This window comes from Schistocerca nitens, chromosome 5, assembly GCF_023898315.1.
Source record: "Schistocerca nitens isolate TAMUIC-IGC-003100 chromosome 5, iqSchNite1.1, whole genome shotgun sequence".
NCBI classification, from domain to species: Eukaryota; Metazoa; Arthropoda; class Insecta; order Orthoptera; family Acrididae; genus Schistocerca; species Schistocerca nitens.
Genome location: NC_064618.1, coordinates 571,738,622 through 572,003,964, shown reverse-complemented (window position 1 = coordinate 572,003,964; position 265,343 = coordinate 571,738,622). Strand labels below are relative to the sequence as shown.

The following is a 265,343-nucleotide window of genomic DNA, read 5'->3' as shown; positions in this document are numbered from 1 at the left end:
CAAAGCTGCATAGCCATCTCTAACATCCAGGGTTACTCTTCACTGACACTAAAGCTGCCCTCACTGTAATGCAGCATGACAAAACACAGGTGAGAGTGGCAGCTACCCTGGAGCTCTTGTAGTGATTAGCTCCAAAACACTTGTATCAGCTATGTTGTTTTTATTGAGCACTCTCACACAGACCTCTGTTAAGTGCACTGTTACAGTGCCCCCTCACTGAAAACTAGAAGACAATTCAATTCTGCCTCTGTTCAGTTAGGAACAATTACTATATTGAATATATTTTTATAAGTTCCTAGGAAGGTTAAGAAAGTTAATTTATGCACTTTGCAATACCTACTTTTCTCCAACTATAAGAAGAACACTTCACTCCACTATGGTAAATGGATGGTCCCTTTCTTGCAGGGAAGGGGTGTCCTCATGGGGAAACAGCAGCTATCAGTGACTTTAATACTATGGTCAGCAAGATGCAAACACAGCTATCAGTGATTTAAATACTTTGGTCAAAAAGATGCAAACACAAAGTGCAAACTCATGAAACACTTCTGTGTGAGGTGAGCCAAGTTGCAAAGCTGCATAGCCATCTCTAACACCCAGGGTTACTCTTCACTGACACTAAAGCTGCCCTCACTGAGCACTCTCACACAGACCTCTGTTAAGTGCACTGTTACAGTGCCCCCTCACTGAAAACTAGAAGACAATTCAATTCTGCCTCTGTTCAGTTAGGAACAATTACTATATTGAATTGAAGGTTAAGAAAGTTAATTTATGCGCTTTGCAATACCTACTTTTCTCCAACTATAAGAAGAACACTTCACTCCACTATGGTAAATGGATGGTCCCTTTCTTGCAGGGAAGGGGTGTCCTCATGGGGAAACTGTGTCACAATCTAAAGATTTTATGGAAGTACTACTGCACCGGCAGCATCCAGATGCAGAACCCAACCACCCATTTGCACGTTCTGCAGTAGTTAAACTAAATGGAAGCAACACAGTGTCAAAAGGTGTCTTGGGGACTGGCACCACAATTTAGTGTTGCATACCATCAAAGTATACACTTAAGAAGATTTCAGATGTTGATCAGTATGTTATTCTGGTTTAATATTTAGTGAAATTGTGACCAAATAAATACTTTAAACTCTTGACTGTTCACTGCCAGCCATTTGCTGACACTCCTATTCACCTCACAAGGAAAAATATCATTCTGAAATATCCACACTACCCAGGGATGACAACAATGTGCATTGGTAAATGTGGCCATCATTGATATCAATGACACTCAAAGTACATACTCACAAACAACATGAAAACTACTGCTCTTCAGAAGTACTACACAGCTGTGCAATCAATGTGTCTGATTCCCAGTACATGTGTGTTTTCCCTTGGAAGGACGATGGAATGATGTACAGTCAATTTCATGAAGACAATTAAACAGCTACTTGAATGAGAAGTAGTGGTTGCAGTTTAGAAAAACCAACACTAACACCCTAGAGACGTTAGTGCTAGCCACACGCACCTCCATACTGATGTCTGAATGACTCCCTAAGGAAGTGAATGACTGACTTAGTGGTTGGCTGGCAGTTAGAGTCCAGTTTTGAGCTAAAAGCTGATTGTGACTCCTTTTTATTAGGTCATGACAACTTGAATGAATTACCTGTCATCTAATCCTCACAGAAACATTCTCCACAAGAGACACATCACGAGCTAACTGCTGTGGGTGATAGTGTTGGGAAGTGCAAGTGCTACTCTTCAGAAACTGATGCATTTCTCATGTAGTGTGATAATGTAATGCTACCCTTGATCCCAAAGCTGGTTTCCATCACATGTCATGTCCTTCCACTGGCTTTTGTGAATTGAATTTCCTAACAAATTGTAGAAGAACTTACAGTTTAATGCTGACTCTGAACCAAGATTCAGCCTGCCATTTTCACAAATACAAATCATTTGCAGAGGTGAGTGTAGTGACAGGTCCTAGGGCCAACTGAATATTAAAGACTGAGCCTTTGCATTTGTATCTGATACATACCCTGCCAGCCATTGGGTTGTATTATGTATCAATCCGCCTGAGAACTTCAAGAAGATATGCATACTTCTTATGACATGGTCATGTAGTACACACAAAATGACTCAAACTTTGACTCCATGTCCATCTGAAAACTTGTTATTACATTTGCAAGTGACAGTACACAAAGAAGTTGACAAAACTGCTGTACCATACCACAAAAGAAGAAAGAAGCTTGCATTTCCTTTGAGACTGATGACCCAACTTTTTACGATAGACACACAAGATTACAACTGCCAAATAACAGTTTATTAGGTTATTGGTTAATACCACTGCTTACTAATGTAGAGGTCCTCGATTCTATTCTCTGATGCATCTGTTTTATTTTATCTCCCTGTTTGAGCACAACCACTGTGAATTATCCTGAAATCCCCTGACATAAAATCACCGTTACTGCCCCATGTAGTTTCACAGGTTCCTAATATGTCCAGCTGTGACTTTTCCCACAGCATCTTAATCTCTTCTAGTTTCCCAGCTTTTAACAGGATTCTGGCATTCCATGTTACGATTATCATCTGTTCTTTTATTCCTGTACTCCTTACAGCCTTGCCCAAGACATTCCCCCTCAGAGATCCGAATGGGGGACTTGAAACTCCAGAAAATTTTGAATTGGACGTAGCCATATTTCTATTTGGGAATCCTGTATGGGATCATTAATGCAGTGGTTTCCCATTGCCTTCTGAATCCTCCTGCTGTTGACCATTTTATGTTCCTCCACCTTTAGGGACAATTTCTCATCCCTGGGACAAGGAGGTGCCCCTTCCTTACCCTCTCATCCACCACTTACTGGCCGTTGGCCCTAGGTAAGGTTGGTCTCCTTAACCATTCGGTTAACAGCCATATGCTAGGGGGGGGGGGGGGGGGGAATAATAATAATAATAATAATAATAAGTCCCTATACTGCAGAAAAATTACAGCTACAAATGCAGATGTAGACATGCACTGTTTTCATTTATATATTCATTGGCAATGTAAACTACATATTGTTCATATTTTGTTTCTTTTTGTGACATTGCAAATACAAAGATGATATAAACACAAAATAAGTAACAAGGAATTCAACAATAGGACAAACCACAACTATTTTCAACGCAACACGTTAAATTGTTTTGTCAGTGAAGATTCTTGTGTCATTACCTCTTCAGCACAAGCAATTCTGTTCATATCATTTTAAAGCCACAGCAGGTTAACAGAAAAAAGCTGTTTACAACAACTTTACCATTGCCTTGAGCTCAAGCATAATGAGGTATCTCAAACAGAATGACCAGCTCCATGCCATCCACTATGGATTCCCAAAAAATTGATCATGTGAAACTCAACTTGCACATTTCTCACATAACATACTGAAAACTAGATAAAGTATTTCTTGATTTCTGAAAAGAATCTAAGTACCATCAATCGGGGTAAGACTGACAATTTTGATGTTTTGTAGAATATCTCTCGCATTTATGAATTTCTATTCGTGATGATTTTTATTGTTGTACATTATTTCTATGCAAACACCCACAGTGCACTGTGTATGTTATATTCTTCATAGGTTAGTGGAAAACCCCTGTGATATAGGATTAAATTGACACTCTCAAATTTGTTTTATTATAAACACGTGCAGAATGGTCCTGGGATAAGTTTTAGTGTAGTGCAGCAAGAGTATGGCCAATGTAAAGGTATCTCAATAATGCCCATTGAAAACTGGATGTTTTGTAAAATGTTAATAATCCAAGTATTAGTGAAACACAAATTTCTACAAATACAATTATCATTTCTTTATTTAAAACACACTATAATAAACGTTTGTTGACAAAAAACATTAAACTTCTTTTATAAAAATCATCCTCAGAAATGTACACGGAATTCTATGTCCATCAGCCTATAGCTCTGTTGGAGGCAACTTACCAGTCACAACACAGGATGGGACAGTGAATATAACAAGCTCTTTTGAAAAACAAGTAGTTATCATTGAGTTGGGGCAGTGAACCCCCTTTATATTGACTCCCTTTTTCTTTGCTGCAACCAAATAACACAAACACACTGAAAAGTTTGCTTGCCCCTTTTACCCCCAACTACTTTCCCTGTTGTGGTTGTTGTAGTCTTCAGTCCTGAGACTGGTTTGATGCAGCTCTCCATGCAACTCTATCCTGTGCAAACTTCTTCATCTCCCAGTACCTACTGCAGCCTACATCCTTCTGAATCTGCGTAGTGTATTCATCTCTTGGTCTCCCTCTACGATTTTTACCCTCCACGCTGCTCTCCAGTACTAAATTGGTGATCCCTCGATGTCTCAGAACATGTCCTACCAACCAATCCCTTCTTCTAGTCAAGTTGTGCCACAAGCTCCTCTTCTCCCCAATTCTATTCAGTACCTCCTCATTAGTTATGTGATCTACCCATCTAATCGTCAGCATTTTTCTGTAGCACCACATTTTCAAAGCTTCTATTCTCTTCTTGTCTAAACTATTTATCGTCTACGTTTCACTTCCATACATGGCTACACTCCATACAAATACTTTCAGAAATGACTTCCTGACATTTAAATCTATACTCGATGTTAACAAATTTTTCTTCTTCAGAAACGTTTTCCTTGCTATTGCCAGTCTACATTTTATATCCTCTCTACTTCGACCATCATCAGTAATTTTGCTCCCTAAATACCAAAACTCCTTTACTACTTTAAGTGTCTCATTTCCTAATCTAATTCCCTCAGCATCACCTGACTTAATTCGACTACATTCCATTGTCCTCGTTTTGCCTTTGTTGATGTTCATCTTATACCCTCCTTTCAAGACACTGTCCATTCCGTTCAACTGCTCTTCCAAGTCCTTTGCTGTCTCTGACAGAATTACAATGTCATCGGCGAACCTCAAAGATTTTATTTCTTCTCCATGGATTTTAATACCTACTCCGACTTTTTCTTTTGTTTCCTTTATTGCTTGCTCAATATACAGATTGAACAACATTGGGGATAGGCTACAACCTTGTCTCACTCCCTTCGCAACCACTGCTTCCCTTTCATACCCCTCGACTCTTATAACTGCCATTTGGTATCTGTACAAATTGTAAATAGCCTTTCGCTCCCTATATTTTACTCCTGCCACCTTCAGAATTTGAAAGAGAGTATTCCAGTCAAGATTGTCAAAAGCTTTCTCTAAGTCTACAAATGCTAGAAACGTAGGTTTACCTTTCCTTAATCTATTTTCTAAGATAAGTCGTAGGGTCAGTATTGCCTCACGTGTTCCAACATTTCTACAGAATCCAAACTGATCTTCCCCAAGGTTGGCTTCTATCAGTTTTTCCATTCGTCTGTAAAGAATTCGTGTTAGTATTTTGCAGCTGTGACTTATTAAACTGATAGTTCGGTAATTTTCACATCTGTCAACACCTGCTTCTTTTGGGATTGGAATTATTATATTCTTCTTGAAGTCTGGGGGTATTTCGCCTGTCTCATACATCTTGCTCACCAGATGGTAGAGTTTTGTGAGGACTTGCTCTCCCAAGGCTGTCAGTAGTTCTAATGGAATGTTGTCTACCCCGGGGGCCTTGTTTTGACTCAGGTCTTTCAGTGCTCTGTCAAACTCTTCTCGCAGTATCATATCTCCCATTTCATCTTCATCTACATCCTCTTCCATTTCCATAATATTGTCCTCAAGTGCATCGCCCTTGTATAGACTCTCTATATACTCCTTCCACCTTTCTGCTTTCCCTACTTTGCTTAGAACTTGGTTTCCATCAAAGCTCTTGATATTCATGCAAGTGGTTCTCATTTCTCCAAAGGTCTCTTTAATTTTCCTGTAGGCAGTATCTATCTTTCCCTTAGTGAGATAAGCCCCTACATCCTTATATTTGCCCTCTAGCCATCCCTGCTTAGCCATTTTGCACTTCCTGTCGACATAATTTTTGAGACGTTTGTGTTCCTTTTTGCCCGCTTCATTTACTGCATTTTTATATTTTCTCCTTTCATCAATTAAATTCAACATTTATTCTGTTACCCAAGGGTTTCTACTAACCCTCGTCTTTTTACCTATTTGATCCTCTGCTGCCTTCACTATTTCATCCCTCAAATCTACCCATTCTTCTTCTACTGTATTTCTTTCCCCCATTCCTGTCAATTGTTCCCTTATGCTCTCCCTGAAACTCTTTACAACCTCTGGTTTAGTCAGTTTATCCAGGTCCCATCTCCTCAAATTCCCACCTTTTTGCACTTTCTTCAGTTTTAATCTACAGTTCATAACCAATAGATTGTAGTCAGAGTCCACATCCGCCCCTGGAAATGTCTTACAATTTAAAACTTTGTTCCTGAATCTCTGTCTTACTATTATATAATCTATCTGATACCTTTTTGTATCTCCAGGGTTCTTCCATGTATACAACCTTCTTTCATGATTCTTAAACCAAGTGTTAGCTATGATTACGTTATGCTCTGTGCAAAATTCTACCAGGCGGCTTCCTCTTTCATTTCTTAGCCCCAATCCATATTCACCTACTATATTGCCTTCTCTCCCTTTCCCTACTCTTGAATTCCAGTCACCCATGACTGTTAAATTTTCGTCTCCCTTCACTACCTGAATAATTTCTTTTATCTCATCATACATTTCATCAATTTTTTCGTCATCTGCAGAGCTAGTCGGCATATAAACTTGTACTACTGTAGTAGGCATGGGCTTCGTGTCTATCTTGGCCACAATAATGCGTTCACTATGCTGTTTGTAGTAGCTTACTCGCATTCCTATTTTTTATTCATTATTAAACCTACTCCTGCATTACCTCTATTTGATTTTGTGTTTATAGCCCTGTATTCACCTGACCAAAAGTCTTGTTCCTCCTGCCACCGAACTTCACTAATTCCCACTATATCTAACTTTAACCTATCCATTTCCCCTTTTAAATTTTCTAACCTACCTGCCCGATTAAGGTATCTGACATTCCACTTTCCCTATAACAAAAGAATTTCGAAAAAGATTTAGACACTTGTACAGAGTGAGCAGCAAATCTTCAACAACAGGACTGCCTGAAGGATCAGAATCACATTCCTCAGTTTCTGTAGTCTCTGGCAATTTCATTACACCAAGTTTATCTTCTGACAAAGAATAACTACACTTCTGGAAGTGATTTCCCTTGGTTTTGTGTGGACTGTGGATGACTTGGACCAACTAAGCTGAGGATCATTTATATCATTTGTACATGCAGACAATTTGAAATTTTTATGTAATGCTCACACATTTTCATTTGATGATCTTGTAAACAGTTTTGGACCAATGCTCAATGCAACAGCAGCTCAAACAGCTTTACCAGGGCTTACATCAATTTTCTTTCTTTTTGCATTTGAAAGGGTAATTGGTGTTTTTTGTTTTCACTTAGAGTCTTTAAATAAGAAACCATAGATTCAGTTACAGCTTTCTTTTTCAGTTTAGAGAGTACAGCTTCTTTTTTAAATGGGAATATTCCATATACGAAGAACACATTTTGGAGTTTTGTCTTAATCTTATCCACTAGACTTTTTATGAGTTTATTAAGAAGGATTGGAAACATTGCCTTTGTTACAGTTGAGAACCATGGACTGCTCATTTTGAAATCAGTTACTATTTCACTCCAGCAGGTCTTCACAATGGATGAAAAAAACCACATCCAAAGGTTGTGTAAATGAGTTGAGTTGGCTGGGATACACACAAACTTTGTCATTTTCTTCATGTAGCTGAAGACCTCATTTGTGAAATGTGAACTTAGGTTCTCTCCTATCATCATCTCTGTTCTTGGCAGACTTTTAGCATGAGGGAGCAGCACTTTTTTAAACCCTTCTGTAAATACTACACTGTCAAACCAACCATCTTGAGTTCTGTTGCAGTGTGTTCCACCTCTACAGCACTGTTCATTGCAACAGGGTGCACTGTTTGGTTCTACCTGTGTCTAAGTATCATACAAATTTTCACTTTTAGAAGCAACATAAACTGCAAACAGAACACCAGAAGCAGATCCACACATCTGCTATCATTGAGAACACAGTCAGGATACTTAACTCCACAATGAAGTATCAGTTTCTTCCTTTCTAGATCATCTGAGAGATTCGGTTTATCACAATTACATACATCACAGGCTGGTACATCTGTGGCATTTGTTTCCAAATTCGAGAAATATTTGATAAGTTGATCTTTTGTCACTCCTGCCTTGCTGCGACTAAGACTGTTTGCAAGCCATGATGTGAGGATAACTTTGTTTTGTTTAATAAATGTATGGGCCGTATCATAAATGTATGGGCCCTAACCCTCCCCATGAACCATGGACCTTGCCATTGGTTGGGAGGCTTGCGTGCCTCAGCGATACAGATAGCTGTACCGTAGGTGCAACCACAATGGAGGGGTATCTGTTGAAAGGCCAGACAAACATGTGGTTCCTGAAAGGGGGCAGCAGTCTTTTCAGTAGTCGCAGGGGCAACAGTGTTGATGATTGACTGATCTAGCCTTGTAACATTAACCAAAACAGCCTTGCTGTGCTGGTACTGCGAACGACTGAAAGCAAGGGGAGACTACAGCCATAATTTTTCCTGAGCATACGCAGCTTTACTGTATGGTTAAATGATGATGGCATCATCTTGGGTAAAATATTCTGGAGGTAAAATAGTTCCCCGTTCGGATCTCTAGGGGGGACTACTCAGGAGGACATCGTTACCAGGAGAAGGAAAACTGGTATTCTACGGATTGGAGTGTGGAATGTCAGATCCCTTAATTGGGCTGGTAGGTTAGAAAACTGAAAAAGGAAAATGGATAGGTTAAAGTTAGATATAGTGAGGATTAGTGAAGTTCAGTGGAAGGAGGAACAAGACTTCTGGTCAGGTAAATACAGGGCTATAAATACAAAATCAAATAGGGGTAATGCAGAAGTCGGTTTAATAATAAATTAAAAATAGGAGCAGAGATAAGCTACTACGAACAGCATAGTGAACACATTATTGTAGCCAAGATAGACACTAAGCCCACGCCTACCACAGTAGTACAAGTTTATATGCCAACTAACTCTGCAGATGAAGAAATGTATGATGAGATATAATAAATTATTCAGATAGTGAAGGGAGACGAAAATTTAATTGTCATGGGGGACTAGAATTCGATAGTAGGGAAAGGAAGAGAAGGAAAAGTAGTAGGCGAGTATGGACTGGGGGTAAGGAATGAAAGAGGAAGCCGCCTGGTATAATTTTGCACAGAGCATAACTTAATCATAGGTAGTAACACTTGGTTTAAGAATCATGAAAGAAGGTTGTATACATGGAAGAGGCCTGGAGATACTGGAAGGTTTCAGATAGATTCTATAATGGTAAGATTGAGATTTAGGAACCATGTTTAAAATTGTAAGACATTTCCAGGGGCAGATGTGGACTCTGACCACAATTTATTGGGTATGAACTGTAGATTAAAAATGAAGAAACTGCAAAAAGGTGGGAATTTAAGGAGATGGGACCTGGATAAACTGAAAGAACCAGAGATTGTAGAGAGTTTCAGAGAGAGCATTAGGGAACGATTGACAAGAGTGGGAGAAAGAAATACAGTACAAGAAGAATGGGTAGCTTTGAGGGATGAAATAATGAAGGCAGAAGAGGATCAAGCAGGTAAAAAGACGAGGGCTACTAGAAATCCTTGGTTAACAGAAGAAATATTGAATTTAACTGATGAAAGGAGAAAATATAAAAATGCAGCAAATGAAGCAGGCAAAAAGGAATACAAGCGTCTCAAAAAGGAGATCGACAGGAAGTGCAAAATGGCTAAGCAGGGATGGTTAGAGGACAAATGTAAGGATGTAGCGAGTATCACTAGGGGTAAGATAGATACTGCCTACAGGAAAATTAAACAGACATTTGGAGAAAAGAGAACCACCTGTATGAATATCAAGAGCTCAGATGGAAAACCAATCCTAAGCAAAGACAGGAAAGCAGAAAGATTGAAGGAATACACAGAGGATCTATACAAAGGCAATGTACTTAAGGGCAATATTATGGCTATGAAAGGGTATGTAGATGAAGATGAAATGGGAAATATGATACTGTGTGAAGAATTTGACAGAGCAATGAAAGATCTAAGTCAACGAAAAGCCTGGGAATAGACAACATTCCATTATAGCTACTTATAGACTTGGGAGATCCAGCCATGACAAAACTCTACCATCTGGTGAGCGAGATGTATGAGACAGGCAAAATATCCTCAGACTTCAAGAACAATGTAATAATTGTAATCCCATAGAAAGCAGGTGTCAATAGGTGTGCAAATTACTGAACTATCAGCTTAATAAGTCACAGGTACAAAATACTAACATGAATTCTTTACAGACAAATGGAAAAACTGGTAGAAACCAAACTTGGGAAAAATGAGTTTGGATTCCGTAGAAATGCTGGAACATGCGAGGCAATACTGACCCTACAACTTATCTTAAGAGATAGATTAAGGAAAAACAAACCTATGTTTCTTGCATTTGTAGACTTAGAGAAACCTTTGGACAATGTTGACAGGAACACTCCTTCAAATTCTGAAGGTGGGAGGGGTAAAATACACGTAGCGAAAGGGTATTTGCAATTTATACAGAAACCAGATGGCACTTATAAGCAGTGGCGTAGCGTGGTTGTAAAGGTTGGGGAGACTCACAGTTATTATAGGGAGACAAAATAGTTCAATAAACAATAATTTAAACAAATGAAACAAAATGCATCAAACAAAACAACAACTACTACTACTACCGACAATAATAATAATGATAATAGTAACTAACTGTTCAAGAAACGATGACGGATTTGTAGAACTCCAGCAGCAAGAGGAGAAGCACTTATATTTTCTTGTACACAAGTGCAATTCGTCTGTCTTTTTTTTCACGAATAAGTCTATAACTCGGTCTACAAAGATCTTATCACTGGATAGCTCTCCAAGTAGTGTATTTTCTATTGCTAACGTGCTCAAACACGACAGCCGGGTGTTGGAGATTGAATTCCCTAAATAATTCTTCACTCGTTTAAGAGTACTCATGCTTTGTTCACTGCTTGCTGTAGTTGCGGGCAGGGTCAAAACCAAACGCAGGAACTTCGTTGTTCCTTCATAAACAGGGTCTAAATCATTGTTGACAATGTACTTTAAGAGGATTCTTGGAGATGAGCTTTTTTCTCATCAGCGTATATGTTACACAGTTCATTTTCAAGTTGTTCTTGTTTGAAAAAAGGGTACTGTTCTAATAACTGAAGCACTTTCAACTTTGGGAATTCTTTTTGATAGTTCGGGAAACACTTTTCGTTCAAAAGTTCAACAAACTGAGTATGGGGAAAGTCTTGAAATCTTCTTTCCATCTGAACAATTTGCAAATCCAGTATCTCGTAAGTTAGTGCCCTGAGAGATGTTTTTTGACTGTCACAGAACGATAAGTTGCCTTTCAAACACAAGCTGCATTTAATGCATTCATCAATGAATGTTTCCGTTCTTAATTGTGTAAGTTTCTAAAATAGTTCTTATTTCGCCGTGGCAAGCAGTTATACTGACAGATTTTGACTGAAGAACTTTAAAGAGATGATGAACATAAACAAAGCACCCTCGGTATAAGCAAAGCAAGTAGACAAATGTAGGATCATCTATCCATCGCTTCATTTCCACAGTACAGCTCAAAGATTCTAGGTCCCACTGAGAGTCTGTATCATCAATTATATAATTAAAAACACTATATATCTCTGAGAAATGACTAGGTATTGTTGAAACTGCTCTGGAACTAAAGTTACAGCGAGTGTTGCTTCCATGCGGCAGTTTAAATCCTTTCTCAGTTAGCAATACAGTTCGTTTTGATGGTTTGCTGAAAAACGAATGGAATGCAGTAAGATCACTTACAAACATGCGTACTTGTCGGTATGATTTCGGAGGCATGTAACAGTACTAAATTCAGTTGGTGTGCGTGACAATGAAAAACAATGCACAGGGACAGAACTACTTCACCAATTGTTGTAGTCCTCTTTCTCTGCCTGCCATCATACGTTTGACTAACCACTTTTCCTTCTACATTCCAGTCTTTCAACACTGCATGAATAATGTTTGACAAACGTTGAGCAGTTTTATCTCCAGAAACATCGTAAAATCCAACGAATCTTTCCTCAATTTTGTCTGCAATACAGTACCTGAGTATTATACTCATTTGACTCTTGCCTGACACGTCTAATGTTTCATCATACTGAATCAAAATGAAATTGCAGTTCTGAATTTCAGATTTTATTTTCTCATTAACTGGCTGAATTATCATTTCTATTACATCGCTCTGTGTATCTGGAGAGGTTCCTTTAAAGGTTGAAGATGATGATAGATGGTCTCGGATTAACTGCTCTTTTTGAGCTAGTAAATCCAATAATTCCAGACAGTTACCTTTGTTACTGTAGGATTCGTCTTCTCGGTGGCCGCGAAAGGCTAGTTCTTGTTTACAAAGAAATGCAATTGCCTGAATAAGACGAGCCAATACTCTGCTGTTGGATGCAACTTGTTCGTTGTATTTTATTGCTGACAGACGAGTGGCTTCAGAAAGGGCGTGCTCAATTCCACTTTTGCCCAATGACTGAAATGAATCTTTGTTCTGCAGGTGACGTTTTGATATCTGATGCTATTGTGCTTTCCTGTCAAAGTTCTTTATTGTACAAATGCCCCCATTGCACCATTCCTTTCCACCACCAAACAGAAGACATATATAACAATATAATCTGTTATCACCTGCATTCGCAGTCAGCCAAGTGTACTTTTCGTACCAGGCTGTCTGAAAAGTGCGTTTTTGTTTGGTTTCACTTAAAGCTACACAGAGTACAGGAGTAGGTCGTTTGTCCTCCAATTTCCACTTTTTTTCGTACGTTTATGTAGAAAAAGGCTTTTTAATAAAAACATCTATAAGGTGTTAACTTGCTGGCTCAGTCTTGTTGGCGACACAACGAAAATATGCACTAAAATCACACAAAAATGACTAAACACAAATCGCGCGACTGTTCACTTCCTTGTTAAAAGCCAGCAAAGAAGCGGCAGAGACTAGTCTCGATACCAGCTAGCAAGTGCAGCTCACCGGCCTTCGTGGAAGAGGGGAAGTGGAGGGGAGCCGAGAATGCCACTAACGCGCAGACGCACACAGCCAGTTAAGGCAAGGGAGACAGACAGAGCAGTGGAGTCAGGCTAGGCGCAAATTGGGACGCGTATAGCACGTGTGACGTGACACGACACTACAGCGCGACACGCACGAGTCGCGCGGGTCCAGCGCATATTGCGACGCGTACACCATACTTCGCACGCGCCGACTGGCCCATCACCTTGCTAATGACCATTCTTATTGTGATGTACACATTTTAGTAAGACACTACGCAAAACTCAAAAAGTTTGCAACGAAAATTAGGGGTTGCTATGATTTTGCGTTTGGTGCGTATTACACCATATGTTGCTGCTTATGAAATTTAGCTAACATTCTGAATTTTTGTTTAGACTTAGGAGGAGGTCTCTATCTGCCTCCGATCTCGAGAAAATGTAGCGCGCTCACTTCGATCTCACGCACGCGAGAATTGAAATACTCGCATCTCTCATATCTCCTAAACCGCTCGAGACATCGAAAGTCTGGCGAAGGATAGCACACAAGGAGGAAAGTGTTTTGCCAACTCTTAAAAACACGGAACTTTCTTATCTATGGCGACATATCAGTACTTAAGTACTTACACTTCCCTTTCTATTTATTTCACTCCAGTGACTAATTTTTTAAGAGCTATCGACAGCTAGTGAAACAAGAGCTTCATAGTATGAAAATAAACATGAAACTTCTTCTTTTATGTTACTGCAAACCGACACTATGAGGTTTCTCGTAAGCTATTGAGCTATGTGATTGCCAATTATTTGTTTAATGAGGCACCCGTTTCGGAATTCTGTCTCAGTAGCTGCTGTGAGATGGGTTTGGCAAATTATACTGTGACAAAGGAAGTACAGTTAAACCAGTCACCAAGAGAAATGTGGCCGTTACTCACAAACGGCGATGCTTCTTCGAATGAGGTTAACAACTCTCACAAAAGTAGATTGCCAATTCTGTTGGAATTTTGGTGGAATCCCCGTAACCCATTGTATTTTTAACACTGAGCGACTGGAATGGAAAGTTACCAAAGGATTTTATTCCTTCTCTTGATCTGAGCAGTATTAAAATAATGACGAGCGTGCCTTCAGGCGGAATGATAGGCACATGCCAGATACTGGTTGCTCACCTACGGCTTGCCAAACCGACAATGTGTGATCGCGAATAAAATAGTTGTTATTGAGAAAAATAAACAATTGATATGTTGCACAACACAATGGTCAGTGTATTGTTAGCAGCGCAGAATAATGCGCCCGCCGGCCGGAGTGGCCGAGCGGTTCTAGGCGCCACAGTCTGGAACAGAGCGACCGCTACAGTCGGAGGTACGAATCCTGCCTCGGGCATGGATGTGTGTGATGTCCTTAGGTTAATTAGGTTTAAGTAGTTCTAAGTTCTAGGGGACTGATGACCTCAGAAGTTAAGTCCCATAGTGCCCAGAGCCATTTGATTCATTTTTTTGATAATGTGCGCGACAGGAATGCACAAACTAGCCAAGTGTGCCTTGTGAGCTGGAGTTCGAAAAACATTGCCATGAAAATAGGTCTGCCTTTGTCATCAGTACATTTCAACAATTTAAATATATCTAATCACAACATTCTTTTGGGATATTCCTACTTTCGTAATAATACCTATCATTTTCTTCATTTGTGTAGCCTGTTGTATAATTAGTTTATTAATGCTGATAATGTGCATACAACAATTGAAATGCTTTTTCTCATCACGGCGAACCAATTACAACATTGTTATTTGTGACTGCTTTTCCACTGTTTCTAGCTTGCAGTGGAAATGTGATGTTCACATACATGTAGTGTGTCATATTCCATTATTACATCCATATCATAGTAATCACAATGAGACTTCTATACTTAAGTTCTTGGTCGTTTTTTACCAGGAGCACAAAGGGATCACACCTGTGGAGATTATCCCTTTCTAAATTTTTGTAACAGATCGTACAGATAGCCAGCATACTAGGCAGTGAGAAGATAAGCTTGTTTTACTTTCCTGCCTTAATTCTTAATCACATGATTTTATAATATTCCTTGGTTCCTTATTCACTACACTCTGTCCCTTCTTGCGATCTGAAAACATCGCGGAGGCATATGATACGATTCCAGAGGCCAATGGCTCATCAGTTACTGAAGTATGCATTTTTCTTGACAGAAGAAAAACAAAACAAAACTATACAGATATAAATAACAGAAAGGTATAACGTACTAACAATGCTATGTTTCTTGACTTCCTCAAGGCGTTCGATACAGTTCCCCACAGTCGTTTAATGAACAAAGTAAGAGCATATGGACTATCAGACCAATTGTGTGATTGGATTCAAGAGTTCATAGATAACAGAACGCAGCATGTCATTCTCAATGGAGAGAAGTCTTCCGAAGTAAGAGTGATTTCAGGTGTGCCGCAGGGGAGTGTGATAGGAACGTTGCTATTCACAATATACATAAATGACCTTGTGGATGACATCGGAAGTTCACTGAGGCTTTTTGCAGATGATGCTGTGGTGTATCGAGAGGTTGTAACAATGGAAAATTGTACTGAAATGCAGGAGGATCTGCATCGAATTGACGCATGGTGCAGGGAATGGCAATTGAATCTCAATGTAGACAAGTGTAAAGTGCTGCGAATACATAGAAAGATAGATCCCTTATCATTTAGCTACAAAATAGCAGGTCAGCAACTGGAAGCAGTTAATTCCATAAATTATCTGGGAGTACGCATTAGGAGTGATTTAAAATGGAATGATCTTATAAAGTTGATCGTCGGTAAAGCAGATGCCAGACTGAGATTCATTGGAAGAATCCTAAGGAAATGCAATCCGAAAGCAAAGGAAGTAGGTTACAGTACGCTTGTTCGCCCACTGCTTGAATAATGCTCAGCAGTGTGGGATCCGTACCAGATAAGGTTGATAGAAGAGATAGAGAAGATCCAACGGAGAGCAGCGCGCTTCGTTACAGGATCATTTAGTAATCGCGAAAGCGTTACGGAGATGATAGATAAACTCCAGTGGAAGACTCTGCAGGAGAGACGCTCAGTAGCTCGGTACGGGCTTTTGTTAAAGTTTCGAGAACATACCTTCACCGAAGAGTCAAGCAGTATATTGCTCCCTCCTACGTATATCTCGCGAAGAGACCATGAGGATAAAATCAGAGAGATTAGAGCCCACACAGAAGCATACCGACAATCCTTCTTTCCACGAACAATACGAGACTGTAATAGGAGGGAGAACCGATAGAGGTATTCAGGGTAACCTCCGCCACATACCGCCAGGTGGCTTGCGGAGTATGGATGTAGATGTAGATGTAGAAACGAATAAAGCCGGAGATTTAAATGGCGAAAAACGAAACACTACCCAAAGGCAATAAAATGTAGTACACAGTGAGGCAAAATTTATCGTACGGGCAATACTATCACTGCTCATATGCGCCGTTCCGATGTGAGCATATGGCCGGGCTACTTTTCCGCTCCCCGCCTCAAATTTCCCACGGTGCTAGCGAGGCACGCGCGACGAGTGGCGCGAGAAACTGCCTCAACCACCAACGCCGTGCGACCTGGCGCAGGCGCGTGTCGCGTCCCAGTTGCGTCGCGTCGCAATTTGCGCGGTCCCATTTGAACCTGCGATGTTACAAAAACGCACGCTGCGCTGCGTCGCGCCACACGCGCTATACGCGTCTCAATTTGCGCCTAGCCTGCAAGCAGACAGATTACACCAATACTCAGAGTGCAGCGCGGGCTGCAAATTGATGTCTTCGCACATTTACAGCTCTTAGCAGAAAGTTGTTTATATTTTTGTTATGAATAGCTATTGCATCTTTTTGAAGCACGAATACTAACAAGGGAACCTCCCCATCGCACCCCCCTCAGATTTAGTTATAAGTTGGCACAGTGGATAGGCCTTGATAAACTGAACACAGATCAATTGAGAAAACAGGAAGAAGTTGTGTGGAACTGTGAAAAAATAAGCAAAGTATACAAACTGAGTAGTCCACGGGTCGCATAAGTAACATCATGGACAAAATGAGCTCAGGAGCGTCGTGGTCCCGTGGTAGCGTGAGCAGCTGCTGAACGAGAGGTCATTGGTTCAAGTCTTCCCTCGAGTGAAAATTTTATTTTCTTTATTGTTGCATAGTTATTATCTGTCCGTTCGTTCATTGACGTCTTTGTTCACTGTAATAAGTTTAGTGTCTGTGTTTTGCGACCGCATCGCAAAACCGTGCGATTAGTAGACGAAAGGACGTGCCTCTCCAATGGGAACCGAAAACATTTGATCGCAAGGTCATAGGTCAACCGATTCCTCCACAGGAAAACACATCTGATATATTCTATACGACACTGGTGACGGCATGTGCGTCACATGACAGGAATATGTTGTCGACCCACCTAACTTGTACACTTGGCGAAGGGGTAAAAAGATTCTTCTACCTTGCCCGATTTAGGTTTTCTTGTGGATGCGATAATCACTCCCAAAAAAGTGATGAAAACATAAGAGTTTGTCACATAAACTGAAAATAAAAAATTAAAAGTTTTCACTCGACGGTAGACTTGAACCTAGGACCTTTCGTTCCGCTCCTGCGTTCTCGGTCTCCTTGACATTGCATATCTTCCCATGAACTACTCTGTTTGTATATTTTTTCACAGTTCCACACAACTTCTTCCTGTTTTCTCAATTGATCTGTTTTCAGTTTTTCAAGGTCTATCCACTGTGCCAACTTATAACTAAATCTGAGGGGGGTGCGATGGGGAGGTTCCCTTGTAAGTCTCAAAGTCTCCCCTCACGTTACGCCACTACTTATAAGAGTAGAGGGGCATGAAAGGGAAGCAGTGGCTGAGAAGGGAGTGAGACAGGGCTGTAGCCTATCCCTGATGTTATTCGATCTGTATATTGAGCAAGCAGTAAAGGAAATAAAAGCTAAATTTGGAGCAGGAATTAAAATCCATGGAGAAGAAATGAAAACTTTGAGGTTTGCTGATGACATTGTAATTCTGTCAGAGACAGCAAAGGACCTGGAAGAGCAGTTGAACAGAATGGACAGTGTCTTTAAAGGAGAATATAAGATGAACATCCACAAATGCAAAATGAGGATAATGGAATGTAGTCAAATGGAGTCATGTGATGCTGAGGGGATTAGATTAGGAAATGAGACACTTAAAGTAGTACAGGAATTTTGCTATTTGGGGAGGAAAATAACTGATGATGGTCAAAGTAGACTGGCTGTGGCAAGGAAGGCATTTCTGAACAAGAAAAATTTGTTAAAATCGAGTAGAAATTTAAGTGTCAGAAAGTCTTTCCTGAAAGTATTTGTATGGAGTGTAGCCATGTATGGAAGCGAAACATGGACGATAAATAGTTTAGACAAGAAGAGAATAAGAGTTTTCAAAATGTGGTGCTACAGAAGAATGCTGAAGATTAGATGGGTAGATCATGTAAATAATGAGAAAGTACTGAATATAATGGGGAAGAAGAGGAAATTGTGGCACAACCTGACTAAAAGAAGGGACCAGTTGGTAAGACATGTTCTGGGCATCAAAGGGTCACCAATCTAGTATTGGAAGGTATTGTGGAGGGTAAAAATAGTAGAGGTAGACCAAGAGATGAATACACTAAACAGATTCAGAAGGATGTAGGTTGCAGTAGTTACCCAGAGATGAAAAAGCTTGCACAGGATAGAGTAGCATGGAGAGCTGGTTCAAATGGCTCTGAGCACTATGAGACTTAACATCTGAGGTCATCAGTCCCCTCATGGAGAGCTGCATCAAACGAAACCAGTCTCTGGACAGACCACAACAACAACAACAACAACAACAACATGTGCCCTATCATTATTTGGATGGTTATTTTGGGATCATATTTTACTGTGTCCAACTAAGTCTAGATATGTTTTTGTTATAACTGTAATACCTGTAGTATGCGATGGAAACCCCCAGTCAGCAGTAGTGGGAACAAAATTTGTTAATATAGATTCTTCTTCTGATTGTAGTACACTTGTGGTTTCTTCCTCAATTTGTCCACTGTCCTTCAGGGGCTTTTTGCTTGGTATACCTAGTCTCGTGGCTGCACCTTTTGTTGTCTCTTGATTATTTTTAATTAACAAGATCACTTCTTCCAATGTTTCCTTATCCAAATCTAGGTCTGTCTTGCAAATGGAGACCTTTGGTAAGTTCTAGGCATTGCAGTTCCATTTTTAGTTTATGTATGACTTTACTTTATCTGTTCAGACTGATATTTTGTTCTTTAACTTAACTGTCTAATATATTTATAACTTATTGTGTCCATTCTTTACAGTTAAAACAAAAATCTAAGACTTGTGCAATAAACAGAACACTTATAAAAACAGAGACTGCTTAAGACTTTTTAAAAAATGTGAATTTTTAATCATTAAAATTGTTTGTATGCAACTGCTAACAAAATCAGACAACTTCATTAAAATGTGTGACTTTGAACATTTCGGAACCTGATTATAGGATTAACTATTTCTTTTGCGCCAAGAAAGTATTTCCCAAGTGGAATTGTAAGCAGACATGTAGGACTTGCATATACATTTTTTGAAGTATATTATTTTTTTAAAATTTTATTTGAAAGTATGTGAATTCAAATCAACAGATTCCATTGTATTATATGGCAATTTTTATTTTCAGGAGGATATGTAAGTTTACCCAGAAATGTAAAGAAAGGGATGAAATTGACCCACAGGGTAAATTTTACACCCAGGAGGTCAAAATCACCCCAGTTGACAGTACCACATCTACACCTGTTGTCAAAAGTATGATAATGTGGGGTACCGTATCAAGTGAAATTTGTGACTGGACTGAGGATTTTTTGATAGGGATGATGCAGCAAGTTATCTTGTATGGGGAATCATTGACAGATGTAGAAGAAACTTGGGGTGTGCCAGAGGGAAATGTTTAAGGACTCTTGGTGTTCATGTTTTATATTAGTAACCTAGCAGACATTGTTAATAGTAACATCAGACTTTTCACAGATGATGCCATTAGCTATAATGAAGTACTGTCTGAAAAGAGCTGCACAAATATTCAGATGTTGATAAGATTTCAAAGTGGTGCAGCGGTTACAACTTGCTTTAAATTTTCAGAAATGTGAAGTTGTGCACTCCACAGAACAAAAACAAATATCCTATGACTATAATATTAATGAGTCACAGTAGGAATCAGTCAACTCATACAAATACCTGTATACAATGCTTTGCAGGGATATGAAATGGAATGATCACAAAGGCTCATTCATGGGCAAAACACATGGCGGACTTTAGTCTGTTGGTATAATTATGGGGAAATGCACTGATTCTATGAATGAGATCACTTATGTAACCATCTTAGAATATCGCTCAAAGGCGTGGGACCTGTATGAGACCTGTACTAAGTAGAACTAATGAGGAACACTGAATATATACAGAGAAGGGCAGTACAGATGGTCACAGGTTGTTTTGATCCATGGAAGAATGTCACAGAGATGATGAAGAAACTGAGCTGTAATACTCTTGCAGACAGACTTAAACTACCCCGAGAAAGCCTGCTCACGCTGTCTCAAGAACCTGCTTCAAACGATGAGCCTAGGAATGTACTACATATCGGTCCTGTAGGGATACCGAGAACAAGGTTAGATTACGTGCACAGAGGCCTTTAAACAATAATTCATCCTGCACTTCGTACGTGAAGGGAATGAGAAAAATCCCTAATAAATGGTACCCTCTGCCATGTGAATCACAACGATTTGCCGAGTACGTACGTAGATGTAGAGCCCTGAGCGTTGACTTGGCTTGGCTGAAAAAAAAATTGATTTTAGACGAGGAAAAAATTGTTGTGCGGTCGAGTAGCCCCGTCCTCACCCAGCGCCGTGGTGGGAGCGACAAATGGCCAGCGGGCGCCAAGCGAGGAGTGGCGGTGGACCCTGGACACGCGTACCACATATCTCGCAGCCGCGCTGAGCGCTGGCATAGGTAGGCGTCACCTGCCGGCCAGGGGCGCAGTAGCGGCTCGCGGTGCGCCGTACTCGCGAGCCACATACGATGAAGCGCTCTTCCTCCGACAGCGCAGACTAGGCTGCATCCCTCTAGGACAGGCCGAACGCCCGCCCGACACAACACACGGGGTGACTCCGGAACTGCGGACGCCGTGGAGCTCACACGACAATCCCAACTGCGTCCTGGACACAGTTGTCTCCCGCACAACGGCCTCCGAGACGCATCGGATTACAGGAGACGCCAAACTCCCAGCCGCCATCAGGAAACTTGGGTCATGTTTCTTTGGTTCGGTGCCGATTGTATGACGAATCTTTTTGTTTTTACAATTTTTTCACAAACGGAGTACAAAATATCTAGATAACGTCGAATTGACGCGTCTGAGTATCACTTGAATAAAGATATCACAGGAATAAACATAAGCACATCGTATTTTGTAAACATCTCGAACGCAACAACTGTATTTTAATGAAAATCATCACGAAAATCACATTAGTAACATAACTTCGTAAAAATCACAACACACTGTATCATTTTAAAGCATATGTCAGTATATTATCCACATTTTTAGAATCGCTAATCGCTGAGCTGTAGCGCTGCTAGCTTGCGACCAGTGGATTGAAAGTAACAAAATATAGAAAAAAATAAAAAAAGCATCTGTGTTCGATACTCAGGATAGATACATCTTATTCCCTTCTGCATAAATTCCTCATGAAAAAGATATGACGTGCCTGATATTTCGCCGCCTACGCATTGCTTGAAGCGATCAGAACGGTTAGCCAACGAGAAATGTGAATTCGTAAAGTCCAAAGCTTACATGGATTCACGGGTAGATGGCGCGCAGGACTTTCTTGACTTGGTGGAACAGGATCTGTTATGAAGTGTAGAGGATGAACAACTTTAAGGGTCAGTTGTACAATCGTGAGTTAAATCCAGGGATAGCTGGCCGAGGAATAGGCGTTAACTTGGAGAGCTCCTTGTATGACAGCATTTTATTCTCCATTCCCTTCCTGTTAAGTTGGCAACAACTTGAAAGCACACTAGGTATTTTCGCGCACGTCATTTCATATTAACTTCAGTCGTCTGCGTATCTAGAGTGTTACGTGAGCGATTAGCGTTCCAGATTGCATAATTGTTCGTTTGAGGACATTTTGGGGCTGATAGATACTGTAGATGAGTTCAAGAGTGTAGTAGAAAACACGAAAACTTCTGCCGTCTCGTTCAGTGAAACTATTAGTGCAAAACATTTAGGTTCGCATGTATAGCAGATTAACGATCTATCGTAAAATTACTTAAAGGATCGGGTATTTGTTGTTTGACCGGTAAGAGATCTTTCTAGTTTTCCGAATATAGCATGGGAAAAAAATATGCAACTTTTTCCATTCATAAACAACTTCTCATAAGTACGATAGGGACTTATATAAAAGCAATAATGAAGTGCGGTAACGTTTATGAAATAGTTGGTCTTTTCAGGGTCTGCAACTGTAACACAGACATCATTGAGATTGAGTTGACTGACAATCCTCAGAGGTCTTACTAGTTTAACATGCTGTTTTATTTATGTCGTAGAATGATAAACTCGTTACAGTAGCAAAGAGTTTCTTCAGAAAGTATCTTTGCTGGAATTTCTGAACATTGTGCATCCACTTTTGCAGATATTGTGCATATATAAATCTCGTTTCCATGTTGCGATTATTAACAATTATATTGGGCATGTATATGATGAATAAGATGCCAACATTTACAATAAATAATCATAATCTTTTTTTGTAATCCTGTGCTAGAAATGTACCTATGGCACATATCAAACTGGAAGCTGTTATTGTGTCCCACTCTAAATGTTTGAGGAACAGTAACTGTTTCATACATAATTTTGACTTTTGCAATCATCTTTAGCTGCTATATGTAATATGGGAGGGACAGGGAAGTAACTGGAGGCATGACATTCATTGTGTTCTTCCTTTTCTGCTGTCATCTCAGCTTAAACGTGTCAGTTTTGTTTTCAGAATGAAAGTACCAGTTCTCAAATGTGGAAGAATTAGCAGAGTTGCAGGTGGCACTGCTTGAAAAGTAGCATGACTAGAGCCAGAGAAGGAAGAACTGTATTGGTTGAAAAAAAAGCATAAAGTTCAAAATTAGGATCAGAAAATACAAAGTAAATGATTTCAGAATAAAAGTATATTTTTCCATATACATATGTGTATTTTATTTTCACTTAATTACATTAGAGAACAAATAATTAACAAAACTGTCTTGTGCATATGTTGTCCAGTGTCCTTTTAATAATTCTGCTGGTTGTCCCTTTGTCAGCACCAATTAAGTCTCCATTGGGCAGAAAAAATCACCAGAGACAAAATATTTGAGTGTCAATAGTAGCTGCTTCATTGGGGGGAACAGTCATTTCTGAAACAAAGAAAAAGAATGACTGAGACAATTTGTCTGACAATTAAACAGAAATTTAAAAACATAACTTTCTATCCACTATTTCCACTGCTACGATTATGTAGATTCAATAACTAAAGATTCCCTGTTAGCTGAGTAACAAGTACCTATGTTTTTATGACACACAGACAATTGCTTTATGATAAATATGGGTGTGGTTATGTGGGAAATACTAACTGAGAAACACAACAGCCATATCCTATAGCTTTCTTGAAAAGACTGACTTTCCTGTTAATTTTACTGTCTTAAACCTAGCTTGAGTAAGCACAAATATTTTATGTGTGTATAGGAATAATTCTAGGTGGTGTATAATTTTCTTGCTCTGAAGCACTCCCCAAAAGATGTAAAGTTTTTGCCTCAATGTTAGATATGAATTAACAATATTTTCTGCTATAGATGTGGCTGAGTGAACTCTGGAAATTATACTATCAAACTTTTTGTTACTTTAAACAGTCATAATAAACCATCAATTTCAGAAAAGTGGGGCTTCACAGGAGTACAATATAAGATATTTCAGTTTAAGTTACCTACAGCTACCTACAATTTGAAATAAAGGAGAACACTGAAAATAACTTGATATTGAAGAAAAGATAAAAAAATATCATTCTAGGCACTCTTTCCACATGCTAAAACTATGTAGATTCATTAACTAGATTCTTGTTTTGCTCTTATAACCTGCATCTTATCATGACACCTCGTACCCCATTTTATAAATGCACGCATGAGTGTGCATGTATGTAAAATGATTAATGATATCTCAAAACATGAAGGCACGATGAAAATGTTTCTTAAAATTTCTAGAAGGCTCTGCAGAGTTCCATTCAATTAAATTTGGGATTAAATTTCAATATGATTTGAGAGCTGTTGACTCAAAATCAGTATGCCTTTGAAAGCTATTATTATTATTATTATTATTACTATCACTCCCATTCCCATCCTCATCTCTTTGCCTAGGGGTATCACATCACGGAGACTTTTAGCAATCAGACTAGCAGTGTAGAACACCATCGATTCAACACTCGTATTGACCATTTTTAGTTTATTTTTATGTCACTCACTACCCTCTTCCAACCCAGTCTGTATGGGTAAAATGTCATCAACATTGTTGCTAATTAATGTAGCAATCCAGAAAACTATGGATTCAACTATGATAATATTGTTACTGTTCAGTCCCTTGCTGCACTGCACTGCCCCTAGCATTAGGGATGGTAATTCAGAATGCAGGTCTTGTCAAATTCTTCAAGCATTTGTCGTAGAGCAAGTCTCATGAGACTCAACTGTCCCATATCTAAACATGGTTCTGTGGCACTCTGAGAGCCTGTAGGCAATAGGCTCACACTCTTGCAGAATGAGTCGTAAACGGAGGTGTGTGTGATGTGTTCAGAATATAGTATACATGCAAGCTGGTGATCTGCAATGCCAAGTGACAGATGAGAAAGATTCCGCTGTTTCATTTAGGCTGCGCCATTTGTTTGGTATAAAATTACCAAATATGCAGCAACCAGTCACAAAATCATGTTTTATTTATTCACTTTTGCAAATTGATTTCAACTGATTAACAGCAATCATCGGTGCTTTCAACCAATATGTTCCCTGGGTAGTAATACTGTCTTAAGCCAATCGACTTGGGAACCACATGGAGCCCACCATTCATTTGTTTGGCTGCTACATCTACACTCTTCAAACCACTGTGAAGTTTGTGACGGGGTATGTCCCATAGTACCACCGAGCGAGGTAGCGCAGTGGTTAGCACACTGGACTCGCATTCGGGAGGACGACGGTTCAATCCCGTCTCCGGCCATCCTGATTTAGGTTTTCCGTGATTTCCCTAAATCGCTTCAGGCAAATGCCGGGATGGTTCCTTTGAAAGGGCACGGCCGATTTCCTTCCCCATCCTTCCCTCATCCGAGCTTGCGCTCTGTCTCTAATGACCTCGTTGTCGACGGGACGTTAAACACTAATATCCTCCTCCTCCTCCATAGTACCAGTTCTTAGGGTTTTCTCCCATTCCATTCATGTAAGGAGTGTGGGAAGAATGATTGTTTGAATGTGTGGGCTGTAATTATTCAAATCTTAACTTCACGATTCCTATGTGAGGGATGCATAGGGGTTATAGTATATTTGTAGAGTCACCTTTTAAAGCCGGTTCATGAAACTTTGTTACCGGACTTTCTCAGGATAGTTTATATCTGTCTTCAATAGTCTGCCAGTTCAGTTTCATCATCATCTCTGCAACACTCTCCCACGTATCAAAAAAACCTGTGGCCATTCGTGCTGCCCTTCTCTGTGTATGTTCAATATTTCCTGTGAGTCCTGTTTGGTATGGGTCCCACACACGTGGGCATTATTCTATAACCAGTCACAGGAGTAGTTTGTAAGCCATCACCTTCATAGAGTAACTGCACTTCCCCAGTGTCCTACCAATAAACCAAAGTCTACCACCTGGTTTACCTACAACTCAGCCTATCTGATCATTCCCTTCCATATGCCCACAGTGTTACACCCAGGTAGTTGTACGAGTCGGTTGATTCCGACAGTGACTCGTTGATATTACAGTCAGAGGATACTATGTTTCTTCATTTTGTGAAATGCAAAATTTTACATTTTTGAACATTTGAATATTTATGCAGCTTGTGTAGAATGGAGCTATACTAACTTCAATAGTTGTAGAATGTAATGATGACAATGAAGAACATATATCATTTCCTGACAGCACAGTACTTTTATAATATGAAACCAGCCCTACTTTAATGTTTGTCTTGACCATTAATAAATTTCATGTAGATGTAACAAGCTTTTTAAATTAAAGAGAAATGCTTTTGATATCAAAAGAAGAGAGTATAGCCCAAATGTTATACTGGTGGTTGCATTATAACTACCAAAACAAATAATATAATTTAAAGAAATCAAATTGTAGCTAACTGCAATTTTGGCTTGTTTCCAAAAAATATATTCTAAGCAAGATATGAAAGACAATACAACAGCTGCTGGTAACTTATTAGTAAATCTATATGGTCATTCCATTTCATATCCCTACAAAGTGTCACACCAAGGTATTTGTACGAGTTGGCTGACTCCAACAGTGGCTCACTAATGTTATAGTCATAAGATACTGTGTATTTTTGTTTTTGTGGCGTGCAAACTTTTACATTTCTGAACATTTAGAGCAAGTTACCAGTCTCTGCACCACTTTGAAATGTAATTAGCTCTGAGTGAATATTTCTACAGCTTCTCTCAGATAGTACATCATTACAGATAACTGCATCCTGAGAAAAAAAACCTGGTTTTACTAATAATATTGTCTGCAAGGTCATTAATATACAACATGAACAGAAAGGGTCCCAAAACACTTCTACATATGATGATGTGTCTCCATCCAAGGGAACATGCTGTGTCCTTCCTACCAAAAAGTCCTCAATTCAGCCACAAATTTCAATTGGTACCACATATGATTGTACTTTTGACAATAAGCATAGATGTGGTACTGAATCTTTTCATAATTCAAGAAACACTGCATCTACCTGGTTGCTTTGATCCAAAGCTTTCAGTATGTCACGTGAGAAAAGTGAGGGTTGGGTTCCACATGATTAATGTTTTTGAAATCCAAGCTGGTTGACGTTAAGGAGGTCATTCTGTTCAAGACACCTCAAAATACATTCCAAGATCCAACAAATCAATGTCAAGGATATTGGATGGTAATACATACTTCCTTGGTCATAGAAAAATGCATATTTGTTGGACTGCAGCAACAATCTCAAGCTAAAAGATGTAACGCAAAACAGTCTTCCAACAAGAAAATGGCTTTCTTCCAAAAGTCCTGTGATGATCAAGAAGTTGCAAAGGGGATAGGACTGTGATATCTGAAGGCTCTAGTGATAGCTTGGCATGTAGGCGGTAGGTATGTGATCGGTTGTCTTGCTTAGGGTTGTGGCTGTGGAGCAATTCAGCAGCTGCATCTAAGATTGAGTAGTCCTATTTAGATTCCACTCATCTCACCTCATATAGGGGCAGGCCTAGAACAGTAAGTCACTTGCAGTATTGCATATTTAGTTGAGCAAATAATAAATTATATTTTACAACATGATGTGTAAGAATGCTAACTGAGCCAAAGGGCAGAGAGTTAAGAAGATATAACACTGACATACCAGCACTCTAGGTAACCTGTCCTGATGATGAAGGTCAGCTGAATGAACTAGATGCAGGCTACAGTTTCTTCTGGAAGCATTTAATACATGGAGTGTGCTTTACTATCAAGAATAAGCTTCTCAGGGCATAAAAAACACATCATGACGAGACTTCAACTGTATGGGGATCAGCATGCCATAGTGATCCAGATTCGTGCATCCTCTGATACGAAAGAAACATTCTGTTCAGTTCTGGATAACATCCTATTACACATCAACCACCAAGACAATATAATCTTTCTTGGTGATTTTAATGCTTGAACTTTGCAAGGACTACAAAAGATGAAATGGTGTCACTGGCAAGAAGGGAGCTGGCAGTGAAAACTCCACTGATATTAGACTTCTCTCTAAATGTCCTGAACATGAATTAACAATTACCAATGTCATCTTTTGTAAAAAGATTTGCTACAAAACATCATGGCCCCACCCTAGATCGATGCACTGCACATTGGTGATGTCATTGTCGGCAAGATGATCTACATGATGTTTTCATCATTAAAGTGGTGGCAGAAGCCAACAACTGTTGGAAAGGTGATCCAGCATGCATTTGTCAGTGTTCACCCACATGAGTAAACAAAAGAACTGTCTACACACATCTGATAGTGAGAAGTTTGGTAAGTTAGAATATGTCTCACAGAACAGGAAACAGCTTCATCAGACGTTGTCTAAGGAATGTAATCACGGTGTAACACAACACTGGGAAAACACTATTATGGATGTCTGTAAAAGATTAGGATATAAAACTAGGAAACATTAGAAGTGGTTTCATGAAAATGACGAAGAAATTGAAGCACTGATCTCAGAGAAGAGGAAAGACTTGCAAGAATTGTGAAAGGGCATGAACCCATTGCTAAGAAAGAAACCTCCCACCTCGCCCAGACATCAGTACAAAGAACTATCCATGTACTGAAGAATATATATGGATCATCAGAGGTAAAGAGTTACAACATCTAGCATACAAAGACATGTGACAGTCCTTCCAAGCCACAAAAGCAGTATATGGTTCAACCATCTTTGGTAGAAATCCACTTTTGTCCAGTGATAAGCATACCCTTCTAAAAGATCAATGCTGCACCATGAATAGGGGGAAGGAATATTTCGAAGACCTCATGCATCAGAAATCAGCTGCTGATGAACAAGGGTATGCCATAATAGAACTAAAACCCATAAAAGAACAACTTTGCTCCCCACCAGCATTATGTGAAGTTAAGTGTGCTATCAATCTAGCAAAGCACTTCAATGACATTTGTCCTGGTGGTATACCAGTGGAAGCTCTCAAAGAAGATGGTGAGGTACTCATAACACCTGTACATGAGCTGATTGTTAAAATCTCAAGCACTGAAGAAATGACTACTGATATTTAAGTAAAGATGTCACACAGACTGCACTAACTCTCATGGAATATCACTGGGGCCTGGTTTGGGATAGCTAGTTACTCAAATTCTTGCAAATATTGCTATGCCATTAGTGGAGGAATTACCACATAGAACTACGTGTGGTTTCAGTCCTAAAGGAACCACAGATATAATAATTCCAGTTTTTCAGCATCAGGAAAAATGCAGGGATTAAAACAGACTTCTTTACATTCCTTTTTTTTGACCTCAAAGAAGCATTTGTTTCCATAACCTGTGAAGCTTTATGGAAAATTTTAGTTTTGTATGGTTTTCCACAGAAATTGATTGCATTGTTGAAACTGCTCTACACAGATATGACAGCAGCTGTCATTGGTAAAAACTCTGCTAGTGAGTCATTCAATATCAAACAAAGATGTATGATTGTCCTCATGTTATTTTCCTTGTTTGTTGCCACTATAATATAATTTGTCATAGATGATCTACTTCCAGGAATACAGTTAACATACAGGATAGGTGGGAAACTGTTTAATCTGAACCATTTCTAACATTTTGTGGAGCATTAGTTGGCTTACACGTACATTATGCTGGTGGCAATGCAGTTGTAGCTCAGTCTGAAGAACTATTCTTAATCCTGAATGCCTTCTACACAGCACACAAAAAAATTGGCCTCAAACTGAACATCAGTAAAAAATAGATGTTTGACCAACCAGCACCTCAGGAAGGACAAAAAAATATCAGCATCACCATTGGCAGAGTGACTCTTCAAGTAGTTAACATCCTTCCTTATGTTGGCAGCATCGTCTCATCAAGTGAAAATACAGATTCAGAAATCCAGTGCAGAATTAACAGTAGTGGAGCATCCTTTCCCAGGCTAAGATCTCAAGTATTTGACAACCACGATGTCAATGCTACATTGAAGATCCTTGTACATAGTTCAGCTGTAATTCTTGCCCTACTTTATGGATCTAAATCCTGGATATGTTACAGATAGTATTTAAAAAAGCTGGAACAGTATCATCAACAATACCTGAAGAAGATTCTGTAGGTAACATGGAAAGATAGATGCATTCAAATGAAAGCATCATTGGAGAGGCAATACAGAAACATTGGTTTTAAGACACCAGTTACCATGGGCAGGGCATGTAGTCCGCATGCCCAAAGGATTGTTTGAGGTAACAGTGGGCAACAATGCGTGGAGTGCCAGTGGAAATGATTTAAGATGTAATTCAGGCTAACAAGATGATGTGTCACATTAATGTTACCAGCTGGAAGTCCTCAGCTCTCGACCATTCCTTTGGGAAATCACCAGTCCACTGTGTGGTACTCCTTTTTTTAGAAAACAGCTGGCAAGCAGTGACTCATAAGAGGCAACGTAGAAAAGAATACAAAATACTGAGATGAAATGGAGGAAAAGAAGCTGCTTAACCTGGGACCATCTGTCATCACTACATCAAATTGTGTACCTCTCACACTGGACTTGCACATAATTGGAAGACACGCCAACTTGACTGCAAGTGTTTGCTATGACTCCACCAGCAACCATAAATTTTCGAAAGCGGGAGATCATAACATAAATCATTAGGACACTGAAAAGCAATAACTGTTCTCAGTATGTTGGTGTTTCAACCAAAGTACTAAAATCTTATGTGAACTTGATGCCTCCCTCCCCCCAACTACCTTTGCAGTCAGTCAATGAGTCAAAATATATTTCCTGTGAGGCCGAAATATGCAATAACATCCTGTTCCAGAAGTAGAGATAACCAAGCGAACTACAGTTACAGATCCATCTTCCATCACCTCACGTTATCAAAAAAATTGAGAAAGTAACTTTGTAACTGAATATTGAGCAATAGCTTTAAACAACATTTTAGTTTGACTTCCACAAAGGTTTCTATATAGGAAAAGCAGTGTGATTCCAGAAACTCAATTCTGGGGGAACATATTAAAAAAATCAACCTGTCGGCATTTTTTATGATCTTGCCAAGACCTTCATTGGTGTAGATCATCAAATTCTACTAGAGAATCTACACTGGTATAATACGGGGTGCTCAAAAAGTCTCATTGCAGTGCCATATGATTGTTAGCCGTGTGTGCTGTATGCGACAGTGAATATACCGAAATGAAACTCAGTGAAATAAAAGTTATTAATTTATTGAATATTCATTTTTACTTACAAATTTTCACATTAAATGTTGAAAGTGTCCCCCTGTTGTTAAATACACAATTCAGTTCATCTAATCATGTTTCCAAACACAAGCTGCAACATTTCTTCTGTAACAGAAGCAGTGAAGGTGGATATTGCAGTTTTCAATTCATCGATGGATTTTTGATGGTTTTTATAGACAGTTGCTTTTGCTGCACCCCAGGAGAAAAAGTCAGGTGGTGTTAGGTCATGCGATCTTGGAGGCCAAAGTCTGTGTGAAATTATGCAATCATCAAAAACCTCAGCAAGCAGTGACATTGAAATGTGAGCTGTATGCACGGTTGCCCCATCTTGTTGAAAATAACCATTCAGTATTTCACTTAACACAAGTTCTCCTATGAATGGGTACAGAATATCACTGCCGTATTGTTGTGCATTTATTGCTTTGTTGAGAAACCCAAGAGGTGAAGTAATATGGCACGCACGGATAACAATCGTACGGCACTGTGGAGAGACTTTTTGAACCTCCGTATAAAGGAATTGCCCTAGCCTAAATTGAGTCATATCTGAACAATAGAAAACAGAGGCTCACATTAACAAATGATGCTGCAGAAATAAAACTAAATTCAGAGTGGATAGATACATCTAGATGGATACAAGTTAATATCATACTACTATAGAAGCACTAAGAGGAAATGGGCACCTGCATTATATGAGAAGAAAAAGGAGGAGGAGTTAATTGACAAGTTTATCTGGTTAATGAACATTGTGCTGTACAGCTTTTGCATGCTGTGCCACAACAGTGGATCAGAAAACACACAAGCTAGTAGTGCAGATTGTTTACCAGAACTTGCCACTGTCAGTAAATATATTAAGTTTCATAAAATAGCTAGTGTTTAGTAAGATTATAAAGACTCAGTTGAAGAATCATTGTTTGTGAAGATTTATGCAAACTTAACTGAAGAATCATCATTAGTGGAGACTTTATTATTGGTCTCCCTTTGGACAGTACTGACAAGACACACCTAGAATCATTGATGTCCAACTTTAAATTATTTGCACAGTTAAAATCCAGATGACTGTTGAAGGTTATAATGCAAAAGACATTGAAAGTTTGCTTTTAGAGGCAACACCATTTAGATGTAAAACCAATAGTCAATGGCTTACATAATGATGATGGTCAAATGTTAACAATAAAATATACCAAACAGTTATATCTAAAAACAAAGATGCTGTAACTTACCAAACGAAAGCGTTGGTACGTTGATAAGAAAAAAAAAGCACACACACACACACACACACACACACACACACACACACACACATTTCAAGCTTTTGCAACCCAAGGTTGCTTTATCAGGAAAGAGGGAAGGAGAGGGAAAGACGGAAGGATGTGGGTTTTAAGGGAGAGGGTAAAGAGTCATTCCAATCCCAGGAGCGGAAAGACTTACCTTAGGGGGAAAAAGGACAGGTATACACTAGCGCGCGCGCGCGCGCACACACACACACACACACACACACACACACACACACACACATCCATCTGCACATATACAGACACAGGCAGACATCATCAGATGTTGTAAAATACTTCCTTGCTTAAAAATAAGTAAATGATATTATATACTATAAAGTGCACCATATTCAAAAAATAAAACACCCCCAAAGTAAAACAGGAAGAATTTGTAATATTATTAAACAATAAATAAACAAAAAACTATTTAAATTAATTTGAGTCTCCAGAAAATAACTGTGGCAATAATGATGATACATTCAAATCACTGGCTAATAAATCCAGTGGTTAGTTAACAATAATGGTTACTTCATCACAGTGGCAGCAACTACTGTATCCAGCAATAAACAATCAAGAATGAAAGTTATTTTAGCAGGGATGTACTGTGCCCCAGACTTGGATGAAAATACATTTTTCAATAATTTAGACAGGGTACTCTGCTACATAACAAAGTGGAAAGGTTACGTAACAATATTTGGGGGAGACAAAAATTCAAGCTTTGCTGTAACTTGTAACAATCCTGCTGTAAAAAAGTTACTGAATATCCTAAGGCGGCACAGTCTCCATTACAGTAATTCAAAATCCACTAGACCAAAAGCATGATTAGGTAATGACTTTCTGTCTTCATGTGATGTATTCCACATATGTGAAAGAATTTATTTTCTCAGATCACTGCATGCCAACAGTAGAGATAAAATATTTTATGAAAGTGGATGGGAACATGTCCCAACAAAAGTTAACTAAGTATAAAAATTCCTTAATAGTAACAAAGTATATTCTGAAAAAAAGCTAGTGTATCTGGTATAAGCATAACAGACTGGGACAAATTACTTCTAAGATGTGGTTCCTATCCCCAATTCGCTTAAGAAACCTTCAACAATTATTTGATTAGTATCTTAAATGCTCATCTTGTTCTAAAGAAGGAGAAGAAATTAATTAGGAAGGGAAAACCATGGTACACCCAAGAACTGGAGAATCTAAGAATTAACTACTGCTGTTAAAAGGCCTGAGTTAATAACTGTGATGGAAGAAAAAGAAACTGTACAAGAAAGATTTGCAGTTGCAGTTGGCTATACAAAGATCCAACACTAATTTAATAAAAAAAAAAGTAAAAACCAAGGCAAACCAGCTGGTCAGTAATTAATAACATTAAAGTGTAGGCAGAAACTCTGATTACAGTTCCAATACCAGCAGATATATTCAACTAATACTTGATAAACTATTCAGAAGAAATCAGAAAGTTAATAAGAAAAAAAGGGAAGGGAAGGGACTACTGATGTCAGCTGCACTGGAACTTTATGCAGAATCAGCAACACCAAATGAAAATGTTTTCCAGAGCATGATTCGAACCCGCATCTCCTGCTTCATAAGCAGTTGCGTTAACCACTGCTCCACATGAACACAGTATTTATCCCAAAGTAGCATGCATGGAGGACATGGACAAGGTCTGTGGACAGATAGATCGAGGTGGGAAAGTTGGTCAGCTGAGAGGCATGCTACGATATACACTTTGTCTGAGTGTCACAATGGTTAATGCGACTGCTTAGTAAGCAGGAGATCCCAGGTTTGAATCCAGTCTGGCACACATTTTCATTCATTACCACAAATTCTGCATAAAGTCCTGATGCAGCTGATATCAATAGTCCCTTCCTTTCCCTCCATTTTCCTTTCTCCCTCTCCACCTCCAGTTTGCATTATATGTTTCACAGCTACAGAATCCATATTGTATCTACTCTTTCAGAAATGTCTGAAAGAACAGACACCACACATTCAAATATATATGGATTACCTTAAAAACACGGACCTAAATCATGACCATGCCGGTCCTTCATTAAGCAACTTTAGAGAGATAAACCAAGGAGAAGTCCTTGAAACTATCAAAGACTTGAAAAATTCATATACTACAGATATTTATAATATGTCAGATAACCTGTGGAAAGAAATAACACATTAAATTGTAGTTCCATTAACATACACAATAAAATTGTGTACTGAAGATGGTTTTTTCCTGGTCCCCTCAAATTATCCAAGGTGACTCCAGTCTTTAGAGTGCCACAGGGATCAAAATTAGGACCTCTTCTATTCCTGGTACAAACAAATGACTTACTGGATAATAATAATGTAAGGATATATACATACACAGATGATACAACTATTCTGCCTGTGAATTATGTATTTGGCAACCTTGTCAAAAGAATGAATTTGGTGAAAGAAAGTGCACCATCCTGGTTAAATGCAAAAGGTTTACTATTAAATATAAATAAGATACAGAATATGTGGGTCAGGCTATCAGAGACTGCAAAAATAGAAAAACACAATATAAAACTTTTAGGTATTACACTTGAGAGCAAACTAACAAGCAACACCCATGTAGAATAAGTAATACTTAGGTTATCAAGAGTAATATATTTGCTGCAGAGACTAGTCATGTGTTACCTTTGAATATGTAAGGACAGCACTTTTTTGTCTTTTTAAAATCTATTTTAAAATACAGATTAGTACTTTGGGGAAATAATAAAAAAGTAAACAAAGTTCTTGTAATTCAGAGAAAAGCACCTACAGTAATGGCAAGATGAGATAGCAGAACTCATTGCAAGCTTTTGTTCACAAAGTATAAGATTTTCACTGTAATTAATTTATATATTATAGAAAGTATTAATTATGTACTCACTGAACTATCAGAGTTAAGCATAACAATCAGAGACGTGATTATAACACAAGAACCAGTGCTACTCAGCTCTTACCACAAAACGGACTAGCAAAAACAAACAATAGGTCATAACTTACAGGACAATCAAAAAATATAACAAACTGTATAAACACACCACAAGCATGCCAATCAAATCATTTAAGGAAAAACTGCAAGGATTCTTGCTAGCAAACCAATTATATTCTTTAGATGAATTTTTAGAAATGCCAAATACAACAATGTAAATAATTTACTTATATATTTTGTAATATTAACAAGTAAATCTACTGATGAAGTCTATTGCATGTACAAATGCTGAATTACTAATAAAGAATCTGAATGAAGTACATCTGCATTATTTGGCAGACACGTAATGCACTAACAGACATTAGTCTCAAAACTGCAACTACTAAGGACATTACAAAGTCCGCTAGGTCATTAAAAAGAAATGTCGGCCATAATAGTGTTTCTAGCAGAGTATTAAAATTTTCTGCTGAAATATCTTAAGCTGTGTTTGTAATTAGTCAGTGATGAAGGGCATATATTGCGGTGGTTCCATCTACTTTTAATTCTCTTCGTTTGTTGTCCTCGGTGTCGACATACTGGCTGAAAAATGGGTTGTGTGGATTCTGACACTGACTACTTTATATGATGTAGCCAACAGGTGCACAGTTGTACGCCACAGTACTTTAATTTCACTGTTCACAACTCCCCAATAATACAGTTATATGGCCAGTGCACTATTGTTTAACTTGCGATAAGTCTCATTTATAGTTTGCAGGTGGAACTTCACATACTGCTACAATAGTTTCTTGTTGAACCTCTACGAGCAGTAAAATCTAACCACAAAGTTCACAGTTCTTGAAGAATAATCAGGTACGTATGCAGCAGACACTGTCACTGTTTTTACACATGGCCTAATTGTTTAACACTTATTTTACAGTTAAATTGAAGCATTGTTGTTGTTGTTGTTCTAACCAGCACAGGTTACTTGTCTGAAATTCGGCCATGGACTAACTGTCTCGTGACCAAAAATCGGGCCCTTATATATCATCACTATAATCGGTACTGAAACTACACATTGTTCAAAGTTTAATTTACAGAAATTACAATTAAAACTTGACTCTTTACATTAACTTAAACATTGAAAAATTGCATCTCTTTAACAGTTTCTTCTACTATGAGGTTTAGGCTGAATTATTTGTTTACATCATGAAATTAACAAATATAGTTACACAAACAATACTTTTCACAAAACTGTTAATTACTTTGAAATTAATGAAGACCTGATTTTCCTAACATGTTTTTGAATAGAGCTAAATACACTCCTTGAAATGGAAAAAAGAACACATTGACACCGGTGTGTCAGACCCACCATACTTCCTCCGGACACTGCGAGAGGGCTGTACAAGCAATGATCACACGCACGGCACAGCGGACACACCAGGAACCGCGGTGTTGGCCGTCGAATGGCGCTAGCTGCGCAGCATTTGTGCACCGCCGCCGTCAGTGTCAGCCAGTTTGCCGTGGCATACGGAGCTCCATCGCAGTCTTTAACACTGGTAGCATGCCGCGACAGCGTGGACGTGAACCGTATGTGCAGTTGACGGACTTTGAGCGAGGGCGTATAGTGGGCATGCGGGAGGCCGGGTGGACGTACCGCCGAATTGCTCAACACGTGGGGCGTGAGGTCTCCACAGTACATCGATGTTGTCGCCAGTGGTCGGCGGAAGGTGCACGTGCCCGTCGACCTGGGACCGGACCGCAGCGACGCACGGATGCACGCCAAGACCGTAGGATCCTACGCAGTGCCGTAGGGGACCGCACCGCCACTTCCCAGCAAATTAGGGACACTGTTGCTCCTGGGGTATCGGCAAGGACCACTCGCAACCGTCTCCATGACGCTGGGCTACGGTCCTGCACACTGTTAGGCCGTCTTCCGCTCACGCCCCAACATCGTGCAGCCCGCCTCCAGTGGTGTCGCGACAGGCGTGAATGGAGGGACGAATGGAGACGTGTCGTCTTCAGCGATGAGAGTCGCTTCTGCCTTGGTGCCAATGATGGTCGTATGCGTGTTTGGCGCCGTGCAGGTGAGCGCCACAATCAGGACTGCATACGACCGAGGCACACAGGGCCAACACCCGGCATCATGGTGTGGGGAGCGATCTCCTACACTGGCCGTACACCACTGGTGATCATCGAGGGGACACTGAATAGTGCACGGTACATCCAAACCGTCATCGAACCCATCGTTCTACCATTCCTAGACCGGCAAGGGAACTTGCTGTTCCAACAGGACAATGCACGTCCGCATGTATCCCGTGCCACCCAACGTGCTCTAGAAGGTGTAAGTCAACTACCCTGGCCAGCAAGATCTCCGGATCTGTCCCCCATTGAGCATGTTTGGGACTGGATGAAGCGTCGTCTCACGCGGTCTGCACGTCCAGCATGAACGCTGGTCCAACTGAGGCGCCAGGTGGAAATGGCATGGCAAGCCGTTCCACAGGACTACATCCAGCATCTCTACGATCGTCTCCATGGGAGAATAGCAGCCTGCATTGCTGCGAAAGGTGGATATACACTGTACTAGTGCCGACATTGTGCATGCTCTGTTGCCTGTGTCTATGTGCCTGTGGTTCTGTCAGTGTGATCATGTGATGTATCTGACCCCAGGAATGTGTCAATAAAGTTTCCCCTTCCTGGGACAATGAATTCACGGTGTTCTTATTTCAATTTCCAGGAGTGTAGATACTTTAAAATTACTAGTACTTCGTCTTCCAAATGTTTACAGTTGTTACAGAATCTACACTTGTTTGTATGTCAACAGTAAAATCACTGATTTCACCCTATAACAAACGATACTAACTAGGAATAGTTAAAATAAATTAGAAAATCAATTACATACATAAAACTAAGCACAAAATTAGGCCTGGTATTATATTGTTTAAAACTGAGGTCTAACCTTTCTCTTATATGTAAATGCGCAGATTATGCTCACATATGTTTATAGTAATTTGTCAAAAGAAACAAAACAAAATTTAAGGAGGCAGATGGCAAAACAAGAGGGGAATTAAAATTATCCCAGCTTCCTTCGTCACAATATCCTCATAGACTTAAATATGCTGTACTATCACCAGTTTGTAAAAAATAGAGATAAGCAAACTTTTACCAACTCAGTCCACTCCTTCAAATATTTTCAGGAGCTTTGAGAAAATGGTAGAATATTGTCTCAAATTCCGTAAAGTTTGCCTTTTGTAACGAATTCTCCACAGAGAAAACAACAAAAGACCTCACAAATTAAGTCCCAGAAATGCTAAACAAGGAGAACTTAAACTGTTGGCATGTTTTGTGACCATGTTAATCTTTGATTATGCAGAACACAAAATTATACATGTCAAACTAAAATCATAGGCATGAATGGAGCCTTACCTTGTTAACAGAAACCAGTGTCACATTATAAATACAGAAGACTGAAATCAGACTTTTTTTTTTTTGAGATATTAGTTTATTCTATTAACTAATTTTTGAACATTTTCAGGTTCATCTTCAGGTGGTGCACACGGAGGTTACATGTATTTTTCCATAGTGTGATGCTGAGTACCAGCTTACAGCATTACAGATGGCTGTGTAATTGATATCCACATGGTAGCTTCCATTGCAATTGCCAGTGTGCAACACCAGTTATACAGCACAAGCTGGATGCTGCCTCATTTATCATGACTGTGGGTGTACAGTTATATTCACAGTGAATAGGGAGTGATCTGTGGCCAATGAGCAATCACAATGGAAGCTGCCAGGTGGATACTAATAGAAAAGCCACCCACACCTTCACAAGACAATACACAGCATTGTGCAATGGAAATAAAAATGTAACTTCCATTTGCCCCATCTGAAGATGAACCTGAATAGGTTTAAAAACTAATTGATGGAATAAACAAATATTTTGAAAAAGTGGCTAATTGCAGTTTCCTGTATTTATATGGATTACGTGGTCTTGTGTTATCAAACATTCCTAATGGATAAGCCTTCAGTGTCACGTGCATGCAACTAGCCTCAGAATGTGGAAATATAACATGTAGTGCCCAAAAAGAATCATTACTCTTGTTCTTAACCTAACTAAATGATTCTCTAATGACTTTAAAGGTTAGTTAAAAAATTGTAATGTTTGCTGGTGACACAAGCACACTAATCATGAGTCCAACTTTACCAGACACTTCTCAATAGATAACAGAGAAAGTGTAAAACTGCTTCAAAGCAACCAGTTTAAGTTTTAATCTGATAAAGACTCATTGTGTTGTGCACATGTGATGTCTTTGCCAGTTCTGATTGTATTTGCGCTAAATTTGCCTCTGGCCTATTGCTGGGAGGCTAGAGGACACAAGGCGATGATAGTGTGTGTGGAACCTGCCATGGGTGGGATATATGCCTATGCTCACCTTGCTGTGGAGTAGTGGCTGACTTGCAGCAGTGGCATTTGGAGGTCCATGTTAACTGAGGATATGTCAGTGCTCTGCATTGTCTGAACATTGCTGGAAGGTGGAGGCCTCACCAGTGGAGAGTTATTGCTGCTATCACACTGGTTGGGAACATGGCTATCTTCTACCTGACCATTAAAGAAAATAATCCTGTTTGGGGAGCAGTTGGCTGCCCATATTGTGGCCTATGATGAGATCCTTTGATAACAGACTTTAATTTTGTGCATCCTGGTTCCTCTCATACCCCCTTGATATTTGTCATTGCTCCAGTCTGGTATTGCAGGCTAATGGCACTCATCTGTATTTGATACCAGGCGTTTATATGCAGATTGTGGTGAATGTACATTAAAATATTTTTTGGTAAAATTGTTATCTATTCACCATCTTATTGAGTAGCATGGCTGCTTTGTGGTGTCTGTGAGAGAAACTTTCTGTTATATCCTGTTGCAGATTACCTACCCTATTCTTTCATCTCACATTTATTAGTGTTTTAAGGTGTGTGCTAATTTGTTAAAACAGTGTTTTAGGCACTTGCTGTTAAAGTTCCCAATAATTTGCCTGCCTCATATTTTATCCAGTGTCCTACATTTTATGACTGTATGTTTATTCAGTTTGTTTTGCTGGTACTTTCAGTGCTTGTTAAACTTACAAATTGGCTGTAAATTTAATACTATTTTTAGTCCTATGTGTGTGTTGCAGTACACATCAACTATTGCTTAAAGCTTTGTTATTGAGACAGTAACCAGACAGATTTGACAATACATTCATTAAACAAGATTTTTTTTTGTAAGATAGCTGACCAGCCAAGTACATTAAATTTGTATTACATGCCATTTGTTATTTTTTGAACTAGTCCTCTGTCTGTTAATTATTTATCAACTGCTTATTTTGTCATGCTGCACACTGGGCGTAGCTCCCTCTGCCTGTGTATTTGAGAAGCCACTGTCATCGTTTGCTGCCTCTAAGGTTAAACATTGGTCTCACTTGGTGTCCCTTAGTATAAGTTTAGCCTACTGCTTGGTTTGGCCACTGGCCACTAGGAACTTGTATAATTGCTTATGGACTTCTTGTTTTTTTCATTAAATTGCTGGGCAATTGCTTCAGTGGCCACCCACCATTCATTCACTACATATCTCTTTCTTAAAATCTTGTTAATTCCTTACTAATGAAGCACACCATTATTGGGCTTTAATGCAATTTTGCTGTTGCTAACTTTCATTAGTCATTTGTACTGTGACAACTTGTAACCTTAAATTACATTTACTACTGATGAAACATACCTTTCATTGGGCCTTAAGCCAGTTTTGCAGTTGCTAAGTTGTGTCAAACTAGTTACTTGTCACTACTGATTAAGTGTGGTTTAACTTGCCTTAATTAATAACTCATTTGTACTACAAATGTTTAAAACCTATAGTCAATTTGGTGTCATTGTTGGAAACACTTCTCTTTTGGCCTCAAGCCATTCTTTTAATCTGGTTGTCCTTAATCTGTTATTATTTGTTCTCTACATGTGCTACAGGTTTTCTAAGTAAAAAAGAAAAAAAATGCTTACTCTTATTTTCTCATTTGTGTATATTTCTCAATGTAAATATTTTATTGTTTGTAATAAACTGATTTCAGGTATACTGTGTTTGTGGTCCCTGTACTTTTTCACTCCCTAGCCATATCCCTACTTCTTCATTCATATTTTGAAATTTCAAACAAGCAAAAATCATGATTGCTCTACACTAAATAAGACACTGCTTGTGTAAAATTCCTTACGATCCAACTGGATAACAAGCTAAATCTGAGTAAATGTACAATAAACTAATCAAAAATCTCAGTTCAGCATTTTGGCTCATAGAAGTACTTCTACCTCCAGTATGTTGACCTAAGGGGAAGAGAATTGGCTTGTTTGGAATATTTTCATTTACTGCTGTCTTACAGAATTATCTTCTGGAACAGTGCATCTAAAGTAACTACATTATTTATTCAGCAAAAGCAAATAGTCTGAAAAATAGATAAGCACTCTTTTTTCATGAGGTCTCTTTAAGTATCTTGGAATTCTAAGAATCACTCATTAGTACATTTACATCTTAATGGTTTTTGTTGTTGACAATAATAACTAGTTTAAGCTGAATTGTGATCAACACAACACAACACATTCAGAGTGGAGTTACATACTATGATTAAAAGGTACAACTACTGTTTGACATAAAGTAAGAAACTCTCTCTCTCAGGGGACACTGCCTCATCATAGCACTGTTCATGTGGGTGGGAGAGTGCATGCTCCAGTGAAGCTGTGAGCTATATCAATGGTAGCATAACTACTGACAGCTCCAGCCTACCCAGAAAAGTCTCAGGGAGCAGTCAGACAATGTGTTCCTCACAGTGACCTGTCTTGCCTATTTTTCCATTTCTTACATATCCTGCATGTATCTATTTTATAGGACATTGGGAGCTCTTGGTGTGTGGTGAAACCTGTACTCCTATGGGAGAAAACCACAAGGACAAATCTTGCTAGCCTAAGAGCAGAAAAATGGCAGCCCCATTACTAGCCTAACCCTGCACAGCATCCATAATGTGGTCAGCGGACATAGATCATTACCAAAAACCTTACAAGTGTGCATTGGGAAAAGGATAGAACCCTAAAAGTCAGAAACGACTACATAGATTGGTTTATGAGTCGGCACATGGAATGTCACTGCATTACAAGAAATTGGATGGTGTGGAGATGGGATTTTACATGAAATTAAATCCGTTACCTTTTATGGAGGTTGCAAAGATAATGGAAGGCATGAATATGCAACAGGATGATGAGTGACCATTTGGTAAGACATGTGAAGAGCTTCAGTGCAAACAGCAAGAGGATATCATGTTTCACTATAAGGCATAAATACTGAAATGTAGCACCTGTTAATGCATATTCACCTACAAAATTAAATGACAAGAAGCAGAAAAGTTAGTTTTATGAAGATCTAGAAAGAACAGTGGAAAGCACTGGTACCAGAAATATTACAATTATTTTGGAAGATTTCAGTGCCAAAGTGGGGTAGGAAGACATATAGGTCACCAACTGAGAAGGAGAGTATACAGCAAAAACAAATAATAGTGGGCTACATCTCATCAGTACTCTACTAAGCCAGAACCTTGTGGTGAGCTCAATGATCTTCCCCCACAAACAAATACATAAAGGAAACTGGACTTCTCATGATGGTAATACAATCTATCAATTTGATAATATGAGCAATACACTGTAAAGATGATCAACTTTGTGTTACAGAGAGCACAATGTAAGGACACTTGCACTTTAGCTTTTGTCCCAAATGTGTGTGTGTGTGTGTGTGTGTGTGTGTGTGTGTGTGTGTGTTTTTTTTTTTTCTGAAGAAGGTTTTGCCAAAAGCTGATGTGTAGGTGTCATTTCATTGTGCCCATCAGCAACTCAACATGTCATCTTTATGGTGAGTAGCAATCTACCGTTTCCTTATATTGTTGATATTCCAACCAGGAGTTTCAATTGTTTGTTAGACCGATCACATGCTTATAGATGAGAGTTCAAGAAGTGTGTGACAGCGTTCAGATCTTACAATTGGGCTGATGGGGACACCAGAAATTACTTAGTAATTGGCAAACTACAGTTATTATTGTGTTATAAAAGAAAGAGGAACAACATGGTCATGAGACAGTTTGATGTTGAGAAGCTTAAAGATCCAGAACAGTGTGACCAGTGTGATATTAGAGTGGATAACAAATTTGAAGACCTGAAATAAAGCCACAGTAATGGAAGAAGTGTTAACAATCAATGGGCAAATACAAAGAAGACTGTAGCTGAAGCAGTAAAGGAAATTCTACGAGAAATGAAGCCAACAACCAAGAAGAAATGATTTAGTGATAAATGTGAACAAGCTATGAACACCAGGAAGAGAGGCAGGGAAACACTCATGGTGGATAGAAATTGTGCAGAAAAGCAGGAAAAAGTCAAGAACTTACAAAGATAAACAAACAGGATTCTGAGGACAGAGAAAAAAGTCATGACCAACATGATTAATGAAAGGGAGAGGGAAAATACAATATTTGACAGCAGAAAAATATTTCAGATGATGAAACATGTGTAGAAGAGTCAAAGAAATGTGGTGTTAGCTTTCAGTGATAAGGATGGAAATATACTAACAGACAAGGAAAGGATTCTGGACAGGTGGAGGGAATATTTTGAGAAATTACTGAATGCTGAAAATCCTGAAAATGTCTACCAAGAAGGAAGAATCACAGAGAGTTTTGAGAAAGAAAAAGACTGATATAAACCAACATCATATAGCTAGAGCAATTAAGAAACTGAAGGATAATAAGGCACCATGAGAAGATAGGATAGCAGCAGGGATGTTGAAGGCAGGAGGTTGAATACTTCTGAAAGAGATTACAATCTCATAAATGAAGCATGGAGGGAAAAAATCCTAAAAGAGTGGAAGTGAGCTGCCATTATACTACAGTGCAAAAGGGACAGTGAAAGGAGTTGTGTTAATTATAGAGATATTTCTGTGACATGCATCATAAAAAGCGTTGTCAATAACAATTCTTGAAAAGCTGAAGCCTTTTGCTGAAGATATAATTGGAGAGTACCATTCAGATTTCTGGGCAGGGAGATCAACTATGGATCAAATTTTCTCCTTGGAACAAATTTGAGAGAACTGCTGGGAATTCAGCCATCGATTCCTGGTAACGTTTATAGATTCCTCAAAGGCTTATGACAGTAGACACAGATGGCAGACACAGTTAACTAACTTGTGGAGGTGTGTTAACATGTGTACAGTGGAAACAAAAGCCAATATGAAATACCATAGGGAGATATCCAAAGAATTCAACATCATAACAGGTGTGAGACAAGGTGATGTAATTTCACCATTGCTTTTTAGTTTGGTCCTTGAGGATGAGAAGTCAAATGGGTGAAGCTAAATGGAAGAACACAGTTTTTGGATATGCAGGTAACATTGCAGCCATAGTGGATTTGACAGGAAGAGATGGCAAAAATCATAGAGGACTTAGGAGAGCATGCCAGTACGACTGGACTGAGGATTAATATGGAGAAGACTGAAATGATATACGTATCCAGAGAAGCCCCTTATAATGCCTCATTATAGATTGGAATATATAGCCAGAGTAGAGAATTTTAAGTAACTTACCTTAGCATCTGGTTTAACAGGCTTGGTAACTAAAAAAATTTAATCAACATATTGTCAATAGGTATTAAACATATTTTAGTCTGAAGCAGGTAATTTCATCAAAACATCTGTCAGTTAAGACCAAATTTAAAACCTGTAATTCAGTTATAGTACCGGTGTTGTTATATGTGACAGAAACCTAAAGCATCACAGAAAAAGATTAAAAGAACCTGCAGATCTTTGAATAAAAAATCATGAGAAAGGCCTTTGGTCCATTCCACAAAGAGAACACCTGAAGATGTAGGATGAACCAGGAACCATATGACCTGATGAAACAACCGAACATCATGCAGAAAATGTGACCACAGCCTGGCAATGCACAGCCTGGCAATGCACACTCCTAGGAGGCAAGACACGTGCCAAGCTAAAGCTTTGCTTATGGGAAAACCAAATGGAACTCATCCGGTTGGAAGAGCTATGAAGTAATGGATGAACTGCAGGTGCACCTTCAGCTGCTGGGTGTCCATGAGAACTGGATCCAAAGTGCACAAGATCCCACCTTCAGTGGAACATGGTAAGGTTGGTGCACGATCTTCAGGGCCAGTGATCGTGAATATGAAAGTAAGATATTGTGAGTTCCTCAGAATTCAAAATAAAAATACCTCCTAAAAATTACCTTATTATTTGGATTTAAGAACTATTTATTTATTTATTTAGCATCCAGTAGATCACACATGTGATATAGGATTTGTCATTTGATTACACGTAACACATAACAACACATACACATAATAAATTGACAAACATATACAAACAGCAAACAAATTACATACACATAGTACATAAGTAGTGTACAAGAACATATTACCCAAAAAACAAAAGTACATGCTCACAATAAAAAATTTTAGATAATGAACTATGCCTTATACACAAAACTTGTTACGGATATACACAAAAACGTATTACGGATATTTAACAGATTTTTCGTAAGTATCATAATTACAAAGTTGAAAACATCATTTAATTAGTCTGAATTTTTAAAAAAATAAGTAGGCTACAGGTTTCAATTCACAGTCTGATACAGGTATTCTTTTACACTGTAGTAGCATTTTTCCATCAAGTATTTATTTACTTCATGCTTGAAATTATTTTTGCCTTTCAATTCTTTAATTTGAGACGGAAGTGCATTTAAAAGCTTTATTCCTAAGTGGCTAACATGTTTTTGACTTCTAGTTTTTGCTACATAGGGAATGTGGAAGTCTTTACAATGCCTTGTATTGTGATCATGGTAGCTTGAGTTGGTTTGGAGATCGCAATTATTTTTACTTATCATTTCCAGGCATTTAAAAATATATATTGATGACATTGTAAGTATCTTTAGTTGTCTGAATAAGGGTCTGCAGTGAGTTTGTGGTGGGCTGTGTGTCATGATACGAATAGCTCTTTTTTGCATAATAAAAATGTCATTTAGTCTTGACCTGGTTTTTCCCCAAAAACTTATGCCATAGCTTGCAACTGATTGGAAATAACTGAAATACACTGCTCGAATACATTCTTTGCTGCATACCTTGGATATTATTCTTAAGGCAAAACATGCTGAGCTAAGTTTCTGGGTAAGATACACACTGTGTTCATTCCAGTTTAAATCTTGGTCAATTCGCATTCCCAGAAACTTTGTAGTGCACACTTTTTCTATTTGTTTGCTATCCAGCATAAGGCACATATTTTCCCCTTGACACTTGCTTCCATACTGTATAAAGTTTGTTTTCTTTGTATTTAATGTCAGCTTATTTGAATAAAACCATGACTGAATGTATGAGAGCGTTTTCTCTGCTGTAGTACACAATGATTCTTTTGTATCTCTAATTATGATATTCGTGTCATCTGCAAATAGTAGAATTTTGGCTGAGCTGTCTGGAGCCTGTATATCATTGATATAAATTAGAAATAACAATGGGCCCAGAATGCTGCCCTGTGGAACACCTATTTCAATTTGTTTTGGTTCAGATACGAGTTTAAAATTGTGAAGATTGTTGGATGACCTCAGCTCAACTACTTGTGACCTGTTTTGCAGATAAGATTCAAACCATTTTTTAACAGTACCCCTGATGCCTATTGCTTCAAGTTTCTCTAGTAATATTACATGGTTCACAGTATCAAATGCTTTGGATAAATCTAGATTAATTCCAACAACCTGTTTATTTGACTCCAAATTTCTTACTATTTCTGTTGTGTAGTCCAATATGGCTGTTTCTGTACTGTGCCCTGCTCGAAAACCATGTTGACTGTTATTTATTAGTTTATGTTTTTCTAGATATTTTGTAACCCTGATTTTCATTAATTCCTCAAATATTTTGGAGAAGGCTGGAAGGAGAGATATAGGTTGGTAATTTTCTATTTTATGTCTGTCACCATTTTTGTATAGAGGTATCACTTTGGAGATTTTAAGTTTGTCCGGAAATATACCTTCACTAAGGGACAAGTTTGCTATGTGCACTATAGGTTTGACAACACATGGAGCAATTTTCTTAATTATTGATACAGGTACATCATCCAAACCAGAGGACATTTTGGATTTCAAGCATTTAAAGACTTTTAGAACTTCATGCTCATCTGTTGGCATTGCCATCATGCTGGTATTTACCATTGGAGTTGTCACTGTTGGTTGTTGCATAAATTTACTACTTAAAGTAAGGGGAATATTTACAAAATAATTGTTTACATAGTTTGCCATGGGATCTTTTTCTATGGGAATATTTTCATTATTTTTAAGATTGATTTCCTGTTCTTTAGTTTGACCCCCAGTTTCTTTTTTTACCATTTTCCACATCATTCTGGACTTGTTACTAGCTTGCCTTATTAAGATTCCCATTAGATGCTTGAAGAATAGAGAAGATCAGTGTAAACAAGCTTCTCTTCTTATGGTCCACAGGAAACTAATGTTTGCTGATAAATATCAATGTGGTCATGCGGCTGTGAAGCTGGCAAAAATAAGATAAAACAGTAGCTCTTTAATAGAACTCAGGAAGCATCTGTTTTTGTCATAGAAATGACTTTTTTCACATGTTGCATCCAGCTTCAGTAAGCATTTTAATGACATTTAATTGTCTATGCCATCAATAGCTGCTTCTAGTGCAACTCACACTTTTCTTGTATCACAACCTGAAAGCCTTGGATGAAGTTAGTCAGGTAAATTTCATATTTCTTGTGACTATGTAGACTTTCCTGGCGTATTAGTATATCAAATTCTTGTCGGGTTTCCAGCCGGATCAAACTGTCATCTGAGCACAATATTTCAGCAGTCATCTGGCCACCATCATCAGGTGAGAAAAGCTACACTGCTCTCACCGGTAACTGATTCAACTTGCAAATGAATGCACCTTTATAAGCATCAGAAGTACAACAGCGCATATAAAGGTGCAGTCATTTGCGAGTGGAACCAGTTATCAGCGAGAGCAGCGTAGCTTTTCTCACCTGATGATGGTGGCCAGGTGGACCACTGAAATATTGTGCTCAGATGACAGTTTGATCTGGCTGGAAACCCGACAAGAATTTGATATGCCATATTTCTTGATTTCTGAAAAGCAGTTAACTCAGTGCTACAGCTATGCCTGTTATCAAAAGTATGACCATAATTACTACAATTCCTTTTACTGTTCTTTTTGTGCAGTAGGATAATGGTAGCTGACTTCACTCTTTTTGATTTGCTCCTTTCTCCATACTTCACTTATGAGAATGTACATTTCTTTATGAAGTGTTCAACCTCCCGCTTTATATTAAGCAAAATTGGTGACTAGAGTGAGGAGTTCTTGGGGGAGGATGCACCATGTTATCTTGGATGAAGACTCATCAACAGATATAGAAGCAACTTCAAGCGGTGTTGGGACGCTTGGTTGTGTATTAATATATTATATATTAATGGCATAGCACACAGTATTAGTAGTAACCTCTGAATTTTCACAGATGATGCAGTTATCTACAATGAATTACTATCTGAAAAAAAGCTGCAAAAATATTCATTTACATCTCATAAATATTTAAAAATGGAGCAAAGATTGGTAACTTTCTTTAAATGTTCAGAAATGTAAAATGTCCAATTAACTAAATGGAAAAAAGTGGTATCTTATGACTACAGTATCAGTACACCACAGTTTGAATGGGTCAACTCATGCAATTAATTGGGTATAACACTTTTGAGGGATATGAAATGGAATGCTCACATAGGCTCAGTTGTAGGTGAAGTAGGTGGCAGACTGTGGTTCATCTGTGGAGTACTAGGGAAATACTGTCTATGCAGGAGACTGCTTACAAATCACACATGTGCCCCTTACTAAAGTATTGCTCAAGTGTGTGGGACCTATTGTAAATGGGACTAATAGGTGATACTGAATGTACACAGGGAATAGCAACACAAATAGTTGTAGGTTTGTTTGGCCCATGGGAGCAAGTCACAGAGATACTGAAGGAGCTGAAATGGCACTTTTCTGAAGATAGGTGCACACTATACAGAGAAAGCCTACATACAATATTTCAAGTAACAGCATTAAAAGATTAATCAAGGATTATACAACAACTCCTTATGTATTGCAGTAGCAGGGATTGTGAGGACAAGATTACATTAATTAAAGAGTGCACAGAGGCATTTAAACATTCTTCCTGTACATCATATGCAAGTGGAATGGGGAGAAGTCCTGTCACTTGTACAATTGGAAGTAACTTCTGCGATGCACTCAGATTTTTCATTGAGTACCGGGACTCATTTCACATACTGAATGATACCCATTACGATGGTGATCACAGAACACAAATTAATTATCTAAGGTTGCTGATATTGTCAGCTGTGATGATACCTTCATTGGAAGAAGTTGATAGAGTATGATTTATATTTATGACATCGTCCTGTAAATCTTGGGCCAGAGATGTTGGAGTTGGCAGCTGTGTGTGCATGAGGTGTGCCTGCTTGTGTGTGTCAATGTTGTGTGTCTCTATCTTTTACTGTATTTCCTATAAACAATAATGTACCCATTTTGTGCTATGAAATTTTAATTAATATGTAGGATTATTATTATTATTATTATTATTATTATTATTATTAATGTTAATCTGCATTTTTCATAGATAGCCTAATTGCAATAAGTATTTTTGATTGTTGTGGAGTTTGTATGAAACTGAAACTAGAATCAGAACATAAAGAACAGATGCTAAATGTAACACACACAATTATGACCTATCCCAACACTTCATGGACCTCATTATCATTGTTTTCTCTGGCTTGTGGTTCAGGTAAAACTTCAGGCATGAAAGCTAGTAGTTTTGTTAAGTCCTTCTGTTTCAAGATTGATATTTGCCTTCCACCTATGTATTTTGGGACCAAATTTTGCTAGGCATCTACAGATTGTGGAGATATAACAAATTGTGATCTTCCTCAATGTAATCTGAAGAAAATGGTGGCCTCCCATGACTCCAATTAAGAATATGTTACTTTAAACAACAGTTTATGGCAACCTATTGAAAACCTCATCACTGTAAAATTTCTGAAATGTACACTGTTACCACGGACATCAACTTTTGGTTTGCTGCTTGGGTTGGTAACATTCTTAAGTTATTCTGAAATCCTCAGCATCCACTTTACAGAGTGGAATGCTGAAGCCATGGAATGTGAGATTATGGTTGGGCATCCTTTCAAGAGCTTCCAGTTTTTATAGAGGAATGGGCCTCAGTATAGCATGTGAGTACTCCTATGGCAATGAAAGTTTGTGCTTTGGGCCCATATGAAAATAGATATTGGAGAGACAGCTTTTCACAAATTTTGATATATGCAGTGTAGGAGTACAGCACTGATAAAGCTAGTTCACCATAAGATCCAAAGATGTCAGGAGCATGTATGCACGCTACAATCTAAAAATGCACAAAGGTAAGCTTTGGGCTCTTATGGCTCTCAGTGTCTTGATTATTTTATCTGAAGTGCTTATGAGCATTACAGCTTTGTTGCAAGATTGTCAGTAATTGATTGATTTATTCAAAATCATCATTATATCCGATTTTCGTTTAGATATCATTACCTGTTCCTATTTCAAGTAGAATGCAGCTGATTTTTCCATCTCTTCTTAGGGCATCCAACATCTCTTTTTCCTTGAGGTATATATCTGTATTTTAATTCTGATACCCATGCATGCCATAGCCTTTGAATGCACTTGTGCCATTTCTTTCTGTACTCTCCCATTTTCTGAAGAATGCCTTTGAACTCCAGTTTAGTCCAATTTCACTATCTATGAATTTATAACCACCTAGTGATCTTAGTAGTCTCATCTGTGCTCTTCTGTTGACTGGCAGAGTCCAAGCTTCGAGCCCATACATTAGACCTGTTGCTGCCATCACACTGTAAAATTTTAATACTGACTCTCTCCCATTTTTTTGAGGAAAGGGTGATTCATAGTACCTGCTACCTGCTGAAATTTTTGCAGTTTGTATTCTTCATCACTGGATGTAATATATAAGACCTCACAGGTAACAAATTATTTATTTATTGTAGCAGTTTGTCTTTGATCACTATTTTTGCTCTTAAATTCTCCTTGTGGTGGACTGCCATTATCTTAGTTTTACCTTTAGATATTGTCATATTATAGTCATTCACTACCCTGTACAAGGACCAAATTGCTCTCTAATGTCAGAGTCTGCCAAGATAATTTGATCACCTACAAATATGAATGCATTTATAACTTTATTATGAAGCATATAATGATGTACTAATTTAATCTGATATGTGCCTATGATATTGTTTATGTACATAATAAATAATGTAGGTGATACAGGACACCCTTGTATCACTCCTTAAAGAGGTAGTTCTTGCAAACAGACTTCTTTTTGTACCTTGATTTTATTGTGATGTACATACTTTGAATTAAATTTATTGGTTGCTGAGGCATACCATTTTTTTCTAAATTTTCCCACACTTTAACTCTGTTAACTGTATCACAAGCTTTCTCATTGTCAATAAAAGCTATATATGTGGGACGATTGTATCCTCTGTGTTTTTCAATTACTTAGCAGACTGGAAAAACACTTTCTAAGCAAGATCTGCCATTTGAACCCTATTCTGTTCTCCCATAAGAAACGTTTCAGAAAGTGTCTTTAGTCTATTTGTTATTAGTTTCACATATATCTTGTATCAGAAACTCAAAAGATTAGTATCTCAATAATTGTGACACATTCTGTGGTTCCCTTTTTTAAATAATGGGATAACAACTGTAATTTGGGAATCTTCTGGTATGTTACTGTATTTCCAAAGAATTTAAAAAAGTTTAATAACTTTGAGTAATGATGTCAAAGCATATTTAAATGATTCCATATTGACACTGTCTTCCCCTGAGGATTTTCTATTTTTAGATGACTTTAGCACAGTTTTCAGTTCTTCTGTTGAGATAAGAGAGGCATATTCATCACTAATTGCAGTTTTCACATTTCCCTCATCACCTGTCCATATACTCTGGAAATAATCCAGACATCCGTTTTCTGAAATGGGGTTAGTTTGAATCATATGTTTATCTTTTTTACTAAGTTGGTGCAACATCTTATAGGCTTTAGTTTGTTGTCCATTTCACTCAGAAACTCTTCCAGATTTGTTGTTTTATTTTTATTGTCTCTGTTCTAACCACTGCTATATGCTGTTTATGTTTGATATAGTCTTCTTATCCCTTTGGTTGCAGATATTTCAGTAGGCTTGTTTCTTACATTTTATGATATTGAATAGTTCTGTGTTCCAAATTGGAAGTCTCTTAAGCTTCATCAGCATCTATTTGTATTAGTCGTACAATTTCTCTTCACTCTTCATTAACATTCTGTTTTTCTTGCACATCTTTTAGTATTTCATTTAACCATTTTCTGTATAACAATCTTATGCTTAGACCTTGTAGAAAATGTATCCTGCAAAATTTTTCTAGTGTTTGTTTTTTGTTAATGCTTTTATTGCTCAACAGTAGGTTACTTAGTTTTGATATTACCAGAAAATGATCAGTACTAACATCAATCCTCTGTAGAGACTAGTATCTTCTACTGACGGAGTGACATTCTCATTTGCAAGAATATAGTCTGTTAAAGATCTGGTACCCCTAGCACTCCATGTACATTTATTAACATCTTTATGGGAGAAGAAACTATTTGCTGTTCTTCAGTTTTTGAAGGAAGAAAAATCTTTTAACTAACCCCCCTTTAAGATAGATTTCCCTATACTTTCATTGAAATCCTCAGCAGTTGTTAAATATTCTGCTTTAGATACACCATTAATTGTTGTCTGCATGCACTAGAAGGCTTGCATGCATTTTCTCTCTTTTACCCTCCCCCGGAGAATAGACAGCAATTACATTCACTAGATTTCTCAATATTTATAATCTTGCATGTACCAGTCCTTCATTTATGAATGTGTATGATTGCAACCATTTTCTATGGCCTACATGAAATGTATTCATAGTTACAAATATGAACAATCATCAGCTGTATAAGGGAATGATGACAATGAAAATCTGTGCTCGGCTGAAACTCGAACCCAGAGTTCCCACTTTACACAAGCGGTTGCCTTAACTACTTTCGCTATCTGTGCATGACCCATGGCCAGACCCAAACTTCACATTTTCTGTGGGTACTTTTGATCATAACAGTAACTCCAGCTCTTGTCCATTCAGTTGTACTTACTCCACTGTATATAATAATGCAAGGTATTCGGAGAAGGTACATTACAGCTTTATTGTCATATAAATCAACTTGGAGAAATAAAAGGTAATGTCTGTTGATACACCAATTCAAGAAGTTTTTTATGTAAGGTAATGAATAAATGTTTGCCTTTCCAAGTGATAAGAGCAACATAACAGGAAACTTTTTTTTCTTTCTTGTTTTTGGGTGGTAGGAGCACCATAAATGAATTGAAGACTGGAATCTGCAGAGAAAAACGCACAGTCTGTGGCTTGGTTTATTGAAATGAAGTGAGGCACCCAAGTTCACATAAATTTCAGAAAGCGATACAGTAAACCACCAACCTTTCAACCATCATAAAAAAATGGCATAGGAACCTCATAGGAACAGGAGTGTGGATTTTAAAACACCACGCAGGAAGGCCAAGGAGAAATGATGAAGATACAGAGAGAGTTTGACAGGTTCACCACAAAAACCTGTTGATAAGGCATCAAAAGACTTGTGAACACCTTGTATGTGCACGGAGTACTCCAAAAGCATCTTCAACTCTTTCTGTACCGCTTACAACTGTTATAGGAACTCAAACTTGGTGACAAGCCAAAAGATACTGCATGTACCAGGACATTACTGCATGTGTAGATAGGGATGAACAAATTCTGAGGCAGAATTTGTTTTCAGATGATGACTCAACCAAGCTGGTATATCGATTAGACAGTGTACTTACCACAAGGGGAATGCATATAGAACATGACTAAAAAACCTGAAAAGAATCTTTTTTCTCTAAGTTAATTACAAGTTGAGTTCTATAACACTTAAATTGTAAAATTCTCTTTGGAATGCCCTGTTCAAATGGTTCAAATGGCTCTGAGCACTATGGGAGGAATGCCCTGTCTTAACCATTAATTTCTTTAGAGCCTTGTAGATTCTTCTTTGTTTGTGATATTACAGCTATATCAATTTCTGTAGTGCTTAATTCCTTCATAGTAGTTGTTCTTCAGTGCTCATTCCTCTAACATTCAATGTGGCTGTTTTCAAAATTTTCTCAGTCCTTTTATTCTTAACCACTTTTCTACTTGATTTTTGTTATGTTATAATCACCCTGTTAGAAGATACTGACGTGTTGCTGGTGTAGCTGTACTAGAGTCGGCGAAAGAAGATCCCAGACTGTTGGCAATGGCATTACCAGATTTCAACAGCAAAGTGAAAACAGGTACAGGGAAAAACAAGTCAGCTATAATGTCCTGACAACATTGAGCCATTGCCATAGAAATGTATACAATGTTGCATTATGTGACTGGACGAGGTAGACCCGTGAAAGTCAGGCTGCCAGGAATCACCTTTTGTTGACCGTACTGTAGGTGATGGCGTACTATAGGTGATGGGGCTGCCACCTTAGATTCTGTTAGTAAGTAACCGGAAAGTATTTTATAAAACAGTTTGAAAGTCTGATAATACAGAAACTTGTAATTCACCACCATTTCATTTCATGGTTTCCTTGTTTATTAAGTACTTTCACTTTTGATTTTTTTTTAGCCAGATTGGAATTATTCCAGTATAGAAGGACAAAGTTATAAGATATATAACTGATTCAAGATTATATCTGCACACCTGTGTGAACTGATCTCACCCAGGGTTGGCTTCTATCAATTTTTCCTTTCTTTTGTAAAGAATTCGTGTTAATATTATGCAACCATGTCTTATTAAACTGATAGTTCAGTAGTTTTCACACATGTCAGCAACTGCTTTTTTTGGAATTGGAATTATTACATTCTTCTTAAAGTCTCAGGGTATTTTGCCTGTCTCATACATGGTGCACACGGGATGGAAAAGTTCTGTTATGGCTGGCTCTCCCAAGGCCGTCAGTAGTTCTTAAGGAATATCATTTACTCTCAGGGCCTTGTTTTCACTTAGATCTTTCAGAGCTCTGTTAAAATTCTTATTGCAGTATATTATCCCATCCCATCTTCGTCTATGTCCACTTCCCTTTCTGTAATATTGTCTTTCAGCTTTCTCTTCTTTTATTAGTATGTACTTGTTTCCCACTTGAGCACTTCATATTCATACAGCTGCTTCTCTTTTCCCCCAAGGACTTTTTCATTTTCTTGTAGGTGGTATCTATCTTTCCCCTAGTGAAATAATCTTCTAAATCCTTACATTTATCCTGTAGCCTCTACTTTTTAGCCATTTTACACTTCCTGTCAATCTCATTTTTTAGCTGTTTGTATTCCCTTTCACTGCTTCATTTGGTGCATGTTTTTATTTTCTCCTTCCATAAATTAAATTCAGTATCTCTTGTGTTATCCAAGGATATCTACATGCCTTGTCTTTTTACCTACTTATCCTCTGCTGCCTTCGCTATTTCATCTCTTAAAGCTACCCATTCTCTTCTACTGTATTCCTTCCCCCCGTCCAAGTCAAACATTGTCCAATGCTTCCTCTGAAACTCTTAGTAACCTACGGTTCTTTCAACTTATTCAGGTCTCATGTCTTTAATTTCCTACCTCTTTCCAAATTCTTCAGTTGGAACCTACAGTTCGTAACCAGTAAGTTGTGGTCAGAGTCCACATTTGTCCCTGGAAATGTCTTACAATTTAAAATCTTGTTCAGAAATATATCTTACCATGATATAATCAATCTGAAACATTCCAGTGTTTCCAGGTCTCTTCCATGTAAGCAAACTTATTTTATGGTTCTTAAACCAAATGGTAGCAATGATTAAATTATACTCTGTGCAAAATTCTACCAGACAGCTCCCACTTTCATTCATTTCCATGAGTCCATATTTACCAACTATTTTTCCTTCTTTTCCTTTTCCTACTGTCAAATATGAATTGCCCTCACAATTAAATTTCCATCTCCTTTAACTATTTGAATAACTTCTTTTATCTCACCATACATTTCTTCAATCTCTTCATAATTTGTGGAGCTAGTTGGCATATAAGCTTGTATTATTGTGGTAGACATGGGCTTGACGCCTATCTTGGCTACAATAAATTGTTCGCCATGCTGTTTGTAGTAGCTTACCTGCACTACTATTTTCTTATTCATTATAAAGCCCTCACCTGCATTACGCCCATTTGATTTTGTATTTATAACTCCGTATTCCCCTGACCGGAAGTCCTGTTCCTCCTTCCACCAAACTTCAATAATTCCCACTATACCTAACTTCAACTTATCCATTTCCCTTCTAACAGTTTCTAACCTACCTGCCTGATTAAGTGATCTAACATTCCACACTCTGATCCGTAGAACACCAGTTTTGTTTATCCTGATGAGAACTTCCTCCTGAGGAGTCCCTGCCTGGAGATCTGAATGGGGAACTATTTTACCTCTTGAATTTTTACCCAAGAGCACACCTTCATCATTTAACCATGCAGTAAAGCTGCATGCCCTCGGGAAAAATTACAGTTGTAGTTTCCGCTTGCTTTCAGTTGTTTGCAGTACCAGCACATCAAGGCTGTTTTGGGTGATGTTACATGGCCAGTTCAGTCAGTCATCCAGATTGCTGCACCTGCAACTATTGAAAAGGATGCTGTCCCCCTTCAGGAAAGACAGGAACAAATGGAAAGCAATGAATATAGTATTGTGAGGGAGTGTGACCTGTAAATATATGAGTATGTGTTTGAGAGTGTATTAGCACTATATTGTAGTTTAAATGTAGTGTAATTATGTTTGTAATATGCTTATATTTCAGAATAATGATAATATTATGAAAAGGTTAGATTGTTGCTCACTATAGACAGGAGATGTTGTGTTGCAGACAGGCACAGAGAGACGGAGAGTGTGTGTGGGACAAAACACTTTTCCTTTCAGCTACGTCTCTAACACTGTTTTAAATTTATTTTCATGTAATTCCTTTATGCTGTAAGATACACTGTTGCAAAACATATTGATAGCACGTAAAATATTATTTTCACGTTACTTACTCGAGTCCAAGGAATGTCTAGTAAGTTCCTATTTATGGTACAATGTAAGTGCACATCCAACCTACTTTCATTCGCCTGGTCATTCTGTTTGGCAGGCACAAGTACCTTGAGTATGTAGAATTTGAGGACTGTAAGTATCTTTATGTTCTACAAAGTATTTTTTACAAGAAGTTAATTTGTTTGAGCCAGATATACATCTGATAGCTTTCTTCTGCCAGATAAGGACATCTTTTGCGCTGGCAAAGTTTTATCAAAGAAGTATCTCATAATGTAAGCGCATGTGGAAAAAGTTGTTGTAGGCCATAAGCATAAGCTCTTTACTTATACTATCATTCAGTTTCCGTGAGATATATAAAACTCTTGTCAATTTACTGCAGAGATTTTCTGTGTGGGTGTCTCAAGTTAGATGTCTAACAACTTTATTGAGTGATTCTGTCTGTTATTAATATTTCTGACAGAAAAGAGTACATTGTTCAGTTTTACTATTATTTAATGTCAGCCCATTTTTCTGGAAGCACTGAGCTGCCTTTTCCATCTCGGAGCTGCTCACTTGTTTGACATCATTCACATAATTATGTAATGTAATTAAAGTTGTGTCATCAACATATGTCAAAGGTTTATAGGGTAGTAAGTTCGGGAGATCATTCACATAGACAATGAATAAGACAGGTCCCAACACAGATCCTTGCAGAATCCTATTTTTTACTTTCAGAAGATCAGATTTATTATTTGAATTTATAACAGCCATCTGGTTTCCATTTGCCAGATATGATTTCAGTAATGTTAGTTCTTTTTCAGTTATTCCCTATGTTTCATGTTTCTTAATCAAAATGCTATATGAGACAGTGTGAGATGCAATAGTGAGATCTACTAGAGTAGGGTAGGTGTGCTGCCTATTTTCAAACCCATGTACTGCTGATAATTCAACTTTTTGTTCTGCCTTAATTGTTAATAGCCCAACTAGGAGCTCTTGTTGTTGAGTAGGTTGTTACACTCAAAAAAACATTTCATTGGTCTTTCATTAATGTTTCAACAATTTTCAAAATTATTGACACTACTACTACATGTCCGTAATTTTGGGGTGAATTTTTGTGTCTTTTGTTTGTATATGGGCAAGTTTCCAACAGTCTAAAAATGTCCCCTCTATAAACATCCTTTTTACGAGTAGAGACAGTGGAGTACAGATAGCATCTGTTATTCTTTTTGTGACAAAATGAGACATTTTCGGAAAAGAGGTCTTTATCTGGCAGAAGAAAGCCATCAGATGTATATCTGGCACAAACAATACTTTTTGGAACATAAAGATACTTACAGTCTTCAAAATCTACATACTCAAGGTACTTGTGCCTGCTAAACAGAATGACCAGGAGTATGAAAGTAGGTCGGATGTGCACTTACATTGCACCATAAATAGGAACTTACTAGAGATTCCTTGGACTCAAGTAAGCAGCGTAAAAATAATATTTTATATGCTACAAAAATATTTTTCAACAGTGTACCTTATAGCAAAAGGGAATTACATGAAAATAAATTTAAAATTGTGTTAGAGACATAGCTGAACGGAAAAGTGTTTTATAACAGACTTGAATTTATATGCACTGAAAAAGAATGATGAACTTTCAATAATCTGTTTGGCATGCGCGCGCGCGCGCACACACACACACACACACACACACACACACACACACACACACACACACATATATACTCTCTCACTCTCTCTTGCACTCTGTCCCTGTCTGCAACTCAACATCTCCTCTATATAGCGAGTAACAATCTAACCTTTTCATAATATTGTCATTATTCTGAAATACAAGCATATTACAAACGCAATTACACTACATTTAAACTACAATATAGTGCTAACACACTCTCAAAAAATACTCATATATTTACAGATCAACCTCCCTCACAATACTGTATTCATTGTTTTTCACTCGTTCCTGTCTTTCCTGAAGGGGGACAGCAACCTTTTCAGTAGTTGCAGGTGCAGCAAACAGGATGACTGACTGACCTGGCCATGTAACATCACCCAAAAAGGCCTTGCTGTGCTGGTACTGCAAACAGCTGAAAGCAAGTGGAAACTACAACTGTAATTTTTCCCGAGGGTGCGCATCTTTACTGTGTGGTGAAATGATGAAGGTGTGCTCTTGGGTAAAAATTCAAGAGGTAAAATAGTTGCCCATTCAGATCATCAGGTAGAGACTCCTCAGGAGGAAGGTCTCATCAGGAGAAACAAAACTGGCATTCTACAGATCAGAGTGTGGAATGTTAGATCCCTTAATTGGGCAGGTAGGTTAGATACTGTTAGAAGTGAAATGGATAAGTTGAAGTTAGATATACTGGGAATTAATGAAGTTTGGTGGAAGGAGGCACAGGACTTCCGGTCAGGTGAATATGGGGTTATAAATGTTGTTGTTGTGGTCCTCAGTCCAAAGACTAGTTTGATGCAACTCTCCATGCTACTCTACCTTGTGCAAGCTTCTTCATCTCCCAGTACCTACTGCAACCTACATCCTTCTGAATCTGTTTAGTGTATTCATCTCTTGGTCTCCATCTACGATTTGTACCTTCCATGCTGCCCTCCAATACTAAATTGATGATCCCTTGATGCCTCAGAATATGTCCTACCAAGCGATCCCTTCTAGTCAAGTTGTGCCACAAATTTCTCTTCTCCCCCATTCTATTCAGTACCTCTCCATTAGTTATGTGATCTACCCATCTAATCTTCAGCATTCTGCTGTAGCACTATGTTTCAAAAGCTTCTATTCTCTTCTTGTCTAAACTATTTATTGTCCACGTTTCACTTCCATACATGGCTACACTCCATACAAATACTTTCAGAAACGACTTCCTGATACGTAAATCTATATTCAATGTTAACAAATTTCTCTTCTTCAGAAACGCTTTCCTTGCCATTGCCAGTCTACATTTTATATCATCTCTGCTTTGACCATCATGAGTTATTTTGCTCCCCAAATATCAAAACTCATCTACTACTTTAAGTGCCTCATTTCCTAAGGTAATTCCCTCAGCATCACCCGATTTATTTCAACTATATTCCATTATCCTCATTTTGCTTTTATTGATGTTCATCTTATATCCTCCTTTCAAGACACTGTCCATTTACCGAGCGAGGTGGTGCAGTGGTTCAACACTGGACTCGCATTCGGGAGGACGACGGTTCAATCCCGCGTCCGGCCAACCTGATTTAGGTTTTCCGTGATTTCCCTAAATCATTCCAGGCAAATGCCAGGATGGTTCCTCTGAAAGGGCACGGCCGACTTCCTTCCCTAATCCGATGAGACCGATGACCACGCTGTCTGGTCTCCTTCCCCAAACAACCAACCAACCAACCACTGTCCATTTTGTTCAACTGCTCTTCCAGGTCCTTTGCTGTCTCTGACAGAATATTACAATGTCATCGGCAAGCCTCAAAGTTTTTATTTCTTCTCCATGGATTTTAATCCCTACTCCGAATTTTTCTTTTGTTTCCTTTACTGCTTGCTCAATATAAAGATTGAATAACATCGGGGAGAGGCTACAAACATGTCGCACTCCCTTCCCAACCACTGCTTCCCTTTTATGCCCCTTGACTCTTGTAACTGCCATTTGGTTTCTGTACAAATTGTAAATAGCCTTTCGCTACCTGTATTTTACCCCTGCTACCTTCAGAATTTGAAAGAGAGTATTCCAGTCAACATTGTCAAAAGCTTTCTCTAAGTCTACAAATGCTAGAAACATAGGTTTACCTTTCCTTAATCTAGTTTCTAAGATAAGTCATAGGGTCAGTATTGCCTCACGTGTTCCAACATTTAGGTCGGCTTCTACCAGTTTTTCCATTCATGTGTAAGGAATTTGTGTTAGTATTTTGCAGCCGAGGCTTATTAAACTGATAGTTTGGTAATTTTCTTTTTGAAGTCTGGGGGTATTTCGCCTGTCTCATAGATCTTGCTCACAAGATGGAAGAGTTCTGTCTCCCAAGGCTATCAGTTGTTCTAATGGAATGTTGTCTACTTCCGGGGCCTTGTTTCAACTTAAGTCTTTCAGTGCTCTGTCAAAACTCTTCATGCAGTATCATATCTCCTATTTCCTCTTCATCTACATTCTCTTCCATTTCCATAATATTGTCCTCAAGTACATCACCCTTGTATAGACCCTCTATATACTCCTTCCACCTTTCTGCTTTCCCTTCTTTGCTTAGAACTAGGTTTCCACCTGAGCACTTGGTATTCATGCAAGTCGCTCTCTTTTCTCCAAAGGTCTCTTTAATTTTCCTGTAGGCAATATCTATCTTACCCCTAGTGAAATACGCATCTATATCCTTACACTTGTACTCTAGCTATTCCTGCTTAGCCATTTTGCACTTCCTGTCAATCTCATTTTTGAGACGTCTGTATTCCTTTTTGCCTGCTTCATTTACTGCATTTATGTATTTTCTCCTTTCATCAATTAAATTCAATATTTCTTCTGTTACCCAAGTATTTCTATTAGCCCTCGTCTTTTTACCTATTTGATCCTCTGCTGCCTTCACTATTTCATCTCTCAAAGCTACCCCTTCTTTTTCTACTGTATTTCTTTCCCCCATTCTTGTCAGTCGTTCCCTAACGCTCTCCCTGAAACTCTCTACAAACTCTGGTTCTGTCAGTTTATCCAGGTCCCATCTCCTTAAATTCCCACCTTTTTTAACTTTCTTCAGTTCTAATCTACAGCTCATCACCAATAGATTGTGGTCAGAGTCCACATCTGCCCCTTGAAATGTCTTTCAGTTTAAAACCTGGTTCCTAAATCTCTGTCTTACCATTAAATAATCTATCTGAAACCTTGAAGTATCTCCAGGCATCTTCCATGTATACAACCTTGTGACTTGATTCTTGAACAGAGTGTTAGCTATGATTTAGTTATGCTCTGTGCAAAATTGTACCAGGTGGTTTCCTCTTTCATTCCTTACTCCCATTCCATATTCACCTACTATGTTTTCTTCTCTTCCTTTTCCTACTGTCGAATTCCAGTCACTCATGGCTGATAAATTTTTGTCTCCCTTCACTATCTGAATAATTTCTTATCTCATCATACATTTCATCAACCTCTTCATCATCTGCAGAGCTAGTTGGCATATGAACTTGTACTACTGTAGTAGGCGTGGTCTTCGTATCTATCTTGGCCATAATAATGCGTTCACTATGCTGTTTGTTGTAGCTTACCCGCATTCCTATTTTTTATTCATTATTAAACCTACTCCTGCATTATCCCTAATTGAATTTGTATTTGTAATGCTGTATTCATCTGACCAGAAGTCTTGATCCTCCTGCCAACAAACTTCACTAATTCCCACTATATCTAACTTTAACTTATCCGTTTCTGTTTTTAAATTTTCTAACCAACCTGCCCAATTAACGGATCTAACATTCCACGCTCCGATCCATAGAACACCAGTTTTCTTTCTCCTGATAATGACGTCCTCCTGAGTAGTACCTGCCCGGAGATCCAAATGGGGGGACTACTTTACCTCCACAGAATATTTTACCCAAGAGGACACCATCATCATTGAACCAGGTTATAAATACAAAATCAAATAGGGATAATGCAGGTGAGGACTTTATAATGAATAAGAAAATAGTAGTGCAGGTAAGCTACTACAAACAGCATGGCGAACAATTTATTGTAGCCAAGATAGGCGTCAAGCCCATGTCTACCACAATAATACAAGCTTATATGCCAACTAGCTCCACAAATTTTGAAGAGATTGAAGAAATGTATGGTGAGATAAAAGAAGTTATTCAAATAGTTAAAGGAGATGGAAATTTAATTGTGAGGGCAATTCATATTTGAGAGTAGGAAAAGGAAAAGAGGGAAAATAGTTGGTAAATATGGACTCAAGGAAAGGAATGAAAGTGGGAGCTGTCTGGTAGAATTTTGCAGAGTATAATTTAATCATTGCTACCATTTGGTTTAAGAATCATAAAATAAGTTTGCTTACATGGAAGAGACCTGGAAACACTGGAATGTTTCAGATTGATTATATCATGGTAAGATATATTTCTGAACAAGATTTTAAATTGTAAGACATTTCCAGGGACAAATGTGGACTCTGACCACAACTTACTGGTTACGAACTGTAGGTTCCAACTGAAGAATTTGGAAAGAGGTAGGAAATTAAAGACATGAGACCTGAATAAGTTGAAAGAACCATAGGTTACTAAGAGTTTCAGAGGAAGCATTGGACAATGTTTGACTTGGACGGGGGGAAAGAATACAGTAGAAGAGAATGGGTAGCTTTAAGAGATGAAATAGTGAAGGCAGCAGAGGATAAGTAGGTAAAAAGACAAGGCATGTAGATATCCTTGGATAACACAAGAGATACTGAATTTAATTTATGGAAGGAGAAAATAAAAACATGCACCAAATGAAGCAGTGAAAGGGAATACAAACAGCTAAAAAATGAGATTGACAGGAAGTGTAAAATGGCTAAAAAGTAGAGGGAACAGGATAAATGTAAGGATTTAGAAGATTATTTCACTAGGGGAAAGATAGATAACACCTACAAGAAAATGAAAAAGTCCTTTGGAGAAAAGAGAAGCAGCTGTATGAATATGAAGTGCTCAAATGGGAAACAAGTACATACTAACAGAAGAAGAGAAAGCTGAAAGACAATATTACAGAAAGGGAAGTGGACATTGATGAAGATGGGATGGGAGGTAATATACTGCGATAAGAATTTTAACAGAGCTCTGAAAGATCTAAGTGAAAACAAGGCCCTGAGAGTAAATGATATTCTGTAAGAACTACTGACGGCCTTGGGAGAGTCAGCCATAACAGAACTTTTCCATCCGGTGTGCACCATGTAAGAAACAGGCAAAATACCCTGAGACTTTAAGGAGAATGTAATAATTCCAATCCCAAAAAAAGCAGTTGTTGACATGTGTGAAAACTACTGAACTATCAGTTTACTACGTTAAGGTTGCAAAATATTAACACAAATTCTTTACAGAAGAAAGGAAAAACTGATAGAAGCCAACCCCAGGTGAGATCAGTATGGATTCCAGGGAAATGTAGAAACACAAGGCAATACTGACCCTGCGACTTCATTTAGAAGATAGGTTAAGGAAAGGCAAACCTACATTTATAGCATCTGTACACTTATAGAAAGGTTTTGGGAATGTCGACTGGAACATTCTCTTTGAAATTCTGAAAGTATCAGGGGTAAAATACAGAGAGTGAAAGGCTATTTACAACTTGTACAGAAACCAGATGGCAGTTAGAAGTATTGAGGCGCCTGAAAGGGAAGCAGTGGTTGAGAAGGGAGTGAGACGGGGTTGTAGCATATCCCCAATGTTATTCAATGCAGTGAACAAGCAGTAAGGGAACCAAGGAAAAATTTGGAATAGAGATTAAATTTGAGGGAAAAGAAATTAAAGTTTTGATGTTTGCTGATGACACTGTAATTCTGTCAGAGACAGCAAATTACTTGGAAGAGCATTGGAAGGAATGGACATTGTCCTGAAAGGAGGATATAAGATGACCATCAACAAAGCCAAACAAGAATAATGGAATGTAGTCAAATTAAATCAGATGATGCTAAGAGAATTAGATTAGGAAATGAGACACTTGAAACAGTAGATAAGTTTTGCTATTTGGGCTGCAAAATAACTGATGATGGCCAAAGCAGAGGGGGGTACAAAATGTAGCTGGCAAAGGCATGAAAAGAATTACTGAAAAAAAAAGAGAAATTTGCTAACATCATTATAGATTTAAGTGTTAGGAAGTCTTTTCTGAAAGCATTTGTCTGGTGTGTAGCCATGAATGGAAGTGAAACGTGGAAAGTAAACAGTTCAGACAAAAAGAGAACAGAAGTTTTCGAAATGTCGTGCTACAGAAGTGTTGAAGATGAGATGCGTAGATCATCTAACTAATGAGGAGGTACTGAACAGAGCTGGGGAGACAAGAAATCTGTGGCACAAATTTATCAAAAGAAGGGGTCGGTTGATAGGACACATTCTGAGACGTCAAGGGATAACCGATTAGTGCTGGAGGGAAGTGTGAGGCTTAAAAATTGTGGAGGGAGACCAAGAGATGAATACAATAAGCAGATTCAGAAGCATGTAGTCTGCAATGTTATTTGGAGATGAAAAGGCTTGCACAGGATAGAGTAGCATGGAGAGCTGCATCAAACCAGTCTTTGGATTGAAGGCGGCAGCAACAACATCAACACAGTACACATTTTGCTTCCAGGTGTATTTTAAGTACCAGGAATGACGATGTTCTTCTTTGGGAACAGTCCCTCTCGTAATAACTAGATTTCAAAAATTGTTGTGCACCAAATAGGCCTAGTGTCCGAGATTTAGTAGCTGTAATTTATTTCTGTATCTGCCTGTATTTTCTGTGCCTTTTATTGTACATGGTACTTTGTTGTGCAATGTTCATGAAGATGCAGAGCCCAAAAATTGTCACATCTTTTGGTGTATAAAGCTGTTCTTTCTGTCCTGGTAAATGTTTATTTGATAATATGATATTGGATCAGAATTTGTTTCTACAGATACTAAGAATGTACTGAAATTCTCACTAGTACAAAAAATTTATTTTTATTTATGGTACTGTATGTGTTTATCCACGTGGTGATAATATTAATTATATGGATTTTCCTCAGCATTTTGCGTCCTTAGACAGTTGATAAACTTTCTCAAAACAAATTACTATTTACTTGGTTAATGTAATGGAGATACCTTTTCAAGTTGTACAACATTCATATTAGCTTCTCCTAATCTGTAGAACCACTAATTATTTCAAACAAACATCAATATTGAATTCGTTCATCAGGAACCGTAAATTACAATATCTAAATCAGAAGAAATGACTGTTATTGAGCACTAGCGACGCCGAAATGTAATACCGTTTCTTTCCGAAAGAGGTGTTGCCCCAAATACCTTTTCATACATAATCGAACGATGTACTCGAGTATCGGTATTTCTACCAGTGTTGTCAAGTAACTGCTGTCGGTATGATGTATTACGGGTTACTTCCCTAGATAATGAATGTGGTTTGCCACCACACCAAACAACGTGCATGAAGGTACCGGAATGTGAAAACAAGTGTTAGACGTTTCCGCCAAAAATATTTCTTCCTTTTAGCCAACCTAAGTTATTTACTCGACACCACTTCGCTACTAAACGCACATACTCTCGTGTTGTGTCGCTATTACGTGGAACGAATAGTGGCATTTTCCTGCAATCTATTTAGCGCATTAGCGCAATGTGACCTACGCGCAGCGTTAACACACGTGTGACGTCACCGTACCACGTGACTCTGATGCGTTTCTCCCATGTTAACAGATGCCAGACGTCAGGCGAAATTTGCCGGAGACGCACGATCTACAACGTAGCCCTGAAGGTAAGATTTTTGCATCACACCCATGTGCGTTTCTTACACAAGAAAGACGCACGGACGCACGGTGCTATGTGTAAGTAGCGTGCCAAACCAGTGCGTGGAATACTGTCTTAAGGAGAGAAAGAAAGTTCCACCATCTATTCATGACATGTATTTGGCGTTGAAATACAAGTAATCTTAACCTGTAACGCTATAACGCACTCTGTTTTCGCAAATTGTGTGTTACACTAGAAACAACCAGATTTTGCATTCTGTTAACTAACCTTATGGTTAAAACCTTGGGTTGGTTTGCAAAAATATTGTCGTTATTGGAATTAAATTTTGGCCAGGTGCTGTGGATTATCGTTTACGGTATCGGTACTTCTCCATATTGTTCATTTCCATTCTGGCATGCAAATTGTAACTATCGAAACGATATTTTTGGAATGATAATTTCAACAAGATCAAAAATAGTGACACAAAGAGCATTGGGAAGGTTGTGTGTTCTACAGCACCTGTATAATGGATGTGTAACAAAAATTATACTGAGCTACACAGGAAAAGGTAAACATCAAGGGATATACTATACACTCGAGAAAGTTGGTATGAACTTGTTTATCCTATAAATTTATAAAAGTTCCAGTTGTTAATGAATGAAAGCAATATAATTTACAGTATACCGGTAAGATATCGATGTCATGCTACGGTAAGGACTTGAACGATACCGGTATTTGCAGTAAAAAACTATATCGTTATTTTTAGTTAAAAATGTACTTACTTTTAGTTGTAGACCCCGTTCTAGCTAAACTCAACCAGATTTCTTCCAATGGAAGAAAATATCCGTCAGCGGCTATCATAACTTCACCGCATTACAGACCTACCGTGAAATAACATCTAGAGATACGGGAACAAGTGGCAGGCAGAAGGTGCCCAAACTGGTGAATTGCACAGAACTAAAAAATTGTACTTCATTGTACCAAACAGCTTATTTACAGACTATTTGATTGTACTCAGTTATGCGCCACTGTGGGCGGGGCACTTTATTCTATTGAATGACCCTTTTTTTCAGTCCAGGTTTTTTTCACGCATTCATTCCTCAATTAACCCAGAAAACTTAGCGCAGTATTTGTCAGCCATTCTTCTTGTGTTTAAAAACCACACGTCACAAACTTTTTCGATAGATGAAAGTCTTCGCCTTTTTCTGCAGAGTCACTGGCTACCATCCGCTGCTTTGATTTCCTTAATGTGGTTAAGTGGTGGAACTATGTGCTATCCGCAAAAAGGAAAGAAGGAAGGAATACAGTCAGTGATTTAACGCCCTGTCAAGTGTCGACGACGTATTTAGAGACGGAGAAGGAAGTCGGCCGTGTCTCTTCTTAAGGAACCGTCCTCATATTTTAGCGAAAAGGATAGACGAAATCAGAATGGCGGTAGAGGTAAAAGAATCGCTCTCGTCTTGAAAGCGAGTTCAGTGTTTTCTGTACATAAAATCAACTTTTCTCCTTTCTAGTGCTCTAAATATTTGATAGCTTTGTTTTGTAATGTGATTTTTGTCTGCATTCAACAAATACAAAATAGATTTCTCACCGTTAATTCATTACCGGTATGTAAAAATGTCTATAATCTTTCTTCTGATTTTCCTATGATGTCAGCTATCCGCTACAAATTTAATGATCTATCGCTTAACACCATCTTGTGCGCTTTGACGTTAATCTCATTTGTGTTTACAGTTTAGGGACATACTACATGTAGATCACGTTCAAGAGACGTACAGCCATCTTTGGATTCACCTCTCCATTTACTGAGCTACTGATTCGGGGAAGTTTTTTAAGTCAAAAAAAGCTAGATGTTAGAGGCGGGCAAAAAAACTCTGAGCTAGTTAAAAAGACATTTTATTGAGAAGTTGAATGACAAAAGTTTTAAGAACAACTATTAGGTTTACTTAAACTGGTTATGCCGAAGGGGAATACAATGACCACCTTGCAAACAAATTTATTTTATTTTTTCAGCCTGGGATAACTAACAATGTTCCGCGCTCGAGAGGCTGAAGAGATCAAATGTCAATAGTGGTGTCCAAAGAATGTGCCCACTCCACAATCATGATTTTCTCCCATATTTCAAGCCACTGAATTTGAGTATCCTTATGAAAAAAATAATTATGTTCCGTTTCAAGAGAGATTACTTATTTCAAAAATGTTTGTGTCCAGGTGCTTGTCGCATCATGAAAATCCTTAGGCGTCATGGAGACAACACTGAATGATTATAATTATGTAGTTCGCGTCTCTTATCAAATCTGCAACTTCTTGAAGCGCCATTATTTTACACATCATCTTCCTTTTCTTGATAGCGCCAGAATCTGTCACAAGACATACAGTAAACGTGCGCAGACACTGGAAGTTTCAGATCAGCTGTTTCGGAATAGTTATTAGCTACAACGTAGACAGGTACCACACGGGCAGTGTGATTCCTCTTTTGTATTGGGCAGTTATCACATGGAATCTGCGGGACTTATTTTGTGAGTAAATGAAGGTGATTTAACAGTGGTTTTGACCATGATGACAGCTCTGCATGCGATTTCGTTCCTAGATGTAAAAAAGTGATGCAAGATGATTTTTAAATTGTAGAGCTTCTGTGAGATGCAAATTTTACAAATTTATTACATAAAACTTTTGAATTGGAACATATGAACATAAACATAGGGCATGCAATAAAAGAATCTTATTACTCTAAAGCAGGAACATAAAAAAACTGCAGATAATTAAAGCCCACAGAACGCATATTTTGTTGCTACGGGACAACCATGAGATACAAATCTCACAAACTAAGTACGTAAGAATCTTGGCTAAAAACATGCGAATATGAAAGTAACTTATGCTCTTAAGGAGGAACATAAAAAATGAAAGTTAACATCAGAAGTATAAAGACATAAAGCTACTGAGATACTCGTCCCTAGCGTTTCTTTGCAAATTAGATCTATGCGTGGACAAACTCTTGACGGACAGGCTCTTGCAGCCCCCATCAATGAGGTACCTGTAGTCTCGTCTTACAGTGTATTCTACAACACACAGAATCCAGACTCGCTGAAGTAGGACATTGATAAGTGCAGTACAACATATCTTGCTTTATTCACGATATGCGGATATTCATTTTTGATTTAGATCCAAAAAATCGGGAACATTTTCTTTAAATTTCGATTTCAGAACTGTATTAGATGACATTTAGACAAGTTGGTCTTTTTGGGAGCTGTTTAGTTCTGTTCTGGATACGTTTTCCTCGTCAGGTGCAGTCAATCACTCCTAGCCAGTAGACAGTGTCGAGTGAAAGTATTTGGATATCTCTTCTTGCAACTCAGATAGCTGCCCTTTAGTGGGTTCATATATCTGATATTTCTTCAATATTCAGCTCACTTGATGCGGTAGCCCTTAACTGGAAAAGCATTTAGATCGTTCTCTGCTATGACCGAGATCCAAAGGGCGAGGGGTGTTTTTTTTTTTTTTTACGAAAATGCACTGAGTGTATCACTTTATGATTTGTTTCATGCTGTCCCGACATACTTCAATTCAAGGCATTAAGTTTGTTGAAAATAGGGGAGGTACGTCCGCTCAGCGCACCAAACTGGATTTTTAAGATATTCACAGTAATCAAACTTCTCATTCGTTTACAAAAAATGCAAGTTGTTCATCTTTAAATTCTAGGACTCTATTCAGGGGCGCTCGTGAGCGGTGGCAAGTGGGGAGGGTGGTGGCTAGATCTCAGGAAAAGGAAAAAAAATATTGCTGAGTCAGGTGTTTTTGTTTCAAGAAAATGATTGAAAAGTCGGTGTTACGCAGGTTTTTAACAGAATCGGAACTGAAATTTCTTTTCATGGCCATTCGTCTTTAAAAAGATTAAAAATACTCTATTTCTTGCCAATAACTCTCGTTATTGGCGCCGTTGACTCTGGTAAGTATTTTTCCTTTGGAAAGCCAACGCCTTATGCTGCGAAATAACAATAATTTATGATCTGCACTCATTTCACTCACGACTTTACATCACGAGTTTTTACATGCCTAATAACTGAAACAACCGTCTGGATGACGTCACCGAAACGACTTCACCATTGAAGTCGCTCTATGTAAAAAGAAATCAGTTTTTATCACTCTTGGACTTATATTCCTCACAAGACTTAGAAACCCCTTTATTTTTCTTGTCACTGCAGTAATGCCATAAGTGCATATAGCAATGCAGTCCTTCCACTTGAGACCGCTATCTACAAACTCTCAACAGCAGCAAATATATCGGCTCCAGTGGTGGTTTCCAGTTCTCGACAAAATAGGCATTGCTCAAAAATTTGTGACCGTAATCAAATTTCACAAAAGATAATAATTTAGGTGTACCAGAAATGTCATTGCTTTCATCTAAGTGAAGAACAAATTGCGTGTTTGTTAAGTTTTCCACAACGTTACTCTGAATATCAACTGAAATAATACGCCGATGAACTGTATCATTTCACAGAGGTACTTTTGAAATCTGTTCAACTGATTCAGGTCTCAACATAGTAGCAAGAATTTCTGTACATGCCAGTAAAATAACCTCTTCGTCGATGTTAATGGTTTCTGTTTCTTGCCAATCATTTCAGGAATTTTGAATGATACCATAAGGGCTATATCTGAGAGCTTTACTCGTTTTCCATCATGACAGAAGATCTTGAATGGATGCTTGACGGGCACAAAGCTGAAAATACTCTCGCGGTTTCGTTCCAAATGCCTTTTCGGCTTTCTAGGTACCACAGACTCACTTGACAACACTGTGCCGCACACGAAACATTTCGGTGTAGGCTTGCCCTCCTCGCATTTGTACATAAACCCGAAATTCATGTATTCTTCTTCATAGTTTCGATGATGTTGGACCTTGACTGAGCCTGACTTTGTTTTCCTGGTTGACAGAAGACGGATATGTGGCGTCCCCGCACTCCAACCACGTGCTGATATTGTCGACGCCGTAGGGCTGCTACTGCGGCAGCTCTCGCAGTGGAGTTGAGACACGATGCGCGATGACGTAGGTCCCCGTTGGTGAACGGGAGACAGAAATGCGAACTCGTACAATGGATTCTTCTTCTGATTTAAGATTGAATGATTCATTGCCCGGATATGCAGTAGTTGTTAAATCTTATCTCATCCGCATCGTACACACCACCAATTGCGAGGAAACATTGTAATTATCAGTCTTCTCGTACGTTGTTGGCTCGTTGCTATGGAGTTGTTGAATCTGTATGAAGCCAGATCCACAGATACTCTTTGATCACGTCTGAGTGAACTACGCCGTAATGTTAAAAAAAAAAGTTCAAAAGTTCTCTTTTCAATTAATGAAGTAGGTATTTTGAATTTCAGATTAAATTGTCCCTGCTGAACAGTCGTTGGTTAACTATCATTGATTAAATCACTTAATAATGTAGTCCACGCTTGATATTTCACTTGGAACGAACAGTTTATTGTTCCTTGGCCACTAAATACTTTATAACTTTCGCACCACACGCACACGCAGTTTGTTGGTAAAGTCAGTTCTATTAAAATTAAGTTTCTTGACAATTATGACAACTTGACTCTTCAGCGTAACTGTGTTATCTTCGTGAAGTCGTGTAATTGTGCCCTACTCGAGACTAATTGAGTGTAGTCCTTTGATGTACTATCCACTCTTCTTTTAGTTCCAACTATTTGAAAGTCAAGTCCAATATTCACTAGTTTCGTCAATAAAGTTCAACTAACCCGTTATGCGCGGTTAAACGCGTCTATCAGTTCCTGTCTCTGCTTAGAAAATCAGTTTCCGAAGTTCCTGAAACACTTCACGCAAGAAACACTTCTGAACGCAAAACAATCTCGTCGCGTTCCGTACTCTCAATAACTAAGACAAGAATTGTTCTCGAACGTCTTTACAGGACGAGAGCCAGCAAGCGACTTCTTCTGTGAAAGAGTATTGTAGGCGCATTGAATTTCTTCGTTGCGCTTACAACTCTCCTCCACATAAAAGTTATCTCTGACTAACATCACCTTGGACTTAGTTTCAAGATATTAATTGCAATTATCACTTGGATATTTGTCCATTAATTAAATCTGAAGTTTCTTCCTCCTCTTTTCATAACAAAAACTCTCAGTGATGTATAATGTTGTTGTTATCAAAACTTCTTGGTGTTAGCTTATCGGCAAAGATGTCGTATTTGCCAAGATAACTCTTCCTACTTCATATTATGATATTCTGTCTTAATTGACTTTAAGGGGTGTTATACGGAGACGGCACATTTCCGCTCTCTTTCGAATGTTACTATGTCCATCTCCACTCTCCTCATATGTAGAAGAGGTGTTGACATCTAAGGCATTCTTTTTCCTTATCACAATTCCGTCCATGATTAAAAGAGCGCGCTAGCAACTAGCAAACGCATGTAATTGCTGAAAATAGTATAAAACTGTACCGCGCAGCAAAACAAGACACGCGACGACTGATTACGAAAATATGAAGCGACTGAGAAGTTGATGTCGGTCCTCTTACACATGCAGATAAGTGGAAGAGGAATAATCTAGAATTTCTAGAAATCTACTTTGAGTGTCCATCGAAATGTTTTACTGACACAGCCGACAATGCCGACAATGAATCAAAGATAATGGCAAACGCGCCGACAAAGGATCAAAGGATGTCACGAGCCACAAAACATGCGACTTTCTTGGTGAAGATTATTCAAGGAATGAGGGATCGTTCGTATTAGAGTTGAATGGAGGGTAAATCACTTAGAACTTGCACCACAAACATTGCGGAAATGGAGAGTGCCATTCATGAGTCGTTGTCACAGGGCGGATTGGTAGTCAGGGGCTCATATTGGTAGCGAATGAAAAGATTGTAATAATATTTTGAAAGTGTATTTTCGTGCAAATATACAGTTTTTACATGGAACAATGCCTATTGACATTAACAGACTAAAAGTAGGTTAACATAGAATGTCAGTGATGTTTGTTGCAGGATTCTAATGCGAGTCGTTTACGAGGTATCGTAGTTTGAAAAATTTCCACATCGACACTGGTTTGTGCCATTCCAACTTTGTAGTTGCTAGGTACGGTGTTGTCATGTTTGATTACAGTGTGCTTATGTGTTCCTAGAGTGCATTGCGACTTGATTGTCAGTTAGTGTGTGACTGTTCAAGCATTAAGTCGTGAGTGGACGGTGGGATTTACCAATGCAGAGAAAGGCGACATTCTCATGGTGTATGCGGCAAGATATCCCAGTAGATGTCAACCGTCTCGGCCATTATTTATGAACCTCTTCAACCAGTTACGTGAAAGGACTAGTGTAAACCTAGACAACGTTAACAGAGGTGACGACAGAAGAGGGAGAAATTAATGTACTTGGTGCTGTTGCAGTTGATCCGCACGTTAGGTCCCGCGCAATTGCACGAGGAAGTGGCACGAGTCAGACAAGTGTCCTACGCATTTTTCATCGGCATAGGTTCCATCACTATCACCTCTCTCTCCATCAGCAACTTAATGAAAATTATGAGAATCGTGTTAGCTTGTGTACATGCGCGTTAAGGCAGGATACTCCAGATATGATACATCATACGTGATATGTATCTTGTTCAGTGATGAAGCCACATTCACCAATCAGGACAGGTAAACCGCCGAAACATGCACTATTGGCCTGTTAACAATCCCTGCTGGCTTCATCAGGTGGAACATCAGTGCCTATGGAGTGTAAACGTGTAGCGTGGGACAGTGAACCATCAGGTTATAGGCGTACAAGTATCGCAGCATCCTACCGGACTATTTTCCACAGATACTAGAAGACACTCCTCTGCAGACAGGGAAGAATCTGTGGTAACAAATTGATGGCTGTCCAGCCCATAGTGCACGATGTACTTGCAGCATGTCTTCACGAATTGTTTCCATATCGTCGGATTTGACGCAGAGGACCTGTATCTTGGCCGACACATTCCCCAGATTTGACGCCTGTATACTTTTTTTCTGTGGGGAAAAGCTAAAAGAGGCTGTCTCCAAGGACATACCATCTATTTTAATGACCAACAACTCTAAAAAACTTCTCTTCCTATTAACATTAATGATAGGAATGATCATGTCAACCGATGGTACGCAACGACGTATTACTGCATCCTGTTCGGACATCTGCGCTGAAATGCTATAGTGCGATCCACAAACGATGGCGGTTCGCCCATGTCGAGGCACGGACGGGAATTGCATAGGCGCTGGATTAGCCGAGCGGTCTTAGGCGCAGCAGTCATGGACTGTGCAGCTGGTCCCGGCGAAGGTTCGAGTCCTCCCTCTGGCATGGGTGTGTTTGTTTGTTCTTAGAATAATTTAGCTTAAGTAGTGTGTAAGCTTAGGGACTGATGACCTTAGCAGTTAAGTCCCATAAGATTTCACAGACATTTGAACATTTTTTGGATTGCATTGTTGACCATTCTAAGCGACAGTTGCGGTAAGCGCATGCACATGCTTTCGACATAAATAAAGCGTATATTCTGCAAATTGTGTGTCTTGCTTGCTTATACAGAATTTATCGTTTACCACCACAATCAGCGACGACATTTCGCAACAAATGGAATCGAAATTCACTGAACAACTCGCTACGATCACGTTTAATGCTCGCATTAGCTACGGCAATCAGAGCAGAGCCCTCACAATATACTGAAAGCTCATTGGATTTCGGAGAATACGTGACGTAGGTGCGCAGAACAAGGCTAAACTCGACCGCCATTGTTCTTGCCTCCAACTATAGCATGTGTGCAGCATTCGTTCCATACCAGATTAGAAGCGTGTATTGCCCCTGCCGATGGTCATTTTGAACACAATTTGTGATGGCCAATTGTCTTGTTACCTGTCATAATCCACATAACTAGTGTATGCACTTCTGTTGTTCTTCAGTGTGTGCTCACACATGTATTGTAGAAGTGTGAGTGTGGGAATTTTTCATAATAAACAACCCGCACTAAAATTCTGCAGCAAACACCACTGACGTTAAGATTTACCCTACTTTAATTTGTTAATGTCAATAGGCATTGTTCCATTTTTAAAAAGTGTATGTTTGCACAAAAAATATACTTTGTAAGTATTATTACAATCAGTTGACTATCAATCTATTCTGTTAAAACCACACATGAATAGCACTTTCCATTTCCGCAAAATTTGCGTTGCAAGTTTTAGGTGATTCACCCTGTGTAATTATTACGATACGATACATGTTTAAATGCTTATAGTCACATATAATGATGGGCAATTTCTTGCTAATTGGGCTACAGCAAGAAACGTTTTGGCGATAAATTTTTGTGTGTTCTAGATATTCTATATGCGGAAGATTAGAAGACGTTAAACGTATCGTTACACCTCTGACACGTATTGGCAACACACCTATGTGTCGAAAGACGACGGTTGAGAAACGCTCTACTAGACGATTAGGCAAGGTCCTATGGGTGCTATTCTAGCGCCTTCCTCCAACCGTATACCAGCTAATGTTAGGGAGGCCTACAATTTGGTGTAAATTTCGAACCACGGTGCAACTGGACATTTTTTACAGTAACAGAAATTGCAAGGGGTGAAACAAGGGAAAAGTGTCAGATAAAACTTAGAACTGTCCATGGAGCAGACCCTACATCATTGGAGTCTTTGTCTGGCACTTCACCACGTATGACAAGAAATGATATGCTGTAAACAACCTTAGTATTTAAAATGTAAAAAAAGGCATTTTCTTTGAAAAATGCCATTGTAATCAAGAATGTGGTAAGCTGGTATTCGCATCTATACAGCAGCTATGTGCTGTAGTAAACCTGAGGAGGCAGCATTCTTTTTCCCGAAGTAGTAGCTTCCATACTAATATACTTGATTAAATTTGGGTTATCTTACCATAAATATAATTCAGCAGTACTTTTATTTTATTTATTTTATTTGGTATGCATATTCCACAAATCCGTACATGCGAGTGATTCGCCTGGATGTGGAACGTGTCAATGCAATTGTACAAATACAATTAATGCTACAGAATAGTAATATAATACAATGATATAGATATTAATAAGTATCACCTTTTGTCATTTACAAGCTGTCATTTAACTAGTATAGTGCCGGCCGCGGTGGTCTAGCGATTCTAGGCGCTCAGTCCGGAACCGCGCGACTGCTACAGTCGCAGGTTCGAATCCTGCCTCGGGCATGGATGTGTGTGATGTCCTTAGGTTGGTTGGGTTTAAGTAGTTCTAAGTTCTAGGTGACTGATGACCACAGATGTTAAGTCCCATAGTGCTCAGCGCCATTTGAACTAGTATAGCAATTCACAATATAACATTATAACTATAACATTAACACTATAACATTAACGTAATATTGTATCGTCCATCTAATAACTAAGAGCCTAAATACATCTATTATTAAGGGAGGGCATTACTTCTGGAAAAGAATTCATCTAAGGGGTACAGTGGATGGTCAAGCAATTATTTTTTTAACATACCTTTGAACAGAATATCATTTTCTCTTGTACATTTAATATAATTAGGCAATGCATTAGAAGTCTTTATAGCAGCATACTTTACTCCCTTCTGTACAAGTGTTAAAATTTTTTAGTTCAACATGTAGATCATCTTTACCTCAAGTATTGTAGTTATGGTATGAACAATTTGTTTCATACTGAGCATAGTCTTTATTAACTACATTCATCAGAGAGTATAGGTACTGACATGTTGTGGTCAGAATACCTAACTGTGTAAAAAGTTTTCTACATGAGGTTCGTGGAGGAACCCCACACATGATTCTGACTGCTCTCTTCTGAGCAGTTATGATTTTTTTTTTTTTTTTTTTTGAGGCTGGTGAATTACCCCAGAATATTATTCCGTAACTCATTAATGAGTGAAAGTATCCAAAGTAAGCTAATTTTAAAATGTTGATGTCCCCAAAATGAGTAATGACTCTTAGAGCAAAAGTTGCTGATGAAAGCTTTTTTAGAGTAAGGGACACATGCTGTTCCCAGTTGAGCCTAATGTCAATGTGAACCCCCAGGAATTTAGTGGATTGCACCTGTTCTAGTTCTTGGTTGTCATGAGCAATTACTATATTTTCTAGAGTTTTATTTTTTGGGTGGAACTGTATAAAATTAGTTTTTTTTAATATTAACTGAAAGAGAATTAATTGAAAACCAAGCTGTAACTTCTCTGAGTATATCATTAACATCAGTCTCCAGATCAGCAGTAGACTTACCATCTACGACAATGCTTGTATCATCAGCAAACATTGTGAATTCACAATTTTTACTAATGGACAGGGGTAAATCATTAACATATATTAAAAACAGCAAGGGTCCAAGGACAGATCCCTGGGGAACTCCATGCTGAATTTTGCCCCATTCAGAATCCACTGGATTATAAGATCCTTTGTTGTAGCCATTTAGAACCACATTTTGTTTCCTGTCTTCCAGATATGATTTTAGCCAGTTACCTATAGGCCCTTTGATTCCGTAATGATAGGCCTTCTCCAAGAGTATCTTGTGGTTTACACAATCAAAGGCCTTGGAAACATCACGGAAGACACCAACTGGTGACTTCCTACTATTAATAGACTCCAAGACATGAATGAATATATGGCACACTCTGTGGAAACCCCTTTTTGAAAACCAAACTGTCTGTGGTAATAATATTAAGTTTATCAAGATCTGCCACACTCCTGTTATACACTGCCTTTTCAAGAACCTTTGAAAATGTTGTTAAGAGAGAGACAGGACGATAATTTTTGACATCTGTAGCATCGTCAGACTTGAAAAGAGGTCTCACAATGGCATATTTCATTCTCCCTCATAAAGAGACGTGTTGCAAATGTGAGCAAGTACTACACTTACATCATTACTGCAGGCTTTCAACAGTTTACTAGAGATGTTATCTATACCTGAAGATCCTTTACTTTTCAATGAGTGAATTATTTTTTTATTTCATTAACAGTTATGGGTGTTACATTTATATCATTAAAACATTGTGGGAGGTTAAGTTTCAGAATATCTGCTGCTTCCCTTAGGTCACCACTGCAACCTATTTGAGAGGTGACATTTAGAAAGTGGTTGTTAAATGTGTCTGCTATCTGTTTACTATCAGTTATTTCCAAATCGTTACTTTTTAGGACAGCAGTTTTTTCATTGTCAGATGGTGTAGTACCTGTTTCCCTCTTTATTACATTCCAAATTGTTCTGATTTTATTGTTTGAACAGTTAATTTCAGATTGTATGCACATACTTTTAGATTTTTTAATGACTTTAGTTAAGATTTTGCAGTATGTCCTATAATATTTCATCTGGATGGGATTATTGGATTGCCTGGATATTATATACAACTCTCTTTTTCTCTGGCGTGATATTTTTATGCCCTTGGTGAGCCATAGTTTTTTGCTTGATTGCCTGTTCTGTAGTCTACAGACCGTTTTTGGAAAGACACTTTCAAATATACCTGATAATTCATCAGTAAATAAATTATATTTTGTATTAACATCACTTACAAGATAAACATACCTCCAGTCAGTCTCCTGAATGCGTAATTTGAATTTTTAGATATTTTCCTCATTCATGTTACTAATGGCTTTCCACTGTGCACTAGCTCTGTTCTGATTTGTATTAAAGTTGTCAATCGTGAGTATTTGCCCATCATGATCAGAGAGACCATTTATAACTTTTTCAACTTTGATGTGATGGGTTTTACTCATATCTACAAAGATATTGTCTATTAGAATGCTGGAAGTGGCAGTAGTTCTTGCGGGAAAACTGACAGTGGAAACAAGGTTGTAGGTATGCATTAAATTTGCAAACTCTGTCTTAGAAGATGAGCTTTCTAGGAAATCTATATTAAAATCTCCAGTCACTATAATGTCCCTATTTTTTCTTGTGAGATACAACAGCACAGGTTCTAATTGTTTCATGAATACTTTAAAATTACCAGATGGAGCCCTGTATACTGCTACGATTACCAGTTTCTTGTTAGCTTCTACTATTTCTGTGACAAATGCCTCAAAGTCTTTCTCTACACAATATTTCTCTACATCTATTGCATTAAAGGACAGGCTGTTTTTCACATAAATAACTGCCCCACCTTTGCACATATGCTTTCTACAAAATGAGGTAGCTAAAACATAGTTTGGTATATTGAGCATTTCGATGCCAAAAGTGACATGGTGTTCTGTCAGACAGAGAATATGAGCACAATTGGCGCCTGTTGGTTCATCAATATTTACAATAAATTGGTCTAACTTACAGAGCAGGCTTTGAATATTTTGGTGAAAAATTTTGAGCTTATTTTTAATTACATGGTTGGTTGTGGTGCTGCCACTGTTGGGACTGAGTTTTATTTCTTTTGACGTACCAGTATTGCAGGAACAATTTTCTGCAGGGAAGAGGGAGCTGTTGTGCTGGTAACACCCACATTTGTTGTTATTAACTACAGTACTTACATTCTGATTAGAGCCTTCCCCCTTCTGCCCCAGTACCATAAAAAATCTCCATTTGCAGCTGAGGACTTTCTTGATCTCAGGCACATCCTATGTGGAGCAGCTGCAGTCACTACTGTGCTCCTTTTTGCCATAGAGGGTCGATCTCCTGTTGGTGAGGTTTCTACACTGTCTGCTTGTACACTTGATCCTGTGGGGGTTGGTGTTGCTGTTTCTGCTATTGATGACTGTTCTTCCTCCTTAAATGCTGCTGCTTCACAAGTTGGTAGTGGACTAACGTTTCACACTTGAGTTGTAACTGCCGGTGCTTTCTTGCTTTTGTATAAAAGACCTGATTGTGTTGATTCACATACAGGTGCGGCTGCATATGAAGTCTTCCCTTCAGCTTTTGCATTAGGTTTGAAAGAGTATTTTGACGACACTGTCTGTATTTCTTCCAATGGTACAGTTTCAATGGGCACAGGCGCTTTTAGAATGATTGGAGGAGTGGTGTTTTCAAATAGTTTGAATGTTTCTGCTAATAGTGCTTTAGCGAGTACACGTTTTCCTAGCCGGTTTCTTGTGCATTCCATGTCGAGTAAAATGGTTTCTCTCTTTGGAATTACTGTCCAAAAACTTCACGTCCTTGAATACCTTTTGAAACATTCTGTTTGTGAATTTGATTTCATTATTTACACATGTACTGGTAATTAGGTCATGTCTGTGTGGGATGCTAACGACGATTATTTTTCTTGGCGAGATCCTTTCAGTGCATTTCGCAATGCTGTGATTGCATTTTTCGACTCATTTTTATAAACATCGTTAGCTCCAGCAATAATTACACAAACATCGTTTGGTTGAGGGCTTAAATCTTTAATTATTTGCTGGAAAGGAGCCCCGGGTTTTACTGTGGCAGTAACGGAAAATTTAGATTGCATATTCGTAAGAATAGCAGCTAAATCTCGTCCATGGCTGTCTGCAAAGATACAAACTTTTGGTTTTGTCTCGTCTTCTCTCAATAATTTCATTTGTCGGTGTTTCTCTTGCGCAATGGGCGCAAACGAGTTTTTCGTAACTATAGCAGATATTGGAGCAATTTGACTTTCAGTAACGGTTTCTTTGAGTGTGTTGTAGGTTTCACTTTGTACATTTTTCACACAATGATTAAAATCGACATTCAAAGAATTAATTAACGATTCGGTGTCATTCATATATTTTTTAGCTATTGCGAGTTCTTCTTTCAGCACATCAGAGATGAGTTCTTCAGTACCAGCATTATACATCTTGACTGCACTTTTTCGACCGCTGCACTGAACAAAGCCACATACACAATTCGGATTTATCACTTTTCTGTTCTTCATACACGATAGATGGATCCATATATGTGAGAAAGAGCACAAACGGATACCGCTATGAACACTGTTTTGGCAGACTAAACTAAATGTAATACGATTTTCTACGGCGCGATTTACTACTGCTTGCATACTCGACGCCATCTTGCTTTTATAATAGTTAATTTTTAATACAGAATACGCATTAAATTTCCGTGATGTCTTTGTCTTACGTTAATGTATTGTATACATCGACTCGTTCCACGTCCTTAAAGGTTCCCCTTCGTGATGGAATTTTGGGAACACGATCAACGAATGAATGAATAAGCCAACTGGAAAGACACGACCTCGTTCCCACCAAGTCCTCGTACCACAACTACATGAATCTTTGCCACTATCACCTATGTCCAGGCACAGATTGTAATCTGGCAACTGTCTGCAGTTAAACACGTTAGAGGGTATCAACATTGGGATGAGTATCACTTGTTGTGTATCCATACAAAATGTGCAGGTGGTATTTAAAGGCATTTGAGAATTTCTGCTATACAATCTGAATTTCTGTTTCTCAGAGCCGTACGTGTTAGCTTTGAAGTCACACACTTGCCTTCTCTTTGATCGCTAGTAGATCAGAACTCGCGGAAGAATCTGAAAGGGGCGCCGAATAAAAGCTGATTCAAGTGTTTTCTGATAGCTCGTCAATAGGACTGCTGGTCAATATTCGTTGTGGGATGAGATTTCTGAAATGCACGGTGCATCGCGCAGAAGTTTGAATCAGACCTTAACAATAGCTTTGTTGACTTTCGTTGTGAGTTATGAGTGGATGAGGTAATGTAAGTTTAAATAACTCTGTGTGTTTCAAATTGTGGGGATGAGGCCGAGGCCCCATTCCTCGGTTTGATAAATGATGTTTTCACATCACTATTGCCAAAGATACCCAAAATATTTTTAAATACCGGCTGCATACCTGAACGTTATCATGAGATGATGCCGCCTGTGCTACAGCTGCGGAGTCCTCACCACTTGAGGGACTCCTTTTCACCACCACAGTGTGCACCAGACCAAGAAGAGAATGTTTTTTCCTAAACTCATTGCGTATTCCCCCACCCTGTTAAGTTCTTTGTCGTAAAACCTGCAAGTGACTTAACAAAAGATGTTAAATTACTCGATTTACCCATTAAATCTTCTTCACCACCACATTTCAAAAGCTTCCATTTTTCTAGTATGTACTGTTTAGTGTTCACGTGTCACTTCTGCAGACGGATGAATTCCACGCGAATACTTCCAGAAGAGAAGTCCTACCACTTACATTTACACTTGATCTTAGCGTATTTTCCTTTTTCCGATAAGTCTTTCTTGCTGCTGCCGGTTTGCATTTTATATGAATTTTATACCTTTAGTTCGGCTATCATCAGGTATTTTGCTTTCCAATCTGCAAAACTCTTCTACTTCTAACGCCTCATTTGCTGGCATAATTCTCTCAGCATCACCTGATTAAATTTGATTACACTCTGCAATTTTTTTTTTTTTTCCTGTGACAAAACTGCACTGTTGCGCGTTAAAATTTCAACATCAGAAAGGATAGCAAAGAACTAAACTTTTACTGTAAGATACATTGTAGTCAAGGCCGGCTCAAGGGGGATGGGGGCCGCACCGTGCCACCACCCAGGGCGGCAGGTTTCTGGGGCGGCAAATACTTAAATTTTAATATGGTGCCAAAAGAACGAATTAAACAAGACAATGAAAGATTTGTGTAAATGAAGGGGAATGAGAATAAACTGTAAATACAAACCATTCATAAAATCTAGTGTCTTGCTGGTAATTGTCAGCGTTATTGTGAAAGGATGACAAAGGAAGCTCTATAGTTGGTAACCTTGGTTGCGTTTTTCAAAACAGCAAACTGGCAGTGTAGGCAACTCTGTTTATAGCATGCATCTAAAACTACAGCTGAAATGTACCTACGTCAAATTACAAGCTCCTAACATCAGTACCATTTACACATCTCTTCTTCTTCTTCTTCTTCTTCTCCTCCTCCTCATGGCCCTCTAAATTAATTTTTTTTGCTTTGTCTGTAACTTCTTTTAAATTTTCCCTTATTTTCTTTTTTTCCCGTCGGTTTTGAAGCCATAATCAGTAGACATTCATATTTAAGATAACATCAAAAAAACTGTCATCTTTATTTGGAGCTGTAGCAACTCATATATTCGAACTGTTTGTACAATTTCGTCGTATTTCACACTGCCTTCAAACAACGTTAAGCAGCGAATAACAGTTACTTGTCACAGCAATAAACAGAAGTACTTTCAAAGTCTCTTGTTTTGCGCCATAAATAATGGCGTGGCATGTCGGAAAGCACGCCTTCTCGATATTCAATTATAAACGTTTTAAAACTTCATGTACTATAGACACACTAAATAGGTACTGGCGATTTATACACTTTTTTTCAACAAGTGCAGCATTTATATGTAAGTTATTCATTTCTACTTTGTACAGCAGAAGCGACGACGATACCGTCGTAATGCTGTAGTCAGCTGTCCTAGTTGCTGCAGGTCTCGCACTGCACGCTCCCCTCTGCTCTGGGAACGAGAAAAAAAAAATGAACGGATTTTACTTATATACTCTACAAATCACGTAAACCCACCAGAATAGCCGAGAGCATTAATGTTCTGCTTCCTGGACTCGGGTAGGCGCGCCGGCCCCGGATCGAATCTGCCCAGCGGATTAACGCGAGGGCCGGTATGCTGGCCAGCCTGGATGTGGTTTTTAGGCGGTTTTCCACATCCCACTAGGTGAATATCGGGCTGGTCCCCACGTTCCGCCTCGGTTACACGACCCGCAGGCATTTGAAAAACGTTCGCACTATTCCATGGCCTACACTAGATGCAGACTGCTGGGGTACACTAATTCCGTCCCCGGGTGGGGGTTCAGGACTGCGGCAGGAAGGGCATCCGGCCACTCTCTGCAGCTAACACTGCAAACCAATAGTAACAAGGCCGACTCCGCACTGCAGCGGGAATAAGGCCTCAAGAAAATGATGATGATGACTCTATGAATGACATAACTTTGGTTGCATAATTAATTATAGAGTTATAACTCAAAGTGTATTACACTCTAAAGATTTCTCATCTGTTTCACTGACGGGTGCCCCATACGTGGCTCTGATCTTATTGACGTAATCACGTCAAAAAGACGCACGAATAAGGGTATTATGTGAAAATAAGATGTCATGGGTGAATGACATTGGAGGTTGACTACGTCTGAAAATGCAAGGAGGGGGCAGGCCCGGTGCAAAGGGGGCAGCCCTTGAAAGTTCCGCATAGGGCGGTAAAATCACTAGAACCAGCCCTCATTATAATAGCGAGAGTACAAGACGAAATTTTTACGTGTTTTATGGGCACATAGGGTGCGATATTCAATACAGGAGCTGTCACCTCTGGCAGGATATACTCGCACTGAGATCGGATAACAGATTCAAGTAGCCTATGTCATTCCATGCTGTTTGAATTCTACGCAAGGACTCGTCAATCGTAGTGGCTGGCGAGTGGTGGTGTGCCGCTGTCTCAGCCGCCCATGACCAGATGTTTTCAGTGGGTGTGAGATTTGGAGAACATTCTGGGCACGGCAACAGTCAGACAATCAGTGTATCAATGTTAAGTCAGGACAGCACGTACTACACACAATCTGGCATTACGTTGCTGGAAGATTGTCACGGAGACCTTAAAGAGAGGGCACAGTCAGTGACCGTAATGCGTCTGTTACGTAATGGCCGCTGTCCAAATTATGTGCTAGAGATGACACTATTGTGTGTACCCAGTGGCACTCGATATCATCACGGCAGGAGTGCTGCGCCTGTACGACGATGATGAATGCATCTGGTAATTTAGTTCTCCTCAGTCTCCATACACCGGTTAAGTCCACGGTGAGGCTTTTTGCAGAACTTACGGTCGCCATACCGACAATCTGTGGTGTGCCAGACGTCTTTGGATTGTCCGTATGGATACTTGTCTTGTTACAGACAAGTTCGTTTCCTGACTCAAAATACACGGTGCTACACGGTCGAGCAAACAATATATCTGCTCTCTCAGGCGCTATTCGCATAGAGCCATTGAGTTCCTTCGTGGAGCTGATTGTTTGCCTCCTAAACCCATCGTTTCCATATTCACATGACAATCGTGGGAGGATCACAAACGGAAGCAACAATATCGTGGAACAATAACTGCATGCTCGATGGGCCACGATGCTGCCATTGTCTAATTCCGCAAGTTCTGGTAGACGCTTTACCGTACACGAGGCATAACACAATCTTATTATAAACAAATCACATTCAGATGCGGTTTCTTAATGAGATTGTCTTCGTCTGATATTTGCTTATATATTGATCGTAGATTGCATTACTTTTGTCTACTTTGTGCGGTTGCACTGAAATGCTAATCATTGGCATATTCAATGTTTTAATCCACTTCGTGAAGATTAAACTTTTGTACAAGCCGTCTCCGTGGTCTTGTAATTAAAAAATAACCTTTAACTTGTATATCGTCTCCCTGAACTTCAAATCCAATTTCAGATTTCTTCCTAATTTAATTTGTTTTCTCAATGCATGGATTTTGCAAAAGATAAACAAATTAAACTTTCATGAGGAGCGTACCCACAAAGTCATTGTTACCCTAAATGACAATAAGTGTCTACTTAAAGTTTTTCAAGGAATTATTTATCGACTCCCTGTTTTCGGCAGCAACACCGGAACATGAATTTGCTATTGAGAGCGTGACAACAACGAAAAAGTGAACGTTGCTATTGGCCAGACAGTTGCCCTGTGAGGTGCACTTATTGCTGTCACTGTGCGAAAGGTCTCGCACTAAGAGATTTGGAGAGCTGCAGAAGCAAACTATTTCATCTAGCGAATTATTAGCTTTTGAATGCCGCTGACATGGGTCCCTACTACCTTATGACCAAAAACTAGCTTTTCCATTTTTTTTGTGACTTCCATGCTTTTCCGTTTTAGCACGTCAGTTCTTTAAATGGAAGTAGATATGTTATAAATCTGGATCGGTTGATGAACTGTTCAAAAATATGCTGGCGTATTCTCTCAGTTTATCTGTTCGAGAGAAATATTCGCAAGTGTACTTTTAGAAGCAGTTTAAACTAAGCTACTTTCAGATCGTTTGCCCTTGGTGTACGTTATTGCGCAACCTGTGGCGTACAGCCTGAAATACAAGAAAAACTAATTGTCATTGATACCAACGCCACGCCTGTGCGAGGCTGACAAATTTTCACCTTGTCTTCTTAAATAGCCTCAAGTGATAAGCCATAAATTTGTAACAAACGTGCCCACAAGAACTACTTAAGAGTATTACTGACAATGATTGCAATACTTACCTGGCGACCACAGCCAAATGATGATAGTGTTATCCGAATTACCATCATTTGGCACAATAGTTGTGAAGTTTTAAACATTACTAGACTACGTAGGGCGACTGTTCAGATTGACTGCGCAGATTTGCTAAACGACCAAGGAAGGAAATACAAAGTTCTTATCAACAGATTTTAATAATTTATGAGTAGCCTCTTAAGTGAAGACTGATAAAACGTCGCCGCTACAGTTCAATAATTTTGGCCAGGTGTGATGTACAAATGAAGTACATTTGTTTTGAAAGTGACAATAATTGCAGGTTTTAAAAACTATCTTCTAGTCAGTAAGGTTGCAAAAGGAGAGTTTCCTGCCCCAATTGGAAATTTTGTCGCTACAAAATCTATTGACGAGTTTGAGTGCCACTTGGAGTAAAAACACTTAATAAAACGACATGAGAGTTATAGAAGTCTGAACAATCTAAACTGCTCAACCAACTTGACAGATTTTGCAGCTTTGCCAAAATTATTCGTTGAAATACAACACTTCACAACTGTCGAGAAGTCGTCGCGACAATTTTTTACCCTTCACTTACGAAGCTCCTACTTACAAGTCTTCCGGTCCAGACTGAATACCAATTAGGTTCCTTTCAGAGTATGTTGATGCAATAGCTCCATATTTAACAATCATATACAACCGTTCCCTTGAAAGATCCGTACTCAGAGACTGGAAAGTTGCACGGGTCAGACCATTATTGAAGGAAGGTAGTAGGAGTAATCCACTGAATTACAGGCCCATATCATTAACGTCGATATGCAGCACGATTTTGGAACATATATTGTGTTCGAACGTTATGAATTACTTCGGAGAGAATGGTCTGTTGACATACAATCAACACGGATTTAGAAAACATCGTTCTTGCAAAACACAACTAGCTCATTACTCACGCGAAGTGTTCAAAGCTATTGACAAGGGATTTCAAATTGATTCCATATTTCTAGATTTCCAGAAGGCATTTGACACTGTGCCACATAAGCGGCTTGTAAAGAAATTGCTTGCTTATGGAATATCGTTTCAGTTATGGACTGGATTCGTGATTTCCTGTCAGAGAGGTCACAGTTCTTAATAACTGATGGAGAGTCATCGAGTAAAACAGAAGTGATTTCTGGCGTTCCCCAATGTAGTGATATAGGCCCTCTGCTGTTCCTTAGCTATATAAACGATTTAGGAGACAATCTGAGCAGCTGTATTAGGATGTTTGCAGATGATGCTGTTTTTTATCGTCTAGTAAAGTCATCATAAGATTAAAATAAATTGCAAAACGATTTAGAAAAGATATCAATTCGCAATTGACCCTAAATAATGAAAAGCGTGAGGTCATCTACATGAGTGCTAAAAGCAATGCGTTAAACTTAGGTTACACGATAAATCAGTCAAATCTAAAGGCCGTAAATTCAACTAAATACCCAGAAATTACCATTACGAAGAACTTAAATTGGGAAGAACACATAGAAAATGTTGTGAGGAAGGCAAACCAAAGATTTCATTTTACTGGCAGAACACTTACATCTACTGAAGAGACTGGCTTACACTGCTCTTGTGCGTCCTCTTTTGGAGTATTGCTGCGTCGTCTGGGATCCTTACCAGGTAGGATTAACTGAGTACATCGAGAAAGTCCAAAGAAGAGCAGCACGTTTTGTATTATCGGGAAACAGAGAAGAAGTTGTTGCTGAGATGATACAGGATTTGGGGTGGACATCATTAAAACAAAGGTGTTTCACGTTGCGGCAGAATCTTCTCACGAAATTTCAATCACCAGCTTTCGCCTCCGAATGCGAAAACATTTTGTTGACGCCGATCTACATCGGGAGAAACGATCATAATAATAAAATAAGGGAAATCAGAGCTTACACAGAAAGATATAGGTGTTCGTTCTTTTCAGCGTGCTCTTCGAGACTGGAATAATAGAGAGTTATTGCGAAGGTGGTTCGTTGAACCGTCTGGTAGGCACTAAAGCATGATTTGCGGAATATCCATGTAGATGTAGATTTTTTTTGTCCGTTTACCAAAAGTGCACACAAAAACTGAACAAAAACTGAGATGATCGAATGGGGAACATCCGACAGACTAAACTACTTGACATAGGCTTACGCTACAAGGGTCGTTACGAAAGTAATGCCTCCTATTTTTATTCATGGAAACTACAGGAGATACGTAAATCACAACAGTATAACTAAATACCTGTAGAGCAATATTTCGGCTACAGCCCGTCATTTTTCCACATAGTCACTACCATTCGTTATGCATCTTCGCCAACAATGAAGCAGAGCCTATATGCTGCGCTTGTAAAAATCGGTACCACCTGAGGCTAACCACTTCCTCACAGCTTTGGCAACAGCATCCGAGTCTTGAAAATGTTGGCTGCTTAGTACAACTTGTAGAGGCCAAAAGAGATGGAAGTCTGAAGGCGCTAAATCGAGACTGTATGGTGGACGTGGTACGACAGTCCAGCCGAATTTTGCAATGAGTTGCGTGGTCGCAAAACCGGTGTGGAGCCTGGCGTTATCATGTTGTAGGTGAAAGTTGATCTTCTTCTCTGGCCTTACCCTGGAAATTTGGGCTTTCAGCTTAGTCAGCGTCGTCTTGTAGCGTGCTGAATTGACACTTTCTCCAGGCTCCAGGGCATGCAAAAGAACCACGGGCTCGCTATCACAGAAGACTGTGCACGTCGCTTTGCCTGCAGATGGCTGTGTCTTGAATTTCTTCTTTGACGGAGAATTCGAATGTCTCCATTCCACGTACTGTCTTTTGGATTCTGGCTCGTAGTGGTGACACCACAGCTCATCTCTTGTGACGATGCTATTCAGAAAATGGTCACCTTCAGCTTCATATTGGTCCAGCAGGCCCCTACAAATTTTCATTCGATAAGTTTTCTGCTCTCCTGTAAGCATCCGCGTGACCCATCTCGCTCAGACTTTCCGATAACCAAGATGTTTCAACATTTTTTCCAAGATAATACAGCCGTCATTCAGCTTTTCACACAATTCTCAGGTTGTTATTCGCCGATCAGCACGGCATGGGTGAGTTGATTAAGACGCTCTTGATTGCGAGGGATGACAGCTGTGCAGGATCGACGCGTTCGTCTCTTGTCGTGCATACCCTTTTCACCATCTTGAAAATGCTGTACGTATCGTCTCACATTGCTTCGTCTATTGTACTGTCTCTATACATCTTTAGCAACCGTCGATGGATTTCAATTGGCGCATTTTCTTCAGTAGTGAGGAATTCAATCACACGTCGCTGTTTTATACGCACGTCCTTATCAGACTCCATTTTGGAACACTTCTCTGCCGGCGCCAACTACCGCAGAACAACGGAACCACCTGCAAATGAAAGAGGAAGGTTCAAGCATTAGCACTACACCAACAACATCTGGATCGGACATCCAAAGTCACCACAAAAAGATAGGAGGCATTACTTTTGGAACGACCCTCATATACAGTATCAGTGGGAAGGTTTTAGGATTCGATGTGCGCGAGTAGATGAGCAAGAAGTACTCATAAAACAGGTCTCCATGTGTTAAAGGCCATTACGAAGCTTCTTCAAGACTTTCGTGGGGGGGGAGGGGTAGGGGGGGGGGCGAGAGGCAGTCACACAAATTGCCGACCAACCATAATCCAGGTCTGTTTGTTAGACGACAAGCTAGGGAACCAATGGTACCCGGCGTTCTTCAAAAAAGGCAGGCTCATTCCTTGTCACATTTGTCCAGCCTCTGTCATGGTAAAATACAGCAGATGGAGTTATCAGAAGTGGAAAAAGGCTCTCGGGCTGTAAAGCCTCACTGATGCTGCACCTGATGTTCAGACTGGCTACATCACAAAAGAACTGGAATCTCACATTGTATCTAATAGCACACAGAAATATCATAGATGGCATTTATGTACTGAGGGTACCTCAACATCCACCGAAAAACTTTTGGAGCATGTTCAGTGATATTTTCTGAATATCTGGGATAAGGGACCCATAGTCTCCAGTGTCTCGTTGAAGGTTAACTATGTGGTTTGTTTTTTCTGTAAAAGTACTTTCGTAACAGTGGGAATGTGTGCTGTATGCAATTACCAACACATACAACAAAAAATACTCAATAGTGCAACAACCATCAGATGATACAAGTGTACCGTGATGTGTTTGCAATTTGCTGCGGACACTGCTGGGTATAAAGTAGTGCCGCTCTTTCATTGCATGCAGTAAACCCAGTATAAAGTGCATATCAACCAACAATAAAATAAGTAAACCTATAAGTATTGCTGTATATCACTGTTAATGTACAGTTTACACTGCCGGAAAAAAACAAACTTGAGACAGAACCTAGCAGTATTGAACACAACCCTGAAGGTGTCTGTAGATCAAAGGCCGGCCGCAGTGGCCGTGCGGTTCTAGGCGCTACAGTCTGGAGCCGAGCGACCGCTACGGTCGCAGGTTCGAATCCTACCTCGGGCATGGACGTGTGTGATGTCCTTAGGTTAGTTAGGTTTAATTAGTTCTAAGTTCTAGGCGACTGATGACCTCAGAAGTTAAGTCGCATAGTGCTCAGAGCCATTTGAACCATTTGGTAGATCAAAGAGAGCATTGCTGTTGTCAACAGCAAGCACCATGAGTGAGCAGAGTTTGTTTCCAAAAAGAGATGCAGTGTATATAGTAGACATTTACTCTGTTGTGTAGATATAAGGGACGATCAAAAAGTTTCTATTTGAGGGCGTTCCTGCAGCGTTTGTGTAGCATACCGAGACTAATTGTCAGATTTGGGAATAGAAATACTTACATGTAGGGAAGGGTTTAGTATGGTATTCGTGTCTAACTGACATGTGTGTGGTAAATGCGGAAATGTGAACTGTGACGACGTTACTACCGAATGCCTCCAAACAGGACCAACATGCTGTTATTCTTTCCTTGCCAGCCGAGGGACATACGCCAATAGACGTCCATCGGATAATGAAGAATGTGTATGGGGCAGCATGTCTGTCAAAAACTACTGTTGTGGTATGGTGTGCCAAGTTTCGTGCTGATCACAGTTAGACACAAGACGCTGGTCGATCTAGGAGGGCAACCTCATCCATTATTGGAAAGTGGCAGGACACTCGAGTACCCAACCTATAGTCCGATCTCTCCCCATGGAATTATCACACCTTCGATCACTTAAAAAGTTGTTGAAGGGTCTACGGTCATGTCGGACGAGGCTGTGCACTAGGCAGTTAGACTTCTTCATGGTGTTTTACCAAACGGATATCTTCAGCCTGGTGCATCGGTGGCTGACTCAATGCTCACGGCGATTTTGCCTGATAGGCATACCGATTATGGACAGTGCAGCCCTCAAACGGAAACTTTTTGATCGCCCCTCATATTAGGTTGCTGCGTAATTTCGTAGCGGTTTTGTTTTGCATGTTGACACTCCGGTTTCTTGAATTTATATGTTGTGAGTTTGATGTTTGGAGATAATGGGTGGAGTTGTAGACGCTAGAAAATGGAGTGCCAAGCGGAGAAATCGGAACATTTTCAATACATTCTTCTGTTTGAGTTCAGTGGAGGAGTGACAGAAGCAGAGGCAGCCAGACACATCTGCGCTCTGTATGGGGATAATGCCGTTGGACAGAGCACGGCAGTAAAATGGTTTTCTCGTTTTAAGGAGGATCATTCTGACATTAGAGACTCTCCACGTTTAGGACGACCTTTGGGGTTTGATGAAGATCGTTTAAAAAGCATTAGTCCACAATGATACACGTCAGTGATCTCAAGAACTGGTAAATGTCACGAACTGTGATATCCCACCACCTTGCGACGTTTACATTCATTGGGGAAGGTTTAAAAATCGTGTGTATGGTACTGCATGCTCGAAGTCGAAATCACAAAACTTCGCAAGTGGGCATTTGCGCATGTCTGCTTGCTCGTCATCGGTTGGCTCATGAACAACATCGACCATTTCTATCTTATATCGTTGCTGATAACAAGAAATGGTGCCAAGATGCCAACATATATTGAGGTGACAAAAATCATGGAATACAGCCTAATGTCGTGTTGGACCTCCTTTTGCCGTTCATAGTGCAGCAACTCGATGTGGTATGGATCCAAGTCGTTGAAAGTCCCCTGCAGAAATACTGGGCTATGCTCTCTCTATAGCCGTCCATAATTGCAAAAGTGTTGCTGGAGCACGATTTCTTGCACGAACTGACCTCTCGGTTATGTCCCATAGATGTTCGATGGGATTCATGTCAGGCGATCTGGGTGGCCAAATTATTCCCTCAAACTGTCCAGAATGTTTTCAAACGAGTAGCTAACAGTTGTGGCCCGGTCACAAAGCGCATTGTCATCCATAGAAATTCCACTGTTGTTTGGGACCATGAAGTCCATGAATGGCTGAAAATGGCCTCCAAGTAGCCGAACATAACCATTTCCAGTCAATGATCGGTTCATCTGAACTGGAGGATCCAGTCCATTCCATGTGGACACGGCCCAATCCATTATGTAGCCACTACCAGCTTGTACAGTGGCTTGTTGACAATTAGGGTCCATGGCTTCGTGGGATCTGCGCCTCACTAACCATACCATCAGCTCTTACCAACTGAGACCGGGACTCACCTGACCAGGCCACGGTATTCCAGTCGTCTACGGTCCAACTGATATGGTCACGAGCCCAGGAGAAGCGCTGCTGGTGATACCGTGCTGTCAACAGAGGCACTAACGTCGGTCGTCTGCTGATGAAGCCCATCGACGTCAAATATCGCCGCAGTGCCCTAACGGACACGTTCGTCGAACGTCCCACATGTCTACGGTTATTTGACGCAGTGTTGCTTGTGGGTTAGCATTGAGAACTGTGCGCAAGCGGCGCTGCTGTCGGTCATAAAAGGCCATCGACCACTACGTTGTCCGTGATGAAAGGTAAGGCGTGAAATGAGGTATTCTCGGCACACTCCTGACACTGTGGCTCTCGGAATATTGAATTCCGTAACGATTTCCGAAATGGAATGTCACATGCATCTAGTCCCAACTACAACTGCACGTTAAAAGTCTGTTAATTCTCATCCAGTGGCCATAATCACGTTGCAAACCTTTTGACATGAATCACCTGAGTACAAATGACAGCTCCGCCTGTTCACTACCTTTTATACCTTCTTTACACTATACTACCGCTATCTTTATATGTGCATATCACTATTTCATGCCTCTTTTTTCGCCTCAATGTAATCAAAAGAAAGGAATGGTTGAGCCCAAACAAAGCAGCAACTCCCCATACAAAGAACTGCGCGCATCCACACAAGATAATGTTATGCATCTAGTGGAAGGGCGACGGTGTAATGTACTACGAATTGCTTATCCGATGTGTCACCATCATTATTGACATCTGTTGTCAGCAGCTCAGTCGTTTTCCAAACGCATTCCGAAATCAGCTACGAGTAAGACTGCGTTAAGTGATGCTACATCGTAATGGCAACCTGTCCGCATTCTGAAAAATTGACAAAATACACTATACAGAAGTTAGATTCGGAAGTTGTTCCGCATCCACCTTATTCACCTGTTCTTGCGCCCTCTGACAATCACCCTTTCCCTTCTTTATCGAACAAACTTCCAGGAACTTCTTTCCAGATGAAAATGCGCTCAGACCATGGCCCGAAGTGTTCTTCGCCTCAAAACCACGTGATTCCTATAGTCGCGGGATCGAAAAGTTACACCAGAATTGGCAGACTGTCGTAAATAGTGAAGGAGAATGTTACTGAGTACTAAAGTCTCTGTTGTGTGTATCTGCTGTGTAAGTTAAATGTATGGAAGAAGGCTAAGAATTTGCGCATAGATCTTACACCAAAATATTTAGGAAATATTCCAGAATAACCTACGAAGTTTTGTCTGTATAGTTAGAGTTGACCCTATATTTCTCTGCTTATAGCAGCATCCTTACTCTCAAACCTTCGCTGGTAGGAAGTGCTGCTCACTTGATTAAAAATATTACACTGTCCATTGATACACAGTTTCCTCCTTCGGCCAGATGATCAACCAGTATGTAAAGTGTGTGTGATACCGCTTATATAGTACATATTTTAATTACATATGTTTCATGCGCTGACATAAAGCAGTCTTCAGCTTGGCTGGATACCTGTGCACTATCCCACCTTGCTAGCCGACAACGACAGCAATGTAACACAAATTCAAAATGTGAAGTGTCGGGCCTCTCAGCTAAATTGTTGGGGGCCGAGATGGCTCTCCTGTGATTTTGTCAGGTGATCAGCCATCCACGTGTAACAGGCAGTTTTAGCATTTTTATTCATCTGATTGTCGTTCCATGAAGTAGCATCTCAAGTAAGGAACAGTACTATTATTCATTTACAAAGAGTTCTTTCCGATATCCTCCATTTTTATAGAAAGATAAGCAACCTTGTAAGAACTTTGGCTCAATTTTCAAGAAAAATTTTATGAACTCAAATAACATAGCTGTTAGACACACTAAACGCACCACAATTTGACCATCCATTGTAGTAGTAATGAGCTGAATATTTTTAATGTCATAGTATAATGCGTCATAAGGACTTTTTCCCCAAAAGATTTATGGAATTTAATAGAGGACAAGGTAACTGATAAACTGAGTTTACCAGTGACGAACCCATATACTTGCGTCGACATAGTCACTCATTTTGAAGAAAACTGCTGATGTGTGTTCCTGGGAAATCGTCGTATCAAATTCGCTTACGATAATAGGCATCTTTCAGACCATGTGATATCTATATTAATATCCAGTTTGGTCGTTGATGACCATGCTATTGAACGTCCTAAATCCATTATCAATAATGACAGCAAGTAATTCCAAATATATCACTGTGAACACTTAAGGAGGAACGACGGGGTGACGTCGAACAAAAATTCGAATTTCTTTTATTACGGAATTCGAGAGTGTATACATTGAAGAAGTATTCTCCAAAATATCCAAACAGTGGCGATTCTATGTAGACTTTCACTTTTCTCATTTGGAGATGCGCTCCAAAAAGTCCATTCTGCATTAATACACGTGGCAAATGCCCTTCAAATCAAAATCGGCGATGCAATGCGCCGATTCTTTGAAGATACAGACTCCAGCGGCGATGCGCTCAGCGACGAAAAGGGCTTTGAGGACGAAAATGAGGCTTATCAGGTCAAAGCAACAGAAAGCGGCCATCCATTAGCCGGGGCGATAGTTATTATGGGCCAGGCACAGATGATATTCCGTAAGTTTCAGGCTTTGCCCCTTTTTTATGTGATAAATACTTGTCAATCTTCAATCGCGTTTTTCTCAAAGCCATGGTTTTCGGCATGATTGTCGTCGCCCACGCTACAATTCTCATCCGGTTTTAATGACTTTTCGTCTTCCTTGAAGCAAACTGAATTCTCTTGTTCATCGTAGCCGATTTTTTTATGTTGATATTTAGCATTTTTTCGGCCAAAAAAGAGGGTCCAAAAATGGATTTTTTTTCAAGTATCTATAATGTCGCCATTTTTTTCAAATCCGTACTTTGAAGTAAAATTACTTCTGTAAGGATCAGTGTGATGTATTCATTTCAGGTTTCACGTAACTACAACCGGAGTTACAGCGACAACCGTCGATCTACCTCCTTTCAGAGCTACCTCTGGGAAATCCCATTTACGCAATGAAGATACTAATATTTTTCAATAAAACACACCATTAAAAGTTTCAATGTATGCCTTATTCGCTGCAGCAAAGCCCGTTTGTCTACTTCATTCCAGTACGTAGAAAAAATCCTGAATTTGAGCAATATTTTCGTCCTTCGTCCTGTCGTTCCCCCTTAACGTATCGACTACTCTGTCCGTTGGAGATAGAGTGATACTCCACCAGACGTGGCAAAAAGGGAACGGAGGAATGCAAATATCGGAATAAACTCTATTCTCAAATTTAGGTTGCGATTTTTGTTGTTGTTGCCTTCTCCTCAGTGCGGGCCGGAACGATAGTTTGTCTGTTGTTGTAGAGGCAAGCGAGTAAGGGTGCACCACACGGGCTGCTAGAACAGTGTAGTGTAGGGCTTATTGACCAGTGTGCCTCATCGTTAAGTGGGGCTGCACGTCCTTGAAACTAACAATATTTTTTCGGGAAACTTGTGGTGTAAGGTCTGAATTGTGGACCTTTCCCAACGAAATAAAATGTCTATTTAAATGGTACTCATAGCGAAGAAAAACCTGAGGAGGAGGCTCCTCAGAGAATTTGTTGTGATGTTTTATGTTAATATTGGCATACGTCATCAGAATTGTACGCCCTTCCGAAAGCTGGGTAATAGATCAAACCCAAATATAGATGTAGGTGAACCACTACCTAAATGGAGGAGAGTACTCTGATTTATACGGAAAATCGAATTATACAGAATAATCCAACATTTTGTTAACAAGAATATCATAAAATATTCCAGACATCAAGAATGTTAGCAAACAAGTTTTGCAAGCAGGCGGTAACCGAACATGGGAACTACGAATCACAAATAGCCGATCCTGTCTGCAACACAATGCTGGACCTCGAGTGACACTGCATCCTTTTCTGAGGAAAAATTGCTCCGCCATTCAGAGACATTTTCACAAGCGAGTTAACACTTACGGCCGTCGGATAAAGTAAAAAGTCTGTGCTATGGTGGCGCGTGGGTATCTTTGTGTTACAATCGTGTAGTCGCATCACCTGATCTACGGTAGAGCCTATTCAGAGGTAGCCCCTCTCGCCGAAATTTCGTGCTCACCGATTTGGGTTTCGGATCCATTTGACGCAAAGTTCTCATTGCCTGTCTGCTCACAGGATTTTATACAGAGGACTTTGGCGACGTCTGTGCGCTACCGTGTGCTCGAGGTAGGCTCGGAATGCTCGGTTCCGTAAGGTGACACCCGACAAGCGGCGTAAGATTAGATAAGAACCAACGTATCGCTTTAGTAATAAGCATGATGGTGCGACTTCCTGCACAGGCGTAACAGTTCACATTTAGTCGTCTGATGTAATTACTGGTTGGTGTTTGCCGTTATAGCACTATTTATCTTTACAATGCAGCCGGCCCCTGTGGCCGAGCAGTTCTAGGCGCTTCAGTCTGGAACCGCGCTGTTCCTACGGTCGCAGGTTCGAATCCTTCCTCGGGCATGGATGTGTGTGATGTCCTTAGGTTAGTTAGGTTTAATTAGTTCTAAGTCTAGGGGACTGATGACCTCAGATGATAAGTCTCATAGTGCTTAGAATCATTTGAACCATTTTTATCATCAGTCTTCAAGCTCCATAAGCAGGGCTTCTCCAAATTTGATAAGCTGTTTTTTGCCGTCCGTACCAGCAATGGAATGAAATGGGAAAGTTTATCTGTTGTAGCATCGGCCTCATGACTGTGGAATATGAAGATCGGCATGAAGCCTTTACCCTCTTCGCTCCATTCTGTGCGAATGACAAAACAGTATCGTATCTCAGTCTGAAGTCTGCGTACACGGAGATCATTTTATTACATACTTTTCATCACGAATCTTTAAAGGCAGAGCAGGCTGTTCGTATAATGACCCATTGGAGAGTGAGGGTCTTTTCTGCCAAATAATCAGGTGAGCTGATAGTGGGGCAGAGGAATCCCACATGCCAATGCTTGGGAGGAGATGTCCAGTTCTGGCATTTGCATCACAACCAAGGGAAACCTCCGGAAAACTGTGACGATCCGGGAAATGATAACTAACTTTTAATGAAATCGTAGAACAATGTCGCAGACATTGTTAAGATGTACACAGAGTGAAAATGATGACATTGCTCGAAATGTCCAATGTTACATGTGGTTATATTTAAAGTGCAGCTACTCACGGAGGTGAACTGTAATTATTCGCCGGCCGGTGTGGCCGAGCGGTTCTAGGCGCTACAGGCTGGAACCGCGCGATCGCTACGGTCGCAGGTTCGAATCCTGCCTCGGGCGTGGATGTGTGTGATGTCCTTAGGTTAGTTAGGGTTAAGTAGTTCTTAGTTGACTGATGACCTCAGAAGTTAAGTCCTATAGTGCTCAGAGCCATTTGAACCACTTTGTAATTATCATAAGGTACCGAAACTTGCTAGATGTGTTAGTGCGTTAATGCAGAACCGATTAACACTGGAAAACAATTTAGTTCCTGTTGTGACTACCAGGTGCAAATGTGGTGTTGTACATTGTATTACAGTATGACAACCACGCTGTCATTTGACAAGCCATAACGTGAGTGAACAGTATGGCTATTGATAAGAGAGACTGTGCGGTGTTAGTGAAACTGTTTTATGTGAACGGCAGCAATCACGATGCTGCATTGAGAGAGTATCACCGACAGAAAAGTCTGAGGAGAGCCCCAGTGGCATGAAATGGTTTAGAGTAGATGATAATAAAATTCGAAAACTTGGGTGAGCTTGATGTGGCACTTGGAGGAGGAACGCATGTCTGTAGAAGTTATTGCTGAGCTTGCTGCTGCTGCTGCTGCAACTGACCATGCAGCACATGCCCCAGGTAGAGCTAGCGATCGTGGAGTGTCGTGAGAATTGTCCATCCCTGTACAGAAAGTACTGAAGTCTATTTTACATTGGTGCGCATACAATATCCAGATGGTGCAGACACTTAAATCTCATGATCTGGAGCAACATTCTGAAGTTGATCTTTGGTTTCTGGCGCGGATCGAAGTGGATCGAAGTGGATCGAAGTGGTTCGAGGCCGCGTAATATTCGATGGAATGACAACGCACATTTTACACTAGAGCGTGCAGCGAATACACATAACTGCCGACTTTGGGATACTGTTAAACCTCTTGTTGTGCACAAAGAGCCATTACACTCACTGTGACTGTGGTGTGGGTTCAGAAGCATCTTCATTTAGGGCCTATCACGCCTACTGTGATGTCTGCACTTTATTGGAACCTCCTTGTGATCCCTGCTATGGAAAAGCACAACTATGAGTTTTCATGCAAGATGAGGTGACACTTCATGTCGCTCTCCCAGTGAAAGATCTGCTTAATGAATCCTTACACGAACGTGTTATCTCCAGAGGTTTTCCAGATGCATGGTCTGACGGGTTACCTAATCTAAATTCTTGTGACTTTTGGCTTTGGGGATATCTAAAAGAATGCATTTCTATGGACACTTCTGGCCTCTACCTGCTCAGAAGGCCAGTGTACAGGAGCCCGTTGCTCAGATTCCAGCCGGACTGCTGCGAGCAATTCTTGATGACGTCGTTTTATGGATGCAGCATCTTGTCGACGTCTCTGCTGTTCACATTGAACAAACTGTGTAAACGGCAGTTAATAATAAAATCAACATTATGCCTTTCTCACTTGTTTGACGCTGGGGAAGGTGGTGCAGTAGTTATTACATTGGACGCACATTCGAGAGGACGACGGTTCAATCCCGTTTCGCCCATCGTGATTTAGTTTTTCCGTGGTTTCCCTAAATCGCTTTAGGCAAATGCTGGGATGGTTCCTTTGAAAGGGCATTTCCGACTTCCTTCTCCATCCTTCCCTAATCCGATGGGTCCGATAACCTCGCTGTTTGTCCTCTCCCCCAAATCATCCGACTAACTTGTTTGACCTTTTCTGCCCATGTCCCATTCCTAATTCATTTCACGTGGAAGCATTTCTGTATGTCTTTCTTGCATTCACGGCGCCACATTTGCACCTGGTGGTGGAAACTGGAGCTAATTCTTTCCAGCATAAATCTGTTCCACATTATCGCATTAGAATATCTACCAAGTTTCAGTGTCATACTGTAATTACAGCCCACACTGGATCTCTGTGAGTAGCTGCACTTTCATTACAACCAACCGATATATACATCATGAGTGAGTGGCAGAGAGCATGTTTTCTAACGCCCACTTATAACATTGCGTGATACCATTTGTCTGTGGGTGGTAAGAAGTCGTCATCGTAAAGATAATATCTTCAGAGTTAGGCCATGTAATATGTCATATTTCTCCTATTCGATCGACGTTTCGACTCCTCCGCTGAGACGTTCTTCAGGATCTTGTAGTTTCCATGATTTACTGAACACTGTCAAAGACCAATGTCTCGTAACAGAAGAAATATCACATGGCCTAACAACCCATTTTATGTTCAATGAGAACAGGCACAAAAGCCTGTAGGCTTATGCACACTTTTACCCAATTATTCTTTGTCGACTAGCGAACATTCATAACAAATAAGTTCGTGTGTGGTGGCACACCTATTTTAGGCGGAATTGGCACTAAATAGGCTGGTTCTCACAAGTGATTTCATCGTCGACATTCTCCACAGTAACTTAAGTAATATCTGAAGGATGATTGTAAACATAAAGAAATCAAATTCTTTACCTCAAGCATGTAGACATATGTCTGATTCTGTTAGCACTCCGTCTTTAGGCCACAAGTGACCCATCGGGACCAACCGACCGCCGTGTCATCCTCAGTTGAGGATGCAGATAGGAGGGGCGTGTGGTCAGCACACCACTCTCCCGGTCGTTATGATGGCTTTCTTAGACCGGAGCCGCTATTATTCGGTCGAGTAGCTCCTCAATTGGCATCACGAGGCTGAGTGCACCCCGAAAAATGGCAACAGCGCTTGGCGGCGGGATGGTCACCCATCCAAGTGCCGGCCGCGCCCGACAGCGCTTAAATTCGGTGATCTCACGGGAACCGGTGTATCCACTGCGGCAAGGTCGTTGCCTGATTCTGTTAGGCTCTTTATGAATTTCAGATGGCCAGATGCTTGGAAGTCGTGCAGACCCTGCAAGATGGCCAGTTGTAAATATGCTTGGATGAATACCCATTTCTGTATCGTGTTAATCAGAATTAATCTTTAATAACTTTCTCATTTCGACAGCCGCCAATAAAGATGTTATCTTAATTTGTTCAGCAGAATTCTGTGTTAATGCAGTGATGACATGGTTCTAATCAGTGCTAGCATTTTTCTCTTAAGAATTTCTTGAAAGACAAAGTCCTTGTACTTGCATTCGGTTTAAGTACCATTGTGACGTATGGATACAGAAGAGTCATAATATTATCACCGCCAGCTTAAGGGTGTGTTGCTCCGCCTTTGAAACAGAATACTGCAGTGGAGCGGATTCGACAACTCCTTTGTAGGTTCAGGAATTATGTGGCACCAGGTGTTACACACCGGTTATGTGATCCCCATAGGTTATGAGCCATTGGTTTCCGTGTGCCGCACTGGCACCAGTAGCATCCCATATGTGTTCCATTGGGTTCAGATCAGCCGAATTTTGTGACGGAGATAACAGTGTTATTTCGTTCGCATGCTTCTCAAAACCACTGCAGCGTGCTTCTGGCTTTTTGATGGGGGCAGTTATCCTGCTGGAAGATGCCATCGACTTTGGGGTAGACATAAAGACATAAGATGCAAGTGGTCAGCAGTAATGTTCACATAACCCACAATTGTCGTGGTGCCTTCGATAACTACCACAGGTCCCATGGAAGTCAAGGTGAATATCCTTCAGAGTGTACAACTGCCCCCACTGGCTTGCGTCTATGGCGTGGTGCATGTTTCGAGCAGCCGTCTGAAGGGTTCTGATGCACTTTTCTGTCGTCTACGTCTGTGTCATGAGGGTCCGAACCCCCCCGGCCCCCTCCCTTCCTCATCCCCCTGGATTACAAACTAACAAACGTAACAATCTCTGACCCATTCACCTCACCTTTCAATCTGATAACCGTATGTAGGATGGTTTTATACTGTACGGGTTGTCAGTTTCATATCCAGACGTGTTAAACGCATCAGGGTGGCTCCTGATTCAGCTCACATCCTTCGCTCAATAAACGAAGCTGTCTGCATCCATATAAAGCAACTTGAGGTCTTCAAATTGAATTTTAGCAAACTCATAATATGAACAGTACACCTGGAGCTTTGATAGAGCCAGGGTTGCCAGATCTCCGGGCACCTCCAGGAGTGCCTGGGTGTGGAACGAATTCTCCTGGTGTATCGCCCAGCGACTTTAATCTACGGGTTGAATATGACCTTACTCTTCGATCATTTTGGATAATTTTGATCGACTGTTAATTTCCTTACCGTAACAAAACGCTACGTTTTTATTCTTATTCAGACGACTTTTTATGGTTGCGTCTGTAATATTCGGCTAGCACATTGTTAACGAAACACTGATAAGTCACGGCAACATGTCAACTTGCAATGTCTATTCTTGGTGTTCGTTCATTCACCGTCAGTTATCAATTTACCAGTAACTGTTGGAACTCTCGGATAATTTGTGAATAGACTATCTCTCGAAATTCAGAATAGTGAGTAATAACAGTGAAAGGAAGAGATGACATCTAAGTTCATTCCGTGAAGAATGGTTGTAAGACGAAAACTGATAATGATGAGTGTATATGTAAAAGCGGAATAAGCAGTATCTAATTTACTGGTGAATATAGCAGCATGAAGTCTGCGAAGGAACATTTACAATCGGGACGACACAAAGCTGATATTATCGCCGAAAGAAAAATCAATCTCATCTCACCTTCTTGCCAGAGCAATATTTTGCAGAAGACTGGAATGCAGTGGAATTAACTTTGACTTATCGGGGTGTAAAATACCACCGTCCTTACATTACTGAAGATTGTGGTAATAAGTTATATCCACAGGTTTTCAGTGACTCCTTTGTAGCAACGAAAGTAAGACGCAGCTGAAATGAAAGCGAGGCATTAGTAAATAATTGGCTTCTATTTTATGCTAAAGAGAAGCTAATAAGCAAATTAAAGCAAAATTTTCCATCTCCATTAGGTTCAGAAGAAATACTACCGAATAGTTATAACGTACTTCTCCAAAGATAACGGAAAATGAAACAAAGTTCTTGATTTCTATGAAAATGTAAATGAATCTGCAGAAGCCATTTCAAATAAACTAAAACCATTTCAGAGAAGTTAAAATCTATTTTATTGGAAAATGGTTTAACACTAAACAATGTTTCTTATTCAGCAAAGGAAGTCTCAGTTAATTTTGGCAAACATTATTCTGCCTTTGCTAGATTAAAAAAATAAAACTCAAACTTATACAACGCCAATTGTTGTTGTCATATATTACATAATTATGCTAAATTTGAATTCAAGCTTCTAAAATATGACGTAGAAAGTCTAGTTCTTAAAATCTATTCAGTCTTTTCAATATCATCAAAAAATGTCTAGGAGCTACAAACATTTTGCGAGTTTGCTCAACTTGAAATGTTGCGACACACTGTTGTATGATGGTTATCTTTGCAGTCAGCTGTGGAGCATCTTGTTAATACGTGGCGATTTCTAAAGATGTATTATGTAGCATGGGACGAAGAAAAAGCACCCCTCCCCCCAATTTCGGAATTTATTAGCCCTCAACAAGACCAAATAAACATTTACTCACGAACGCTACCAGAGTTTTTTTTTTTTAAAGCAGCTTTACCTTTTTCTGTACCAATTAGACTTTTGGAAAAAGAGGACACACCTTCCATAGATGTTCATGAGGTTATGTTGGAAGTGAAGAAGCAAATAAAGGTTTGTAAGGAGGATACGTTTTATGGATTTGAAGTTAATATGTCTTTAGGACGCTTTACAGAAGAAGAAAAAATATCCTAGTAAAAAAAAAAATGGTTCAAATGGCTCTGAGCACTATGGGACTTAACATCTATGGTCATCAGTCCCCTAGAACTTAGAACTACTTAAACCTAACTAACCTAAGGACATCACACAACACCCAGTCATCATGAGGCAGAGAAAATCCCTGACCCCGTCGGCAATCGAACCCGGTAACCTGGGTATCCTAGTAAACGAGTGCACAATTGTCCATGACAGATTATTAAAAATCTTTATGAATGGTGAGGCTTTAGTGAGAAAACAATTTTATAAAATTGTGTCCTTACTAGATTTATGTCAATCAAAACTATTTTCATTTAATGACCTGACAAAAGTGGGAAAGAAATGAAAATTAGTATCGATGGAAACAAACTGTATCAACAGTTTCCTGTTTTGTAATTTGTGGTATCAAATCTTGATATGTGGGATATAATTGTAAAGTATGGAGTGAGTTTTTCGAAAAAGTAGATGCACCAAATTTGTTCAAAATGGTGCAGCATGTCCTCAAAATTGCTATCAGTAACAAGCATGTTGAACGAGTGTTTAGTGTAATGAGAGTATTATGGACAGATGCTAGAAACAGAATGTCTGTTGAACATGTGAAAGTCAAGACTTTTGTTCAGATGAAATGACATGTGAAGATCTGTACAGCGTCGTTCTTAGAAACAAGACTCTTCTGAATACAGCGAAATCCTCATCAAAATATGAATAATAAGGTATGCGTTTATAACAGTAAATTTTTGCTATTGTTATTTTGGCTTGGCTTGGCTTAGCTTGGTAAAGGTTCAGTTAGTGGTAATGACAGCATTTGCAAGTGATTAGTAGTGGTTGTGGTAGCAGCAGCAGCAGCAATAGTAGTAGTAGTAGTAGTAGTAGTAGTAGTAGTAGTAGTAGTAGTAGTAGTAGCATTGGTAGTAGTTAATTTTATTGTGTTTGCAAAAACTGTGTCCATAATAATACAAAAAAGTCTATTTAACAAATTCTGTCCCCAGTTACACAAATGTCTGTGGCTTGTTGCTTGATCTCCAGGTGTGTGTGAAGTTCAATCTGGGAACCCTAGATAGGTCCAGTATACACATACCAAGATAAACAGGTTTTGTGAAGTGCATTTCTATCTCCAGAGCCACAAATTCTTCGTGGAAGATCTTAATTCATTTAAAATTTGGCTTGATGATCCGTTATCTGCCCTCTAACATTCATCCCAATGTCTGATACGGTGTTTAGACTTCAACTAGGGTTTCTGGTTGAATTAGGTAACAAAGGTGAGACTCTAGTCAGTTCTGTACCCAAATTGAGACATTGATGAAGAGTCTTATTAGGTATAGCATTTCTCTTTTTTATCCCCCAACTTTACCGTAAGATTGAGGAGGGAACCATGTTGCAGAACTTTGTGCTCTGGACATGGCAGAAAATCGCTGTGCTCATCATCCAAATTGTTAGGATACGCGAAGTCTAATATGCTACATCAGAATTATCTGGACGGTTGAAAAATTCATTCTATCGGTTTTAGCACGCTTCAGCAAAAAAAAAAAGAAAAAAAAATCCTGGCCAGATAGGTAGTAATTGTTATGGCAAACCCATATAAACTGTTAAAATCCAAGTACATGATGCATCTTGAATCGATGGTGCTGTAGTACAATTTACCCATTTGTGATTTATTTGTCTCAGCATTAATGCATTGGCAAAGGCTTCCATGAATCCTGCAGTTAAAGAACTGTGAATTGCCAACATTAGTTAAAAACTCGAGTTTGACACATGTGGTTTTGAACATTGTGTCCCACAACAGCCCAGACCAAAACAGATCAAATTTTCAATAACATCATACCTTCAGCAGTTGTGGAAGATAAGGGGTATGATGCAGGCGCGTGTCATTCAGACTGCCTTCATTATTTACTAACGGCAGCACACAGATGTGACAATTAACAGATTTATTATACTTCAATTGAAATTTCTGTGTAGTAGTAAGAAATGATGGTTTTATAGATTGCAGATTTCCTCGACTTCCTCTGCAAGTTTTTCAGCCTCACAGAGTAACCATTTTGCATGACTTTTCCCCATTATTGGATTTAAAACAGATACAGTTGGAGTCAAATGAACAAACAACCTGTATATTGCTTTTTAGGACAGTGTGTGAAGCAGTGAGATCACCCCCAGATACTGCCACAGGAACGAGATGACGTTTAGAGTCTGCATATACCACAAATGGTATTCATTCCTTGTGTGTAGAATTCTTAAATTTAAGAAATTTTTCATATTGGTAGTCATTCTACAGATAAGTGATACTGGGTAGAGCAAGTCAGCAGCCATTCTACACATAATTGATCCTGGATAGAGCAATTCCTCTCCTGCCTCATTTGACTGATTGTTCGTGTAAAAGTCATCAGGCAATTTTTGCTTCAGTAGTAATGTTGCTTAGTGCCATTAGAGATCAGCAATAAATCGGCATGATTCCTGCGAATGGGGAATAGTGGAGGCTTCCAGCAACCTTTTGCTTGATCTCCTCCTCCTCCTCCGTCTTCGTCTGTACATCATGCTTATCAGGCATATCTTGCTTCTCCAGGCCATATATGGTAATTGAAATCCCAAGATTCTATCTCACATATTTTGCAACGTCCTGAAATTTGAAACGTCACTTGGAGGGGTGGGGGTAGTTAAATTACCGTTTGTGCAATAGCCGATAACAGTGTTTATAAAAGTTACCAATACTAACATACCCGAATTTTGTGATGCATATGAAAACATATACCTCATTATTTTATTAAGCATGTTTGTAAGTAACAAAAGTATATGTTTTGAGCAATAGTCAAGTAAGTACAACACACATGTTTAACTGTGCATCACCAAGTCAAATATTTCAAAGTAAAGGAAGTACTTAAAATCAAAAGGGGGACAAATGATCCAAATGACACTGTATATTTCTGTGGTTATATCTATTAAATACATAATGTGTAATAAACATGTTCCAGAAATTGTCAAAATTTTATTAAAGTCATTCCACATTAAACTTAATTTTTGAGTACTTAGTTATAAGTTTTCTAGTAGTAATTGTCTAGTTAGTTCTATTACAAATATTTTATTTAAAAATGTGATAAAATTGTCACACCTACTTAAAATTTCTACTCAAGTGAAAGTTATTTACACATCTGAATCGGAACTGCATTTTGTCCATGTTTGAAAGAGCAATTTTCCTTTTCCAAAAATGATTTATTTAGCTACTTATTTATGATAAACACTTATACATTCTAGAAAATTCTTTTGCGAAATTGAATAAGATTTGAATAGCTAATACGATGAGTATATTCTTGTAACCTTAGTTCCCAGATGTCTAAAAATGTACAGTTTTGTCAAAAACAAGCTAATTATTATAAAATTATTGCAATAAAAAAGTTCCTGTTTCATGAAAATTCTCACAGGGAAATGTGGGATTATAATATAACCACTGTGCACCAATTCTGAGAATCTGTGATTCGCTTTTGATCTGAAAGATGCTGTACCACTCATTTGAAGATGATTGTCATCTCTCTGATTTGTCTGTAGTAGTCATGAACAGCTGATCTGATGCTAATAAATAAAGAAAAAGGCAAAGAAATGTGTTTGTCACCACATAACAAACCCTACCTTAGACATAGTGCAAGAAGCAAGAAAGACATATAAGTAAAGCAAATTTTAAGTGTAATTATTTCTTCCCAGCGATAATTACACAGTGCAAGAATTGTTACTGTTTATACCTAAAATGTGTTTACTCTGTTCGATGTTTAACTTTGTTGCTCACTCGTTGGCATGGGATATTAAAAGTTTTTCATGTGTTTCTCTAGCATGTTTATAAATCTATAAATATCATATATATATATATATATATATATAATGTACTTATACAGTGCTCTTCTTTTTAAAAATTCTTCTTGCAAGCCTGAAGAGACTGAGCACAGGAAACAGTAAGAGTTTTTCATGATAGTAATAGCTCTCTGATTATCGCAGATAATCAAGGATCCAGGAAACTTCTTAAGCTCAAACAACTGATATGCACTGAGAAACAGCACTCAGTCTTGATAAACAGCCAGGATTCTCTATTTGGGCAGGTGGAATCCTATTCCACTGTAAAAGGTAATTCTGTAGCATCATATACCTGCTACATCTAGTTGTTAGGATGGGCACAGCAGCTGCTGCCAGCTGATAGAGGTGTATTATTGTTGTCATAATAATAACCACCTCTGGATCAGCTGGGCTGCTGTTTTTAAGGTAAAGATGGGCTAGGTATGGGCTATGGCGCCTGCTGTGAGCTCCGGAGTGCAGTTTATGAAGTCCACAGCAGCAAATCATAATCCAATGTTCCTGAAAAAAAATAAGAAGCCAGTGTTGTGTGAGCGTAATTTTGAGTTAGCAACAACCAGTGTTGTGTGAGCGTAGTTTTGAGTTAGCAACAACAGTAAGAAAAGAGCATTTGTGTAGAATAATGCAGAATACTTCATCAGGTGTCTGTAATACTGGCTCTGCAGCCCTTGTCCAGCCCCCTGCTAGTGTGAGCTGTAGTGGATCTGCATCATCCTCCATCGACTCATCTCATAACCACAACAGGTGTTATTAAGTATATTTATGTTTTCAATTACTAATGTATAGGATGGGAAAGTAAGAATGGGTGCTTACTCACTAAAGAGACTTGTGATTTATGCCAGGCATATGGAATTCCTACCGGCTGTGATGAGCACATCCTATGTGTGGTTGTTGTGTGGTCATCCAAGTGTGCGTCAAGTGTGGAGGCCTGCCAATAGTGCCACTCTGCTCGAGCTGTATGCAGTGTCAGATAGAAGAGGAGTCAGTCGTTGGAGAACCAGCAAGCAAGTAAATGAGCAAGAAATACGGTTATGGTTGACTGGACTGAGCTGCAAGGTGCATGACCAGTCTGGTATGGATGCCCAGCCTGAACTAGTAGCTAGGGAAAATTTGTTGCCAACATGCCGACATTGGTTCCTGTGCTGAGTGGGCAAACAGTGAATGGCGTTGTGGTTCCTGTGGAGACTGGGTCCACTTCTCCCCCCCCCCCCCCTCCACATCTGGAGTGTTCTCTGTTATAACTGAATCGCCTTTGAGAGCAGTATTATGCCATTGCTTGGTTGGTATTTGTGGTTTGATCTCTTGTACTTACTCTGAGTGGCAGGGGCAGTGAGACATGCATACCAGCTGTTTCTGCGGCCAACTTCTGCTTCCTCATTACTACCACTGCTCTTCTGATATATATATATATATATGTATGTGTGTGTGTGTGTGTATGTGTGTGTGTGTGTGTGTGTGCGCGCGCGCGCGCGCGCGCGCGCGCGCGCGCGCGAACTGACAGGGGCGTGATGGGGAATGAGAATTTAACAGCCATGTTGGAGGTGGCTCTGAGAGTGGTAGTGCACATGTTGGGCTGAAGCATAAGGTTGCAGGGTCTAATACGACATTGTTTTCTATGAAAAATAAAATCATTCATCAACAGCTTAACGTGTGAGTCACTTTCACTATCATTCTCCTTATTATTCTTCTGAAGGTGGAATGAAAGACACCTATAGTCCTCGAGTTCTGTATTTCAGCATGTTTGTAAATACTGCATACCTATGAAGCTTTCTCACGAAATTTTGCTTTTGCAGTTGTACTCATAATTGAAGATCCCTAGTGTTGTCGTCATATCACAATATGCTATCCTGAGATTGTTCCATTGTATTTTGTAGTAATTAAATGTCAACCATAATGCTGTTTGCTACGTGTTGTGGCTTTCACATCTCTTGTTTTTGTGCAGTGTTTGTCTAGACTGTAATAAGAACACAACACACAATATATTGTTCAGTATGATTTGTCAACAGTAATTGTAGGTAACTTGAGTAGCAGTAACGATATTTGGACTCTGAAATACCATTATGAAATATTTTGGAGGAGGTGCTGCTGCACCCACACATTTATGGAAGTATGTGTACATTTCCTACGAGTTGTGTATAATCTACTTCAGTCTTGCAGAATTAATGGATATGCTGCTGTGTTTGATGGGAAGTTTCCTGAAGCTTTGAATTGTACACAAACATCGATGGGACCCAATTTTACGGTTTCATTGTTTCAGGTAGTCTGTCAGTGGGTGATCACTACTTATAGACTGAGTATGCATCCTAATGCTTTTTTTAGTACATTATAGTAAGAAGAGCAAAACCTTATGTACATATCAAAAAGCAAACAGTAACCGTTATCAAATCCTGTCTTAAATTATCAAGAACTCTGACTTCAAGCAAACTTTGATGTTAATTAGTTGACAAGTTTCGAATTTCCTAGAATCAGTTTTGGAATCGTCATCCAGTCAGTATGTGGTATAAGCATGACTAATTGAGGCATTTCTAATTGAAATTCTGTTTTAATACCCCATGTTTTCCCGAAATGGTCGGTAATCAGAGTACAGAAACATTTCACAGGGATGGAAAGTTAAAAGCAATAGTACTCCTACACCTAACATCTGTTATAGCTTTAACTGCTTGTTATCCGTTACTGAAATATGAGCCATCTTCCATAAAAGTTTCTTGATCACAACTTAATTCTCTTCAGGGACAGCCATTCCTTGATTTTTAGCTTTGGTGTTTGTTGCATTTTGTTCCAGAATGAATTCCTGTTTTATACTGATGAGAACACATTTCACATCTTTAGAATATCCTATTAACAATCTGAGTAGGACACGTGTGCTAAAGCTCTTGTATTAGTTTATCGGTGTTGGGCCTTCTTGTTCCATGAAGGATCCGGCATTTTCTGAATTATTCATGTTCAGTTTAGATGCGGAAACATATTTTAAGGGATGACATTGTCCAAGCATTTGTTGTCTGGATTACAAACTAACAAACGTAACAATCTCTGACCCATTCACCTCACCTTTCAATCTGATAACCGTATGTAGGATGGTTTTATACTGTACGGGTTGTCAGTTTCATATCCAGACGTGTTAAACGCATCAGGGTGGCTCCTGATTCAGCTCACATCCTTCGCTCAATAAACGAAGCTGTCTGCATCCATATAAAGCAACTTGAGGTCTTCAAATTGAATTTTAGCAAACTCATAATATGAACAGTACACCTGGAGCTTTGATAGAGCCAGGGTTGCCAGATCTCCGGGCACCTCCAGGAGTGCCTGGGTGTGGAACGAATTCTCCTGGTGTATCGCCCAGCGACTTTAATCTACGGGTTGAATATGACCTTACTCTTCGATCATTTTGGATAATTTTGATCGACTGTTAATTTCCTTACCGTAACAAAACGCTACGTTTTTATTCTTATTCAGACGACTTTTTATGGTTGCGTCTGTAATATTCGGCTAGCACATTGTTAACGAAACACTGATAAGTCACGGCAACATGTCAACTTGCAATGTCTATTCTTGGTGTTCGTTCATTCACCGTCAGTTATCAATTTACCAGTAACTGTTGGAACTCTCGGATAATTTGTGAATAGACTATCTCTCGAAATTCAGAATAGTGAGTAATAACAGTGAAAGGAAGAGATGACATCTAAGTTCATTCCGCGAAGAATGGTTGTAAGACGAAAACTGATAATGATGAGTGTATATGTAAAAGCGGAATAAGCAGTATCTAATTTACTGGTGAATATAGCAGCATGAAGTCTGCGAAGGAACATTTACAATCGGGACGACACAAAGCTGATATTATCGCCGAAAGAAAAATCAATCTCATCTCACCTTCTTGCCAGAGCAATATTTTGCAGAAGACTGGAATGCAGTGGAATTAACTTTGACTTATCGGGGTGTAAAATACCACCGTCCTTACATTACTGAAGATTGTGGTAATAAGTTATATCCACAGGTTTTCAGTGACTCCTTTGTAGCAACGAAAGTAAGACGCAGCTGAAATGAAAGCGAGGCATTAGTAAATAATTGGCTTCTATTTTATGCTAAAGAGAAGCTAATAAGCAAATTAAAGCAAAATTTTCCATCTCCATTAGGTTCAGAAGAAATACTACCGAATAGTTATAACGTACTTCTCCAAAGATAACGGAAAATGAAACAAAGTTCTTGATTTCTATGAAAATGTAAATGAATCTGCAGAAGCCATTTCAAATAAACTAAAACCATTTCAGAGAAGTTAAAATCTATTTTATTGGAAAATGGTTTAACACTAAACAATGTTTCTTATTCAGCAAAGGAAGTCTCAGTTAATTTTGGCAAACATTATTCTGCCTTTGCTAGATTAAAAAAATAAAACTCAAACTTATACAACGCCAATTGTTGTTGTCATATATTACATAATTATGCTAAATTTGAATTCAAGCTTCTAAAATATGACGTAGAAAGTCTAGTTCTTAAAATCTATTCAGTCTTTTCAATATCATCAAAAAATGTCTAGGAGCTACAAACATTTTGCGAGTTTGCTCAACTTGAAATGTTGCGACACACTGTTGTATGATGGTTATCTTTGCAGTCAGCTGTGGAGCATCTTGTTAATACGTGGCGATTTCTAAAGATGTATTATGTAGCATGGGACGAAGAAAAAGCACCCCTCCCCCCAATTTCGGAATTTATTAGCCCTCAACAAGACCAAATAAACATTTACTCACGAACGCTACCAGAGTTTTTTTTTTTTAAAGCAGCTTTACCTTTTTCTGTACCAATTAGACTTTTGGAAAAAGAGGACACACCTTCCATAGATGTTCATGAGGTTATGTTGGAAGTGAAGAAGCAAATAAAGGTTTGTAAGGAGGATACGTTTTATGGATTTGAAGTTAATATGTCTTTAGGACGCTTTACAGAAGAAGAAAAAATATCCTAGTAAAAAAAAATGGTTCAAATGGCTCTGAGCACTATGGGACTTAACATCTATGGTCACCAGTCCCCTAGAACTTAGAACTACTTAAACCTAACTAACCTAAGGACATCACACAACACCCAGTCATCATGAGGCAGAGAAAATCCCTGACCCCGTCGGCAATCGAACCCGGTAACCTGGGTATCCTAGTAAACGAGTGCACAATTGTCCATGACAGATTATTAAAAATCTTTATGAATGGTGAGGCTTTAGTGAGAAAACAATTTTATAAAATTGTTTCCTTACTAGATTTATGTCAATCAAAACTATTTTCATTTAATGACCTGACAAAAGTGGGAAAGAAATGAAAATTAGTATCGATGGAAACAAACTGTATCAACAGTTTCCTGTTTTGTAATTTGTGGTATCAAATCTAGATATGTGGGATATAATTGTAAAGTATGGAGTGAGTTTTTCGAAAAAGTAGATGCACCAAATTTGTTCAAAATGGTGCAGCATGTCCTCAAAATTGCTATCAGTAACAAGCATGTTGAACGAGTGTTTAGTGTAATGAGAGTATTATGGACAGATGCTAGAAACAGAATGTCTGTTGAACATGTGAAAGTCAAGACTTTTGTTCAGATGAAATGACATGTGAAGATCTGTACAGCGTCGTTCTTAGAAACAAGACTCTTCTGAATACAGCGAAATCCTCATCAAAATATGAATAATAAGGTATGCGTTTATAACAGTAAATTTTTGCTATTGTTATTTTGGCTTGGCTTGGCTTAGCTTGGTAAAGGTTCAGTTAGTGGTAATGACAGCATTTGCAAGTGATTAGTAGTGGTTGTGGTAGCAGCAGCAGCAGCAATAGTAGTAGTAGTAGTAGTAGTAGTAGTAGTAGCATTGGTAGTAGTTAATTTTATTGTGTTTGCAAAAACTGTGTCCATAATAATACAAAAAAGTCTATTTAACAAATTCTGTCCCCAGTTACACAAATGTCTGTGGCTTGTTGCTTGATCTCCAGGTGTGTGTGAAGTTCAATCTGGGAACCCTAGATAGGTCCAGTATACACATACCAAGATAAACAGGTTTTGTGAAGTGCATTTCCATCTCCAGAGCCACAAATTCTTCGTGGAAGATCTTAATTCATTTAAAATTTGGCTTGATGATCCGTTATCTGCCCTCTAACATTCATCCCAATGTCTGATACGGTGTTTAGACTTCAACTAGGGTTTCTGGTTGAATTAGGTAACAAAGGTGAGACTCTAGTCAGTTCTGTACCCAAATTGAGACATTGATGAAGAGTCTTATTAGGTATAGCATTTCTCTTTTTTATCCCCCAACTTTACCGTAAGATTGAGGAGGGAACCATGTTGCAGAACTTTGTGCTCTGGACATGGCAGAAAATCGCTGTGCTCATCATCCAAATTGTTAGGATACGCGAAGTCTAATATGCTACATCAGAATTATCTGGACGGTTGAAAAATTCATTCTATCGGTTTTAGCACGCTTCAGCAAAAAAAAAAAGAAAAAAAAATCCTGGCCAGATAGGTAGTAATTGTTATGGCAAACCCATATAAACTGTTAAAATCCAAGTACATGATGCATCTTGAATCGATGGTGCTGTAGTACAATTTACCCATTTGTGATTTATTTGTCTCAGCATTAATGCATTGGCAAAGGCTTCCATGAATCCTGCAGTTAAAGAACTGTGAATTGCCAACATTAGTTAAAAACTCGAGTTTGACACATGTGGTTTTGAACATTGTGTCCCACAACAGCCCAGACCAAAACAGATCAAATTTTCAATAACATCATACCTTCAGCAGTTGTGGAAGATAAGGGGTATGATGCAGGCGCGTGTCATTCAGACTGCCTTCATTATTTACTAACGGCAGCACACAGATGTGACAATTAACAGATTTATTATACTTCAATTGAAATTTCTGTGTAGTAGTAAGAAATGATGGTTTTATAGATTGCAGATTTCCTTGACTTCCTCTGCAAGTTTTTCAGCCTCACAGAGTAACCATTTTGCATGACTTTTCCCCATTATTGGATTTAAAACAGATACAGTTGGAGTCAAATGAACAAACAACCTGTATATTGCTTTTTAGGACAGTGTGTGAAGCAGTGAGATCACCCCCAGATACTGCCACAGGAACGAGATGACGTTTAGAGTCTGCATATACCACAAATGGTATTCATTCCTTGTGTGTAGAATTCTTAAATTTAAGAAATTTTTCATATTGGTAGTCATTCTACAGATAAGTGATACTGGGTAGAGCAAGTCAGCAGCCATTCTACACATAATTGATCCTGGATAGAGCAATTCCTCTCCTGCCTCATTTGACTGATTGTTCGTGTAAAAGTCATCAGGCAATTTTTGCTTCAGTAGTAATGTTGCTTAGTGCCATTAGAGATCAGCAATAAATCGGCATGATTCCTGCGAATGGGGAATAGTGGAGGCTTCCAGCAACCTTTTGCTTGATCTCCTCCTCCTCCTCCGTCTTCGTCTGTACATCATGCTTATCAGGCATATCTTGCTTCTCCAGGCCATATATGGTAATTGAAATCCCAAGATTCTGTCTCACATATTTTGCAACGTCCTGAAATTTGAAACGTCACTTGGAGGGGTGGGGGTAGTTAAATTACCGTTTGTGCAATAGCCGATAACAGTGTTTATAAAAGTTCCCAATACTAACATACCCGAATTTTGTGATGCATATGAAAACATATACCTCATTATTTTATTAAGCATGTTTGTAAGTAACAAAAGTATATGTTTTGAGCAATAGTCAAGTAAGTACAACACACATGTTTAACTGTGCATCACCAAGTCAAATATTTCAAAGTAAAGGAAGTACTTAAAATCAAAAGGGGGACAAATGATCCAAATGACACTGTATATTTCTGTGGTTATATCTATTAAATACATAATGTGTAATAAACATGTTCCAGAAATTGTCAAAATTTTATTAAAGTCATTCCACATTAAACTTAATTTTTGAGTACTTAGTTATAAGTGTTCTAGTAGTAATTGTGTAGTTAGTTCTATTACAAATATTTTATTTAAAAATGTGATAAAATTGTCACACCTACTTAAAATTTCTACTCAAGTGAAAGTTATTTACACATCTGAATCGGAACTGCATTTTGTCCATGTTTGAAAGAGCAATTTTCCTTTTCCAAAAATGATTTATTTAGCTACTTATTTATGATAAACACTTATACATTCTAGAAAATTCTTTTGCGAAATTGAATAAGATTTGAATAGCTAATACGATGAGTATATTCTTGTAACCTTAGTTCCCAGATGTCTAAAAATGTACAGTTTTGTCAAAAACAAGCTAATTATTATAAAATTATTGCAATAAAAAAGTTCCTGTTTCATGAAAATTCTCACAGGGAAATGTGGGATTATAATATAACCACTGTGCACCAATTCTGAGAATCTGTGATTCGCTTTTGATCTGAAAGATGCTGTACCACTCATTTGAAGATGATTGTCATCTCTCTGATTTGTCTGTAGTAGTCATGAACAGCTGATCTGATGCTAATAAATAAAGAAAAAGGCAAAGAAATGTGTTTGTCACCACATAACAAACCCTACCTTAGACATAGTGCAAGAAGCAAGAAAGACATATAAGTAAAGCAAATTTTAAGTGTAATTATTTCTTCCCAGCGATAATTACACAGTGCAAGAATTGTTACTGTTTATACCTAAAATGTGTTTACTCTGTTCGATGTTTAACTTTGTTGCTCACTCGTTGGCATGGGATATTAAAAGTTTTTCATGTGTTTCTCTAGCATGTTTATAAATCTATAAATATCATATATATATATATATATATATATATATATATATATATATATATAATGTACTTATACAGTGCTCTTCTTTTTAAAAATTCTTCTTGCAAGCCTGAAGAGACTGAGCACAGGAAACAGTAAGAGTTTTTCATGATAGTAATAGCTCTCTGATTATCGCAGATAATCAAGGATCCAGGAAACTTCTTAAGCTCAAACAACTGATATGCACTGAGAAACAGCACTCAGTCTTGATAAACAGCCAGGATTCTCTATTTGGGCAGGTGGAATCCTATTCCACTGTAAAAGGTAATTCTGTAGCATCATATACCTGCTACATCTAGTTGTTAGGATGGGCACAGCAGCTGCTGCCAGCTGATAGAGGTGTATTATTGTTGTCATAATAATAACCACCTCTGGATCAGCTGGGCTGCTGTTTTTAAGGTAAAGATGGGCTAGGTATGGGCTATGGCGCCTGCTGTGAGCTCCGGAGTGCAGTTTATGAAGTCCACAGCAGCAAATCATAATCCAATGTTCCTGAAAAAAATAAGAAGCCAGTGTTGTGTGAGCGTAATTTTGAGTTAGCAACAACCAGTGTTGTGTGAGCGTAGTTTTGAGTTAGCAACAACAGTAAGAAAAGAGCATTTGTGTAGAATAATGCAGAATACTTCATCAGGTGTCTGTAATACTGGCTCTGCAGCCCTTGTCCAGCCCCCTGCTAGTGTGAGCTGTAGTGGATCTGCATCATCCTCCATCGACTCATCTCATAACCACAACAGGTGTTATTAAGTATATTTATGTTTTCAATTACTAATGTATAGGATGGGAAAGTAAGAATGGGTGCTTACTCACTAAAGAGACTTGTGATTTATGCCAGGCATATGGAATTCCTACCGGCTGTGATGAGCACATCCTATGTGTGGTTGTTGTGTGGTCATCCAAGTGTGCGTCAAGTGTGGAGGCCTGCCAATAGTGCCACTCTGCTCGAGCTGTATGCAGTGTCAGATAGAAGAGGAGGCAGTCGTTGGAGAACCAGCAAGCAAGTAAATGAGCAAGAAATACGGTTATGGTTGACTGGACTGAGCTGCAAGGTGCATGACCAGTCTGGTATGGATGCCCAGCCTGAACTAGTAGCTAGGGAAAATTTGTTGCCAACATGCCGACATTGGTTCCTGTGCTGAGTGGGCAAACAGTGAATGGCGTTGTGGTTCCTGTGGAGACTGGGTCCACTTCTCCCCCCCCCCCTCCACATCTGGAGTGTTCTCTGTTATAACTGAATCGCCTTTGAGAGCAGTATTATGCCATTGCTTGGTTGGTATTTGTGGTTTGATCTCTTGTACTTACTCTGAGTGGCAGGGGCAGTGAGACATGCATACCAGCTGTTTCTGCGGCCAACTTCTGCTTCCTCATTACTACCACTGCTCTTCTGATATATATATATGTATGTATGTGTGTGTGTGTGTGTGTGTGTGTGTGTGTGTGTGTGTGCGCGCGCGCGCGCGCGCGCGCGCGCGCGCGCGCGAACTGACAGGGGCGTGATGGGGAATGAGAATTTAACAGCCATGTTGGAGGTGGCTCTGAGAGTGGTAGTGCACATGTTGGGCTGAAGCATAAGGTTGCAGGGTCTAATACGACATTGTTTTCTATGAAAAATAAAATCATTCATCAACAGCTTAACGTGTGAGCCACTTTCACTATCATTCTCCTTATTATTCTTCTGAAGGTGGAATGAAAGACACCTATAGTCCTCGAGTTCTGTATTTCAGCATGTTTGTAAATACTGCATACCTATGAAGCTTTCTCACGAAATTTTGCTTTTGCAGTTGTACTCATAATTGAAGATCCCTAGTGTTGTCGTCATATCACAATATGCTATCCTGAGATTGTTCCATTGTATTTTGTAGTAATTAAATGTCAACCATAATGCTGTTTGCTACGTGTTGTGGCTTTCACATCTCTTGTTTTTGTGCAGTGTTTGTCTAGACTGTAATAAGAACACAACACACAATATATTGTTCAGTATGATTTGTCAACAGTAATTGTAGGTAACTTGAGTAGCAGTAACGATATTTGGACTCTGAAATACCATTATGAAATATTTTGGAGGAGGTGCTGCTGCACCCACACATTTATGGAAGTATGTGTACATTTCCTACGAGTTGTGTATAATCTACTTCAGTCTTGCAGAATTAATGGATATGCTGCTGTGTTTGATGGGAAGTTTCCTGAAGCTTTGAATTGTACACAAACATCGATGGGACCCAATTTTACGGTTTCATTGTTTCAGGTAGTCTGTCAGTGGGTGATCACTACTTATAGACTGAGTATGCATCCTAATGCTTTTTTTAGTACATTATAGTAAGAAGAGCAAAACCTTATGTACATATCAAAAAGCAAACAGTAACCGTTATCAAATCCTGTCTTAAATTATCAAGAACTCTGACTTCAAGCAAACTTTGATGTTAATTAGTTGACAAGTTTCGAATTTCCTAGAATCAGTTTTGGAATCGTCATCCAGTCAGTATGTGGTATAAGCATGACTAATTGAGGCATTTCTAATTGAAATTCTGTTTTAATACCCCATGTTTTCCCGAAATGGTCGGTAATCAGAGTACAGAAACATTTCACAGGGATGGAAAGTTAAAAGCAATAGTACTCCTACACCTAACATCTGTTATAGCTTTAACTGCTTGTTATCCGTTACTGAAATATGAGCCATCTTCCATAAAAGTTTCTTGATCACAACTTAATTCTCTTCAGGCACAGCCATTCCTTGATTTTTAGCTTTGGTGTTTGTTGCATTTTGTTCCAGAATGAATTCCTGTTTTATACTGATGAGAACACATTTCACATCTTTAGAATATCCTATTAACAATCTGAGTGGGACACGTGTGCTAAAGCTCTTGTATTAGTTTATCGGTGTTGGGCCTTCTTGTTCCATGAAGGATCCGGCATTTTCTGAATTATTCATGTTCAGTTTAGATGCGGAAACATATTTTAAGGGATGACATTGTCCAAGCATTTGTTGTCTGTTCGATTACAGCGCCATTCAGTCCGTATTTTATTTCGTGAAACAGGAGTGTGAAGGCATTACGTGGTCTTCTTGTGAGAGTTCCACCTGTTTTACAAATTTTCGTTCAAAGTGTAGGAAACTGTTGGTTGGAATTATGAAAGCATCCCAGTGACGAATGAGGATCCTAATTTCATGACTGTTATTAAACACAGCTGAAGCAAAGGGCTTGTGCTGGAAATATTCTTGCTATATATCCTGTTAATCACAGTCTACTTCACCTATCAAGTGCACTGGCTGAGCTGATTTATCAAATTCATCAAGATATAGTTTTGAAAGTTGTTTCTTTGAGACACCCAAAAGAAGTCCTGCAGAACCTTGCTATTCAATTACTACTCTCCTTTACTGATCTTGTTTCAGTGTTAGGCATATTGACATCTGCAGTTATCGCAATACTTTTAATTAACTGTTTCAACCATGTGTTTAGGTTATTAATAATGTATGCATAATGCAGTATGGGCACAACTTTACCACCTTGTAGACATACTTTACACTTTCATGATGTTATATTCTCAAAGCTTTTGTAGGTTTCCAAATCAATCAATGCAACAAGCCAATATCCTTTGCTTAAATTAATTAGTGGAAATCATTTAGCACAGAGAACTAAAGATAGTCCTTTAAAAGTCAGTGTGTATGCATCACACGTAAAGCTCAAACAATGAAAGGACGTGTAATGTTAGATTTTTTTGTATGTAATTTTTTCTGCTTATTTGTAAATATCATAGGTAATGTGAGACACGATTGTCCACACATGTACTTAGTTTTTGGTAGTGTTGGCAATTATCTACACATGTACTGAGTTTTTGGTAGTATCAATTGTAGGAAACAAGATTGTTCGTAAAGTACTAACATAATTCTCCAGCTGCACGCAGGTCACCAAATAATTCTAAGCAGTAGATGATATTTCAGTTTTTTAAATGTATATTACCCAGTGAGTTCCAGGTCCTTTCACAACATCTAAATTTACAATTCCATGTTCTTTCGATTTCCGCGTAATCATAGGCAATGTATTTCAAATAAACACTCCATAAAATTTTAGAAACCAGAACTTTTTGACGAATTTAAGCGGTTTGGTATTTGTGAACATTCTGTTGGGTAGCGTAGCTAGAGATTTTTATTGTTGTTCATTGCTAATGAAAAACCCCAGTCTGTGCAAGTATGGTTTTAAATATAGTCTTTTTCCAGTTGTGTCGTTTTTCCTCTTCAAGCTAATTGTGAGCATGTTTTCACTGTTCGGATGTTGCCTGCTGTTCCTCCAGCTAATGACACAGCATCTGAAAGTCTTGCCAGTGTACGAACTACTAATGGAAGTGTTCCACATGTTGTTGGAGGTATTGGTAGAACCCATGGCCTTTTAAGTAGTCTTCTTTTCTACTTCACAGCATGTTGAGTTGCTCACAATGATGTCTGAATGCATGTTTTTAAATTCTCTTGGGTTTACTTTAGAAAACAAAGACTGGCATTCAGAACATGCTGCAAATTTATTGCCATGTGCAATTTAAGTTTTGTTTTATCGATGGAAGATGGAAAATGCAGCAAGTCCTATAACAATGTATCTTCTGGCATGTATTCACTTCGCTTTATCAGTTAAAATTCGATCAACGACTGATATTGTCACTGATATTTCCTTGTGCAATGTCATGTCTTCAGCAAGATTTTTACACAATAGGTTAATTCCTCTATCACCATGTGCTAGCCATTTTCCCAGAATTGCTCCCAGCCCACATTAATTATATGTTGGAAAGTGCAATTCCACAGGCAGGTTGCCAGGAATGCTGACACTACCACAAATGATGCACTTCTTACCATGCATACTATATGATTTGAAGGTTTTGGACCTTGTTGTATACTATTTCTTTGACATAAACCCAGCTGTTGCGTGATGTAGGAAAATCTAGTCATCTAACCAACATCTCATTCCATCGATGTCTCATGCACACTCTATGAGAAACACACCCACTTCAGTGCTTCTCTGTTTCTTCAATGTAGAAACTTCCTGCTATTTCGTTACCTCTGCTGTCCTTTAAAATGTAAGTCCGTGGGATTGCCTGTTGCATCTTAGATACTGTAAATATGTGTTGATCAGTTATGTACATACAGTATGATTTCTCAAATGTAGTCTTGTATTTTGAAATACATCCAAAATCACACACATTAAATTTGTGTTTACGTGAATCCAGCATTTTAATATGACTGTATGCAATATTTAGAAGCTCATTATAACGAATGTCACTTGTCATTTATCCACTTTACTGGCTGCTGAGATCCATGGTTGTGGATTGTATTATTTTAGTAAGTACAGCATCCAGCCATTTTGCTATGTAACTTTACTTAAGCAGACACGTGTTTCAGGATTTCACACATCTTCAGTTAGCGTAATACATCTTTTAATTTTCAGTCAGTACATTGTTACAACACTGACAGAAAATTGGATGCTACAGCTGCCTTTCTACTCCGTTTATTATTGTTCCGATTTTTTCTTTTATGGATGTGGGACAAACAGTTTTTTACTTGTATTTTGCTGAAAAACAGCCCAGTATCCGCCATGTTGGCAGTTGCCAGAATTTCAATTAATTTGTGTGACCTGTGAGATTGAGGCACATCCACACATGGATTTTTATCATGCTGTTCAAACATTATGCATTACTTGCTTTAATATAGGAGTATGTTGCATGGTGTTATGTACCAAATTGCTCCAGTACTGCTTTGAAATATCCATTGTAACGTTTAGAAACTTCTATTCTGTTGTGAGTATTGTTTCATATGTGCAAGATGCACCTGCCATTAAGTCATCCAAGTTTTGTATTATAACACACCTATATGAGAATGTTTTGAATGGGGGTTTGTGGATTTCTTCACTGTCTCCATGGCTATTTGATAACATGTCTTTTTCTAAGCTCTGAAATGCTTGAAGAGGTTCGTTCATATGAGCAGTAGTTCCTGCAGTGGCCGACAATGCAAGTAGTCTCAATCGTTCTACTAATTTTTTGGGATCATCTTCGTATGTATATTGCAGAGATCAGGTGTTAATTTTTTCTGCTAAACCTAAATACAAGTGTATCACTATGTTCTTGATACGCTGGTTTGATGATTTTGTTTTTGTGTTTCTCAATGTATGGGCTTGTTACTCGCCCTGTTGGGGAATTGTTTTCCTTCGTATATTAGTCATGCACACTATTTCTGCCTACATTTTTAAATCTTTCTTTAAATAGTCGACTTGCTTAAAAGTTTTTAAGAATATCGTATTTGATAGACAAGATGTTCTTTCAGATTCTCTATCCCCAACCACTACTGTGTGCTTGATAACACAAGTAATACATCCAGAAAATGTAGTTCTTCCCTGTGACTCCATATGTTTCATGTGTCATGAATTCACTGGGACATTTAATGAAATTGTGAACTGCAGCTTCTTAATTATTTGTACTGATCATTAGCGTTGTGACTCAATGAGAAGTTTCATTAAGATGATTAAACGTTTCTCTGAGAGACAGTGCTCTCTCCAAGTGCCATGCTCTTAGCAATCGTAAAACTTGTAGAATCGACTTAAGTGTCACACTGGTTCGCGTTTTGTCGTTGAGGTCGACATGTCGTTGTGCACTAATCAGACTTCGAAACAGTATGCAACTTATATGCTCTCAGACTATTTGTTTTTTTTTTTTCCTTTCCTTGAACAGTTTGCGTGTTTCCAGTTCTCACAACCCTTGAAGCTAATATATTGATCGCATTCCAGAATTTCTTAAATGTTGTGTTAATCTGTTGAATGTTCCTCTCGAATTCTGAGTTAACTTTCTAGTGTGAATTTCTGCTTGGGCGTTTATATCCTCGAGACTTTCGCTGATTGTTTTAATTTTTGTGTCTAGGTATCGATATATGTTCTGTTTGTGTGCTCTCAGACTGATTGTATGACACACGTGCATATTTGTCCTCACCTGTTCTCAGGTGGACATGAGTTTCAAGCTTCGTCACTCGGTCTGTTAGCATATTAAGTTATTCTGCAGCGTCCCAGTGCTTTGTATCTAAATATTTACGGTTACTTAAAGATCGTAATGCCTCATCCACTCGCTTATGACCAAATTTGCCCATGGTGTACTATGCAGTGACGCAATTACGATGTATATAAAAAAAAACACTAGATAAATTCAGTAAAGCTTCGTATGCACAATCTGTTATTAAGTTGTCATGTCTTATTGACAACCAAAAGCTCATACATGCATAGTTCCACAAAACTCCATATATAGTTCTTAATTCACTTAATGTTGTCAGTTTCTACATGTGCTTGATATGTTTCAAAAATTCATATTATCTTATTTTAAAGCAACATTGAGGTTCGTGTTATTCCTTACCTGTTGTTTTTGGATCCTGGAATATGTTTAACACAAATAAAAAGCGGCTACGCCATGTGACGGGCAAAACAGAAATATTTTTATATATGATCATGATTTTCCATAACAACAGCGTCAAATATAAATACAGTATTCGGCATTATCCATTCCGGTGATGGAACAGTATTACTTTCGCAAAAATATCTTGCCTGCTACATAGTCAGTGCCTGAGAATATCTCTTGTGGTGCTTAGAACTTGAACTGAACCAAAACCTAATCTGCCCCACAGGTGCCTTGGAACCTGGTCTGCTGAACACTCTGGACAAGTTAAAAGCAATACAAAAAGGACCTATCAGTGGGGAGCAAACAGTTCAGTACGTGCAGCATTCATATGTACACTGCATTTGAGTTTTCCTTATTTTAATACAGCGTGACCCAAAGTGATTATTGGATTATTACTTAATTAAGAATTACTTATTAATGGTGGCTCATTTGCATGATATTCGGTGTACTGGGAGTTCAGGTGAGTGGTCAGTTTTCTGCTTCTGGCGTATATAGGATGCACAGACGAGAATCAAAACGAAGACTGAGCCTAAGGTCGAAAAGTTATTTCCATGACTCTGTACTGGTGATCGCTGTAATATTGCTGCACGTACTGAAGTGTTTGCTCTGCACTGATACGTGCTTTTTGTGTTACTTTTAACTAGTCCAGAGTGTTAAGGAGACTAGGTTCCAAGGCATCCGTGGGGCAGTTTAGGTTTTGGGCTGGGAGAGTGTCTGTAAATTTGTCAGGCCAGTACAACAAATAATATGTTACATTTATAATTATAGCTCCTGTTCTGGTGGGTGGAAGATGAACAGTTGGTGTTGGGATGTCACAATTTGTGCCATTTATTAATATGTCACTGCCTCGCAGCTCCAACCATTCTATATTTGTAGGTCGGCCCTGCTCAGAGGAACTCGCTGTAACCACTGGTGGTTAGTACATGGAATGCACGGCCGGAAAAGCAATGCAACACCTTCAAGGGGCAGGCCATTTGATTGACAAATGGAGTGAAAGGTAGCTCACCATTGTAGGAGTATAAAATAGCAAATTCAGACCAAATGAAACACACATATCATAGTAAAGGGTGCAGAAATATTCACATCAATACGCAGTCTATCCCCCTCTGGTTGCAATGGGAGCACGTATTCTCGCATGCAAACGACCATATAAGATTCGAATGGCGTCCTGCGATAGAGTGATCCAAGCATTTTGCGCCTTTTATTTCAATTCGGCAGTGGTTCTTGCAAGCCGTGGAGAAAGAGTAAGTTCCCGCTTCATCATGTTCCGTACGTGCACAATTGGAGAGAGATCTGGTGATATTGCTGGCCAGGGAAGTTGTTGTAAACCACGAAGAGCATGTTGTATCGCAACAGCAGAATGTTGATACGCATTGTCCTGCTTAAGAAGCACAGCTTCTTCCTGTCGAAAAATGACAGTATCATGGTAATAATAGTCTGTGTAGTGTAGTGGACACTGATTACGTTACCCTGCTGAAACACCAAATGTGTTCCCGAGTTGTAACTGACGATTCACCACACCATGGAGCTTTGGCTGGGAACAGCGTGTCGTGGGCGAGTGCACTCTGAGATAGGCAACAAACCAGATCTACGCCACAGATGTATATCTACCCTTTAATCAACTCACTCGCAATACATGGTGGAGTTTGTGATGTTAGTGTTAGCGTTGCCACAGGTACATGTGATCTTAATCCTGTTGCAAGCACGGTTCCCAGTGGTCCCCAATGACACAAAAAGTGCATCATGTGCCCGAATTTCGTCCGTGGATGACGTTCTGTCGGCCATCACTTCTCGCACAGTGCCTCGATCTTGACGTGCGTCAATATTATGTAGACGACCAGAACCTGGTCTGCTGGTGTGGGAATGTTCCACAGACCAATATTGAAGGCAGCGACACACCACCAATGCAGTGGGCTCAACATATGCAGCAATCTGTTGATACATCCAACGGGCTTCCCTTGGGCCCACAAAGGGTGACCCTATTCAAATGGCTGAATCAGTTCAACAGGAATACATTCTTGTCAGCGGGGCATGGTTGTACCCTAAAATGAATGGTGAAAACACAATTCCCCTCTAAACTCGGCACAGTTACTGTCCGCAGAGTCAAAACAGAGAGAGCACAAGTGGACCATCTGATCGCTGGAGACTGTGTCAAATGAATCACTAACTCTACAGACCCTACGTAGGCACATATTGTACCTTGGTGCCACTGAACGAAGTCGTTGTGTGTGCTGAATTTTTTCTGGCAGTGGTTATCCAGTGCATCCTTGCTGCCTGAGGATAAGGTTGCGTTGCTAAGATATTCAATGGGCATTCTTGGCTTCTGTACTCAGGTGCTCCTGCAGCAGTCTGGATTACTTGGGCTGGGCCTCTGGTGACTTACTCCCACCGACAGCGATGGAGTTCGTCTGTTGACAGTAACATATAGTTTTTCCTCCTTCATACTGATTTTTGTGTATTTCATTTCTCAGATTAATGTTTCCCAAGCATAATTAAAACATTTGGGGTAAATCTGTAGTTAATAAAGTAATGGTAACATCAACACATTGTTCAAGCAAAACAAATTAACTTTTAACTGCAAAAAATGTAGTTTCTAATACAGAACTCGTGTAAAAGAGGCATATTATTATCACACAGCAGTGAACTGATATGCATTTTCGGACATTTCAAATTTGTAAGAGTGGAAGTCTCTCTCCTGGGGGTTTTATATTCTTATGCAACTCCATCAGTATTTTACTTACATTCACATGGAAACCATGTTAAATTTGCTTCCTTTCATTCTATAATGCACTATAATAAAAGTTATAGGGTTAGTCAGAAGAAAGGGGGAAGTGACATTGGAGCAAAAATACCTCCGCTACACACTGCAAGATGGCTTGCAGATTAAATCTAGATATACATGTAGAAGGAACCATCTGAACAGTTCTTAACTGGTGTTACCTATCAGTCTAAAAAAAATCGTCTCAATGACTTTTTTTCTGTTAGAATTATTTTCACTTCAGTGTCAATACGAACATGTCTTTTTAATGGAAGATCGACTTGTTGAGAGAGATTCGCTCCACAAGAAACCTAAGAAGAGTGTTTAGTTGCAATAACATGAGTAATCTAAGATTACAACCGCACACCACACAGTGCACAGTCACATTCTTGCTGCATCAATAATCTCACCATCATCCGTGTTCTGCTTCCCGCAGGGTTCATCCTTCTTTGGGCCAAACAGATGGTCCTTCATTGCTTTTTATGGTCTTTTGTTAGGCGGCGAGGAACCCAGCAGGCACACATCTCTGGTGGATGAGTGTGTCACCACTGTCTACAGAGATGTTCAGGTGAGCAGCAAGGTGTTTGATTGTGAAGCAAAACGCGTGTGCAATAAATTTTCTTGCCATTTAACCTGTTGAACAGTTTACACTGGGGTAGTCATATTGAGCAACAGCTGTCAAGGCTGATGATGTAAGGAACTTTAGGTTCTCCCATGTTGGCATGTTGTGTTTTTTGCTGTTAAGTTATACACTGATGGTTTGCGTGCATGCGTGTGTGTGTGTGTGTGTGTGTGAAATCTTATGGGACTTAACTACTAAGGTCGTCAGTCCCTAAGCGTACACACTACTTGACCTCAATTATCCTAAGGGCAAACACACACACACACACCCCATGTCCAAGGGAGGACTCGAAACTCCGCTGGGACCAGCCGCATAGCCTGTGACTGCAGCGCCTTAGACCGCACAGCTAATCCCACGTGGCACTGATGGTTTCATGTGTCGATTTTAAACCATATCCCCAAGACACTGCAAGTGTAAATTCATTGTGACTTCTTCACCTTGAAAGTCGATGAGTCGTCCATCTTGGTCTAAAACATTCTACTCGAGACTGTCTAATTTCTGAACAATTACTGGAAGGTATATGACACTGGCCTGTATCTCAGTGATTTTATAGCCTGGACCAACTGTAAGGAAAAATCCATAGATTATGGGATCAATTTGTCATTCAGATACACGCAGGAAGAGATACACGAATCAGACAATGTATTGCACTCAGTGAGAACATTGTGTTAGTTAGAGGTATTTCTACTGGTTGAGCTGACTCATCAAATTTATCAGGATTTGGTTTCAAATATTGCCCCTTTGAGAAACCTAATAGGGATCCTATAAATGCTTCCTGTTCAAAGTCTGTTGTGTCTTTTATTGTTCTAATTTCAGTGTTAAGCAAATTGAAATTCACACATATCTTGATACCTTGTACAAGCTGTTTTAAATGCACATTCAACTCAAGATTATAAACACCATACATTATATGCACAACTTTAATGATGTGATATTCGGAATGCTGTTTTAGGTTTCTAAACCAGTGATTGTGGCACTCCAGTATCCTTTGCTCAAATTAACTGGTGTAGAAAGTAGAATTGAAGATAAAGTTTTCAGAGTACACCATCACACCTAAAGCTCAGCTGGTGAACAGAAGTATAATGATTCATTTTTGATACATAATTTTTCTTCTTCTTCTTCTTCTTCTTCTTCTTTGTCTTCTTCTTTGCAATTGTCGGGAGTAACACAATACACAAATATCCAGGTGTACATACTGGCACAGAATTTTTGGTGGTGTCGAAAATTGTAGAACACATGATAGCTAGTAAGGTAGAAATTTAATGCTCCCAGCAGGCTTAGGTTTACAAATGAATCAGGTTAGCAAATTCTATTTCGGTTTTTAACATCTGGCACCCACTGAGTTCTTGGTCCTCCTATAACATCTAAATTTTGATTCCATATTTTGATACCGACATAGTCTTAGATGACATATTTCACATAAACACAATATGAAATCTTGCAGCGTCGAACATTTTGACGAATTTCAGCACATAAGTAATGTAACAGTCTGTTGGGTAGGATTATTGACTCTTTTTACTCAACACTAATGAACAATTCTTGTCCATGTCGGTATCGTTTCAGGAATAATTCCTGTACAATCTTCTTAGTAAGCCGTTTGTAAGGAGTATTTACATTTTTCACTGTTCATACAATGGCTGATGACCCAACAGTTGAAAGTCCTGCCGGTATGGGAATCTTGAATGGAAAAATTCCAGCTGGTGTCCGAGGTATCGGTGGAGTTGGTGGCATTATAACTAGTCTTCATATTGTTTTCTCCTTTAGAGTATGTTTAACTGCTAACAATGGAGACTGTATGTCTTTAAACCCTCTTGTGTTTTCTGTAATGGACGGCAAGTGGCATACACAACTTGCATAAATGTATTCCAACACCCAGTTAAAGTTTTTTGGCATTATCTTATCAGTGGCAAATGCAGCAATACATTGTCTGATTCGTGTATCTTCTCCTGCGTGTATTTCAATCTGCAACTTGTTGTTCTGCTTGAACTTAACTTGTGGCATATGAAATATTGTGTTCTCTCAAGTTTTGTCCAACAAATTAATTCTTCTATCAGCATACACTAACATTTCCCAGATTTGCTCCCAGCCAGCAATTGCTATATGTTAGAATGTGTAATTCTACAGGTATCTCGTCAAGAAAGCTGCCACCACCATGTCTGAAGCACTTCCTGCCATACATGCGATACTATTGTATGATCTGATCGATTATGGACCTTGTTATACACAATGTCCATGACATAAATGCAACTCTTGTGTGATGAAGGGAATCCCAGTCTTCAAACAAACTCCTTGCTCACTTGACGCCTTGAAGCACTAACTACGAGAAACACTTCCCTGTAAGTCCTTAGTGTAAAACTTCCTGCTGTTTCGTCACCTCTGTTATCGTTTAAAATTATGTTCAATACTGAATATATGTATGTTGACCAGTTTGATAGATATGGTCTCTCAAATGTAGTTTTGTATTTTGAAATATGAACCAAATCACCTGCATTACATTTATACTTGTATGAATTCAGCATTTTAGTTGACTGTATACAGTATTTAGAAGCCCATTATAATATCATTTGGTTTCATGTTTATTGCTGAATGTATTGTTCAGTTATCCTGTTCAGTTATTTGTGAAAGAATGTTAATCTGTTTGCATGACCTGTGAGATGGAAGAGCACAAACATACAGGTTTTATCATTCTGTTCAAACATACTACAGTACTTGCTTTCATATGAGAGAATGTTAAATAGTCGTGTATCAGTTACTGATCCTGTGATGCCTTGAAAATTTGTATACACATAAAGTAGCATGTATGTATGTATGTCTAGGATCTGCTCCCAAACCCCTGGATCAATTTCAGCCAAATTCAGCACACAAACAGCAAACTTCATGAATATCAGCACTGTGTGGTTTATAACCAGGAGTGCAGAGAGAGGGAAAAAGTTTTTCAGCCCCAAATATGTAGGTTGCCCTGCATCACAGGCATGCTTTGTGGTAGTAGTATTGGACTGTTATATCAATTTAGTTTGCAGGACAGCCTACCTTCAGGGCAATAAATGGTTTTTCTAGCCCTCCAACATGTAGGCTGCCCATTTCAACAGGTGTGTTGTGGGAGTAGCACCAACCTACTGTATCCGTCCCTTTTGCAGAGGCTATATATGTGGATGGACTTGGATGGGAGAAGGTTGTAACGGTTAGTGAAGGGGATTTACAGGAGAGTGGGCAAAAGGGGATGTTTGGGGAGAGAAAGGGGGTGCAGGAAAGAATGAATGGAGACAGCGGTAGGATGAGATTGACAGAGGGAGGGAGTAGGAGATGGGCAAGAGAGGGGAGGTGATGAACAGAAGCAGTGAAGGGAGGTTGATCAGAGAGTGAGTGGAGGAGATGGGTTGGAGGAGATGGCAAAGAATGGGCTAAGGAAGAGAATGGCAGATAGGGGGTGAGAAGGTATAGGCACAGAGGGGAGACAGAGATGGACCAAAAAAGGGGGAAGAAAAGGTGTATGCATTATATGTGACATACATGTATGTGTAGCTATTTATCCCCATATGCTGCAATTGGGCAACCACCTAGTCGACCTCCTTCCCTGTGTTTGTTTTTGTGAATAAGGCCCAAGTGAATTTGAAATATGCATCAATTACCATTGAAATATATTTGATATCGTTATTCTTCTGTGAACATTGCATCATATGTACTAGAGCCACTTACCATAAGCCACCTAAGCGCCGGCCGCGGTGGTCTCGCGGTTCTAGGCGCGCAGTCAGGAACCTTGCGACTGCTACGGTCGCAGGTTCGAGTCCTGCCTCGGACATGGATGTGTGTGGTGTCCTTGGGTTGGTTAGGTTTAAGTAGTTCTAAGTTCTAGGGGACTAATGACCACAGCAGTTGAGTCCCATAGTGCTCAGAGCCATTTGAACCAAGCCACCTAAGCCTCATATTGTAACACACCTACGCAGGAATGTTTTACATGCTTGTTTGTTGCGTTCTCAAATTAGTGTCTTTGTCGTTATTCGATAATGTGCCTTACTCTGAGCTGTGAAATGATTGATATGATTTTATTAATATGAGCAGTATATCCTGCAGTTTTGATCTTTCAAGTAGTCTTCACATTCAACTAATGGTCATCACAATATGTATTCTACAGGGAGGAAACGACCATCTTTTTATGCTCTGCTGAATGTCAATACAACCACCACCACCACCACCACCACCACCACCACCACCACCATGTTTATCTAATATTGATGTGATAATATCCACATTTTTTATTGTGTGAGCTTTTTACTCGACCTGTTGGGGAATTGTGTTTTACACAATAATTCTGCATACATTTTTAATACTTTTGCCACATATTTGTCATCTTTCGAATTATTTCCTTTAACAAACGGACGTCCATTGTCCAGTTATATAAATGTAGTTATAAGAAAACCACCGAGCGTCCAAACGACATCATAAATTTTTCTGTGCCTAATTAGCATATTCGACCCCAACGAATGTACAGTTCGTTCTATGAGTCTTAGACAATAAGAAAACACTGTAAGCTAGCCAATCTCTAGGTGCAAACACTAAAATCGTATACAGTTATCAAGAGAACGTAACGTCGATATTTATATTAACAAATATACATAGGAATAGTTTTAGATACAGTACTTTTTGTTTCTTTCTATAGATAGCGGTGAATTTTTTATTTGTTTCTGCTATTATTCTAATTACAAGCATATCCTCGTCTTTTAGTAAGGACACCGTTACAGCATCGTTCGTTAGATCATACCAGAACCTAAGCAAACACTCCTGGAGATAAAAGTTGATTCAGTACGTTTTCAGGACACGATGTCCTCACAGCTCCTGCCACTTTGCTTTTTCAATAGTAAACAATGAGACTTTCGTTACCTCTTATGAACATTTCGACTATTATAAGCTGATTTATTATTGTTGTGCGTTTAATTATTCACAAATGGAGACTAACTTTTTTTTTCAAATTTGTTTATAATACCGGTTAGCATTATGTGTACGGCTCCCTGTTTCGGCAATATGTTTTGTATTTTTGATTTGTGATCAGCTTTTTAGGACGTTGTTTTCATTCTTACAGATGAACTGCATCGTGGCATTTCTGCTCATAATGTTGGTGGTTGGAACGTCGGAGGCAGCAAGAATCTTAGGCCTGTTCAATTACCCAGGGAAGAGCCACTTCATAATGTTTGAAGCAGTGATGAAGACGCTCGCAGCACGCGGTCACCAAGTCACTGTGTACAGTCACTTCCCACAACCAGCGCCCGTACCTAATTATAAAGATGTCAGTTTGGTTGGTTCCTTACCTATCCTGACTGATGCAATTCCCCTTGAAGCCTATGTTAACAGTGACATCTACTCGTCGCTAGATCTTTTCATGAAGCTATCGTCTGACGAGTGTGACAAAGTATTGCAGTTCCCCGCAATGCAAGAGCTGATGAGGTCGAATGAAACTTTTGATTTGATTTTCACTGAGGTATTCGTTACTGATTGTATGCTGCCATTTGTGCACAAATTTCAGGCTCCAAATATTGCCATGCGTTCTTCTGCTATCATGCCATGGACGTCTGATCGTTTTGGCTTACCCGATAACCCTTCTTACCTACCAATTGAGTTTGGATTAAGTAGTGATCACATGGGATTCTTTGAACGCCTTAGTAATGCGTGGTATTTGGTCTACAGTAAATGGTTCCATAGTAGATATATTGAAGTATCTACGGATGCTGTTGTCATGAAGCACTTTGGCGATTCAGTTCCTCCCTTGGCAGATATAGCAAAAAATACTAGCATGCTCTTTATGAATACCAACCCGGCGTTGACTCCTCCAAGACCCCTCGTACCAGCTGTTGTGGAGATTGGGGGCATACATTTGAAGCCCGCAGGACAACTTCCAAAGGTAAGTTTACGATGTTTGCATGTAGATATTAGCTACACTTTTTCAATTTTATACAGCTGACAATAGGTCATCTTTATACAGGAATACGATATTTAGTTTTTGGTGCACTGCAAGACGAATAAAGCAATTTTTACTATACCGCAGTTGTGTAGTTGACACAGTATCGACTCTTCTTTTCAGTTCAGTAGTACGTTCTCTTCACAGAGTTCTCGTAAGATAGATAGTAAAGATTAGTGCCTATTTTCGTCATGCAAGGACTGTATTTTTACGCTTACATAAGTAAATAAAAGGTATGCAATTAATTTTTTCTCATGCTATTCGTTCATGAATTACGAGAAAGCTAGTAAGTGTGGAACTTTACTTACTTAGAGAATTCACATACGACGCTCTTAATATCTAGTACTCTGGCCTAAATGTGAGGAACAAAGTAAGGTTGCGAACTATGAGACGTGGAACAGCCCTGGAAAAAATGAATAGCGATGTTACACCATGATGCTCACATTCACGCACTTTTTTCTACGTTTATATTTTCGTGTCCATAAACAGATTGAACGTAATCCGTAAAGCAGACTCTCACCAATAAAATGTATGCATTTCAGCGTAGAATTGTGCTTATCGTTTCATCACAAGCAGGGATAAACCCAGGGAACAGTGTATAAAATAACCCACGCCACTCCCAAATAAAGAGCAAGAAGAAATCTTTATAAACGAATACAGTACTTAATAAACAAACGAATTAAAATGTTTGCATTACCCAAAAAGGAGGTGTGGAAATAGTGCTTCTTAGCTTTACATGTTTCGAGATAGTATATGACGAATGTCAGTAGACACCATTCACAGGGAAAGTTTGATTAGGTAGTAAGACCGACTCTGAGCCACCTTAAAAGCATACGAAAGGAGAGCTCTTGAAAACTGAGATAAATTAGTCATATGCCATAAAATTTTTCCTTTGTGTAGCGCTGTGTTCATTGAAACTAAATAATTATTGTAGAAGTTAAACAATAAAAGCAGACCTTCAGAAACATCCAACAAAAATTGTAGTAAAATCGGGAGGTTATGTTCGACGTGTGATAAACACCAGAACAGCAAAAGCTGTTTTGATTATAAGCACAAGGGAAAACTGAATGGCCTTGTCCTTGATGTCGATTACGCTCATGGCAGAAAGTGAAGTCATTTAGTGCCGAGCCGTTCCTCTTTCGCAGCGAGATCTCTCTCGCCATCTACGTCGTTTCGTAGAGTATCATAAGTGAGCCACTTACATTGGTTAAGTTATGAATTAATGAGGGAGGAGCGTCCACTGTAATATTTAAATTTTCTCTGACGTACTGCAATTTTAACCAGATTTCATAGTCATTCGTCAATAGTATGGTTTACCTTGTTACAAGGGAAGCTACCCATCGCAACCCCTTCAGATACACTACTGGCTATTACAATTGCTACATCACGAAGATGACGTGCTACAGACGCGAAATTTAACCGACAGGAAGAAGATGCTGTGATATGCAAATGATTAGCTTTTCACAGCATTGCCTGGTGGAACGTTGTTGTGATGCCTCGTGTAAGCAGGAGAAATGCGTACCATCACGTTTCCGACTTTGACAAAGGTCGAATTGTAGCCTATCGCGATTTCGGTTTATCGTATCGCAACATTGCTGCTCGCGTTGGTCGAGATCCAATGACTGTTAGCAGAATATGGAATCGATGGGTTCAGGAGGGTAATACGGAACGCCGTGCTGGATCCCAACGGCCTCGTATCACTAGGAGTCGAGATAACGGGCATCTTATCCGCATGGCTGTAACGGATCGTGCAGCCACGTCTCGATCCCTGAGTCAACAGATGGGGACGTTTGCAAGACAACAACCATTTGCACGAACAGTTCGACGACGTTTGCAGCAGCATGGACTATCACACTCGGAAACCATGGCTGCGGTTTCCCTTGACGCTGCATCACAGACAGGAACGCCTGCGATGGTGTACTCAACGACGAACCTGGGTGCACGAATGGCAAAACGTGCGCGGTGAACGCACATTGGAAGCATGTATTCGTCATCCCATACTGGCATATCACCCGGCGTGATGGTATGGGGTGCCATTGGTTACACGTCTCGGTCACCTCTTGTTCGCAATGACGGCACTTTGAACAGTGGACGTAACATTTCAGATGTGTTACGACCCGTGGCTCTACCCTTCATTCGATCCCTGCGAAACCCTACATTTCAGCAGGACAATGCACGACCGCATGTTGCAGGTGCTGTACGGGCCTTTCTGGATACAGAAAATGTTGGACTGCTGCCAGCACATTCTCCAGAACTCTCAGCAATTGAAAACGTCTGGTCATTGGTGGCGGAGCAACTGGCTCGTCACAATACGCCAGTCACTACTCTTGATGAACTGTGGTATCGTGTTGAAGCTGGATGGGCAGCTGTACCTGTACACGCCATCCAAGCTCTGACTCAATGCCCAGGCGTATCAAGGCCGTTATTACGGCCAGAGGTGGTTGTTCTGGGTACTGACTTCTCAGGATCAATGCACCCAAATTGCGTGAAAATGTAATCACATTTCAGTTCTAGTATAATATATTTGTCCAATGAATACCCGTTTATCATCTGCATTCCTTCTTGGTCTAGCAATTTTAATGGCCAGTAGTGTATAGTGGTACAATGGCCCAGTGGATAGCCCGTTAAAAACTGAACACAGGTCAAGCATAAAAACAGGAAGAAGGTATACTGAACTGTGGAAAAAGAAGCAAAATGGAATCAGTGAACGGCCCAAACTTAAGATGTCCAAAATGAAGCGACGGTAAATAGCCGCGGAGTCGTGGTTATGTGGGACCGGTGTTGGATTGCGAAGGGGAAGATCCGTGTTCAAATCTCCTTCGTGCCCCAGTTTTTTTATTCACAAGATTATGAACGGACCGTCTGGTCATTGATGCGTCTATTCCCTGTATTCAAACTTGTATTTGTCTCGTGTTATAACGTCCGTTCGCAACAAGGAGGTGTAAGGAAGGGACATCCAGACGTACGTACCTCCTATTTGGGCTATACAAGTACGACATGTTATGACTCTTACGTTCCGTCTTGTAAGTTTTGACTCTTGAATTTCTTTGTTGTAACAGAGTTCTCACCTGGTTATTTTTTTATTTTTGTTTTATTTCTGTGAGAGGTCTATGCAGCATCTCGCCTGCTCTCACTGTTCATCGTATTTACGAGTACTTGCGACGGTAATATATTTTTACCGCTTGAGTCATATTCTGTAACCAATTTATAGTATCACAACTGTCAAGACTACAGAAGGAGACCAGATACGTCAATCACCGGACGGGAAATTCACAATTTTGCGAAAAAACTGGGGCACGAGGAGATTTGAACACAGACCTCCCGCTTTCCAGTCCAACAACGTGACTACGCAACCACGACGCCGTGCTTCTCGTAATTCGCTCCATGTTGCACGTCTTGAGGTTGGACTGTTCACTGTTTCTAGTTTGATTTTTTTTTTCACAGGTCAGTTCAGCTTCTTCCTGTTTTCACGGGTGATCTGTGTTCAGTTTATGGCGGGCTGTCCACTGGGCCATTTTACTACTAAATCCGAGGGGGAGTCTCCAGCTCAGGCCGATGTCTCGTGTAATGGATCATCCCACTCTAGTCTACGGATAATTCTGACACAGTACATCCATGGTAGCACAAAAAGTACTCTTATTAGGGCAGACATAATGTCTATAGAGAGACGCAGCAACCGATGGAAAATTTTAACTGGTTCTTTATTTCAGTCACGGTGCCAATTATAGCATGTATCAACCTTATTAATATCTATAAAAATGGAACAAAGATGACAGGTGTACAGAAAGAGTCAAGCGATCTTGTTATTTGTTTAAATGTATACAGCCGTTGGAAATATATGCTCTGCCTGACAAAAAGCTGAAGCACACAGAAGGTGGGGAACAAACGAAATGAAACTTCACAGGTCTAGAAGGTATGTGATGTTATTTCTGTGCTAACAAAATCGAATCACATTAAAACTAGCTTATCAATATAGCGTTGCACCCTGTCTGGGCTCGGTGCAGGAGCCTGTGCTGTTGGGAAGGGTGTCATAAGGCAAGCTGGTCCACAACGGTTGTAAGTGGTCCGTGACATCTTGGATGCAGGCACTGGGACGCAATTTATGTCCGAGCTGGTCCCATACACGTTGCATCAAGGATAAATCATGGAAATTTGCAGGGCACGGGAGTACATCAACGTCACGCAGACAGCACATAGAGGCACGTGCCATGTATTGGCGAGCATTTTCCTGCTGGAAAAAGACACTATGATCCTTTCGGATTAGAGGTAACACATGGCGGTGCAGGATGTCTGTGACGTACTGTTTGGCCGCCAGAGTTCCCTCAGTCACAACTAGCCGTGACCTGAAGTCAGAAAATGATTTCTTCCGAGGTCGCCGCCTTACTCACCGACGATGGTCATCTGGGACAGTGCAGAACCACGCTCCATCGCTGAACACAGTGCGTCACAATTCATCAGGTGTCCGTGGTTCCCGGTACGGTCACCACTCCAAACGCAGCCGTTTGTGTTGTGTTGTTAACACCATCCTATGCACGGGATGATGATTCCCTACTTCAAATGTTGCTAGCTCTGGCCAATGGTGTGAGATGACACAGAAGGTTTGGGGAGTCCATTTCTTGTTCTCGGATGACAGGCGCGGATGTGATGGGGTTACGATGTGCTTGGTGCAGAATACGTCCATCATCCCTTAAGGCGGCCGAACGTTGTAGATCGGAGACTTGACGACGAGTACTATGCCTGGCTTCACGTCCGCATGCTGTCGAGCACCAGGCCACAATCATATTTGAATACCGCACAAATATCGAGACTGTACGATCCGCCAAGGCCGCCGAATGGAGATCCACAATGAGGCCCCTTCCAAGGGCGGTCAGGCGCTGACAGTGCTGTGTCACGTATGTACGTGGCATATAGTGGTCCTTAACACATATCACTCAACATATGGACGCTCTTGACGCTTCTTATATACGCTGCCAGGCTTGGTAACAGCACTAAACATGAGCTACACTAATGCACTTTGGTGGTTGTTCTACCTCTCACAGAAAATCGCAACTATAACCATTAACATAAGCCGTCTGTTGTGTGTACATGTACGAGTTACACCGACATACGACCATGTCTTGTGAGTGCTTCGTTTCTTGTTGGGCAGTCTATATTGCCCAGCAGGGCGAAGTGATTATGTGGGCAGAGTGGCAGTATCGTCGTTTCTACGCGCGAGGTCAGGGAGGAGCGGCAGTAACAGCGAACGCTCAAGAGGTTGGACAAAAATAAGGAAACACCAGAAAAACAACAGATTACCATGCCTAATAGGAAGTGGGGAAACCACTGCCATTCAAAACAGGTTTCACTCGCTTCGGAACGAGTACATACAGGCCCCGTACAGTTGTCAAGGGAATCTTACAGCGTTCTTCTTGCAAAATAATGACACGTTCTTGTAACGATGATGTAGGTGGATAGGGATCACGTACCCTTCTCTCCAAAGTAGAACACAAATGGTCAATAATACGGAGTTGTGGTGACTGTGATGGCCACTATAGAGGCGACATTTCATCCTCGTGCTCACAAAACCTATCCTGGACGATGAGAACTCAATGAACAGGGACCATGTTCTCTTGGAACACAGCATCACCACTGGGGAACATGGAAACCATGAAACTCGTGGAATGTCACGATATGGCTGCCCGAGTTCCACTCTTGAGACGTAAACTCGGTCAGAAGTTGGAATTAGTACGAAGCAAGACTCGTCCGATCAAATGACTTTTTTCCATAGCTCCATAGTGCAGGTTTTATGGCTTCGGCACTATGTTTTCCTGTTACAGGCATTTGCATCACTGGTGAGTGGCTTTAGAATTCAGCTTACACTGAAATTCCCTGCTCATTGAGCAGTTGCGCTGTTTCGTTGCTGACAGGGTTCGCGAGTGCGTCATTCAACTGTGCACTGACTTTTGCAGCTGTCGTCCTTTTTTTTTCGTGACAGTCGTCTTCAGAGTCCTTCGCGATCACTCAACACACTTCCGTCCGCGTTATGACTTAGCGGATGAAGATTTTCCGCTTTTCCTGTAAGCGTACGAATCTTCGATACGGTGCGTCTTGAAACACCGAACGCTCTGGCTGCCTTGGTCATGAAAGCACCCACCATATGAACAACAACAATTTTCTTATATTCGAATTCACTCACAAGGGCAGGGCCTCAGATACGGCCAACCTATTGGGCTCATATTTGGCAGGTCACTTGTGTACAGCCTAAAACGAAAGACTAAAATATTTGGCTCAGCATCCTCCACCTCCTCCCACCCCCAACCACCGCCACCCATGATTTTGAGAAAACCACCTCTAAAATTCATGAGGCACAATCGAATTAAAATTGACGAGATCGACAGATAAGTAAAAACTCAGCATCTGGCTGGAAGCAGAGAACCTTTTTTCGATTCCCAAATGTGTTCTGCAGTTGCTTTTAATTAGTACTTTTTCCTTATCGAAATTGGTGGGAATGGAAAGATTAATCAAGTGAGTAAAACAAAGAATCATAACAAAGTAGCCGAAGAAAATCCTCAAACAGCTTGGATTAGTAAAGAATTAAAATTTTAATCGAGGTCACCTTACAAGAGGTCTTTCACTCAATCTTTTACATGTGCTCACTTTCCTTCTAGCAGTTGCATAAATGGTGCATCTCTTCTTAACATTCGAAGCAAATATATGCGCAGTGTCAATAAAATCTAATGAATGGAGTCTTCGCGCAACTACATTGTTTCTTCTGAAGATTTGTCTTTAAACAGACATATTTCTTTCTCGGTAATTAATATCGTACGACAACATCGCCTGAAAAATCGGTGCTAGCAGTCGATCTTGAATTGTGCTGTGAATGGTTATTGCATCCGCGCTTTTGGGATTCCAAAAGAAAAATGCAGTTTTGAAGCCTCTAAAGTAAGTTTGTCTCGCGCCTGGCTATAAACAAGCGTCGTGCGGTCCGGTGTCTGTGGTCTCTCGTGACGAATTCATAGCAGTATTACTCGGAATTATTTTCATACAACGAACCTTAAAATTTTAACCCTTCATAAATCCAAGTTGTCTGAAGAATATATCCGCCTTCTTTGCTGTATTCCTTATTGTTTGCTTACTAACCCTCCTATTCGTAGTAATTTTGAAACGGAAAAAGTACAAATAAAAGACTACAGAATGCTTTTGTTGAACAGCGTTTTATAATAACATAAGGGTCAGTCGTAAACATTTCTTTTCGTTTCCGGACCACATACGAACATGGAAAATGCTAAATTTTCAGTTGTCTATCGATCCAGTAAATTCAGAGTCGCTTGTGTGTCACGATCTTTAGAGGTGGTTTTCTCAAAAATGGTGAAGTGGAGGGGGTTGAGCCAAAATATTTTAAGTGTCTTTCATTTTACGCTGTACACAATCGACCTGCCACATATGAGGCGAATAGGTTGGCCGTATCTGAGGCTTTCTCGCTGTTAGCCCGACGTAATGCACTCACAACTGCACATAACATTGTTCTGACCGCGATTGACACTTGCAATGTATTGAGGTGCCGTTCGTCGCGAAATACAACAGCGCAATCTGCAGACTTGGCTATCATCTACATTCACGTGCAGGCGTGTATTTATCATGTGGTTTTCATATATATATATATTTTTTTTCATTCTCCGTACAAGTAGAGCACTGTCAACATGCACAAGCGCTCCGCATAGCATAACGATGACACATTGTCTGACACTTTTGTTCGATTGTACTTCATGCTCACTATCACGATGGCAACATTATTTGCAGTTTAATATGTAAGAATTCATGTTTCCTCTGAATTAAACCAATGACCGCTTCAATTCTGAAGTTTCATTTTTCCGTACAGTGTGACTTTTTTCAAACAATGTCGTCTCATTCTCATACCTGATGACTCGTTTAGTCTGACACCTTTGAAAACTTGCTGGTACCGCATGGGGAGCTAATGCTCATGTATTAAAATCCACAGTCTTTGGCCTATCATATTCTGTTGTTGAATACTTCTATTCCATATGGATCAACAGTGCTCGCACTGACGAAACAATTTTTTGCGGTTTCCTACATACTTTGAAGTCCAGGTCCGTGAGTAACAAGCTGTGAAGTTTTCGCAAAGTTGATATTTCGTTGCATTGTTCATAACTTCGCAGAAGGTGTTACCTAATAACACATTTATCCACAACGTCAGTGAGATATTTATTGGATGCTCTTTGCTTCTTCTTCTTCTTCTTCTTTAGAGTAGATTATGAATGAATGCCACTCCTTTCAGCATAGTCCCGCTCCTGCCAGAATTTGCACACAATCGACTTTACCGACTTAGCGTTTAACTTGTACGCTCCGTCACCTACTCCTCCAGCACTTCCACTCTTTTCTTTTTCTCATCGCCATTAAATTTAAGGACTTTAACAGCAAGACGCCATGGTTGCCTGCGAGGGCAATTGGAATGTGGCACCAGTCTGTACTTAGACAAGTGTGCCAGTTAGTTCCCGTTACGGCCTGTCCTCTTCGTAGAGTAATATGCAGGGTGTAAAACAACTACGTATATAAAACTTTAGAGTGTGTAGAGAAAGTAAAAGAAACTTTTTGTGTGACAAATGCCAGAGATCCGCTAGAATCCATGAAGATTTTAACGCTAGTGGTTTTCAGAGACAGTGTTCAAACTGCTGTATGACGAATATTGTTTTAGAGCTCTTGCTGAAAATGTCGTCTGTTTACATTAATGCACAACTGACATCTGTACGCTGATAATTCTCTAACAAATGTGGATAGGTGGTCCAATTCTATGAAACTGTGGGTCCTGAATTTCACCTGTGCAACAGACAGACAAATTACAAACCAGAAGTCGGATTCAGAGACCAAGTCTTGCCCAACTACAGTACACCAAAATTCCTACGGACAACACTAGATACAACTCTAACTTAAAGGTAGCACCTTTTAAATGCAGCTGCTCAGGTCAATGCAAGAAGTAACATTTTTCAAAACCTTGCTGGTACCGCATGGGGAGCTAATGCTCATGTATTAAAATCAACAGTCTTTGGCCTATCATATTCTGTTGTTGAATACTTCTATTCCATATGGATCAACAGTGCTCGCACTATGAAGAAAGACATGCAACTCAGTCAGGCAACGTGAATAATTACAGGATGTATTAGGAGTACAAAAACACCCTATGGTTTCCTGTTCTCATCAGTATTCCAACTCCAGCTCCAAGGAGATCAGTAGCTCATCAGGTCTGAAACAACGTTCAGAAGGACCTTCAGCTAACCATTCATTGAGATATTGCATAAACAGAACACCAACGCTTGAAATCAAGGAAACTGTCGTGGCGCATAGCAATCAATCTTGTAGGGTAGTCTTTCACTGTCAGCCATTCATGGGAAATCCAGTGGAAGCAGTCATCTTTGGTCGACAGACAGCTAGTCGAGAACCCTTCCATGCGGGTACAAGCATTCCCTCTAGACCTCAATGGAGGGTTGCGAACCGGATTCGAAGCGCACAAGACAGATGTGGCTACCTAATGCTATAGTGGGGATGGGCTAGCTCTGCAAACTGTGATTGTGATGCCTCCGTATAGTCAATCTACCGTGCCGTTGCTGATTGTCCTCTTCGAACGTACAAACGAAAGATAATGGTCAAATGTAGCGATCGAATGGATAAGGACTCTAGATCTGTAGATGGTAAGATTATACGAGCTTGTGATTGTGCATATTTGTCCACAAATGTTGTAAAATATATATATATATATATATATATATATATATATATATATATATATATATATATATTCATTATATGACAAATAAAAATTGTCTAACACACTCAGAATAGTCAGGTGTTTCACCAATAACGGCTGCAACTTCAGCCAGACGAGCAACTGGCTCTTCTTGGGTGTCTATGGGTGTCTTATACATCAAGCGCCTCATGTGCGTCCACAACAGGAAATCCATAGGAGTGAGATCATCAGGACGTGGTGGCCACGATACTGCCCAGCCATTCCGAATCCAATAATTTGGAAAAAAAATTATCTAAATTTTCTCCGACATCGCGGAAATGTGTGGGGGGCCCCGTCAATCTTGAACCACTGTATGGAGTGTTTCCAAATTACACCGACGAGAGGGAGGATATTACCAAATCATATTCCGGATGCAGTTTCCTATCCTCATTTTGTTCCTCAAGACACCTTCTACATCCTCTCGAAGTTTGTAGATGTAATTACGTAACATCCTATAGTTGCCTGAGTGCTAGTGGTTCATGCTCCAACATTTCCGGTAGTAATTCGCGGAGAAAAATATGGTGATTTCCTCCACTGGCCGTGTAAAGCAGAAGATACGACCTAACCAGATGGTTGTGAACGATACTATCCCGCTCATTTATGATAAATCTCTGTTAATGATGAAGCACACGAGCTGCCTTAGGATTTTCCATCTCCAAGATGTGGATGTTGAATATTCCTTCTCTTGTGAAGGCAGCCTTGTTAGTAAACAAAATACATGTTTGAAGTCAGAGATGTTCATAGTTTAGTGTAGAGACCACAGGCAGAATTCCCCGTGCTGGAGAAAGTCGTCAGCAAACAGTTTTTACAACTTATGATACTAGAATGGTTGCATGCCCGTCTCAGACAGGGCACTCCATACATGCTTGGCTAAGGACCGTCTGCAGATGCTGGGGTTGTCCTCATTTCGCTGTAACACAGCTTCCTTAAAGTGAACGGTTCGCACACTGCGAGGTCTACCTATTTCCCATTCTAAGGCATCATCATTCACGTAGACGGCCATCAAGTCTTTGAAAAAATGGTTCAAATGGATCTAAGCACCATGGGGCTTAACATCTGAGGTCATCAGTCCCCTAGACTTAGAACTACTTAAACCTAACTAATCCAAGGACATCACACACATCCATGCCCGAGGCAGGATTCGAACCTGCGACCGCAGTAGCAGCGCGGTTCTGAACTGAAACGCCTAGAACTGCTCGGCCACAGTGACGGGCCAAGTCTTTGAAGCGAGATGTAATTTGCGTGCTCGATGTTACATCATGGGTCCCCATAAATGCGATGCATGGCAGCTATCCCTGTTCGAGTGTAAAGAACCACCAAGAATCCGTAAACATCAGTAAATACTTTCATGTAAACACAGCATGAAGAATGAGAATATAATTGTTTATCAACGTACGTGGACACTGCTAGAAGTAATAAAACCTTGCCCTTCCTAGCAATATGACGTAACTGTATTGAAAATCAGATTCCATTGTAAACGTGTTGCATACGAGGTGGTCAAGACAATTGTGAACATTGTTCTCAGGGTAGCCCAGTATCAAACTCTTCAATGAACCCTAGTTAGTAAACAGTGCACTTGTGACATTTACGTCACATAACATGTTTATGTAAAGATGGTTCATAATTGCCGAAACGGGTGATCGCTGTATTGAATCGCAACCGCGACTGAAACAAATAATGAGTTAATAATTAAAGCGGCAGTTACAAAAGTGATTTTGGTGTAACAGACTCGTGTCAACATCTCATTTGAACTATTTCTGTTCAGGAGGATATCTGACGACTTAGAGGTCGTAAGTGCATTCACATGAGCACATATTACTTACTCGTGAATTCACATATATACCATTTTATTCCGATACAGGACATTCAGAAATTCATGGACGAGGCTGAACACGGAGTAATTTACTTCACATTTGGCTCAACAGTGAAAACACAAGACTTACCAGAATCAAAACGGAAGGCGCTATTGGAAGCCTTCGCAGAGCTCCCCCAGCGTGTCGTGTGGAAATGGGAGACGGACACGCTACCTGGACAGCCGCCCAATGTTTTAATACGCAAGTGGCTGCCACAGTACGAGATATTAAGTAAGTAAACGGTGCACGTACTTTTCAGACAGTGTACCGTTATTTAAAGTAATTTAAGTGGATTTTTTGTCTGGAATATATTATTGACGGTGCCGTTGCAGAACAACAATTATGTGACCTTTTATGAATTACTATACTTGTTCAAGCCAAAAGAGGGAAAATATTTGTCAACTTATTCTCTTTTTTGTTAATAGGCCACCCCAAAATGCGACTGTTCATTACACATGGAGGTCTGATGGGTGCAGTAGAAGCAATTACCAACGGCGTGCCACTGCTGGGAATACCTCTGTTTGGGGACCAACCGGTTAATGTTCAAATGTTTGTAAGGAGGGGTATTGGATTACACCTCGCTTACAAAGAAATATCAAAGAAATCAGTCCTGGAAGCCGTGAGCACCATACTAAATGACCCTGGGTAAGTCCGATACACATCACACGATATCAAATGTTTCTTCGGTAGCTCTGTGCATTAATAGTAGCGAATGGTATTAAATACAAGTTAAGGCTGTTGGAAAAGGGCACTACGAGCTTTTTGGAGCACACAATGGACTGACTTTTCGCGTAAAAGCATGATTCTGGGAGACCCTATTCGTACTACGTTTCTTCACTTGAATTATATCAATTATCGTTCTGTTACCGAACTTGATTTGAGTTGTAATGAACTGTTTTAAAGTCATACCAAGTTGTTCACGAATAACAGACAGTACGATTTCAGAGACATTTAGCACATTAAATGTGTGCGAAATTCTGGAAACGATCAGGGAATTTAGACTGGAATCGCAGGTTGAGAATAAACGTCATTTTCAGGAAATGCTGAAGAGCAAATTTAAACAACTGTATTTCAGATGAGCTGAAAAATACTGTTCCTTTTATAACTCCAGTGTTTTACTTTGTTGTTATAATTCTTAGACCTTAGATTGGTTTGATGCTCTACTTCTTACAATTACGCGTGTATCACTTTACCTCTGCGTAGGTTACTATGTAATATGTCTTCGTCCATCAGTGGGATATAATCTATTCTTTATCTGCTTCTGTAGCTGTTTCTCTACATCGCTCTTCAGTGTAAAATTAACTGCTTCTTAATGCCACAAACAAATCTTCAAAACTCTTTTTTCTTCTTCTGGTAACTTAGTCCTGTAGACACACAGATTTTTCTGTATTTTATTTCATACATTGTGAGTTTATTCAGTTGATAATATCCTGTTGGAACAGTAAATTGTAGTATGTTACCATTTTCTTGTTCTATGGCCCATATAGTGCCAAAAAATTTGTTGTACAGAGGTATGGATTCAGAAACTTATTTCTTAATTACCTAATGAGGCAACATTATTATGGAGACAAAAAATTTCAACAACTATGTTATTATTATTATTTACATTTTATGGCCTTCATTGGACTACTCTAGCCAACGTTGTACAAAGAATTTTCCAGTTTTCTGTCAGCCCAGTACTTTTTCATTCTCTCGGATCTTATCCTTCATTTTTCATAGGAAATCACCCTTCCTATTGTCTGTTTGCTGATTCTCGTTAGCAGTCTGGGTTGATTGTCTGTGAGTTTCCTGGTTTTGTCAGTTTTGTTTCTTAGGTCTTCCAATGTAATCTGTAGCTCATCCATATCTTCTTTGATTTCTGTAATCCACTTAATGTTGTACTTACTATTCCACAATTTTTCTATTGTTCTCCTGATGATCCTGTTCTCCGGTGTTCTGATTAGATGTCCAAAAAATGAAATTAGTTTCTTGCTGATTGTACTCATTACCAGTTCTATTTCCTTGTAGACTGTTTCATTTGTAGCTACTCTCCAGTGTCCATCTTTCCGGTACGATTTGTTGATGCACACTCTGATGATTATTCTCTCTATTTTGAGTATTTTGTCTATTTGTGCAGTGTTAGTGGTTTCACTTGCATATGTTATTTCTGGTTGAGTGACTGTTTTGTAGTGTTTTAATTTTGTTGCTATTGACAGGCTCTTTTTGTTGTAGGTGTTCTTGGTGATATATTGTAGTGTAGTCAATTTGTTTATTCTGTTATGCCATGTTGGCTTTTCATTGAGGTTATATGTTATGATTTCTCCCTGATATTTAAATTTATCTACACTTTTGATTTCTAGGTTTCCTATGCCAATTTTGTTTATGCGTGGTGGGTCAGTTAACATGATGTCTGTTTTTTTTCAAAGGATATTCCATGACCAATTTTCTGTGCTATTTCCTGCAGTGAGATAACCTGTTGTTTGGTTTCCTGAATACTGTTGGACAAGGGGGCAAGATCAACCTAGTCAGTTTAAACTTATTTTATCTTTGGGTCTTCCAATTTGGATGTTCTTTGGGTTAATCTTGTACCATTCCCTCATGATGTATTCTAAAGCACAGTTGAAGAGCAGAGGTGCCAAGCAATCTCCTTGTCTTAAACCTGTTTTTATGATGAATGGCTCAGAGAGTTCCCTCTGAACTTGACTTTTGATACAGTGTTGGTTAAGGTGAGTCCTATTAATTTGATTAATTTTGTATGGAGCCCGGAATTTCATAAGATTTTTAACATTGAAAGTCTATGGATAAAGTCATACGCTTTTTTGAAGTCCGCGAAGGTTATTACAAGAGGTTTATTTCGTTTGTTGTAATACGCTATGGCTAATTTTAAAGTGATGATCTGTTCTGCACAGCTTCTCCAAGATCTGAAGCCTCCTTGGTATTCACCCAATTCTCCCTCTAGTTGCTCTTTGATCCTCTTGTATAGGATTCTGGAGAAAATCTTGTATGTGCAGTCTAAGAGAGTGATACCTCTGTAATTATCTGGTTTGCTTTTATCTCATTTTTTGTGGAGTGGGTGGATTATGGCTGTTGTCCAATGTTTGGGAAACTTTTGTGTTATCCAGATTTTTGTTAGGGCTATGTGTAAGGATGTTCGAACTGTATCACTGGCATATTTCCACATTTCTGCAAAAACTTGGTCTTCTCCGCACGTCGTATAATTTTTCGTCTCTCGAACTGTTAACACCTTGTCTTCGAAGTGGTTGCCTCTTTCTCAGTCTTTTATTAGTTATCAGCCAACTACATGTACTAGGAGTAAAGCTACCTCAATTCTTTCATCTAATTCTCTTTGTTACGTTCCAAATAGCATTGTGCCATGTGGGAGTGACTGTCTGGACAAATTCACATACATGGACCTCATTTCACACTTCTTGATTACATGAATCGTGGAATAAGTTCAATTAATTGACAAAAATATGATTAAATGATTTGAAATTACGAGATTTTTCCATAGTGTATCAACTTAACAACAAGACTTTGCTACTAATTTATCACGATAATCGATCACACATTTTTCAAAGGAACTTTTTATTCAAATCTGTTGACCTGTAAAATCACTCTGCTTAATCGAAACATAACTGATACAACGTCTTTAAAATACCTACAGTGTTTAATATTTTTTGTGTGGGATCTAAAATTTAAAAAAACCTCTCTCACACTGGCCTGATTTGGCTTCACTGATCAGAATAGTAAAAACATGCGTATATTAAGGGAATTTTCATTCACAAAGCAGGCTTATCACATTCACACAGTTCAATACTGTTCTATCCTGATTAAATTGAGCTTAACTTGAATTCCACAAGGCAGTGAAGCAATTTGGAAGTCTCGGTGCGACGAAAATTGTCAGTCGATCTCCTGAAAACATTTGTAATAATTATTAACTTTCGGTGATCACATGGGGAAGACCGGAGATCTGCTGGTAAGACCGTGTTAGCCTATTTATTTGAAGTAAAAGACTGGATATCTTGAGCATACAAAACGGCAGGTTCGTCCAATGTAAATCAGACGTTCCCCACTGATCCCGTGCAACACAGCGTAGTAAGCAGACACTGTCAATAATAATCAGTTAAATAATACGCGAACACACGTACTTTAGCTTAGTTCATGTATTAAATTCCTTCTCATACAGAATCTCATCAAGATAGCGACTAGCTCAACAATACATACATATAATCCTCGTCCTTTCACGGCTAATCCTCAAGCACTCCTCATTATTTTTCATAAGAGAAAATGTAGATAGCAGAGAAGCTATTCCATGGAGTAAATGGACGCTCCAAGGAATAATAGGGCTTGAAACTACTTTGCTACTTTGCATTGATAATCATCGTATATTAAAGTTTAGGAATCGGTAAGATAAGAAGAGATATTTCGAGATATGTACTGAGTTATATAATTTATAAAATTTCTGAAAATATCGCGGAGAGACCGCTGCAAGAGACATTACAAGTGGATTCTATTCACATAGCCTGGTGCTAGAAAGTAGAGCTGGTACAGTGTGAAATCAAATTTCATTCCTCACACAAGTGCACTGTGTTACATCATTGTTATTCAACTACCTACACACAAGTAGCATGGTGTTACATGAATTGTTATTATAAAAGTTGTGAGGTGTCAGTTGAACAGCTTAGCTTACCCCTGAGATTCTACAGACTCTATCCCCAGTGACCTACAATGATAGATAAGTCTCCATAAGATCATGCGATTTAAAGAAAAGAAGGTCGTGTAACAGACAATGGCTTATTGAATTAAATTACCAGGGTTGGCCTAATTATGCATGAAAATATAGTGTACGCATCTCACAGGTATGTATTGATAACAGGATTCATCAAATTAGGAAAAGAAACTAAAGGCAGCTATAAAAGTTTGTTTTATTACTAAAAGATATCAAAAATGTTTATCGATTGAATCGAGAATACAATCAATTATGAAGGGAACAAGGGATTAAAATCATGCACGATAGTCGTGGCCCAGATGGTTGGATACATGGTAGAAACAATGTGAATTTATGTTTGAGAATATGACCAATGATTGCAGAGTAGGTGCAGCTAACTGGCTTTGAAAAGTAGATCAGCAAAACGAAACTCTGACGAAGCGTAAATGACTTCACACTTGCCTCATCTAAAGGAATGCAAATATGGGCCATGCTGACCACTGGGATGATGTATGAGAGCAGAGTATGGTTGCGTTAATGACTGAGAATTCAAAGTTCGCCCCGGCATCTGAGTTCTGTTGTAAGTTGGAGACATATCACTCAATAGCTCTAAGACCAAGTGTAATACTTCAAGCTCTGTGATGACGTATCTTGTGCAATGACTCTGGGACAAGTGCCCTTCTTACTCTCCTCCACAAAATTTAGTCTGTTCTGCCAGCATCGGAATCTTGTCAGCCAGCAACAACAGACCTTGCAAGTTCCAATCAATGATAATTTCATAAACATGCTAACAAATCCCCTGCTCTTAAGACTATACAGTGGTTAACCAGTGAAGTACATTTCTCCCTTGGAGTGGCGTAAGAGGCAGAAAATCTCCCCCTCTATGCAACAGATTTTTATTTAAGGTCAATGACAAGGCGTGCACATACACAAATGTGCACTCTCGCCCCTGCTACCAAAATAATTCGTATCAGCCAATCAGAGAACTCATTACTAACTTTTGAACAAAAATTCCAGATGGCCTCCTTCTGGGCTAACAATTGGCCCCACACTAGCAGCATCATGTTTTCTCCTGACTTTCGGATCGTTATCTCGTTGTAAATTCCGGTAATTCATTTGAAAAAGGTTTTTGATGTGATTATGGCCGCGCGACGGGAATTAACAGTCTTTGAACGCGGAATGGTAGTTGTTGAACGACTGATGAGACATTCAATTTAGAAAAGCTTTAGGGAATTCAATATTCCGAGTTGCACGGTCTCAAAGAGTGTATCAAGAATACCAAATTTCAGGCAGTACCTCTCACCGCGGACAACGCACTAGCTGACGGCCTTCACTTAACGACTGAGAGCAGCGGTGTATGTGTAGAATTGTCAGTGCTAAATGCCAAGAAATTCCGTGTGAAGTAACCGCAAAAATCAACGTGGGACGTACGGCGAACCTATCCGTTAGGACAGAGCCGCGAAGTCTGGCGTCATTGGGCTGTGGCAGTGGACGACCGACGTGCGTGATTTTGCTAACAGCACGACAACGCTTACAGCACCTTGTCGTCTGGACCCTAGACGGCTGGAAAACCGTGGCCTGGTCAGGTGAGAGCCGATTTCAGCTGGTAAAAGCTGATGGTAGTGTTAGAGTGTGGCGCAGACCCCACGAAGCTGGTGATGGCTCCATAATTATGTGGCCTGTGTTTACATGGAATGGGCTGTGTCATTGACTGGAAATGGTCATGTTCGGCTGCTTGGAGAACATTTGTAGCTATTCATGGACTTCATGTTCCCAAACAACGATGGAATTTTCATGGGTGGCAATGCGCCATGTCACTGGGCCACAGCTGTTCACGATTGGTTTGAAGAACATTCTGGACAGTTTGAGCGAATGATTTGGCCACACAGATCGCTCGACATGAATCCCATCGAACATTTATGGGATATATTGAGAGGTCATTTTGCGCACAAAATCCTGCATCGGCAACACTATCGCAGTTATGGACGGCTATAGAGGCAGTTTGGCTCAATATTTCTGTAGGGGACTTCCAACCACTTGTTGAGTCCATACCAGGTCGAGTTTCTGCACTATGCCGGGCAAAAGGCTGTCCGGTACGATTTTAGGAGGTATCCCATGACTCTTGTCAGGTATAAAGCGCTACAGCTGTAGGCCTGCTGATGTGCTTGAGGACTCGAGTGCGAACTTACGGCGTTGGCCCGTAACGCATCTCGCCGACCTTTTCTAGATACAAAGCTAAGTGACATGGCGTATGTGAGCCTCGACAAGTTGCAAAGAAACAGACCAACTGTCTCTTCTCGTGTAACGACCAGTATCATCGGAACAGGTACTTCCCCTTCTCCAATCCTTGGTCTGAAGATGTACAATGGAGCACTTGCTCTCGAAAGTTTAAAATTATTCGTATTTGTATGTTTTCTGTACATGTTTCTCGTTTTCGTAACACCAGCTGTGTCCGAGATACGTCATTCCATTGACTAGGAACCAGAGTGAGAACTCTCTACGCTTGGTTCCATTCATATGTTCAGTACACCGCAGTAAAACACCAAGGTCTGGATGTGGGAGCCAGTGACAAGAACAGCACCAGCTTCATAGCATAAACTGTGTAGCCATCGCTAAATAGTCTTGGAGCAAACACTAATGCCTGAGGTACTACAAAGATATGATACAGTTCGTGAACATGCATTACAGCCCTTGTTTTCATCATTTGATCTGTATAGTAATCTGTTCCATGTGCTAACCCCTTCCAATACAGCTACAGTGGACATGCACAATATTTTCTTCCGTATGAGCAGGTTTGAGGTCAAACGGGGTTTGGTATTATCATCGCACTCGCATTAGTGGCAACATTTTAACCTTTCTCAGACTGACCTACTATCTTTCACGACCGTTGTTGGTTATAGGACTCCTTATTAAGTTTCTTAGAATAAAAATCCGCTACACTTGCCAGTAGTTTCTTAATTTATTGCACGACCGGTTTCGAAGCCTAAAGGTACATCTTCAGGTGCCACCAAATAACTGTAAAAACACAAACTTGCGGTGGTCGGGCCAGTCAGTCATGGAGTGTATCGCCCCTGTTAAACGAACGCATACACCAACTACTTCAGCGCCCGCCTGGACAGCAAGACACGGAGTGCAATAAATTAAAAAAATGCTGACAACTGAAGCGTATTCTTTATTTTATAAATATGTTCTTTAGTTGCGGATGTTCGCCTGATCAAATATTTCCTCCAATAAGGTTGTTCTCAGACCTCAACGATATTAATCTACAGATGATTGGTACTCCTTTTGCTAGTTTCGAGGACGTCGGACTGATTGGGAATGTGATTAACTAAATGGTTTTCTAGAAGAACAACATGTTGTTTGGATTCAATGAAACATACAACAGTTTCAGAAATTGCTCGAACATACAAGGATCACTCCAGAAACAATACCACGCGAAGAGAAGTATACCTAGAACAAATGGAAAGCACCAAACACAAAATTAGCGCTGCTGAACCTAAGTAGCGACAGACCTTACAACGCAACTAATAATCATCAGTTTGAAAGAAGGGAATGGTAAAAATACTCATTCATTAGGTGAGACGCATCAATAAGCGCATGTGGACACACACACACACACACACACACACACACACACACACACACACACACTCTGCGTTCATACACAAACGTGTGAATTCTCGAAAACAGTAATAGGTAATAAGTAATGTAACTGGCAATTAAGCACGACTTTTCCGCCATGGACCAACGTGGTTTTCAAGTTACGAATGAAGCAATTTGTGTGTTGCAGTGCAACATAAAAGACGTGGCTGAAAGACACTGAAGCGCCAAGGAAACTGGTATAGGCATGCGTATTCAGTACAGAGATATGCAAGGGGGCAGAATACGGCGCTGCGGCCGGCAAAGCCTATATAAGACGATGAATGTCTGGCGCAGTTGTTAGATCGGTCACTGGTGCTACAATGGCAGATCATCAAGATTTTAATGAGTTGAATGTGGTGTTACAGTCGGCGCACGAGCGATAGGACGAAGCGTCTCCGAGGTAGCGATGAAGTGAGAATTTTCCCGCACGACCATTTCACGAGTGTACCGTGAATATCAGGAATCCGGTAAAACTTCATATCTCCGACATCGATGCGGCTGGGAAAAGACCCTGCAGGAAGGGGACCAACGATTACTGAAGAGAATCGCTCAACGTGACAGAAGTGCAACCCAGTCTCAAATTGCTGCAGATTTCAATGCTGAGCTGTCAATAAGTGTCAGCGAGCGAATTATTCAATGAAACATCATCGATATGGGCTTTCGGAGCCGAAGGCCCACTCATGTACCCTTGATGACTGCACGACACAAAGCTTTACGCATCGCCTGCGCCCGTCAACACCGATACTGGACTGTTGAAGAGTGGAAACCTGTTGCCTGCTCGAACGAATCTGGTTTCAAATTGTATCGAGCAGATACGACGTGTAAGTTTGTGGAGACAACTTCATGAATCCATGGACCCTGCATGTCAGCAGGGGACTGTTCAAGCTGGTGGAGGCTCTGTAATGGTGTGGGGAATGTGCAGTTGGAGTGATATGGGACCCCTGATACGTCTAGATACGACACTGACAAGTGACATATTCGTAAGCATTCTGTCTGATCATCTGCATCCATTGATGTCCATTGTGCATTCCGACAGACTTTGGTAATTCTACTAGGACAATGCGACGCCCCACACGTCCAGAATTGCTACCGTGTGGCTCTGGGAACACTCTTCTGAGTTTAAACACTTCCAGTGGGCACCAAACTCGCCAGACATGAACATTATTGAGCATATCTGGGATGCCTTGCAACATGCTGTTCAGAAGAGATCTCCCCTCCTCGTACTCTTACGGATTTATGGACGGCCCTGCAGGATTCATGGTGTCAGTTCTCTCCAGCACTACTTCACACATTACTCGAGTCCATGCCACGTTGTGTCGTGGCATTTCTGCATGCTCGCGGGGACCCTACAAGATATTAGGCAGGTGTACCAGTTTCTTTGGCTCTTCAGTGTAACTGCTTGTACGGTGCAGTGTCGATGTTACAAGCAAATTTAAAACCTCCTGATAGCTTAACCTCAACAACTGTTTCTTAATAACCAAACAGAGAGGAATGGGGGTGTCAATGTGGGTAAAGAATCTTTTCTTACATTTAACTGTTTATAGTTTCCTTCCTTTTAGATAAGAATTTATGAAAGTGCTTTGATTACTAATTTGGTTCTATCAACAGTAGTAACATTGCTGACACGTTGCCAACTTCAACACAGTGCGGAAGTCGTGGACGGCGTATTTTTCTCTAGAAAGCCTGTGCCCAGTCAGCATTCGTAGACGGAAAGCGCTTCGGTTCGGACATCACTTGCAGGTCAATGACAGAAGCTGATGGTTTTCTGATCAGCCAATTGATACACAGAAATGCTGCTAGAAAGTTCGAGGACGGCTGTAGTGTGTCTAATGGTGATTTGCGATCCATAGACCTAATGGTCTCTCCTTATAGCCAGGAACATCTGTGAAAATATACATTGCGAATACATTTCAATATATTATCAGTGGTGTCGTACAATTGATGTAGATTACTGTTTTACATTTAAGTTAATACAAATTTAATATTTTTATTTGTATGCAGGCACATGATTACAGCAGATTTTTATAATTAATATTACGTATTTATTTTTAAATTTGTACGTTTATCTCGCCATTAATCAGCGTCACGTATAGGTACGGTAGAATTACTGGTATAACGTCAAAAACAGAACAAATCTCGGCATGTATTCGTTATGCATGGTTTGACAGCCTATGTGGAAACATACGTGTGTATTTTTCCATGTAGTTATGATTGATGAAGCCAATTTTGATCAGGTGCAATATGCCGAACGTTCTGCATGTATGTTTCATGGTTTGAGCGTTGTACAGAACTTTTGCATATAATTCATTCATATTATTTCCCTTGAGAATGGCCTCGAGGTTGAAATCGACTAGTTGTGCAAGTGACATTATGTACAACCAAGCGCTGTAAACGTTTGTACGTGAAAACAAATCTTTGATAAACTCCCAATTGGTTTTAGTACTTCCGTTCTTCATTATTATGAGGCCATGTCTTGTTGGCGGTGGTATGTGTAGTGTAGCATTTACCATCTGACCATCGAACTGCATATTTGTATATAGAGGGAATAAAATTGCATCATGAGGACGATAAGCAACAGACTTTAAAATGGTATGAAGTATACTGCATACTTAGTTGTTCTAGTCATTAGCGTTTCAGCACATCCACACAAAGTTCATAGGAGAAACGCCGTTTACATTCTGTATGTAAGGGAAGATTATGAAAGGGATTTCTCAGTCAGTAATCAACTTTGATTATTCGTTGTTTGTGAAAAGATGCCTTGTGTAAGAAGGAAAACCGTCTTCCAGAACTTTTTGGGATTTGACAGCGGCAAGATAATGGCCTACATAGACTGCAGTTTATAGTTCCACGATGTTGCTGCCTGCGTTGGTCGTGACCCAGTAATTGCCACGTGAATATGCAGACGATTGGTTCAGGAGGACCATAATCAACGCCTTGGAGAATGAAAGTGGCCCCAAAGGAGTAGCAACAGAGAGGATAGAGATGTTGTTTGCTGGCCAGTGTAGTATCATACAACCATGCCACAATCCTCGGGTCGGAAAATGGGCTAATTGCAATAATACAAGTATCTAGACGGACAGAGCGACAATGTCTGAAGAACGCCACCGACTGTAAGTACAGCGACCATTGTTGTAGCTTTTCTCGAGTTGGCAACAGAGGGCACACTAACAGTGGTATGCTCAACAATGGACACATGAGTGGTGCCATGTGGTCTTTGCAAACGAACCCTGATTCCACGTATAGCATCACAATGAACATATCTGAGGTTTTGCATTCCATCTCGTCGTGCAGACCCAGCACCTTGCGTGATGTTATGAGGTGATACTGGAAACGTAACATTGTGGTACCACAAACTGATACCACCCTACAGCCATATCACAGTTGGTAACGGAACAGTAAGTTTCCATCTTCTGCTGATAGCAATTGAATGGTATCTGGTGGACCCAATGGTACATGCATGCTGAGCCATGCCTCCAACAGCTCTGTACTTAGAGCACCCTCTGCTGTCAAAGTATAGGATGGCCGGGGGCAGTCGCTTAACCCCACTTGCACCTGGAACCACTTTGTCACGAGACACTATGCAGACACCATTTAGTCGTGGTTCCACCACCAGCATTCATGCTTTGGTACAGAGTGACTCTTCGTTGTTGAGCCTGTGATAGCTCGACTCTATTTCTTTTTGCATCATTTGTAATGACTCTTCGTATGTTTGGAGAAATGCAAATTTAGTAAATCTCATGTTTGCAGTGTTACTTGTTCACTAATGATTTCTGCCTCCACCTGCCTTTCCTACGACAGCAGTTGCTGCGCCTTTCTGTAGCCGACCTCTCATTACCATTGTGTGTGAAGTCATACACAATCCACACATTCACCGCTGATTCGCATAACCAATAATTTGATCAGCAATCGTTACATTTCTTCTATATTATGGTCGTAGGCTGTGCCCTACCGTTGAGGTTTCTGTGACGTTATCTTTCAACAAGATAGTGAAAGGTGAAGGTGACATGTTTCCTTTGCCATTTTGACCTATCTCAACACAAAGAATGCACAACTGTTGTTCTGGCCAGCGCGTTCTGCAAATATCTCACCCATATCTGGCCGTGGGTTGCCAAGAGACTGGTATGCCACCACCCACTAGCCTTACGATTGATGAGCTGTAGCACAGAGTTGAAGCGGCGTGGAAAGACATTTTCATAGGTCATCAAAACTCGGCTCATCTTGAGTTCAAAATGGTTCAAATGGCTCTGAGCACTATGGGACTGAACTGAACATCAGAGGTCATCAGTCCCTACTTAAACCTAACTAACGTAAGGACATCACACACATCCATTCCCGATGCAGGATTCGAACGTGCGACCATAGCGGTCGCGCGGTTCCAGACTGAAGCGCCTAGAAACGCTCGGCCACAGTGGCCGGCTCATCTTGAGTTGCAGTTTGGCTATAACCATTGTTGATGCTAGAAGTAGCAGCTGTGTGGACTAATTTTCGCACCATGTATATCTCCAAATCACGCACAGATTTAATAATGTAATCTCACTCATATTCAGCGTGGATGCACAATTACATTCGATCTCCTGTGGCAGTCTCGAAGGAATGAGTATGGAGGACATGGACGGGGACTTGCAGACTTGGAGACCGGTGGCTGCCCAGTGGGAGTATGGGTTGGGCGAGAAGCATGCTGAGATAGTCTGTGCAATTGTGATAAGCACTGTGTCCAGATATCATAAGTTTGGCTCCTGATCCACACACGTTTTCACTCTTTGCTGCTGATTCCGCCTAAAGTCCCAAAGCAGCTGACACCAATAATTCCTTCCCTTCCCTTTCCATCCCTTTCTGCCCCCTCCCCCCCCCCCCTTTTAACATTAAGTAAGGTTTCCATGCTTGCTATCTACCATGGTGATGAAATTTTAATTGTCAGCAGCGTACTTTTATGCTGCAACAGTATTCATTTTCACATCTTCAAGACAGATGTAAAAATCATGTTTAAAATCTATAATTACGTTGATAATTCAGAATACTGAATGCACGGTAATGATGTTGTAGCGAGTCAAGCGTTCTGTATTGTTTGCAGGTACAAGAAGAGAACTGAGAAACTGGGCATGGCATTTAAAGACACGCCAATGACGCCACAGGAGACCGTTGTGTACTGGTCCGAGTATGTTATCCGCCACAGAGGGGCGCCACACCTGCGCTCAGCTGCCGTGGACTTGCAGTGGTACCAACTGCTGCTCCTCGACGTCATAGCCGCCCTCCTTGTGGCATTTCTCGCTGTTTCCGCTGCTTTTGTGTTCTTACTACGAGTGATCTTACGACAGCTTGGCTTCCTCAAGGTGTCGTCTGGCTCCACGTCATTAGGCAATAAGAGCAAGAAGACTAAACAGCAGTAACGAGTTGAACACTATTAATGTCACAGTATTTATGCTGAACGAAATTTTCTCGTTAACTAGTCCCGGCGTTTCTGATGCTCTTGGGTGAAGCTCGTTAGAGTCTTCAGGCATATTTTCTTTGGTGTTTTGGTCTTATGTTATGAATATGGTTGTTGCAATGTTTGTATGGAGTCAGCCCAAACAAATACTGCTCATCATGTATATCACTGTATGCCCTGTGTCGATTGACGACGTTGGTTTGTTACTTGCAACGATCCACCGAAGACCTGAAATCCGTTATACAAAAGTAATGAGAAAACATCCCTGAACAACCTCCATAATGGGTATTTGAACATACCTTCTTACACGTGAGCAGAGTGGAACGTTTCTCCAGTTTTTGGACTGTTAGTGTATATTCTGTATTAATCACGCTTGGTCGTAGTTCCTTCTCATCTTATCATGAGGCACCTATTCCTGAAGTTTTTCGTAGAGTTTTGAAACATTATGCAATGTTCATACTAGTCAGCTATTGATTCATTAGGGACGGAAACGGTGGGGCATGCATAAAGGTGTGGTGTGGTTCTATATCCGAAATTAAATGCTTTAAAGAGGGCTAACAAGTTGTCGATAAAATCCGCAGTTAAAAACGATGTCGTCGATATTTATTCAGTTTATGAGTATTTTTTTGTCAGCATTTCTCTTTGTAAATGGTCTTGAAATACACAGCGTGACAAAAAGGGTCATGCGCTGAAGGAAGAAACGAACTGAACTTTACAGGTTGAGAGGGTGTGTGATGTTGTTTTAGTTCTCGCAAAACTAAGTCAAATATTCACTCTTGGGAATATGATCTCACTTATCAGTAAGACGTTGCACCCCATCTAGCTTGGATAAATGCGTTGATTCAATTGGGAAAGGTGCCAATAAGCGCTCTATCCTGTATGGGGAAAGCTGGCCCACAACTGTTTTAACTGGCCCCAGATGCCCTGGGACACAATTGACGTCCGAGCTGGAACCACACATGTTATATCGGGGACAGATCTGGGTGTCCTGTTGGGCATGAGAGTACCTCAACATCTCACAGGCAGTTCATGTACGCATTTGCTGTGTCGACTAGCATTGTCCTGCAGAAAAATGGCACTACGACACTGTTGCTTGAGAGGTAACACTTATCGACGCATAATGTCTGTGAGTACAACTGTGCCGTCAGCGCTCTCTCTGTCACTACCACGGAGTTATAGCCAATGGCGCACCACACAATCGCACCAGGTGTAACACCGCTGTGCCTTTTCAAAACGTTGGAAGAATGGGAGCTATCCTCAGGTCGCCGCCATGCACGCCGACGATGATCATACGGGTTACTACTAAACTGCAATTTGTCACTGAACACAATGCGATGCTTTTCATCAACAGTCATCAACTGATCATGGTACCAGTGGCAACTCAGCCGTTTGTATTGTGGTGTTAGCGGCAGCCTATGCATGAGATGGTAATTTCCTAGACAGACTGTTGCTAGTCTCTGACCAGTGGTGAAGAATGACGTAGAATGTTGCAAGGAGCTCATAACTTGGTCCGAATGCCAGGCGCAGACGTGAAGGGGTTATGGTGTGCTTGGTTCACAATACAGTCATCCTGTCTTGTAATGGTCGGACATAGTCGACCGGAACTTTAACAAGGATTACATCTGTCTAACATCAGGCCACTGTAACATCATAATGCTCCACAACTGTCAATATTGCACGATTCGATCAGCCACCAAAACGGATACACACAATGAGGCACGTTTTAAAGTCGGTCAGGTGCTGATAACGCTGTATCACACGAATACACGGTATCTCCGAGTCCTTCCCATTATCATTTATAATCTGATACTGTTAAGGCTCCTTATGTACTCTACTAGGGCTGGTAGCAACATTAAACATGAACTACGCTAATGTCCTCTCGTACCCATATTGCCTGTTATATACCCAACGATGGTGTGTATGTGTAAAAAGTGTACGACATCCGACTTGCTGCAGCTTTTTTGTCAGGCTGTGTGATGTCACTTAGTTGTAATGTAATTTTTAAGTGGTGTGGAATACATAAATAAATAAAAAACAGCAGTTGTAGATAAGTTTGTTATGAGACCCCTGTCTGTGGCAATTTCGTGAAAACCTGCTTGCTTTTGTTCATTTACTTTGAAACTAAGTTACATTTTGAAGAGAGCCTTGTTATTTGATGAATGTGTAAAAACATTACCAAGAATGTTTGATGTTGGAGAAAGAACATTGGCTCGTTCTCGACAATCATGGAAGTAGAGACTGTGACACTGTTGTGTGGATCATACCAGTGTTTATATAAACCTCTAACTAGATTCAGGGTGTTAGCATGGTGTTAGAAGCTAGTTCTCCCAGCTGTTGCAGTGCCCAATAATTCGATATTATGAAGGAAAAATCAGCTAACAATGAAATAACTCTTGGATATTCGCCAAATGTTTGAAGCATCATCATTACCAATTCGATACAGACTGCTGGACAAAGACGTCCTTTAGACTGTTAAAGCTTTAGCTATGTGCATCCATGTTGCTCCTACTTTTCATCTAATATCTACCAACCTTCAGTTAAATGGTTATCCCGGTCTTTTCTGATCTCTTGTAATCTAACAACGATCTTCTACGGCTTATCTGTAAACCATTTACCTGTTTACAGTTCCCAAACACGTTCACTTCATCCCCATTTTAGCCATAAGTACACTTTCCACTCAAGTCTATTCCCTGATCCATTTGCTTCTCTTCCTGCTTCTCCTAGTAATTTCCAACATAAATCTCTCCATTTCACGATAAGTAACCTACAATTTCTCCATTTTCTTCGCATTTGTTCCACACTGGCAAAGTCAAAACTGGAATTGGACACTAGATATAAGCCTCAATGTTTACTAAATGTTGTACACAATATATGCTAAATAATAAACAGTAGGATTAAGATTATAGCACACTCTTTTACTGGAATAACGATGCGGATTAAGAAAAGAGAGATCCTTCAAAGATAATATATTTAGCTTAAAACAGATATTGGGCAAGGGAAGAGAATTTAACTTAGAAACTCATATCACTTTCCCCGATTACGAAAAAGCTCTTGATAAGATAAATAGGGAACTTTATGGAACATAATGAAAAACAATTAGTACATCAGAGGCTTTACTCAAATTATTCAAGATACATATACAAAGACAAAATTGTTTTATTTGTGGAGCAAACGTTAACGGGAAAAATTCGAATGAATCAATTCATAATACAATTAGGAACTGGAAAGAACATGTGCACCCTTGTTCAATAGCAGTATGTACGTAAATAAAGGACTATGAAGATGATTTTCAGAAATAATATCTATGCTACATATCATTTGTAAAAGTTATAATTTTCAGTTATCAAAGTAAAAAACAAAAGTTATGGCGTAGTAAGGAAAATACCAATTAGAGGAAAGTTAATGATTGACGATCAACCAGTAGAACAAGTTTCACGCTTCATGTGTCCTGTTTTCAGTTGTCTTTTAACAATGACGGCAAAGTGGAAAAAAAACTTCATCGATTTCAACATACGTGTCTGGAACAATTCAGCGAATATCAAATGGTTAGATGTGAAGAAATTCAAATTTTATCACGCTAAGGCTGTTCGTTTATGGATTGGACTCATGGGTGAATACAACAAATTATAGAAACAAAATATAATCATCTTGAATCCGATTCTTCAGATCTTCCCTAAAAGACAAAAAATGCAATCAAGATATAAGGCAGCAATTGAACACTTGCCAATCGATATGCAGCAAAGGGAAGTCAAACAGCGTTCAGAGTAAAGACACTTCATCTGTCACAATTTTATCAGTAAACTGTCGTAGTATTCGTAATACAGTTCCCGAATTTACTGCCCTCCAGGAAAGTTCTCCCTCTCAAATTATTCTTGCGACCGAGAGCTGGCTGAAACCCGAAGTGGAAAGCTCTGAGATATTTATCGAGTCGTGGAACGTACATCGGAAAGACGGATTAGAGGCCACAGGAGAGGGAGTGTTCATTGCAGTTGATAAAAGTATTATCTCTACTGAGGTCGAAGTCGAGTGAGACACTGAAGTCATCTGGTCGCTTATAACAAGTGTAGGTGAAACTAAGTTAAATGTTGGATGTTTTTACCTGTCATCCGAGTCTACTGAGAAACTTCTAGGGTCATTAAAAGGAAGTCTATGGTCAATAGCGCGTCAGTGCCCAGGTCATAGAACACTGGTTGGAGGCGACTGTAACCTGCCGACTATAGACCAGGATGTCTATGGATTCATTGCGGGAGGGTACAGACACAAGTTAAGCGTAATACTTTTGAAGACGTTTTCTGAAAATTGTCTTGAGCAGCTAGATCTGGAGCCCACACGCAATGGAAATATCTTAGACCTTGTAGCTACAAATAGGGCGGAAGTTATCGACAATGTCAGTATAGAAACGGGGTTTAGCGATAATGATGTCATTATAGCAACTATGATTACGGAAGTTAATAAATCAGACAAAAAGGCTAGGAGAGTGTTTCTGCTAGATAGAGCAGATAAGCAGTTCTTAACATCTCACTTATACAGTGAATTGGCATGACTTAGTTCCAGTAAGATTGATGTAGACGAATTATGGACAAAATTTAAGCAGATTGTAAATCGTGGTCTGGAGAATTATGTACCTAGTAAGTGGATAAAGGATGGAATAGAACCACCATGGTTTAATAACGAAATTCGGCGGATGCTGAGGAAGCAGAGGCTGTTGTCCTCTCGATTCAAAAGGGAACGCATAAATAGCGACAAGCGAAGAGTAGTATAGATTCGAGCGTCTGTGCAAAGATCTATGCGCGAAGCATACAACAACTACCACCGTCACACCTTAGCAAAAGATCTGGCAGAGAACCCGAGAAAATTCTGGTCGTATGTAAAATCGCTAAGCGGGTCTAGAAGGCTTCCATTCAGTCCCTTGTTGACCAGTTTGGTATGGCAGTTGAAGATAGCAAAACGAAAGCTGAAGTTTTAAATTTCACCTTCAAGAAATTGCTCACTCGGGAAAATCGTAGAAACATACTGTCATCTGACCATCAGGCACTCTCTCGTGTGGACGACATAGTAACAAGCATACCTGGCGTAGAGAAGCGACTAAAGGATTTGAAAGCAAATAAATCACCAAGTATGGATCGACTCCCAGTTCGATTTGAAAAGGAGTGCTCTACGGCATTGGCCCCTTACGTAGCTTGCATTTATCGTGAACCTCTCGCCCAGCGTAAAGTCAGAAGCGACTGAAAAAAAGCGCAGGTGACTCCAGTATATAAGAAAAGTAAAAGAACGGACCGGCAAAATTACAGACTAATATCCCTAACTTCTGTTTGCCGCAGAATCCTTGAGTATGTTCTAAGTTCGAATATAATAATCTTTATTGAGACTGAGAAGCTTATGTGCACGAATCAGCATAGTTTTAGAAAGCATCGCTCGTGCGAAACTCAGCTTGTCTTTTCTCACGTGATATACTAAGAACAGGCAGATTCCATTCTTCTAGATTTTCGAAGAGCTTTTGACACGGTGCCCCAGTGCAGGCTGTTAACGCAGGTACGAGCACATGAAATAAGTTCGCAGATATGTGCGTGGTTCGAAAACTTCTTAAATAATAGAAGCCAGTATGTTGTTCTCGACGGCTAGTGCTCATCGGAGACAAGGGTGTGCCCCAGGGAAGTCTGATAGGACTGCTGTTCTCTTTATATATAAATGATCCGGCAGACGCGGTGGGCAGCAATCTGCGGTTGTTTGCTGATGATGCCGTGGTGTACGGCAATCTGTCGAAACTGAAAGACTGTAGGAAGATACAGTGCGACTTAGACAAAATTTCCAGTTGGTGTGATGAATGGCAGCTAGCCAAAATGTGTAAAAATGTAAGGTACTGCGAATGCGTAGGAAGATCAAACCTGTGATGATCGGATACACTGTTACTAGTGTCCTGCTTGACACAGTCAAGTGGTATAAGTATCGGGGCATAACGTTGCAAAGCGATATGATGTGGTGCTAGCATGTGAGAAGTGTGGTAGGAAAGGCGAATGGTCGTCTTTGGTTTGTTGGGAGAATTTTAGGAAAGATTGGTCCACCCTAAAGGACACAGCATATAGGACGCTAGTGCGACCAATTCTTGAGTACTGCTCGAATTTTTGGAATCGGTACCAGGTCGGATTGAAGGAAGACATCGAAGAAATTCAGAGGCGAGCTGCTAGATTTGTTACCGGTGGATTCAGACAACACGTTAAGTGTTACGTAGTTGCTTCGGGAACTCAAATGGGAATCCCTGAAGGGAAGGCGAGAGGACGTTCTTTTCAAGAAACGCTATTGAGAAAATTTAGAGAACCGGCATTTGAATCTGCCTGCCGAACGATTCTACTGCCGGCTACATACATTGCGCGTAGGGACCACGAAGATAAGATACAGAAATTAGGGCTCATGCGGAGGCATGCAGACCATCGTTTTTCCCTTACTCTGTTTGCGTATGGACTAGGAAAGAAAATGACAAGCAGTGGTATAGGGCACCCTGGCTCACGGAGTATCGATGTAGGTGTAGAAATCCCCAAAACAAGAAAAAATGGGGAAAATCACATTTTTAGAATGGAGGACAACTGATTTTTGAAGTTTTCTCTTAGATATTATCCTACTGAAAGAAGTGGTGTTGGTCGACCCTTGAAAAGATGACAGAGAAACTGAGGTCTGAACAGGCTAATAGCCTAATTGTGGAAGTGGAAGTAAATATGTAAGTATGAACTGTTGTTTTAGGAGCATGAACGACTTTAATTTTGAAACCTCTTGTTAGTTTTCTCATTTTGTTGTAGTGTTCACTGTTCTTGATATCTTATACGAAATGATTTTCCGGATCTACTTTTAAACAATTTCTTCATTCTAGTCATGGCCCTGTAAACCGAAATATACTTCACGGGCGCTTAAGGCAAACCATTTGAACAGCCTTCCATTCTTTATTGTTAAATAGTCTGGAAACGACCTCTCGAACAGCTTGGGTGTACGTGTTCTCATTCCCTGAGCCCTATTTCGGTTTTAAATTTCTCATTGTCTTGGTCTGGGAAGGAAGGAAGGAAGGAAGATCAGCGTTTGACGTCCCGTTGGTGACGACGTCATTAGCGACGGAGCGCGTGTTCGGACTGGAGAAGGGTGGGGAAGAAATTGATTGTGTTCCTTCAAAGGAACCATCCCGGCATTCACCTTACGCAGTTTAGGGAAATCACGGAAAATGTGGATCTGAATGGTTGGGTCTGAACTGCTGCCCTTCCACATACGAGACTCACGTCTTACAGCTGTGCCAACTATCTCGATTGTGAGTACTGATGTAGTGTAATAAAAGCTGTAGTATTTACGTGTGTATTTTTCTGAATGACAACACAGTTTAACCCACTAAGTTGTTTCGCCAGGGGTGTTAAGTACCCTCTTACTGATTATGAATGTTTGTCGAATTTTGACATCGGTCTACTCACAGACAGAGAGCCTTACATCTATTAATGGCGTTTCCATCTGTCAGTAGTGTCCCACGCATTCTGAACGTACCGCACTTGAAATTCCAGAACCAAACCCTGTGGTGTATACATTACAGAACACCTGAAATGGTAACATTTATATCAGATTTGACTGTCTTGAGTTTATTCTTGTAACAATATTGCTTTACGGGAGATATGTACTTACATGTTTATTCGTTGATTGAGATGAAGTTTGGTGCCTTAATAGATTGGTTATAGAACAATGTTTTTTGGTAACCGTGATTAAGTTTCGGTATACTGCTACTTCAACAAAGTAGTTGCTTCGATTTTTACGTAACTAATGATAGTTAAAATCTCTGCTAATCTAAAATACAAGCATATTAGCCTTTATAGTTACTTTGCGTGGGCCTGTGTGTAAAAACAAAACCACATCTCTAAAAGTGCTTTCTGAGCTGACAAGGTTAAACTTCCTCTCATCCTGGGAATAATGAAACACCTGTTGCCCTACTTGGGTGTAAGCACTAGCTTATGGCGGAAGAAATTGTTAGATTCAGTATCAAAGGCTTCCCTTTGAACATCCAAAAGAAATTCATGGATCCAGCAAAATTATCAAATTATTAAGTTAATCATCAACTAAAATAATGAATCGACAGTAAAATGAAGCAATAAAACTGAAACGATAAAACAGTGTTACCACCAGTGGAAGTCGATGGGAAATTAAGTCAAAACTTTGGCAAATGAGGAAATGACGCTGAATTAATCATCAGTAATTTATCAGTGAACATTAATTGAATAGCAGAGGAGAAACTTACAATGTAAATGGTTTGGAGCAGGAAGGCTCGTACATTTGGCATAATTAAACTTCGCGGCTATCTTTGACATCGGCTAATAAATAAATAAAAGAAAGCAGAATGAAAGATTGAGTCGCATCTCTGAATCCTGTATCCTGTATGCTGTATGATTACGTAAACAACCATGGATAGCCCATTTACAGAACATCAGCTATGCCTGTGGCCTTCCGTGATCCATCAATGCAGATGCGTAAGCCATCTTCGCCATCCAGTGCTGGACATCTGATTTCCAAGTGGACTCTTGGCAAGCTTGTGCTGACCGATCACTGCCTAACTACGACGAAGCTTACTCTGCCAGACCAAAAATCGGAATGAAGAACGTTCCTCAAAGACTACAATCAGAATCGCCACACTTGCCCTCTGGAACATTTCCCCCCCCCCCCCCCTCCTCCAACTCTCCACGACCAAACGGAGCAGATATGAGACGTCCTTCCAATTACAGAATTTTGAAATGAACTTCACGTTGGACCTGAGTAGTGTATACGAAGGAACCAATCAGCAGCATTCTGCCAATCGGATTGGTGGGATTTTCCGTTTCTCACTTTGGTAGCGGTTCTTTCGCTTGTTAACAGATACATTAAAGTAAGACAGGAAATTCTGAAGTGCCTGTATTTCCAGAAATACTCTTGAAAATGTCTTATCTTTACTTCATTAGAAGTGTTACGTTGCATTGCAGTGAAGCTTGCATTGTCCCCCCCCCCCCCCCCCCCCCCCCCTCTAGCAAACGGATGGCGGCTCGGCCCAGCCTTTGTACCCTATGGCTTGTTTGAAATTGTATTGACCACATTTTACCGAACAGCAAGTGCAGATGCGACTCCGTACCCATTTATACGGATTGGTCACGGCGGCAGTTGCCAACCGACTCAAAATTGTTTCAATCTGATCGTGCTCTGGTAACATGTCACGAGACCTCCCCTGCTCCGCCTGTGTGAACTGCAAGCGAGGGACGCAAAACAAAGCTCAGTGTCCATTCTGACATGCAGAAATTTTAAATGAAAAGGTTCCAATGAAATAAAGTTAAACAAGATAGAAATAAATTAGAGCTTTCTAAAGCTACCAGTACGCGAAAATCTTTTAATACTCAGGTTCTCATTAACCAGTAAATCAGAATGAAAATTAAGTTAACTATCCATGATGTGATTTTACTTTGATAAAAATGAGAGCAGGAGGTCCAGACATAGCTGACGCCTTCCATAACCTGCCACCTTCCATAACCTGCCACCTTGGAAGAGAAATTGATGCGAGGGAAGGTTACTCCTACAAACTCCCTGTCAGTTTGTCCAAACTGACTGAAAGGCCAAAAACAAAACGAAATGTGTACAAGGAATCGGTAACAAGGGTATAGGTTCCACCTCTGCAGCACTTATTCCACATTCATAGAGCTGATCCATTGTTAGATTTATTAATTCTGCTGAAGGTTCAAAAGTTACTTTGCATACATTTTGATTTAGACTTCAGCTATTACTTCAGTCACACTCCAAAAAGAAATATTGTCCTTTAAGACACTTGTTTTACTTTTACAAATATTAAACTACTTCATCCGTCACAGCATCCATTCAATTGTTCCAAACATTCAATATCCGTTCTCATAATGCAGATCATCCGAACAAACCACGGTTTAAGAAAAATTGTAATTGAAAACAAAAAGGAAATTCAATTTAAATGAATGTGAAACATCAAAAAATGACGCACTTTCATCTATTATCCATTCATTTCACATCAATACATTCAAACACTTAGTTAATAAGAGGCTCATTTTTTATTTACAGTCATCAAAAACAAACATCCTTCCCTTACGAGAAAAATCGCAAATTAAACTTAAGACTCTACTCATATAGCTGAATGAATGTGTACTATTCCACAACATATCACCAGGATCCTAATCCTCTATATGCAGTTCCATTGAAACACTACTACGAGTGACCCTAACCACATATTAGACAAAAGAATAAATCAACTGTGGTAAATTTCGTGTTTGTTTATATGTGTACATTTATATACAGAGTAAATCCTAAGAAATCATGATAAGAAATACACACAAAATATTCAGAATACAGTTTGCTGTAAGATAAAACATAATGTGTCAACAATTATTTCCTCACTGTGAGGTCTTTATACAAACAAAAAATCACATTTCTCCACGTACATTCACTCATTTAGTTTGCTGCACACAGGGTTTTGTACCAACACCAACTGGGCAGTGCACACAAGAGTCTTCAAAACGTTCAGTTGCATAGTGTTGGGTGCTGTGATCTGGCATAGTTTGTTGGGTAGGTGATTTTCATGGTGGCGCTGCGGCCTTCACGGTGTCTCTTCTTTGTCTATTTTCATGGTGCTGGTAATAGGGTAAAGAGAGCATCGCCCCACCCTGCATTGTTGCCAAATTTTTTCAAGATGGCGGATCCAAGATGGCGCCGATAGATGTGGCAACATAGCAATGACTTCATGGTGGGGAGTTCAAATTTTGGCGTGAAAATAGCTCAATTAGGCTACCTCCACTAATCTACCCCCCTTCCCCTCCCCCAGAAAATGGCGTGAAGTTCAAATTTTGGAGTGGAAAAAAGGGCCCTTGGGCTACCTCCACTAACATAAGTCATCCGGCTGCCACCTCTTCCTTGAAATTGGCGCTAAAAGGACTCAGCTTGTTCTGGGCTGCTGCACAGTATGGACATTAAGTCTTTATTTTGCATGCAGTGTTTGTTTAAACATTTTCAGTTGTCATAGGCAGTAGCTCCATCCAGTGTGTTCACCATGACGTCTGGAGTCCAACTGACCTGGTATACAGTATTGATCCCAGAGGGCACTGTTGTCCCATGCTGATCTGAGGAATAATAGCAGGAAAAGGATTCATTCTGTGTCCAGCTGCTGAAGAGAGGAAGGAGTGTACTTTATTGACTTTGGAACAATTTATTTAGCGATGGATTTCACACAGTAGATTTATTACACTGATACAAAACACTCGCCCCAGTGGGCTTGGGTCACATTCCACAGCCTACAGACCTGCAAACTACTCGTAAATTACCAAAATAATGCGGTACACTGATGTACAGATACGAAAACAACTCGTAAATTGTCAAAATAATGGATGTAAAAGGTTGTTCAAACAGACTCACAACGCTTAAGCAGCCGAAAATAATGCAGTGCACAAACACTAATTGCGTGTAAAACCGCTTTCAAACTATCAACTGCAATGTGTCAGTGAACTGTTCCCTACAGAGGCCGAAAGGCACGCGCACCGGCTGGCACTCACGCCGGTCCCATATGCAAGTCTCCTCTGGGCCGCACTCAAATGTTTATCATTGCTGATGCGATGCTTTTCTACCTGCAGTCCACTGAAGACCTCTTTTCTGACTGACTCACCATCTCAGACACACCTAACATGTTCTCAATGTTATGCAGTTAGGTAATTAGGCATATTGGCAGGTATGCATGGTGGCTGAGTAAACACGTATGTGGCTGGACGCATCTCACGTGTCCCGTTAGGATTGCTAGGGAGTGTGCACCCTGTGCTGTTCTGGGAAACATTGCAACAGATTTCTATAGCATGTTCAGACGGAGAGTTGGCTGTTATTTACATCGATATTGCATTACCAGCAATCAGTTATTGGCGAAGTATTATACTTGGTAGTAGGGAAAGCGTGATAGGTTCGTTTGGAGCATCAGGTTTATAACTCTCGCGCACTCTCGCTCCCTCCCCCCCCCCTCTCGCACACTCTCCCCCCCTCTCTCTCAGAGAGAGAGAGAGAGAGAGAGAGAGAGAGAGAGAGAGAGAGAGAGAGAGTGTTCTCCGACTTGTGCAAAGGAAATGACCATGTCGAGGTGTAAGGAAGGTATGGATTTGATGTGGGATACTCTGACAGCAAAGGGAAAAATATGTCAAGTCATAAGAATGGTACAAATATTTCTATTTCCAGAGCCACAGCTGTCACTTCACTCATTGTCGAATGTTGTCCAATTGAGACCACGATCGTAATTATTAAATGTAAGTACTGTGATAAAATCTGCAGGGTGAGTCATTAACTATTGCCACCAAGAATAACTCTGAAAGTATGATCGGAGCTGAAAAGTTTGTCGGACAAAAGTTGCGTGCGACATCGGGGGCCATATTATGATGGTGGTTCTTTTGTTGCTAGGTGGGGTCGCTTCAGAAATATGAAGGTCAACTTTGCTTTTTTAAATGGGATGCTATAGATTGGTACTTCTTTTCTGATAGTGGATATCGAGACGAATCCAATGATGTGTAACAGTAAGATATTTGAAGGTCAACAAAGGTCACAAAGGTGGCATGAACATCCATTTACAGAAGGTGTTCGAAGTGATGACCACTGGTATCAGTGCAGTGTTGCAATCATCTTATCATGGATTAAGTGATATTCCTTATCACATTGGTACTTATTGAAGCACATGCTGTGACAATCCTCTCTTGCATATCTTCAGGTGTAGTTGGAACGTCTTTATAAACAATGTCTTTTGTGGATCCCCACTCGAAAAAATCCACACACATCAAGTCTGGCGAACGAGCTGGCCACAACACGTCTACTCAACATCCAATCCAACAATTTGGGAATTGTCTCTGCAATGCATTTCTAGCCATCAGCGAAAATTGTGCCAGACAAATATCCTGTTCCTGGTTCCTAAAGGTACACTATGTGATCAAAAGTATCCAGGTAACTGGCTGCAATTGACTTATCAGGGGCATTTAAAAAGAAAGAAGCCCGAGGCATAATTACAGAACCATTACCTGTATGTTAGAAGTATTGCCCTGGCTGTTGAGACACTTGTCCCACTGTGACACAAGGTGGTGAATGGCAGTCTCATAAATTTCCTGGGGCTGCGATGTTCACCAGTCCTGTACATACAGCTGGACAGCGTCGTCCGAGGTTGGTATTCGTGAGTGGAAATATCAGTTTCCTCTATTTTTTTCGTGTTTTCATGTAAAGGTCTTCGGAGATAAGGCAAGTTTCTCATTACTCAGTGGTTTACACCATGCTCCACCTCGCTAAAATTTCGAGTTTCTAGAGAAGTAATTTCCGGTCTATATCGTTGGAATTATACTATGCAAGCGATACTGCTATGAAAGTGATGTTGCTATGTGCTTGGTATCGAGAAGTATCGCGAAAATGGTATGAAATGCTGGTAAATCATGTGAAAATACGTATGTTCTTGTAATCGCAGAGTCTGGAGATGGTTGTAGCAAGCAAGCAGGTAGGGGCCAGAAACAGTAATGCCTTTGTGCTGAGGGATAACAACCCAGCCTTTGTACAACAGTCTTCATGGTATACGTACAGGTGTGTGATGGTTGATAGCTATATGCTGGATGCAGAAGTGGCGATTTTGTATTGCACAGCATACGAATTGTGTTTTTACTACATCGATATGGCATGTGGACATTGTTTTCACCCTGAAATATTCAAGCCTCCGTCGTCAGTGGCAGAGCAGCGTAATTGAGGAAGTACCTTTCCATATTTGACGATCTGTAGGCTACTTGTGCAGAGCAAGCAGTGCTTACCCCGACTTACGCGTTGCTTTAAAACTTGGCTGTTACTCTGCATTTCGTTTCCCGCGGTTATTGCGATTATGCCATAGTTTTTCCTCTTTCTACGTGTGGCAGCAGCGGTGTGTATCGATATTTGCACCATATACCACCCTTGGTCTGGTGTTTATAGTTCCGGCTTGGTGGTGTGCAGCCAGTCGGTCAGTTGGAGTGGATCATCAAGCAAGTCTCTGCACGGCGCAGTCGGCCGGGCACACTGGCCGTCTCTACGCAGTGTCGGAGCGTGTGGGGGCTGTTCCAAGTGCTACGAGGTTCGTGGCTCACCGACCCAGGACATGAAGTTGAGTGGTGATTGTATTACTAAAACCACGTCTATTCACATTGTCCCCTTGGTTGGTGGTTCGCTGTTGACGGTATTCCTGGGAGCAACAGCGAGTGTTCGAGCTGGTGAAGATTTAGTCGCCATGTGGTGGAATTAACTATATTTGTCGGTTTGAAATTCAAGTGCACCAGCGGAATTTTCTGCCTTGTGGCCGTTAGTGTTCCGATTACCTGCCCTGGTCGCTGACGAAAATTCAGGCAGTGTCCTTTCCTCACCTGTTGGTGCTATCCAACATGGTGTGTAGTTTGACAGCTTAATGTATTTTTGATTGTGGGCGGCTATGTCTGTAACGTTTTGGCTTTGGAATTTTCGTATACTGGTCGGTGGTTAGCAAGTCGTCTTGTCAGTGGGGCCTTGACTATCTCTCGGTTGTGCTACCGGCGGATCGAGTATAGTTGGGCTGACTTCTTGTCTCACCTAAGCGAACGTTAAGATTTCAAGGGCAGACCGAGCCCCCTGGAAACTTCTGAGCGCCATTGCCTATACTGCCTTTCTTGTTGGCCCTTAATTGTGTATTTTTAATGGCTCATAGCCGATGGTTGGAATTTGTATGCTTCTAATTGTATTTTTAAAATCAAAGGCCTTCAGCCGTTTTAAAAGTAAGTTTTTCTAAATTTGGCAAGTCTTACATTGTCTGAAGATAAAGCTTGGGCCTTCTACCTGTTGAAAATTTATTTTATTGTTTTAAAGCATCGGCCATCGGCCATCAGCCACTTTAAGTTTTAAGAATCTTACTTATCAAGTATTACCTGGTGGAAGATAAAACTGTGGACTTTGTGCCTGTTGAAAATTTATTCTAGTGTATTGTTTTTAAAAGCTTCAGCCTTGAGTCGCTTTAAGTATCCTACTTATCAATTATTACCTTTTGGAAGATAAAGCTGTGGGCTTTCCGAAAAGTTATGGTAGTTGTATTGTTTTTTAAAAGCATGGGCCCCTAGCTGCTTTAAGTTTTAAGGTTCTTACTTATCAAGTATTACATTCTTTCAAGATAAAGCTGTGGGCCTTCTGCCTGTTGAATATTTATCATAGCTGTATTGTTCTTAAAATGATGGGCTTTCGGCCGCTTTAAAATTTTGGATTCTTACCCATCAAGTCTTACATCACTTGGGCTGTTGATAGTCAAGGTTAGAAGTTGCACTGTAATGTTTGGACAACTAAATAAAGAGTTATGTTTGTAGTGTAACTGCCAGCCGCTCATTCTGGCCCCCTTTGCACAATTCCTACTACTTGTTCTGTCCTGCCGGTTTAGCAGGGCATCTCACAGGGTTTAACTGCCAGTGCAATATGGCGATCTGTACAAAATAGTTTTGCCACTGAAAGTCTCATCTGCAGAAAAAAAGAGGCAGACAGTGCTTCCACACTGGCAGCATCAGTAATTAGGCAGGTAAATTCAATAAGAGCCAGTCAGAATGTTCCATTCAATCACAAGACATCCTTCGTGCTGGGAAATAGGAGCCTCTACATAGCAGTGAGAACGTTTGCCATTTTCGAGGTGTTTGTTGAAAGCAGGACAACGATTTCCAGGAAGGGTAACACCTGATGGACGAGGTGCCTTGTTAGGACCATCAGGAGGAATGCATTCGTCGTTATTCTGGGCTATTTTCGTAAACAGATCCTGTTAGGACAAGAATTTCCATGCAGACAAGCTGAGACATCATGGAAGCTCCTACAAAAGCGACCATTAACTATTTCTGCGACATTTTACGATTTACATAAGGGCTGATATTTGATAGACAGGCTCTGCCATTAGGAGCACCAGGAAGAACGCATTTGGTGTTATTCTGGACATTTTCGTTAACAGTTTCTGAAAGCATTGCAGAAGCTTTCGCTAGTGCATCCAGAGGGAGACCTGGCTTTTACTTACATAGACATGTGACATCAGTATAACATTGAGAACCTTTTAGTTGCGTCTGCGATGGTGAGTCGGTCAGCAATTAGGTCTTCGCTGGACTGCAGGTAGAAAGGCATCGCACCAGCAATGGTAAACATGTGTGCGTGACCCAGAGGCGTCTCGCCTATTGGACCGGCGCGAGTGAGCCACTCAGCGTGTGTGCCTTGTGGCCTCTGTAGGGAACAGTTCACTGATACATTGCTGTTGATGATATTCCGAAAGCATTTTTACATGCAATTAGTGTTTGTGCACTCCATTATTTTCGGCTGCTTAAGCGTTGTGAGCGTGTTTGAGCAAACTTAAATATCCATTATTTTGACAATTTACGAGTTGTTTTCGTGTCTGTACATCAGTGCACCGCGTTATTTCGGTAATTTAGGAGTAGTTTGCAGGTCTGTAGGCTGTGGGATGTGACCCAAGCCCGCCAGGGCGAGTGTTTTGTATCAGTGTAGTAAATATACTATGTGAAATCCATCGCTAAATAAATTGTTCCAAAATCAATAGCCGGTCGTTGTGGCCGAGCGGTTCTAGGCGCTTTAGTCTGGAACCGCGCGACCGCTACAGTCGCAGGTTCGAATCCTGCCTCAGGGATGGGTGTGTGTGATGTCCTTAGGTTAGTTAGGTTTAAGTAGTTCTAAGTTCTAGGGGACTTATGACCACAGCAGTTGAGTCCCATAGTGCTCAGAGCCATTTGAACCATTTTGAACCTTAGGTTAGTTAGGTTTAAGTAGTTCTAAGTTCTAGGAGACTGATGACACCTCTGATGTTAAGTCCCATAGTGCTCAGAGCCATTTTTGAGCCACAATCAATAAAGTACACTCCTTCCTCTCTCCAGCAACTGAACACAGCTGAGTCTTTTCCAGTCATTATTCCCCAGACCAGCACAGGATGACAGTGCCCTCTGATGGCAGTACTGTGTACCAGGTCAGTTGGACTCCAGACCCCATAGTGAACACACTGGATGGAGCTACTGCCTATGACAACTGAAATTGTTTAAATAAACACTGCATGTAAAATAAAGACTTACATCCATCGATCCAGTAGCCCAGAACAAGCTGAGTCATTTTCACACCAATTCCAAGGAAGAGGTGGCGATCGAATGACAGATTAGTGGAGGCAGCCCAAGTGACCTATTTTCCCGTCATGTTCTTAGATTAGTGGAGGTATCCCAAGTGCCGTTTTTCCCCACTAAAATTTGAACTTCCCGCAATTTTCTGGTGGAGGGAAAGGGGAGGGGAAAGGGAGGGTTAGGTTGGTGGAGGTAGCCCAGTTGACCTATTTTGCCGCCAAAATTTGAACTTTCTGCAATGACACCATTGCGATGTTGCCACATCTATCGACGCCAGCTTGGATCCCCGATCATGAATGAATTCTTCCCGCCATTTTCTGGGGGAGGGGAAGGGGCGGGGCGAGGGAGGGTTAGGTTAGTGGAGGTAGCCGAGTTGACCTATTTTCCCGCCATAATTTGAACTTTCTGCAATGACACCATTGCGATGTTGCCACATCTATCGGCGCCAGCTTGGATCCCCGATCTTGAATAAATTTGACAACAATGCAGAGTTGGGCGACACTCGCGTTGCCCTACTATTCATGATATGGTAGCTGTGACGTGGGATCTGTTTATGTTGCCACATCTCTTGTTACAAAGGGTTATGAAATGTGTGTTTTATAATGGTAAAAGTTAATCTACCTCTTTTATCGGGAGTGTGGTTGAGCATCATTACTCATGACATTGGATAGTCCAGCGAGCAGTACCAAAACATATCCAGGAAAAGAGAGAATAGGGTTCGTTTGGTGTTTTGCACACTGTCATTTTGCATGGCAAGTGGCACGTATGTACCATTCTCATTGGGACAAAATTTGTCATAGTTGCGGAGCTTGTTGACATACTTGCTATGTGCTGTCATATTCAGGTAAGGCTCTCGTCACGAGGGCTCCATGACAGCAAACAGGTGTCAATACCATGAGCCTCATCCCAGCTCTCCTTTCTATGCCTGTCGATCACGCAGTCCCAGGTCGTCAGGTACCTCACCTCAACGCCGCTGCAGTGGGTCGTTCCAAACTGGGCCACAGTCTCAGCTGGTACCTGCATCAAGGGCGAGGGACCTCCTGCCCCTCTCGCTGCTAGTCGTTCAGCCCAGACATGTCGTGCCAAGCGCCACACCATCGTCTGTGTCCCATACTACGCACTGATCCGTGACGCCTCTCTGAGCATCAGTGTTCCTGTGTCCATCTGCTCCATTCTTCAGGCACATTTACAAACAGAATAACCAGCTGCGCCACTTAGGCTCACATTCTTGTACGCACTTCTTGACTCATGCTGCAAGTCCCAGTTCCTTCCCTGCTGTTCTACCTTAAGTTAATATTACAAAATTTTATGATCATTTCTAAGTTTACCCAACTGTTGGTACAAAAATGAAATCTATTGTCTTTACAAGAACTTCTCTACATAGAACTAATTGAACTGATAATGCAATTAAAAAATTTAAATTTTAAGAATGGAATTAACGTTAGCTCGATTTTACATCATTACAATTTATTTTACCCAGAAACAACGTCCTGGTGACAAACTCTCACGCTCCCATTCACACTTTTACATGCTTGGTTGTTACCTGCTAGTATTATTACTGCTTTTTAATCCATGCTTATGCTCAACATTTCATTCTTCATGCAAATTGTACTATGTTAAAAATTATTCATACAGCTTATTTCTAGTTTCCAAGTCAAAAAATGGTTCAAGTGGCTCTGAGCATTATGAGACTTAACATCTGAGGACATCAGTCTCCTAGACTTAGAACTACTTAAACCTAACTAACCTAAGGACAGAATACACATCCATGCCCAAGGCAGGATTCGAACCTGCGATCGTAGCGACAGTGGAGTTCCGGACTTAAGCGCCTAGAACCACTCGGCCACAACGGCCGGCTTTCCTTGAGTCACTTTATTTGAACATCCATCACAGCTCGCTTGCATTAGGATGACATGCTGGACACAGATCTCACTATGGTCGTACTCCCTGTCCTCATTCCATCTGCAGTCTTTTCTTTCCTTTATATTTACATATTATTAGTCACCTCTCGGTACTCAATATTTATCATGTTACTTTCATGGTCTTTCTCATATAATGGTTATTTCCTTCTTTCGATTACATTCATCAGTCGATCTATCATCATCTCACCGACCTGAAACACGAATTACCACGCACTATGCGCCTTCATACCGGATCGTTCAAGGTATCTGAGCTGTTGCGCCATTGCCGCCTCATCTGTCAATTATCACACATTCTACAATGATGTGTAAACGATCTCCGCTTATCCTTTATTTCAATTTTGAAATCATCTGTGCCTTGCTTGGCCTTATTTATTGCTCGTTTGTTGTTCGCTGTTTTCGTCATTTTTTTAATCCCTTTGTCGCTTGTTAACTACTCAGGTAAAACTGCACAACACAGGAATCTATACACAGATGACCCTAGTAACCATTCCGAAATCCTTTGTGACGTTAGCTTCTCTCAGTTCGTTCTGCTGAGTAATGTCCCAAGTTGATTATTTCGATGAAAGGTCCGTTTCCTGCACTTTCTCAGCAAGATTAAAATTCCCTGTAAATTCTGTTTTCCTACTGCGGATGCCTAATTCTCCTCATCACATAAAATCCAAGTTTGGAAGACCCAGTTCTCCCTGGCGAGAATGGCTTGCAGTAGTACCTCCATTAAATATACTACTTAAATCAAGTTAATTGCTCTCAGGAGCCTTTAATACCAATTGTCCCAACAGCCATGACACCAATTATTTTTGGTCGCCAGCCTCACTACAACAGGTTCACCCTATGAGACAAGGAGAATTATTCTAAACGGAAATCACTGACCCATCTGACAATCATGAAGACCGAGCGTCCGTTCATAAGGATCGTCAAATCGTGGGGAAACCATGCATAAATACTGACACTATATATAAACGTAGCCTATCATCACACAAAGATGAGGGCGGACATTGTAAAAACAAATGGCGGCAAGTAGGACATAAAACATTTCAAGTGGAGAGACTAACTGTTAAAGAAGCACGGAAATATAAACTAAAAGTCAAAAGTGTTTTATTCACTTCCTTCAATAAATACTTTGACAAGTAAGTTTCGTATAGTCTCTGTTTTTGTGTTGTCTAATAAACGCTTCTTCTTTAAAATATGATAAATAAGGATTAATCTAGCCTCTGTTACACCCTTACACACCTCCAGTCCTACCTGACAATCTAGTAAAACCTACAAACCACCTGTTCTCCAGTCGTTGACTGCTTATATGAGTACCTCCTCACACACACGAGTGAAAGTACAAAAACCTTACTACAGTAATTCACTTTTGACAGTGAGTGCTGCATCTCTCCACTCCCCACAGGTCCTTGCCGAACTGCCACCCTCTTCCTCTGGGCTTCTTCCAACTCCCCACGCTGCTGTCACCACTGTACAATTACACTGCTGGCCACTACTCCGGACCAACACCCATTGCTTTCACTACTATTTTGACGCCTCTAGCCTGATTCACAACTTTTGGTCTCTGCATGCGTTTGATTGGCTGTCTCATTAAGAACCACAGCAATAAGCTCTCATTGGTCACTCAGTTACCTGCTACCTCACTGCCTCGTGATCCTCCCAGATGAAGCTTCCGGTATAATTGTGGCTTGAGACCCACAACTATTACAGTTAATGGGAAAGTAACACTTGGGAGCTGCTGACACACCTATATACTGGATGTGCAAAATAGCCTCGGAGTTCCCAAAACCGCTTTGTTTCCTTAACAATTCCAGGGGTTGCAAGGCATCATGAAACATTTCTGACAACCGTTTAGCTTGACAATGTCTGTTATTTGAAAGTTGCTGAGGGACCTCCTTTCTATGTTTGGAAGTTGACAGGGATCTTGACAAACATTTCTGAGAAAATCCTGAATTTGCTGTGTCCTGTGTTACCAGGATCCTCATTCCTGAGGGAACTGCTAGCCATCCTCTCCAGCAAATGTTCTCCTCATGGCCAAATCAGGAGTTTTTCTACCTTCTGCCTTTGACTAAAGCATGACCAGAATCGAGCTTAACTAAATCTGTCATCCATCTCTGCATGAATTATTACTAAATGAGCCATCAAAGTTTGAATACAGTACTCTCTCAACCAATTACAAATGGTTAACGCAATCTCTAACATGGACAAAAAGCTTCCTTCTTCTTTCCCTAAACTCAGTAAGTGCCTGTACTCTCTGTCAACAAGCTTTCTGTCTCTATATTGCATTCAATTTGATCAAGAGCATCATATCTCAGTTTATCTCTTTAGGACAAAATACTACCAATACTTCATATTACCTTGTTGTTTTTACAATTACTTATTAGCATCACATTATTACAGGACTATGTACTTATGTAGCCTCTTTAGCATCTTACTCTCAATTATTGTTGCCTGAAGAGTCTCCTATTCAAGTCTTTAGTCATCGTCATACACATTACCTTTCAACCTACCTTCATCAACATGGTTTCAGAGTATCATACGGTTCTTATCACCTCAAATAGTATTATTCCCAAGCAAATTATTAATTGATAACATTGCCCACTATCTAATACAAGTACCAACTTTCATCAGTGAGCCGTTTATCTTCTAAATAAAAGTCCTAATAGTTCACCACATTGATCTCCCCCCCCCCTACCGCTGATTTCCTCTATTTTCTATTCAGCAACATGTACCTCCTCAGTACATATTCCCCCAGTCTGTATACTCTCCTTCTCAAATAACTCTTCTATTATGCTGTCATATTCGATTCATCATATATTACTCAAGTTCTGGTCATCATCATCATCATAATCATCATCATCCTCCAAGTGTCTGTCTTATACTTGTGTTCCCATGGTTCATTCACGTCATTGTGGTAGTATTTGTTGGAACTCTATTCCCCCCGACTATCGATTGACTGAATCTCGACCATTTGTGCTTCCTCTTTCCTCACTACATCTACATCTACATCGTACTCCGCAAGCCACCTAAAGGTGTGTGGCGGAGGGTACTTTCAGTACCACTATATGATCCCTCCAACCCTGTTCCACTCGCGAATAGTGCGTGGGAAGAATGATTGTCTGTAAGCCTCTGTATTGGCCCTAATTTCTCGGATTTTCTCCTCGTGGTCGATATGCGAGGTGTGTGTGGGGGGAAGTAACATTTTTGTCCGACCCATCCTGAAAAATGTTGTCCCGAAATTTCAATAGTAAATCTCTCCGTGATGACAGCACCTTTCTTGTAACGTCTGCCTGTGGAGTTTAACATCTCCGAAGCGCTCTCTCGCCAGCTAAACGATCCCTTGACGAAACGTTCCGCTCTTTGTTGGATCTTCTCTAGCTCCTCCATCAGCCCTACCTGATAGGGATCCCATATAGATGGACAGTACTCAACAATCGGGCAAAGAATAGCCTTGGACGCTACTTCTTTCGTGGATGAGTTACATTTCCTTAAGATTCTTCCGATAAATCTGAATCTGATGTCTGCTTTTCCCACTCTCTGTTTTATGCGGTCATTCCACCCAAGGTCGCTCTGGATAGTTACACCTAGATATTTTACGGCAGACGCTGTCTCCAGCTGTTTGTCATCAGTAGTGTAGCTATACAGTAGTGGATTTTTTTTCCTATGTATGCGCAATATGTTACATTTATTTACGTTCAGAGTCAAGTACCAGAGCCTGCACCATTCATCAATTCTCTGTAGGGCGTTCTGCAAATTCTTACTACCTTCTGGCATTGCTACTTTGGTGTAGACAACTGCATCATATGCGAATAGCCTTAAACAGCATCCGACACTTTCTACTAGATCATTTATATATATTGTAAACAGCAACGATCCTATCACACTTCCCCGTGGTACTCCGGGTATTACCTTTACATCTGTCGATTTAGTTCCGTTAAGAACGACATGTTGAGTTCTATCTGCAAGATAGTCTTGAATCCAATCGCAAGTCTGCTCAGATACTCCGTAAGGTCATACTTTTTTCATTAAACGATCATGCGTGACTGCGACTATCCCCTCTGACTTCTCTTCTGCTATTATTGTTACTACTTCTTCAGAAGTTATCCCAATTCCTCCTATTCAGCTGATTCGTGTGAAACTGACCTTGTCCATGAGAACGGCAACTTTCATTTCGTCGCTTGTTATAAGTTCTCTGTGGTGTCGAGGTGTACCATTCATTCACTCTCCCCAAGTACTCACACCACTCTCATTAGTAATATTTTTCAAGCCTTACAATAAGGAGTTGACCATCTCCTTATTATCTGTACCTCTTCCCACTAACGTCTGTTGGAAGGAAGGAAGGAAGGAGGCAACTTCCTTTGCCATACCAAGATATCTTATGTTGCACAAAATAGCTAGTACAAGAATTGATTTATTGAGACATTTATTCGAAAAACTTCACGGAATTCCTGATTCCATAATTTTCATAGTTTTCCCCTTCTTAATATCTCCCTTAAACCCTCGCTTGTACTTTTGCTGACCAGTAAGTTGAGATGAAAGTGTCTCTGAACTTGTGATATAATCTGCAGTTCATCACAATCATTCTCGTCATTGCTGTAGACTTTCCTTTAGGTTACTCCAGATGTATTCAGGCTAATGGCACAGGGCCATGTTGGAGGGATTGAGAAATAAAATTGTTACATACAAGCTCTGTCTTTCAAGAAATTTTTATGAACGGAAGCTCTTTCCTCCAATAACCTAGTCACGTTGTTAATTACTAGTCAGGGACCAGTATATGATCCATCCGGGACCTGAGCCTGTGCACTCCTGTGGTTGTCGAAAGAACAAGCTTGCTCTGCGTCCACCGTAAAATAAATTACTGATTGTGCACTTCAGTCGATTTCCGTGACTCTCCTTTCTATTCTTAGTACCTCCATCACTTTTGCGTTGATATTTCCCAGTTCCTCCACAATTTAATCTCCCCACTATTTGTGTCACCTGTTGATACACTCGTGTAATTCTTTAAACTGCATGAGCTCTTGTATCTCTGCCATCTCCGACATGGATACTGGGCGTGTCCTATTGGAAGCTTCATGCTAGCTTCTAACCACTTTCTCAACAACTGCACGACCGCTAATTTTTACTTGTTTTATGGCTTCAACTAATTTTCTATCTCTGTCAGAATTTTACACAGTATCTCCTCTAGGTCTTCCACTGTGTTCATTGGGTTCACACTGTGACTGCATTGTTCTTCCTGTCGCTGTTCAACCTCACTAATATTCTGCCGCATCACTAGAAATTGCTCTAACTGCAGATCAGTCTCCTTCAATTTCCCATCTTGTCTACCTAGAATAGCCTTAGTTTCCCTGTTATGTTCCTCTTGTTTTCCTACCTTTTTTAGCTTCTTTTTCCTGTCTCTCATTTTGTGCCTTCGATTCCTTCGTCATCTGTAATGAGTTTTCTACTCTCATTATTTTCACTTTCTTGTCTCGTAACTGGTGTAGCCTCACAGCTTTTTAGCTCCATCCCTCTCGTTTTCCCTTGTATATTCAAATTCCTGTATGATACTGTCACTTTCCCTTATTATTTTCTATTACTGCCGGCTGAGGCTATCATTTAGTTTGCCATCCTCTTCATGTACTGTCACTGTATCTCTTTCCACCTTTACCCTGTTTCTATTTCGACTTCCCGTCCTCATTCGCTATTGCTTCCTTTTGCTACCCTTGCTCTAATTTCATCAATGAATCCACCCAATCCCTACGACATGCAGTGAATGAAACATTCATAAACTTGTACGAATCAACACTGAAGTTAAATAACAGTGGTCCTACCCACAAGCTGAAATAGAACAAAAAATTAGGGTAAGTGCTGCAACTTACTGTTAAATAATAAAATATTACCTAAATTACCGAAAAATAATCCGTAAGTTTGTTCTTGATCTGCTCAAGTGAGTTTATTTGTCCTATTCATAAAATTCCTGACTGCTTCACATGCGAGTTTTCCCGGCTACATTATTAAAACAACCTAAAATTCGATTTATGCGAATCTTGGCAGGGCAGCAAATTTCTATGCGAGGTGTCGTGTGTAAAAATAAATATAAATCTCTACGAGTGTATCCTGGTCTGGCACGTTGAAACGTGTGCTTACCCTGGCACATTGGATCAAGCTCTAACAGAGCGCCCCCATGAGACTAGCGGTTAGTTTGAAAATAAAACTGTCGTGCATAAAGGAATGCTAGTTGCCCCACTAGATTTAAGCTTTGCTGTAATCATTAGCGTAGGGTGGAAGAACCTGTTAGAATCAATATGATAGGTTTACCTTCAGCTGCATGCATCCAACAAAATTCGCGATTTATTGACTAAAATCACAATTAAAAATAACGAATAGACCGTAAAATGGAACTTCAACATTTAAACATTAAAATGATACAGGATCGCCACCAGTGAAAGCCGCTGGTAAATTAAGCTGAAAACTTCGATAGATGAAGAAATGAGCTTACATTAATCATCAGTTATTTATCAGTGAACATTGACTTGAGTAGCACAGGACACATCCACAATGGAAATGATTGGCAACAGGAAGACTAAACTGCATTCCATCGATGCAAATGCCGAAGTATACATCCCTACCTTGAGCAGGAATCTGATTTTTGATTTCAATATTGGTAAGCTTGTCATTATCGATCACTGCATAACATGACGATGCTTACTCTGCTAGACTAAGAATCAGAATGAAGAACTTTCCTGAAAGACTAGAATCAGAACAGCCACACTTGCCCTCTGCTACTTCCCGCCAGAACTTGCAACAGCGCTCATTTCCCTCCCCCGTCGCCAAACGTAGGCAGATATGAGACGTTCTCCCAATTAAAGAATTTTGCAATGAACTGTACCTTGCTACAGAGTACTAAACACGAAGCAACCAATCAATAGCGTTCTTTCTGCTCATAGCAGTGGTAGGGTTCTCCGTTTCTCACGCTGGTAGCGGTTCTTCCCCTTGCTAACGGATACATGAAAGCAGGAAAGGAAAATCTGAAGTGCTTGTGTTTCTACGAATACTCTCGAAAACATGCCGTCTTTACTTTGAAAGCTGTGTCCCGCTGCATTCCAGCAAAGCAAGCTTCTCAGGGACTCTCTCCTTCACCTCCCCCGGCTAATGGAATATGGATATGGCTCGGCTCAGTCTTTGTATCCCATGGGCTGGTTTCCTAAAGTAATAAGCTTGTTTCGAACAACATGAGTGAAGGTGTGACTCCATACCCACTTCAGGGGACCACACCCTGCCTACTTAACCCATGTTAATTTAGGCAAGTATTTGCCCCATTTCTGAAGAAACTATTTGATGCAGGTCCTTAATATTTTTACTGTATGTTACATGATGCTAATAGTCAACTGTACTAAAATCTACTTTATCCATTTTATAGTTTTTAAGAAATAGCTTTTTAAATTTATTATAAAAAATATTAAGTTTTTTCTGCAGAGAATATTTTTTGTGAACTTCCTAATGGGGGAATATTAACGAATGCAATACCAGAGGTGGCTTTTTATGTTATGCAGGGTCTCTGAAAATTTCAATCATTTATCTATGATAGTGTCAGATATAATGGGGCATATGTACTGAAAATTTTATTTTGCGGGAAATTCACTTTAAAGAAAAAAATTTTGAAATTTGTTACTTATGGTTAATTAATTAAAACTATCCTGCTGCATATGATGGCCCTTCTTTGGCCTCTAGCAGGTCTTGCAGCCTCTTTTTCACCTTCCTGGATGTTGTCTTGCTTTCTTGGCAATATTAGATGCAGACCTGTCTGCATCGACTATCTTCATTTTATCGCAGTGTTGCAGCCCAGTGATCATATTTTCACCAGGATTAATTCCCAGCTTCTTCAGTACCCAACACTTTCCAATATTACCACAAGTGAATGTAATAACATCATCATGAACTCCTAGTTTCATTGTATGCATCCCTACAAATACAGTTTTAGGAAGTCGGTTCCAAATTATGCTGTTGAAACATTCATTTGGGTTCTGTGTGTGCCCATGCAGACATTTCCTTAGAAGATCAGGATGAGACAAGTCTCTGAAAATAGGTTTAATTGCTGTAATAACAGCAGCAGGAAGAGAATGCTGGTGAGAATAAGATTCTCCAGTTGCCTGAGCCCAATTGTATTTGCACCACGAATTTTCTCCTGATGGATACAATCCATGACAAGGCTTATCGTCAGTAGAGGACTTATGGAAGAATACAGCCCAAACATCTCTCTTCATTGCCTCCAGATTGTCTTTATTTCTCCTAATTGCCTGCCCATAGTATACCTGCAAGTTTTCTATTTCAGTTTTTCCCTGTTTTTCAGTTTTAACCGACCCTGCCTGGTCAAAAGTTTTCCATCTTCTAATTATTTTTCCTCTCATATCAAAAATTAGTGTTCCCAGCCTTATTCCCAAACGTTTTTGAACACGGCCTACACATCCTATTTTCCTAATAATGGCATCTCCATATGGCTTAGAGTTCACCACATTGTTGTATGCCTTACTGTCACCATCGCCCAAATATTTGGTGTACTGTACGCCTCTTGTTTCTACAGAGCGATGAAATATTTGTTGTACTCCATGAACTTCCATACCACCACTTGTTCCTCTAAAATTAGCCACACAGTTGTGTTCTTTATGTTCATTGACTTTACAAAATTTGCAATATTTAGACATCTCCACATCTAACACTTTACCGGTGTCTACACTCGTGGCAGTCACTACTCCATTCAGAGAAGTATGTCCTCTTTTCTGCCAACTTCCATCAAGTGCAACTGGAATATCCGAACATCCATCATTTTCTTCCACTGCTTCCCTAGCAGCCAGTTTCATGCTTTCCTCACTGACCTCCAATACAGCTTTCTCTAATATTGCAGTCAGTTTTTCAAATTAATTTGGTGGTTGATGTAAGTTCATCACTGAATAAAATGTTCTTCCTGCAACCATGCCCTTGCCAATGGATCGTAAGGCATAAAGTAATCTAGTATTGATTTCATAAGGGCCACTTGCATCTGGTTTTGAAGAACTCATAAATGAAATCACAGCTGAGCATTTTGTGCAAATTAAATCCAAAGCAATTGCTGGGCCTTTTCTCCCACTGGCGCACTCACAAATTTTCACACTCTGTGACTCACCACACTGTCTACATTGTACAAATTTAGAAATTACATCCGATAATATTCTCAAATCTATAATAATGTTACTGCACCCCTTGTCACTTACAGTAAATTCGTTGTAACTCTCTTGAAATGGTGAGAGCTTCTTTGAAGATGCACTTGTTGAAGAATTACACTTAGAAATATCGTTGCCAGGCGACATAACGTACAGAAAGCTTTCTAAACTTGTTTCCTCTAAATTGTCGTTTCTTGAAAATGCCTTTACGCTTCGTCATCTTCAATAAACGCAACAACACGGACGTAAACAAGCACTGCAAAACTTAAGTGTAACAACTACTCGCGAACACACTTGAACAAAACTAATCGTGTGTTTGACAGCGTGTTGTTTACAAACAGCAGAAACAAAAGAATACCGACCGTTGCATTCCAAGGATATCCAACACACTCGGGAGTAAAAAAAATCCCTAACGTGCAATGTAGGGGAATAAAGATCTAAAATATATGTAGAAAAGTGGGTGACAAAAGTGGGCGTGGCACATAAACACACGTGGTAGGAAAATGCTCTTTAAATGCCCGAAAAAAATTTTTTTTCAGCAAAATCATTTTCAGAGTACTTAAATGAAACCTTAATCTATCGAAATATGATGAAAACCGAAAATCGATTGTTTTCGACCTGAACCACGGTGTGGTCCCCTTAAGCAACTTATTCGCAGCCGACAGATGCCAAACGCCCTGAATCCGTTACTTTAAACCAGAACGCCATAAGACATTTATTTATATATGTTGCTACAAAAGATTTGCAAACATACTGTTAAATTTGGGATTAAAACATATTCACATAGTAAATACTCAACTGAATTGACAGTGACTCTAGCAGGGACCTGCATAACAGTTCATCGTCTGGAGCCGTCACAAAATCTTGCTGCAATTAACCTGAAAGCACCTGTGCATACTAACGAGCCAGCAGATGGAACATCTACCAGCACGAGGAGTAATTCCACGACAGCGCGGCGAGCTGAGCTGAGCTGAGCTGAGCTGAGCTAAGCTAAGCTAAGCTCAGCAGTCAGGAATCCAGCGGAGACCATTTACAGCTGCGACCACAGTAACCGGTGCTTGGCTTAAATGGTGCCAAGGGATGAACGCTGCCTGTTGTCCTGACCTCTGGTCGTCTAGCTAATAGGTTAACCACTAAAATACTAGTAACATGGAAAAATATGTGTTACGCCCACAGGTAAGTTCTACATACTTAGTAGGAAATCTGGTTTGATTGCAGCTGCCAAAGTTTGTAGAATGAAAATGATAAATTATGTGTGAAGTTAAGAGGGAGAAGATTACGCGTATGTACTGTAAGAATCTCCACAATCGATGGAAAGGGAAGTGGTCTTCAGCAATCTCAAAGAAATGACACCCGTTTACTGCGACGATACTTCAATTAGATTCTCTGGACCCTTTTCCTTTTGATTTAGATTTAATGCAGATCTCCCTACAAATTTAGAGAGGTGATTACGACAATACTACTGTTTTCTGCGCTGCAGGCTAAACTATACTGCAGCTGGTTTAAATAGATGAATAGCACATTAGAAACAATATAGGCGAATCTAGTTCTCATAATATGTAATTCACCTTTTACTAACTTCAGATAACATGTGACTGAATATTGACAAAATTTGAGCGTGCATAGTGATTTTCACTTGGATCACGTATGGAACCGAAAAGATAATGTGTCCGGTAGTTTTCATAGGTCATTTTGTTCGTCCTAAGAACTGAAGCTGAACAGGAATCAGATATATAAACGCTGAACTGATTTTATAATCGACTGCATAAACACACATCGACGAGTAACATAAACAATGTCAATTGGAATTTGAAATACTAGTCCTCGTCTTCGACCAGCGAAGAATTTTTAATGGTTGTGGTGACGTCACTTTGGCAAAGCCAACAGCTACCATCATAGTTTCCACTTAATTATATAAACATTATCGTTAATCGCCTACGTTAGGAAAATGGTTTGATCTGGATGCGCTTGGTATATTTGTGTCGGGCGCGAAATGTCAGAAGCATTAACGTGTTAGGAATCCTAGAAAATCTGAAAAGGGAAATGCAAATATTCAGTCTAGGTATAGCGAGGGTCAGTGAATTGAAATGAAAAGAAGACAACGATTTCTGGTCAGATGAGTGTAGAGTAATATTAACAGCAGCAGAAAATCGTGTAAGAGGAGTATGATTCGTTATGAGTAGGAAGGAAGGAAGGAAGGAAGGAAGGGCAAAGAGTGAGTTACTGTGAACATTTCAGTGAGAGAGCTGTCCTCATCAGAATCCACAACAAATAAACAACGATAACAGTAGTTCAGGTACACGAAGTGACAAGCTGAACTGTGAGAGAAAGTATATGAGGACACTGAATGGGTAATTCAGTACGTAAACAGAGATAAAAATCTAATAGTCATGGGCGATTGAAAGGTGATTGTTGGGGAAGGAGTAAAAGAAAGGGTTACGGGAGAATATGGGCTTGGTAGTAGTTCTGAGAGAGCAGAAAGACTAGTTGAGCTCTGCAATAACTTTCAGACGGTAACAGCGAAGATTGTCTTCAAGAATCTCAAGAGTAGGAAGTATACTTGAAAAGGCCACGAAATTCAGGAAGATTTCAGATTACATCATGGTCAGGCAGAAATTCCGAAATCAGATACTGGATTGTAAGGCGTACTCAACGACAGATATAGACTCAGATCACAATTTGTTAATCATGAAGCGTACGCTGAAGTTGAAAAGGCTAGTCACAAAGAATCAATGCGCAAAGAAGTGGGATACGGAAATACTAAGGAATGAAGTTCTCTGAGGATAGACATATTGAGATGATGAATAGCTCAGTAGGCAGTAAGTACAAAAATGTTCAGGGAAATTCAGCAACACAGGAATTAAAGACACTTAGGAATGAAATAAATAGGAAGTGCAGGGAAGCTAAGGCGAAATGGCTACACGAAAAATGCGAAGAAATCGAAAAAGAATGGATTGTAGGAAGGACTGACTCAGCATACGGAAAAATCAAAACAACCTTCACTGATATTAAAAGCATGGGGGTTTACATTAAGAGCGCAGTAGGAATTTCAATGTTAAATGCAGAGGAGAGAGCGGATAGGCGGGAAGAGTACGTTGAGGTTCTAGATAAGGACGACGACTTATGTGATGATGTGATAGAAAAAGAAACTGGAGTCGATAGGAGATCCGGTGTTAGAGTCCGAATTTTAAAGAGTTTTGGAGGACTTAAGAGCAAATATTGCAGAAGGCATGGACAACATTCCATTGGAATTTCTAAAATCATTGCGAGAAGTGGCAACAAAACGACTATTAACGTTCGTGTGTAGAATGTGATGATGATGCGGTCCCATACTCCGAGGAGCGTAACGGGACGATGCGGGAGATCCGCACCGCCGACTAGGCAAGGTCCAAGCGGAGGAGGTTTGTAGAATGTATGAGACTGGAATGTATGACAGTGGCGAAATACCATCAGACTTCCGGGAAAACTCATCCACACAATTCCCAAGATAATAAGAGTCGACAAATGCGAGAATTGTCACACAATCAGCTAACAGCTTATGCACACAAGTTGCTCACAAGAATAATATACGGGAGAATGGAAAATGAAGTTGAGGATCTGTTAGATGACGATCAGATGGCCTTAGGAAAGGTAACGACACCAGAATAGCAGTTCTGACGTTGCGATTGATAATGGAAGTAAGAATGAAGAAAAATCAAGACACGTTCATAGGATTTGTCACATTGAAAAAGAATTTGACTGTGTAAAATAGTGCAAGATATTCGAAACCCTGAGAAAAACAGGGATAAGCTGTAGGGAAAGACGGGTAATATTTTGTGCAAGAACCAAGAGGGAACATAACAAATGGAAGACCAAGACCGAAGTTCACCGATTAAAAATGCGGTTGGACCGCGATGTAGTCTTTCAACCCTACTGTTCAATTCACACATCAAAGAAGCAATGAGTAAAATAAAAGGAAGGTTCAAGAGTGGGATTAAAATTCAGGGTGAAAAGTATATCAGTTATAAGATTTCTGATGACATTGCTACCCTCAGTGAAAGCGACGAAGAATTACAGGATGTGTTTAATGGGATGGACAGCCTAATGAGTGGAGAATATGGATTGAGGGTAAATCGAAGAAAGACGATAGTAATGAGAAATAGCATAAATTAGAAAAGAGGGAAACTCAAAATCATCATTGGTGATCATGAAGAAGATGAAGTTAAGGACTACAGATAACTAGGCAGCAAAATAACGCATGACGGACGGAGCAAAGACATAAAAAGCAGAATCGCATTGGCAAAAAGGGCATTCCTGACAAGAGATGTATCAAACACATGTCTTAATTTCATGAAGAAATTTCTGAGGATGTACTTTTGAGCATAGCACTGTGACATGGACTGTGGGGAAACCGGAATAGAAGAAAATATAGGTATCTGATGCGGTGCTACAGGAGAATGTTTGAATTAGGTGGACTGATGGGGTAAGGAATAAGGAGGTTCTCCGCAGAAACGGCGAGGAAAGAAATTTATGGAAAACACTGACAGGAAGAAGAGACATGTTGGGAGGACATCTGTTAAGGCATCAGGGAATAACTGTCATGGTACTAGAGGGAGCTGTAGAGCGTAAAAGACAGATTGGAATACATCCAGCAATTAACTGAAGATGTAGACTGCATGTGTTACTCTGAGATAAGGTTGGCGTAGTAGGGGAATTCGTGGCGGGCCGCATCAAACCAGTCAGAAGACTGTCGATTCAAAAACTTATCTTCAGTGAACTGTATTATGTATGCATGTTTCAATACCTGGCGTTTTGTCTCCTGATACTGGAGACATCATCAAAGCAGTAGAGAGTCAGATAGCAGTTTCAAAGTGAAACATTATTAACAATCCGAAATGGGACCAAGGACCCACTGATACTATGATTTTATCGAGATCCGGTCATTACTATGCTACTTTGTACAGAGGGGTCACAGAAATTCAGAATCACATGAACAACTTAAGAAGAAAAGGAAGAGGACTAAATTACATGGGTTGCAGGCGTCGGTGCTAAATGAAGTACCCAGCGACAACTTTTCGCAACCGCAAGCTCCGTAACACATGTCAGTCTGTATACGCGGTCTTACGTATGTAGCTGTCTCATGACATCATGAACCTACCACTGCGTGAATACGTATAAACAGTTCTGCTTGCTGAGCTTGATTGATTTTGATACGGCTATCTGAGTTCTTACGGCCTCTGATAATGTTCCCAGCACTAGGAGACGAAACATTGGTTGGGGAAATATGCCTTGAAGCTCCCCCTAATGTCCATAACACACAATTTATCGAAGTGAAACAATATGTAAGTGAAACCAAGGTTTTATGGGGGCAAAAACACACGTGTTAGGCCTTTTCACCTAGTTAGACTGTTCCGAACACTTCAGTCTGTGATGGGAAACGTTCCATCCTGCAGAAACTAAAGGGCTTCGCAACTTAGTCTTCTGTCACCGGGAAAAATGTAACCTCAACTAGTCGCCTGCACGAGATTTCGAATAAGGTAGGTGACAATGCAAACTTGTTCACAACACACTAGAACTTAATTTTATTTGCAGAAACCATCTGTTCAGGTCAGGCGCCACGAGCGACGAATTCTTCCTAGCCGATAATATTTGTTTGATTTTGTGATGAATGAGAAAATAAATTTCTGTTTATGTGTCACGTGTGTCTGTCCACAACAGATGCAATGCTGATCTGCAGTTTACCTGTACTTTCCGTCGGCGTTAATTTCAACTGCCCACTGCCACATATCACGCTTGATTCCTAATACTGGAAATCAGAATTACTCAAGTAAATCAGTTTTCTTAATTAGTCATTAAAGTATCACGGAATAATAAGAACATCGGACAAAGAATCAGTCGTCCCCAGGAGATATAATGGCCTACATCGTTGAGGAAGAAACTCGCCAAGTTTCTTTAAGTATGCCTTATGCAGACGAAGCTACTCGTTAATGAATAGATATATGGAGCTACGAAATGATTGGGATGTCTACTATTATGTTTCACGTATTTTAGGACATATTCCGAGCTCAATCAAATTTACTCTGTAAATAAATAGAACAGTAATCTTGCTATTTGTGTTAAATTGAAAACATTGAGCAATATAATACATTAGGATACTATAGGCCTATGTTAATATATGTTAACAATGTTAACTGATATCTTCCGACATCTGCAACACACTGTGTACCATCAGATCACATGGAATAAATAAATAAATATCTCGAACCGAATGACCTCCTGCATGCCAACTAGCATGGAGTCCGAAAAACATAGCTCATGAGAAACCTAATTTGCACTTTGCTTAGTGACATACTGAAAGTTTTGGATCAATGCAGTCAGGTAGCTGCAGTATTTCTCGATTTCCGAAAAGCATTTGACACAGAATCAAATCTACGCTTATTTTCAAGACCACGATCTTACGAGGCATCAAGCGAAATGTGGGACTCAGATGAGGAAGGACAATCAGGGGGTATTGATATAGGGCAGCACGAATAGACATAGGTTTGTTTGCCCCGTGAGAGGGTGTCACACAGATGGTGAAGAAACTGAACTGGCAAACTTTTGAAGATAGACGTTAACTATCTGGAGAAGGCCTACTTACAAAGTTTCAAGAACCGGCGCTTCAAATAACTGAAAATGTACTGCAATCGCCTGCTTGTTGCTAACTTAGGAATCTTGAGGACAAGATTAGATTAATTATAGCACGCACAGAGGTATTCAAACAATCATTCTTCCCACGCTCCATGAATGAAATGGGAAAGAACGCCAATAACTGGCACAATAGTACGTACCCTCCTAAGGAGTCCTCCATTATCTTGAATATCTTTATGACGTAATTTATTTTGAGTGAAGTCACTTGTCCTCTTGACGCTCCATCAGCTGACTGCTCATACACCCAATGGTACCGAATAGTCAGAGCACACAGTTGACGACAAACTTCGTCAACTTACTGATGATCTGACAGCTCTTTACTACAAACATGCTTCTATAGTTAGCGATTATCTCATAGTTCTCTACTACAAAAACGCTCATCTACGCGCAGTCTGTGTATGAAAAACTCGTACTTTTTGGAGGAGAGCTGAGTTATGCCAATTATGAATACCAGGGTCGCTGCTCACAAGTGCCTCAAGGCAAATGCGATATCTAAATGCTACGAAGAACACACAAAGCTGAGAAACAGGGTAAAGCAGTGCATTCCCATTGCCAATATGTGGCACGCTCGTTCCTTTGTGTGTAGCGATACGACACCTGCAAATCTGTAGAAGAATCTTCGATAGTTCCTTGCGGCACTGGGTTTGATTTTGTCTTTCCGACACCCAAACTACTATCTGCAATAATCCCGAAACCACATAATTAAGCACGACACTTTCCACCTAAAATACCTTACAATAAACACAAAAAGAAAAGGAATGCTGAGAATGTCTCCTGGAGTGATCAGAAACGATGGTACCAGAATGACCATGGCGAATGTTTCAGACAGATTAGTTGTCATTAATAAAAACTAGGACAGCTGTGTCATGAGAGTAGCCTGGGAATGTTTCATCGACATCTGGACTGTGTTAATTATTGTGGACATAGTGGAAGGACGGAGAGAGGAACGAACAACCTAGCGACTACGAGATCATTAGAAAGAGAACGCTGTTACAGATAGGACAATGACGGGAAAGAAAGTAGGCCGCACCTCTTGCTAAGAAACCATCTCGACGGACACCTTAATTGATTTAGATAATCCACGGGAAAACTATGTTGAATAGAAAAAACGTTGCGGCCGCTATCCACCTCCGGGCTGTGCGCTTCATGGTGGTATTGTGGTCACGTGACTCTGTGAGGGAAGTACATAAGCGGACCAGAGACGAATGAGGAATCGTCCTAATGACGATCCAGGATGTGTAACACCATAGACTAAGGGTCGACCTGCGGCAGCAATCGCACAACTTGCGTACGGGCCGCTAGACGCCGCCGCGAGCGCAAGGCTAGGCGCAAATTGAGACGCGTTTAGCACGTGTGACGTGACACGACACTACAGCGCGACACGCACGTGCCGCACGAGTCAGCGCGGGTGCAGCGCATATTGCGACGGGTACACCATACCAGGTGCATTCAAGTTCTAAGGCCCCCGATTTTTTTTTCTAATTAACTACTCACCCGAAATCGATGAAACTGGCGTTACTTCTCGACGTAATCGCCCTGCAGACGTACACATTTTTCACAACGCTGACGCCATGATTCCATGGCAGCGGCGAAGGCTTCTTTAGGAGTCTGTTTTGACCACTGGAAAATCGCTGAGGCAATAGCAGCACGGTTGGTGAATGTGCGGCCACGGAGAGTGTCATTCATTGTTGGAAAAAGCCAAAAGTCACTAGGAGGCAGGTCAGGTGAGTAGGGAGGATGAGGAATCACTTCAAAGTTATCACGAAGAGACTGTTGCGTAACGTTAGCTCGATGTGAGGGTGCGTTGTCTTGGTGAAACAGCACACGCGCAGCCTTTCCTGGACGTTTTTGTTGCAGTGCAGGAAGGAATTTGTTCTTCAAAACATTTTCGTAGGATGCGCCTGTTACCGTAGTGCCCTTTGGAACGCAATGGGTAAGGATTACGCCCTCGCTGTCCCAGAACACGGACACCATCATTTTTTCAGCACTGGCGGTTACCCGAAATTTTTTTGGTGGCGGTGAATCTGTGTGCTTCCATTGAGCTGACTGGCGCTTTGTTTCTGGATTGAAAAATGGCATCCACGTCTCATCCATTGTCACAACCGACGAAAAGAAAGTCCCATTCATGCTGTCGTTGTGCGTCAACATTGCTTGGCAACATGCCACACGGGCAGCCATGCGGCCGTCCGTCAGCATTCGTGGCACCCACCTGGATGACACTTTTCGCATTTTCAGGTCGTCATGCAGGGTTGTGTGCACAGAACCCACAGAAATGCCAACTGTGGAGGCGATCTGTTCGATAGTCATTTGGCGATCCCCCGAAACAATTCTCTCCACTTTCTCGATCATGTCATGTTGTGCGAGCCCGAGGTTGTTTCGGTTTGTTGTCACACGATGTTCTGCATTCATTAAACTGTCGCACCCACGAACGCTCTTTTGACACATCCATAACTCCATCACCACATGTCTCCTTCAACTGTTGATGAATTTCAATTGGTTTCACACCACGCAAATTCAGAAAACGAATGATTGCACGCTGTTCAAGTAAAGAAAACGTCGCCATTTTAAGTATTTAAAACAGTTCTCATTCTCGCCGCTGGCGGTAAAATTCCATCTGCCGTACGGTGCTGCCATCTCTGGGACGTATTGATAATGAACGCGGCCTCATTTTAAAACAATGCGCATGTTTCTATCTCTTTCCAGTCCGGAGAAAAAAATTCGGAGGCCTTAGAACTTGAATGCACCTCGTACTTCACACGCGCTGTCTGGCGACGCTCTGCGCTGACCGAACCCAAGCACGTGCAACCTGTTATCTTTCTCAAACGATTTTACGGAAACTATTCACTGAAAAGATATGATTTTTGCCTTATTTGTAGCGTTATATGTCAGCTTCGTGGCGAAGTGCCCATCGCCTCGCTAATGACCATTCTTATTGTGATGCACACATTTCAGTAAGACGCTACGCAAAACTCAAAAAGTTTGCAACGAAAATTAGGGGTCGCTAAGATTTTGCGTTTGTTGCGTATTACACCATATGTTGCTGCGAATGAAATTTAGCTAACATGCTGAATTTTTGTTTAGACTTGGGAGGATCTCAAGAAAATGGATGCCATGTAGCGCGCTCACTTCCGATCTCACGCCTGCGAGAATGAATACTCGCAACATCTCTCATATCTCCTAAACCACTCGAGACATCGAAACGAAAGTTTGACGAATGATAGCACACACGGAGGAGAGTGCTTTGCCAATTCTTAAACACACACAGCTTTCTTATCTATGGCAATATATCGGTACTTACACTTCAAAACGTTTAAATGTGTGTGAAATCTTACGGAACTTAACTGCTAAGGTCATCAGTCCCTAAGCTTACACACTACTTAACCTAAATTATTCTAAGGCCAAACACACACACCCATGCCCGAGGGAGGACTCGAACCTCCGCCGCGACCAGCCTCAACTTCCACTTCCTCTTTTATTTATTTCACTCCAGTGACTGTAATTTTTTAAGAGTTATCGACAGCTAGCGAAACAAGAGCTTCCTAGTATGAAAATAAACATGAAATTTCTTCTTTTGTGTTACTGCAAACCGACACTAATAGGTTTTTCGTAAGCTATTGAGCTCTGTGATTGCCAATTACTTGTTCAGTGTCCGCAGCTCGTGGTCTTGTAGTAGCGTTCTCGCTTCCCGCGCAGGGGTCACGGGTTCGATTCCCGGCGGGGTTAGGGATTTTCTCTGGCTCGTGATGACTGGATGTTGTGTGTTCTTCATCATCATTGACACGCAAGTCGCCGAAGTGGCGTCAACTAAAACGGACTTGCAATACGGCGGCCGAACTTCCCCGCATGGGGCCTCCCGGCCAACAATGCCATTCGATCATTTCATTTCACTTGTTTAATGAGGCACTCCGTTTCGGAATTCTGTCTCAATAGCTGCTCTGAGATGAGTTTGAAAATTACACTGTGACAAAGGAAGTACAATTAAACCAGTCACCAAGAGAAATGTGGCCGTTACTCAAAAACGGTGATGTTTCTTCGAATGATAAAAGGTTAACAACTCGCACAAAAATAGATTGCCAATTCTGTTGGAATTTTGGTGGAATCCCCGTAATCCATCGTATTTTTAACACTGAGCGAGTGCAACGGAAACTTACCAAATGATTTTATTCCTTCTCTTGATTTGAGCAGTATTAAAATAATGACGAGCGTTCCTTCAGGCGGAATGATAGGCACATAACAGATAATGGTTACTCACCTACGGCTTGCCAAACTGACAATGTGTGATCACGAATAAAATAGTTGTTGTTGAGAAAAATAAACAATTGCTCTGTCGCACAACACAATGGTCATTGTATTGTCAGCAGCGGAGGATAATGCGCGCGACAGGAACGCACAAACTAGCCATGTGTGCCTTATTAGTTGGAGTTCGAAAAACATTGTCATGAAAATAGATCTGCCTTTGTCAGCAGTACATTTCAACAAATTAAATATATCTAATCATAACACTCTTTTAGGATATTCCTACTTTCGTGATAATACCGACCATTTTCTTCATTTGTGTAGCCTGTTGTATAATTAGTTTATTAATGCTGATAATGTGCATGCAACAATTGAAATGCTTTTTCTCATCATAGCGAACCAATTAAAACATTGTTATTTGTGACTGCTTTTCGACTGTTTCCAGCTTGTAGTGGAAATGTTATGTTCACATGCATGTGGTACAGTGTGTCGTATTACTTTATTACATCCACATCAGAGTATCACAGTGAGACTTCTGTACTTCAGATCTTGGACCCTTTTCACCAGGAGCACAAAGAGATCACACCTGTGATTATCCCTTTCTAAATTTTTGTAACAGGTCGTACAGATACGCCAGCATACTAGGCAGCGAGAAGATAACCTTGTTTTACTTTCCTGCCTTGATTCTTAATCACATGATTTTATAACATTCCTTGCTTCCTTATTCACTACCGTCTGTCAGTTCTTTCGATCTGAAAATATCGCGGAGGCATATGATGCAATTCCAGCGGCCAATGGATCATCAGTTACTGAAGTATGCATTTTTCTTAACAGAAGAAAAACAAAACTATACAGATATTAATAACAGAAAAGTATAATGTACTAACGAAGAAAGCTGGAGCGTTTAAATGGCAATAACGAAACACTACCCAAAGGCAATAAAATTTAGTACACAATAAGGCAAAAATTATCGTTTGGGCAATGCTACCACTGCTCATATGCGTCGTTACGATGTGAGCATATGACCGGGCTACTTTTCCGCTCCCCGCCTCAAATTTCCCACGGTGCTAGCGAGGCACGCGCGACGCGCGGCGCAAGAAACTGTGCCTCAACCACAAAGCCGCGCGACCTGGCGCAGGCGCGTGACGCGTCCCAGTCGCGTCGCGTCGCAATTTGCGCGGTCCCATTCGAACGTGTGATGTTACAAGAACGCGCGCTGCGTTGCGTCTCGCCGCACGCGCTATACGCCTCTCAATTTGCGCCTAGCCTAAGGCTAGCGTAAATCTGGATGTTCAGACGAGAATGTAAACCCATCTCATCCCGTAAGAAGGTAATGTACAGTTCCAAACTTAAATATTCGTGGAACTTCAGAGTTACTCTGATTTATATGTAAGCTTCACGACCAATTGCATGTATCAGGTAGCGATTTACAAATGAGCACTTCACGTCATTCTATGTAGTGCAAGTGTTGTCTACAAAGCACTGATAATACTTGTGCCTTGGGCAGATGGAGAACTTTCTGAATGAGCTGCTACGTAGGAACTGCTGGTCACTGGGGCCACTTGTAACTTTCTAAGTGAATAACACCGCAGCACATTTCTGTGCCAAGGTCTTCTCGCCAGATACAGACAAGCGTAGCTAACAGAACGTTATGTGGGGATGTAGAGGCTTCAGCTGTCAGGAAGACCCTACAAGCACGGTGTTTCGCAATTCATGTTACACACTTCTAGATGTTGCACAGGGCAATTAGTAGATAAATTTTTACATAGGAACCCATGTCCTGAAATGTCATCCAACGACGTTACATAGCGTCAAAGTTATAGGCATTTCGCCTGTAAATGTACGTATGTGCAGAATGATTCTGTGATTCTGTTACGAACTTTGCAGGATGATGGACAGGAGTAAATGGATCCATTTGAGGTAAGAGTCGCTGTACAGGAAACTAACGAGTCGAAAGTTGTAAGCGAAAACCCGTTAGATACCTCTGGTAGTGGAATACAAGTACTGGTACTGTTGTGGTAGAGTAGGCAACTTTAAGAGGTGGTAGTATGGATCAAAACAAGTACAGAATGTCTAGTACACAGGGGCTACTGTGACACACATCTCCTCTATTGAACAAGTGCTCGTATGTGTTAAACTATGCATTTTAGATTTCATGTTTACTAGAAATTTTGTCTTGTTTTGATCCAAACAACGACATCTGGAAGTTCCTAACCTACAATCTTAGAACAGTGCCAGCAGATATATTCCAGTGCCAGAGATATCAGAACGGTTTTCGCTTATAAATTTAGACTCGGTCGTTTCCGGTACAGGGACCTTGACCCTTACATTTATCCCTCTCCATCATTCTAGAAAGTTTGTAACATCATCATGGAATCACCTTGTATACTGTATACATGCATTTACAAGCGCAGGCGTCTATGAATTTGACGCTCTGTAGCGTGTTTGGATGACGTTTCCGGGCATGGATTCTTTGCTCTACTAAGTCCCCTCTACAGCCTCTAGAATTATTTAACATGAGCTGCGAAACGCTCTATTATACTGGGGTCGTTCAATAAATAACGACCTACAATTTTTTCTCAGAACATATTAGTTCTTATGATTTAGAATGTGGTGACAATAACTATCAAGATGTCTTTCACATGTGCTTTTTTTCTACAGTCTCCATTATGTTCTATGTTGTTGCGCCAGAACGTATTCCGTGTTGGCAAAAGCACCTGTGCTCGTAGCCATGTTTTCATTGTCTGAATTACGCTCTCCTCATTTTCAAAATGTGTCCTTTGAAAAGGAGACTGAAGTGGCGCAAACATACAAGCTGTAGGGCGAATGAAACAATGATGAGGCAATAGCGCGAAATGAGGCAATGATGTCCAACCCAATTTGGCGATGTGTTCCTATGTTCTGACACTTGTGTGTGAGCCTGCATTGTCGTGTTGGATTAAGATTTCTGTTGGATTATTGTCAGACCGAACACGTCGGAAATGGTTCTTGATTTGGTTCAGAGTCTTCATATTTACCTCTGATTTTAATGATTGGCCCTTTCGACAACACATCCACGAGAATGACACCATCACCACCCCAAAAACCTTCATCATGACTTTGACATCAGAGGGAGTTGCCTTCAATGTCTTTCTTTTTGTGATGCAGGCGATGCCACTTCATTGACTGCCCCTCTATTTCTGGATCAAAGTGATGCCTGTATGTTTCGTTACCTGTAACCCCCCGTTAGTGAATGGTCTTTCTGTTGGCCTCAGACTGCTCGAACAGTTTAGAGGAAATGGTTTTCTTTGAATCTTGTGGTCTGCTGTGAGCATTCGTAGGACACCTCTTGAGCACACTTTTGAATATCCGAGTGTCTCAGTCACTGCACACGCACTTCTGATGCTCACCCGTTACTGCAGAGCCCATTGTCGGGCTGTGATGAGCAGGTCTGCACAAATATGGCATTAGCACGATTCACCTAGTCGGGAGCACAGGTTGTGACAGGATATACCGCACGTGACGTATCATTAGCTCAGTTTCTGCACTTCCTGCCGTTTTAAACTCCCTTTACACATCGTTCAACAGTACGCCCAACTACTGCATCATTACCATAGACAGCACACAAATGTTTATGGATGTTCACTGCGGTTTCTTTTCTCGCAACGAAGAACTCAGTTGCAGCACTTTATTTATGAAGAGTGTTACTATGGCTCTGCCGTCTGTCGGAATTGTTCGAAACTTCGCACACGTGCAGAAGAAATATCAAATTTTATGCCAAAACTTTGGAGAACATGTTTAGGAATTAAACAAAACAAAAGACGAAAGTGTTCTTGCAGGAAGGCGGACCTGTTAATTCATTACCTAACAGGAAGTTAATATATGGCTGTAAAAAAAAATGGGTAATTATTTATTGGACGATCGTTGTGGATGTTTTCCATTGCAACAGGACCAGTGAAACAGGCCAGTTACTCACACCGCACCAGCATGAGTAACTGAGGTCCTGGCTGACAATCCAGCAATGCAGACAGGACGACATGTCGGTTCGGATAATGGTAGTTCGTGAACCTAACTCAAGGGCCACAGACAATCTAATCTAAAAGTGTGTGTCGAGTTAGTGATAACTGCAAAGGAAGCCATTAACTGATTTCGTTGTTGAGGCGTGTTTATCTACGAAACAACCGATAAGGAATTAAGAAGAGAGATTTCGTCTATATTTAACGTCCACGACCTTCATTTTACGTAGGCAAGACACAATGAACAGAAACTTCAGGACGTGCGTCCAGATTGTTGTAGAGGCCTAAATAAAGACTTCTTTCAATCGCTCCTCTGTGAGACGCGAGAGGGCATGGATTTCTAGGACTTTTAAGGACTGGTGAATTTTTGGAGGAGCACAGATCCAGGCTACGTTGGCAGAGATAAGGGCGGGATGTAGATATACAGGATAGTGGAAAGATGTAATCCCCATGTATGTCCTATTAGCAGTTTTAGTGTATTCTGAGCTTTTTGTTGGATGTCTGTCTCCAAATACAGCGGAAAAGTGTTAATTCTTCCGTTCAAGACATGTTCTTTGGTTCTTTTATGCTCATACATCGTAATACGAAGTATTTATTAAAATCTTTTGTCTGAGGGAAAATGCGATATTAAGAATTAATTTTAGCTGACAAATAAGCTCCTACGTAGCTTACAAATTCCTTCCTACATCAGCTCCGATTGGTATCTCAAGTAAAGCTTTCGGTTCTACTGTGCTCACATCGTCCAATTTTTTTTTTCTTCACCAGCTCAAACGTTTTCCCTTCTTTGTTTGTACAATGTACAATTTCGGACGTTCTTTCTCCTTTAAAAAAAAGAAAAAAAAAGAGAACTGCTTACTGTCTGCTTTTATCCCACTAGCTAATACACACACAAACGTTATCGAATTCCATGCTGGTACTCTTGACGATTTTGAGGCTGAGTTTGGCACTGTGTCCCAGATATTGCTATTCTCTGATTCATCGCCGGTTGCTAATGACCTGCTTTTCGAACTGAATGTTGACTTCTGACAATGGCACCTGATCTTCAGCCTCTCGAAAAAAATCACTTGAAGCAGTTATGTTGCTTGGCTTAACATTTTGATAATTAGTGAAATGATCATTGTGACTTTCTTCATGAAGCCATACGCGGAAATTGCAGTATTTCTTCACTTAGTCTATCTTGATAAGGTAGCAATTTCGAAATGAGTAAAACAAAAGTTCGTTTCTGTTTGTTTAGAGTATATGAAATGGCAATTTTGCATTTATATATTGTTCCTAAGGCAATATAAGGTACAAGACAGGTAGAGGACTGTTAGAATATATTAAATTTTTTCAGCCAGTACTTTACACGAATTCTCACACAGATACCCGGCGGTGTAACACTTTGTAGAGATGTGATATGGGATGATCTCATGGACTCAGTGGTAGGTGAAGCAGGTGGTCAGTCTTCGGTTCATTGGCAGGACACTGGAAAAATCCAGTCAGTCTGAAATGAAGACTGCTTACAAATCACATGTTCATCTTGTCTTAGAACATTGCTTTCATATAAAAAATTCAAGTGCCTGTCAATCATTCCAGATGAGACTAACAGGGGATATGGAACTTGCACAAATAAGGGCGACACTAATGGTCACAGGTCTGATGACTCATGGGAGGGCGACACGGAAATGTTGAAAATCCTCAATTGATAGACTTCCAGGTGGTAATAATTCCACGGAAGGCTACTTGCAAAGTCTGAAGAACCAGTATCAAGTTAAGAATCTCAAGATATTCTTCAGACTCTTATACGTCATTCCCGTAAGGATTGTGAAGACAGTTTAGACTAATTACAGCATTACGCATAGAGCTGTCATTCTTTCCACGCTCCACACGCAAATTAAACGGGAAGGATTGAGTAGCCCATTTGCAAAACCAGCTACGAACATAAAATTAAGAAAATTATATAATGGGATACCATGTTGCTTTATGACACTAGCAAATAATTTATCTGTGTTTCAGATTCTGAAACAAGGTGTAGCTTTAAATTTCAACTCAAAAACGGCAAACCTGGTACATGCATGTCATACGAACTCAAACGTGCTATACTTATTAACTAATAATGTCGTACCAAGGGTGGCGTTGGAAAACCAGCTATTAACCTTTCCACAGGAACAATACTGAACTCCTCTTTGTCAAACCAAATAATCATAAAACATTTATTTCTGTCGTTGCTAGGTTGGCTGAACTGCATAGTGCGGTGATTCAGCTGGGAAATTCTCTTGCAATTGCTTCACTTACGTGCAAATTTCTCTGAGTTTATTCATGTTGATGCAGCCTACAAGCTGCAGTCTCACTCCTAAAGAGGTTTTTGTGGTATCTGTAGCAAGGATGCCACAACGTGGTTCCGCTCTGCTAGGTTGGTACTACGAGAGACACCGACGACAGCGCCCTCTAGCTGGTGCTGTCGAGGTCTGCGAGCGACGCGACTGCTTCACCCCATTTCATCAGGTGCAGACAGCCAGGACACTTCGCTTCAATTTCGCACCACCTTGCAAGTTATGTAATATGTTTGCATATGTTACCCGCTAGTAAAGATGCCTTAACTATATCTGCAGTACCGAGAGATTAGTACCTTTTCCTGTTCCCTACCCACGCGCCGCCTCCCACGCGAGATACGAAAGTTTTCAATGACATTTGTTTAAAATAAAGGAATAAAATATGTTACCGGTAGTGACAGCGATACAGAAGGAATCACGAAGATCGAGGAAGAGAAGTCCTTAGGCATCGAAAAACAACGTATCTTAAGTTTCTTGGTATGTTTGTAGCATTTTACTGGAATTTACATTCCGGCACTGTTCTGCCGCCTAACCAATAATGCTATACGCGCCTATAAGAATTCTAGTCTGTGTTTAACTTACTTCGATACCAGCTGTCGGTTTTTAATGTTTTCGTATGAAAAACAGGTTTTGTTCAGTTTTAAGAACGGGCGAATGAGTGGGTATCGTACAGACTTTCATTTCCTCACAGAAAGGGCATGAATATATCTAACGGAATTTTGGAATAAACATTAGTTCAAGGAAATAGCAGGTTTATTTTCCTCTATGTGCAACATTCATAGTAGAGGTAAATGTCGATTATTGGCACGATTCTCTTATTTGCCATTTCCCATTATTTCAGACATCGACCCAAAGGGTTTCCAAGCATGCCAACTTGTGGACATTAGTCGGGTAGATGTCAGTGCAAAGAATTGTCTTTTCAAGATGATGAAAGGTTTCACCGTATATTCTATCAGCATCCAGAAAAAGAATGGCAGAACAATTTCACCCTTGAACAAGTTTCTGATTCAGTGAGTAATGTACGAGTTTGTACGGCAGCAGTTCTTGACATCCTAAAAACAGGTATGGATCGGCGGTAAAGATTATGCCAAACGATCCCTGTCCAACGTACAACGCCACCTGAGACTCGAGACGATGACAGATCACAGAAATACGAATAGAAGCGAAAAGCTGTGAAAAATCACATACAATCGTTCAGACCTCTGCAAATTATCGTGGCAAAGATATACATCGACAATGACTGCGTAGTGACCTCAGTATCCAAAAAAATTGTGGACTATGTACAATGAGCAATAACGTGGTGATGACCTTTGTGTACAATATGACTATTGTTGTTGTTGTTGTTGTGCTCTTCAGTCCAGAGACTGGTTTGATGCAGCTCTCCAGGCTACTCTATCCTGTGCAAGCTTCATCTCCCAGTACTTACTGCAACCTACATCCTTCTGAACTGTTTAGTGTATTCATCTCTTGGTCTCCCTCTACGATTTTTAACCTCCACGCTGCCCTCCAATACTAAGTCGGTGACCTCTTGGTGCCTCAGAATATGTCCTACCAACCAGTAGCGCCTAGAACCGCTCGGCCACCTCGGCCGGCTCGCTCCCTGTGTTTTACCCCTGCCACCTTCAGAATTTTAAAGAGAGTATTCCAGTCAACATTGTCAAAAGCTTTCTCTAAGTCTACAAATGCTAGAAACGTAGGCTTTCCTTTTCTTAATCTATTTTCTAAGATACGTCATACGGTCACTATTGCCTCACATGTTCCATTACTTCTACGGAATCCAAACTGATCTTCCCCGAGGTCGGCACTACCAGTTTTTCCATTCGTCAGTAAAGAATTCGTGTTAGTATTCGTGTTAAACTGATAGTTCGGTAATTTTCACATCTGTCAACACCTGATTTCTTTGGGATTGGAATTATAATATTCTTCTTGAAGTCTGAGGGTATTTCGCCTGTCTCATACATCTTGCTTACCAGCTGGTAGAGTTTTGTCAGGGCTGGCTCTCCCAAGGCTATCAGTAGTTCCAATAGAATGTTGTCTACTCCGAGGCCTTTCTTCGACTTAGGTCTTTCAGTGCTCTGTCAAATTCTTCATGCAGTATTATATTTCCCATTTCATCTACATCCTCTTCCATTTCCATAATATTGTCCTCAAGAACATAGCACTTGTGTAGACCCTATACATACTCATTCCACCCTTCTGCTTTCCTTTCTTTGCTTAGAACTGGGTTTCCATCTGAACTCTTGATATTCATGCAAGTTGTTCTGTTTTCTCCAATGGTCCTTTTAATTTTCATGTAGGCAGTATCTATCTTACCCCTGGTGATATGCGCCTCTACATCATTAAATTTGTCCTCTAGCCATCCCTGCTTAGCCATTTTGCACTTCCTGTCGATCTTATTTTTGAGACGTTTGTATTTCTTTTTGCGTGCTTCATTTACTACATTTTTGTATTTTCTCATTTCATCCATCAAATTCAATATCTCTTCTGTTACTCAATGATTTCTACTATCCCTCGTGTTTTTATCCATTTCATTCTCTGCTGCCTTCACTATTTCATCTCTCAAAGCTACCCATTTTTCTTTTACTGTATTTCTTTCCCACATTCTTGTCAATCGTTCCCTAATTCTCTCCCTGAAACTCTGTACAACCTGTGGTTTAGTCAGTTTATCCAGGTCCCATCTCCTTAAATTCCCACCTTTTTACAGTTTCTTCAGTTTAACCTACAGTTCATAACCAATAGATTGTGGTCAGAGTCCACATCAGCCCCTGGAAATGTCTTGCAATTTAAAACCTGGTTCCTGAATCTCAGTCTTACCATTATATAATCTATCTGAAACCTTCCAGTACCTCCAGGCTTCTTCCATGTATACAACCATCTTTTATGATTCTTGAACCAAGTGTTAGCTATGATTAAGTTATGCTCTGTGCAAAATTCTACCAGGCGGCTTCCTCTTTCATTCCTTACCCCCATTTCATATTCACCTACTGCGTTTCCTTCTCTTCCTTTTCCCACTATCAAATTCCAGTCACCCATGGCTATTAAATTTTCATCTCCCTTCACTATCTGTATAATTTCTTTTATCTCATGATACATCTCATCAATCTCTTCGTCATCTGCGGAGCTAGTTGGCATATAAACTTTTACTACTGTGGTAGGCGTGGTCTTCGTATCTATCATGGCCGCAATAATGCGTTCACCAAGCTGTTTGTAGCAGCTTACCCGCATTCCTATTTTTTTTATTCATTATTAAACCTACTTTTGCATTACCCCTATTTGATTTTGTATTTGTAACCCTATATTCACCTGACCAGAAGTCTTGTTCCTCCTGCCACCAACTTCACTAATTCCCACTATATCTAACTTTAACCTATCCATTTCCCTTTTTAAATTTTCTAACCCACCTGCCCTATTAAGGGATCTGACATTCCACGCTCCGATCCGTAGAACGCCAGTTTTCTTTCTGATAACAACGTCCTCCTGAATAGTCCCCGCCTGGAGATCCGAATGGGGGACTATTTTACCTCCGGAATATTTTACTCAAGAGGACACCATCATCGTAAAGCTGCATGCCCTTGGGAAAAATTACGGCTGTAGTTTCCCCTTACTTTCAGCCGTTCGCAGTACCAGCACAGCAAGGCCGTTTTGGTTAGTGTTACAAGGCCAGATCAGCCAATCATCCAGACTGTTGCCCCTGCAACTACTGAAAAGGCTGCTGCCCTCTTCAGGAACCACAGGTTTGTCTGGCCTCTCAACAGATACCCCTCCGTTGTGATTGCACCTACGGTACGGCTATCTGTATCGCTGAGGCACGCAAGCCTCTCCACCATCGGCAAGGTCCTTGGTTCATGGGTGCGGTTAAGATTCACTTTCAATGAATATTCCGATATCGGGTCCGGCGCCCTTTGTGTTGACAAATGTTCGGCGTCTTGTCTTCTTGAGAACAGGATATAGCTGAGAAGAGTCAGCCCAGGCGAAAGTAATGGAAACCGCAGCTCAACGCTCACAAGAAACGAGCTGATGTTTTCTATGAAAAATTACGTCAAGAGAACGAGAATTAACTGACTGTCAATTACGACTATCAAAACAACTTTCTGTAGTCAAAAATATCTGACCAGGCTGCATATTATGCAAGGCAACGTTATCTTTGCAACTTGATGATTTGCAGAAATCACTCCAAATATACTCAAATAGTCAACATCTTTTCTTACATATGATCTGCAAATGAATTCCCAAAAGGCTCTAATCAGATAGTATCTGATTTTTAGCACCGATTGGCAAATACAGGCTTGAAAACTGTCGCTACAGTCAGATGAATCTCTGATAGCTGTGGTGGCCAAAATAAGAATAAAACACCGATAGGGATATTATTACAGTGGTTTCTTCTTGAAGCGCCTCATTATATTAAAAAATTTAACTTATTTTCCCTATAGTAGGACATTCATTCATCCCGCCTGATCGAGTATTTGGACATCAAGAGATAATTTAACACTGTTTCATTATAAACCCGGAAGAGTATCTGAACGTTATCAGTAGGAACAAAATCGTTGCACGTCGCACCTGTTAAGGACTGGAAACCATATTCAGATGGAATTCTTATAAATCATGGATAATGGCATTTCCAATTTCAGATAGCAGAGAGATTAGTACTCCTAAGAATCAAAAACCATAAACCTCTCCAGTTCGAGGAGATTATTCTACAATTACGGCTCTGGTGAAGCAAAACTTTTGTGGGTGAAGGTTAAGAATTTTCAGATTGCTCACATTCCTGATATCCCAAGGAGTGTTGCTGTGAAAACTGCTAAAATCAAGGATGTTAAAAGGCTTCTTAGCGTTCACTGTGGGGCAACACGGTAAATTTTTCCAGATTTGATATTCTATGTCAATGTGTTTGCAGAACGGGAGCCTGATACTTGTATTCTGGATGAAGAAGCAGATGATCATGATGATAATGACATTTTGAAGTAATGAAAGCTCATGAAACATAGTGCAAATCCGTTATTTTGTTGTTCTTCGATAGTATTTTACAGTCCGGAACCGCGGGACTGCTACGGTCGCAGGTTCGAATCCTGCCTCGGTCATGGGTGTGTGTGATGTCCTTAGGTTAGTTAGGTTTAGGTAGTTCTAAGTTCTAGGAGACTTAGACCTAAGATGTTCAGTCCCATAGTGCTCAGAGTCATTTGAACCATTTTGATAGTATTTTAACACACACACAAAAAACAAAGTTTCATGTTGTTATATACTACACTGCTCAGTATGATCTTCCTTTACATGTGCATGTATAGTACATTGTGACATACTTAATTCTATCCATCAACAGTGTGATTATTTCATCTCTACCGCTACAACTGTAGCTAGTTTTTCAAAGTAAGACACATTCATTTTGGCTGCCACGGGAGTTGCAAAACCTGCTATGTGAGCAACACAGTTGCAGAATCTGTTACATACAAGTAAAATATACAAATAATTTGTTTTCTACTTATCAGATATTTCAGACCTTTGGGACACACATTACAATAATGTAGACCTATTTCTTACATAAAGAAAGACATTTCATTTCGTTATATTCGTCCTTCGTGATTTTTCAGTAGCTGCTTATCACGCACATAGGTGCTTTTGCAAGTGGGATTCTCAAATACTAGCATTTGGTACCATACTAAGCACCTATTACGCCTGAGAGCAACTAGATATTAGTTAGTACTCCCCTCCCCTCATTTACAGCCCCTTCTCCACCATAACCAGTATTAGAGCCTAACTAAGCATTAGAATGAAAAACAATTTTCTTTGAACACCTACTTTTGAAATAGTGAATGACATTTAATTTTCGTAGATGTTTCATTAAATCAAGAACTAATGACTCAATCAGGCAATAGGTGCAGCTTGTTTGTAACACTTTTTTTAAATATTTTTCTTCTCAGTCAGCGCACATCATAATCATGCTCCAAGTCCAGATCTTGTTTTTATTTTCACTGCTCTTTTAGTCAAAAATCTACTTTCCATCTACATATCTGAAATGCCATTTTTCTATGGGGTGTGTTCTGACGGAGTGATGAAGCAATTTCTGGTGCATCATGAGTGCTACTTACAATTACTCCTCAGAAGAGAAGGCTACCTATCCATAGCGATTTATTTATTTAATCGTGTGGCTAGGGCCCCCCCTTCGGGCAGACCGTTCGGCGGGTGTCGGTCTTTCAATGTGACGCCATCGGCGACCTGCAGTCGATGACGATGATAGGAGGATGAGGATGATGATGAGATGACGACGACGACGACGACGACGACGACGACGACGACAGCATAACACCCAGTCCCTGAGCGGATAAAATTCCACTACAAAGCTGGGAATCGGACCTGGGCCCAGAGGATTGACAAAACTCAACCAAGTTCAAATGTGTTTACTATACTTAATGCTAATAGAAGTCTTGATTGTTGGACTCCTTTCCGAACTTGCAGAATGGAAAAACTTCAGGTTAACAATACTTTGTGTCTCGCCGCAGCCGCAGCCGCCAAAAATACTGTGTGTATGACTATAGAGCCCTTATGCAGTTACTATTGTGTCATGCTATCACTCAGTCCATTTACCTGTTTCGCAGGCACTAATGAAGCAATTTGTGGTTTACTGCAGGAACTGTCTGCACTTTGGAGAACACTTTTCAAGAGATGGTTAGCATTTGTTACTTTTGTATTTATTTCACTTTAGTTGTCGTAGATGCATAGTGAAGAGCACAGAGTGTGGATGTAGTGGGTTTACTATGTGAGAAAGGTGGTGTTTATACCTTTGTCTCAGAAGCTGTAACCATCTCGCCGTGTCACGCATTACTGTTAGTAACTGAAAGAAAATGTTACTGTTGATAACTTGTATACATAACCAATATTAGTCTCACCCAATATTAGACAAAAGTGTGTTAATAGCAATGATCTTTGCCGCCATATAAAATTAATTTGTCCTGCTAATGTAACACGAAGCTTGCAAGAATCGCGTCGTCTAAATATATTTGAGCAATCTGGGATTGTTGTTAAATAATGATCAGTAAAAATTTACTGTATTGTATTCGGCAATGATTACGAGGAGAATACTTCGATGATCAAGAAGGTGAATTAAATATTTCTTACACAGTTTATATGCGAAACACACCGGGCTTCGGAAACTCGGGTCGTGCGCTCCAGGATTAATACCATGGGAACTGGTGCACAAGAGATTCCTCCAACTGATATTCGGATAATCTGACGGGAGACATTGTTTGGTATCTACATGAAACAGACCAAATTCACCAAGAGCTTATTACGAAAGATCATAGAATCGCCTAGAATGGACACCAGTCTTCTATTCACCATTTCCGTAAAGCAGTGAAACTAACCATTGAGAGTCCGACATCGGGAGAGAAGAATCGATCGCGCGAACATGAGAAGCTCACACTTCCGATCAGCCAAAAATTAACCTTGAAATTAATATCGCTATGGGACTGTGCCCTTTCACACACCAGGTGACTATGCAGATATTCTGAAAACATGGTCATTAATGAAGAATTGCTTTCCAAATGTCGCGATGAACAAGTTATGTTCAAATATGTGTGAAATCGTATGGGACTTAACAGCTAAGGTCATCGGTCTCTAAGCTTCCACAGTACTTAACCTAAATCATCTTAAGGACAAACACACACATCCATGCCCGAGGGAGAACTCGAACCTCCGCCGGGACCAGCCGCACAGACCATGACTGCAGCGCCTTAGACCGCTCGGCGATGAACAAGTTATAATGAAGGTAGTATCCACAACACTAGACTGCTAGAGCCGCATTGTATACAGAAATATAGATTGGCAGTCGCAGTGCATACAAGCCGTATACATTGTTAGTAGAGTTCCGAAAATATGCTACATTATGTACACTCGAATGTTGTCAGTTACCCTGCAGGGAAAGCAATAAATTCAGTTGTGTTCCAGTCTAGGTAATACATTACTCCCAGTTCTTTTGCTTTCACAGCGCTAAACATCGAGAGTGGATAACAATATGGAAACATCAAAAACACAGCACATTATCATGCCTAATACGGTCTAGATACCAAACAATGTCTCCCGTCAGATTATCCGAATATCAGTTGGAGGAATCTCTTGTGCACCAGTTCCCATGGTATTAATCCTGGAGCGCACGACCCGAGTTTCCGAAGCCCGGTGTGTTTCGCATATAAACTGTGTAAGAAATATTTACTTCACCTGCCTTCCAGTCGTCTCGGAATGGGTAAATACGGGTACTGTCCTGTATGGTTCTGCAAAATAGTGGCAAATTCAGGTAATGATGATGGAGGTGGATGTAGATTACGCACCCTTCTCTGCAAAGTGGACCACAAACGCGCAGTATTATTGAAATGCAGTGATTCTGGCCGCCAGGTGATAATTCATCTCTGTGCTCACAAAACCAGTCGTGACGATTCGAGCTGTGTGAAAAGGACGCTGTCATCTTGCAACATGGCAGCATCATTGGGGAATTAACGTTGTACCACGGGATGGACCTGATCTACCAAAATAGTCACGGGGACCTGGGCACAATTTTTATTTTGGGTGAGTGGGTGGGTGGGTGGGTGGGGGGGGGGGGGGTGGGGGTCAGGGGTCCTAGGCCTTCTAACTGATTTGATGCGGCCCACCACAAATTCCTCTCCTGTGCCAACATCTTAATTTCATATTAGCATTTGCAACCTACTTCCTCAGTTATTGGCAGGACGTATTCCAATCTTTCTTCCTCTACAGATTTTACTCTCTACAGCCCCCTCTAGTATCATGGAAGTTATTCTGTGATGTCCTATCGTCCTATCCTTTCTTCTTGCGTTTTCCACACATTCCTTTCCTCGCCGATTCTCTGGAGGACCTCCTGATTCCTTACTTTATTACTCCACCTAATTTTCAACATTCTTCTGCAGCACCATAGATCTTGTGTTCCAGTTTTCCTACAGTTCACGTTTTACTACCATACAATGCTGTGCTCCACACGCACGTTACCAGCTCCGTGTTTAAAAATGTGCGATGAATGTTGTGCTCCGACTGCACCAGCGTTGTGCTCTTTCGGCAGATGCCACAGATCACCATCTGATCCTAGTTTTCATCTACCAAACAAGCCTCCAAACCCCACATTCTGTGAAGAGTCGTGGTCGTCCAATCACTTAGTGCCTAGTGGTAGCTTCACTGTCCTACCTCTTCCCGTAAAAACTCACGATGGTAGCACGTGAACATTCGACCACCTTCGCCGTTTTCGAGGTACTGTAAGTAGGCTGTTTCTGTTTTCTTATTGGCAACGTTACGTAGCGCTCTGTACGAAAATCACTGGCTGTGCTGTGTGCAGTCTGTGGCTAGTTTGCATTGTTGTCTGCCATTGTAGTGTTGGGCAGCGGCAGCTGGATGTTAACAGCGCGTAGCGTTGCGCAGTTGGAGGTGAGCCGCCAGCAGTGGTGGATGTGGGGAGAGAGATGGCGGAGTTTTGAAATTTTTAAAACTGGATGTCATGAACTGCTATGTATATTATGAGTTTTCAACATTATTAAGGTAAATACATTGTTTGTTCTCTATTAAAATATCTTTCATTTGCTAACTATGCCTATCAGTAGTTAGTGCCTTCCGTAGTTTGAATCTTTTATTTAGCTGGCAGTAGTGGCGCTCGCTGTATTGCAGTAGTTCCAGTAACGAAGATTTTTGTGAGGCAAGTGATTTGTGAAAGGTATAGGTTTATGTTAGTCAGGGCCATTCTTTCGTAGGGATTTTTTGAAAGTCAGATTGCGTTGCGCTAAAAATATTGTGTGTCAGTTTAAGCACAGTCGTGCATAATTTTTCTAAGGGGAAGTTGCAGTACTCATTCACAGGCTCTGCGTAATAACAGTCTGACTTTGTCAAAGTCGCGTATCTCAGTGGATTTCGCCATTTGCAGCCTATATATATCTTGGCTAGGGTGAACCCATGTCCGTATCTGCTCCGCTTACACACTCTGTTATCGCGTCATGTGCCCGCAACGCCACCAGGCAGCTTCCGACATCGCGTTGGACAGTGGTCACAATGTTTTGGCTGATCAGTGTATTAGGTTCAATCTACAGCTGAGCAGTCTTAATTGTTTAGCATCTCCGTAACGCTCTCTCGCCAGCTAAACGGTCCAGTGACGAAACGTGCCGCTCTTCGTTGGATATTCTCTAGCTTCCCTATCAGTCCTACCTGATAGGGATCTCAGATAGATGAACAATACTCAAGAATCGGCCGAACAAGCGCCTTACGAGTCACTTCTTTCGTGGATGAGCTACATTTCCTTAAGTTTCTTCCCATGAATCTTAGTCTTGTGTGTGCTTTTCCCACTCTGTTTTATATGGTCATTCCACTTAAGGTCGCTCTGGACAGTCACGCATAGATATTTTACTGCAGACGCTCTCTCCAGCTGTTTGCCATCAATAGTGTAGCTGTACAGTAGTGGATTTCTTTTCCTATGTATGCGCAATACGTTACATTTATTTACGTTCAGGGTCAACTGCCAGAGTCTGCACCATTCATCAATTCTCTGCAGGTTGTTCTGCAAATTCTTACCATCATCTGGCGTTGCTACTTTGATATAAACAATTGCATTATCTGCGAATAGCCTTAAAGAGCATCCGACACTTTCTACTATATCATTTACATACACTTCCCGGTGGTACTCCGGCTATTACATTTACCTCTGTCGATTTAGTTCCGTTAAGACCCACGTTTTGAGTTCTAACTGCAAGAAATTCTTGAATCCAATCGCAGGTCTGCTCCGATACTCCGTAAGCTCTTTTTTTCACTAAACGGCAATGCGGGATGGTGTCAAATGCCTTACTGAAGTCAAGGAACACGGCATCAGCCTTTCAAGTCAAATTTTTTGTACCGTGATCTTTGCCCACTTCAACGTATCTAGCTCATATTTCCGATTGAGAGTAAAGGGCACAAATCTTTGCCTCCTGCACGGGGATTTTCTTGTCTTTTTCCAGAGCCAACAGTGCCCTGGGAGGAACCTTGTTGAGTTCCCCATTCAGTTCTCCACTAGTAATTCCAGTGAAATTCTAACCCACAGTCTACACATATCACTCCCTCTTTGACCTATCCTACGGTAACATCCGCACCTTTCACCCACTGCAACACGGCTTACACACTTAAACATGGAATTCAATCACTTAACACACTTTGCACTACACGAATGTTAGTTATTTACGAGCCACAAAAATTATGCCTATAGGTTAGCGCTTCAGGTGTCTGATATAACGTAAAAAAATTATATATTCCCGCTTACAGCAAGAACTCTGCACTTACTCAGCTGCAGTAACTCTTAACTTGCAATAGAATTTAACTTTAATGTAAGCAAATTGTAAACAAAATACTAGTGCCGAAGTTTCTAAGTCAAACTACTATAGATTTACGCAACTTTCTGGAAATATGAACTTAATAATGAATTGACAATCCCTATTTAAATTGTTCGAAAGAAAAACAGCAGAATCAAACGGGATTCTCAAAGTTAACTGTTCAAAATGGTTCAAATGGCTCTGAGCACTATGGGACTTATCATCTGAGGTCATCAGTCTCCTAGAACGTAGAACTACTTAAACCTAACTAACCTAAGGACATCACACACATCCATGCCCGAGGCAGGATTCGAACCTGCGACCGTAGCGGGAAGTTAACTGTCCCAAAACGTAAACAAACATACCAATGGAACCCGACCTCACATTCTTTTTAGAGTTTTATGGACTAATAGACAAAGAAGTGAACTCACTAATACACATATTTATTGATTACCTTACTACAATGTAAATGACTTATTTTTACGAAAGCGCTAGAACTGAGTTTCGCCTGGCGCAGGGCTGCGAATCTGCAGTTTCGCGATTGGTCACACGAGAAGAAACAGCGGCGAATTGAAAGCACAACATGAGTACTTTTACACTCCAAAGTCGTTCGGTATTTTCAGTTGGAAAGTGAATGGCCGCGAATGGCAGTTCTGCGAGTGCACGATAAATGTCTTGGGATACCTTTTCTAGTAAACGATCCAATTACAGCCTAGGCTGACCTCAGATTGATACTGAATTTATTAGTCTTTGTGACGAGGTAGGAGACAAGTTTGCAAACTAATGTTCATGATCTGTTTCAAGAGGGGAAGTATAAGGGAGCAGTTACTCGCCCCTGTTCCTCGTTGCCTTCTTCCTTGCGGAGAGAGATGGTTGGCAATTTTCGTTTTGACAATACCGTTTTTCAAAGGAACTGACTCGTCAAGGTTCGTTCCACAGATCACTAGGAAGGGTCAAAAATTTTACAAAGACAATACGCATATGAAACTTACCTCAAACATTTGTTCACAAACTAAATTGCACAAGAATTGTTATGTTGTTTTGAGAATTGAAGTAGTTTAGAAGAAGTGCTTGCACAGATCGCGTTACTGGAAATCTCTGCTGAAGTCAGAAATTTCATCCAGTAATGTTATATAGCTAATATGTACCTACGTTAAATTAACATCTGCTAATGATGAATCTTGCAACTTTTATGTATTGCTGTCTTGTACTATAAACGTACGTTTTCAGGAACTTTACTTTCAAATCAGTACATGATAGTAATAGAGCCGATAGTACAGAAGGCTTTCTTTGCCTGTATGTTGATATTTCCTTTATCGTCCTTGCTTCTGCCACCGTATGTAGTATTTCTTCCCTGATAGAAAATTGATCACTGCTGTGCCGTTCTCAGATTTTATGTTAAGACGTTATTCTCTTTTCTATTACTCTTAACCTTGACCTTTACTCTGTATCAAACACAATTGCTCTCCGTTGTCATATATAAGGGGCCATCAAAACAAAATTTGAGGGAGATGATGCAGCGTATATGCAACCTAGCGCGTCCCCAATGCGGCTGTATCACCACCGACATGTAGGCAGGGGGTTGGTGTGGGCTTCGAACGGTAACTATTTGTTACCTCTTGGTTTTATTTAACAGTTTTAGAATCTGAACACTTAACGCCTTCTTGCATAATGTAATCTAATGTGATTGTGCAGCTGATCATGGGCGAGATCGGGGAAGAGTGCGTTTTAACCCCGATTGTTTGTTATCACTTTTATCGCTTTTTCTCCATTTTAAACACATTTGTTACTAATTGAGTTTGGGCACTGATAACCTTGTCGAGCGCCCATAACCCACGAACACAAGATACAATAGCATGTATTCCATGCTGATGTGCAGGATGTACACCAGCCACTTTACAGTTAATAATTGCCTCGAGGCCACACACTTAACTATGTTTATTACAGTGTATATCGCCGTACTGTGCATTAATTTGTGTTTCTGGATCTTGATGATGCCGGTTTACAGGTAATCGGGTACAATATCTTGTTCAACTTTGGGAACTTTGATTTTTGCAGCTTAGCACACCATCCAAAGATACGCTGTACTAAACATAGTGGGAAACTCTGTTGTGTCCACCGGTGGCATCGCCTCTGTCCTTATGTTAAAAGGCGCACGGTTGGCCCGGCGACCAGATAAAAATTAACAGACTGGAATTCGAAATATTTGATTCACTTCAGGGGATCTCAAGAGGGCAACCGAGTGAAGACCGTCGAATTGGAAAAGGTGCTGTGATAGGAAGTTTGATTAGTTGACAGAATGTGTGACCAACACATTTGGCTCCATCGAGACGATATCGTGCACAGTTCAGTTGACTTCCTATGCAGCTCGATCGTCTAACTAGTGGCGAGATACAAGGTGCTTCTAACGTTTGATGAGTTGGACTACGGTACTGACACCCAGCGCTGTTTAAGTGTTCACGATACGGAAGGAGCACTATAGGGGCCTGAATTGAGACGACTCCTGTGATGGGATGACGTTGAATGGAGTGTGGTGAAGCTGGCCAACCTGGGTGCTGGGCGCTAATGACGCAACATCAGCGGAAATATAATTTAACACATTGCAGTTTAGGATCGTTTTTATTCTCTATCGACGTGCGCAGCGCCGTGCGATTTCTTGGTAATTACTATTTTGTGAAATTTTGAAGCCAGAGACTGCGGATGTGTTTAAGTTGACAAGAATATAGTTTGTCACAGGGTATTCAAGGATTTTAATTAGAAGGGCAACTGAATTAACAAAAAATTCGAAAATTTATTACCGTTGAAACAATTATGAAAACGTTACATATTTATGAAAATTTACATCACTTTTCAGACTGTAGTTTCGAAACATTTTTCGAGTATAAATATCGTAAATTACTAGTTTAGCTGAACTAAATGGAAAGACTAGACTCGAGTAGTGAGTTGTGACTATTGATAACGTGCAACAACTGCATCTTGCAAGTACAGCGTTAGTGTACTATACTTTGCCAACTGATTACATTATTTCAGTACCCTCCGAAAAAGCGATGACAGTGCAGTTTGCTGTATTACAGTGACGGTACGGTCATAACTGGAAGTCTTCGAACACCAAGAGGAGATACCTGCATATACCTTCTCCTCTTGAAATTTAGAGTCTCTTCTAAAATATCAAGGGAGTGTAAAATCGTCACATGACGGTTGTTACCATGGTGAAAGTTGTGCGAGAAATGTTACTTAACGTTTTCACTTAGCTGTCAGCTTCGTTCTGTCTACACCATTACTATCTGCTCTTAGAAACACGTTTTATTTCTCCCATCACTGCACTGTGACAAACACCTGTAATGTGCATGGCAGCAAGAACGGTAACTGTCACATTAGCAGGTGGAAGACATGAGAGTATACAATGCCCCCAAATGACTGTCATCCACATGTAACTTATAAACGGTTTCTTGAATATAACTACTTGAAATTTTGGATTTATCTTGGCCTTTCGATATCATATACCTTAAATTCTACACAGTAATGCTAGGTACGTTTATGAAACAGGAAACGGCGATATTTGATGGTCTTTGGAAAGCTACCACTTCTCCCAAAATGCTAGACCTGTTGAATCAAGTGCTTTTTCATAGCTAGAGTATACCCAAGTGTTTTGTCTCACTCATTTCACCAATCCGAGCTGTTCACAAATCTGAGCCACGTTATCTACTAAAATATATTGAAACGCTAATCCTAGTAGAACGTAATATCCCAGTCCGTCATTCTGTTAACAAGTTACTTTCAGTTTGGAAGACGATGAAGCTACTGAATCGTCAAGTAGGGCAGCCGAAACTACTGCTCTTTCTTCTGCAGTGAAGGATCTGCCAACGACTCCTTTCTCAGTAGCCCAAATTTTCGCAAGACTAGTTGCAGAAGACTAACACCCACGACTACGACTGCCACTACACCGACTAAGACGACGGCCAGAACATCCAGTAGCAGCAGTTGGTACCACTGCAGATCGAGGGCAGCGGAGCGCAGGTGCCTGGCTCCCTTGTGTCGAATGACGTACTCTGACCAGTAGACAACAGCTTCCCGAGGACTCATGGGCCTGTCCTTGTACACCTGTGACAGCTTTACAGCCCTTTGCTTATACCTGTGAGACATAAAACAATTTCAGATTGATAATTAAGGTTCTTTGTGTACATGTATGTATGGCAATTGGATGATCTCTACTGTAGTTTAACTGATATATTTCTTTTAGAGAAGTCCAACACTATACTACACTGTATTACTAAGACAAGCATATATCGAGCACATTCCCAAGTATACGATTGGTTTGATGAATATTTGGCTAACTGCAATTAGTGTGTGATACTAGATAGCGAATGTGCCACAAAAACTAAAGTAACATTGGATGTGCCACAAGTAAACTTAACAGGACCCAGGGAGGTATTGTTGTAGTGCAGTTTTAAGGAAAAGCAGACAGTCTAACAAAATTTCCACTTTGTGTCATGTTGACAGCTCTGTAAATGCGAGAATGCTTATTACAAAGATAATGCGACTAAAAGATTGATGGGGAACATCCCGCAGTGTGGAGGGCGGTGAGCATGTAAAATCAGTATTAAGAAGCGAATTAAAGACACTTTGAAAAAAAATCTGGGAAAATGTAGTGCATCTGCATAGTTTTATACTAGCCACTATTGTGACTAATTATTATAGAGCATTGCTCTGGCTTTTGGAGTCATTGTGTGTGCATGACAGGCACAGATTGAATTCTGAGACGGCCTTGTAAGATCGTAGAGTCGAAATAGCCCATAAAGCAACAGAAAATCTTGTGGAATTTAAATGGGTAATTCGGGAAGAGGAGTTAGTGGTTCTTGTGAAAGTCTGTTGGGTAGGGAACCTATATCTGAGGAGGACTGTGCTGTCATTCCGCTGCCACTATCATACACCACGTAGGGCTTCATGAAAGACAGTACCCACTAGGGGAAAGGAAAGGCCATGGACGACTGTTGTTCGTCGTTACTCCTGAATCTCTGCCTAGAGCGAAGTGCTCGATCTATATCCTTGCTAGAATAGCCATTCTTCACGAAAGTTGATCGTAGATGTTCAATCTCATCTTTTAAATAAATAGGTTCACAAAGTTTGTGCGCCCTGTCTACCAAAGTTTTCATTACACCTCTTTTTTGTCTAGGGTGGTGGTTTGAATCTTTGTGTAGATAACGATCAGTATGTGTGGGCTTTCTATACACCTTATGGCCCAACGTTCCGTCCGGTCGTTTAATCACAGACACATCCAGGAAGTTCAATTTCCCATTCCTTTCTGTCTCCATAGTGAATTGGATTTTCGGATTAATGCTGTTTAAATGTGTCAGGAAGGCATACAACTCCTCTGCTCCGTGTTTCCATACTACGAACGTGTCATCGACATAGCGATACCATCTGGCTGGTGTCTTACTGGCAGACTGCAACGCCCGTTGTTCAAAAGTCTCCATAAATAAGTTAGCCACAGCAGGACTGAGAGGACTGCCCATAGCCACCCCGTCAATCTGTTCACAAAAGTCACTATTGTATTGAAAGTAGGTTGTGGTGAGGCAGTGTCGGAATAATGCCACAATATCGGTGGGAAAAATATCCGCTATACATAAGATAGCTTCGTTTACCGGAATCATGGTAAATAACGACACAACGTCAAAACTGACGAGGATATCATCCGGGCCCACGCTCGTTTCCTTTAACTTGTCAATGAAATGAGCTGAATTTTTAATATGACTGTCCGTCCTACCAACATAAGGCTGCAGCATTGAGGCAAGGTGTCTAGCTAACTCGTGTGTTGGTCCGCCTATAGCGCTGACAATTGGCCTCAACGGAATCCCAGGTTTATGAACTTTGGGTAAGCCATAAAGCCTAGGTGGGTAGGCTTCTGTTTTACAAAGCAGCTTCTTATCGTCGGAGCCAAATGAAGACGCTTTCACCAGTCGATTTGTCATTCTTAAAATCTTCATAGTCGGATCTTTCTGGAGCTTTTTGTAATTGGAGGGAACCAAAATATCATTGATTTTTCCATGGTAGTCCTCACTGTTCAGTATGACGGTGGCATTACCCTTATCTGCATTAAGAACAATAATGTTTTTATCTCCATTTATATCCCTCAGCGCCTTCCTTTGAGCCTGCGACAAATTACTTTTAGGTGGCTTACATGTACGTAAAATCCTAGCCGTTTCCATCCCAATTACGTTAGCGGACTGCTGTGGAAGCTGACGGATACCGGCCTCAATATTTGCTACAATATCCTCTGTGAGTACGTTTTGGGGCGTCGCAGCAAAATTGCCTCTTTTCGCTAGTACAGAAATTTCAACTTTTGACAAATCTTTATCAGACAGGTTAATAACAGTTCGAGAATTGTCCTCAATTGAACTCCCAGAATTGTTGTTCTGTAAGTTATTGAACTACTTCTTCTGCCTGTTTGCTGATATTTCTGCACTAACTTCCATAGTTTTGAATGTTAGACCGTCAATCTTATTCCAATCACCACACTGCATAATATTACTAAGAAACAAGTGGAGATGAAACTAGCGGTTGTGTAGTAGAGGGAATGGTGGATGGTGTGTCTGAAGCGTGCGCGGGAAAATAGTACTGTGTTTTATGAAAAGAATACGTAATTGTATGGACAGTGATACCGAACTATCAGATTGTTAATTCTCTTTACCACTGCGGTATGTAATGCCATCGCCAGCGAACTTTAAGAGCAAATAAACCGGACTGTGAAAGTGCCGCTAACAATACTTTGTTGTGGCCGACACGAACAGTGCTTTTATGCCAATGAACTTTGCTGGTATTGGTTTCGGGTGGTGGAACTGTTTTCTATCACATTCTGTCAAGCCGTGAAAGTGAAGACGTTAATTAGCTGTGCAATATAAATGTCTTTCAGTGACGTCGAAGTTTGAAATGCGTGAACAGAGTGGACATTGTTTACGGGTTTTTTCACACACAAGAACAATTCTATGAACTGTGTATTTGTGGCTAAGAGTATATGAATGTGACGAACTGTGCAATTATGGACGATAGCGACACGGACAGTGCATAAAGTGTAAAAACGAGCGATGTCTACGACATGTCAACAACGGTCGTATACTGGCGTCTTGTGGTTTGTTAATTACCACGGGGTTAATGATACAGCTGTGCCGGAACTTTATTTGCTTTTGGACGGAGAAGATTAACCACCGGAACTGCCTGTATCCTGCTCTCATCATCGTAACCCGCTGACATCGTGCTGCCCAACGCAACTCTTCGTATGCAACTAAAAGTTAAGAGATTTCGCGGAACGCTATCCCCTGTCCTAGAAACTTACTTTCTCTATTAAAAGTATAAGAATTACAGACTCTATTCAAATAAATTGTTTAGTTTATATTTGTTTTCTGCTAACGAAAATAGAATTACAATCAGTGAATTAAAAGTTGCCTGGTAGTCATTGTTGAAACACCAGTAAATATAAACTACTTCCTCACATTAGAACTAATTCTCCTTGCATGTCAAAATTATTGTAGTTACTTTAAGTAGTTTTATGTATTGTTATGAGACTAGATATATGACAGTGACTAATAAGAGTATTTTGTCGCGAAATATGGCGTCAGGCGAAAATTACGGCTACCGCCATAATTGCTTGCGTTCTGACCAATAACGTAAAAGCTTCTATTCCCGTATTGGTGTATTTCCTGACGTGAGCGGGAATTATAAATGTTAGCTGACGAATCACGTAGGGACTGTTTACCCAGTAATAAAAGTTTTTGAGATTGTATTGCTACGAGTCGTAGTATTAAGAGACACTGGGTATACTCGAAAGTGGGTAGATGTATGGTGAAACCCCCCAGTGTTCATGCGATTATTAACAGTATTGTGTGTGATTCACGAAATTGTCACTTTTTCTAATTCCTTTCAGATATTGTCTTAGATGTCTTTGAAGTTTCAGAGAATATATACACAATTTTGTTGGTTCAGGTTAATTTCAGGGTAGTTTTTCGTGAATATTAGAGTTTTCAGTTCATAAAGTGGGATCTGACCAACTGAGAAGTATAACAGAAAGTGTGGTTTTCCAACTAGAATTTTGGATGACTTCACAGTTCAGATTTTGATAATTATTTTTCCTGTGGGTTGAGGTCATCAGAACAGGACATCACAACAGGACATCACGGAAAACTGAATTCTGCCTTAATAGGCGGCCATATAGTAATAAATTCTTTTGTTAGTTTGTCTCACTGTATTAATCAACCTGTTATTAAGGATTGTTGCCGATATTTGGTTCAAATGGTTCAAATGGCTCTAAGCACTATGGGACTTAACATCTGAGGTCACTTAAACCTAACTAACCTAAGGACATCACACACATCCACGCCCGAGGCAGAATTTGAACCTGCGACCGTAGCAGCAGCATGGTTCCGGACTGAAGCGCCTAGAACCGCTCGGCCACAGTGGCCGGCACCTATATTTATTACAGGTCTTTTCTACGAGACTTAAAAAAACCAAGTATTTATGAATTTACTAACAGTTTAACAACGTAAAACGCCTCTTTCGAAGAAGCTGACTAAAATGCCTTCCAGCCATTATATTACGCTTGAATTGGCGCCTTAAGCTAAATATTAATGCTGTAAGCGTATTCTCGTTCACCTATGTTTCCTCTCTTACTAATAAGCAGAATAACTGCCACACATCCTTAAAAACGCAAAATATTAACTTACCTAGGGTCGTTAATCACCTCTCTTATGTTCTGCAATAGCGACTGTTTCGATATTTCGTGAAAGCGGAGCAGACGGGCGACGCCCCTTCTCACACACATCATTACGTTAGAAGGCTGGTCCCCGAACAGCGGAATGCCTATCATAGGTACCCCGTTGTAAATGGCTTCTATTGTTCCCATCAGACCTCCGTGAGAAATATACAGTCGCATTTTGGGATGACCTGTGTAAAAAAAAGCTTGTATTATGAAGTGTAAAACGTTCGATGCTTTGTCTCACTCCACAAGTTTACATAAGATTTTATTCTTTTTATGGGAGAGACTATGGACAATAGTATCTTTACTACAAACACCAATCCACAATGTGAATTTACTTAGAAATATCCTTAAAAGCTTGTTTGTATGACTATCCTCATCATTAAAGGAAATGTATGGTTGGAAGCATTGAAATGCCTATAGGTTAGGTAATTCGTGCATCATAGCCAATACAATTCTTTCTATGTGGAATGTTTGCACATTATATTTATGGCAGGCATCAGTTTGGTGACAATTTTAATGCAAATTTGTATGAAGTAAGATCTCATTCAGCTTTGAGGATGATGATGCTGCAACACATACCACTGCACATTTGACTTTTCCTTGACATATTTTATTAGTTTCGTTTTTTGAATTATTAAAGTCCCAGTTATAATTGGACAAGTGTTAACTCCAGTGGAGATTTACTGACAGAACTAGTAGGATGGTGAGGTTATTTCTTGTTGGGGTTTAGTGACCGAGATACGATTTTTTTTTGTCAGTGCTTCAGATGCATGCAGACCCAACACATACGACGGCGTTACGTAAGAGCTTGAAGCCCGGAATGGTACAGTCACGAGTTCATCGGTGTTCACTGTAGCCCACAGTCTGTAAACCCAACATCATTAGAGAAGAATGTGATGCAGTCATTGTGGGTGGACGTCGACGCCGTCAGAATGAGACACTAGTACGCCAACAGCAACCAAGACAAACGAAAGCAAATATCTGATTTTCTTTGTTTTTAATACAGCCTAATCAGTTTTCTCCTGGAACAGCAGCCTTGTCTCAGTTTCCAAATTCTTCATCCCAGGTGCAGACTTGGTTGGTTAGTTGGATTAAAAGAGGGGGGAAGGAACCAAACTGATAGGTCGTTGCTCCTTTGTTCTGAATAAAACAATCCCACAAGGGTGAGAATAAAATAAGCAAGACTGGCAACACAAAATGGAGAGACAGGAAAACCACAAGAACGGAAGGGCAACAAACAACTGGAAAATAGGGGAGAAGAAAACCACAGAAAATACAATACAATTACCATGGCTGGCTGACCATGAGAATAAAAAGGAGAAACCAGCCACTCTGCAACACATTAAAACCTCCATCCTAAAAGCACAAAGGACATTTGCTAAAATTTAGATCAAATGATAAAACCCACCCCCACGAATAAAACGTAAAACTAAATCAGCTTATGAGGCGTTGTCAGATAAAATTAGCGGCTACAAGTCTGGTAACCAAAGATTTCGTCACAGGGCACTCAAAGTGGGACAGTGCACCAGAATATGGGCCACTGTCAACCAGGCACCGCATCGACACTGAGGCAGGTCTTCAAGGCGCAGGAGGTAACCCAAGCGTGGCCAATGTGGAGCAGGCAGAGAACCGCAGAGAACCACAGAGTCCCTGTGAGAGGTCCGCATGGAGGACTGCCACACATTTGTAGTCTCCTTTAATGACACGCAGTTTGTTGTGCTTACTGAGGCTATGCCATCCCATCTCCGAAAGCTGAAAAACCTGCTGACGTAGAAACAAATGCAGGTCAGTTATTGGAATGGCATAGATGGACTCCTGGATGATCGCTACCAATGGATGACGACGGTAGCACTGGTCGATAGCTTGTAGGCTGCTCAAGGAGTCGGTACACAGAAGAAACGGCTCCCCAGGGGATGAACGGATGTGCTCAAGAGCACGAGATATAGCCACCAACGCTGGAGTTAAAACACTGCAGCCATTAGGCAAGGAATGCTGTTCAGTATGTCCTCCATGGATTCACGCAAAGCTGACGTGACCATCAGCCATCGAGCCGTCAGTGTAAATCACTTCATGGCATCGGTACATTTCAAGAACCGAGATGAAGTGACAGCAGAGAGCCGCAGAGTGAAATGAGTTCTTTGGGCCATGCGACTGGATCTCGAGTATAGGTGGTAAAGGCAAGGACTCCAGTTCAGATAGAAGTTATCGGACGCGAACTGCAATTGTAAGCCCTGACCTGGGCCGCCGACACAGGAGATGAACTGCCGTGGGTGGGAAAATAAGACGGTAATCCGGATGCGCAGGAGAACTACGAACGTGTGCAAGCAGTTGTGCATGCCTGACCTGCAATGGAGGAACTCCAGCCTCCGCATGAATTCTTGTCACTGGACTCATCCTAAAAGTCCCGTCACTAGTCGAACGCCACAGTGGTGCACTGGGCTGTGTAACAGCAATGCTGAGGGCGCCGCCGAACCACAAACCAGACTCCCATGGTCAAGCCAGGATTGAACAAGGGCTCTGTATAGCTCCAACAGCGCAGTGCTATTTTCACCCCCATTGGTGTTTCTCAGACAGCAGAGGACACTGAGGTGCTGCCAGCACTTCCGCTTAAACTGATGAAGGTGAGGAACCCAAGTCAATCGAGAGTCGAAAACCAGTCCTAAAAATGGATACGTCTACACTACAGTGAGGGGATCGTCAGTAAGGTAAAGTTCCGGTTCTGGATGTGCGGGACGACACCGGCAGAAGGGCATAACACACGACTTTGTGGCTGAAAACTGAATTCCATGGGCTAGAGCCCATGACTGCGCCTTGTGGATGGCCCCCTGCAGGCGCCACTCATCAACACCAGTACTGGTGGAGCAGTACGAAATGCAGAAGTCGTCTGCATACAGAGAGGGCGAGATGGACGGCCCTACAGTTGCTGCTAAACCGTTAATGGCCACTAAAAATAGAGATACACTCAATACAGAGCCCTGCGGGACCCAATTCTCCTGAATATTGGGGGAATTACGGGAGGCACCAATGTGGACACGGAAAGTACGAAGAGACAGGAAATTTTGGATAAAAATAGGGAGTGGGCCTCTGAGACCCCACTCGTATAATGTGGCAAGAATATAATGTCACCAGGTGGTGTCATATGCTTTTCGTAAATCAAAAAAGACGGCAACCAACTGCTGGCGTCTGGAAAAGGCTGTTCGGATGGCAGACTTGAGGGACACAAGATTATCAGTGGTAGAGCGACCCTGGTGGAAGCCGCCCTGACATGGAGCCAGTAGGCGATGTGACTCTAGAACCCAACCCAACTGCCAACACACCATACATTCCAGCAGCTTACCAGAAACGTTGGTGAGGCTGATGGGCTGATAGCTATCCACATGAAGCCAGTTTTTGCCAAGTTTGAGCACTGGTATGATGGTGCTCTGCCGCCATTGCAATGGAAAGACGCCATCGCACCAAATTCGGTTGAAGATTACGAGGCAATGTTGCTTGTAATCAGATGAGAGATGTTTAATCATCTGACTGTGGATCCGATCTGACCCAGGAGCTGTGTCAGGACAATGTGCAAGAGCAATGAGGAGCTCCCACTCTGTAAATGGGAAGTTATAAGGTTCACTGTGGCGTGCAGTGAACGAGAGGACTTTTCTTCCATCCGCCATTTGAGAGTGCGAAAGGCTGGGGGTAATTCTCTGACGCAGAGGTGCTCGGCAAAGTGCTCGGCAAAGTGCTCGGCAAAGTGCTCGGCAAAGTGCTCGGCAAAGTGCTCGGCAAAGTGCTCGGCAAAGTGCTCGGCAAAGTGCTCGGCAAAGTGCTCGGCAAAGTGCTCGGCAAAGTGCTCGGCAAAGTGCTCGGCAAAGTGCTCGGCAAAGTGCTCGGCAAAGTGCTCGGCAAAGTGCTCGGCAAAGTGCTCGGCAAAGTGCTCGGCAAAGTGCTCGGCAAAGTGCTCGGCAAAGTGCTCGGCAAAGTGCTCGGCAAAGTGCTCGGCAAAGTGCTCGGCAAAGTGCTCGGCAAAGTGCTCGGCAAAGTGCTCGGCAAAGTGCTCGGCAAAGTGCTCGGCAAAGTGCTCGGCAATCGCGTTCGCATAGGTAGATAACACGCCATTTATGTTAATGCCAGGAAAACCAGTTTGGGGTCTGTTAACAAAAAAAACTCGTTTGATCTTTGCCCAGACTTAGGAAGGTGACGTATGGCACCCTGTGGTCGATATGTACCTCTCCCAACACTCCTGTTTCCGCCTTTTGATAAGCTGGCGAACGCGGGCACGGAACTGTTTTAAAGGCTATGAGGTGCTCCAGGGAAGGGTTCCACTTATGCCACTATACAGCTCGCTGACTCTCCTTAATTGCAGCAGCGCCTTCTGGCGACCACTAAGGGACTGTCTTTCGCCGGGGGCAGCCTAAAGAACGAGGGATCGCGTTTTCCGCCGCAGAAACGATCGTTGTAGTTACCTTCTTAACCACCACATCGATGTTACCGTGTGGGGAAGATTCAACGGAGACAGATGAATGTTTCTGAGCCTGCCTTTTCTAAAGCACATCTGGGCAGGTGTCCGTAGACATGACGCGGGGGGGGGGGGATTTTATTTGGTTGGGGTTTAAGGGCGCTCAACTACTGAGGTCATTAGCGCCCAGTCACAATTGTTAGAGCACATAGAATCTAGTAAAACTCACGGGGAGGTGGAGGGGACACCAGAAAGTCCTTACAAAGATGCAGATAAAATAAGTGAAAGAGTTAGATGTCTTTGGATAATCCAGTCAAAGTAATGAAGCGAAGAACACGAGCAGCTGCTCGAGCGTCATCTGCTAAAATATCCTGTAAAGTATATGGCAGAGACAGGACAACACGAGATTGACTAAAACTGGGACACGACAATAAAACATGGCGCACTGTTAATGCATGACCACAAGGGCACTGCGGGGCTGGGTCACCAGAGAGCAGGTAGCGGTGGCTAAACCGGCAATGCCCAATCCGCAACCTGGTCAGAAGGACCTCTTCTTGCCGAGATGGTCGGGAGGAGGTTGTCCAAGCAGTTGGGAACGGTTTTACTGTCCGGAGCTTGTTTCCTTGAAGTGAGGACCAAGTATCCCACCACAAGGACACAAGCCTCTTACAAACAACCTCACTAACGTCAGATGATGGGACACAATGGGAGGCTGGCCGAGGCAGGAGGACTGCAGCCTTGGCTGCACCATCAGGAGCCTCATTCCCAGGCACTCCTACATGGCCAGGAACCCACAGAAAGCTGACAGGAGAGCCACCCTCAGCGAAAGAATGGAGCGACTGTTGGATCCGTTGCACCAAGGGATGGACCGGATATGGAGCTCCAAGGCTCTGAAGAGCACAGAGTTAATCAGAGCAGAGTACATACGATGAATGGCGGTGGCGGCGGGCATACTGAACGGCCTGATGGAGAGCAAAAAGCTCGGCCGTAAAGCTGGAACACTGGTCGAGGAGCCGGTATTTAAAGGTGACTGCCCCGACGACAAAGCCACAGCCGACACCATCGTCAGTTTTGGAGCCATCAGTGTAAATAAAGGTGTGACTGGCAAGTCGCACACGAAGTTCGACAAACCGTGAGCAATACACTGCAGCCGGAATATCCTCCTTCGGGAGCGAGCTGAGGTCGAGATAAACATGAACCGGAGCCTGGAGCCAAGGTGGTGTCGTGCTCTCACCCTCTCTGAAGGTGGTAGGGAGGGCAAAATCCAATTGTCGAAGCAGGCGACGAAAGCGGACTCCAGGGGGCAGCAGGGCAGACATACAAACCATACTGACGGTCGAGAGAATCGGCGAAGAAGGACTGATAAGAGGGGTGGTCGGGCATTGACAACAGCTGGCAGGCATACTGACAAAGCAGTACGTCGCGCCGGTAGGTCAATGGTAATTCGGCAGCTTCAGCATAAAAACTCTCGACGGGACTAGTGTAGAAAGCTCTGGTCGCAAGACGTAACCCCCTATGGTGGATGGAGTTGAGACGGCGTAAGAGGGATGGCCGAGCAGACGAGTCGACGAGGCTCCCATAATCCAGCTTTGATCGGACTATGGACCGATACAAGCAAAGCAGGACAGTGCGATCCGCTCCCCAAGATGAACCACTAAGAACTCTGAGGACATTAAGGGAATGTGTACAACGGGCAGCCAAATAAGAGACGTGCGGAGACCAACAAAGTTTCCTGTCCAGTGTGAGCCCTAGAAACTTAGTTGTTTCCACGAAGGGGAGAACAACGGGACCGAGATGTAAGGATGGCGGAATGAACGCTTTATATCGCCAAAAGATGATACAAACCGTCTTCTCTTCAGAGAACCGGAAGCCATTTGCCACGCTCCATGAGTATAGGCTGTCTAGACAACGCTGAAGGCAGCGCTCCAGGAGGCATGTTCTCTGGGCACTACAGTAGATTGCGAAGTCATCGACAAAGAGAGAGCCTGAGAAATTAGGGGGAATGCAATCCATAATTGGATTAATCGCGATGGCAAAAAGGGCTACGCTCAAGACGGAGCCCTGAGGCACTCCGTTCTCCTGGAGGAAGACATCGGACAATACGGATCCCACACGTTCCCTAAACTGTCGATCTGTTAAAAAGGAATCAATAAAAAGGGGCAGGCGACCGCATAGACCCCACCTGTGCATAGTGCGGAGAATACCTCCTCTCCAACAGGTATCATAAGCTTTCTCTAAATCGAAGAACACGGCTACCGTTTGGCGCCTTCGCAAAAAGTTGTTCATGATGAATGTCGACAAGGTCACAAGGTGGTCAACAGCGGAGCGGCGGCGACGAAAGCCGCATTGAACATTGGTAAGTAGCCGTCGAGATTCAAGAATCCAAACTAAACGAGCGTTAACCATGCGCTCCATCACCTTACAGACACAGCTTGTAAGAGAAATGAGGTGGTAACTAGAAGAAAGGTGTCTATCCTTCCCGGGTTTGGGTATAGGAACGACGACGGCGTCACGCCAACGCATGGGGACTTGACCTTCGGTCCAGACGCGATTGTAGGTATGAAGAAGGAAGCTTTTGCCTGCCGGAGAAAGGTGGGCCAGCATCTGAACGTGAATGGCATCTGGCCCCGGAGCAGAGGACCGGGACAGTGCAAGTGCACGTTCGAGTTCCCGCATAGTAAAGGGGGCATTATAATTTTCCAGATTCAGCGAATGGAAGGTAGGTCGCCGAGCCTCTTCTGCCTCTTCTGCCTCTTTCCTGGGAAGGAAGGCAGGGTGGTAATGGGCGGAGCTTGAAACCTCCGCGAAAAAGCGGCCGAAGGCGTTGGAGATATCCACAGGATCAACAAGGACCTCATCACCTGAAGTCAGGCCAGGTACCAAGGAGTGGGCCTTAATGCCCGACAGCCGGCGCAGGCCACCCCAGACGACAGAAGAGGGAGTAAAACTGTTAAAGGAGCTAGTGAAAGAGGCCCAACAAGCTTTTTGCTGTCTTTGATGACTCTACAGCATTGCGCTCGGAGTCGTTTGTATCCAATACAATTCGCCAACGTAGGATGGCGGCGAAAGGTGCGTAAAGCACGTCGTCGAGCACGGATAGCGTCGCGACAAGACTCATTCCGCCAGGGGACGGAAACGTGACGTGAAGAAGAGGCAGTACGAGGAATTGGACGTTCAGCAGCATTGATAACAGCCGTGAGGTATTCGACCTGTCACAACTGAGAAAATCGTGGTCCGGAAAGGTCGCCAGGGAGGAGTAAAGTCCCCAGTCAGCTTTCGGTATGTTCCAGCTCTAAGGACGTGGGGATGGGGTGTAGTGCAGGAGACGAACGACACAGGGGAAGTGGTCGCTCGAATAGGTGTCAGAAAGGACATACCACTCGAACCGACGGCAAGAGTGGTAGAACAGATCGAGAGGTCCAAGTGGGAGTAGGTATGAGTAGAGTCCGAGAGGAAAGTTGGGGCGCCAGTATTGAGGCAGACAAGATGGAGATGGTTGAAGACATCCGCCAAGAGGGAGCCTCTCTGACAGGATGCAGGAGAGCCCCAATGGGGATGATGGGCATTGAAGTTGCCAAACAATAAAAACGGCGGAGGAAGCTGAACAATCAGGTGCATCATGTCAGCCCGACTAACTGCGGATGAAGATGGAGTGTAGACGGTACAAACAGAAAAAGTAAAGGCAGAAAGAGTAATACAGACAGCTATTGCTTGGAGTGGGGTGGTCAACGGGAGGGTATGGCAATAGACATCGTCCCGAACGAGCAACATGACCCCACCATGAGCTGGAATACCGTCCACAGGGGGGAGGTCAGACCGCTCCGAGGTATAGGGGGTAAAAGCAATATGGTCAGTTGGGCGTAACTTGGTTTCCTGGAGACCAAGGACGAGCGGACAGTGCAGGCGGAGGAGCAGTTGTAATTCCTCCCGATTAGATCGAATACCTCGTATGTTTGAATGTAACAAAGCCATCGCTAGTCAGAAAAGAGGGGGAACGAAACGGGTGAAGAGCTGGTCACCTCGACGGCCGCGGAGGGCCAGGTGTCTAGAGAACAACGCTACAACCGGCGGGAGGCGGATCCTGTTCCATCGCGTCGTCGCCAGCGGTGGCCGCTTTCCCGGGTTGCGTAGGAGGGGCAGCATCATTCTACGACGAGAGGCCAGCTTAGCGGCTGGCAGCAGAGCATCCCAGCGAAACTGAGGACGGCCGGGAGCAGCGACTCACAGATGAAGTGTCAGACGAAACGCGCCGGGGTGGAGAGGGGGATAAAGATTTCTTCTTGGAGGCCTTCTTGGAAGTCCGATGAGGCACGGGGATGGTGGGCTGGACCCAAAGAAGGTCCTCACGCGCGGGATCCGTGTTGGAACTCCGGACCTCGGAAGCCGGGGTCCGGAACGTTTCCCCGATGGACGCCTGAGAAGAGGATCGCTTCTCAGGCTGCGGAGGGGGAGGAGGAGGAGGAAGGGTGCCCCCCGGGGCAGAGGGGCAGGGGCCGCGAGGGAGGAGGATTTGGAAGGGAGGGATTTGAGAGGCGGAGGCATAGACCCCGGATGGGGTGAGGAGGTGGAGGGGGGACAGGAGAGGGGTGAGGATACTGTGGAAGGAGTGGACATGACTGAGGCAAACGAAGATGTCAACGTCACAGGATGGAGGCGGTCATACTTCTTCCTGGCCTCAGAATAAGAGAGACGATCCAAAGTTTTTAATTCTTGAATCTTCTTCTCCTTCTGATACGCGGGGCAGTCTAAAGATCTAGGCGAGTGGATGCCAGGACAATTGACGCACTGAGGTGGTGGGGTGCATATATGTTCCTCACAAAGGGGCTGAGCCTCACACCATGACGACATGTGCCCAAAGTGCAAACACCGAAAGCAGCGCATAGGAGGCGGGACGTAAGGTCGCATGTCGCGCTGATAGCACATCACCTTTACCTTCTCCGGGAGAACGTCCCCCTCGAAGGCGAGGATAAAGGCTCCGGTGTCGATGCGACGGTCTTTGGGGCCGCACTGAACTCGCCGGAAGAAATGCACGCCTCGGCGCTCCAGGTTGGCCTTGAGCTCCTCATCAGATTGCAGCAGGGGGGCGTCCTATTCAGTGCCAGATGCAGGACAATAGACACTGGGATGTCCCCTAGTCGGTCGCACCCCTGGAGAGCCGCCGACTGTGTGGCGGAGGCGGTCTTTATAAGAACAGACCCTGAACGCATTTTACTGAGAGCCTCGATTTCCCCGAAGATGTCCTCGATGTGCTGGACAAAGAACATGGGCTTGGAGGTGGTGAACGTCCCTCCATCGGTCCGAGAACAGACCAAATAGCGGGGGAAGTACTTCGCCCCAAGCCAGTGGGCCTGTCCTTCCTCTCAGGGAGTGGCCAAGAGGGAAAGGGCAGGAGAACCAGAACCAGAGACAGTACCTTTCTTTTTAAAAGACTCGGCCGCAGAGCGACCTGATACATGTTGACGTTTCATCTGCGAAACGTCCGCCCCGATACCACCCACTCCGACCAGGGATCTCCCCATGGGCGCCACCCAGCCTCAGCAAGGGCCACCTGGCAGGATGACCGTTGCCGGGAGTCCTGATGCCCCAAGGAGACGGGCATCTACTCCTTGGCCGACGTGGGGAGGGTGCAGCTCAGGTATTGGCAGTACGATCCCTGTGTTGTCAGGGGGCTACAACCTAGAGGGTACATGACGACCCCACCACAACGGGCTGGCTACTGTGCTGGATTTCGGGTGCTATGGAAAGTCCATCATGATCGCAGGTGCAGATGGGGATGCACTATGGGCGTAACTTGTGCAACCCATCAGGCGTTTAGTCCCAATTTGAGGAATAGTGGGTGTGGTTACAACGCCGTTACAATGCTGAGTGCCAAGGTCTTAGTGCACTGAGGAACAGTGATACACCACGTAAGGCGTCCTTCCCCAAAAGACTCGTACTTCTGTAGAATTTTGAAAAATGGAGGTCAAACCCCAAGGGGGACCATCACATGGAAGGCCGAAACGGTTGAAATTCCTTTTAGTCGCCTCTTACGACAGGCAGGAATAGCTCGGGCCTATTCTTACCCCGGACCCGCAGGGGGGGACGCGGGGGGAGTGACAGGAAGATGAGGAAGTGGTCACTACCATACAGGTCGTCATGTGCTCTCCAGTGGATAGATGGGAGAACGCCAGGACTGCAATCCGAGAGATCAAAGTCTGAATATGTGTCATGTGCCACACTGAAATGTGTGGCGGTCCCAGTATTTAAGAGACAGTAAGAACTTTGCCAGCCCACAAGGTGTTATGGTCGTTAAAATCTCCCAAAAGTAGGAAAAGTTCAGAGAGTTGGTCAATCAGTGCAGCCAATGCGTTTAGGGCTACTGCACAATGTGGAGGAAGATATACACTCCTGAAAATGGAAAAAAGAACACATTGACACCGGTGTGTCAGACCCACCATACTTGCTCCGGACACTGCGAGAGGGTTGTACAAGCAATGATCACACGCACGGCACAGCGGACACACCAGGAACCGCGGTGTTGGCCATCGAATGGCGCTAGCTGTGCAGCATTTGTGCAACGCCGACGTCAGTGTCAGCCAGTTTGCCGTGGCATACGGAGCTCCATCGCAGTCTTTAACACTGGTAGCATGCCGCGACAGCGTGGACGTGAACCGTATGTGCAGTTGACGGACTTTGAGCGAGGGCGTATAGTGGGCATGCGGGAGGCCGGGTGGACGTACCGCCGAATTGCTCAACACGTGGGGCGTGAGGTCTCCACAGTACATCGATGTTGTCGCCAGTGGTCGGCGGAAGGTGCACGTGCCCGTCGACCTGGGACCGGACCGCAGCGACGCACGGATGCACGCCAAGACCGTAGGATCCTACGCAGTGCCGTAGGGGACCGCACCGCCACTTCCCAGCAAATTAGGGACACTGTTGCTCCTGGGGTATCGGCGAGGACCATTCGCAACCGTCTCCATGAAGCTGGGCTACGGTCCCGCACACCGTTAGGCCGTCTTCCGCTCACGCCCCAACATCGTGCAGCCCGCCTCCAGTGGTGTCGCGACAGGCGTGAATGGAGGGACGAATGGAGACGTGTCGTCTTCAGCGATGAGAGTCGCTTCTGCCTTGGTGCCAGTGATGGTCGTATGCGTGTTTGGCGCCGTGCAGGTGAGCGCCACAATCAGGACTGCATACGACCGAGGCACACAGGGCCAACACCCGGCATCATGGTGTGGGGAGCGATCTCCTACACTGGCCGAACACCACTGGTGATCGTCGAGGGGACACTGAATAGTGCACGGTACATCCAAACCGTCATCGAACCCATCGTTCTACCATTCCTAGACCGGCAAGGGAACTTGCTGTTCCAACAGGACAATGCACGTCCGCATGTATCCCGTGCCACCCAACGTGCTCTAGAAGGTGTAAGTCAACTACCCTGGCCAGCAAGATCTCCGGATCTGTCCCCCATTGAGCATGTTTGGGACTGGATGAAGCGTCGTCTCATGCGGTCTGCACGTCCAGCACGAACGCTGGTCCAACTGAGGCGCCAGGTGGAAATGGCATGGCAAGCCGTTCCACAGGACTACATCCAGCATCTCTACGATCGTCTCCATGGGAGAATAGCAGCCTGCATTGCTGCGAAAGGTGGATATACACTGTACTAGTGCCGACATTGTGCATGCTCTGTTGCCTGTGTCTATGTGCCTGTGGTTCTGTCAGTGTGATCATGTGATGTATCTGACCCAAGGAATGTGTCAATAAAGTTTCCCCTTCCTGGGACAATGAATTCACGGTCTTATTTCAATTTACAGGAGTGTACATTGCAGACAGTTATTTCCTGTGTCTTCCTTATCCTGACAGCCACAGCTTTAAGAGGGGTTTGAAGGGGCACAGGTTCACTGCATACTGAGTTCAGGACATAGACACAAACTCAACCTGACACTATTATAGTTACTACAGTTCTTGTAATATCCCCTATAGCCATGGAGGGCAGGTGTCTGCATTGCCGGGTACCAGGTTTCTTGGACGGCAATGCAGATAGCAGGTGTAAAGCTTAACAGTTGGTGCTCATGGGGAGAGCCCCTAATTGGAGTGGGTGGCATCAGGGCGGATGACCTGCAATGAAGCGGACTAAGTCGTCTCTTGCTGGTGATGGTACGGCATCAGCAGTCTCTAAGAAGGGCAAGATAGAATACAATGCCGACAGCTATGACCCTAAATCGTTTCCCTCCCTTGCTATACCATGGGAGGAAAGTGCCAATTGGCATGATGGCTGTTGCTGGGAGTCCTGATGCTCCACGAAGACAGGCATCTACTCGTTGGCATACGTGGGAAGTTTACAGCTCAAGCATCAGCAGTGCAATCCCTGTGTTGTCGGGGGGCTACCACCAAATGGATACATGACGGCCCCACCACAACGGACTGGCTACTGTGCTGGATATTGGGTGCAGAGAAATCGAATATTGTCATGGGAGCGAAAGAGGACAGAAGACAACAGAAAGTGACCCAGAAAGTGACCTCACCCAAATAATTAAATCTGAGGTGCTGATGCAAAGCCATGACAAGAGATGCAGGAGCTCGAATCTAAGGGCACTCATGCACCACATAAGGCGTCCTTCTCCATATGGCCCACACTTCTGTAGAATTTTTGAAGTGGCAGGTCAAACTATAGAATGGAACCTGAACTCCTAATGCCTAAAAGTGTGAGACTCCTTTAAGCCGCCTCTTACGATAGGTAGGAATACCTCAGGCCTATTCTAACCCTCAGACCCGCAGGGGGAAGGTGCAGACATGGATATCTCTACACCTGAAGACTGTAATAATTCACTGTTTACATGCGACATACACAATACAAAGACTAAGGTCATACCAGCAGCGGAAAGGCATTGCTTCCCCTCAACTGTTGCAAGGTGACTTCTAAAACGACACATTGCCTATATGTTGACTTACCAGTCTAGTATTCCTCAGCACGTGAAACAGCTGTGGGCCCGTCTCATTCAACAAGCAGTATGGGTGAAAGGCAAAAACCAGCACTGGGGAAGGCTAACATTCATACATCAGCTTAGGTATTGGCAACACTCTGAATTACTCTCACAGTAAAGGCATAACACGGATTCGCTATGTAGGGCCGACAGAAATATCGGCACGTCTAATAAAACTAGGGTAATGAAGCGTTTGATGAAATGAGAAGCTGAGGTAATTAGATTGTGAAATAAAACGAAGTTATTGTTTTGACTTTCAGGCAGCAACATTACCGACTTCGGCTAAAGTAGAGAGGATAAAATGCAAACTTGCAATGGCAAGGAAAGATATTCTGAAATAGTAGTTAATTAACGCATAATGGACTCTAGTATAAATTATGGATGTACTATAATACTTTATTTCATCAACGGTTTTCGGCTTTCAAGACCCTAATTAGACGATTATCTTTCTCAGTGACACGCACCTCCCCTGTCGGGAGCACATTTACTAGTAGTCCAGTCATTACAACTGTGTCCCTCTAGCAAAGCAAAAATTCATGAAAGTAAAGGTGAGACCTATTCAATAGCGACAGATTAACTAGTATATTCTAGTCAGTCACAGAAAGTGGTCTATTCGGAGGTTGAGGTAGACAAACTGTTAAATTCAGACAGCATCAGAACGAAGTTTACACTACACAGGTTAGAAACGCAAGTCCTGAATCTTTTTAAGTTAAACATCTTGTCCCCAGTGTTTTGTCAGTCTATTTCAAGCATCGATTGAAATAACACCGTGTCCAGTAGTGCTGCGTTGGTTTTATGCGTTGATGCATTGTACTATAAGAATAATGGGGCAGTTTCTGATTAGTGGCGGGATCTACCAGCAAACCCTACCTAGCAGTATGAAACTATCATCAGCCAGGTCAGCTTCAGGTTAAGGAGAAGCCTTTGTGCTACGTGGATCTTTGCTTGCCTATTCAGCATGAACCTTTAACAGTGGTGAAAAACTCTGGAGACTATATATTGTCCATTTTATATACTGAAGGTTGTAAGTAGTTTCGAAAGTATTATTTTCGAGTTCACGAATCTGCAAAACGAAGCCTTATTTACTTAGTATGTCATACTGAGGCAGCCACTTGTGCCCCATCACGTTGGGTGGTTTTCCCGGCAATTCATCATCCTCCCACTTCCACAGCACACGTTGAGGTAGTTCTGCGAAGGATTCCACTATGGCCTTCCGTTTCTCTTCACTCAAATTCTTGGCAGTGACTGTCGAACCAAATGTGAAGAAAATTACTCCATGATCTGCTCCGTCCATGAACTCCTGGATGTCCTGCGAATAAACATTTCCATGAGAAACAATGTGCTGGCGAAAGCTACTGTTTATATATGGTTCGTTATTGCCTCATTGCTACTTCTAGACAAATATTTTACTAGAAATACCATTCTGCTGAAGATTGTGAACCATATAAAGCAGCCTCAACCAAAATCCCTCACTGATTAATAATAATAATAATAATAATAATAATAATAATAATAATAAATGCTGATGATTGTTTCATACTGCTAGGTAGGGTTTTGCTGGTGGACCCCGTGGAGGCCCGGGAAAAGAATAGGCCTCCGGTATGTTCTGCCAGTCGTAAAAGGCGACGAAAAGAACAAACCACTAATAGGGCTAACCCCCCTTTTAGTGTGATTACTTGGTTCAGGACAGAACTAAAGAAGCCTCGGACAAGCGCCGTCATGGTCGGGGACGGCGCTTGAACCCTATGCCCGCCCACAATGGTAATGACACTGCTAGCCAACTGGAAAATGATTTAAATCCAAATAGAGGTGTTTTGCAGGATATGCTTCCTGCAACCACCCTACAAGGAAAACAAAGACAGAGGATGAGATGGTCAGATGAAGTTAATCGACACCTCATGTTCTGTTATTACCAAGCAACAAACCTAGGAACCAACACAACTGGATACAGATCACAAGTATACACAACATTTATTACCAGATACCCAGAATTAAAATTTTTAACAGAACAACGTCTAGCTGATCAGATTCGTGTAATAATAAAAAATAACAGGATACCCCAGTCAGAATTAGAAAACATCAAACAACAAGTACAACAAATACTGGAACAAAATAATGTGCAATTAGAAGAAGAAGAAAATACAGTAATGGACTCAAACATCCCAGAGCAAACAAACAAAGAACAACACGCATCAATTAAACAATCAGAGGAAAATGAAATCTTAAGACAGCCACCAGAACAAGCACAAATAGAACATGAAGTGATACACATGTTAGATATAGAAGAAAAATTTCAGTTGACATATATAGAATACGAAGACACAAATACAGAAATTAGACCATTCTTGCATAGACCACCAAATAGCCCACAAGTCGAAACAACAATAAAAACTATCAACACAATCATACACAACAAAATAAATGAATACACAACTATGGAAGAGTTACAACTACTGGTTTATGTAGGAGCACTCACTACACTAAATATACACACTAGGCAGAGATCAGAACCAACCAACACACAGAAGAAACCCACAAAACCAGCATGGCAACACAGGCTACAGATCAGAATAGAAAAACTGAGAAAAGACATCGGACAGCTAACACAATTTATAAGAAATGAAATATCAGACAAAAAACGAAAAATGTTAGGTAAAATCTCACAACAAGAAGCAATAGAGCAATTAGATGAAAAGAAGCAAAAATTACAAGCTTTGGCGAAACGACTTAGAAGATACAAAAAAAGTGAAAATACAAGGAAACAAAACCAAACATTCAACACAAACCAAAAGAAATTTTACCAAACAATAGATAACACACACACAAAAATAGACAATCCACCAAACATAACAGACATGGAACACTTCTGGAGCAACATATGGTCAAACCCGGTACAACATAACAGGCATGCACGGTGGATACAAGCGGAAATAGACTCATACAAGATGATACCACAAATGCCTGAAGTGATAATTTTGCAACATGAAGTCACCCGAGTAATTAATTCTACGCACAATTGGAAAGCCCCTAGAAATGATAAAATAGCAAATTTCTGGCTAAAGAAGTTCACCTCAACACATTCACATCTATCTAAATTATTTAACAGTTACATTGCAGACCCATACATATTCCCTGATACACTTACACATGGAATAACTTATCTGAAACCTAAAGATCAAGCAGACACAGCAAACCCAGCTAAATATCGCCCCATAACATGCCTACCAACAATCTACAAAATATTAACTTCAGTCATTACACAGAAATTAATGACACATACAACACAGAACAAAATTATAAATGAAGAACAAAAAGGCTGCTGCAAAGGAGCGCGAGGATGTAAAGGGCAACTGATAATAGATGCAGAGGTGACATATCAAGCTAAAACTAAACAAAGGTCTCTACACTACGCATACATTGATTACCAAAAAGCTTTTGATAGTGTACCCCACTCATGGTTACTACAGATATTGGAAATATACAAAGTAGATCCTAAATTGGTACAGTATCTAAACATAGTAATGAAAAACTGGAAAACCACACTTAATATCCAAACAAATTCAGATAATATCACATCACAGCCAATACAGATTAAGCATGGAATATACCAAGGAGACTCATTAAGTCCTTTCTGGTTCTGTCTTGCTCTGAACCCACTATCCAACATACTAAATAATTCAAATTATGGATATAATATTACTGGAACATACCCACACAAAATCACACATTTGCTATACATGGATGATCTAAAACTCCTGGCAGCAACCAATCAACAACTCAACCAATTATTAAAGATAACAGAAGTATTCAGCAATGATATAAATATGGTTTTTGGAACAGACAAATGTAAGAAAAATAGCATAGTCAAGGGAAAACACAATAAACAAGAAGATTACATACTGGATAACCACAGCGACTGCATAGAAGCGATGGAAAAAACAGATGCCTATAAATATTTAGGATACAGACAAAAATAGGAATAGGTAATAGAAATATTAAAGAACTAAAAGAAAATATAGACAAAGACTAACAAAAATACTGAAAACAGAACTGACAGCAAGAAACAAGACAAAAACAATAAAAACTTATGCTACACCAATATTGACCTACTCATTTGGAGTAGTGAAATGGTGTAACACAGACCTAGAAGCACTAAATACACTTACACGTTCACAATGCCACAAATATAGAATACATCACATACATTCAGCAACAGAAAGATTCACATTAAGCAGAAAGGAAGGAGGAAGGGGATTCATCGACATAAAAAACCTACATTATGGACAGGTAGACAATTTAAGAAAATTCTTTATAGAACGCGCAGAAACTAGCAAAATACACAAAGCAATTACTCATATAAATACATCGGCTACACCACTGCAATTTCATAACCACTTCTACAACCCTTTAGATCATATAACATCAAGAGATACGAAGAAAGTAAATTGGAAAAAGAAAACACTTCATGGCAAGCACCCGTATCATCTAACACAGCCACACATCGATCAAGACGCATCCAACACGTGGCTAAGAAAAGGCAATATATACAGTGAGACAGAAGGATTCATGATTGCAATACAGGATCAAACAATAAACACCAGGTATTACAGCAAGCATATTATTAAAGATCCCAATACCACAACAGATAAATGCAGACTTTGTAAACAACAAATAGAAACAGTAGATCACATCACAAGCGGATGTACAATACTAGCAAATACAGAATACCCCAGAAGACATGACAATGTAGCAAAAATAATACATCAACAGCTTGCCTTACAACATAAACTAATAAAACAACACGTTCCCACATACAAGTATGCACCACAAAATGTACTGGAGAATGATGAATACAAATTATACTAGAACAGATCCATTGTAACAGATAAAACATCACCACATAACTAACCTGACATCATACTCACCAATAAAAAGAAGAGATTAACGCAACTAATCGAAATATCCATACCCAATACAACAAATATACAAAAGAAAACAGGAGAAAAAATTGAAAAATACATCCAACTGGCTGAGGAAGTCAAAGACATGTGGCATCAAGATAAAGTTGACATCATACCAATTATACTATCAACTACAGGAGTCATACCACACAATATCCACCAGTACATCAATGCAATAGAGCTACATCCAAACGTATATATGCAACTACAGAAATCAGTAATTATTGATACATGTTCAATTACCCGAAAGATCCTAAATGCAATATAACACATACCATACAGTTAAAAGAAAGTGACGCCTGATCAAGGTCCGCGTCACTTTCCATTTTTAACCAGACTTAACGTCTGAGAAAGTAAAGAATAATAATAATAATAATAATAATAATAATAATAATAATAATAATATACAACCCGTGGAGGCCTGAGAAAAGAATAGGCCTCCAGTATGTTCTGCCAGTCGTAAAAGGCGACCAAAAGAACAAACCACTAATAGGGCTAACACACCTTTAAGTGTGATTAGTTGGTTCAGGACAGAACTAATGAAGCCTCGGACAAGTGCTGTCACAGTCGGGGACGATGCTTGAACCCTATGCCCGTCCACAATGATAGTGACACTGCTAGCCACATGGAAAATGATTTAAATCCAAATAGAGGTGTTTTGCAGGATATGCTTCCTGCAACCACTCTAGAAGGAAAGCAAAGACAGAGGATGAGATGGTCAGATGAAGTTAACCGACACCTCATGTTCTGTTATTACCAAGCAACAAACTTAGGAACCAACACAACTGGATACAGATCACAAGTATACACAACATTTATTACCAGATACCCAGAATTAAAATTTTTTACAGAACAACGACTAGCTGATCAGATCCGTGTAATAATCAAAAATAACAGGACACCCCAGTCAGAATTAGAAAACATCAAACAACAAGTACAACAAATACTGGAACAAAATAATATGCAATCAGAAGAAGAAGAAAATACAGTAATGGACTCATACATCCCAGAACAAACAGACAAACAAACAAACAGACAAACAAACAAACAAACAAACAAACAGACAGACAGACAAACAGACAGACAGACAAACAAACAAACAGACAGACAGACAAACAAACAAACAGACAGACAGACAAACAAACAAACAGACAAACAAACAGACAAACAAACAAACAAACAAACAAACAAACAAACAAACAAACAAACAAACAAACAATCTGAGGAAAACCAAATCTTAAGACAGCCACCAGAACAAGCATAAATAGAACACAAAGTGACATGTTAGATATAGAAGAAAAATTTCAGCTGACAGACATAGGATACAAAGACACATATACAGATATTAGACCATTCTTGCATAGACCACCAAATAGCCCACAAGTCGAAACAACAATAACTATCAACACAATCATACACAACAAAATAAATGAGAATACAACCATGGAAGAGTTAAAACTACTGGTTTATATAGGAGCACTCACTACACTAAATATACACACTAGGCAGAGATCATAACCAACCAACACACAGAAGAAATCCACAAAACCAGCATGGCAACACAGGCTACAGATCAGAATAGAACTGAGAAAAGACATTGGACAGCTAACAATTTATAAGAAATGAAATATCAGACAACGAACGAAAAAGGTTAGGTAAAATCTCACATCAAGATGCGATAGAACAACTAGATGAAAAGCAGAAATTACAAGCATTGGCCAAACGACTTAGAAGATACAAAAAAGTGAAAATACAAGGAAACAAAACCAAACATTCAACACAAACCAAAAGAAGTTTTACCAGACAATAGATAACACACACATTAAAATAGACAATCCACCAAATGTAACAGACATGGAACACTTCTGGAGCAACATATGGTCAAATCCGGTAAAACATAAACACGCACTGTGGATACAAGCAGAAACAGATGCATACAAGATGATACCACAAATGCCTGAAGTGATAATTTTGCAATGTGAAGCCACCTAAGCAATTAATTCTACGTACAATTCGAAAGCCCCTGGAAAAGATAAAATAGCACATTTCTGGCTAAAGAAGTTCACCTCAACACATTCACATCTAACTAAATTATTCAACAGTTACATTGCAGACCCATACACATTCCCTGATACACTTACACAAGGAATAACTGATGTGAAACCTAAAGATCAAGCAGACACAGCAAACATGCCTACCAACAATATAAAACATATTAACTTCAATCATTACACATACAACACAGAACAAAATTATAAATGAAGAACAAAAAGGCTGCTGCAAAGGAGCATGAGGATGTAAAGAGCAACTGATAATAGAAGCAGAGGGGACATACCAAGCTAACACTAAAAGGTCGTTACACTACACATACATTGATTACCAAAAAGCTTTTGATAGTGTACTGCACTCACAGTTACTACAAATATTGGAAATATACTAAGTAGACCCTAAATTGATATAGTTTCTAAACATAGTAATGAAAAATTGGAAAACCAAACTTAATATCCAAACAAATTCAAATAATATCACATCACAGCCAATACAGATTAAGTGTGGAATATACCAAGGAGACTCATTAAGTCCTTTCTGGTTCTGTCTTGCTATGAACCCACTATCCAACATGCTAAATAATACAAATTATGGATATAATATTACTGGAACATGCCAACACAAAATCACACATTTGCTATGCATGGATGAGCTGAAACTACTGGCAGCAACAAATCAACAACTCAACCAATTACTAAAGATAAAAGAAGTATTCAGCAATGATATAAATATGGCTTTTGGAACAGACAAATGTAAGACAAATAGCATAATCAAGGGAAAACACACTAAACAAGAAGATTACATATTGGATAATTACAGCGACTGCATAGAAGCGATGGAAAAAACCAATGCCTATAAATATCTAGCATACAGACAAAAAATAGGAATAGATAATAGAAAAATTAAAGAAGAACTAAAGGAAAATATAGACGAAGACTAACAAAAATACTGAAAACAGAATTGACAGCAAGAAACAAGACAAAAGCAATAAATACTTATGCTATACCAATATTGACCTACTCATTTGTAGTGAAATGGAGTAACACAGACCTAGAAGGACTCAATACACTTACACGAACACAATGCCACAATATAGAATAAATCACATATATTCAGCAACAGAAAGATTCATATTAAGCAAAAAGGAAGGAGGAAGGGGATTTATTGACATAAAAAACCTACATTATGGACAGGTAGACAACTTAAGAAAATTCTTTATAGAACGAGCAGAAACTAGCAAAATACATAAGGCAATCACTCATTTAAAAACATTGGCTACACCATTGTAATTTCATAACCACTTCTACAACCCTTTGGATCACATAACATCAACAGATATGAAGAACATAAATTGGAAAAAGAGAACACTACATGGCAAGCACCCATATCATCTAACACAGCCACACATTGATCCATATGCATCCAACGCAAGGCTAAGAAAAGGCAATATATACAGTGAGAGGGAAGGATTCATGATTGTGATACATGATCAAACAATGAACACCAGATATTACAGCAAGCATATTATTAAAGATCCCAATACCACAACAAACAAATGCAGACTTTGCAAACAACAAATAGAAACAGTAGATCACATCACAAGCGGATGTACAATACTAGCAAATACAGAATACACCAGAAGACATGACAATGTAGCAAAAATAATGCATCAACAACTTGCCATAAAACATAAACTAATAAAACAATACGTTCCCACGTACATGTATGCACCACAAAACGTACTGGAGAACTATGAATACAAATTATACTGGAACAGAACCAGTGTAACAGACAAAACACCACCACATAACAAACCTGACATACTCACCAATAAAAAGAAGCGATTAACACAACTAATCGAAATATCCATACCCAATACAACAAATATACAGAAGAAAACAGGACAAAAAATTGAAAAATACATCCAACTGGCTGAGGAAGTCAAGGACATGTGGCATCAGGATAAAGTTGACATACCAATTATACTATTAACTACAGGCGTCATACCACACAATATCCACCAGTACATCAATGCAATACAGCTACATCCAAACGTATATATACAACTACAGAATCTGTAATTATTGATACATGTTCAATTACCCGAAAGTTCTTAAATACAATGTAACATATACCGTACAGTTAAAAGGAAGTCACGCTTGATCATGGTCTGCGTCACTTTCCATTTTTAACCAGACTTAACGTCTGAGAAAGGAAAGAAATAATAATACAAACTATGCAGGTGGACACCTCACTTTATGGAGTAACTGAACAGGGAGGTATTACAGTACGCATTGAGCTAATAATATGGATGATGCGATACATAAAGGTGTCTGCGTGAAGCATTACTGCAATGTGGAAATGCACATCCTCATGTGGCGATGAAATCATGTACGTTTCATTAAAAGTCCTTATCCCTCATATCTCTCATCCACTTATCACACATTGGGATTTTTTTGCCATTCGAGGAGTGAAAACTGTCCTTGATGTAACTTTTATGTCTTCATATGACAAACCACGGCTGCTATGAAATGTTCCTCAATAATCCTGTTATAGAGAGACGTCGCATCAAGTTTTCCTTAGTCGTTCGTTAGGATATTCATAAGCAAGTTTCAAGGTTTTTGAAAGCTGTGTTTTGGAAGACGTTAGTGCAGCAGAAATCTTCAAAACTAATTTTGGACTCTTAAGGGGGGGGGGGGGGGGGGGCACACGTACTGTCTTGCCGAATTTTATGCTGACGGAAAATCTTACCGCTTTGATGTTCAGATTACAACATGCCATACATATTAATCATCAATGCGAGCGTCACTACATAAGTTTTGCAAAAGTGAAAAATGTTAAATTCTTATGAAGTGTCCACTATACATTTTTCATTCTCTTAAACGAATTTTGCCAACTCTACAAGAAACGCTTTTACCTCTTCAGGTGCGGGGAGACTATTCAGGTTTTACCACTGCAGAAAAAAAATCTGCCAGTATAAGTACAGAGGGTGCAAAAGATAGTGGAAAGTAACTTCCGTGGACAATGAATTTAATGCAAGACTCCTGCAGACTCCACGTGATTTTTAGGTTCCTCTGCAAGTCTGAACCTCCCTGTCACTCTCAAAACTTTCTGCAAGCTTTTAGTCGGCATTCAGCTGAGCGGTAGTGTCATACTTCACAATGTTTTTAAAAGTTATGAGACACAGCTCAATACTGTTGAAGGGTACAAAGATGGATGCTTTAGAGATTTTTTATGCAGTGCACAAAGGATTAGTGGGGCGAGTGTCACCACAAACCCGAAGTATGTCACCGGTGGAACATCCGAGAGGTACATTAGAACACTACTTCTATATTATGTGAACTGTTGTTCTAATAGATTACTGAACAATACTAATGATTTATTTTAAATGAATAGAATAAATTCTAAATTTTTGCACTGCTCTGCTACGCAGATATTGAAAAGCAGGGTAGAGGAGAATGTCTCCTGATGGTGGTGGTAGTTGCCGGACGCTTTTTTCTCTGAAGGCCAAACAGCCAACTCTCAATATTTTAGGAATAATGTGAAGTTTCTAGGATGTTACAGGGCACGATTACATTTGTTTAAAATGGCATTGTGTTTGGGAGAGAAATGCCGGTGGTAGCAGCCAGCAGGTCACTGACAGTGTGGCTCAAGTCCGCTCCCTGCTAAGACGGCTGTCGCAGGCGACGCATCTGGCTGTCGACATGGAGAACCTAACCAGAATTATGGGCTAATTCATTAATATGTAGGACGTAAAAATTAGATGGCAAATGGTCACTGAAGTGAACGTTGCTGACATATATTGCGTCACATCAGAAGGAACTGTCACTGTATTTTGAAACGCCTCCATATGTTCGAAGACGTGCTGATTCTATACATATCTAATCAATAACTTTCAGAACAAGGGTACAAGAAGCAAATCCCGTGATAGCCAATTGTAAGCAAGATACAATAAGACAAAAAAAATCAAGGAGAAGTAGGAGGATAGAGTCAGAGGTAGTAAGGTGGGCCACCCACTCTGCCAGACTGCAGTTGAATGCTCCCAGAGCATGATATGTGATGAGAGAGGCACACTCAGCATGTCAGTAGGTCCACCTCACCGTCTGTTATCTCAAGTACTCGAGCAAAGCAGAAAAGACAACATTTTTGGAGATAAAACATTAAAAACCGCAAATGTAAAAGAACAATAAGAATAAAAAAAGGAGGGAAGGCCAGGGGCTGGGCCATGCCAGGCCAGACCGCCAAGCAAGGCCGCCGTAAGCCTCGTGGACCAGAGCAGGCGAGGAGTGACCCTCCATCCCCTCAGGCAGTCAGTGAGTGCTGACCTCACAGAGGAGTAGAAACTGACTTCATGTGTTTTTTTTTTGTGGTTTTAGGGCGCACAACTTCAACGGTCATTAGCGCCCAGACTACGTTAGGAATGCACCGCGAGTCACAAGTTTAAAACAGCAACGAAACGGAAAACACGATAAAAGACAGACTGACAGGCATAGGATTAAAAAAGAAAACAGCATAATCAAATGTCCTTTGAGAGGGTTGTCAAATTGATAAAATGAAGAACGCGAGCAGCTGCTCGTGGGTCATCCGCTAAAATGGCTTCTACAGTACAAGGCAGGCCAAGATCAAGACGCAGGGTGTTAAAATCCGGACAGGACGTTAAAATGTGGCGGACCGTCAGCAATTGCCCACATGGGCAGAACGGCGCCGGCGCAGCCGTCAGCAGATGGCGATGGCTGAACCGGCAGTGTCCAATTCGTAACCGGGCCAAAAATACCTCCTCCCGCCGAGAAGGGCGTGAGGAGGACGTCCAAGCCACGGGAAGAGGTTTTAAGGCCCGAAGCTTGTTGTCTGTAAGTGCAGCCCAATCAGCATGCCACAACGATAAAATGCGCCGACAAATTACCCTGCTACAATCTGACGAAGGGACACAACAAGAAGCTGTCCGAGGCTGGAGGACCGCAGCCTTGGCCGCGGCATCTGCAGCTTCGTTCCCGGGGATACCGACATGGCCAGGAACCCACATAAAGCTAACCGGAGAACCGACGTCCACCAGCTGCTGAAGAGAGCGTTGGATCCGGTGCACGAAAGGGTGAATCGGGTACGGATCACTGAGGCTCTGGATAGCGCTCAGGGAATCGGAGCAGATGATATATCCAGAATGTCGGTGGCGGCAGATGTAAAGAACAGCCTGGTAGAGGGCAAAGAGATCAGCTGTGAAGACCGAACAATGGCCATGGAGCCGGTATTTGAAACTTTGTGCCCCGACAATAAAAGAACACCCGACCCCGTCATTGGTCTTAGAGCCATCTGTATAAATGAAGGTCATATTAATGAACTTCGAACGAAGTTCGACAAAACGGGAGTGGTAGACCGAACCGGGGGTAACCTCCTTCGGGAGCGAGCAGAGGTCAATGTGGACGCGAACCTGAGCCTGGAGCCAAGGTGGCGTGTGGCTTTCGCCCACTCGAAAGTTTGCAGGGAGTGAAAAATTAAGGTGTTGAAGGAGGTGACGAAAGCGAACTCCAGGGGGTAGCAGGGCAGAGACATACAACCCGTATTGACTGTCGAGAGAGTCATCAAAAAAGGAACGATAAGATGGGTGGTCAGGCATTGCCAGTAGCCGACAGGCATACCGACAAAGCAGTATATCGCGCCGGTAGGTGAGTGGCAACTCACCAGCGTCAGCATGAAGACTCTCGACGGGACTAGTATAAAAGGCTCCGATCGCAAGTCGTAAACCCCGATGTTGTATGGAGTTGAGGCGGCGTAAGATGGATGGCCGTGCAGAGGAGTATACGAAGCTCCCATAATCCAACTTGGAGCGGACGATCGACCGATATAGGCGAAGTAGGACGGTTCGATCCGCTCCCCACGACATACCACTGAGAACACGGAGGACATTTAGAGAACGGGTACAACGGGCAGCCAAATATGACATGTGGAGTCCAACTAAGTTTCCTGTCAAATGTAAGACCTAAAAATGTTGTTGTCTCCACGAATGGGAGAGCAACGGGACCGAGTCTTAAGGATGGTGGGAGAAACTCTTTGTAGCGCCAGAAGTTAATACAGACCGTCTTCTCGGCAGAAAAACGGAAGCCACTGGCGACACTCCAGGAGTAAAGACGGTCAAGAGAACGCTGAAGACAGCGCTCCAGGAGACACGGACGCTGCGCGCTGCAATAGATGGTAAAATCGTCCACGAAAAGGGAGCCTGATACATCAGCTGGGAGGCAATCCATTATTGGATTGATCGCTATGGCGAAGAGAGCGACGCTCAAAACTGAGCCCTGTGGCACCCCATTCTCCTGGCGAAAGGTGTCTGACAGGTCAGAACCCACACGTATCCTGAACTGTCGATCCATTAAAAAGGAACGAATAAAAAGAGGGAGGCGACCGCGAAGGCCCCATGTATGCATGGTGCGGAGAATGCCCGCCCTCCAACAGGTGTCGTAAGCCTTCTCCAAATCAAAGAACACAGCCGCGGTCGGGCGCTTCCGCAAGAAGTTATTCATAATGAAGGTCGACAAGGTAACCAGATGGTCAACAGCAGAGCGGCGCCTACGAAATCCACATTGTACATTGGTAAGTAGGCGTCGAGACTCGAGCAGCCAAACCAATCTAGAGTTAACCATTCGCTCCATCACTTTACAGACACAGCTGGTAAGCGAGATGGGTCGATAACTGGAAGGCAAGTGCTTGTCCTTCCCCGGCTTAGGAATCGGGACAACAATAGACTCGCGCCAGCATGCGGGATCATGTCCCTCAATCCAGATGCGATTGAAAGTACGAAGAAGAAAATCCTTACCCGCAGGAGAAAGGCTCTTCAGCATCTGAATATGAATAGAATCAGGCCCTGGAGCGGAGGACCGTGATCGGCCAAGTGCGTTTTCGAGTTCCCGCATGGTGAATGGGGCATTATAACTTTCACGATTCGAGGAGCGGAAGTTAGGTGGCCTAGCCTCCTCTGCCTGTTTGCGGGGGAGGAAGGCAGGGTGGTAATGAGCGGAGCTCGAAACCTCCGCGAAAAAGCGGCCGAAGGCATTGGAGACAGCCTCAGGGGCCAGAAGGACGTCATTCGCGACCGTCAAGCCAGAAACTGGTGAGTGGACCTTAGCGCCAGATAGCCGGCGCAGGCTACCCCAGACAACAGAAGGAGTAAAACTGTTGAAGGTGCTTGTGAAAGCAGCCCAGCTGGCTTTCTTGCTTTCTTTAATAATACGACGACACTGTGCACGTAATCGTTTATAATTGATACAATTCGCCGCTGTAGGGTGGCGTTTAAAGGTGCGTAAAGCACGTCGACGAGCACGTAAAGCGTCCCTACATGCTGCGGTCCACCAGGGGACCGGTACGCGACGTGGAGAAGAAGTAGGGTGAGGGATGGAATATTCAGCAGCAGTGAGAATGACTTCCGTGAGGTGTGCGACCTTACTATCGCAGCTTGTGAATGTTTGATCCTGAAAGGTCGCCCTGGAAGAGAAGAGCCCCCAGTCTGCTTTGGAGATGTTCCAACTAGATGAGCACGGAGAGGGGGTATGCTGCAGGAGATGGATAACACACGGGAAGTGGTCGCTCGAAGATGTATCAGAAAGTGCATACCACTCGAACCGGCGTGCAAGTTGGGGAGTACATATAGAGAGGTCTAAATGGGAATAGGTGTGAGATGTGTCCGAAAGAAAAGTAGGGGCGCCAGTATTGAGGCAGACAAGATTGAGCTGGTTGAAAAGGTCTGCTAACAGGGAGCCCCTCAGGCAGGATGCTGGAGAGCCCCAAAGGGGATGGTGGGCATTGAAGTCTCCAGTTAACAAAAATGGTGCAGGTAGCTGAGCAATAAGTTGCATCATGTCTGCCCTGGTAACGGCAGACGACGATGGAGTGTAAACGGTAGAAATGGAAAATGTAAAAGTGGGGAGAGTAATTCGGATGGCAACTGCCTGCAGGCCGGTGTGCAACGTGATGGGATCGTAGTAAATATCATCCCGGACCAGCAACATAACCCCTCCATGAGCTGGGATACCTACCACAGGGGGTAGGTCAAAACGCACAGAGGTGTAGTGTGCCAAGGCAATTTGATCGCAAGGGCGTAGCTTCGTTTCCTGGAGGGCGACGACGAGCGGACGGTGCAAGCGGAGCAGCAACTTCAAGTCGTCTCGGTTGGAGCGAATGCTGCGAATATTCCAGTGAATAAGTGCCATCGTAAGAAAAGAAAAAGGAAGATGAAAGAAGGGGTCACCTCGAAGGCCGCTGAGGGCCTGGCTTCGAGCGAGCACTGCCGCCGCTATCAGTAGGCGGACAGTCATCGTCCATTGGGTCTATAGGTTCATCGGCCATCTTGGAAAGATGGCCGGGAGGGGGAGCTTCCTCCGCCGGTGAACGGCCAGATGTTCGGCTACCAGCGGTGCGGCCAGGCGAAACGGATGACGGCCTGGGGCGGCAACCGCTGGGTGGCGCAGGAGAAGAAATGCGCCGTGGCGGAGAAGGAGAACTGTGCTTCCTATTTGCCTTCTTGGAAGGTCGTTTGGTGGAAGTACCGGTCGAAGGCTGGGAGGTCGAGGTACGTAGGAAGTCTGCACAGGACGGTTCCTTCTTGAAGGCCCGTGCATCTGACTTCTGGGTCTTCGTCTTAGCAGAAGCTGATGAAGGGGCTGGTGCCTGTGGGGTGATGGGAGGAGGAGGAGACGTCGACCGCGCGATCTTAGCACTGGCCGAACGGACGACCGTGGTGCTGAAGGTCAGATCGCATGTCTGGGTTGCCACCTCCCTGGTAGTCCGAGGAGAGGCGAGGACAGTACTGTATTTCCCCGCTGGGAGCAGCGTGGGCTTCCTACTAGCCAATAGCTTGCGAGCAGCCGAGGTAGACACTTTCTCTTTGACCCGAATTTCTTGGATACAGCGTTCTTCCTTATAGACAGGACAGTCGCGGGAGGATGCGGCATGGTCACCCTGACAGTTCACACAACGAGGAGACGGAGGTGGACAGTCACCCTCATGGGCATCCCTGCCGCAAGTGACACATTTAGCCGCATTGGAACAAGACTGTCGAGTGTGATTGAAACGCTGACACTGGTAGCAGCGCGTAGGTGTCGGGACATAGGGGCGAACAGAAATAACCTCGTAGCCCGCCTTGATGCGCGATGGCAGCTTAATACTATCAAAGGTCAAGAAAAGTGTCCGGGTTGGTACAAGGTCATTGTTGACCTTTTTCATGACCCTATGGACAGCTGTCACGCCCTGCTCAGCGAGGAAAGATTGAATCTCCTCGTCAGTCAAGCCGTCGAGGGATCTAGTATAGACCACACCACGAGACGAATTCAGAGTTCGGTGAGCCTCCACCCGGACAGGGAACGTGTACAGGAGTGTGGCCCGAAGCAGTTTTTGTGCCTGAAAGGCGCTCTCAGTTTCTAGTAATAAGGTACCGTTACGCAACCCGGTACAAGATTTAACAGATCCGGCTATGGCATCTACGCCCTTCTGGATAACGAAAGGGTTGACAGAGGAAAAATCCTTTCCGCCCTCAGATCGAGAAACGACGAGGAACTGTGGGGCAGGCGGTAGTACTTTTGTCACTGGTAGCTGGTCACGTTTCCGTTTTTGGGCAGAAGTCGAGAGAGATGGAGTGGAATCCATTGCGGAGGAATCCCCCATGATTGCCAGCGTCTCCGATGGCGCGCTCCTTCCTTGTGGGGACCCTCTCAGAGGGCACTCCCGCCTTAGGTGAATGTTTACACCTCAGGTCACACCTCCCGAGAAACAGACGGAGGGATCAATCGGCATGGTCAGAAGGTATCAGCTCAGGCAATCACCCCTCCCCGGGCCTGGCCTTTACCAGGGGGTACGCGCGTGCCTTAAATGTCTACCCAGGGCGGGGAATTACGCGTTACCCCGTCACCGGCTACGCGTGCGAACGCGTGGGTCGGCCTTCAGGCGCGCACAGGGAGGAAGGAAGAAGAGAAAAAAGGGGAGGGAGAGAGAGAGAGAGAGAGAGAGAGAGAGAGAGAGAGAGAGAGAGAGAGAGAGAGAGAGGACAGACTGTCTCAAACGCCGAGGCGGAGACCAGAGAAGACAAGGAGAAGAAGGCAATGAGAAGGCAAGGAGAAGAAGGCAATGAGAAGGCAAGGAGAAGAAGGCAATGAGAAGGCAAGGAGAAGAAGGCAATGAGAAGGCAAGGAGAAGAAGGCAATGAGAGGGCAAGGAGATTTTGCAGGGGAAAGTGTAAGGAAGACAGTGAGGTGGAGAAGAGCAAAGAAAGGAACCAACCAAAGGAAGGAAGAAACGAGAAGTGAAAAAGCAAAATGACCGCAAATAGAGGTCGTGGAACCGTCCGTCTCCGGACGCAGGCGCTAACTACCCCCTTGAGGGGGAGGGACTCCTTTCAGTCGCCTCTTACGACAGGCAGGAATACCTCGGGCCTATTCTAATCCCCGGACCCGCAGGGGGGGACTTCATGTGTGAAACATAAAATCGTGGCAATACTTTGGAATCATCAACCAGCATCAGAGATAGTGCGTTATCAAGCTTCTGGTATTGCCGCAAAGCAGCCCAATTTGGGCAGTCTAGTAGGATGTGGGCCACCATCAGGTGGGAACCACATCCGCAGAAGATGGGTCCTCATGTCAGAGAATGTAGCCCTGTGTAAGTCAAGTGTGGTGAATGTATAGCTGACAAAAGACAGTGGATTCTCTGAGAGAAAAGCGAAGGGAAGACTCCCGTGTGGTTGTTTCCTTTATTGCCCTCAATCTGGGGAGTCCAGGGCGAATCATTCTGATTCCAGAATGCAACAATTGATGGCGTAGACTCATCGAAGGTCCAGTTCCGGGGCTGCCGATTCCAAAATCGGCATCCTGGTAGCCAGGTTTGCCAAGTGGTTTACGTGTTCATTCCCTCAGTTCCCTACATGAACAGGGGTCCAAACAAAGGTGACTGGCCGTTCAAGTTGAAGGTCAGGAAGAAGATTCTGGACAGCTGCGACTGAAGGGTGACGAGGACAGCATTGGTCTATAAACTGAAGGTTGCTCAGCGAGTCACTGCTGATTTGAAGGATTTTCCGGTGCAAGAACGAGCATAACTAAGGGCTCGCTTGATGGCCACCAATTCAGCAGTGAAGACGCTGCATCCATTCAGCAATGAGTGTAATTCAGTGTACTTTGCATGGGTGTACACAAAACGGTTCATCCATCGACTGTTGCGCTATCAATGTATACTATTTCCGAAACTGGAAATTAGGATAGCCAGAAACAGGTGGCGAAACTCCGTGGAATAACACTCTTTCAGTACGAAGAATAAAGTGAGACAGATCTGAGGTCAGGATACATGCCATGGGAGCATATGCGATTGCTCCCTCACAAGAGGCGACAATGGGGAAGTTTGAACTCAGAGCAGGAACACGACAGGCGAACTGCAACTGTGATCCCAGTGCAGGGTCTGTTGGGGGGAGGCGGATGTCCCAATTAGGAGAAAGGATATGGTAGTTTGGATGCTTAGGAGAGCCGTGAACATTTGCAGCATAGTAGATTAACTGCTAGAACGCTGTTCACAGGGAACGTTCGAAAGGCTCCTGTGGCGATTCTGAACCCACAGAGGTGTATCGGTTCGAGCGACCTCAATGCTGGGGCAACGCCAAACCTTATTCCAGAGTCCCACAATCAAGATTGGACACGATCAGGGCTATGTAAAGCTGTAGATTGGTAGTGTAGTCTGCATCCCAGCTGGTGTTACTGAGTCAGCGAAGTGTATTAAGGCGTATCCAGCATCTTTCCACAAGTTGGCGAAGATGAGGAAACCACATCAGCCAGTCATTGGAGACAAGTCCCAAAAAGCATCAAGTCTCCACCAAATCGACTAATTGGTCTGAGGTTAGATTCTGATAGTGAAATAACAGTACGAAGGTGACAGAAGAGCATGGCGCGAGTCTTGGGGGCAGAAAAAAAAAAACTTTTGAGAGCCCATGATTACATCATTTGAATGGCGCCCTGCAGTCGGCGTTTAGCGGCACCCATAATACAGGAGTAATAGTAAGCAAACAAGGAGACATACCCCACAGTTGCTGGTAGTGTGTTGATGGCCACTAAAAAGCAGTCCTTAATACAGAGCCCTGAGAGACCCAATTCTCTTTGATATCTGAGGCTACTATGGGAAGCACCAACTCCAATCTGGAAAATATGTTGTGACAAGACGTTCTGGACGAAAATCTAGAGTCGGTCCTGGAGACGCCAAACATGTAAGCTAGCAAGAATGTGGTGTCAACATGTGATGTCCTAAGCCTTTTGTAGGTCGAAGGAGACAACAAGAAGGCCTTTGGCCAGAAGGCGTCAAGATGGCATGCTCCATACAAACAAGGACGGTGTTGGCGAAAAGTGCTATGGGATGGAGTTAGAAAGCACTCCTGGCTGACTGTGCATTTCAGCAACTTACTGAGAACATTGTTGAGACTAACTGTGCAATAGTAGTCCATCTCTATCGAATGCTTACCCAGAGTCAGCAGTAGGACGACGAAGCTCTCCCATTGAGATGGTAGGTCACCTTAGTCTCAGATTTGGTTAAGGATGGTAAGGAGATGATGCTGACAGTCCACTGATAGGTGATTGATCATTTGGTTGTGGATGTGGTCTGGCCCTAGGACTGTATCAGGACAAAGGGCTATAGCAATGAAGAATTCCCACTCACTGAATGGAGCATTATAGGGCTTCAGGTGGCTAGAAGGGAAAGGTGAGTGCAATTGTGTAATTTGCTGTTCAAGGACATTAAAGGCATTTTGAAACTTCAGATGCAGAAGCTCAAGCATAATGCAGAGCGAAATATTTGGCTTTGGCATCTGGGTCAATGAAAACAGCACATTTCAAGGAAATATCAAATACTCCTGCAGAGCACTGGTACCATAGAGGTGTCCGATCTTCGTCCAAACCTTCAAAGGAGGCATACAAGTTCCAATGGTTGAAAATACCGTTCTTAGCATTCTTGGTTCTGTCGCTTTGTTAAGTAATGGACCCTGGTATGGAGCCACTTAAAGTCTATGAGGTGCTCAATCGATGGATACTGCTTACAGCTTTGGAGAGCCTGCCTATGAACTCTAATTGTCTCAGTAATTTCGGATGTCCCAAAGAATTCAAGTGCCGATAGAATGCTTACTGTTGCTTTCTGGACAGCCTCGTCAGTGCCTCCATTTAATGGGGAGCTGAGAACGATAGTGAAGATGACATTATCCCAATCAGGAATGTGGGTAGCCCATCTAGGTGGGTACACAGGTGAGTGAGACTGAGGGAGGGACAGGAAAGTTGGGAAATGTCGCTACCACACAGGTTGTCATGGATACTCCAGTGGATGGTTGGGAGAAGATCAGGGTTGCAAATAGAAAGACCAATGGCTGAGTAAGTTTCATGTGCTACACTGAAGTGTGTGAAGGAACTAACACTGAAGAGGTAGAGGTCGACCTCGATATCTTTACTATGAGCAGCGATCGTGATTGAAGTTGCCCAAGATTAGGAGAGGCAGGAGCTGAAAAACTAATGCAGACAATAAGTTCTAAGGCACTTCACCATCAGCAGGGAGATGAAGATTACGGATGTTAAAATCCTGAGATGCCCTTAACTGAATTTCCACAGCCTCCAAAGTTGTAACAAAAGGCAGAAATTTGTTATATATAGAGAATTTAGATCATATGGGTAAACACCACCTGACATCCTGTCATAATCAGCACGATACTTAAAATATCCCTAAAAGCCACAAAGTGAAGGGATCCACTTTGCTGGAAACCAGTGCAGAAAGCAGGGGGAGCTTCAGAGATATCATAGCTCACACAGGTGGTGGAAAAACAAGAATTCCACTGGAGAATAGTGCTGTCGTTATTCTGTGAGGGTATGAAGATACCAAGGAGGCAGGTTATGTCCGAAGGTCACTTGCTGCCACTGTTTGAGAGGACATGGTATCAAGACACAGAGGTTCTGAGAGACTGAGTTGTGATAGGGAACCTTTGTAGACACCGGGGTTTCTGCCACATCCACAGAAATAGAACTTTTGAGACAGGGGGATGGGGGGCCATGGAAATTTCCTTCGTCTTTGAAGACTACTTTTGTCTTTCTTTTCTTTGGGGTGATTGGATGTTTGGGAGTACTTCCCTGAATTAGTTCGAGATCAAACACCTCGAAGGCAGCAGCCTGTGACTCCTTCAGCCACTGGCTAATATCCGGTTGCAGACTGGCAGAAACTTTCGAGGGGAGTGTCCTAAGGGACCCCTTCCTGGCATGAGAAGCAGGACAAGGGTAATGTGTGTGGCTGGGTGATGTGAACTGGCGTCCCTACTGACTGGGGAGAATTACTGCCAAGGTGGTTGGGGGAAAAATCACAGGAGAGCCCCCCAATCATCAGGGGTGCAGGCATAGTTGAGTGGCCCTGAGATCTCACTGTAGAATGCATAATGGAGGAGAATACTGTCAGTAGAGAAGCAACATCGTAGGCACTCCTCTTTCTTGGCCTCTTGGCATGTCAGTCAGAACACGTTCTCATATATACACAATCTGAAAACTGTACTGTGTGAGGAGGGAGAACGTTTGTTCTCTACAGTTGACACAGACTGGGAGGAGTACAAGGAATGTCCGCCTGCAACAGTCGTCTGCAATCCTTAGAGACTGGGCTGGCATTGCAATGTTAATACGTGCCCAAATGTCATACAATTGACCAGACAGGGGGGAGGAGACATTGTTTCACATCACATCGGTATACCATCACCTTGATATTTTCAGGCAGCAAATCGCCCTCGAAGGCCAAGATGAAGGCCTCAGTAGCAACCCTATTGTCCTTTGGTTTGCTATGGAGATGACAAAGTGTATAGCCCATCATTCCAAGGTGGCATGTAGCTCATCATCAGACTGCGAGAGGTGGTCTTGATGGAGAACCATGTTTAGGCTATCATGCAGAGTGACTGTCACTGGAATGTTACCCAGCTTGACAAGGAAGTAATGCCTATGACTTGGCAGGGGATGCTGTTTTAATCAAAACTGACTCACTCTTCATTTTGGAGATGGCTCCAAATTCCCAAAGCTTGTTGGCGTCTCTCCAAAGAGTAAAGGCTTTGTGGCCAAAAAAGAACCCCCTCTGTCCTTGCACAGACTAGGGATTTGGGGCCAGTAGTTCCCCATTTGTCACTTTGACATTCTGCCCTCAGGCTGGCCAGGGATGGAAACATTTTGGGGCTGAGCCTCTGCATTGAAAGATTTCAATCCTTTGGAAGAGACTGGTGGGGTCACGTGACCACCAGTGGGAGAAAGCTTCATCCACTTCATATACGAGTCATCTGCTGTAGTGTCATCCACTCCAAATGGGGGCTCTCCCCCTGGGTGCCACCCCTTCACAATGGCTGCCTGGCCAATAATCCACTGCTCTGAAATCCCTGTGCCCCAGTCACAACTGACACATACTCCTTCGTATACAAGTGAAGGTGACAGTTCAGGCACAAATGGTGTGATCTCTGCTTAGTCACGGGGCTAGTTACACACACACACACACACACACACACACACACACACACACACACACACAGCATTTGGCGACCCTCCCTGCATGATCCGCATTTCTGAAAAATTTGGAAAAGTTGTCTCAGGTGAAACCCAACAAAGGGGATTATGTATTTGTTAATGAGAAGAGGGGGTAGAGGGCGCATGTAAGTGGTCTCATCACTGCAGTAATTTTTGAGAATTTCACTTACATCAGCTGTCGTGTGTGTGGATAATACACCATTGATAGAAGATATTTGGACTGATGAGGTCGTAGGTCACTAATTTACTGACTGCTCTCGCTGCGAACTTTCTTCCAAAGAATTCAGTGGGAAATGATATCAGAAGAGGTAGACAGCTGTGTGGCTTGTTTACGAACTTGTTACTTCGTGTAAAATACAGTTAAGTGAGTTTTCTGACTACATGAATGTGTATAGAATAATGTCCAACAACGTACTAACATTTCAATTTCTGCTTAATTCACTGACACAAATTCCTGTTGCAATGCAGATAATTATTACTTTCCCGAATTAATATCTCAGCAAAATTAGCACTGATCGTTTTATTCAAGCCCTTGTTGTGCTTCGGTGATTTTATGAAACTGAGTCGCCTTCTACGATCTTGGCTAAAGCGTTGTGTTGGGCGCTCAGATTGATGTGTAGTAGTGGTAGTAGTAGCAGCAGAAGCAGCAGCAGCAGCAGCAGCACGAGCAGCAGTGTGGTATGAATGTGACAAGTTTTGCTTTCTGACTGGTCTATTTCATCTGCTACGGCTGTAAGTGAGGAAGGTAAGAGGGTCCCTAACGAATGAATGCAATGGTAGTTGCAGCTTGGCCTGTTGCCAAGGGGGGCAGGGAGTGTGTGGCGCGGACCAGCTTAGCTGGACCCTTTCCGCGAGCTGTTTACGTGGACGGCTTATTTCTATCGGCAGTAATTTTTGCTTGGTGCTTGTAATTGTCGTATTATTGAATCTGACAATACCGTAACCAAAACCAAATCTGGGAGACCGAAAAATTGTTGCGACCTGAATAAAAAGACTTATGTGACAGTTCTCGCCTGGTGCATTACAGGGTCGCGATGTAAATATCCCAAACGTCAGCTAGTGTTAGACGCTTCTGCAAACAAATGCTCACATTCGTAAATAATTTTACAGTGACTATTACGGAAATCATGTCTGAACACTGTACATTTGGTTGAAAAGCCATGAACTTAACACGCTTGCCTCGTAACTTGAAGAAACAGATGATATAGTTCTCTGAAGAACTGTACAGTACTGATAATGTTTCAGGGCGCGCAGAATTTCAGTGAGGCAATTATCACAGGAGATCGCGTAGTCTGAAATGTGATGTTTACATAGCACCTGGCGGCCGACCAGCGTACAATATATACAATCCTGTTGGAATAAAGACCTTCTCAGGAAGTAGGAATGCATATTTTGGGATCTTGAGAAATCTGAAGATGAGCAATAAGTTTTCAATCTCACTGGTATGGGGAACAATTTCAAGATAAATATTCCACATGACTTTGTTACTGTAGTCATCGAAGTCAATGTTTCTGAAAACATACACCCAGAAAAAAATGCCCAAGTGAGTTCAGATTTGGATAAACGTACAGCAATGTATCAGAAATAGATGATTAATATTTATGACGTACAATAAGGCCCATCACAGTCTTCATGTGCAGTTGTAAGGATTACTAATGTTCAGAAAGCGAAGGGCGTTGATAAAGAAATATAAACGTGAAACTAAGTCACTAAGCATGGTTGACTGAGGGCGAAATGTCAAATGATGAGCTAGTTCGGACAACAAATGATAGATTTTTGGAAAATGTCAAAAAGTGAAACCTGGGCCCGTACAGAGCAAGCTGTGGTTACTTTTGAGGATCATTAGTCGGCTGACAGGTCATACATAGCGACGAGTGTAGCCTGCTCACGCAATGTGATGACGGCGTGAGTACAATGCGTTGTCCAAACGGCTGTTAGTGATTGTACAACTTCACACTGCCGACCTGACACTAGAGCACTGCTGGAGACTGGACTGGCGGCATGCAAGCGCTTGCATCGACGTCCACTGCTTTTTTACTACTAGGGACAAGTGTTCGCGTCGCTCGGTGTATTTACAGATTACACCAGCCTCAATCTGGCCAACAGTGATGGATGAGTAGTGTAACAATGGTGACAGGAGCAGGGAGATCTGGATTATTGAGCGCCATAGCGGAGAAATATCAAGCTACATCAAGGAGATTGTTGAGCGCAGGCAATGCCCCTTGGCCAGGCACCTCAAAGTCTCATTTCCACAGGCCACTGTCAGGCTACTCGCGAGACAACTATTCTTAGAAGAACGTTGGGATCATGGCTTCCCTTACTGAATATCCAATGGTGCATCTCAGACATTAGCGCTGCGGGGTTCAAATATTCGAAGCTACAGACACTTGTCAGTTTCATCTAACTAGAAGTAAACATTCAGGGCATATTCAGTTAATAATTCACTTTCCATCTTAAGTCTAACATGGGAGCTAACATTGCGCTTTGAATTCCTTCCCGCGGAACGCAAATCACACCCTACTGAGTAGTCGCCTCCGGTTATTACGGTAGGGGTCTCCTCCAGCCTTGTAGCACTTTCCATGAAATCATTTTCTTAAAACACTTCTCTTGTCTTGCGAAAAGTAGATAAGTTGCAGTTAGTCTGTTTCTCTTTCCGCACACCTAATACATTCAGGGCAGATTCCAGCAAACTCACTTCTGATGTTTGCCCCATCGGTAGAGAGAGGATTTTTCCTTAGCATGTGTGTACGACATTCTCCACATTTCTCACTACTTTTGAACTTTTCCGCATTTGCGTTTCACTACAGAATACAAGCAACTTCTTGAAGTTTTGCAGTGCATACGAACGACTGCAGGAGCACGACTAATAAAGCAAGAATCTACCGTCTAATGAGAGTTGAAACAAGATTTCTATCGGTGTAACATTTTACGCGGTGATTGGTGAAAACAGGGAAGCGTAGTTACTTGAGCTTGTATCTGCGTAATTCACGCTATAGTAACAACGAAATAACATCCTTAAGTAGGGCCTACTTCCTGTTGAAACAGCTCTATTGGGAGTTTGTTATTTGCATTTCTGGAAGTTTTACATACTTTGGATGTCTCAAACGCTAAGCGACAACTTTGAATCGCGTATTATTCGCTCGTAGTCTTTGGTCAAAGTAGCTGTGTCGCTGGAAGATTGTGTTTTGTTATCGCTGCTTAGCAGCGTGGAGAGCAGGAGTTCTATCGTAAGTGTAGTAGTGAGAAACGCGGAGCAGAGGACTCGTGGCAATGTAGACGTACAGCTAAGTGAAACAGAGGGGAAGGATTTGATTAGTGATGTAGAATGGAAAGAGTATGAAGGGAAATGTAGCTAACATTTCTTTTATTGGCACTGCAGTCGCGAGTAGTTAGAATCATTGTTGACACACATCCGTATCAGGGACGTTAAGATTCTTAATTAAAGACAGTAATTTTCACTAAGATATTTTTCATGTTTATCAATGATTTGTAAAATTTTTGTGATAGCAAGATTTTGATATCAATGTTGCCCTTTGTCAATGTTAATGAGTGTTGTAACCTGAATTTCATACAATTAATAATACACGAGATAGTTTAAAAAACAGTTTGTTAAAGGAATATTTCACCTAAGAGCAATGTCCACATCCTCGATCCAAGTCAATTTTATTTGAAGCGTGTCTCAATGATGGGTATAAAATAGTTTGTTATCTGGAGCATTGTACTAAACTCTCAGCAAGAAATTCGCACCGGGCGCACATAGCAGCAAGCACCTCGTTTCTCAGCACTGCAATTCGAGGTAATGTATTTTCATTTCTGGATCAGTTTGCTACTAAAATTATCAATGCATGGGGACCATTTCATCAAAAGAATTATTGGGCAGATAATTAACGCTGAGGGACCTCATATTTGAATTGAAGTGATTAATTTTAAGTTCAGGATTTAATCAGTCTGTACATATTACTAGAGATGTTATACAACAGGACCAAATTTTTGTTTTATTTTCTCAGACAGATTTGGTTTCTCTCCCAGTTGGAAATGCACAAAGTCACCCCAAGCTGAACAAAAGCAAAGTTACAACCAACCAAACCGAGTACAAATCCAATGAAAATAATTTATGAAAGGAAACTTTGAATGTGGCGTTAGAACGCCTGGTACATGTGTACTGCTCCCGATGACCAATCGCTGGGGCTGCTTAGTGGGTGCTTTCTTACACTAGGCTTAACTTACGACTACTTACAGTAAGCTGAAGCACTTACCTTTGGGAGCTTCTGCGCAGGCTTGATGTGTATTCCGCCGACCTCCACAACAGCTGGTACAATTGGCCGCGGAGGATTCAGAGTTGGATTTGAATTTACGAATAGCATACTAGTATTTTCAGCGATTTCCTCTAAAGAAGGGAGAGAGTCGCCGAAGTACTTCCTGACGACCGTATTTGTAGGTTTGTTTATATACTCGTAAAAGAATAA

At 41.1% G+C, this 265,343-nt stretch overlaps 2 protein-coding genes across 6 annotated transcripts in view; one reads left to right on the top strand and one right to left on the bottom strand.

Moving 5' to 3' along the window:
• The first annotated feature begins 35,935 nt into the window (after positions 1-35,935).
• Positions 35,936-162,317, top strand: LOC126259297 (UDP-glycosyltransferase UGT5-like). 5 transcript variants are annotated; one of them, XM_049955962.1, is made up of 6 exons: positions 35,936-36,327; positions 67,002-67,059; positions 133,179-133,994; positions 145,691-145,913; positions 146,108-146,327; positions 159,083-162,316. In XM_049955962.1, the coding sequence occupies exons 3-6, from the start codon at positions 133,179-133,181 to the stop codon at positions 159,396-159,398; spliced, it is 1,575 nt and encodes a 524-aa protein (XP_049811919.1). In that variant the 5' UTR covers positions 35,936-36,327; positions 67,002-67,059; the 3' UTR covers positions 159,399-162,316. The 5 variants fall into 5 exon arrangements, with proteins under 5 accessions (XP_049811919.1, XP_049811916.1, XP_049811920.1 ...); XM_049955963.1 differs by lacking the exon at positions 35,936-36,327 and adding an exon at positions 130,226-130,437 and having other exon boundaries at positions 67,016-67,059; XM_049955959.1 differs by lacking the exon at positions 35,936-36,327 and having other exon boundaries at positions 66,964-67,059; positions 159,083-162,317.
• Positions 162,318-220,012: 57,695 nt separating this feature from the next.
• Positions 220,013-265,343, bottom strand: part of LOC126260586 (UDP-glycosyltransferase UGT5-like) — a 128,163-nt gene continuing 82,832 nt past the window's right edge. The window contains exons 3-6 of the mRNA XM_049957922.1: positions 265,134-265,343; positions 239,427-239,649; positions 224,899-225,118; positions 220,013-220,316 (exon numbers count right to left, since the gene is read on the bottom strand). The exon at positions 265,134-265,343 is cut by the window's right edge and continues 606 nt beyond it. Of these exons, the coding sequence (XP_049813879.1) occupies positions 220,013-220,316; positions 224,899-225,118; positions 239,427-239,649; positions 265,134-265,343 (957 nt within the window). The remainder of the gene's footprint in view (positions 220,317-224,898; positions 225,119-239,426; positions 239,650-265,133) is intronic.

Coding starts and splice junctions, on each gene's coding strand:
- LOC126259297 (XM_049955959.1), top strand. CDS start 66,979: ATGCGTTTCTCCCATGTTAACAGATGCCAGACGTCAGGCGAAATTTGC. Junction 133,995..145,690: donor CCGCAGGACAACTTCCAAAG/GTAAGTTTACGA, acceptor ATTCCGATACAG/GACATTCAGAAATTCATGGA. Junction 145,914..146,107: donor GCCACAGTACGAGATATTAA/GTAAGTAAACGG, acceptor TTTTGTTAATAG/GCCACCCCAAAATGCGACTG.